Raw genomic sequence first — 277459 nt, forward strand, 5'->3', positions numbered from 1 at the left:
GTTTTACACCACCAGACTGAAGTTTGGGGCTAGCATGCCTGAACACCTAGGAAAATTGAAGACACTCAGGGCAGAACTGATGTCCAGAGACTACCCTGTAACTGATGCGAACATGGTCGCTGTCATTCTGGCTTCCCTGGACAGAAGTTGGAGCAGCTTCATTGTTTCACTGGAGGGGACAACGAAGGAAGCCATGACTCTATCCTACCTCACAGGCAGACTCATTGAGGAAGATAAGAGACGAAGAGATGTAGGAGAATACGCCAGAGTTACCACCCAGCGAACCAGCAGGAGGCACCACAGCTCAGAGCAGGTTAATGCTCTACTTAAGTGTTTCATCTGTGGCTCTGAGGGGCACCTCAAAAAGGACTGCCCCCATCAACAACAAGGCCCCAAACGTGGTCCCAATCAAGTAAGGGGCAAGGGGCAAGGAAGGGGGCGTGGTGGGGGCAAAGGTAGTGCCAAGGGCAATTTTCTGCATACTTGTTCTCTCACCCCCATCACAAAGGCTGACAGCCCCACTGACTTATGGTTACTGGACTCTGGAGCTTCATCTCACATTACCAATATGAGTCAAGGGTTTAAAAGGTTAAAGATAATTAACTCATCTGTCAAGGTGGCCAATGGTGATAAGGCTTTGGTTGTTGGGGAGGGCACTGTTTCTGTACCCGGGCTGGGAAAAGTTGAAGGGGTATTGCATGCTCCCTCCATTGCCAACAACCTATTAAGCATTATCAAATTATGTGACGATGACAAGGTGGAAGTTTTATTTCGCAAAGGGGGAGGTCATGTCACCTGGAACCAGAGGGTCATTGGAAGTATTGCCATCATAAATGGTTTGCCATACTTCTCCCCTGAGAACCCACCCACCTCAGAAGGGGCCTGCGCACGGAATGATAGAAACCCCCCACAGCCAGCCCCAAGGCTGTTTAAGGAGCGCAAGGCCGAAGCGGTTGCACCCAAGCCACCTCAGCCAGCCCCACGGCTTTCCAAGGGCAGTGTGGACAAGAAACCCGAACCTCAGCAAGCACCTACAGCACTGCTCAAGGCAACCAGAGCCAAGAGGGTCCCAGTGGGGAAGCCGCTCCACGATAAGGGTGCCCATCTCTTACACCAAAGATTAGGTCATGCGAGCTTCCCTGTGGTTAAAAAGATGGGAGAGTTTGCTGAGGGAGTCCAGCTCAAGGATTGTGAGGTGTTTCTGGACTGTGCCATCTGTAAGAGGGCAAAGAGGAAGGCTGCCCCCATCCCTAAGGTGTCACTGCGTAAGACCCAATACCCGTGCCAACTAGTACATGTTGATTTGGTTGGGCCTTTTACACCATCCCTAGGGAAAAGTCAGTATTTTCTCACTGCCGTTGACGATTTTTCATGGTACAGCCACGTGTATACCCTCACAGAAAAATCCGAAGCCTTTGATGCTATAAAATCACTGTACAACTTTGTAGAGACCCAGTATAAGACCAAGATCGCACAACTGCAGAGCGACCGCGGTGCTGAGTTCATGTCCCGAAAATTCCAGGACTGGGTAAGGCGCAAGGGCATCCGCCATTTTCTTACTGCGCCATTCACCCCTGCTCAAAATGGCATAGCAGAGAAAAGAAATGGAATCCTGCAAACTATGGTGCGTAGTCTGATTGCGGACGCTGGGGTCGCAGAATCATACTGGGCAGAGGCAGTGAAATACGCCAATTACACTTTAAACCGCACCTGGAGCAGTGTTGTGAACCAGACCCCATATTTCCTGGTTCACGGTAGGAAACCAAGTCTGGGACATTTGTGTGTGTTTGGCTCTTACGCTTGGGTCCACATCCCCAAGCAGCTGCAGAAGAAGGGTAGATCTGTCTCCCAGAGACTGAGGCTCTTGGGCTACGCTCCTGGCTCCAAGGCCTACCGTTTCCTGGGAGAAGGGGGCAGGATTGTGACTTCCCAATCTGCCTCCTTCGAAGAGGACTCCAATTGGACCCAGATTCACTCCAATGATCTGAGCCCATATATCAACTGACCCAGCAAGGACACACCGACCACGACATCACCTGAGACGCCCACCTACCCTGCCACCAACGAAAGTGAGGAACAAGACAAAGATGTCATCCTACCTGGATCAGATGGGGAGGATGAGCTGTCCAGTCCCCCAGCGACACCTCAGAGACCCGCGGAAGAAAAGGGCGGTGAGTGGCAGAAGGTAAGGAGGTCAAAGCGGTCCAACAAAGGGATCCCGCCAAAGAGAATCGACATTAGGCACATCGCGTCTGTCAACAGCGTTGTGGTCACCCCAAAATCCTTCTCTGACATCCAGGAGCTACCCATCGAAGAACAGGAGAAATGGCAGCTCGCGATGGAGAAGGAAATGGAGAGCCTAAGGAAACTCAAGGTCTTCACCCCCCAGCAACCACCAAAGGAGAGGAAAGTCATTGGCACAAGGTGGGTTTACAAGGCCAAACCACTTGCCAATGGCCTCTACCTGTATAAGGCCCATTTGGTAGCTCAGGGGTTCGCTCAGCGCTACATGGAGGACTACGGAGAGACCTACTCTCCAACGCAGAGAGCGTCAAGGCCGCCCTTGTAACTGCAGCTGCTCTGGGGAAGGAAGTCTTCCAATTCGACATCCAGATGGCTTACCTTCATGCCAACTTGGACCGGCAGATCTACGTGAGGGCCCCTCCTGGCTACCAGCAGGAAGGGGGAAATACATGGTTGCTCCACAAAGGGTTATATGGCCTCAAGCAGTCGGGGAAACTATGGTATGACTGCCTTAGAAAAAGTTTAGAACGAGTTGGTTTCACTGCATCCCATTCAGATGAATGTGTTTTCACACGCAACTCCAAGGGTACCACAGAACGGGTGTTAGTTTATGTGGACGACCTACTATATGTAGGGCCTGACAAGGAAGGGTGTGATGAATTTGCCAAGGCCCTAGAGGAAAAGTTTACCCTGAAATCTTTGGGGCGGGTTGACAAGTACTTGAGTGTGCACATCTTGGCCACTATGGGTGGGGTTCGCCCTATCTCAGAAAGAAAAGATAGAGGAGTTATTGGCCAAATGCAAAATGGCAGAATCTAACCCAACGCGTAGCCCGATACAAAGTGACTATTACAATCACACTCACAAGGACGGTCCTGAGTTCACAGATAATACGCTTTACAGATCTGTGATTGGCTCCTTGCTATATATCAGCAATTGGAGCAGGCCAGACATAGCTTTAGCTGTGAATCTACTGTCCAGGCATGTGGAACCCCCAAAGGAATTCCACTGGACTGCTGTTAAGAGGGTACTTAGGTACCTCAGGGGCACGACTGATGCTCTCCTTGTGCTGGAACCAGAGAAGGGGAAGACGGCCCAGCTCTCCACTTACTCAGACGCAGACTGGGCTGGCGACACCAAGAGTAGACGGAGCACCTCTGGTTTCCTCATATTGCTAAATGGCTGTCCTATCCATTGGCATGTTAGGCAGCAAAAAATTGTTTCTTGCTCCACGGCCGAGGCTGAATATGCCAGTCTGTCAGACACGGCCAATGATTTGATTTGGTTCGATGCTCTGATAACGAGCATCTGGGCATCTCCTCCTCTGCCCATCCAAATTCAAGAGGATAATACAGCCGCAATTGCAATCTCGGGGGCATATGCAATGGGCTCTAGGTCCCGCCACATAGACATACGCTATAAAAATGTCAGGCAGCTTGCCAAAGAGAGGGTTTTATACATGTTGAGCATTGTAACACAACTGACCAGAGAGCTGATCTGTTCACCAAACCTGTTCCCATTGACCGGCACAACCTTCTGTGTAAGTGTTTGTGTTTGGTCTTCTGAACGTTTTTATGCATGTCTATGACACCTGCTCGCCCCCTCACACACATTCACTGGTCCCTGTCATTGGCTGGCAAGAAGGGGAATTGTTAGATGTTTTGTGCCAGCCATTGGCAGTTCCCAAAAAAGGTCATCAGATGGGAGCAAAGAGGCTGCAGCCCCATTGGCGAGAGAGTTTTATGGTAAGGGAGGGGCTGAGACCCCCCATAAATACCTCTGCTCAAGGGGCTGCTCTTTTTCTAGTCTAGTCTAGTCTGGCCTTGCTATGCTTGCTTGCTCTCTGTTCTCTCTTCTGCTAGCTTACAATCCAGGCATGGAGGCCTCCATGCCAGGAAACTCTTTCTATTTACTTTATCGTTAAATAAAGCTTGAATGACTGCATCTCTGTGTGATGCCTTTTTACTTGGAAGCACCTTAACGATCCATCGACCTCGTGAGACCATCTCACAAGCCGGTTGGATTCTGGGGGCTGAAGGCCACAGATGCCTTGAAGGGGCCAAATTTGTGTGTCAATGCTGCTAACATCCAATCTCTTACATCTCACACTCCTCTAATTTTATCGCCCCCAGCCCTCATTTAGGAATTTCCCTTTGTGGCCGTTAGTTCCTTAGGGTTGTCTCTAAAGTTGCTGTCGTATCGAGAGATGCTGGTTAGATGCTCCTCCAAGATTGGAGGAGAGCAGAGGAGAGGTGAGTGGTGTAGCGTGGACAAGATCGGAGGAGACTGGAGTGGAGTTAAGGAGATTTGAGGAGACGAGAGGAGAGGAGGCTGACAAGCTTTTTTATGAGTGGAAATCCAGCAAAGCGAAGAGAAGTAGTTTGCAAAGTTTGGAAGATTAGAAGATCAGGTAAGACTGCACCTTGATTCTGCAGATTATCTGTCCTCTTATTAAAGTAAATAGGGGATGGGGTGGAATAGAATAGAATAGAATAGAATAGAATAGAATAGAATAGAATAGAATAGAATAGAATAGAATAGAATAGAATAGAATAGAATAGAATAGAATAGAATAGAATAGGATAGGAGAGGAGAGGAGAGGAGAGGAGAGGAGAAGAGAAGAGAAGAGAAGAGAAGAGAAGAGAAGAGAAGAGAAGAGAAGAGAAGAGAAGAGTTCTTTATTTGTCCAAGTGCAATTGGACACACAAGGAATTTGCCACCGGTGCAGAAGCTCACAGTGTACATATAAAGAGCAGGTCACAGGTCATAATCATAGTTACAATCATTAATAGCAAATTACAAACAACAATTGATAAATCATAAGAAACCAATAGGAGAAGATAGTAGGAAAGATGAGAAGAAGAGAAAAGATGAGAAATGAGTGCTGTGGGAATTAAGTGCTCAGCAGAGTGACGGCACGGAGGGAAAAAATTATATGTCTAGTTGTTTTGGCATGCAATACTCTACAGCGGCAGTCCAAAGGGACAAGTTGAAACAGTTTGTGTCCAGGATGTGAGGGGTCTGTTGACATTTCCTCAGCCCTCTTTCTGGCTCGTGCAGTGTACAGGTCCTCCGTCTGAGGCAGGCTGGTTGTGATTATTTTTTTCTGCCGTCCTAACTATCCGTTGAAGTCTGTGTCTGTCTTGTTTGGTTGCAGTACAAAACCCGACCGTCACAGAGGTGCAAATGGCAGACTCAATAATTCCTCTGTAGTTGCGTATCAGCAGCTCCTTGGGCAGCCTGAGCTTCCTGAGTTGGCACAGGAAGAACATTCTTTGTGGTACCTTTTTATCGATGCTTCTAATGCGAGGTGTCCATTTCCAGTCCTGGGAGATTATAGAAGCCAGAAAGGCCTTCGCCTCTACTGTTGATCCTGTGTTGCCTAACATTGTAAGATATAGGTAGGCAGGCAGCGAGAAATGACAGCTAGCTAGCTAGCTAGCTAGATAGATAGATAGATAGATAGATAGATGTTCTTCCTTGTCTCTTTGTGTTTGTCTCTTTGTCTCTTTGTGTGTGTGTGACAGAAAGAGAGATCAGAATCAGAATAGAGCTAGAAGGGACCTTGGAGGTCTTCTAGTCCAGCCCCCTGCTCAAGCTAGCTAGATCCTCCACCATTTCAGACAAGTGGCTGTCCAGTCTCTTCTTTAAAAACTGATGAAGCAGCCACAAAAAGAGGAGAGAGATGGGAGCACCAAGGATCCCTCATTTCAACCCAGAGTTACAAATTCTTCCCCTTTATTGGTAGGATCTGCTTCCAGTTCTAGCTGTCACTCTTTACGGCAGGATAAGCCACAGGCTGAAGAAGTTGCCTTTGCTAAAAAAAGGACAGCGATGAATGTGTCAGTCATGGCCAGCAGCAGGGGGACCCCCAGGAAGCCCACTTTTCTGGCTCCCACCTGACCACCTCCCATCATTCAGCCACTCAGAGAGCCACCCAGTTCCTGCTTGTGCAGTCTTCAGCAGGTACAATGAAGGCCAGGAAGACAGTTCAGCTGCCAGCGCTGGTGCTTCCCGATCTGGGCCAAAGAACAACCCTGAGGACCACTCCAGGGACTGCTGAGGTGGAAGACAAGGAAGGCAAGGAGGAGACTGCTGCCTTGCCAAGGGTGGAGGAGAGGGAAAGGCCTCAGAGGAGCAGCCTCTCCCAGGGCAGAGGACCTTCCAAGGCCCTCCCACCTTTATATCCAGGTATAACCAGGGCTGGGCTATCTATGGCAGGGCTTTCCAACCAGTGCTTCGGGTACCACCTGTGGTACATTGGCACCTGCAGGTGGTATGCTCCCATCCTAGGAATGTGGTAGTGGGGGAGGGGAATGAGCTGAACCGGTGGCAGCACCGCACAAGCCTGAGCGAGAGATGGCTGGAGCTGCAGGGCTGTCAGGGCTGAGCGGAAGTGCCAGGATCACCGCCAGGCTCCAGCTGGAGTTCGGCACTGATCCTGGCTCTTCTGAGCCCAGAAGAAGCGCCGATCAGCTGGAATGAGAGAGAGATGGAAGCACCAAGGATCCCTCATTTCAACCCAGAGTTACAAATTCTTCTTCTTTATTGGTAGGATCTGCTTCCAGTTCTAGCCGTCACTGTTCACGGCAGGATGAGCCACAGGCTGAACAAGTTGCCATTGCCAAAGAAGGACAGCGATGAGCTGGAACACCGTTCTGAGCGTTCTATAAGAAAAAAAGCCCTGGTCAGCGGGAACAAACATGGATAAAACCCACCATACGGAGACATGCATGTTGTCTGTAAACTCCACCAGCATCAGCAGATTCATCCAGTTGTCCAGCTGAAATTCACGTAGCAAGGTAAATGCTGTTCCAGCATGGCATTCACTCATTCTTGCCTCCGTCTGTCTCCAAAACTGGGTCGTGAACTGGGTACCTTGGTCCAACACTCTGCGCTCAGGTAGGCCATGCAGCTGGAAAATGTGATGCACAGCCGTGCCATAGGCAATCTCACACACCACCCAAAATGGGCCATCTTGGTGAGCATGTCCAACAACAACAACACCGTTGTGGCTTCCTGCGATTTTGGGAGATCAGTGATAAAGTCCATGGATATGCTTCCCCGGATATGCTTCCGGTGTGGGCAATGGCTGAAGAAGACCCGGCATGGGTCCTGACACCTTCTTTGCTTGCCGACACTCCAGGCATGATAGGACATAGGTCTCCACATAGTGGTGAATCCGCAGGCCCACCAGGTACAAAGTTATGAAGATGCCAAAAGACTGGCACAGACGTCGTGAGACTGGCACAGGCTCAGGAGGGCCCCCCCCAGCACACAAATCCTTCTCCAAAACCTTATTAAGTCCTTTGAACATGACCAAGGGCCACATAGGCTTTCGACCAAGTCTAACTCCACTTCTCTGGCCTGGGAAATTTAGTCTTGATCTGCACCACCCTGATCTGCTCCTTCAGATCAACAGGCTCTTGGGTCTCTACGAACATTTCCACCGGGATCACTGACGACAGCAGCCCCTTATCCCCCACCTGTGCATACTCTGGTTTGCGCAACAAGGCATCAGCTCTCTGGTTTCCCCCTCCCGGACTATAGGTTACCTGAAAACCGAAGCTGTTGAAGAAGAGAGACAATCAAATCTGCCACTGGCTGAGCTTCCTGGCTCTATGCAAATGCTCCAGGTTCTGATGATCCGTCCACAGTTCGATCTGGTGCTGATCCCCTTCCAAGTGGTGTCGCCACACCTGGAAGGCATTCAAGTCTATGGTGGAGTTCCACACTCCACACATTGAGATGATTCTCCACCCAAGGGGATCCTTTGATGGGAAGTGAGGGATCTCCTCTTCCTCTTTCCCCCCATCGAGACTGAAATGGCTTCTCCTCTTGCTCGTTTGGCTGCTTTTCCTCAGGCCTTTCAGGTCCCGATTGAGTCTGAGATGACTCTCCTTCCAGGTTCCTGGCAGTGACATCAGATTTGACTCTGAATAATTCTCATAATTTTTTTTTAAAAAAATCCCATTAAAATGCAAGAATGAGAGATCCGTCTATGTAAATTGTGTATTTGTGGCCCTGGGTTCCTGCATGTCTACAATACAGGTAGTCCTTGACTTATGACCATTTGTCAAGCAATTGTTGAAAGTTGTGACTAAGCTGAAAATCACCACTGAGAAGCAGATCATTACAGGGTTCCTGCAGTCACGTGATCACAATCCAGGTCTTAGCAACTGGCCCACATTGATGATAGTTGCAGCCTCCCAGGGTTACGTGGTGGCCTCTTGCACTCTTCTCAGAGGCTCCCAACCAGTGAAGTCAATGGGGAAGGTTGCAAGTCATGGTCAGGCGATGCCTCCCTGTACAACGAATTCCTCTGTCCCCCTTGTGGTTGAAAGTTGAGGACTTCCTGGGCTGTGTTCCTCTAAAAGGATAAATCAGTTTGTGGGACTCCCAGAATACCCTTAATTCATGCTAAAGCTGCCATGGTTGGTTTGATGGACAGTTAGACCCCTCCCCATTTGAAACCCCCCCAAGACCCGCCCTGGGATTGGCTGCCTGGTTTCCCAGAGGAGGCCGGAGGGAGCTTTGGGTCCAGGTGAAGCCAGAGGGAGTTTCTGTGATTTGCTGCTCCTGCCTGAACCGGATCCGAAGCAGCGCCTGACTTGCATAATGACCTCCCTGAAAATTGTCGTAAATTGGGTCTGCTTCCACTTGACAACTGCAACGACGGATGGCAGAAATCCCAGTCCCCACTGTGGTCCTAAGTCAAGGAATTCCTGTGAATAGGGTTAAGCTGTGTGTGTCTGGTTGGCCTGGATTTTGAACCCAGCAATAAAGGGGCCAGGGGCTTTTCGGCTCTTTGGTTGCCCGGTGCGTGTCAGGGCGGGAAGGTCTCCTCCTCCTGGGCCTCCTGGCTGCTGAACTGCAGGTTCCTCCCAAACATTACACGGTTTTACCAAGGCTGGATCTGAATCCAATGGGAAATCTCACAATAAAAGTGAAGTAGAAAACCTAAAGCCTCTGGATTTTTCCCCCCCAGGAATGCAATTCCATGTAATTAATTTAATGGGTTTCAAGGAATCTAAAATGTCCTTTATATTCGATAGTTTGGGGGGAATATATACAGAGCTATCTGCAGGGGAGTATTTTATGAGTCTATTTTGAATCAGAATAGAGCTGGAAGGGACCTTGGAGGTCTTCTAGTCCAGCCTTCTTTTGTTATTTTCAATTTTTCCCCCAAAGATTTTGCCATTTTCATAGTTCTATGTTACGCCCGAAGTTCTTTGCCTGTTATCGTTGTTTCTTTAGCTTGTTCCTCTTTCATCTTTAAGCTCAGCATATATTTATTTATAAAGTTTCTTAATCCATTTTTTGTCTGATGTCAGTAATATCTTATCAAATTCTGTATGCTCTTTATAGAACCCAGGTATTCTATTCTATTCTCTATGATAACATTAAGATGGACGTCTGGAAATGGAGTCATGGCAACCGGATTTATTTTTTATTAAGTGAGAGGTTTTGCTGCTTCTCCAAGCAGTTTCTTCGGTCTGAACCACTTGGATAGGGGGATTCTGGGAAGGCAGAGAGCCGTTGGAATGTACCAACTCCTGAAATTCTTGGGGGGCGTTATGGGTTCATGTGTTCTTCCTGGGGGCTGATGAGAGAGCAGCCCAGGAAATGGGGGAGAGGTTCCCTCCTTATTGAGGGAAGGAGCCTCTGCTTTGGCACAAACAGATTCCCTCTCTCAAACCATCTTCCCTGTCCAAAATGAGGGTGTCCCGTCCCCTCTGAGCCACAATCACAGCCAGCGCAGGAGTTTCTTTCCTTTGGCGCTTCTTTTCCACCTGATCTGATGATGGCCAGGAAAGATCGGAAGGGACCTCAGAGGGAGAAAAGGGGGAAGGAAGGGACATGAAAGCATCTCCAGGACAATTATGACGGGTGAGAGCAAAAGAGACGCTGCTTCTCTCATTCACAGCCTCCTTTTGCCATCTTCAAGAACTGCTGTAGACTTTCATCAAAGCCTGATTTTGCCATCTTCAAGAACTGTTGTAGCATTTTGTCAAAGCCTCCTTTTGCCATCCGCAAGAGCAGTTATAGGCTTAAGTCAAAATCTCCTTTTGCCAATCTTCAACAACTTTTGTAGCATTTTGTCAAAGCCTCCTTTTGCCATCTTAAAGAACTACTGTAAGCTTCCGCAAAGCCTCCGTTTGCCATCTAAAAGAACAGTTGTAGCCTTAAGTCAAAATCTCCTTTTGCCATCTTCAAGAACTGCTGTAAACTTCAGTCACAACCTCATTTTGCCATCTTCAAGAACTGTTGTAGCATTTTGTGAAAGTCTCCATTTGCCATCTTCAAGAACAGTTGTAGCCTTAAGTCAAAATTCATTTTGCCATCTTCAGGAACTGCTATAGGCTTCCATCAAAGTCTCCTTTTGCCATCTTCCAGAACTGTTGGTGGCTTCCGTCAAAGTCTCCTTTTGCCATCTTCAAGAACTGTTGTAGGCTTCTGTCAAATCCTCCATTTGCCATCTTCAGGAACATTTGTATGCTTCCATCACAGCCTCATTTTGCCATCTTCAAGAACTTTTGTAGAATTTTGTCAAAGCCTCCATTTGCAGTTGTAGGCTTAAGTCAAAATCTCCTTTTGCCAACTTCAAGAACTGCTGTCGGCTTCCGTCAAAACCTCCTTTTTCCATCTTCAAGAACTCTAGTAGCATTTTGTAAAGCCTCCGTTTGCAATCTAGAAGAACACTTGCAGGTTTAAGTCCAAATCTCATTTTGCCATCTTCAAGAAATCCTGTAGACTTCTGTCACAGCCTCCTTTTGCCAACTTCAAGAATTTTTGAAGCATTTTGTCAAAACCTCCGTTTGCCATCTAGAAGAACACTTGCAGGCTTAAGTTAAAATCTCCTTTTGCCATCTTCAAGAACTGATGTAGACTTCCATAACAGCCTCCTTTTCCCATCTTCAAGAACTGTTGCAGAATTTTGTCAAAGCCTCCATTTGCAGTTGTAGGCTTAAGTCAAAGCCTCCTTTTGCCATCTTCAAGAACTACTGTAGGCTTCCTTCAAAGCCTCCTTTTGCTATCTTCAAGAACCGGTATAGGCTTCCATCAAAGACTTATTTTGCCATCTTCAAGAACTTTTGTAGCATTTTGTGAAAGCCTCCTTTTGCCATCTTCAAGAACTGTTGCATTATTTTGTCAAAGCCGCAGTTTGCCATTTTTAAGAACAGTTGCATGCTTAAATCAAAATCTCCTTTTGCCATCTTCAAGAACTGCTGTAGACTAACATCACAGCCTCCTTTTGCCATCTTCAAGAACTTTTGTAGCATTTTGTCAAATTTCTGCCAAAAGCAGAAAAGAATCAAACAGATCCAAATGTAAATTTTGATAGAATTCAAAACGATGCCTTTAGACCCAACTATAAAATCGCAACACGTAAAATCTAAAAATAATATTTTCAAATATGTTTATCATCTGAATTATGTTTCCGAGGAATCCCCAGGGCTGCTGCGCAGAATGTAGCCACCTGCGCTGTAAGAGCAGAGAATTCAAAAGGCCAGCCCTGTTTTATTTTATTTTGTTCTTTTGCCAAAGGGAGCCCCATTTTCTCCACACAGGGGACGGGGGAGCAGCGTCCCACCCCCTCATTTGGGCACAGGATGTCAAGCTCCTGCTCCAGCATCCCAAAAAAGTCTGGATCAATGAAAGAGCCGGAAAGCAAGGCCGTTTCTCTCTCTTCCTCCTTCGCTTCTTCGGCAGTTTCCTCCCTGGCACGAACCTCGGCCCACTCGGAAAGGGCCTTGGAGTTCTTCTAGTTCAGCCCCGATTGACAGGAGAGCTCTTCGATACCATTTCAGTTAAATGATTTTATTCTCTTTATTTTATTCTATCTTCTCTTCTCTTTTCTCTTCCGTTCCATTCCATATTTTCTATTCTATTCTATTCTATTCTATTCTATTCTATTCTATTCTATTCTATTCTATTCTATTCTATTCTATTCTATTCTATTCTATTCTATTCTATTCTATTCTATTCTATTCTATTCTACTATTCTATTCCACCCCATCCCATCCTCTTACTGGTGATGGTCTTCTTCTCCTTCTCCTTCCTCTATCCTTCCCAGCACTGCAGACTTCCCAGAGAGGGAGGTCACCCCAGCTACTACCTGACTTCCTCCCTCCCGTCTCTTACCTGGAAGGGGTGCTGGAGAAGGAAGCCCAGACCTTCATGGAGAACCTCCAGAGGTTCTCCACTCTCGGGCGTGATACATGAGCTGAGGAACAAGAGCAGAGATAGCGAGCATCAGCAGAGTAAAGGAAAAGAACGTTCCTGGGAGCTTCTACTAAGAGAAATGCCCATGGAGGTTCTCCGCCATCCAGGTCATGGTTGTCCCAAAGTCCAGGCAAATAGACTTTCCTGTCTTCCTTTGAAGACGTTTCTCTTCTCCTCCAGGAAGCTTCTTCTGCTCTGAGCGGAGGGTGGGGAAGGGGAGGATTTATACTCCTTGCCTTCCTTCAGAGAGTCCTGGAGGATACCCGGAGGTTTCTCCGTGTCCTCAAGGTCATTGGAGGGGTGCAAAGGGCCGCCAAGGCACGCAGGGCAGAGAACATCCTGTAGCCAAGAATGCATGCCCATTTTTCAGACTTATGACCTTTAAAGCATCCCCACGGTCGTGCGGTCCAAATCTGGGCACTTGGCAGTTCATATTTACGGTGGTCGCAGTGTCCCAGGCTCAGGTGATCGTCTTTTGCAACCTTCTGAAGAGCAAAGTCAGAGAGGGAGCCAAATTCACTTAACTGTGGCAAGGAAGGTTGTAAAATGGGGCAAAACTCACTGAAGAACCATCTTACTTAGCAACAGAAATTTTGGGCTAAGTTGTGGTTGTAAGTCGAGGACTGCCTGTAGAAGGAAACCACTAAAAGATCTGGTTCATCCTAAATATATGACCACGGTATTGGCTTAAGGACTGCTGCATTCACTTAGTGACTGCTGGAGGGTCCATTATGGTCATATGTGGAGGCTACTGTATGGTAAAAGTTAGTGCAAATGATAGTTGGAAGTGTACAAAACTGCCTACAATGCAAAGTGGAAATAGAATTTGGGGTCATCAAGGCTTCCTTCCTTCCCTCCTTCCTCCCTCCCTCTTTTCCTCCCTCCCATCTTCCTTCCTGTAGACTAACATCACAGCCTCTTTTTGCCATCTTCAAGAACTTTTGTAGCATTTTGTCAAATTTCTGCCAAAAGCAGAAAAGAATCAAACAGATCCAAATGTAAATTTTGATAGAATTCGAAACGATGCCTTTAGACCCAACTATAAAATCGCAACACGCAAAATCTAAAAATAATATTTTCAAATATGTTTATCATTTGAATTATGTTTCTGAGGAATCCCCAGGGCCGCTGTGCAGAATGCTTTCCTCCATCTTTCTCATCTTCCTTCCTTCCTTCCTTCCTTCCTTCCTTCCTTCCTTCCTTCCTTCCTCCTTCTCTCCATCCAGAAGTCATTCCACTGATTGAGAGAATAAGAGGAGAACTTGGAGGTCTTCTGGTCCAACCCCCGGCTCAAGCAGGAGACCCTCCACCATTTGAGACAAATGGCTGTCCAGCCTCTTCCTCAAAGCCTGCAGTGACAGAGCCTCCGTAACTTCTAGTGTCGAACAATAAAGCCCTTCTGAACCCTGGGCCACTTTCCTTGGCTTCCAGAAGGTGGAGGTGAACCACAACGTCTGCTCACCTCCGAGAAGAAAGCCATCCCGATGGTCTTCACCTTTATGTCCGAGTGGCGCAGGTATGTGTTGGCCTCTCGGTACATCATCTTCAGCTGGGCTGAAGATAATGTGAATAAGGTTCTAAAAGATCAAGTACGGAGAGATCAGACCAGATCTGCTGGTTAGTCAGAAGAATCACTATCTGAATTATGGATAAAGAGATTGAATGAATTATTCAATTTAGAGACTTTTTACGGCTGCTCACCCCCCTTTTCAACCCTGGGTGTTTCACAACCCTTCAAGAATAAAGAGAGCCTCAAAACACAAATCCAAACCAAGTTAAAAATAACCAGCTGGATATTGAAAATGCTTCTGGATACTGAATGGGCTACAGAAGTCTGGATCTTAGACAAATGAATGCAAATCAATGCAAAGGTTAGTGGCTGTCTGATCCCCCCCTTTGATTCCTTTCTCTCTCTTCCTCTCCCCCTCTTTCTCCCTCCCTCTCCCTCTTTCTTTCTCTCCCTTCCCTTCCCTTCCCTCCCTTTCTCTCTCCCTCTTTCTCTCTGTCCACACATCTCTTCCTCTCTTCTTTATTCCCTCTTCCTCTCTCTCTCCCCCACCCTCTCCCTTTCACTCCCTCCCTCCCTCTCTTCCCTTGCCTCTGTCTCTCTCCCTCTTTCTCTCTTTTCCTCTTACCCCTTCTACTCCCTCTTTCTGTTCCTCTCTCTCCCCCTCTCTGCTTGCCTCCCTCCCACCATCCCTCTCTTTCTCTCCCTCCCTCTCCCTCTCCCCTTCCCTCTTTCTCTCTTCCTTTCTTTCTCTTTCAAAAACTATTACAAAATATGCATCTTCATATCAAATTCTCTATTGCTTTTGTTATTTAGAATTGTTACAAATAGAACAGAAAAGAAAGAAAAAGAGAAAAAACAAGAAAAGAAAAGCAACCACTCCCAAACCATATAGATAAATACTTAATTTCTGAGTTCCCATGGAGATATCTGCTACAGGGTGATCAATCAGAGAATTCTTGAAAACAAGAAAGTAATAAGGCACTGAGACATTGTTATTTTCTTTGGATGAAATGCTCAACTGTTTCCTTCAAAGGGGCATTTGAGAGTTCTTTTCAAACTTTCCCTGGGACTCTGATCAGCCAAGATGTTTTGCCCGAACATTTTGGGCATTTTCCACAGCATCATCAAGAAAGCTGTTCAGAAAATGATAGGTGACAATGTATGAACTCGCTCCACCAAACAGAGAACCAATAACAGGTATAAAATCAAGAGCCAGTTCCACAATCGACACAGCTACCCAAAGTGACGACTTCATCAAGAGAGAAAATACCAGTTCTTCATTTATTGTATTGGCTAATGGGGTTTTCTTGATAGCCAACCTCAACTTTTCAATTTCTTTTCCTATCTGAAGTGCCAGAAAACGGAGGGACCGGTCGTCTAAGCCAAACACCTGGCAGAAACGTCTCAGGGCATCCACCAAAATCCCAACATCACAAGCCGTAGAGAGTCATGGCACAGGCACCGCTCCACAAGCACAAGACACCTCCTGCTCACTTCCTGCTCGCTTCCTCCCAGCAGGAAGTAGATCTGGGTGATGAGCCCAATGAGCAGGGGAGGGAACCTGTTGCCGACCGCTTCAGCTTCCTCCGGCAAGGACAGGATGAAGCCCAGAGCATTGGTGGCCTAGACACGGGAGGAAAGGAGAGTCACTGGGGGCTCACCAGGTGTTCTGTACCAGCCTGCTACCGGCCCTGCAGAAAAGGCAACCCCTTTATAAACGGCAAGAGGCTGGAATGACGTCTGCCAAATTTATTACTACAAAAAACAAACAAGACTCGAACCAAGATTCAGGAGCTTTGAAACACTATCTGAGCGGTTGCTTTCAGCAAACCAGCCCTCCCCAAACATTCCCTTTATAAAGAGTTCAGGGCGTGGCCTCTCTCTGCCTCCTTCCAAGAAGCCCCACAGCCTTCCTCTGTTTACTCCTACTTGACTGCCTCCTGCGTCGGGCGTCCTTGAACAGGGCCAGCTGTGGGTCATCTTCATCCACACTGTCAGGCTCACACAGCTGGGTCTCCATGGTGACCAAGTGGGAGGGGCCTGCCTGAGGGCTATCATCAGCAAGATCTTCAACCCCCTCAGCAGGGTCTTCAACACCCCCCTCCTCCTCTGATTCGTCTGACCCAACTGCCGAACCCACAGGCTGACCCTGAATCACAACACTATCCCGCACCGCAGGGCCCTTCCCCCGGGTCTGCCGATCCGGATGCGGTCGGGATGGAAATTGTTCATGAAAAGCGGTCACCAACGCAGGGGCATGAATGGCGGTCGCGTCTTCCCAGGTGAAGTCCTCTGGTCCGTAACCTTTCCATTCAATCAGGTACTGGAAACGACCTTTCAGCCAACGGGAATCCCTGATGCTGGCGACCTCGTACTCGGGGGTGCTGCCTCCATCACGAGGTCCTGATGGGGGAGGTTCTGCTCGGCGGAGTGGACAGGCCGGTTGCTCAGGGACCAACAGAGACCGATGAAAGACTGTGGGTGCACGCGCAGGGAACATGGCAGAGTTAAGTGATAGGCGACCGGATTGATGACAGCCTCGACTGGGAACGGTCCTAAATATCGGTGATCTAACTTTCTCACCGGCCGAGTTGACGGTAGGTTCCTGGTGGACAACCAGACCCGATCTCCCAACGATAGTGGAGGCGTATCCCGTCTTGACTGATCAGCAAATCTTTTGTAATCGGCCTTGGCCTTCTCTAACTGACATCGCACCAATCGATGGATCGCCTGTAACTCTGCCATGAAGTTGCTCGCTGCTGGCTCCGGTGAGTCCACGGGAGAAAGGGGGAAAAACTGGGGGTGATATCCCACATTGGCCAAGAACGGTGTCATCTGTGTGGAAGTATGCTGCGAATTGTTAAATGCAAACTCAGCTATGGCCAGATAGTCCACCCAATTGTTTTGCTGCAGATTGACGTAGCAGTGCAGATATTGTTCCAGGATACCAATGACCTTCTCGGTTCCCCCGTCAGTTTGAGGATGATGCGTGGACGAGAGGCAAATCTTGATATCCAACGCATGCATCAACTCCTGCCAGAAGCGGGCTGTAAACTGGGCCCCCCTATCAGAGACGACTCTATCAGGGAGACCGTGCAGCCGAAACACTTGCTGAATGAACATATGACTAGTGGCGCGGGCTGACGGTAAGCCGCGACAGGGGATGAAGTGCGCCATCTTGGTCAGCATGTCCACCACAACATACACTGTCGTAAAACCAGAGGATGGGGGTAAATCTGTCAGAAAGTCCATGGACACAGCCCCCCAGGGTCTTTTGGGTGTCGGCAAAGGCTGCAGTAATCCAGGCAGGGCCCCTGTCGCTGACTTGGCCTGCCTGCATGGGATGCAGGAGGTAACATAGGACAGGACGTCGTGTCGGACTCGGGGCCACCAGAAGGTACGGGAGACCAGGTTCAGGGTCTTGAACAGGCCAAAATGCCCCGCCGCCGGGTTATCGTGACACTGGCTGAGGATGAGTCCCCTGAGTGGCCCTCCTGGAACGTAGAGCCAGTCACGATAATACAAGAGTCCATCCGTGACCGTCCAAGGAGAATCTGGCCCCACCTCCTCCTTCCGCTGAGCCACCCACACCTCCTGCTGCTGTGCCTCCCGGATCCGAGCCCGTATATCAACCGGCTACCACACCGCAGCAAAAGACTCGACGGGGATCACTGTCCTGGGCAGAAGCTTGTCTTCCACTCGGGAATATTCAGGCTTCCTGGACAGAGCATCCGCTCTTTGATTGTGCCCGCTAGGTATGTACCGAACCCGGAAGTCAAACCTCGCAAAGAAAAGAGACCACCGGATCTGGCGTTGGTTCAAATTCCGAGCGGTCTCCAGGCTTTCCAAATTCTTATGGTCCATCCGGACCTCGATTTGATGCCGCGCTCTGTCCAGATGATGCCTCCAGGCCTCGAACACCTCTTTAATGGCCAGCAGCTCCTTCTCCCAGATTGTATAATTGCGCTCCGAAGGGTTCAGTTTTCGTGAATGGTACGCGTAAGGGAAGAGGGTACCGCTGGGCGTCATTGCCTGGAGTAACACCGCCCCAATGGCAATGTCGGAGGCGTCCGCCTCCACGACAAACGGCTGTTGCGGGTCAAGATGCTTCAAGATGGGCTCCTTCATGAAGGCTTCCTTCAAAATCTGGAAAGCCTGTTGTTCTGGAGCGTTCCACTGGAACCGAGTCTTCTTCTGCAGGAGCCGGGTGAGGGGGGCTGTCAAGGCAGCAAACCCAGGGATGAAAGTTTGGTAATAGTTGGGGAACCCAAGAAGTCGCTGAACATCCTTCACGCGACACGGGGGTTGCCAACTCTGCAAAGACTCAACCTTACTCGGCTCCATGGCGATGCCCTCAGGAGAAATGCGGTGACCCAGGAAATCGATGGTCACCCGGTAGAACTGGCACTTCTCCAACTTGGCAAACAGCCGATGTTCTCGGAGTCGCTGCAGGACCTGATGGAGATGCTGATGGTGTACCTCACGCGACGGGGAGTAGATCAGGATGTCATCCAAGTAGATCATGACAAACTGATCCAACAAATCCCGGAAAATGTCATTCATGAAATGCTGAAACACGGCGGGGGCATTGGTCAGGCCAAACGGCATCGCCGTGTACTCAAAATGTCCGTAGAGAGTACCAAACGCCGTCTTCCACTCATCACCCGGCCGAACCCTGACGAGGTTGTAAGCTCCACGCAGGTCCAGTTTCGTGAAGATCTTAGCCTCCCGGAGTCGGTCCAAGAGTTCGGGGATGAGGGGCAGCGGGTAACGATTGCGCACCGTGATGGCGTTAAGTTTCCTATAATCGCAGCAAAGCCGTAATTCGCCCGACTTCTTCTTGACGAAGAGCACGGGTGCAGACACTGGCGAGGATGAGGGCCGGATGAAACCGCGAGCCAAATTCTTCTCCAGAAAGTCCTGCAATGCAGCCAACTCGGGGTCCGACATGGAGTACAAACGCCCCACTGGGAGAGGCACATCAGGGACTAAATCAATGGGGCAGTCATAGGGCCTGTGCGGGGGTAATTGATCCGCCTCTGTCTCGCTGAACACATCAGCAAAGTCGGACAGTTCAGGAGGCAAGGAAACCCCTGGGGAACCCTCCACCTGGCCGGCACAGATATGGCGGGAGTGGTCCACGCACTGCAAGCTTGGGAAGGTGACCAGGTTCTGTGACCAATAGATCTGTGGGTCATGCGCCCGGAGCCACGCCAGTCCCAGGACCACGGGGAAATGCAGATCTGAGGTGATATAGAACTGGATGGCCTCCACATGGGAACTGATGGCCATACATAATGGTTGCGTGGCAGCCGTAATTGGCCCAGACAGGAGCACTCGACCATCGATAGTCTCCACTAACATGGGCGGATCCACCGGGCACTGGGGAACAGCCCATTTGGCCACAAATGCTGAGTCCATAAAATTTGTGGTGGCCCCAGAGTCAATTAAGGCATGGACTGGAATCCCCTCTGGCTTGCCAGGAAGGATCAGACGTGCCTCCAAAATCAAATGCTGTGGAGGTCCACAGGCAGCATCGGAAAGACGTCGCTCAGTGTTGTTGTGGGACGCCCGATCTATCACACCGTCTAGATCGGGCTCGGGGCGTTTCCCGACAGAAAAGTAGGGGACTTTCTCGGGGCAGACTCGGTCACTGATGCCCGCTGTCGCTTCTTTGGGCAAAAAGCAGCCAAATGCCCAGGGTCACCACAGTAAAAACACAACCCCCCCGATCGTCGTCTGTTCATTTCAGTCACCGATAGACGAGACCTGGCGGCACCCAGCTCCATTGGCTCCTCCCTTTGAACTGGTGGCTCACGCACAACAGGGGCTGCAGGGGTCTGTGGGGTGGCATGGTGAATCCTTCGCTGCTGCAGCCGAGCATCGATCCGCAGGCAGAGATGGATCAGCCCATTCAGGTCTGAGGGAATATCCACACGGGCCAGCTCATCCAACATCTCCTCCGACAATCCATCCTGGAAGGCATCCACAAGCGCAGCCTCATTCCAGGCGGAATCCTGGCTAAGCAGCTGAAAATCGCTGGTATAGCCCTGTAGGGGGCGTTGACCATGCCTCGGAGCTTTTAGGCGTTGAGTAGCAGTCTGCGTCTTAATAGGGTCCTCATACATCAGACACATATGATCACAAAACCCCACAAAGTTGTCCAACAATGGGCTAGGTTGAGCCAGCAGAGGCGTGCCCCAACGAGCTGCATCACCCGAAAGAAGGCTTAACACAAACCCCACCTTATCCCGGTCAGTGGGGAAATCAGCTGCTCTCACGCTGATAAATTTAATTTAATTTAATTTAATAATATTTATATACCGCCCTTCTCCCTGAGGACTCAGGGCGGTTCACAGGGCAGAATAAAATACTAAATACAAATGTTAAAACAAGATTAAATAATTGCCCATATTAAAACAGTTGGAATCAAATTCTAAAGCACCAAGTTAAAATTAAAACACAAGAATAAAAACCCCACCAATCCCCATCAGGCTAGGCCGGCTTGAACAAACAGAAACGTCTTGAGATCGCGACGAAAGGAGCGAAGATCGGGCGCCATCCGGAGCTCTACCGGTAGCTGATTCCACAGCTCCGGAGCGCCCACAGAGAAGGATCTCCCCCTGGGGACCACCAATCGACATTCTCTGATCGGTGGCACCCTGAGGAGGCCCTCTCTGTGGGAACGCACAGGGCGCAGGGAGCTTGATGCCGGCAGCAGATGTTCCCTAAGGTACTCCGGCCCCATGCCATGAAGGGCTTTAAACACTGTTACCAGTACCTTGAATCTCACCCGGAAGACAACTGGCAACCAATGCAGCTCACGGAGCAGCGGTGTAACGTGGGAGTATCGGGAGACTCCCAACACAACTCTCGCGGCTGCATTCTGTACCAGTTGGAGCTTCCGGGTGGTCCTCAAGGGCAGCCCCATGTAGAGAGCGTTGCAGTAGTCTAGACGAGAGGACACGAGCGCATGAGTGACCGTGCACAAATCATCCCGGCTAAGATAGGGCCGCAACTGGCGCACCAGGCGAACCTGGGCGAAGGCCCCCCTAGTCACAGCTCCTATATGGTCTTCCAGGGTGAGCCGTGAATCTAGGAGGACACCCAAGTTGCGAGCCCTATCTACAGGGGGTAATAGTTCACCCCCCATAGCCAAAGGTGGAACATCCGAATAAACCCGGGATGAAGGTATGCAAAGCCACTCAGTCTTGTCGGGGTTGAGCTGGAGTCTGTTCCTCCCCATCCAGACCCGAACCGCCTCCAGGCACCGGGACATCACGTTGAGGGCATCACTGGGGTGGTTTGGGGTCGAAAGGAAAAGTTGGGTATCATCAGCGTACTGATGATACCCAACTCCAAAGCCACGAATGATCTCACCCAGCGGTTTCATGTAGATGTTGAACAGGAGAGGCGAGAGGACCGACCCCTGAGGAACTCCACAAATGAGAGACCTCGCGGTCGACCTCTGTCCTCCTGCCAACACCGACTGCGAACGTCCCCGGAGATAGGAGGAGAACCACAGTAAAACTGTGCCTCCCACTCCCAATCCCCTGAGACGCCGCAGCAAGATACCATGGTCGATGGTATCGAAAGCCGCCGAGAGGTCTAATAGGACTAGAACAGAGGAATATCCCCTGTCCCGAGCCCTCCAGAGATCATTCACCAGCGCGACCAATGCCGTCTCCGTGCTGTGCCCGGGCCTGAAACCCGATTGGTACGGGTCTAGATAATCCGCTTCATCCAGGACCAGAGGGAGCTGATGCGCCACCACACTCTCAACAACCTTCGCAAGAAAGCGAAGGTTGGAGACAGGACGAAAGTTGTTTAATACAGCTGGGTCCAAGGCAGGCTTCTTGAGGAGAGGCCTCACCACCGCCTCTTTCAAGACAGCAGGAAAGCAACCCTCACTCAGAGAAGCCGATATAACTGCCTGGAACCAGCTGCGTGTCCTCTCCCGGGCTGCATAGACCAGCCAGGAAGGGCACGGGTCCAATAAACATGTGGTGGTGCTCAGCCTCCCCATGATCCTGTCCACTTCCTCCGGAGTCACAGAATCAAACTCCTCCCAGATGATATCGACAAGACCGCCAGTGTCCTGATCGTCAGACTCTGCCCAGTCAGAGTCCAGACCGGTCCGAATCCGAGCGATTTTGTCCGACAGATGTTGATTAAACTCCTCGGCACGACCCTGCAAGGGATCCTCCCTCACCTCCTGATTTAGGAGGGAGCGAGTCACCCTAAACAGGGCGGCCGGGCGATTATCTGCGGACGCGATAAGGGTGGCGAAGTGGTTAGACCTCGCCTCCCTTATCGCAGCGAGATAAGACCTAATATAGGCTCTTAGTCGCAATCGGTCGGATTCGGATCGGCTGGACCTCCAACCGCTCTCTAGGCCCCGTCTCCGACGCTTCATCTCCCGAAGCTCCGCAGAGAACCATGGAGCTCGACGGGATCTGCACCGGGTCAGGGGCCGCAGGGGTACAACTCGATCAAGAGCCTCAGTGGCTGTCCTTTCCCAGGCTTCCACTAAGGCATCTGCCGAGCTGTGAGCAAGGGAGGCAGGTGGGGACCCCAGCGCTGCCTGGAACCTCTGGGGATCCATTAAGCGTCTGGGGCGGTACCATTTAATTGGTTCCAAACACCCACGGCGGGGGGTGGCAAAACGGAAGACCAGCCGCAGGAGATGATGATCGGTCCATGACAGGGGCATAATAATTGGAGAGCCCCCACCAAGATCATCTAACCACCGTCCAGATAAAAAAACTAGGTCAAGGGTGTGGCCTCCCTCATGAGTCGGTCCCGAAATTACTTGCGTCAGGTCCATGGCCGTCATGGAAGCCATGAACTCCCGAGCCAACTCAGATGACCCTCCCAGCGATGGTAGATTGAAGTCCCCCAAAACTATAAGTTTCGGGAACTCAACCACCAGCCCAGAGAGGACATCGAGCAGCTCAGGCAGGGCTGCTGCTGCGTGACTAGGCGAAAGGTACACCAGCAGCAAGCCCAACTGCGCACCAGGGCCGCATCTCAAAAAGAGAGACTCACACCCGACTATCTGAGGAACAGTGGCCTCCCGCGGACACAAGGTCTCCCTTATAACAACAGCCACACCCCCACCCCTACCCTGAGCCCGAGGCCGGTGCAGCACCCGGAAACCTGGTGGGCAAAGGTCAACCAGAGGAATCCCGCCCTCTGGGCCCAACCAAGTCTCCGTGATGCAAGCCAGGTCCGCCTGCTCACCCTCGACCAGATCACGAACGAGAGGAGCCTTATTAGAGACGGACCTGGCATTCAAATACACCAGCCGGAGCTCAGGGGGCTGCACACCCTCACTCCCGGGACCTTGGGGTAGAGCCAGAGGGTCGGAGTGCCTCACCGCTTGTAAGCAGCGGAGAGGCCTTCCCTGAAATCGATACGGCCCTCTGCTCCTACATCTGCTGCCATTCCCTGATGTCGTGGGAATAGGTAGCCCCACGACCAGCCCTGGAGCCCCGGAGGTGACCGACCCCCGCTCCTCCCCCCTGCGATCTCCATCGGCCCTAGCCAGAACAGCGGTAGTTGGATAGCCCCCCTTATCCAAACAACCAAAAGAACCCTCCCACCTCCCTAACCCCCTAAAAAATTTTGAAAGAAAAATAATCAGGGGCCTCTTATTAGGTCTACGTCGAAGGCCCCTACCCGTGCCCAGCCAACTCTCAGGGTCCCAATAAATGGGCCCTTCCTCGAAGTTATAATCGGCTGGCAAGGCGGGTCGCACCCAGGAGGGGGGAGCACCCCTGAGGGCGCACAAGTCCGTGGAAGAATATTTAAAGGAAGGCATAAATAGCAGTCCGGATCGCAGGCAGTCCATAGATAATAGTCCATAAGGAGGATCTATTCAGAGAGGGAGTCCCAGGCCTCCGTCCAGCCGCTGCCACTCAGCTGGATAAACCCCCCGGGTAGGCCTGCCACCGTCCTCTCACTACGGCCACAGAGCCAGTTCTCGGGGGGGATGGAAGTCTGGAGCAACCGCACTGGGTATGGCCTGCCCCATAGAGCTCTCACCTCTAGGGGCAGCAGATGTAAATTCGGCCATCCTCTCACAATGGCTAATACCCAGAGTTCTCTGTCCTTTGGGGTATAAGGGGCAATGCGCAATCGATTGTGAAAACAAAAACAAGCCATCATAGTCAATTCTGGTAAAAGCCAAGTCCCCCGTTGTCCCGTCATTCCTAGAGGTTGTAACTGACCACCAGTCCATAGGCCCTCAGTTCCATAATTATTGGGGCCTTCCAGACTGTGGTCAACAAAGATTGGCTCCCCCAGGTCCATTAAATTCCCCGCCGGTCTTCCAAAGTCCTTCAAAATGGCCCAAGTCCACAAGGATCCGCTGGGCTCCACCGGAATCCACCGGCTAGCCCCGGAACCTTCAGGGCCATCAGAAGCCGTGGGGGTGCCAACCCATCTGGGATATGCAGAACCAACCGGGGGGCTGGCAAACCGGCCATAACGCCATCGCTGAATCATCGAAGCTGCTGCCGCTGGGCCGCTATGGACACCGCCGCCGCCATCACCGTAGCCACCGTAGCCACCGGAACGCCACCAAGGTCGGAAACAGTCCGGGGAAAGCCACCGCCTCCGCCGATGAAAAACGGGCCAAAAAGGCCCAGGGGGCAGCGGGACAAACGGTTCGGTGAAAGCAGGCCAGACCACAATAGTCGATGGTAAAGTGGCCCACAAACGGCCCGGGAACAACGCCGTCGCTGCCGCCGCCGCCGCCGCCGCCATTAGGATATCCCAAAGCGTCGTTGATGCAAGCAAAAAGCAGGCAGAAGGCAGAGGCAGACCGGTTAAAAGGAAAACGATAGAAAAGGCGGGCCAAGCAGCTCGCAAACAGCTCCGTCGCCGCCGCCGCCGCCGCCGCAGCACCGCCGCCGCCAGCCGCCGGGAACTCCAAACGCCGCCGAAGAAGCCAAGACCGCCCGACATAGCCGGAAACTCCCGACGACCAGCTGAGCAGCTGAGCAGCTGAGCAGATAACAAAACCGGCAGCCCTGCGAAACGCTGGTAAAAAAAACCCTAGACACTTGCAAAGTTCATCGCTGCCACCCTTCCCCCAACCCAGGGCATAAAGGAAAAAGCCCTGAGGGGCTCCTAAGACGCCTATCTTCTCGGACCTGCAGAGCTCAACCTCACACGGCCGCCCGCACGTCCGCCATCTTTTAGTCCGCCATGTCACCCCTCGCCCTTCTCTTCATTAAACTAGACATCAAAGAGCTGGCATTGTCCCAGGAAAGCAGGAAACAGTTCTGGAGTGCCTGTAAATTTATCCGGCATTGCAACTTGGCATTTTCTCCTGGGTGGGGGTGATGGTGGGGGTGCAGCATGAACCTGAGCTTGCAGTTGAGCCACCTGAGCTGCCAGCAAAGTGAGTTGCTGGGTGAGCTGGGCATTCTCAGCACGTAGCTGCTCCATAATAATAGTAAGGGGTGGGAGGCTGAAAGCAAACTGTTCTGTACCAGCCTGCTACCGGCCCTGCAGAAAAGGCAACCCCTTTATAAATGGCAAGAGGCTGGAATGATGTCTGCCAAATTTATTACTACAAAAAACAAACAAGACTCGAACCAAGATTCAGGAGCTTTGAAACACTATCTGAGCGGTTGCTTTCAGCAAACCAGCCCTCCCCAAACATTCCCTTTATAAAGAGTTCAGGGCGTGGCCTCTCTCTGCCTCTGTTGTGATTCAGGGCCAGCCTGTGGGTCCGGCAGCCGGCTCGGATGTCTCGGATGACTCAGACGAGGGGGAGGAGGAGGGTGTTGAAGACGAACTTGCTGATGATGGCTTGGAGGCTTCGCAGAGCCCCCAGCCAGGGCCCTCTTCTCAGCTGCGCGAGCCCGACAGTGCGGATGATGATGACCCACAGCTGGCCCTGTTCAAGGACGCCCGACGCAGGAGGCAGTCAAGCAGGAACAAGCAGAGAAAGGCTGTGGGACTCCTCGGAAGGAGGCACAGGGAGGCCACGCCCTGAACTCTAATAAAGGGAGTGTTTGGGGAAGGGCTGGTTGCTGAAAGCAACCGCTCCGTTTGAGGATCACAGTTCCAGTGTTTTGTTTCTTGTTCTGTTGTTTGTGTAATAAATCTTGGCTGACGCCTTCCAGCTTCAGACGCTCTCCAGCCTCTGCCGTTTGTACAGCGGTTGCCTTTCTGCAAGGCCGGTAGTAGGCTGGTTCAGAACAGTTTGCTTTCAGCCTCCCACCCCTTACTACTAAGATGGAGCAGCTACGTGCCGAGAATGCTCAGCTCACTCAGCAACTCACTTTGCTGGCAGCTCAGGTGGCTCAACTGCAAGCTCAGGTACATGCTGCACCCCCACCCAGGAGGAAATGTCAGATAGCAATGCCGGATAAATTTGCTGGCAATCCAGAACTGTTTCCTGCCTTCCTGGGACAATGCCAGCTTTTTATCAGCGTGAGAGCAGCTGATTTCCCCACTGACCGGGATAAGGTGGGATTCGTGTTAAGCTTTCTTTTGGGGGATGCAGCTCGTTGGGGCACGCCTCTGCTGGCACAACCTAGCCCTTTGTTGGATAACTTTGTGGGGTTTTGTGACCTTATGCGCCTAATGTACGAGGACCCAATTAAGACGCAGACTGCCACCCAATGCCTGAAAGCTCCGAGGCAGGGTCAACGCCCCCTACAGGCCTATATCAGCGATTTCCGGCTGCTTAGCCAGGATTCCACCTGGAATGAGGCTGCGCTCGTGGATGCCTTCCAGGATGGATTGTCGGAGGAGACGTTGGATGAGCTGGCCCGCGTGGACATTCCCTCAGACCTGAATGGGCTGATCCATCTTTGCCTGCGGATTGATGCCCGGCTGCAGCAGCAAAAGAGTCGCCGTGCCACCCCACAGACCCCTGCCGCCCCTGTTGTGCGTGAGCCCCCAGTCCAAAGGGAGGAGCCAATGGAGCTGGGTGCCGCCAGGTCTCGTCTATCGGTGACGGAAATGGACAGACGACGATCGGGGGGGTTGTGTTTTTACTGTGGGGACCCTGGACATTTGGCTGCTTCGTGTCCAAAGAAGCGTCAGCGGGCATCAGTGACCAAGCCTGCCCCAAGAAAGTCCCCTACTTTTCTGTCGGGAAACGCCCCGAGCCCGATCTAGACGGTGTGATAGATCGGGCGTCCCACAACAACCACACCGAGCGACGCCGTTCCGATGGTGCCTGTGAACCTCCACGGCATTTGATTTTGGAGGCACGTCTGATCCTTCCTGGCAAGCCAGAGGGGATTCCAGTCCATGCCTTAATTGACTCTGGGGCCACCACAAACTTTATGGACTCAGCCTTTGTGGCCAAATGGGCTGTTCCCCAGTGTCCGGTGGATCCGCCCATGCTAGTGGAGACTATCGATGGTCGCATGCTCCTGTCTGGGCCTATTACGGCCGCCACGCAGCCAGTGTGTATGGCCATCAGTTCCCATGTGGAGGCCATCCAGTTCTACATCACTTCGGATCTACACTTCCCCGTGGTCTTGGGACTGGCGTGGCTCCGGGCGCATGATCCACAGATCTATTGGTCTCAGAACTTGGTCACCTTCCCAAGCTTGCAGTGCGTGGACCACTCCCGCCATATCTGTGCCGGCCAGGTGGAGGGTTCCCCAGGGGTTTCCTTGCCTCTCGAACTGTCCGACTTTGCTGATGTGTTCAGCCAGTCAGAGGCGGATCAATTACACCCGCACAGGCCCTATGACTGCTCCATTGACTTAGTCCCTGATGCGCCTCTTCCACTGGGGCGTCTGTACTCCATGTCGGAGCCCGAGTTGGCTGCATTGCGGGACTTCCTGGAAAAGAATTTGGCTCGCGGTTTCATCCGGCCCTCGTCCTCGCCAGTGTCTGCGCCCGTGCTCTTCGTCAAAAAGAAGTCGGGCGAGTTACGGCTTTGCTGCGACTACCGGAAACTCAACGCCATCACGGTGCGCAATCGTTACCCGCTGCCCCTCATCCCCGAGCTCTTGGACCGACTCCGGGAGGCTAAGATGTTCACGAAACTGGACCTGCGTGGAGCTTACAACCTCGTCAGGGTTCGGCCGGGTGATGAGTGGAAGACGGCGTTTGGTACTCGCTATGGACATTTTGAGTACATGGTGATGCCGTTTGGCCTGACCAACGCCCCTGCTGTGTTTCAGCATTTTATGAACGACATCTTTCGGGATCTGTTGGACCAGTTTGTCGTGATCTACCTGGACGACATCCTGATCTACTCCCTGTCGCGTGAAGTGCATCATCAGCATCTCCGTCAGGTCCTGCAGCGCCTCCGAGAACATCGGCTGTTTGCCAAGTTGGAGAAGTGCCAGTTCTACCAGGTGACCATCGATTTCCTGGATCACCGCATTTCTCCTGAGGGCATCGCCATGGAGCCGAGTAAAGTTGAGTCGTTGCAGAGTTGGCAACCCCCGCGTCGCGTGAAGGCTGTTCAGCGACTTCTTGGATTTGCCAACTACTATCGAACATTCATCCCTGGCTTTGCTGCCTTGACAGCCCCCCTCACTCGGCTCCTGAAGAAGAAGACTCGGTTCCAGTGGTACGCACCGGAACAACAGGCGTTCCAGGCTTTGAAGGAAGCCCATCTTGAAGCATCCTGACCCGCAACGGCCGTTTGTTGTGGAGGCGGACGCCTCCGACATTGCCATTGGGGCAGTGTTACTCCAGGCAACGACGCCCAGCGGTACCCTTATTCCTTGCGCGTATCACTCTCGAAAATTGAACCCCTCGGAGCGCAACTATACCATCTGGGAGAAGGAGCTGCTGGCCATTAAAGCGGCGTTCGAGGCTTGGAGGCATCATCTGGAGGGAGCGCGGCATCAAATCGAGGTCCGGACGGACCACAAGAATCTGGAAAGCCTGCAGACCGCTCGGAATTTGAACCAACGCCAGATCCGGTGGTCTCTTTTCTTTGCGAGGTTTGACTTCCGGGTTCGGTACATACCAAGTGGGCACAATCAGAGAGCGGATGCTCTGTCCAGGAAGCCCGAATATACCCGAGTGGAAGACAAGCTTCTGCCCAGGACAGTGATCCCCGTCGAGTCTTTTGCTGCAGTGCGGGAGCCGGTTGATATACGGGCTCGGATCCGGGAGGCACAGCAGCAGGAGGCGTGGGTGGCTCAGCGGAAGGAGGAGGTGGGGCCAGATTCGCCTTGGACGGTCACGGATGGACTCTTGTATTATCGTGACTGGCTCTATGTTCCGGGAGGGCCACTCAGGGGACTCGTCCTCAGCCAATGTCATGATAACCCAGCAGCGGGGCATTTTTGCCTGTTCAAGACTCTGAACCTGGTCTCCCGTACCTTCTGGTGGCCTCGAGTTCGACACGACGTCCAGTCTTATGTCACCTCCTGCATCCCATGCAGGCAGGCCAAGTCAGCAACAGGGGCCCCGCCTGGTTTACTGCAGCCTTTGCCAACACCCAAGAGACCCTGGGGGGCTGTGTCCATGGACTTTCTGATGGATTTACCCCCATCCTCCGGCTTCACGACAGTGTTTGTGGTGGTGGACATGCTGACCAAGATGGCGCACTTCATCCCCTGTCGCAGTTTACCGTCAGCTCGCGCCACTAGTCGTATGTTTATCCAACAGGTGTTTCGGCTGCACGGCCTCCCCGATAGAGTCGTCTCCGATAGGGGGGCCCAGTTTACAGCCCGCTTCTGGCAGGAGTTGATGCGTGCGTTGGACATCAAGGTTTGCCTCTCGTCCGCGCATCATCCTCAAATTGACGGGGGAACCGAGAAGGTCATCGGTATCCTGGAGCAGTATCTGCGCTGCTACGTCAACCTGCAGCAGGACAATTGGGTGGACTATCTGGCCATAGCCGAGTTTGCCTTTAACAACTCGCAGCACACCTCCACGCAGATGACACCGTTCTTGGCCAATGTGGGTTATCACCCCCAGTTTTTCCCCCTTTCTCCCGTGGACTCACCGGAGTCGGCAGCGAACGACTTCATGGCAGAGTTACAGGCGATCCATCGTTTGGTGCGACGGCAGTTGGAGAAGGCCAAGGCCGACTACAAAAGGTTTGCCGATCGGTCAAGACGGGATACGCCTCCACTATCGGTGGGGGATCGGGTCTGGCTGTCCACCAGGAACCTACCGTCCACACGGCCGGTGAGGAAGCTAGATCACCGATATTTAGGACCGTTCCCAGTCGAGGCTGTCATCAATCCGGTCGCCTATCGTTTAACTCTGCCACGTTCCCTGCGCGTGCACCCCGTCTTCCATCGGTCTCTGTTGGTCCCCGAACAACCGGCTTGTCCACTCCGCCAAGCGGAACCTCCCCCATCAGGACCTCGTGAGGGAGGCAGCACCCCCGAGTACAAGGTCGCCAGCATCAGGGATTCCCGTTGGCTGAAAGGTCGTTTCCAGTACCTGATCGAGTGGAAAGGGTACGGGCCGGAGGACTTCACCTGGGAAGACACGACCGCCGTTCATGCCCCTGCGTTGGTGACTGCTTTTCACGAACAATTCCCATCCCGACCGCATCCGGATCGGCAGACCCGGGGGAAGGGCCCTGCGGTGCGGGATAGTGTTGTGATTCAGGGCCAGCCTGTGGGTCCGGCAGCCGGCTCGGATGTCTCGGATGACTCAGACGAGGGGGAGGAGGAGGGTGTTGAAGACAAACTTGCTGATGATGGCTTGGAGGCTTCGCAGAGCCCCCAGCCAGGGCCCTCTTCTCAGCTGCGCGAGCCCGACAGTGTGGATGATGATGACCCACAGCTGGCCCTGTTCAAGGACGCCCGACGCAGGAGGCAGTCAAGCAGAAACAAGCAGAGAAAGGCTGTGGGACTCCTCGGAAGGAGGCACAGGGAGGCCACGCCCTGAACTCTAATAAAGGGAGTGTTTGGGGAAGGGCTGGTTGCTGAAAGCAACCGCTCCGTTTGAGGATCACAGTTCCAGTGTTTTGTTTCTTGTTCTGTTGTTTGTGTAATAAATCTTGGCTGACGCCTTCCAGCTTCAGACGCTCTCCAGCCTCTGCCGTTTGTACAGCGGTTGCCTTTCTGCAAGGCCGGTAGTAGGCTGGTTCAGAACAGCCTCCTTCCGAGAAGCCCCACAGCCTTCCTCTGTTTACTCCTACTTGACTGCCTCCTGCGTCAGCCGTCCTTGAACAGGGCCAGCTGTGGGTCATCTTCATCCACACTGTCAGGCTCACACAGCTGGGTCTCCATGGTGACCAAGTGGGAGGGGCCTGCCTGAGGGCTATCATCAGCAAGATCTTCAACCCCCTCAGCAAGGTCTTCAACACCCCCCTCCTCCTCTGATTCATCTGACCCAACTGCCGAACCCATAGGCTGACCCTGAATCACAACACCAGGTTACCACACAGCCACTTACAGCCAAGCTCTTCTGACTTTGGATGTCTTACCCGACCAGGTGGGAGATGGCTTCGAAGAGACGGTCTGGGCTCAGCAGCATTTTCCAGCACCCCTTCTTACAATGTTAGACAACACAGGATCAACAGTAGAGACCTTCACCTTTCTCCTCTCCTCCGCTCTCCTCCGCTCTTGTCCACACTACACAACTCTCTTCTCCGCCCTCCTCTGATCTTGTTCACACTACACGACTCTCTTCTCCTCAGCCCTCCTCCGATCTTGTCCACGCTACACGACTCTCTTCTCCTCCGCCCTCCTCCAATCTTGTTCACGCTACACGACTCTCTTCTCCTCCGCCCTCCTCCGATCTTGTTCACGCTACACGACTGTCTTCTCCTCCGCCCTCCTCCGATCTTGTTCACGCTACACGACTCTCTTCTCCTCCGCCCTCCTCCGATCTTGTCCACACTACACAACTCTCTTCTCCGCCCTCCTCTGATCTTGTTCACACTACACGACTCTCTTCTCCTCAGCCCTCCTCCGATCTTGTCCACGCTACACGACTCTCTTCTCCTCCGCCCTCCTCCGATCTTGTTCACGCTACACGACTCTCTTCTCCTCCGCCCTCCTCCGATCTTGTCCATACTACACAACTCTCTTCTCCGCCCTCCTCCGATCTTGTTCACGCTACACGACTCTCTTCTCCTCCGCCCTCCTCCGATCTTGTCCACGCTACTCCACTCTGCTCTCCTCCGCTCTCCTCCACTCTTCTCCGCTCTCGCCCACGCAACTCTCCTCTCTTCGACTCAACTGAATGCAACTCAACTCCTCTCCTTCCCTCGCCTCAACACACCTCAAATCTCCTCTCTTCAACTTTGCCTTTATATATCTGCCCTGAGGGATGGCATCACAGCATTGTTTATGACCTCAGAAAGCTGAGCTTCCTGAGTTGGCACAGGAAGAACATTCTGTTGTGCCTTTTTATCAATGCTTCTAGTGTGAGGTGTCCATTTCAAGTCCTGGGAGATTATAGAAGCCAGAAAGGTGAAGGCCTCTACTGTTGATCCTGTGTTGCCTAACATTGTAAGATATAGGTAGGCAGGCAGAGAGAAATGATAGATAGATAGATAGATAGATAGATAGATAGATAGATAGATAGATAGATAGATAGATAGAGATGACCCAAGCGGCCTCTTCCTTCCCAAAATAATGGGGATGGGATTTGGAGGGTCCCTTTTGCTAGAGATACATAAATAGATACATAGATACATAGATACATACAGAGACACGGTCCATTCCAGCTCCAGGCTTCTATTGACTATTTCCTTTTCATTGTAGCCTTAATATCCAGAGAGGGAACAAATTAGGGTTAAAATTAATAAGTGACAATAGCCTCACACATTCATTAAATTGTAACAACTTTGTGTAAAAATCACAATGTCAAAGCAAGAATATTGGATGTTAGCAGCGTTGACAAACAAATTTGGCCCCTTTAAGGAATCTGTGGCCTTCAACCCCCAGAATCCAGCCGGCTTACTAGGGAATTCTGGGAGATGAAGTCCACGCAGGCCTTTAAAATGGCCAGGTTTGAGAACTACCCACATAATCCATCAATACTGATCTCTTTTCAAACTACTCCCATTTGATTCTGACTCCAGTTTGAGGTAAGGGACGCGGTGGCTCAGTGGGTTAGGATGCTGAGTTTGTCGATCAGAAGGTCGGCAGTTTGGCGGGTCGAATCCCGGGTGCCGCGTAGCAGAGTGAGCGCCTGTTACTCGTCCCAGCTTCTGCCAACCTAGCAGTTCGAAAGCACGTAAAAATGCAACTAGAAAAATAGGGACCACTCCGGTGGGAAGGTAACAGCGTTCCGTGCGCCTTTGGTGTCTAGTCATGCCGGCCACATGACCACGGAGACGTCCTCGGACAAGCGCTGGCTCTTCGGCTTTGAAACGGAGATGAGCACCGGCCCCTAGAGTCGGAAACGACTAGCACGCATGTGCGGGGGAACCTTTACCTTTACCTTTACCAGTTTGAGGCAGATCTTCTCTCGAAACCCTTCAAAGGAGCCAGAATCCCCCATCGGTCACTTTGGCCATCTCTGGCCTGGCTTTGCTGTTTCTGATGATGGAGAAGGGGTGACCATTTGAATTAAGATGGACACCCACCAATTGCTTACAATTTCCATCTTCATCAGGAAAGCCAGGTGTGTGACTTTGAGACGGTCTCTCTCTCTCAGCCTTAGCCCACCTCACAAGGTTGTTGTGGAGGGAAGGATTGCGCCTAAGTTATGTTCATTGCCTTGACCTATTTGGAGAAATAATAAAGGTGGGATAAAAGTCACCTTTATTAAAAAATAAAAATTAATCACTTCAGTCCCCAGGCGGAGAGTGTTTGGGAAATAATTATCTCTGGCCAACGGTGTCCCTTTTTGGCTCATTTACCCAAATCCTGGAACCGGCTCAGGTTCTACCCTGGGGGCCCAAGGCCCCTCCAACTGGGACCTCCTGGAGCCATGTTTTGGGCCCCTGAATCTTGCAGAGTTTTCCCAGCGCAAAGCGTGGCTGCCGGCCGGCTTCCCCAGTCCCTCTCTGGAGACCTCACCTTCCACGGGGCGGGTGGGGAGTTTGGTCCCAGGCAGGGAGGCTCCTGACACGACAGGTAGGAGCCCTTTTTTCAGGCTTACGACCGTTGCAGCTTCCCGGTGGTCTCCTTGTGGGGCAAAGAGCTCCTTGCTTTTACAGAACTGTGAGAGGACATGCTAGCCTGTGGAGCAAAGACATTACATCCCTTTCACTCTCCCGAGCCTGGCTTGAAGCGTGAGAATTGCCTCCAGGAAGGCCTCTGCTGGGCTGGAAACCCATCCTAACCAGACTCTCCTGATACGAGAGCAACTCTGGAGACAACCCCGAGGAACTAAGAGCCGCCAAGGGAAATTCCTCAATGAGGGCCGGGGGCGATACAATTAGAGGAGTGGGAGATGCAATTGTTCCCTTTAGGGGCTCTGGAGAGGTTGTGAGGACAGGAGGACAGCAGGATTACTAAGCCAGGGACGAAGAGGCAGGAAGGAAGCGTGTAACGGCCACAGAGAACATAAAGAAGGAACATGGAAGTTTTCAGGTGTGTCCACTGTGTGCTTGCAAAGGAGCACAAATAAATTGCCCTGGTTTTCCCTTGGCTTGTGATCTTTATTTCAGCAAGACAACAAGTCCCACATTGTTATTGTGAGACGAGAACTCAGTGGTTAGAGCAGCGGGAAAAGGGAGCCGGAAGAGACCTCAGAGGTCATCTGTCCCACTGCCCAGCGCAAGGCCTGCTAGGGCCGGTTGCCCACCCTGGGCAGCTGGAAGATGTCCGGACTTCAACTCCCAGAATTCCCTAGGCTCCACTCAGGGTCCTCAACCCTCTTTGCACGCTTTAGCTGTTCCTCACACTGTCTGTAAGGAGGGTCCGCAGTCCAGCCTTTCAGTCCTAGCTGGCCCTCCAGGCAGTGAGGAGGGCAGATAAAGCCGGCAAACGCCCCTCAGCGTCCTCCATTTTGCGGCCTCTTTTCTGAGGGGAATCTTCCTTCCTCCATTTCAGGGGGGGGAAAGCTGAAGGGAGATTTTCTCCCCGCTCCAGCTGGGAGTCAGGAAGGTTCACCAGAAGGGGGAGGTTGGGGGGGCGGAGGGGGGAGGCAGGCCGGTAGCCATCCCGATCCTTTCAGGGGAATCCCAGAGGATCCCGGGGCCGGAGGGGTCCCTAGTCTGACCCCGGTCCAAGCAAGGGCCCCACTGGAGAAGCAAGAGAAAAGGACCAAGTCCTTGACTTATGAGTCATGAAGAATCTGGCCCTGAACGCCGCGTCTTCCTCCATACGGAGGAGGAGAAGGAAGAGTTTGGAGAGAGTTTGGGGACTCAAAGGCTGCAGCCGGGGCAGGAATGGGCTCCCGATATGGATCCCTTAATCCTCCTTCCTTTGGGGAAGGGATCCAGAGGAGAAGGAGGGGAACCATCTCCCCAGATTTGGTCAATCTAATTACTCGGGGAAGAATGGTTCCAAAGAACGGATACCATTTTGATATCAAACACTGCTAATTTGAAAACACTGTATTTTTTAAAATAAATTCCTGCATGTGGGGGTTTGTGATTAGCCTTCTGGATTCTTACCTTTATAAATTTGAAGGACAGCCTGAGACCATCTAGCCCAACCCCTCTTCTCTGCAGAAATCCCAGTTAAAACCTCCCTGCTGGTGGCTGCTCGGTGTTGTGACTCAGGGCCAGCCTGTGGGTCCGACAGCCGGCTCCGATGTATCGGATGACTCAGATGAGGGGGAGGAGGGAAACAAACCGGCTGATGATGGTTTGGAGGCTTTGCAGAGCCCTCAGCCGGGGACCTCTTCTCAGCTGCGTGAGCCCGAGAGTGCGGAGGAAGATGACCCACAGCTGGCCCTGTTCAAGGACGCCCGACGCAGGAGGCAGTCGAGCAGGAACAAACAAAGAAAGGCTGTGGGACTCCTCGGGAGGAGGCACAGGGAGACCACGCCCTGAGCTCTCTATAAAAGGAGTGTTTGGGGAGGGGCTGGTTGCTGAAAGCAACTTTTCCGCTTGAGAAGACAAGCTCTAGTGTTTTTGTTAACTGCGTAATTAAATCTTGGCAGATGCCTTTTAGCCTTGGACGCTCTCCAGTCTCTTCTTTCTGAATAGGGGTTTGCCTTACTACAAGGCCAGAAGAGGGCTGGTTCAGAACAGTTTGCTTTCAGCCACCCACCCCTTATTACTACGATGGAGCAGCTTCTTGTCGAGAATGCCCAGCTCACCCAGCAACTCACTTTCCTGGCAGCTCAGGTGGCTCAACTGCAAGCTCAGGTACATGCTGCACCCCCACCCAGGAGGAAATGTCAGATAGCTATGCCGGATAAATTTGCTGGTAATCCAGAACTGTTTCCTGCCTTCCTGGGACAATGCCAGCTTTTTATCAGCGTGAGAGCAGCTGATTTCCCCACTGACCGAGATAAGGTGGGATTCGTGTTGAGCCTTCTGTCGGGAGATGCAGCTCGTTGGGGCACGCCTCTGTTGGCACAGCCTAGCCCTTTGTTGGATAACTTTGTGGGGTTTTGTGACCATATGCGCCTCATGTACGAGGACCCGATTAAGGCGCAGACTGCCACCCGACGCCTGAAAGCTTTGAGGCAGGGTCAGCGCCCTCTACAGGCCTATATCAGCGATTTCCGGCTGCTTAGCCAGGATTCCGCCTGGAATGAGGCTGCGCTCGTGGATGCCTTTCAGGATGGCTTGTCAGAGGAGATGTTGGATGAGCTGGCCCGCGTGGACATTCCCTCAGATCTGAATGGGCTGATCCATCTTTGTCTGCGGATCGATGCCCGGCTGCAGCAGCGAAAGAGTCGCCGTGCCACCCCACAGACCCCTGCCGCCCCTGTTGTGCGTGAGCCCCCAGTCCAGAGGGAGGAGCCAATGGAGCTGGGTGCCGCCAGGTCCCGTCTATCGGTGACGGAAATGGACAGATGACGATCGGAGGGGTTGTGTTTTTACTGTGGGGACCCTGGACATTTGGCTGCTTCTTGTCCAAAGAAGCGTCAGCGGGCATCAGTGACCAAGCCGGCCCCGAGAAAGTCCCCTGCTTTGCTGTCGGGAAACGGCCCGAGCCCGATCTAGACGGTGTGATAGATCGGACGACCCACCACGACAACGCCGAGCGACGCCATTCCGATGGTGCCTGTGAACCTCCACGGCATTTGATTTTGGAGGCACGACTGATCCTTCCTGGCAAGCCAGAGGGGATTCCGGTCCATTCCTTAATTGACTCTGGGGCTACCACTAACTTTATGGACTCGGCCTTCGTGGCCAAATGGGCTGTTCCTCAGTGTCCGGTGGATCCGCCCATGCTAGTGGAGACTATTGATGGTCGAGTGCTCCTGTCCGGGCCTATTACGGCCGCCACGCAACCAGTGAGTATGGCCATCAGTTCCCATGTGGAGGCCATTCAGTTCTACATCACTTCGGATCTGCACTTCCCCGTGGTCCTGGGACTGGCGTGGCTCCGGGCGCATGATCCACAGATCTATTGGTCTCAGAACTTGGTCACCTTCCCAAGTTTGCAGTGCGTGGACCACACCCACCATATCTGTGCCGGCCAGGTGGAGGGCTCCTCAGGAGTTTCTTTGCCTCCCGAACTGTCCGACTTTGCTGATGTGTTCAGCGAGTCAGAGGTGGACCAATTACCCCCGCACAGGCCCTATGACTGTTCCATTGATCTAGTTCCTGATGCGCCTCTCCCAGTGGGGCGTTTGTATTCCATGTCGGAGCCCGAGTTGGCTGCATTGCAGGACTTCCTGACAAAGAATTTGGCTCGTGGTTTCATCCGGCCCTCGTCCTCGCCAGTGTCTGCGCCCGTGCTCTTCGTCAAAAAGAAGTCGGGTGAGTTACGGCTCTGCTGTGACTACCGGAAACTCAACGCCATCACGGTGCGTAACCGCTACCCGCTGCCCCTCATCCCCGAGCTCTTGGACCGACTCCGGGAGGCTAAGATGTTCACGAAACTGGACCTGCGTGGAGCTTACAACCTCGTCAGGGTTCGGCCGGGTGATGAGTGGAAGACGGCGTTTGGTACTCGCTATGGACATTTCGAGTACACGGTGATGCCGTTTGGCCTGACCAACGCCCCCGCTGTGTTTCAGCATTTTATGAACGACATCTTTCGGGATCTGTTGGACCAGTTTGTCGTGATCTACCTGGACGACATCCTGATTTACTCCCCGTCGCGTGAAGCGCATCATCAGCATCTCCGTCAGGTCCTGCAGCGCCTCCGGAAACATCGGCTGTTTGCCAAGTTGGAGAAGTGCCAGTTTTACCAGGTGACCATCGATTTCTTGGGTCACCGCATTTCTCCTGAGGGCATCGCCATGGAACCGAGTAAAGTTGAGTCGTTGCAGAGTTGGCAACCCCCACGTCGCGTGAAGGATGTTCAGCGACTTCTTGGATTTGCCAACTACTATCGAACATTCATTCCTGGCTTTGCTGCCTTGACAGCCCCCCTTACCCGGCTCCTGCAGAAGAAGACTCGGTTCCAGTGGAACGCCCCCGAACAACAGGCGTTCCAAGCTTTGAAGGACGCCTTCATGAAGGAGCCCATCTTGAAGCATCCTGACCCGCAACGGCCGTTTGTCGTGGAGGCGGACGCCTCCGACATTGCCATTGGGGCCGTGTTACTCCAGGCAGCGACGCCCAACGGTACCCTTTTCCCTTGCGCGTATCACTCTCGGAAATTGAACCCCTTGGAGCGCAACTATACCATCTGGGAGAAGGAGCTGCTGGCCATCAAGGCGGCGTTCGAGGCTTGGAGGCATCATCTGGAGGGGGCGCGGCATCAAATCGAGGTCCGGACGGACCACAAGAATCTGGAAAGCCTGCAGACCGCTCGGAATTTGAACCAACGCCAGATCCGGTGGTCCCTCTTCTTTGCGAGGTTTGACTTCCGGGTGCGGTACATACCAAGCGGGCACAACCAGAGAGCGGATGCTCTGTCCAGGAAGCCCGAGTACACCCGAGTGGAAGACAAGCTTCCGCCCAGGAGAGTGATCCCCGTCGAGTCTTTTGCTGCGGTGCGGGAGCCGGTGGATATACGGGCTCGGATCCGGGAGGCGCAGCAGCAGGAGGCGTGGGTGGCTCAGCGGAAGGAAGAGGTGGGGCCAGATTCGCCTTGGTCGGTCACAGATGGACTCCTGTATTATCGTGACCGGCTCTATGTTCCAGGAGGGCCACTCAGGGGACTCGTCCTCAGCCAATGTCATGATAACCCGGCTGCGGGGCATTTTGGCCTGTTCAAGACTCTGAACCTGGTCTCCCGTACCTTCTGGTGGCCCCGAGTCCGACACGATGTCCAGTCTTATGTCACCTCCTGCGTCCCATGCAGGCAGGCCAAGTCAGCGACAGGGGCCCCGCCTGGTTTACTGCAGCCTTTGCCAACGCCCAAGAGACCGTGGGGGGCTGTGTCCATGGACTTTCTGACGGATCTACCCCCATCCTCCGGCTTCACGACAGTGTTTGTGGTGGTGGACATGTTGACCAAGATGGCGCACTTCATCCCCTGTCGCGGCTTACCGTCAGCTCGCGCCACTAGTCGCATGTTCATCCAACAGGTGTTCCGGCTGCACGGCCTTCCCGATAGGGTCGTCTCCAATAGGGGGGCCCAGTTTACAGCCCGCTTCTGGCAGGAGTTGATGCGTGCGTTGGACATTAAGCTTTGCCTCTCGTCCGCGCATCATCCTCAGACCGACGGGGGTACCGAGAAGGTCATCGGCATCTTAGAGCAGTATCTGCGCTGCTATGTTAACCTGCAGCAGGACAATTGGGTGGACTATTTGGCCATAGCCGAGTTTGCCTTTAACAACTCGCAGCACACCTCCACGCAGATGACACCGTTCTTGGCCAACGTGGGTTATCACCCCAGGTTTTTCCCCCTTTCTCCCGTGGACTCACCGGAGCCGGCAGCGAACGAATTCATGGCGGAATTACAGGCGATCCATCGGTTGGTGCGACGGTAGCTGGAGAAGGCCAAGGCCGACTACAAGAGGTTCGCCGATCGGTCGAGAAGGGATACGCCTCCATTATCGGTGGGGGATCGGGCCTGGCTGTCCACCAGAAACCTACCATCCACTCGGCCGGCGAGGAAGCTGGACCACCATTACCTTGGACCGTTCCCAGTCGAGGCCGTCATCAACCCGGTCGCCTATCGTTTAACTCTGCCACGTTCCCTGCGCGTGCACCCCGTCTTCCATCGGTCCTTGTTGGTCCCCGAACAACCGGCTTGTCCACTTCACCAAGCGGAACCTCCCCCATCAGGACCTCGTGATGGCGACAGCACCCCCGAGTACGAGGTCGCCAGCATCAGGGATTCCCGCTTTCTGAAAGGTCGCTTCCAGTACCTGATCGAGTGGAAAGGGTACGGGCCGGAGGACTTCACATGGGAAGACGTGACCGCCGTTCATGCCCCTGCGTTGGTGACTGCTTTTCACGAACAGTTCCCATCCCGACCGCATCCGGATCGGCAGACCCGGGGGAAGGGCCCTGCGGTGCGGGATAGTGTTGTGACTCAGGGCCAGCCTGTGGGTCCGACAGCCGGCTCCGATGTATCGGATGACTCAGATGAGGGGGAGGAGGGAAACGAACTGGCTGATGATGGTTTGGAGGCTTTGCAGAGCCCTCAGCCGGGGACCTCTTCTCAGCTGCGTGAGCCCGAGAGTGCGGAGGAAGATGACCCACAGCTGGCCCTGTTCAAGGACGCCCGACGCAGGAGGCAGTCGAGCAGGAACAAACAAAGAAAGGCTGTGGGACTCCTCGGGAGGAGGCACAGGGAGACCACGCCCTGAGCTCTCTATAAAAGGAGTGTTTGGGGAGGGGCTGGTTGCTGAAAGCAACTTTTCCGCTTGAGAAGACAAGCTCTAGTGTTTTTGTTAACTGCGTAATTAAATCTTGGCAGATGCCTTTTAGCCTTGGACGCTCTCCAGTCTCTTCTTTCTGAATAGGGGTTTGCCTTACTACAAGGCCAGAAGAGGGCTGGTTCAGAACACTCGGTCTTTGCATCCGGATAATCCATGAAGAGGAGACTGAACTTCTCTGCTTTGCTGGCTCAGCTGTAAAAGAGCTCATCCTTTCCTGATATTTTCTCTCATCCAGCTAAAATCTCCTCTCTTGTAACTGAAACTGTGGAAGAGCAAGGGTTGCCAACTGCACGTGGGCTGAGTTGCTCCTCTGCCTTTGCAGCCTCTCATCTGCAGCCAGGAAAGCCTTCCAAAACAGGGACACCCTCGTCCATGCCCGACGTTTGCTTTCCAAGGCAGAGGAAGCCCAGGCAGGGGGAAAGTGGGCAATTCCTCTGCAACAACTCCTGGGAAGTTGGGCCAGACAGCCCAGAACGGATGGAGGATGGGGCTGTTTCTAGGAGCAGTGTGTCTATAAAATTAACCCAAAGGGGCTTTTAACAGAACAACAGAGTTGGGACCTTGGAGGTCTACTAGTCCAGCCCGCTTCTCAGGCAGAAAAACCTACACCATTTCAGACAAATAGCTGTCCAGTCTCTTCTTAAAATCCTCCAGTGCTGCAGCATTCACAACTTCTGGAGGCAGGTTGTTCCAATGATTAATTGTCCTCACTGTCGGGAAATCTCTCCTTAATCTGAGCTTGCTTCTCTCCTTGATTAGCTGGGGAGTCAAGAGCCCACTTAGGAATGAAGGCAAAAAGAGGGACTTCAGATTACCCACTTCTTTCTCCCCACTTCTGTCTCACTTATGCTCCTCGTCTCCTCGTTGTTCTCTATCTACACCCCGCTGTCCTTTCAAAGTAGAAGCTAGTAGGACTTTGCACCATGTGTCAGACATGGAGATTCCTGGCTCAGTTTTCATGGACATGAGAAATTTTTCCTCCCGGTTTGCCTACATCAAAGGAATTCCAACTCAGAGTTCCCCAACGTTTCCAGGTTGGCAGCCCGAAGGGGGCAGGGGGGAAAGAGGGGTGGTTTTGTGGAAGGGGCAGGCCCGTGTGCATGTGAGTGAGTGTGCAAGAGCACCCTTTGCTCACGGGAGTGTGGCTGAAAGCACCCGTGACGGTGCAAGTGAGGCTCTCAGCGCCCGTAAAGCTTGCGTGAGTGAGGCCCCAGGTGCCTGCAATGCTCATGCAAGGGGGGGGACGAGTCCCCATGAGGTTTCCGTGAGTGGGGCCCGAGAGCCCGTGACACTCGCATGAGTGAAGCTGTACACGTGTGCATCAGCCAGCCACTCACACAGCCCAGCTGAGAATAGGCCACGGACCGGGAGTGGGCTGTGGCCCATAGGTAACCTGGTGAGCCCCCAGTGACTCTCCTTTCCTCCCGTGTCTAGGCCACCAATGCTCTGGGCTTCATCCTGTCCTTGCCGGAGGCAGCTGAAGCAGTCGGCAACAAGTTCCCTCCCCTGCTCATTGGGCTCATCACCCAAATCTACTTCCTGCTGGGAGGAAGCGGGGAGGAAGTCAGGACAGGTGAAGCCTCTGAGGTGAGGAATCTCCTGGGCCCAATACGGATCCTTTCTCCATTTCTACAAACCAAAGCAGATGCCTACAGGTTTTCCCCCAAGTCGATTTCTGTTGCTGAGACAGTCTTTAAGTGAACGTTGCCCAGAGTACAACCTTTCTGGCCACGGTTGTTAAGTGAATCATTCCCTTTGTTAAGTTAGTCACACTGTTGTTGAGGAAATCTGGCTTCCCCCCTGACTTTGCTGGTCAGAAAGTCGCAAAAGCAGATCGCCCAACTCTGAGACTGTCATAAATCCGAGTCAGTTGCCGAGCCTCTGAATTCCAGTCACATGACCAGAGGGAGGCTGCAATGGCCGTCAAGGGGAAAACTGCCCCCGTCCCTTTTTTCAGCAGGGTTGGACTGTAACCTGGAACGGTCACTAAAAGGAACGTTGTCAGTCACAGTAACCGAGCTCAGCCACAACCATCCCCAGACTGGCCCATAAGCACCGACCCTGCCAACCATCGTGGCTTGGTCCAATCATGGTTTTACTGCGAAGCTTTTTGATCAGAGGAGATGTAACCCCACCTCACCATCATACCTTCTGCTGCAATCCTGGCTAACCGTAAGACTCAATGCTGGTCAGTTGGGCGTTATTGGAGCCGGTGTGCCCCGAGCACACTCAGAGCCTACTTTTATCCCAGGTTCATCTTAGCCTGTCTAAACCAGGATCTCTAACCTACAGGCTGTTTTGCAAACTGATTTTCTCATTGCCTGCCTCTCACCAGCAAGGCAGTCCCAGTTGTGTAACGACACACTCTTCAGAAGAGCGTGCAGCCTTTCCAACACCTTTATTTTGTGGCTGCCACTACCTCTTTGGGGGCCAGTGTTTGTGGCTTCTGTTGTCGTTCTTTATTTCTCCTGGAGTTAAGAATGCTTCTTTGTGATGCAGACCAAGGAAACGTGGAATTAACCAAACCACCTTGAGCCCTAATAACCAACTTTATTACTGGGGGGGGGAGAGAAAAAATGGGGGAGGGGCTGATTTTTGTTGTTGTTTGTTTCGTGTTATCTTTTGGGGTTGCTGCACAAGCGGCAAACTAAAACCTGACTATATCCTGAACAGACAGCTGGCCCTGATTCTTGTTCCTGTGCCTGATTTAGCTCGGCCGTGGAAGCCCTGAAAAACCTGATCCTGTGCACCGGCCGTCTGGAGGAATACCAGGTAGGCAGGCAGAGAAAAATGATAGATAGATGATAGATAGATAGATAGATAGATAGATAGATAGATAGATAGATAGATAGATAGATATAGATAGATGAGGGAGAGAGATGTTTGTCTTTGTCTCTTGGTGTGTGTCTTTAATAATGATAATGATAATGATAATGATAATGATAATGATAATGATAATGATAATGATAATGACAATGATGATAATAATAATAATAATAATAATAATAATAATAATAATAATAATAATAATAATAATAATTTGTTGGAAGGGACCTTGGAGGTCATCTAGTCCAACCCCCTGGTCAGGCAGGAAACCCTATACCATTTCAGACAAATGGCTGTCCAGTATCTTCTTAGAAACTTCCAGTGTTGGAGCATTCACCACTTCTGGAGGCAGGTTGTTCCACTGGTTAATTGTTCTGACTGTCAGGAAGTTGCTTCTCTCCTTTGTGTGTGTGTGACAGAAAGAGAGATCAGAATCAGAATCAGAATAGAGCTAGAAGGGACCTTGGAGGTCTTCTAGTCCAGCCCCCTGCTCAAGCAGCAGGAGATCCTCCACCATTTCAGACAAGTGGCTGTCCAGTCTCTTCTTAAAAACCTCCAGGGATGAAGCAGCCACAAAAAGAGGAGAGAGATGGGAGCACCAAGGATCCCTCATTTCAACCCAGAGTTACAAATTCTTCCCTTTTATTGAGTAGAATCTACTTCCATTTCTAACTGTCACTCTTTACGGCAGGATGAGCCGCAGGCTGAAGAAGCTTCCTGAATCCAACGCTCAGCTCAATCCTGGCCAGCAGCAGGAGGACCCCCAGGAAGCCCACTTTTCTGGCTCCCACCCATCTATGTGCCCTGACTCAGCCACGCAGAGAGCCACCCAGTTCCTGCCTCTGCTGGTGAAGTCTTCCCCAGCTCCAACAAAGGGCAGGAAGAGGCTTCAGCTGCCACCGCTGGTGCTTCCTGATCTGGGCCGGACGACAACTCCAGGGACAGCTGAGGCAGAAGGCGAGGAGCCTGCCACCTTGCCAAGGGTGGAGGAGAGGGAAAGGCCACTGAAGAGCAGCCTAACCCTGGGGAGAAGACCTTCCAAGGCCCTCCCGCCTTTATATCCAGGTATATCCAGGGCTGGGCTATCTATGGCAGGGCTTTCCAACCAGTGCTTCGGGTACTTCCTGTGGCACATTGGCACCTGGCAGGTGCTATGTGCCCATCCTAGGAATGTGGTAGCGGGGGAGGGGAATGAGCTGAACCGGTGGCAGCACCGCACAAGCCTGAGTGAGAGACGGCTGGAGCTGCAGGGCTGTCGGGGCTCAGTGGAAACACCAGGATCACTGCTAGGCTCCAGCTGATCCTGGTGTTCGGCGCTGATCCTGTTCGGCGCTGATCCTGGTGCTTCTGAGCTCAGAAGAAGCGCCGATCAGCTGGAATGTTGCAGCATCTCCAGGGCCTTGTGATTTACATTCAGATGCTTGGCAACTGATTCATATTTATGACGGTCACAGTGTCCCAGGGTCATGTGGAGTGACCAAAACCTGCTGCAACCACCTAGCAGAGAGGGGGGGAATAAAAACCAAGCACACCCCACCCCACCCCTGCTGTCAATCCTCAACCGAAATGCTCACAACAATGAAAACCTCGGACAGGAGGAGGAGCGCCACCGGGTGGGTGGGCAGGTGTCTTGCTCGGCTGTGGCTTGGGGGCCACTTTTTCAGTGCCACTGTAACTCCGAACAGTCACTAAGTGAACTGTTGTAAGTCAAGGATGACCTGTACTTCATCACTTTTTACCTTTTTTTTTTTGGTCATGAAGTTTTTGACACCTTGCTAGGCGACTGGTGCCTCTCGGATGTTGCCATATCCTAAAAGTGGCACAATGGGTGAAAGAGTTGAAAAGCCCTGATCTATGGGACCAGCTTTCTCCTATCACATTAGCCCATCCCACTCAATCAATCAATCAATCAATCAATCAATCAATCAATCAGAATAGAGCCAGAAGAGATAATTTGGGATCCAGAACATTGATTTAATAGGTCCCAGGACTTGATCCAGCCCCAGAGCTCTTTCAGGGTGTTTATATACCCCTTGGATACAGTTTTTTATCTGTTTATTACAGAGCAAAGAACAATCGAGTGGGAAGGGACCTCAGAGGTCTTCTAGTCCAACCCCCTGCTCAAGCAGGAGAGTCTATACCATTTTGGACAGGTGGCTGTCCGGAATCTTCTTAAAACCCTCCAGTGAGGGACACAACTTGTGAAGGCAAGCTGCTCCACTGATCAATTCTTCTCTATTAGATACGTGGTTACACCTGCCAGGGATCTTAGTCAGTGGGAGTCAGTGAACCACCGGAAAGCATTCTCGCTCGCCCGGTGCCCTGGGTTTCCATCGGCCGTCCTGGACGGCAAGTACAAGAAAACACCGCTGTCTGAAAGACTCTGCTCCTGCGGCTCAGGAGAGGTGGAGACCATTGGACACCTACTCCTTCGACGCTCCTTCTACAAGCCAGTCGGGAAAACCGTCTCCTGCCCATAATTGATAGCTATCTTGGTCGTTCGGGAAGTCTTTATCTCCAGGGGCTGCCTAAGGACGCGCAGGCAGAGATCCCGGCGCAGGTGGCCAGATTCTGCGCAGCAGCATTGGGGATTCGCCAGGAACATAAATAATCCTTTTAGATCTTTTAAGAATCTTTTATAGTTGATTTTATTACATGTTTTATCCAGTTTTAGACTACACACATTGTATTTTTATTGTCAGGGCAGTAGGATTCAGTTTTCTGAAGATGGCTTGTTTTTTATATACTGCCTGTAAAACTAGGCAGAGCTTGGTCACCCATTGATTGCATCATGGATTGTGATGGATTGCTATGCCCTCTTGTGATGGTTCTGTTTTGTTTGATTTGGATGTTTGATTTATGTGTGGCCTTTGGCTGTAATAATAATAATAATAAAATTGATAAAGTGTTCTCACTGTTAGGAAGTTTCTCCTTAGTTCCAGGTTAGTTTCCGTGCATGGCTTCTTTCCTCTCCTGCCCTCGCGTGCTTTGGAAAATAAGCTGACCCCCTCTTCTTTGGGGCAGCCCCTCAAATGCTGGATCCTGTCACCCCAAGTCCTTCTTTTCCTGGGACTGGCCATCCTTTGGGTAACAGGATCCAGGAGTCGAGGGGCTGCCAGAAAGAAGAGGGGGGTCCGCCCAGTCCCTGCAGCCCTTCTTCATCGGGCAGAGAACGTATGCTACAGACCCCCCCAGGCAGAGAATTTCAGCCAGAAGGGTCTAGGGAGCGGGTCTTCTCTACCCCTGCTACCGTAGTATGGAACATCTTGCCCTCTTACCCTTTGACAAAGCGGTTGAATCCTGGCTGTGCAGCTTTGTGTGGCAGGCACAAAGGTCCACACAATCCCGGGGCTGGCTGGCACCACGGGAGCCCTCCCTCTGCCTTTTTCACCAAGGTTGAACGATCAGCAATACTGATATGCCAATATATATAAATAAATAAAATAAATAAATATAGTATATCGCCAGGATAGGGTCTCCTGCCCGAGCAGGGGGTTGGACTAGAAGACCTTTAGGATCCCTGTCCTATTCAGAGACCTTGGAATTTTTATTGCTTTGAAATTTCACATCGTTGTAATCTTATCATTTTTTTAAAAAAAAAGTCATCATAACTTAATCTTAATATTTTATGACTAATTTCATACGCTGTTTTATATGTTGATTACACTGCACAGTGTCCAGAGCTCCTCCTTGAGATGGGTGTCTAGGAACATGAAATATAAACATATTCAGTAAATAGATTTCAGGTAAAAGGCACTTAGATGTTGTGGTTAAGACATCAGTCCAGAAACAGGAAGGTGGTGAGTTCTAGTCCTGTCATCTTAAGCATGAAAACTGGCTGGGTGACTTTGGGCCAGTCAAGCCAAAAGAAGGACTGGGGCTGACAAGATAGCAGTGTTCCAATATTTGGGGGATTGCCACAGAGAGGGGGGGGGAACAACCTGTTTTCCAAAGCGCCCGAAGGCCAGAGAGGAACAGTGGATGGAAACTGATTAAGGACAGAGTCAACTGAGAACTGAGGAGGAATTTCCTAATAGTGAGAAAAATTTATCAGGGAACGACTCCCCTTCTGAAGTTGGGGCTGCTCCATCACTGGAGGCTTTCGAGGAGAAGAGACTGGACAGCCATTTGTCAGAAATGGCACAGGGTCTGAGCAGGGGGTTGGACTAGATGACCTACAAGGTCCCTTCCAACGCCCTTATTCCGTAAAGAATCAGTCGTGAAGATTTATTGCAAGCTGACGTTCTCTACCAGAATCTGACCAGCTGGCCATTAAGGGAAGGGTCTAGGACACAGGTCAGCAACCTGCGGCTCTGGAGCCGCATGCGGCTCTTTGAGCCGTCCCATGCGGCTCCCAGGCCTCCTCCCTCTGCTATGTTTACTTTTCAAAAAAAATAATCAATTTAAACTTCTCACAAAAAAACTTGAAAAGTTTAAATTGATTGGTTGGTTTGTGGGACCGCCCACAAACCGTTTGTGGGACTACCCACAAACCTCTGTTTTTTTAACTGTACTTGGCAGAGTGGAGTAAGAGAGGAAGAAGTAAAAAGGTGAGCAGGGTGGGGTGGCAGAGGCTTGCAGATCTGCTTCCTTCGCCACCCCTTCGTTTGCAGTGGAGGAGGTTAAGGTTAAGGTTGCCCCCTTCTCCTTGCCACGGCTAGCAGCCTCGGCAGGGAGAAGGAAAGGGCGATTTTCCCCCCCTTCTCCTTGCTGCAGATAGCAGCCTCGGCAGGGAGAAGGAAAGGGCGATTTCCCTCCCTTCTCCTTGCTGCAGCTAGCAGCCTCGGCAGGGAGAAGGAAAGGGCGATTTCCCCCCCCCTTCTCCTTGCTGCAGCTAGCAGCCTCGGCAGGGAGAAGGAAAGGGCGATTTCCCCCCACTTCTCCTTGCCGCGACTAGCAGCCTTGGCAGGGAGAAGGAAAGGGTGATTTCCCCCCGTTCCTTCTCCCTGCCGTGGCTAGCAGCCCCGGCAGGAAGAAGGGGCGATTAGCCCTCCCCTTCCTATGAGGGGAGGCGGCAGGAGCTTGCCGGGGCTGCTGCTGCCACGTCTCGCCTCTCCCTTCACTGTTTGGACCAGCGTGGGACTGCTTGGACTCTCGCGCTAAAATCCCCGCCATGGCCACCTCCACTCCGCTCTGGGCAGGGAGTGCCCAGTCAGGCCCTCCTCAGTCTGCGGAGGAGCAAGCGAGGCGCTGTGGGAATCTCCGCCAGCGCTAGTCCTGGGGTGGTTGGGACGGAGCGCCATCGCTCTGCTCGGGCGCTTTTGGCGGGACGGGGAAGAAGTGGCACACGCAGATTGAAGTTCTCTTTCTCTCTTTGGCGGTGGAGGGGAAGAGAGAGAGAAGGATAAGGGAGGGGGCGAGGCATTAAAACCCCCGCTCCAGTGGCCGCCTCCGGACTAGCGAGGATGTTGCCTGAGGTAATGGCGGGCAAGGGAGGTGGAGGCAAGCTGGGCAGAGCGGAGCCGAGCAAAGAGAGGATGGCAGGCAGCCCCACCAGAGCCGGCTGACGGGAAGAGAGAGAGAGTGCGCGCGCACTCTCCAAACCACCGCCGTCCCGTTTGCACAGCTGCCGCATTTGTTCATGTTTGATGAGCGTGGCAGACCTCCGAACGGGACGGCAGCGGTTTGGAGAGTGCACGCGCACCTCTCCAAACTGCTACCGTCCTCTTTGCACAGCTGCTACGTTCGTCCGTGTTTCTTTCAGTTTCTTTCAAACACGGAGGAATGCAGCAGCTCTGCGAATGGGGCGGCGGCGGTTTGGAGAGCTGCTGCATTCATCAAACGCAGAGGTTTGGAGGTCCCGGGAGAGGTGGCTCTGACGGCGCCCGGGCTGAAGGCGCCGCAGCAACCAAGTGCCCGTCGCCTGCGAGTCCGTCCCTCCCCCCACCCCCCGTGTAAGCTGGCGGCACTGGGCAGCGACAGGTGCGGTACGGGTGTGGGGTGGTGTATCTTTTTGCTTGTTCTGCGCATGCGCGTGCATGCCCACGTGTATGCCTACATGCGCGCACACTGTTGTGATTCAGGGTCAGCCTGTGGGTTCGGCAGTTGGGTCGGACGACTCAGAGGAGGAGGGGGGTGTTGAAGAGCTTGCTGAGGGGGTTGGAGAGCTTGCTGATGAGAGCCCTCAGCCAGGCCCCTCCCACCTGGTCATGACGGAGAGCCTGACAGCGTGGATGAAGATGACCCACAGCTGGCCCTGTTCAAGGACGCCCGATGCAGGAGCCAGTCAATCAGGAGTAAACAGAGGAAGGCAATGGGGCACCTCGGAAGGAGGCAGAGAGAAGCCACGCCCTGAACTGTATAAAAGGGGAATGCATGGGAGGGCTGGTTTGCTGAAGGCAACCGCTTGAATAGCTCCTGTTTCATGGTTTGTGTCTTGTTTGCTTTTGTATCCATAAATTTGGTAGGCTTAGTTCCAGCCTCTTGCCTTCTTGTAAAAGGGGTTGTCCCTGCCTTTTCTGCAGGGCCGGTAGCAGGCTGGTACAGAACAGTTTGCCTTCAGCCTCCCACCCCTTACTATTATTATGGAGCAGCTACGTGCTGAGAATGCCCAGCTCGCCCAGCAACTCAGTTTGTTGGCAGCTCAGGTGGCTCAATTGCAAGCTCAGGTCCATGCTGCACCCCCACCATCACCCCCACCCAGGAGAAAATGCCAAGTTGCGATGCCGGATAAATTTACTGGCAATCCAGAACTGTTTCCTGCTTTCCTGGGACAATGCCAGCTCTTTATCAGTGTGAGAGCAGCTGATTTCCCCACTGACCGGGATAAGGTGGGGTTTGTGTTAAGCCTTCTTTCGGGTGATGCAGCTCGTTGGGGCATGCCTCTGCTGGCTCAACCTAGTCCATTGTTGGACAACTTTGTGGGGTTTTGTGATCATATGCGTCTGATGTATGAGGACCCTATTAAGACGCAGACTGCTACTCGTCGCCTGAAAGCTCTGAGGCAGGGTCAACGCCCCCTACAGGGCTATATCAGCAATTTTCAGCTGCTTAGCCAGGATTCCGCCTGGAATAAGGCTGCGCTTGTGGATGCCTTCCAGGATGGATTGTCGGAGGAGATGTTGGATGAGCTGGCCCATGTGGATATTCCCTCAGACCTGAATGGGCTGATCCATCTCTGCCTGCGGATCGATGCTCGGTTGCAGCAGCGAAGGAGTCGCCGTGCCACCCCACAGACCCCTGCAGCCCCTATTGTGCGTGAGCCCCCAGTTCAAAGGGAGGAGCCAATGCACCTGGGTGCCGCCAGGTCTCATCTATTGGTGACTGAAATGAACGGACGACGATCGGGGGGGTTGTGTTTTTACTGCGGGGACCCTGGGCATTTGGCTGCTTTTTGCCCAAAGAAGCGACAGCGGGCATCAGTGACCGAGTCTGCCCTGAGAAAGTCCCCTACTTTTCTGTCGGGAAACGCCCCGAGCCCGATCTAGACGGTGTGATAGATCGGGTGTCCCACAACACTGAGCGACGTCTTTCCGATGCTGCCTGTGGACCTCCACGGCATCTGATATTGGAGGCACATCTGATCCTTCCTGGCAAGCCAGAGGGGATTCCAGTCCATGCCTTAATTGACTCTGGGGCCACTACAAATTTTATGGACTCAGCATTTGTGGCCAGTGCCTGGTGGATCCGCCCATGTTAGTGGAGACTATCGATGGTCGAGTGCTCCTGTCTGGGCTAATTACGGCCGCCACGCAACCATTATGTATGGCCATCAGTTCCCATGTGGAGGCCATCCAGTTCTATATCACCTCAGATCTGCATTTCCCCGTGGTCTTGGGACTGGTGTGGCTCCACAGATCTATTGGTCACAGAACTTGGTCACCTTCCCAAGCTTGCAGTGTGTGGACCACTCCCGCCATATCTGTGCCGGCCAGGTGGAGGGTTCCCCAGGGGTTTCCTTGCCTCCTGAACTGTCTGACTTTGCTGATGTGTTCAGCGAGACAGAGGCGGATAAATTACCCCCGCACAGGCCCTATGACTGCCCCATTGATTTAGTCCCTGAGGCGTTTGTACTCCATGTCGGACCCCAAGTTGGCTGCATTGCGGGACTTTCTGGAGAAGAATTTGGCTCACGGTTTCATCCGGCCCTCATCCTCACCAGTGTCTGCACCCGTGCTCTTTCTCAAATAGAAGTCCGCGAATTGCGGCTTTGCTGCGATTATAGGAAACTCAACGCCATCACGGTGCGCAATCGTTACCCGACACAGGAGGCAGTCAATCAGGAGTAAACAGAGGAAGGCAATGGAGCACCTCGGAAGGAGGCAGAGAGAAGCCACGCTCTGAACTGTATAAAAGGGGAATGCGTGAGAGGGCTGGTTTGCTGAAGGCAACCGCTTGAATAGCTCCTGTTTCATGGTTTGTGTCTTGTTTGCTTTTGTATCCATAAATTTGGTAGGCTTAGTTCCAGCCTCTTGCCTTCTTGTAAAAGGGGTTGTCCCTGCCTTTTCTGCAGGGCCGGTAGCAGGCTGGTACAGAACACGCACATTTTGCGGCTCCCACTTTTTTATGTGTATGACGGAACCGGTTCTGAGTGGCTCTTTTGCTGTTTTGGGTTGCTGACCCCTGACCTAGACCCTAAAAAATTAGCAAGTATGTATCCGAATTGCCAGCCCAAATGTTGGAGGTGTGGTTGTGAGGATGCAACGTATTTTCATATATGGTGGACTTGTAAAAAGGTTAAAGCTTTTTGGATTAAAATTTGGTGGAATATGCAAAAGATATTTAAGAAAAGGATAAGGTTTTCTCCGCAATTGTTTTTATTGGGTATTATTACAGATATTACTGTTATAGATGTTAAGTTGATGTTGAATTTAATTACGGCAGCGAAACTTTTAGTAGCTCAATATTGGAAGAAGGAAGAACTGCCGACTATAGAAGAATGGACTTTAAAAGTTTCTAACTTGGCGGAAATGGCAAAGATTTCAGCGTATTTGAAAGACCAATCGCAACAGAGATACATTGTGGAATGGAGGAGATGGATTGAATATATTCAGAATAAATATGGGACTAAAAAGTTTCATTTAGCATTTGAATAAGTAATGGATCTATATGATGTATAATTAGTTTATAATTATTTTATTAATAATTTGATGATGGAGAGTTAAAGTGCGATAGAACTTAATGTTTTATTGTTGTTAGCATATTTTAGATTATGTTTGTTTGTATTTTTATACCCTGTATTCAGCTCTGGGAAGCCGGGGAGGGGGGAGGGGAGGGGAGGGAGGGGTTGGGGAGAGGGGAGGGGGAGGAGGGGGGTTGTATTTAAAAATGTATTGTAAAACTTTTCAATAAAAAAAAAGAAAGATTCAAATTTGTAAAGGCTAAATGGGATTTTAAAAAAAGGTTTCAGATTTTAAAATTCCTGGATGTTCCCCTTGTAGTTCCATCCTTTCCTGCAGAGGAATGCATTTTACAATATTTCTGATAAAGAACAGTACTTGGATCGACTTCCGGTGGCGACGCGACGTCGAAAGACAGCCGTTTTCGGGCTGCCCGCTCCGCAGCTGTGTTTTTCCATCGTAAACAGCGCCGATCAGCTGTTTAGATGGATTTGAAGCCCCCTCCTCAGGAGAAGAGGAGGGGGTGAGGCCCCAGGTAGGGGTTGAGCTCTCCGGGGCCGCCTGAGCTGAGAGCTTGGGCGGCTGAAGGATGAGCCCCCCCGAAGCCTGGGTTGCTCCGAGCTGCGCAGCGCCTCTGCTCTGGGATTTTTGGAGCAGAGCCAGGCGTTAGCAACCACCCCTGCCAAAAGGAAATACTTTTGATTATCAAGATGCAGGCAGAGCGGTACAGGAAGTCAAGGTGAAGTGGACTCTTTATTTTTACTCTCTAGCTCAATGGATTTTATAGCTTTAAAGTGAAAGTGCGTAATAAGTGAAAGTGGGGGAAGATGGCGGCTAAAACTTCTAAAGCTCTTCGGAATGCGGGGTCTTCCCTGGTGCAAGAGACCTCATTGCAAGCTTTGCTTCCTCCTGCATCTCCCCCGGTATTGACGCTTAAGGATTTACAAGACGCTCTTGGAAAGCATGCACAATTGATGTCTGATATGATGGATGAAAAGTTGAAAAAGCTGGAGGAGAAATTGGAGGAGAAAATGGAGAAATTGGAGAAGAAGATGGAAGAGAAGCTGAGAGCAATGAGGGTGGACATCTTGTCTAAGGTTGAATCCGTAGCTGAATGTGCTACAGCTGGATATAAAAGTGGAGGATCTCAGTCAAAAGAACTCTATATTAGAAGCAAAGGTATTAGAAAATGAAAATATAAGGGATAAAATGGACGAAGAATTGAGCCTTGTTCAGTATAATCAGATGCAGTATGCTATTAGAATTAGGGGTTTAAAGGAGAATGGTAAAGAAGATTTAAAGCAGCTGATTTCTGAGGCTCTGGAAGGGGTACTGGGCCAGTCAGCATCTGAAATTGAGGGAAATATGGACAAAGTTTTTCGTGTAAATTCATGGATTGCAAGACAGAGGAAGTTACCCAGAGATGTGGTGGTCTATTTTACAAAGAGAGTAATTAGAGATGAAGTCATTCAAGCTGCTTATGATACTAATTTGGTAGTGGCTGAGCAAGAAGTTTTGGTTTTAAAAGAGATCCCTCCAAAGATCCTAAGGAGAAGGAAAGATTTTGCATTTCTAGTACAGGAACTTAAGAAACGTGATATTAAGTTTAGATGGGAGATTCCAGTTGGGTTGGTGGCGACGCACGAAGGTAAAAGACATCATTTGGTTACTGTGGCTCAGGCACGTGATTTTTATAGTAATGTGTTAAAAGCAACCCCCCTATCATTTTTGGAAGCTGCAAAAGGATACGGTGTGGGAAAGCTTCAAGATGTTGCAGATAGACAGACAGAGGACAATGGTGTTGGAGGGGATCAAGCCACAGTCTCATCGGTTGCTGCAGGAGGCCAGAAGATGACGCGTGCCGCCCTAAGAAGAGCGAGACGAGAGCAAGAGCAAGACCAGCAGAAAGTTATGGAATCTTCAAAGTGTGTTTACAGTGAAGATGTGGCAGGAGAGCGGTCTAAAGAAGTTTTGGGGGTCATGACAGAGGTGCTCCAAAAGTTTTGGGGCGTTAAGATTGCTGATTAAATTTTTAGATTAGAATGTCAATGGAGTAAAATTATTATAGAGGAGAAAGAAAGTTTTTTTTTTCTTTTTTAATATTTTACACAATTTAAGATTGATGTTATTTGCTTGCTAGAAAAGTATATTAGGGTTATGGATTTAAAGTATGTGTTGAACTAAGAATGGGTATGTAAGCTCCTAATTAACAACAAGTTGTCTTAGAGATTGCCTAAATTTTTTTTATATACTCTTTTTATTTGAACTTTTATTTGAACTTAAGGATGATTTGGAACTGCGAGACATTTGGCGTGATACATGCAAGAACTATTTTTGATTATAGTTTAGTTTGGTCGGAGATTATTAAGATTAATAGAGATAAGCGCTTTTGGCGCATAACAGAATTTGTTTGGAAATTAGAGAAAGGTGGTAGAATGCAAATAGCAGGTGAAAGTTTTTTTTTCTCTTTTCCTTTTTTTTGAAATTAATATGAATAAGGACTGGGATTAAGAAAATTTATTTTGAGTAAAGATCTTTTTCTGTTTTCCTCTTTTTCTTTTCTACTTTATTTGTAATATTAATATTGTTTGTACTCATTTTATATGAGCTAGAGAGAGATAGAATTTATAGTTTATTGTTGATAACATAGGGGTGTTTATGTTTGTTTTTTGATTTTATGCCCTGTATTTAGCTCTGGGAAGTCGGGGGGGGGGAGGAGGGAGTGGGGGAGAGGGATAGGGGTGGGGGAGGGAGGATTAAAGTCAAAATGTATTGTAAAACTTTTTAAATAAATAAAAAAAAGAACAGTACTTGGATCAAAATGGAGATGTAGCAGGAGATCTGGAAATTGGGAGCTGGTTGATTCTCCCCAAGGAGGATTCCATCAGACAGCGAATGGGGACTTTGGAAAGACAGAGATTTACTGTCTACCAAGATGCTCTTTCACGGCTAAAGTTGCTCAACAAGGTTGGAGAAATTTTGATGTCTTTCCTCTTCTTCCAAATACTTAGGACCCACTTCATGTGTACTAAGCCTAGATACAAGGGTCAATGACCTTCCCTGAGAATTGAACATGGGGAACAGAAACCTTTCAGTTTTCTTTCTATAGATCACTTGGGAAGCTTCAGTACTACTGACCAAGCTGTTCTTCAGCTGCTGTAATATTGAAGACTTTTTCTAGGTGATTCAGCCATGTCCAACCTGGGATGAGAAACCCTCAAGTGCTGGAGGTTGCGTTGTTAATAAGGTTAGGTTTCCTTGTCCTCAAACAGCAAAGTTGGAGGGAATTCTGTTAAACAGTCCCTGAATTGAGGTTTGGACTGAATGTGATCCAATTCAGTGTGAATTGAATCATGACTGGACATCATCAAAATAAGGGCAAACACCCAGAATGCCTTTAAGTGTGCGTTCCATAATTCCCTGAAAAATGCCTGGGGTCACACTAACCCCAAATTGTAATCGCTTCGCTTTGTAAGCCCCCCTGAGAGTCACTCTCATCTGAGCTGCGGCTGTGGCCTTGTCAACCGGCAGTTGCTGATAGGCCTGTGCCAAATCTAACTTCACGAAAATGGTACCCCACTGCAAAGATGCCAAGGTGCGGCTCACCACTGGGACTGTATATGCGTGTTGCTTAAGGGCCTTGTTAATTGTGCATTTGTAGTCTGCGCATGTTCCAATTTCCCCGTTGGCCTTAAGTGGTGTTACAGTAGGAGTTTCTCACTCTCCACCATCAACTGGTTGCAAAACGCCCTGTTTACAAGTTTGTCTATTTCTATGTCAATTTTGTGTTTGAGGGCAAAGGGAACCCTGCGGGGCTTAATCCTAATGGGGACCATGTTGGGGTCTAGCTTGAACACTATAAGTGGGCCTGTGTAAGTTCCTAGGGCTGAATCAAATACGTCAGCAAAGTCCTCGCAAACTGACGCTAGACTCGCAACTTGTGTCTGGTTGATACTGGTTACTTGGATGCCTAATGCATCAAACCAATTGAGCCCAATTAGGCTTTTTCTCTGGGCCCCTACTACTACGACATCCAGGTGCCCAAAAAATCCTTTAAATTTAACAGCCAAGGTGGCTTCACCCTTGACAGAGACTTTAGCATTTTGAAAATCTGTTAAAATTATATCAGAGGGTCTTAGCTTGGCCCATTTTCTACTGCGACTGTACACGAAATGAAATGTGTCCAGAGAAATAATGGAAACGGCTGAGCCTATGTCCAGCTCCATCTTACAGGGGACACCTTGCAGCTCCACCTGAAATTTAAATTTGGGTCTGAGGGGGCATCTGGTCCCTGTACGGCAGACACTTCTGCGGCTTGCACAAAACCCCATGCTGAACGGCCCTGGGGCCCCGGTACCTCTCCTGATCGGATATTCCGACTGGCACTTTGATGGCCGGTCCCTCTGGCGACTTCTGCAAACTGCTGCGATGTGGCCAGTTTTGCTGCAGGCCTGGCACGTGGCTGACCGGAACCTGCACTCCGCGGGTTGGTGGCGGCTGCCACAACCAGGACATCTAGGCAAGAGATCTGCCCTGTAAGTGGACTCTTGTTTGTTGCTGCTGTGGGCCTGTTGGTCAGGCTGCTTCTGCAACTTGTCGACTACGGTTTCTTCTTCTTTGGAGTCTCCAGTGAGCTCTGCATCCTCGTGGTGGACGGCTTCTTCTCTATGCATTGTTTTGGTGGGCCGGATTGTTCGGATGGCTCCCACAGCGGCTTCGTCTGCCATGAACTCATTCTGGGCATCTGCGAACAACAAGCCTTCATGGGTGAAAGGTTTCTGCTGCAATTCTCAGTTCCAAAGGCCGCAGATGAACCGGTCCTGCAGTCGCACTTCAAGGTCTGAAAATCGACACAGGCGTGTGGCCTGCCTCAATGCTGCAATGTATTCTGACGCTGTCTCTCCCGGCAGCTGTATTCACTGTTCGAAGGCGTAGCACCAGGCAATCACCGACATCTTCAGTTGGAAGTGTTCTCCCAGCTTCTTCTTCAGGTCGGAGTAGGAGACAGATTCCAACGGTGTGAGCGCAAACAGATTTTCAGCCAGATTGAACATCACTGGGCTGCACACACAGAGCAGCGTGGCAGCCTTCAGTCCATTTTCCGCTATCTGGTTTGCCCAGAGGTAATTTTTGACCTGGGACAGGTACGATGGCCATCCTTCTGGTTGCTTGATATCGAATGATCTTGAACATTTTTTCAGTCTTCATGGCTGGCTTCTGTATCTTCGAATCCTGTCTCTGTTGCTCAGGGACTGGTCCTCTGAGCGCATGGTCGCTAGAGTGGCTTGCTAGCCGACCATGGGGGGGGAATTGCTTTTTCCACCAAGGCGTGCACTGCCTCTCCCCTAGTGACTTTCAGCAGGATCCCATCCTCGTCACCGGTATTATGTACTGGGTTTGTTGCGCAGGAATGAAGACGAGGCAAGTGAGTTCAGCAAAGATCATGGTTTATTGCTTGCAGGATCTGAACTAGAGAACTGGGCTGCAGCTTGCAGCAATTTATAGCCTAGCCCCTAGGTGGCAGCCAATAGGTTTAAAGCAGCCTATTGCCACCTAGGGGAAACAATAGCAGCACTGGAGATGGGAAGTCTGAGGTGCTGGGAGCCGTTAGCTAGCTCTAGCTTACCACGGGGTGTTACAATCAAGCCCAATAAGCCTAATAAGCAGGCATATACATAGAATGAAGGCTACTGCTAAGTTTGTAAGCCGCCCTGAGTCTTCGGAGAAGGGCGGGATATAAATGGAATTAAAAAAAATACATTGCACCAAAGAAAATATTTATTTATTTATTATTAATTTTATTTGTATACCGCCCTTCTCCCAAAGGACTCAGGGCGGTGAACAGGGCAATACATATTAAAAAACAAGATACAAAAATTAAAAACGATTAAACAAATGCCCATGAATAAGTTAAAACACATTAAAAATAGATTAAAACAGATTAATAAAACCCAACCCCATCCCATCAGGCCAGGCCAGCTTGTTCGAAAAGGTAAGTTTTGAGATCGCGTCAGAAGGATATATGTTAGGACTTACCAGGCATGGAAAATGAAGGTAGACAAGTAGTTTCTATTCTTCAATTAGACAAATAGAAACTCTGACTAGTTCCAAATGGTTGCAGGAGTAATTACTGGCAGCTCCTCCCTTTGGCTTCTAGCAATTGCAAAAAGGGACTTTTGTAATTAATCAATTCTGGCAGGAAGCAACTGACAAAAGTTTTATGCATTAAGAGACAATCCATCAGTTTCTCCTCATGTCTATATTAACATTATTGCTTCCCTCTTCATATATCCATTAGTATGATGATCTACTCATGTTAAATTTTAAAATGAATTTATTGTTAAACATTTATTATAATAGAATAAAACTTTAATGAAGAAAGAAACTTCTGACCAGTAGAATATGGAAAGTTTTTTCTGGACCACATAAAGCCTTGCAAAGCTACTCCCCTTTGAAACAATGAGTTCCATTGAGGACTCATTGATGTTGAGTATGGTTGATCAGCCAGTTACAAATCTATCTGGTGGTGATGCTGTCTTTCCTACATTTTTCTATCTTACCAAGAAGTTGATTTCAACACCATTTTGCCGAGCACTCTCATTGAGAAGCTGACTGACTTGAAATTCTCCCCTGCCATCTGCGATTGGATTCAAGACTTTCTCAGGGTTACAAACAGTGAGGGTTGGGTCTGCTTTGTCCACCCCCCTGAAGCTTTGCACCGGCTCGCCACAGGGCTGTGTGCTTAGCCCCTATTTGTACTCTTTGTACACATATGACTGTGTATCATCCAACCCATCTACTGCTATAATTAGGTTCGCAGATGATACAACCGTGGTGGGTCTTATTACAGGTGGGGATGAGACAGCATAAAGGGCGGAGGTACAAAACTATCCATATGGTGTTGTAACAACAACTTGCACCTGAACATCAGCAAGATGAAAGAGATTGTGCTAGACCTCCGGAGGAAAAAGGAGGAACCTGCCCCACTTTACATTGGGGAGGACTGTGTGGAGAGAGTTTCCTCCTTTAAATTTCTAGGAGTCTACCTCTGCGAAGATCTCACCTGGAAAGTTAATACAACCCAGGTGGCCAGAAAGGCCCAACAGAGACTTCACTTTCTCAGGGTCTTGTGGAAGAACAGGGTAGAACAACGGCTAATGACCCTCTTTTACTGGTCTACTATAGAGAGCGTCCTCTCGTATGTTATTGTGCTTTGGTATGCTGGTCTGACAGCCGCGGATAGGAAAGCATTACAGAGGGTGGTAAGCACAGCACAAGACATTGTGGGCTGTCCCCTGACACCACTGGATGACATCAACAGGGCTCTTAGATAGTTAATCCTCGACTTACGACCACAATTGAGCCCAGAATTTATGTTTCTAAATGGGAAATTTGTTTTGTCCCATTTTATGACTTTTCTTGCCACAGTTGTTATGTGAATCACTGCAGTTGTTAAATTAGTAACATGGTTGTTAAGTGAATCTGGCTTTCCCCTTTACTTTGCTTGTCAAAAGGTCACAAAAGGTGGTCACATGACCCCAGGACGCTGTGACCATCCTAAATATGAGCCAGTTGTCAAGTATCTGAATGTAAATGATGTGACCCTGGGGATGCTGCAACTGAAAAAGGGTCCTAAGCCCCTTTTTCAGTATCGTTGTAACTTTGAATGGCCACTAAATGAAATTGGGGACTACCTGTAATACAAGATAGGTAGCAACTGAGTTAAGGGACATCAACCTCCACAGCTCTGGGTGACCTTCCCCAGCAGTCTCTGGCGACCATGTGGAAGGGCAGCAGAGGCATTGAATTGTCTTCCTCCAGCATCACTTTCTGCACACGTCCTGACCAGAAGGACACAACCACAACAGAGCAGAGCCCCCAGGGATGAATACCTGTTTTGTTACTAACCTGGTTTTCTCCAGTTACCGCTCCTGACATGGAGACCTGGAACACTTCAGAGGTCCCAGAGGACAAATTGCCCCTCCCTGTAATTATCACTCTCTGTGTCTTTGACACCTGCTTCTCCAATGACCGACTGCCTTTGAGGTAAACATCAGACTGAAGCAAACTGGAAGGGATTTTGTATCAGAAAAGAATAAATGCCTCAGGTCAGGCTCTGTGTGGCACAGGTTTGGGGAGAGGCAGGGTTTGTGATTTTGATTTTGTCTCCTTTTCAGGCAAAGTTCAGTTTATCACTGTCTGAGTCAGAAAAGCCACCGGCTTTTCCATATTGGGAGAGTGCTTTGAATTCTTCTGTCTCTGCTTGTGTTCTTCTTAAGAATTGGGAACGGGAGTGATTCACCCCATGAATTATGGGCCTCCTGCTTCTGGTGCTGCTGGTGTCCCAGCCAGTCTCTGGGAAGCTTAGAATCAAGTGCCCGCTGAATCTGGAGGACCAGGATGAAAACAGACTATGGAGCCATTACAGGCCAGGAGACCATCTCCTTAGTATGATCGCCACTGTGACAAAATTACTGCATACAACATTGACTTTCAAGTTGGCACCTTATAGTCAGTTTGATCTGTAAGTCAGTCAGTGTGATGGAGTTACATTCCATCGTTCCAAATCTAATGTTCTCCTTTATTTCTTATTTCATTTACTCCTATATTGCAGGACCTCCCCAATTTCCTGAACCATTTGGATTTCCATGGCTTCCCTCTTTTGTTTTATTTTGTGGAAGGGACTCAGATCCAAAGATGGGGCAGAATAAAACCTGTAACAACTCCAGATTATTTTCCTCTCTCCATCCAAACTTGAGTTCATCACTTGAATATTAACTTTTGTTTAAACTTGTGATTGAAATGCTTCTAGTTGCCCCTTCCCAGTCTGATGCCATATTTTTATAACACTCATTGATATACAACTCCTGATCCTTACAGAAACAAAGGGGGGGGGGCTAGTATTGCTAAATTTTTGTTACTTATTAAAAATCCTCTTCCTTTTATGCAGGTTCCAACTGAATGATTGAATTCTTTTGAATCCTGTTTAGTGAGCAAATAAAAATTAGAACTTCTACAAATAATGATGTATTTATTTTTCTTAAATGTGGTAGAGGACTATCTCCATTCTATCTTCTCAATATTCATTGAAATTACATGGTGATAGGTGACTATCATTTCTGTCTGGTTTTGGAACAGTATTAACTTAAGACTTAGTCGGCTTGCAGAGGCAAAAAGGATTAACTGAAAAAAGTATTTTGTTACTGCTCATGATGATGACAGTAACAAACATTATTTTACAGAGGGAGGCACTTCGGTCAGGTGAGATGGATGGGCTATATTCTTGCCATTCAACTGATCAACAAGAATTCCCAGTTCCTGCATAATCTCACATTGGGCTACAACACCCATGACAACTATGAGAACACACTTGGCACTTCAGAGGCCTTGCTGGACATTCTCTCCACTGGAGAAGCCAATGTGCCCAACTACGGTTGTGGAAGGAAGGACAACATCCTGGCTCTTCTTGATGGAGCTAACAGGGACATCTCCATCCAGGCGTCAACATTAGGAGGTGCCTACAAAGTCCCCCAGGTTTGTGTGTGTTTATCTGCTAGACTGAGGGGGATGGTGATAAGTGAGTGATAGAATCAATAGAATCAACAACACGCAGAGTATTAGTACTGTGAGATGGCCTCACGAGACCGATGGTTCGTTAAGGTGCTTCCAAGTAAAAGGCAGCACGCAGGGATGCAATCAGTCAAAGCTTTATTTAATGATAAAGTAAATAGAAAGTGTTCCCTGGCATGGAGGCATCCATGCCTGGATTGAGCTCATGAATCAGCAAGCAAGCAAACAGAAAAGGGAACAAAGAGAGAAGAAAAAAGAGCAGCCCCTGAGCAGAGGTTTTTAAAGGGGGTCCTCAGCCCATCCCTTACCAATTAACTCTCTCCAATGGGGCTGCAGGGGCCGGGGACCGCTGACCCACCAGTGGGAGCAAAGATGCCTCTTTGCTCCCATCTGATGACCTTTTTGGGGAATTGCCATGGCTGGCACAAAAACATCTAACAATTCCCCATAATGCCAGCCAATGACAGAGACCAGTGAATGTATGTGAGGGGGCGAGCAGGTGTCATAGACATGCATATACACATTCAGTGGATCAAACACAAACGCTTAAACAGAAGGTTGTGCCGGTCAATGGGTACAGGTTTGGTGAACAGGTCAGCTATCTGGTCAGTTGTATTACAATGCTCAACATGTATAAACCCCATTTTGGCAAGCTGCCTGACATTTTTATAGCGTATGTCTATGTGGCGGGACCTAGAGCCCACTGCATATGCCCCCAAGATTGCAATTGCAGCCGTATGATCCTCTTGAATTTGGATGGGCAGAGGAGGAGGTGCCCAGATGCTCGTTATCAGAGCATCGAAACAAATAAAGTCATTGGCCGTGTCTGACAGGCTGGCATATTCCACCTCGGCCGTGGAGCAAGAAACAAATTTTTGCTGCCTAACATGCCAATGGATAGGACAGCCATTTAGCAATATGAGGAAACCAGAGGTGCTTCGTCTACTCTTGGTGTCACCAGCCCAGTCTGCGTCCGAGTAAGCGGAGAGCTGGGCCGTCTTCCCCTTCTCTGGTTCCAGCACAAGGAGAGCATCGGTCGTGCCCCTGAGGTACATAAGTACCCTCTTAACAGCAGTCCAGTGGAATTCCTTTGGGTGTTCCACATGCCTGGACAGTAGGTTCACAGCTAAAGCTATGTCAGGCCTGCTCCAATTGCTGATATATAGCAAGGAGCCAATCACAGATCTGTAAAGCTTATTATCTGTGAACTCAGGACCGTCCTTGGGAGTGTGATTGTAATAGTCACTTTGTATCGGGCTATGCGTTGGGTTAGATTCTGCCATTTTGCATTTGGCCAATAACTCCTCAATCTTTTCTTTCTGAGATAGAGCGAACCCCTCCTTAGTGGCCAAGATGTGCACACCCAAGTACTTGTCAACCCGCCCCAAAGACTTCAGGGTAAACTTTTCCCCCAGGGCCTTGGCAAATTCATCACACCCTTCCTTGTCAGGCCCTACATATAGGAGGTCGTCCACATAAACTAACACCCATCTCCTGTTCCATCGCGAGCTGCCATTTCTCCTGTTCTTCGATGGGCAGCTCCTGGATGTCAGAGAAGGATTTTGGGGTGACCACAATGCTGTTGACGGATGCGATGTGCCCAATGTCGATTCTCTTTGGCGGGATCCCTTTGTTGGACCGCTTTGATCTCCTGACCTTCTGCTACTCACCACCCTTTTCTTCTGCGGGTTCCACGTCCGCCGGCATTTTATAATTGGGACGTGTAGACCCTCGGTCCCAGGTGCTGGGCATCATGGGTCTTTGAGGCGTCGCTGGGGGTGAAGACGGCGTGTCAGGTAGGATGACATCTTCGTCTTGTTCCTCACTTTCGTTGGTGGCAGGGTATGTGGTCGTCTCAGGTGATGTCGTGGTCGGTGTGTCCTTGCTGGGTCGGTTGACATATGGGCTCAGATCATTTGAGTGGATCTGGGTCCAATTGGAGTCCTCTTCGAAGGAGGCAGATTGGGAAGTCACAGTCCTGCCCCCCTCTCCCAGGAAACGGTAGGCCTTGGAGCCAGGAGCATAGCCCAAGAACCTTAGTCTCTGGGAGACAGATCTCCCCTTCTTCTGCAGCTGCTTGGGGATGTGCACCCAAGCATAGGAGCCAAACACACGCAAGTGTCCCAGGAAATATGGGGTCTGGTCCACAACACTGCTCCAGGTGCGGTTTAAGCTGTAATTGGCGTAATGCACCGCCTCTGCCCAGTATGATTCTGCGACCCCAGCGTCCGCAATCAGACTACGCATCATAGTTTGCAGGATTCCATTTCTTTTCTCTGCCACGCCGTTCTGGGCAGGAGTGAAGGGCGCTGTAAGAAAATGTCGGATGCCCTTACGCCTTACCCAGTCCTGGAATTTTCGGGACATGAACTCAGCCCCACGTTTGCTCTGCAGTTGTGCGATCTTGGTCTTATACTGGGTCTCTACAAAGTTGTACAGTGATCTTATGGCGTCAAAGGCTTCGGATTTTTCTGTGAGGGTATACACGTGGCCGTACCGTGAAAAATCGTCAACGGCAGTGAGAAAATACTGACTTTTCCCTAGGGATGGTGTGAAAGGCCCAACCAAATCAACATGTACTAGTTGGTACGGGTATTGGGTCTTACGCAGTGACACCTTAGGGATGGGGGCAGCCTTCCTCTTTGTCCTCTTACAGATGGCACAGTCCAGGAACACCTCTCAATCCTTGAGCTGGACTCCCTCAGCAAACTCTCCCATCTTTTTAACCACAGGGAAGCTCGCATGACCTAATCTTCGGTGTAAGAGATGGGCACACTTATCGTGGAGCGGCTTCCCCACTGACACCCTCTTGGCTCTGGTTGCCTTGAGCCTGCTGAGATTTAGGTTTCTTGTCCACACTGCCCTTGGAAAGCCGTGGGGGTGGCTGAGGTGGCTTGGGTGCAACCGCTTCGGCCTTGCGCTCCTTAGACAGCCTTGGGGCTGGCTGTTTTCTCTCTTTCCGTGCGCAGGCCCCTTCTGAGGTGGCACCCGGTGGACTGTCCTTTGTGGCTGGGTTATCGGGGGAGAAGTATGGCAAACCATTTATGATGGCAATACTTCCAATGACCCTCTGGTTCCGGGTGACATGACCTCCCCCTTTGCGAAATAAAACTTCCACCCTGTCATCGTCACATAATTTGATAATGCTTAACAGATTGTTGGCAGTGTAAGAGAGCATGTAATACCCCTTCAACATTTCCTAGTCCGGGTACAGAGACAGTGCCCTCCCCAACAATCAAAGCCTTATCACCATTGGCCACCTTGACAGATGAGTTAATTTTCTTTAACCTTTTAAACCCTTGTTTCATATTGGTAATGTGAGTTGAAGCTCCAGAGTCCAGTAACCATACGTCAGTGGGGCTATCAGCCTTTGTGGTGGGGGTGAGAGCACAAGTATGCACAAAAGTGCCCTTGGCACTACCTTTGCCCCCGCCACGCCCCCTTCCTTGCCCCTTGCCCCTTCCTTGATTGGGACCACGCTTGGGGCCTTGTTGGTGATGGGGGCAGTCCTTCTTCAGATGTCCCTCAGAGCCACAGATGAAACACTTAAGTAGAGCATTAACCTGCTCTGAGTTGTGGTGCCTCCTGCTGGCTCGCTGGGTGGTGGCTCTGGCGTATTCTCCTGCATCTCTTCGCCTCCTGTCTTCTTCAATGAGCCTCCCTGTGAGGTAGGACAGAGTCATGACTTCCTTCGTCGTCCCCTCCAGTGAAACAATGAAACTACTCCAATTTTTGTCCAGGGAAGCCAGAATGATGGCGACCATGTTCGCCTCAGGTACAAGGTAGTCTCTGAACATCAGTTCTGCCCTGATCGCCTTCAATTTTCCCAGGTGCTCAGCCATGTTAGCCCCAAACCTCAGCCTGGTGGTGTAAAACTCAGTTGTGAGTCTGGTGATCGAACCGATGGTGTCGCTGTTGAATAAATTGTATAATAACCGCCAAACTTCACCAGCTGTGAGCCCATCTGGAATGCTGGAGTATAAGTTAGCATCCAGTGAGCTCAGTAGAATGGTATATGCTTTCCTATGATACCACTCTTCTTGGGGTCCCCAGGGAAGAGGTGGGGGGGTCCAGAACCATCTCTAGAGTCCCTTGCTCTAATAGACATATCTGCACTTCTTTATTCCAGCTGCTGAAATTCCCCCCCCCAAGGCGCAGTCTTTCAAATTTATTTGAGAATGCAGAAGCAGATGAAGAGATCTGGGAATGAAAGAGATTTTCCCCAGCTCTTTGTCCATTTCTATACATCTTAGAGCTCTCCATTGAGGTGAATGGAAGAGGGATCCCTCTGCTGGCAGGTGGTGGTATTTTTCTCTGATTTTTGGATGGCTCCAACTGAGCATGCTCAGAGTTCATTTCAGCAGTTCATTTCTGCCTCTGGGCCAGGCCCAGTCCTAGGCCTGCAGGCCGGGATTTGGGCCTAAAGAGGGACTGAAGGCCGCAGAAGCCCCGAAGATTCCTCCTGAAGTCCCCCCGGCACTGGAACACTCACCGGGGGGCGAAGGTTGCAGGATGGGGCCGGGATGGCCCAGAGATGCCGTGGATTGCCCGGAGAAGCCCATCGCTGGTCCTGAAGACCCTGGAGGCGGCTGAAGATGGCGCTGGAGGAGGGGGCCTTGTCTGGAGGTCCCCTGAAGACCATCTGGCAAGCAGGGCATCTGGGCGGCGGCGAAAAGTAGGCCGGAGGGCCCGGGGGTTCACTGGGGGCCCTCTGGCGTTGCAAGACGTAGCTGGGAGGCTCCAGGCCGGACGCCTCCCGGTAGTTAGGCCCCGGGCAGAGGGTTGGAGGCCTCGGAGCTCCTCCGGGAGGCTCCTGGGGGTAGCGAGGGAGGCTGGCTACCCCCGATGTCGAGGCTGCAGTCGTTTTGGCCTCCAGGGCCGCAACCAGGGTCCGGATAGTTGCTCCAATCTCTGCTGCAGTAGGCTCGGCTGGGCGGGCTTCGAGGCCATCATAGGCCTTGAGGCTTTCCGGTGAGGAAGACTGGGCGGTTTCCGTGCCGCTTCGGCTGGCTGCCACCGATTGCTGGGCCTCGAGGCTTGGCTCCCTCTTTATCAAACAAACAAACAAACAAACAAACAAACAAACAAACAAACTTATTTAGAGCAAAGTCTTAAATGAATCTGATGCTTAATTTAAAAAAAAACCATAGCTTTCCACTTCACGACCCTATATATCATAGTCTGCATTGCCAAGATTCCCTCCAAGCTCTTATTTCAAACTGAAGTTTGGTAGTTAAAATACATCACTACTTGGACAAACCCAATTGCACCATCTGAGAAGTATCTTGGAGATGGATAAAACGACTTCGGCTTTGCCCTCAGTACTGATTTGTGAATTTATACATTTTTTTTCTCTCACACATCAGGGAACATTATTATGGATCTAAAATTAAAATGATGGAAATTGAGAGAATCCCAAAATTCAATCTGTTAGAACATACATACTTTCAATTAAAGACAGCTTCGATTTTGTACTTGTCAGAAATTATACAATATTATATTATTGTATGCTTGGAGAACAAGTTCAAAAGATTGCCTCACAAAGAGATATCTGAGCTATGCAGGCAGAGAAATATGCAACCCTCCTCAGTAAGTTTGGCAGGCTGAAATGGATGAGGGGCTGCAAGCAGACCTTCCAAATTGCCAAGTAGTAAAATGCTGACTTGCCAGTGGTTTAGCGGCAGGGAAGGACGAGGGAGACGCGTCTTCGGTTAACAGCCTTTATTTAACTTAGCCTGGACAAAAGAGAGCGGAACAAACATGCCTTATATAGGCCAGCTGTCAACGGGACAGCAAATCAGGTGCAGGTGCTTTTCCCGCCGAGGGACGGTGTCCAATGGGTCAGCTGGCAGGTTTGACATTTCCCCTAGTGACAGTGCAAGCGCGTTAGCTGGGGGAAATCCCGTCAGCTGGTTTTGGCAGGCGGTTGGTGTTTTGACAGCTCGCTGCTGTCAGGGCGCATGCGTTAGGTTTGACAGTTCGCGGCTGCCGCTGAGGACTGCCCGTGGTTTGACAGCTTGCGGGCAGTGCGCATGCGCAGCGTTTGACAGCTGTCAAACGGCCGCGTGTAAACGGTCTTTGGCAGGCCGCGGGCGTATTGCGCATGCGCGATTCTTTTGACAGCTGTCAGTGCGGTCGCATGAAACGGCCTGTGACAGCTGTCATTATTATTATGAATATGCTGCACCCCTTCCCCCCCCCTTGGTAGAACATACAACTTGAACTAAGTATTTAACTGGTGTTGGAGTGTGTTGGCGAGCTTCCGGCCCATTTAAAATCCGTCAGGTACGCTGGAGGCCTCTTCTGTCGAGTGGATCTGCGGGGTGGAGGTTCTCTCGTTTGTCGCGGGGGCTTCCACGGGGGTGTCGGGCTGGAGATCGGCGGGAGTAGGAATGTCTTCTGGGTAAATGGTGCTGGGGGGGTCGGGATTTTCCGCCGTTGGTTCTGGCGCGGTGGGTGCTCTGGGCCGAAGTTGATCGGTGTGCCTTCGCAGTGTGAGTCCTCCGCCAATGTTGATGGTGTAAGACAAGGGGCCGGTTTGATCGAGAACTACCCCCTGGGTCCATCTGTCCCTTCCCCCATAATTGCGAGCCCAGACATTTTGTCCCTGAGTAAATGTTTTGTGTGGCAGGTTGTTTTGCTTTTCTGCTGCTGGCCTGTCAGGGTGCAGTCTGTCAAGGCGAGTCACCAGCCAGCGACCCCATCTGAGTTCTGCAGGGGATTTCCCGGTGGTAGACACGGGAGTGGTGTGGTGTACGAGGAGGAAGCGGGCAAGTCGAAGGTGCCAGTTCCCGACAACCAGTCTGCGGAAAGAGTCCTTGGTGGTCTTCACCATGACCTCTGCGAGGCCATTACTCGACGGGTGGAATGGGGCCGATGTCGCATGCCTAATACAGTTGCTCCTCGTGAAGATCTGAAAATCATGGGAGGTAAATTGAGGCCCATTGTCAGTGATTGTTACGTCTGGAAGACCATGGGTGGTAAAAACTCCCCTTAAGGCTTGGATGGTGGCACTTGTGGTGGTGCTTGAAACCGGGAGAACCTCCAGCCATTTAGAGTAGCTATCTACGATAATCAAAAAGGTCTGTCCCTGAAATGGGCCGGCAAAATCGAGGTGAATGCGGGACCAGGGGTTGGTTGTGACTTCCCATTTGTGTACTGGGGCATGGGGTGGGGCAGGTCTGCTTTGCTGGCAGAGATAGCAACCGGCTACATGTTGTTCTATGTCCTTGTCTAGGGATGGCCACCAAACATAACTGCATGCCAAAGCTTTCATTTTAGTGATGCCCGGGTGGCCATCGTGAAGGGTTTGGAGAACCCTGGTTCTGTGGCACGGTGGGACTATCACCCTGCATCCCCAGAGGATGCAGCCTAATTGGGTGGAGAGCTCATGGCGCTTTGCAAAATATGGTTGGATGGAGGGGTTGGGGCAAGAAGATTGCCATCCAGATGTGACCCAGGAAAGTACCCTGCTGAGGGCGGGATCCCTACTTGTGGCGTGAGCAATGTCCTTTGCTGTTACTGGGCATTCCGAGAGTTCTTGTATGGCCAGGATTTGGCCAGCTGGGGCTGGGTCCGGGTCTATTTGAGGAAGTGGGAGCCTGCTGAGGCCGTCAGCGTGGGACATTTCCTTTCCGGGCTTGTAAACCAGCTGATAGGAATATGCGGATAGGAATGTGGTCCAGCGCAGCATGCGCGGGGACAGAATTTGGGGAGTTTGGCGGTCCCATGTGAATATGCCCAGGAGAGGCTTGTGATCCGTGTAGATTGTAAAAGGTCTGCCGTAGAGATAGTCGTGGAATTTTTTAATTCCAGCTACTATGGCCAGGGCTTCCTTATCTATTTGTGCATAGTTGCGCTCGGGCTTTGAAAGGGTCCTGGAGTAATATGCTATAGGAGCTTGAGTGCCATCGTTTAAGGAGTGGCTGAGGACTGCCCCGATGCCATAAGGTGAGGCATCGCAGGCGATGCATAAAGGTTTGGTTTCGTTGTAATGCGATATGGTGGTATCGCTAGAGAGCAATTGTTTCAGCTGTTTAAAACTGTCATTGTGCACTGAGGTCCAATGCCAGGGGGCTCCTTTGTCTAACAGCCTATGGAGGGGCTCCGCTATTGTGGCTTTTCCAGGTAAAAAGGAATGATAAAAGTTCAGGAGCCCCAGGAATGCTTGAAGCTCCGTTTTATTTTTTTGGGGGGTGCGGCTTGTATTTTGGAATTGGTGGGGTGAATGCCCTTGCCGTCTATTCTATATCCTAGGAAGTCTTTAGAGGGAACTCCTATTGAGCATTTTTCCCGTTTGAGTTTTAACCCGGCTGCCCGGAACCTTGTGAGGACTTCGTGCAGACTGGTTGCTAGTGTGTGGGTGGAGTCGCCCGCGATGAGGACGTCATCAAAGTACGGGCAGACTCCGGTGATGTCTTTAAGGGTTCGTTCCATAACTTCCTGGAATATTCCAGGTGCCACGGAGATGCCAAATTGGAGGCGATTCACTTTGAACGCCCCCCTGTGAGTCACTATGGTCTGGGCATCTGCTGTTTCCCTGGTTACTGGGAGTTGCAGGAAGGCATGTGCTAGGTCCAATTTGGCAAAAATGGAGCCGGAGCCAATTTCTGAGAGGACATCCCTTACTGATGGGACTGGGTACGCATGGGGATTGAGTGCGCGGTTCAGGGTTGCTTTATAATCCGTGCATATTCTCACTTCCCCATTCGGTTTGACAGGCGTCACGATTGGGGTTTCCCAAGTTCCGCTGTCAGTGGGCTCTAAGACTCCTAGATTGAGTAAGCGGTCTAGCTCTTTGTCGATTTTCTGTTTTAAGGCGAAAGGGACTTTCCTAGCTTTTATTCTGATTGGTCCTATCTCAGGTTTGAGCTTGAGGTCGATGGGGGCCCCGTTGTATTTACCCAGTGACCCATCAAAGACATCTGCGAAGTTTTTGCAGATGTTTTCTAGCGAATGGGTGTGAATAAGGTTGGTCCCTTCGAGGCGAATGCCTAATGCCTCGAACCAGTCCAGTCCGATGAGGCTGGTTCTGGGTTGTTCAGTTATTTGGGCCGTTAGGTGTCCTGAAAAAAATTTAAAATCGACTTTCAGGGTGGCTTGTCCCTTTAAGTCTATTTGCGCGCCCTGGAAATCTGCCAGCATAACCTTGGAGGGTTGGATGGGGATGCGGTGATTGGTTTTGCTAGCTATCCGCTGGAGCGTGTCCCCTGACAGGATGGAAATGGAGGATCCTGAATCGACCTCCATTTCGCAGGGGATTCCCTGGATTTTGACCCATGCTCTGACTTTGGCTCTGGGGAGGTGATTTGCGGGGGATTTGGTTAGGGAAAATACGGACCCTACAATCCCCTTGGGAGGGGGGGGAGGACAGTCCTACCTGCGGGGATCTCGTCAAGGTCGTGGAGGGTCTCCCGGTTTAGGCTGCGACAAGCGGAGCGGATGTGGCCGGTCTTGCCACAGCCGTGGCACTTTGCATTCCTAAACCTGCAAGTAGCTCTTGCATGGCCCCCGCCACAGCTCGCACACTTCGCCCTGATACTGGACTGCGCCTTCTTCGCATTGGGGGCTGTCTGTCAGTCTTGGCTGCGGTTCCCTTCACGGTCGGCGACCATCCGATTGAAACGGGAGAGGATTGCGTCGACCCCAGAGTCAGGCTCCGGTGGCCCTTGGTCGAGCTCCCTGGCTTGATGGACGGAGGCGCCTGAATTGTTGCCGAACGTCTGGGGTTTGTCCCGATGGCTGTCCTCATACGCCATTATCTCCAGGGTGAGCTCTGTGAGGTCCATTGTGGGCCTTGCCACAAGCTTCCTCTGCAGGCGCACGTTTTGGAGACCGGCGATGACTTGATCCCGAATTCGGTCCTCCAGGTCGGGGAAGTGGCACTTGCGGGCGGCGTGTCTGACGGCAGCGATGAAGGCGGTGGATGGTTCACCAGGTTGCTGTCTTCGCCGGGCGAAATAGAGTCGCCAGTATAGCTCTAACCGCCTCGGCATAAAGTGTTTGCTGAGGCAATCTGTGAGCTCGGCGTACGGTACTGTGGCGACCGGGTCCGGGCTGCAAAGGCCGACGGCGATGTCATATACTGCTGGCCCGCTGAGGCATAGGAGCGCGGCAGCCTTGTGGCGGTCCTCCGTGATTTTGTTCACGAGGAGGTACCCCTCGACCTGGCCCCAATGCGACTCCCATCCTTCGGGGTGCCGGACGTCGAACTCCCTCACGTGCCCTAGGTTTGCCATGCTGGGTCCGCGGTACAGTGGCACCAGAATAGCTCGCTTGTCCAGTCGGTGACTTAGCTCATGACTTCAGCGATTGACTGGACAGCTTACGCTTCTGGGCCATGACTTCAGCTAGTACCGGGATCCCATTCTCGTCGCCAGGTGGTTTAGCGGCAGGGAAGGACGAGGGAGACGCGTCTTCGGTTAACAGCCTTTATTTAACTTAGCCTGGACAAAAGAGAGCGGAACAAACATGCCTTATATAGGCCAGCTGTCAACGGGACAGCAAATCAGGTGCAGGTGCTTTTCCCGCTGAGGGACGGTGTCCAATGGGTCAGCTGGCAGGTTTGACATTTCCCCTAGTGACAGTGCAAGCGCGTTAGCTGGGGGAAATCCCGTCAGCTGGTTTTGGCTGGCGGTTGGTGTTTTGACAGCTTGCCGCTGTCAGGGTGCATGCGTTAGGTTTGACAGTTCGCGGCTGCCGCTGAGGACTGCCCGCGGTTTGACAGCTCGCGGGCAGTGCGCATGCGCGGCGTTTGACAGCTGTCAAACGGCCGCGTGTAAACGGTCTTTGGCAGGCCGCGGGCGTATTGCGCATGCGCGATTCTTTTGACAGCTGTCAGTGCGGTCGCGTGAAACGGCCTGTGACAGCTGTCATTATTATTATGAATATGCTGCACCCAGAACATCTTAGGGTGGAATTTACTTGAGCAAAATTTCAGAAGATGGACACAATGGTTAAAAAAATGAAGATATAACCAATCCCTTGTAATGAATGTACATTTTTGTGGAGACCCAGAGATAAAAGATTTAATACTTCTATTATTTCAATATCAATTGTATAAGAAACAGACAGAAGTCAGTATCTTTGATTGTACATTAGATGAATGACTGATTGGGATCCATATATAAAAATAACATGCAAAAATTACATATAATACGTACCAATATTTGAGCAAAACTGTTTAGTTGGGATTTAAATATGTGGGTCTGATTGTGGTAAATTGTAGGGCTGATAAAGAAATTATTTACATTTTTTATTCTTTTTTACTTAATTTTTTCGCATTCCTTTTTTTCATGGACTTATTAATGCTCTGTGTTGTATTTTATGCATCCTGAGATGGCTTGTAAACATTACATTATTGTAATGTGTCCATGAGAACCAGACTGGCTTTATTAATAGGTAATATTTAGGACTTGATCTTACACCCTCCCCCCAACATAACACAGCATTCTCCATTGCTTTTTCAGATCAGTCTTGAAACTGCTTCAGAGGCTCTGAGTGATAAAAGTCAATTTCCCTTTTTTCACTGGATGCTCCCCAAAGAAGGGATCCAGTACCCAGCAATTGTCCAACTACTCCTCCATTTCAGATGGACACTGATTAGCCTCTTTGCTTCAGACACAGAGAAGGGAGAGAAATTCATGAGGACTTTGACTCCTATGCTTGTCAGGAATGGGATTTGTGTTGTTATATCACAACGATTGTCAAAGAGTGGACATACAGCACTCTTCAGGGTTGCCCTCACTAAGTGGAGACGAGTCAACGTCTTTGTTCACTTCATGGAACTTGTTTCCATTTGGGAGAGAATTCTTCCTTTCCATTTAACACTTATGCGTTTGCCAGGACCCATTGAAGGGAAAGTCTGGATCCTGTCAGTCATGGGTAATATGAAAATGGGAAGGAGCAGACTTTACAAATATTTCCACAGTCTTTGGATGTTTGATATTCAGAGGAAGAAAGGGCCAGAAAATGATGGCTTTGAACCCACTTTCTTTATGGAACCCGATTTTGGAGATCATTCTTTTCACTGTCCTGTTTTAAAGCACATCTTTTCTGCCAAAGTCCGGAGAAGATGTATCCAGAAAGGGCCACTGGGGACCGAAGAGAAATGGAACACAAAACAGATCCCAAATGACCCCCATTTCTACAGTATCCTGAAGACTCTGGCCCAGGCCTTGAACACTGCCTATTCCTCCAGATCCAGGAGGAGAAGCAAGGAGGTCAAAGGGAGACTGGGGGCTCCAAGGCTGCAGCCATGGCAGGTAAGAGATACTGACAAGGATCCATCAAACTTAATTAATTTTTAGAATGTATCCAAAGAAGATGGAGAGGAACTGTCTGAACCTATTTTTGGAATAAAAGGGCAAGAGTTTTGGCCAAAATAATCACTCAGCGGATATTGTTCCAAAGATTGGGCATTGTGACAGATAAAAATTATTAAACACTGCTCATTTTAAAAAGGATGTGTGCATTTTAAATAAATTCCTGTCTTTAAGGTTTTGTGATTAGCCCTGTAGAATTTTATGTTCATAAATTTGAAGGAGCCCCTGAGACTATGTAGCCCAACCCCTCCTCTACCAGAACATCAGTTTATGCAACTGATTGCTGCTCTGTCTTTGCATGAAGACAATCATTGAAGGGGAGACTGAATTTTCATTCACTGGCTCAGTTCTAAAGCTGCTCCTCCTTTTGAGGAAGTTTTCCTCTCATCCAGCAAGAATCTCCTCTGTTGTAACTAAATGCATTTTCCCACATCCAACAGTCTGTTATAAGAGCGAACAGACCAGGCAGAGAAAGAAAACCAAGAAGGATCCTGCCTGACTTTTCAGGCGGCAAAATTTGTTGGTGGGAATTTTGTGTTTTCAGACTTGCAAGATTCAGTTAATGTAGCCTTACAATAGATTAGAATTGGCTCCTCTGACCATTAGCCTGGGAAGCTACTTCTGGAAAAGCCCATGCTTATCAGTGACCACCCTGTTGTTTTCAACAGTTTATGCACAATCTCTTTATTGGTTTCTTTGATTATTTTACAGTCATAGAATACATATATTTTCTCAATGATATTTTATCAATATATATGATCGACAAATTTTGCTGAATCTTTGTTTTTCCTCCTTTGAAGGTAGTGGTAACTCTTGTCCTCCCACCTAGGAATGTTTGCAAGTTAGGCAAGCATAGAAGAAAAAATCAGTTGTGAGTAAACCGTGTGGGATCAGAACCTATACTTTCTGATTTTAAAATTTCTGCATGCTTCCTTTTTAGTTTCATCCCTTTCTGGCAAAGAATGAGTTTTGCAATCTTTCCATCTTTAAACTGTATCTAGATGAAAATGGGGATGTGGCAGCAGATCTGGACATTTGGGGCTTTTTGGTTCTCACCAAGGAGGATCCCAGGAAAGAGACTCTGGGGATCTTTGAAAGACAAAGATTTACTGTCGTCCAAGGTGTTCTTTCACGGCTAAAGTTGCTCAACAAGGTGGGAGAAAATTTGGTGCCTTTTCTCTGTTTCCCAAAGCTTTAAGAACCTTTCGGGTGGGCTAAGTCTGATCATCATGGTGGAGGACTTTCACTGAGAATTGAATAATAAACCTTTATTGTCAAAGTACATGTGTACATTGAGATTAGCTGAGCTTCCCCCCGTGCTCTCTCCCCCCAACACACAGTGACCACAAACCCTCCATCCTACCACACCATGTGTACCAACTACACCACACACCGGCCTCCCAAGTCAATTCTGCATAAGATTATGTCCCATTTAAAAGCCTAACAGCCCATGGATAAAAACTATTTTTCAGCCTGTTGGTACGGCTGGCTGTACTCCTATATCTCCTACCGGATGGTAGGAGAGTAAAGAGTAAAGAGTCCAGGGAGTGAGCCATCCCTGAGAATCTTCCTCACTCTTCCAAGGCAACGAGCCCTGGCGATGTCATCCAGTGGTGTCAGGGGACAGCCCACAATGTCTTGTGCTGTGCTTACTACCCTCTGTAATACTTTCCTGTCCGCGGCTGTCAGACCAGCATACCAAACCACAATACCATACGAGAGGACGCTCTCTATAGTAGACCGGTAAAAGAGGGTCATTAGCCGTTGTTCTACCCTGTTCTTCTGCAAGACCCTAAGAAAGTGAAGCCTCTGTTGGGCCTTTCTAGCCACTTGGGCTGTGTTAACTTTCCAGGTCAGATCTTCACAGAGGTAGACTCCCAGAAATTTAAAGGAATGGCGGTTTTCTTAGACTGTTTGGAAGGCTTCAGTAGTATTCCACAAGGTGTCCCTCAGATGCTATAATATGTTTTAAGCTGATTCATCTATATCCAACATAGGCTCGGGAGTGACGATTCTTTAGGATATGGATGAAAGTCCTTTTGTGGCGTCCCCTCTGTTATTCATTATCTCCATAAAACTGGGGAGAGCGTTCATCAGGTGCTGGGGATTGTGGTGATGACAGCCTGAGCTTCATTTCTTCCTGGTTCTCAAAGAGAAGGCAAGGAAGGTCCAGGCCACTTGAGGAACCCTCTGGGGGACTGGCCTGCCCCAGGCCAGCAGAGGGGCATACTGGAGATCTCATCAGCCGAGGCATTTCAGCTGGCCGGATCCAGGAAAAGAGACCTCTGCTGTGGCTCCTGCCCTCTGGCCCCAGAGGAGAGAATGGCTCCCGCCACCCAGACCTTTGGCCAGAGCCTGAAGACCTGCCTCTCCCAGAAGCCTGAGAGACCCAATGGGGGAGCTTCATACTGTAGGTGGCTGATCAATTAAGTGCAGTGCCACCTCACCCCTATGCAGCCAGCCCCCTTCTCTGCCATCTTGTCTCCATGGTTATATTTGTTAATGTGTTTTATCTGTTGTGTTTTTATAATAGATATTTTTAATATTTCTCATGTTGTAAATAGTTTTTCTCTATTTTCCTAAATTGGATACACTATAATTTAATATATTCTAAAATGTAATATAACTAACTCATCATACTTTAAATCCATGTGTATACAAAGAATGTAGGAATGCATGTTAATACAGCCTTGAGGAGGAATTGGCTGGTTGTCACTTAACGTTTAAATCTTTTCTAATTTCCAGACTTTATTAAGTAGAAAAGTCCTTTCTTGGAATGTGATATGCCAGAAGCAAAAGGCAGGAACTAAATGAAGAATCTGCCAGTAGTTGTATATCCTACCACCATTTGGAGTTAGTCAGAGGTTTCATATTTACTTAAGTGAAACCCAGGGATTACTTGGCTACCATGTCTACCTCCATTTTCCATGGCACCATGGCACCATTTCCTGACACATTTTTCTTTGTCATTTCTTGGTTTCTCTGCTTAGTCTCTGCCTCAGTCCAAATGTGTGGAAAGTTGTCATCCTGGATTTGTCAAGCAGGTGCGAGAAGGAGAGCCACTTTGCTGCTATGACTGCATTCCTTGTCCAGAGGGGACCATCTCCACTCAGGAAGGTGGGTGACACCAGAGGAAAGGACAGTCTTGTGGAAATGGATTTAGTTTGATGAAAGTCCTTTGCTGCTATGACTGCATATGTGAGTTAAGCACGGTTAAACTTAAAGAAAAGCAAGTGACAGCTCTTTGACAGCTGACAGCTCCACACGCGGCTACCGATGACAGCTCCACATGCGGTTACCGATGACAGCTGAAACTGACAGCTGCGCATGCGGTCCGCGCGGATTGGAAGAAACCGAAACGGTGGGACAATCCGAGAGCAGTGATTGGCTAGAGGCTCGCCACTGCCTCTATATAAGGGGGGTTCAAACTTGCTTGCTTGTTCCTGTGGAGGCAATAAACAGCTGATTGAGTCCAAGCCTGCTGTCCTCTTTATTTACCGGGAACCCGCCGCAGACAATACAACTGGCGACGAAGGTGGTACTGCTTCACGGAGCTATCTAAGAGCAAAGTCACAAGCTGACAGTCACTGAGCAAAGTCACTGGGAAAACTAATTCCCAAAATAACCGTGAAGCAGTATTTACTGAGACAGCATGGCAGCAGTCGGACAGATCAAAGAGTTCGACCTCAAATACCCAGAGCGATGGGAATCGCACCTGGGACAGGTCGAAGGCTACCTCCTGTTCAACAGAATTACTGAAGACCGCATGAAGGCAGCGGCTCTACTATGCCTTAGCGGCTCAGCTGTATACGATGTCGCCGCCGGACTCTGCAATCCAGACCCAGTCAACACCATTCCATATGCGGAGCTAACTGAGATGCTAACGAAGCACTTCGTACCTGCACAATCAGAGCTCTACTGGCGACTCTGATTCGCCCAGCGAACCCAGCGGTCCGGGGAAGCTGTGACTGACTTCGTCGCGGCCGTACGACATGCCGCACAATGGTGCCATTTCCCGGACCTGGAAGATAGGATCCGGGACCAGAAAATAGTCACCAAACCGACTATGAGCCTCACTGAGGTAGTGAGCGAAATCTGGGCATACGAAGCTACCCACGATGAACATCAAGACCCCCCCACCAATGGGCCCAACGGGTCAGTCCACTACTGCCTTCCAGCCGACAGTGAGGAGGAAGCCATGGAGCCCGACAATGAAATCAACGCACTCCAACAACAATATACGAAGTCTCAAACACAACGGAATGACAGAAGAGGCCCTAACAGACCACAGATCCCCCGCACAACAAACTCCGGGCAAAGATGCGCAAGCTGTGGAGCACCTCACCCACAGGCATCCTGCAAATTCAGGAATGCCAGATGCCACAAGTGTGGCAAGACCGGGCACGTCCGTACCGTCTGCCGCAGCAGGAACTGCGGGACCGTTAACGACCTGGATTCATCCCTGCCAGGTACAACCAACCCCCTTCTCTCATACACAGAGCCCCCAAAGCCCTTGGTACAGGCTACAAACTGGCTAGGTAAGCCTGACAGCCATTTAAATGTCCACCAATTGCTGAGGCCCAAGATTAGAATCAGGGTCCAATTACAAGGAATTCCTTGTGGAATGGAGGTGGACTCAGGGTCCTCCGTCTCCATAATCTCAATGGACACTTTCAAGAACATCTGTGGCCTCAGCAAAAGGAGGATTTCCCTGAAGCCCACCCCCATGAAACTGGCAGACTTTCAACAAGCCCCAATTAGGATAATGGGAATAGCTACACTAAACGTTAAATATAAAAAATTCCAGGGGCCCCTTGAAGTCCTTGTCACCCAGGGAAAGGGGGCCAGCCTGACAGGACTTAACTGGTTCCAGGCTCTGGGCATTTGGATAGGAGGAGTTCATTGCACCCAGGCCAAAAGCCTCGAATCCGTCTGCAAACAGTTTGCAGACATATTCGATGGCTCCAATCGCCCTAAAACTCAAACCCAAAGTTCTCCCTGTTAGAGTCAAGGCCAGAAGGGTTCCATTTGCCCTCAAGAAAAAAATTGAGGACAAACTGGAATGCCTGGTAAAACTAGGGGTGCTTGAACCCATGGAGGGAGGAACCTGGGACACCCCTATTGTCACCCCCATGAAACCTAACGGGGAGGTGCACATTTGCGCAGACTATAAGGCCACTCTCAACCGGGCCCTGAACCCCCATGCTTACCCTGTTCCTGCAGTGAAGCACGTCGTCTCGGCTATTCAGTCCAGCGCCATCTTCTGTAAGCTAGATCTCGTGCATGCTTACTTGCAGCTCCCTGTCACCAGGGAGACGGCAGATGCGCAGACTATAGTTACACACTGCGGGGCTTTCAAAGTTCACAGACTCCAGTTTGGCATTTCAGTCACGCCAGGGATTTTCCAGGAAATCATGGAGCGAACCTTGAAAGGCATCCCGGGGGTGTGTTCATATTTCGATGACATCCTGATAGCTGGAGAAAATGAAGAGAAGCTAGCGGAGAGGTTAGAAACAGTGCTAAGCAGATTTCGAGCTGCAGGGTTAAAAATCAAAAAAGAGAAATGCTTGATAGGGGTACAATCCACTGAATTTCTGGGGTTCAGGATAGATGCTCAGGGAATTCACCCCACAGAATCCAAGGTTAGGGCAATAAAAAAGGCACCGGCACCAAAAAACAAAGCAGAGCTGCAACCCTTTTTGGGGCTCTTAAACTTCTACCATACCTTCCTCCCTCACAAAGCAGCTAGGGCAGAGCCTTTACATAGGCTTCTAGATAAAAACACCCCATGGGAATGGACCACCCTCCATGAAACTTGTTTCAGCGACCTGAAGGAGCTATTGTCCAATAATTCGACTATTACCCATTATAATGAACACATCTTCATAATGCCTCTCCATATGGGGTTGGCACCGTACTCAGCCATTTAGAGGAGGGAGGGGTCCAGAAACCAATAGCGTATTATTCAAGAACTTTATCAAAGGCAGAAAGGAATTACACCCAGATTGATAAAGAGACATTGGCCATTGTCGCTGGGGTTAAAAAATTTCACGATTATTTATACGGTCAGGTTAAGGACATAGCCTCAGCTACAGCCTCAGACAAACTTCTCAGTAGAATACTAGCATGAGTAACATCTGGATGGCAGGGCCATTGTCCTGGGACTGAATTCCAGGTGTATTACAATAGAAAAAATGAATTATCAACACACCAGGGATGTGTTTTATGGGGGAGCAGGGTAGTAATCCCCGAAAAACACAGGGCCAAGGCCCTCCTAACACTGCACGAGGGTCATCCTGGCATAGTAAAAATGAAAGCGTTAGCAAGGAGCTACCTGTGGTGGCCAGGCATAGACAAGGACATAGAAGAGCATGTAGCTGGACCAGACCAGGGCCTCCTCATGCACCACTACACGTGGGAGCCTACACACAGACCCTGGTCAAGGATACATATAGATTTCGCCGGACCTTTCCAAGGACAGCTGTTCCTTATTGTAATAGACAGCTATTCCAGGTGGCTAGAGGTCATCCCAGTTAGAGGTCTGACCACAGCCAGCACTGTACAAGTGCTTAGGGGGCTCTTCACTACACATGGTCTCCCAGATATAATAGTGTCTGACAATGGACAACAATTCACTTCTGCTGATTTCCAGATTTTCACCAAGGCCAACTTAATTAAACATGTCACCTCAGCTCCCTTCCGGCCTTCCACTAACGGCCTGGCAGAAGTCATGGTGAGGGCTACCAAAGACTCATTGCACCGTATCATCTCCGGCAACTGGCACCAATGTCTGGCACTGTTCCTGTTAGCACAACACTCAACCCCCTGCACAGCTACAGGCAAAAGCCCTGCAGAATTACGCTGGGGCCATCGCCTAATCACCAGACTGGACAGACTGCACCTGGACAGGGTGACTACTGGACCTGAACTACTACCCCCAGCATGACAATTTAACATTGGGGATCCTGTATGGGCCAGGAATTTTGGACTGGGAGACAAATGGCTACCCGGGGCAATTATTCTACGCACAGGGCCAGTTTCCTATCTGGTTGAGGGGGAAGGGGGGCAGTTAAGACGTCACATTGACCAATTAAGGAAAAGGGGACCAAGTAACCACCACTCTGCCCCCGAGGCATTCCCAGTTGCAAGGGAACCTGTTTACATTACCCCTAGCACAGTGGAATTGCCCCAGCAAGGGGAAAACAGGAACCTCCCAGATCCAGAGGAAATCCCTATCCCACAAACAAGCCCCATTGCCGCTTCAGGGCAACCAGACAACCCAGATTCCGTGACGACCAATCCCCTACCCCCACCTGGGGAGAGGGCAAGGGACCAGCCCCTATGTCGCTCCAGCAGAACCAAGAGACCACCTGCATACCTACAGGACTACGTTTGGCTGAAACCCAAGGGTCAGGCCAAATGAATGCCAAGATTGCAATACCTTGTAAATAAGTTAACTGCTTAATTGTGTGGGGGGGAAGAGATGTAATATATTTGAGTTAAGCACGGTTAAACTTAAAGAAACACAAGTGACAGCTCTTTGACAGCTGACAGCTCCACACGCGGCTACCGCTAACATCTCCACACACGGTTACCGATGACAGCTCCACATGCGGCTACCAATGATAGCTGAAACTGACAGCTGCGCACGCGGTCTGCGCGGATTGGAAGAAACCGAAACAGCGGGAGAATCCGTGAGCAGTGATTGGCTAGAGGCTCGCCAGCGCCTCTATATAAGGGGGGTTCAAACTTGCTTGCTTGTTCCTGTGGAGGCAATAAACAGCTGATCGAGTCCAAGCCGTCCTCTTTATTTACCGGGAACCCGCCGCAGACAATACAGTCCTTGTTAAAATACTCTTTGAAGCTCAATTGTTTTCTTGTTTATTTTCAAAATACACAATTTTTACCTAGGGAAGAATAACCGAAAGATCTTGAATGAGGAGAGAAGAAAAAGGAAAGTAAGGCAGATTGTGCAAACTTTATCATTGCCAGGGAAAATAATTCTTTCACTTTTTAGTAGGATATGTCCTTCCATGTTTACCTTTCTTTCTTGGAGCATCTCAGCTTTTTGAAACTTTGTCTTAGGTCCATTGTTTTTCTTCATCTGAAGCAGAATCGCATTATGTTCTTCCCCAAAATCGATGCATAAAAGTTATATCAAGCAATCAAAATCTGTTAAAGTCATCAAACACCATAAGTAGAAAGATCCTGATGGATCAGAGAGTTTGGGCTCAACAGAGGAAGGAGAGAAAAAAGAAAAGAAAATGGAAAGAAAAAAGAAAAGAAAAGTTTTACCATAAAATTAGGCAAGATGGTATTGCTGTGAGAAGAGAGTGGTAACTAAGTGTACAATTATTGGCGGTAAAATGTGTTTACTTTATCCAAAGCTTTTAACTATCCATGTTATGGATTAAAAGGTAAAACACTGATATTCCTTTGAACCCCATTCAAATTCCTTGGTATCATCCATACTGGGCCTTCCACTTCTTGTTACCTCCTTTTGTTGTTGTTGCTGCTGTTGTTGTAAATAGTGAAATATGACCAATATAACTCCAAGTAAAAACAAAATCAGTTGTGGTTCCAAAAAAAATCCCTGCATGCACAATGTTGATTTAGTTAACACCTGCCTAACAAAAAGGATGCAAAAATGGAGAACTTGTTCAATGCCTGAATTTATCCATCCATCTAGACAAATTGCTTCATCTGCTCATTCTTTGAATATACCGACTTGGCCAAAATAAAGTCTGAGATTCTCATTTATTAAAGGTAAAGTTTTCCCCTATCCTGTCGTATCTGACTCTAGGGGCGGTGTTCATTTCTGTTTCTTAGCCAAGGGAGCCAGGTTGTCTGAATTCATTTCTGCAGTCATGTGACCAGCAAGGCAACATGCTGAAGTGTAGAGTATGCAGCAAAACATGAAACGTTGTTACTTTACCACTGAAGTGGTACCTATTGATCTATTCACATTTGGCATGCTTTCGAACTATAAGTGGGCAGAAGCTGGCAAAAGTGACAGGAACTTGCCCTGTTGTGTGGCACTCAGGTCTCTAACCCACTGTCAATTTTTTAGCTGACAAGCTCAGTGCCCTTAACCCCTCAGCCAATGCATCCCATCATGCCCCCTCTCATTTATTACTGATTAAGGAATTAATCAGGCAACCTATAATTTGAAGAAACAAGTAAAGAAACAAAATTTTATTATTTTGTCAATGTAAAGTATCTCACGGGGACTAACATGGCAACCCACCTTAAAATATATTATTTATTTATTTGTCTATAACCCACATTTTTACTATTTTTTATAAATACCTCAAGGTAGCTAATACACACAATACTCCTTCATCCACCTACTTTCCTCATAACAACCCTGTGAGGTGAGGTGAGCTGAGAGTGACTCACTCAAAATTATCCATCCAAATTTCATGCTTCAAGTGGGACTGCAACTCACAGTCTCCTTGCTTTTAACCTGGTGCCTCAACCATTGAGACAAATGGGAACTCTCCTCTCCCTCTCCTCTCTTTCTCTTTCTCTCTCTGTCTCTCTGTCTCTCTCTGTGTGTGTCTCTCTGTCTCAGTCTCTCTCTTTGTACACACACACACACACACACACACACACACACAATCACATACACAAAACCATACATACATTTTATATAACAAATTTCATAATAATTTATTTAATCCTACCTCATAGATTCAGTGTAACTTTTACATTATATGCCTGATTTCCTAAAATGTACATTTGGACATATCTAATTCCAGATAAGAAATGTGTAGGGACTTTGAATGTAATCCAATGGACTGAGAATTGTGGAAACCAAAATGTCTTACCTGACAGTTCAGAAATTCCTTCAAGAAGACATCAAAGATCTATTCCCCATCCAATGAGATAATAACAGCCAATTCATGGATCGAGAGTTGTGATTCACAGTCATCCATAGCTTAGTCAAATTGGAAGGAAAGAGATGAGTGAGGCACTGTGGAGAGTTATGGGGGAACCTCATTACAGGAATATTCTGACATATCATATTTTATGATATGTATCATAAAATACATATCCACTGAGTCAAGTATATTAAGAAGTGCCACAGGACAGGACTCAGAATGATTGCTTAGAAGGATTACCTGATTTATTATTAATTTCTAATAATATGTCTCTATGAAGATTCTGCACATGACACAGGAAATAATTAATGTTCTTGAACTTCCTGCAATTTCATACATATAGTTAACTTTAAAAAAATGATATCTTTCTTATTGGGTATCTCTCTCTGTGTGTGTGTGTGTGTGTGTGTGTGTGTTTCTCTCTCTGTGTGTGAAATTATTAAGAAATACAACTTGGAAAAGGCTCCTATTATCAACTGTTGTCCCAGAAGGTATTTCTTGAAAAATAAAAGGATAGAATATTAAAGAAATATTACTTTTTCTCAGATATGGAAAAATGCACCAAATGTCTGGATGATAAATATCCAAATCAGGACAGAGTCCAATGCATCCCCAAAGTTATAACCTTCCTGTCTTATGAAGAACGTCTGGGCATCATTCTGGTGTCTTTTGCTCTACTCTTCTTCCTAACCACAGGCCTTGTTTTAATCATATTCATTAAATACCGAGAAACTCCCATTGTCAAAGCCAACAACCGGGACCTCTCCTACATCCTCCTGGTCTCCCTCCTGCTTTGCTTCTTGTCTTCTTTGCTCTTTGTTGGTCAACCAAGCAAAGCCACCTGCCTTCTCAGACAAATGGTTTTTAGTATCATCTTCTCAGTTGCTGTTTCTTCTCTTTTGGCCAAAACCATCATGGTGGTGCTGGCCTTCCTTGCCACAAAACCAGGAAACCAAGTGAAGAGATGGTTGGGGAAGAGCTTGGCCAACTCCATCATCATTTCTTGCTCTGCTGTCCAAATTATCATCTGCTCCATCTGGCTGGGAGTTTCTCCCCCATTCCCTGACTCTGACTTCCACTCCCAGCCTAGAGAGATCATCTTGCAATGCAATGAAGGAGCTGTTGTCATGTTCTACATCACCTTCAGTTATATGGGTTTCCTGGCTGCCATCTGCTTCATGGTGGCTTTCCTGGCCAGGAATCTGCCTGGGGCCTTCAATGAAGCCAAGCTGATCACCTTCAGCATGCTGATCTTCAGCAGTGTCTGGGTGACTTTTGTGCCCACTTACCTGAACACCAAAGGGAAATTCATGGTGGCTGTGCAGGTCTTCTCCATACTGGTCTCCAGTGCTGGGCTGCTGGGCTGCATCTTCATCTCCAAGTGCTACATTATCATTCTGAGGCCAGACCTGAACACAAAGGAGCAGCTTACAACCAGAAGAAATGTGGAAATGTGAGACAGAGTAATTTCAACTCTCAACATGTTCCTAGAGGCCAAACTTAGAAAATGGTCCAAGTTGTTCTCTATTCATGAATGGGCCAATATTTTTTCTAGAAATAATTAAAGAGCTGGAAGATTGTCAGGAAAACTAATTTGTTGGAGAAATTGGAATGTGTTAATAAATAAAAATATAGAAGGAATGCATGGGGCAACAATGAGACCCTTATTTCTTAATACATTTCATCAAAACTGTGTTGGAAATGAAAGTGATTTTTTTATTTACCCAGTAACACTTTCTTGGAAAGAATCTGAGACTTGCTAATTATGAATATTCATGCTCACATTATCTATTAAATATTCATATGTATGTTTATCAGTGTGTTCCTTCTTTCCTGAAATATATAAATGCATCCTTTTGTTTGTGGGATTTCCTCCCACTATTTTATGGAGGGAAATTCCTCCTGTGGACAATGAATAAATAATAACTGCTGTGAACCTTGGTTATTTGTTTTTGGGTCCTGCATTAGACTCCACAAAAACTGGTGTTAGGAGTGGGATTCCCAATCTTTAATCTGTAATTAGGGAAAATAGCTGGGGAACCCCTTAGGATGAGTGTTGTGAGACTGATCCCATGTCCCTTCCTGATGCCACATAAAGGCACTCTTGAGGAGTGTGTGGGAGGCCACAATCTATGTCTAAGAGTCTAATTGTGGCTGGGGAAGTTTGTGGAGTGTATGTGGTCCCTTCCATCCCAATTCTCAGTCACCCTGGCCCTGATGCCAAATCAGCTGAGCAATGGCCAGAGGTGTCCAGGAAACAAGTGGGAATTTGGCTTTGGAGGGCGGAGTGGGACCTTTCTGTATTGAAGAATGGAAACTGACCCAGAGCTTCTGTTCAAACTCCCTTTTTCCTATGTCTGAATGGAGGAATTGCCTGAGCTGATCCTAGGCTGGGAGGGAAGTGGATAATGGTGCTCAGGCAGACTGGTTGGAGAAAGAATCTTTCCTAAAGAAATTGATAAATCATTGTGGCTCAGGGTTTGGAGTGGGTCCAATACCCTCACTGGTGCTTGAGCAGTTTTCTTTTTATGAATGAATTTGCTCCTATATTGCAATGTTGTAATCTGAAGCCATGAAGGCTAATGAACTGGACAAATACTATCTTGCCATTACAAATAGAACATTATTTTTTATTAATCTGCCTCCCCGTCAGCTGGATCCCACACAAACTGTTTCTTTCCTCCAGCTGAGAAGTAATGAGGATGAAATCCTGTGACTCTACAGGGTTGTGATAAAATCCATCCAAACACAAGCAGGGAGCTGTTTCTGTTGTTTTGTTTAATGTAAAGGCATGGTGGGTTTTACTTGTTTATATGTCTATATAAGGTTGCATGTGCATGTACACAAACCTTTCCAGCTGAAAACCTGTTGACTTCTACAGAAAGAGTTTGAAAACTATACATTAAAAAGCTCAATTTCTTTTGGTGGTGAGTGCAAAGGCTGACCATGCCCACATCCATCATTTATTCTGGTCTGTGTGAGTTTTGTGTGAATGTTGTGATAAGTCAAGAAAGTGGAGATGTTTATTTTCTGTTATTTGTTTTTCATTTTTTATACATATTTGTGTTTTTATTTCTCTCTTTTGTATTTGCTTTAGCCTTCCCCAAGCTCCAAGCTCCCCTCTAGATTTTATAAGATTTCCTATTACAGGTAATCCTTGCTTTACAACTGAGTCCAAAATTTATGTTGCTAAGTGAAACAGTCATTAAGTAAACTTTGCCCCATTTTATGACCTTTCTTGTCACAGTTGTTAAGTGAATCACTGCAGTTGTTAAATTAATGACAGGATTGTTAACTGAATCTGGCTTCCCCTTTGACTTTGCTCATCAGAAAATCACAAATGGGGATCACATGATCCGAGGACACTGCGACCGTCACAAATATGAACCAGTTGTTCAGCATCCAAACTGCCTGCACAGTTTTTGTCTCTTGTATCTGTGATGCATTAATTGGAGGTCAAAAAGAGGAAGAGGAAGAGGAGGTGGAAAAGAGGAGATGCAACCCAACGCTTCCATGGAAGACCACCGGGTACTGACCCTCCCCATTTCTTCAGTTTACCTTTTGCAATGCTTCCATCGACACCTCAAATTCAATCCTTTGCATTTGCACCAAAATGTCATTGAGTATCTCTGCATGTGCAAATTGCCAAGCCTGCCATCAGGAATTATAAATACTTGAACATATTGAGAGGTTTAACATGTGACACACTGCATCAAGAGAATTTATAGCAACATCAAAATCCATGTGCATCAGAGTAGAGATACAAGAGCCAGAAAAACAGGCTATCAGACTGATTAGATGTATCTGTTGTTATAGAAATGGCAAGTTTATACTATTATGGAAAAGTATGAACTTGAGGTTTGATGTTAATGACTTATTCTACTTCAACACAGTAGAGTAAGTCATTTTTCTTTTCCCCCTCTATGCCATACTCCACCTTTTGCCTTTCCCTCCCCTCTGGGTTCTACTATTTGCTTTTCAATTTTTTTATTTTGTGCTGTAAAATAATAATAATAATAATAATAATAATAATAATAATAATAATAATAATAATAATAATAATAATAATAAATAATAATAATAATAAAACATGCTATCAGACAAAAAATATCAGCAATGCTGGCCACACAAACCAAACAACACACTTCAGCCCAACAGAGCTAAGCATCTTGAAAGACCTGAAACAAGGTCAGGACATTATTATTTACTGGCAGACAAAGGCCTCTCAATGGTGCTGATGAACCTCACAGATTGTGAAACAGAGCCCTTCACCCTGCCTAATGATTCCTCAGTGTATAGACCAGTGAAGACATCAGAGATGGGAATGATGGTCACACAGTTAAGTGTTTATCTCAGCCAATCCAAACAAAACAAGTGTATAATGGAAAAAGAATGTGGGAACATGAGAGCCACAGATGCTGCCCCAAATGAGATTTTACGGACTCCCCAAGATACAGAAAATAGGAGTCCCACTCAGACCTATTGTAGCACTATGAGATACCTCTACCTACAACCTGGCTAAATGGCTGGCACAATGCCACCCTCGAACAGCAAAGTCCCATCAGCCACACAGGTTGTGACAAAACTGCCAAGTTTGTAAAGCCGCCCTGAGTCTTCGGAGAAGGGCGGGATATAAATGGAATTAAAATAAAATAAATAAAATAAAACTACAAGGTTTAAATGTGGCTCCTGATGAGGTCATGGTCTCCCTTGAAGCAGTGTCCCTATTTACATCCATTCCTCTCCATCTAGCATACGAAGTAATCAAAAGAAAACTAGATGAAGAATGCAACACAGATCAGAACAATCTAACCAGGACACAAATTGTGAAGCTGCTCCAGTGTTGCCAACATACCTTCTTCACTTTCCACATGGTGGAGCAGTGGGCTGATGCCTCCTTAAGTAACACCAGCTGCCTGCAATTAGTGCAGGTTCGCATCCCACCAGGCTCAAGGTTGACTCAGCCTTCCATCCTTCCGAGGTAGGTAAAATGAGGACCCAGATTGTTGGGGGCAATTAAGCTGACTTTGTAATAATGCCGCTTGGGGTGTGTGTGAAAGCCCTAACAAGCAGGCATATACATAGAATGAAGGCTACTGCTAAGCTTGTAAGCCGCCCTGAGTCTTCAGAGAAGGGCGGGATATAAATGTAATAAAAATAAATAAATAAATAAATGTTTGAGCAAATAAAAGGGGCACCCAGGGGATCCCCAATATCAGGAGTAATTGCAGAAACTGTCCTGCGTGAACTAGAACATCGTGTATTTCAAAAGTACAAACCTAAATTGTGGTATTGTGTGTCATCATCATTGTGTGTCATCATCAAAAGAAATGCACTGAAAGACTTCCATACCCTACTGAACTCCATCTTCCCACAGCTAGACAATTACCATTTTAAATGTCCTTGTCAACTGGCAGGAAGATGAAAGAAACAGGGAGAAAGCAGAACTATTTAACTCGTTTTTTGCATCTGTCTTTACACAAAGGGAAAAAACAGACCAACCTATCAAAAATAGTGCCATAAAAAACAGAATAGAAACACAAGTTAAGATAGGCAAGAAAATGGTAAGTGAGCACCTGTCCAGCCTAGACGAGTTCAAATCACCAGGACCAGAGGGATTACACCCCAAGGTTCTCAAGGAACTGGCAGATGTGATCTCAGAACCACTGAACTATATTTTTTAAAGATCCTGGAGCACTGGGGAACTACCAGAGGATTGGAAAAGAGCTGATGTAGTCCCCATCTTCAAAAAAGGGAAAAAATGGACCCAGGAAATTACATACCTATCAGCCTGACCTCAATACCTGGGAAGATTCTGGAAAAGATAATCAAACAACGAATCAACGAGCACCTAGAGGCAAACAAAGTCATTACTAAAAGCCAACATGGGTTTGTCAAAAACAGATAATGCCAGGCAAATCTTATTGCATTCTTTGACCAAGTGACAAAATCAGTCGATCAGAGGAATGCTGTGGATATAATTTACTTGGACTTCAGTAAGGCATTTGATAAAGTAGATCACAACCTTCTACTTGATAAGATAGAAAAATGTGGGTTAGACAGAATCACCACCAGATGGATTCGTAGCTGGCTGACCGGCCATACTCAGCGTGTGGTCCTCAATGGAACCGCATCTACATGGAGGGAAGTATATAGTGGGGTGCCCCAGTGCTCTTCAACATCTCCATCAACGATTTGGATGAAGGGATAAATGGGGAACTCATCAAATTTGCAGATGACACCAAGCTGGCAGGAACAGCTAACACTCCAGAAGACAGGCTTAAGATTCAGGAAGATCTGGACAGACTTGAACACTGGGCACTATCTAACAAAATGAAATTCAATGGTGAAAAAAGTAAGGTTCTACATTTTGGCAAGAAAAACCAAATGTACAGGTATAGTATAAGGGGTACCTTGCTCAATAGTAGTAACTGTGAGAGGGATCTCGGAGTCCTAGTGGACAATCACTTAAATATGAGCTAACAGTGTGCTGCAGCTACCAAAAAAGCCAACACAGTGCTAGGCTGCATTAACAGAGGAATAGAATCAAGATCATGTGAAGTATTAATACCACTTTACAAGGCCTTGGTACTGCATCCAGTTTTAGTCACCACGATGTAAAAAAGATGTTGAGACTCTAGAAAGAGTACAGAGAAGAGCAACAAAGATGATTAGGGGACTGGAGGCTAAAACATATAGGGAACGGTTGCTGGAATTGGGTATTTCTAGTTTATGAAGAGAAGGATGAGGGGGGACATGATAGCAGTGTTCCAATATCTCAGGGGCTCACAAAGAGGAGGGACTCAAGCTATTCTCCAAAGCGCCCAAAGGCAGGACAAGAAGCAACGGATGGAAACTAATCAAGGAGAGAAGCAACCTAGAACTAAGGAGAAACTACCTGACAGTTTAGAACAATTAATCAATGGAACAACCTGCCTCCAGAAGCGGTGAATGCTCCAATACTGGACAGCCATTTGTCTGAAATGGTATAGTGTTTCCTGCCTGAGCAGGGGTTTGGACTAGATGACCTCTAAGGTCCCTTCCAACTTTGTTGTTGTTGTTGTTGTTGTTATATAGTGAGCCTAGAAACCATGTTTTATCGCAAGACCACCAACATTCTATGCATTCTTAGATTCAACAATAACCCATCCATTGTCACACAAAAATAGTTGTGTCAGAACACTTTATGGCAGGGCGAGAACCCACTGTAATACCCAGCAAGCTAAACAACTGGAGAGCAGGTACCTGTGTGAACAACTGAGGCAGAATGGGTGCCCACAAGCATTTTTTACAACACATAAAGGAAAGAAATGAAGAAGGTACAAGACCAACTATATGGCACTCCCTGCCATAAATCAAAAACTAAAACACAGCTTCCAAGATCTGTAAGTGGACATCGCACACCATCCAGAGGCTACCATGTGAGGAGAAATCATGCATTGCAAAGTTTGCTTGGAGGTGGGAGGTACTTCTAATTAATCTACCAGATCCTCTGCATGAATTGCCCCTGTGATCATACAGGACAGTCGGAGAGGAAACTAACCACCAGATTGCAAGAACACAAGCCAGCAGTCAGACAAGCAGACCTCAACTCATTGGTAGCCTCACATTACAGTGAACAAGGACATATTCAATTTTGCAGCTACTAAAATTGTTGGTGGAGTAGGTACAAAAATAGACAGGGAAATGATTGAAGCCTGGGAAACTGGCCCCTTGTCAGTCAACAGAAGTGCTGATTTACTACCCAAACGGTACTTAGAAACTGAGAAGAACCAAGAGCCAATGACTTAGTAGTTGGCCATCAACACCCCAACCAACAAATAAAAACCCTGTTCTTACACAAGAGCAAAGGGAAGGGATGAATCAATTGATAAATGATGAAGAAATTATTCTAGCAATTAAGCAATTAAAGGTGGGTAAAGCACCAGGAACAGACAGTTTGACTGCCGTCTATTATAAAGATTTACAGGCAGAAATGGTGGAACCTTTAAGAGAACTGTTTAGGACAATTCAATTGGGAGGAGAAGTGCCTCCATCGTGGAAAACAGCCTTTATTTTGCTGATTCCGAAGGAAGATCAAGATGCTACCCAAGCCAAAAATTATAGGCCAATATCGCTTTTAAATACTGATTACAAGATATTTGCAAAAATTTTAGCAAATAGATTAATGAAGGTAATGCAGCAAATGATTCATAGTGACCAAACTGGATTTATAAGTGGTAGACAAATGAAGAATAATGTGAGACATATTGTAGACATTGGAATTTTTGGATAGAAATAACCAGATTTCTGCAGCGCTTATCTTTTTGGATGCTGAAAAAGCCTTTGATCAATTGGATTGGCAATTTTTATTTAAGGCATTGGAAAAAATGGAGTTTGGGGAAAAATTTTTACAATCTATTAGAGCAATATACCAGAAGCAAACAGCTCAAATAATAGTTAATGGTAGTTTGACAGAAACATGTAATATTGAAAAGGGTACAAGACAGGGATGTCCGTTGTCACCTTTGCTGTTTGTTTTAACATTGGAAATATTATTGATTAAGATACGAGACTCAAATAAAATTAAGGGAATTAAAATAAGAGATCAAGATTATAGATTGAGAGCGTTTGCGGATGACCTGGTTATTACAGTAAGTCAACCGACTTACTCAGTTGTAGAGTTGATGGAGATAATAACGTCATATGGGAAAGTTTCTGGATTCAAGATAAATACGCAAAAAACTAAAATATTGTCTAAAAATATGACTATAGAACAAAAGGTTGTCTTAGAAGAGTTAACGGGATTTGAAATAGTTAAAAAGATTAAATATTTGGGGGTTTACCTCACAGCTTCAAATGTGAAATTATATAAAAATAATTATGAATTGTTATGGTTAAAAATACAAAAAGAGCTAGATGGTTGAAAAAAATTACAATTATCCTTATTGGGAAGAATTGCAGCAGTAAAAATGAATGTTTTGCCAAAATTTTTATTTTTGTTTCAAATGATACCTATACTTAAAAAGGATTCAAATTTGGAGGAATGGCAGAAAGGTATTAATAAATTTGTTTGGGGAGGGAAAAAACCGCGAGTTAAATTTAAGATAATGCAAGATATACGTGAAAGAGGTGGTCTTAAAATGCCTAATCTTAAATTATACTATGAGGCTGCTGCTTTATCTTCAATTAGTGATTGGTTTAATTTAACACAAGGGAGATTATTAAATCTTGAGGGTTATGATTTGTTATTTGGTTGGCATGCATACTTATGGTATGATAAGAAGGTGGATAATGTTTTTAAGATACATATATTAAGGTATGCTCTGTTGCGAGTATGGAAAAAATATAGACATAAGTTAAATTATAAAATACCAATTTGGGCAATACCTAAACATGCAATAGAAAATATAAATGTTGGATTTAAACATGATGTGATTACATACAAAAAATTTTTAAGGACAGAAAGGAATGTATGGCAATTAAAGCCATATAATATTTTAAAAGATTGTACAAACTTGGTTTCAGTATGGGCAGTTGCAAGCAAGATGGAAAGAAGATCAGAAAGTTGGTTTCTCGATAACCGATGAAAATTTGGTAAAACAAATTCGAGATCAAGGTCAAGCACATATAAGAAGGATATATAATGCATTGATAGAAATTGACTCAGAAACGGAACTTGTTAAAGATTGTATGATAAAGTGGGCCCAGAATTTTCAGGAGGTTATAACAATGGATACTTGGGAAAAGATTTGGGTTAGAAACGTAAAATTTACACAGGCCCAAAATTTAAGAGAGAATTTTTATAAAATGCTTTATAAAACTTAGACCCTAAAAAACTAGCAAGTATCTATCCGAACTGCCAGCCCAAATGTTGCAGGTGTGGTTGTGAGGATGCAATGTATTTTCACATATGGTGGACTTGTAAAAAAGTCAAAGCTTTTTGGATTAAAATTTGGTGGAACATGCAAAAGATATTTAAGAAAAAGATAAGGTTTTCTCCGCAGTTGTTTTTGTTGGGTATTATTACAGATTTTACTGTTATAGATACTAAATTGATGTTGAATTTAATTACGGCAGCAAGACTTTTAGTAGCGCAATATTGGAAGAAGGAGGAACTGCCGACTATAGAAGAGTGGACTTTGAAAGTTTCTAACTTGGCGGAAATAGCAAAGATTTCAGCATATTTGAAAGAACAATCGCAACAGAGATATATTGTGGAATGGAGAAGATGGATCAAATATATTCAGAATAAATATGGGACTAAAAAGTTTCATTTAGCATTTGAATAAGTAGTGGTTTTATACGATGTATTATTAGTTATTTGTTATTTATTACTAATATAGTTATGTTTACGGAGAGTTAAAGTCCAATAGAATTTAATGTTTTATTTTTGTTAGCATATTTTAGCTTAAGTTTGTAAGTTTATACCCTGTATTCAGCTAAAATATGTTTTAGGGGGAGGGAGGGAGTTTTTTCTATTTAAAAAATGTACTGTAAAACTCTTCAATTAAAAAAAGCCACATATAACCAGGCACCACATAAATGCTGCCTACCCCACTTGGTGTGAAGTAATAATGTTGCTTTTAGTAAACTGCTTGCATGAGTTTTTCTCCAGATCTCACCTTGTTTTCCCTGCTATCACTAGCCCCTAATAAAAGTTCCTTTTGAGACAATGCCTGTTTCAAGAGTTCTGCTTTCTTGGGAGGCTTAGATGAGGTAGGTCCTTACAATCATTTGAAAATTCTGGTGAGAAAGAGAGACCGACCTGGGGGTGAAAACCTGTCAAAAAAAACCCAGCACCAGGGAGACAGTGATGAAAAGTGCTGAGGTTGTGGACTTCCAACCCACTTTGGAGAAGTAACTTCAACCTCCCCAGAGAAGGGTCCAGAGATGTCTGACAGCAACTACGATGATGAACCCTGGACCCATCACAGCAATCAACATGCCCATAGGACTGCTAATCCCAGGCATGAAGAAGAAGGTGGCCATGAAGGCCTTACTGGACTCAGGCTGCACCAGATGTTTAATAAGCCCAACCCTGGTGAGGAATTTGGATGTTCGTGTAAAGAGACTAAAGAAGCCAATTTCATTCTGTCAAGGTTTATTGCAGGGGTGTCCCAGCCACCATAGTGCCTGTGAAATTAACCATGGGGGACCACACTGAAACTTTGACTTTTGTAGTGACCCCCGGCATGGACTGGCCCCTAGTCCTAGGACTGGACTGGCTAAAAGAATGGAATCTGTGCATCAATTGCAGAATGGGAGGTTTCAGGTTTCCTAAGGGGACACCCCTGTTGCCCGAGACCTGCGGCAGCCCCAGAATGAAGACTAAGTGCAAAGTGGTGGCAACATTCAATGATCAGGAACTAGAGTACAGGACCTGGCTGAGGTTTTTAGCGAGAAGGGGTCTGATGAACTAACCCCCCCCCAACCTTCCACAGACTGTGCCATTGAAATCATCCCCGAAGTAGCCAAAAACCAAGCTCTATTTGATGACACAAACCCCCACCAAGAGTTAGAAGAGCTGCACAAATTCATAGATAAGAGACTTTGGCACACAGTTTCATTCAGCTGGCTAGACTGAAAATGGCTGCTCCGATGCTATTTCAAGAAAAAAAAGATGAGTCTCTTTGTCTCTGCATGAATTATTTTTTAAAAAACAGGGTTTTTTGGTTTTCCAGTTAAAATCTACATATTTAGAAAGCATCATGTTGACTGGGTAATCAGATATTCAGTAACAGGGTTTTCAATACATAATTCAGGTTACATTATCAAAACATCCTTCTCAATTTCCCTTAACATTTCATACAACCAGTTTAAGCTAATAAATTTCTAGAAATAGCATGGTCAGTTAAAAAATTTGTCAATTCCCACTTCAATCTACACCTTAAGAAAACAGAACTCTTGGAAGAAACGCGCACAGGCGTAGAGCGAGGCCCTCCCCTCTCCAGGGACTCATTGTGCAGCAACCGGATTCACTTCTGATCAGCGCTTCTTCAGGACACACATGGCTGGGTAGGCGCGTCAGGGTCCCAGGTACCGGTAAGGTGATCAGCCTGCTCCTCCCCCATCGCCCACCAGCCCTGGGAGAGCCCCGCGCGAGCGCCTCACTGGCTGTCGAACCCTGCCTTTTGAGCAGGAGCAGCTGTCAAGCCCTGGGCTCGACAATCAACTGAGGGGGGGATCCGCACAGCAGCCTGGCTACCTGGCCTGCCAACCGCTCATTGCTCCGCTGATCATCTGGAAGTTTTTAAGACTGGAAGTTTTTAAGAAGAGACTGGCCAGCCGTTTATCTGAAATGGTATAGGGTTTCCTGCCTGAGCAGGGGATTGGACTAGATGACCTCCAAGGTCCCTTCCTCCTTCTCCTTCTCCTTCTCCTTCTCATTATTATTATTATTATTATTATTATTATTATTATTATTATTATTATTATTATTATTATTATTATTATTATTATTATTTTGAGGCTGGGACTCTGGACCCCATGCCACCAGCCAGCTGGAAGTCCCGGTGGGCAGCCCCGACACCGCCAAACAGCGTGATTGGTTTCCGAGCGGCGCCAGCTTCTAAGTGGGCATGGGCAGCCTCCAAGTGGCCTGCGCGGGTTGCTTCTGAGCGGCACCAACCTCTGAGCAGGCACGGGTGACTTCGATGCACCCCAGATGTTTCCTCTCCATCCCCACCCCACCCCATCCCAAGAAGCAGTATTTGTTTCTGCTTTTCCTTTGCAACTTGGAAGAATAACAGCAATAATAAGAGGAAAAGCTCTTGCATGATTTCCAGACATTTCCTCTCCGTCCCCACCCCACTCCATCCCAAGAAGCAGTACTTGTAGTTTGGACTAGCAGGTTGCTGGGCTGCTTTCCTCCTTTGCTCTCGGAGCGTGCACGCTGCCCTTTGCAAAAGATGGATTTTGCATTGCAAGGAGATTACTTCACCCGAAGGAAGGGTGACTTTGTGGCAATTCGGGTTTGTCTCCCTTCCTTTGAAGGAGGGAGAAAAGCATCGCTCTCTTCCTTCAGGTGGGTGAAAATTAACTTGATAACAGTAGCAATGCGGCCAGAAATGGGCATCTCTCGACGGTGCTGGGGAGCACTATGTACACAGAGAGGATTGGGAACCTGGCTCAAATGCTGGGCTCTGGTAGGGGAAAAATGACTGGGAGAAGTAGCCAGTTCGTAATGTACGTGCCTGAAAATGGGAGATGGGCAGGTTGTGTGAGGTGCAGTATTTGTAGTTTGGACTAGCAGGTTGCTTGGAACGGAGGGAGGGAAGGAAGGAAGGGACAAGAGGGAAGGAAGGAAGGAAGGAAGGAAGGAAGGAAGGAAGGAAGGAAGGAAGGAAGGAAGGAAGGAAGGAAGGAAGGAAGGACAATGGAAGGGAGGGAGAGACAATGGAAGGGAGGGAGGGAAGGAGGAAGAGACAAAGAATGAGGGAAGGAAAGAAAGGAAAGGAAGGAAAAGGAAGGAAGGCACAATGGGAGAGAGGGAGGGAAGGAAGGCACCCCCCCTCCACCAGAGACCCATGGATTCCCCCCCCCACAGGCCCCTGGCAACCTGAGTGATAAGCTGGCCATGCCACGCCCCCCCGGCCATTGATCACATGACCCAGGGACACTGTGAATGTCATAAGTATGAATCAGTTGCCAAGCATCTGAATGTAAATCACATGACCCTGGGGATGCTGCAACAAACATAAGTGTGAAAAATGGTCATAAATCATTTTTTTCAGTACCGTTGTAACTTCAAATAGTCACTAAGCGAATTGTTGTAAGTCGAGGACTACTTGTACTTTATCATTTTTTCCCCTTTTTTTGGTCACGTTTTTGACACCTTGCTGGGGAACTAGTGGTACTTGGATATTGCCTTATCCTAAAAGTGGTACAATGGGTGAAAAGGTTGAAAAGCCCTACTCTAAGAACTCACTTTTTAAATTTAACTCTGGCTTTCTTTTTTTGCCAATCAGGTTTCCAGACAAAGGCCTTTAAATTACCAGATTTATTTGAATCGAAGGAGGCAATCTAACCATCAGTAAATCAAAAAGACCAAACCATTTGTAATCATTATGTTTGTTTGGTTCAGGCAGACGAATGACTCAGAGAGGTTAACAGCAAAATGGTTTATTCAATACACATATGTCAACTGACAACTGTCAAAAAGACTCTGGCTTTTATACTAGAGCTGTTTAAACTGTATCCAATCACAAGTCCGGGTTTTCCCGCCTTTACAACTTTAACCAATAGTTGCACCAGAATCTCCCGCTTCAAGGAACCTTCTATGCAACCAGCTACTTACATGTTTGCAACAAAGCTACTGACATAACACCCCTTCCCCCCCAGTTGATGTTATTTGTTGACGTAATCTCTCAAATATTTGGGTGGCCTATGGACCCTAGATGGATATCTATTGGTTTGGTTACTTAAGTCATTGCTAGCTGACTGTCTGCTTGGCTGGCTTATATTTGTGGGTCTGGACTCTTGAATTACAGGCTCTGATGTTTCTCTACTAACAAATTGTAATTGTTGTTGTGTTTGATGTTGATGCTCAGCTATTGCAGGCCTGCTCATAGAGGACAGTTCCCAGTCAATTTGACCGTGTTGTGGGTTAGCTGTGGACACACTGGTTTGAATTTCCGCTTCCCCACTAACTGGCAGGTTGTTATGATTAAGCCAAGATGCAGTGTCCCCCCCGTGTACGCTTTGACCCCCATCTACTGGCATACTTCCAATAGCTCTCTTCCTTAGCTGATCGATATGTCTTTTACTTATTCTATTCCCTTCCCCCTCAATGGTGTAAGACAATGGCCCCATTATGTCAGTGACCACCCCCGGGACCCATTTGTCCCCCTGTCCATAGTTTCTGGCCCAGACTAAGTCTCCTATTTTGAATGATCTGTTTGGAATGTCCGGTTCAGCACTTGAGGGTAGTTTGTCAGGATGTAACCTGTCCAGTTTGGTGGTTAGCCGTTTGCCCCACCTCATTTCCGCCGGGCTTTTTCCGGTAGCCGTGCAAGGGGTTGTGTGTTGGGTCAGCAAAAAGTCTGCCAGTCTTTGGTGCCAATCGCCACGGATGATTCGCTTCAAGGCGTCTTTGGTGGTTCTCACGTTGCGTTCAGCCAAGCCATTGGTGGACGGGTGGAAGGGTGCTGATGTTGCATGTCTAATCGAGTTGGCCCTGAGGAAATCCTGAAATTCAACAGAGGTGAATTGGGGCCCATTATCCGATACAATCACATCAGGTAACCCATGAGTGGCAAAGAGGCCCCTTAAGACCTGTATTGTTCTACAAGATGTCATTGAACTGACAGGCACTACCTCTAGCCACCTAGAGAAAGTGTCCACCACAACTAGGAAGGTTAACCCTTGAAAAGGTCCAGCAAAATCAATATGAATCCTAGACCAAGGATTCCTGGCCAATTCCCACTTATGAGTGCGTGTGTGTGGCAGCTCAGGTCTAGATCGCTGACACAAATAACATCCTGAAACACATTCTTCAATGTCTTTATCAAGTCCTGGCCACCACAAGTGACTTCTAGCTAATGCCTTCATACGTACTATTCCAGGGTGACCCTCATGTAATTCTGATAAAATTGTAGATCTGTGGAGTTCAGGAATGACAACACGGTTGCCCCACAAAATACATCCCAAATGGGATGATAGTTCATTCTTCCTCCTAAAATATGGAATGTACTTGGCATCCGGGTTAGTATTAGGCCACCCACTAAGGACCCAGGCCATGATCCTTTTGAGGATATGGTCTTTTTTGGTAGCCTCAGCTATATCTTTAGCAGTTAAAGGGCATTCAGGAATTTCCTGTAATGACATAATTTGTCCCACTGGAGCAGGGTCCTCCTCTGTGTTGTTTAAGGGCAGTCTGCTAAGGGCATCTGCATGGCCCATTTCCTTACCTGGTCTATGTTGAAGTGAGAATGAATATGCTGAGAGGAAAATTGACCACCTCAGCATTCTGGGAGACATTATTTGGGGTGTCTGTTTATCAGTGGTAAACAGTCCCAATAATGGTTTGTGGTCAGTGAGTATGGTAAAGTTCCTACCATAAAGGTAATCATGGAACTTTTTTACTCCTGCCACGATTGCTAATGCTTCTCTATCAATCTGTGCATAATTCCGTTCGGCTTTGGTAAGCGTCCTGGAATAGTATGCAATTGGCTTTTGAATACCTTGACTATCCAAGTGGCTGATAACAGCCCCCACATCATAAGGTGAAGCATCACAAGCTAAATAGGTTGGTTTATTCTCAATAAAATGAGTTACAGTGGATTGGCTTGAAAGAATATCTTTTAATGTTTGAAAACTGACTATGTTTATCATGCCACTGCCATGGGGTTTTTTTATCTAAAAGTCTATGTAGTGGTTCTGCTATGGCAGCTTTATGAGGCACGAATGTGTGATAAAAGTTAACTAATCCTAAAAAGGCTTGTAATTCAGCCTTGTTTTTTGGTTCTGGTGCCAATTTAATTGCCTTAATTTTATCAGGTGTAGGATGAATTCCATTTTTATCTATCCTAAATCCTAAAAATTCTGTGGATTTAACCCCAATACAGCATTTATCCTTTTTTAATTTAAGTCCAGCCCTCCTAAATCTTCCCAATACCTGTTCCAGACGCTCAGCTAATGTTTCTTCATTTCTTCCAGCTATTAGAACATCATCAAAGTAAGGGCATACACCAGGTATGCCCTTTAAGGTCCTCTCCATCACCTCCTGGAAGATGCCTGGAGCTGCTGCAATACCGAATTGCAGTCTGTGGACTTGGAACGCCCCCTTGTGGGTAACAATAGTTTGAGCTTCAGCAGCCTCCCTGGAAACAGTAAGTTGCAAATACGCCTGCGCCAAGTCTAACTTGGCAAATATGGCGCCGTCCTGTATCGTGGCGAGGACCTGCTTCACCGTCGGGACCGGGTAAGCATGTTTTTTCATTCCGAGGTTCAGGGTGGCTTTGTAGTCAGCGCAGATCCTCACATCCCCGTTAGGTTTAAGGGGTGTGACGATCGGCGTTTCCCACAAACCACCCTCGACCGGTTCTAGGACGCCTTGGCCTACAAGCTTATCGAGCTCGGCCTCGATTTTTTGCTTAAGGGCGAAAGGCACCCTTCGGGCCTTAAGCCTGATGGGTTTAACCGACGGGTCTAAATTAAAATTAATTGGGGGTCCTTTATATTTACCCAAAGACCCATCAAATACGTCTGCGAATTCATCGCAGACTGATTTGAGGGTCTTATTACTAATAACTGTGTTTATTCCCCCTATCCAAATTCCCAGGGCAGGGAACCAGTTAAGGCCTATTAAACTAGTTCTATGGCCTTCTGTAACAATTAAATCTAGTGCTCCATTAAACCCCTTATATTTAACTCTAAGGGTAATTTTTCCCTTAATTTTTATTGGGGTTTTTTGGAAGTCGGTCAATTGGATTTTGGTTGAACTAAGTGGAATCTTTCTGCCACTTTTTTGTTCAATCTTTTTAAGGGTTTCACTGGATATTATGGACACTGAGGCCCCAGAATCGATTTCCATTTTGCAAGGAATTCCTTGCAACTGGACTATAATTTTTAATTTTGATCCCAAAATATGGTTAATTTTTCCTTTCCTACTGTGATTGACTCGCGTCACCTCCCCGCGGTTCGGGTATTGAGCCCAAGGTCTAGGGGTCTCTTTGCCACTATAGTAAGGGGTTACCTTACCTTCGGGCCAAACGTCGACTTCCTGTAGGCGATTGTCGCGTGCACGACCCCTGCAAATGGCTTGAATGTGGCCGGTCTTTCCACACAGTCTGCATCTGGCAGTACAGAATCTGCAAGTTGCTCGGGGATGATTGCCCCCACAGCTGCCGCATCTATTGTCGTTGTCGCGCGGTCTCGTTGCAGTGTCTCTCAGTTGTCGTTGGGTTGTTGTTGTTTGTCGTTGTGGTGTTGTTGATTGGAATCAACGACTCTGTTCAGGCCCGTCGCTTCGGGATGGTTTTGCCGCCATTTTTCCGAACCGTCTGGTGACTTCGGCGATGTCGGCTTCCCATTGTTGGTCCACCTCCCCGCAGTCCACAAGGCCTTCTTGATTTATTTCGGCAGACGCAGCCATGCTATTTCGGGGGGGGGTCGCGATACCCGGTGGATTCATAAGTCAAGAGTTCGTCGAGTACTTCTTACAAGTCACCGGTGGGCTTAGCGATAATTCTGTTTTGTAATTGCTCGTCTCGCAAGCCCAGCACCACTCTGTCCCGGATTATTATCTCTAAGTTGTCATACTTGCAGCGTACTGCTGCTTCTCTGACTGCAGCAACGAATTTTTGGATTGACTCGCCCGGTCTCTGATTCCATTTTTCGAAAATGCGCCGCCAAAAGAGTTCTGATCTCCTTGGCGTAAAGTGTACTTTTAATTTGGCCAATAAATCGGCATACGGAACACTAGAAACCGGCAGTGGTTGACAAAGTCCCACAGCAACCCGATACACTGGTGTGCCGCATATGGTTAGTAAGGCAGCCGCCTTTTTTCGGTCATCGGTTATGCCGTTAACGAGGAAAAACCCTTCGACCTGTCCCACATATTCTTCCCAGTCCTCTGGGAAGTTTGGATCGAATTCTTTTAAGGACCCGATTTGCGCCATTCGGAGGATTGTTGATTCCGCCGCGGCCGCTTGTGGTTGACTGTGAATTCTTTTCGAATTTGCCGCCTTACGCGCAGCTGTTCCGCCGATCCTTCTCTGGTCCGCCGTCTATCCCACCTTCGTCGCCAGTTGTTTGGTTCAGGCAGACGAATGACTCAGAGAGGTTAACAGCAAAATGGTTTATTCAATACACATATGTCAACTGACAACTGTCAAAAAGACTCTGGCTTTTATACTAGAGCTGTTTAAACTGTATCCAATCACAAGTCCGGGTTTTCCCGCCTTTACAACTTTAACCAATAGTTGCACCAGAATCTCCCACTTCAAGGAACCTTCTATGCAACCAGCTACTTACATGTTTGCAACAAAGCTACTGACATAACAATGTTGTTGCCCTGTTAGTTCTAATTCTAGTCTCTTTAGTTGAAGTCTGGGTTACAGCTTGTAAATTGGAGTTGGCACCTAAATTTTCCAGCCTGGAGATAAACATCTCAGAAATTTTATGGATTGTTTCTAATATGAGCTTAAAGTCAAGCGAGGCTTGTGGCTGTTCAGCCTCCATTTTGAAGTAGTGATAAACAGTCCTTAGTGGAGGCTAATTTTTAAACAAAAGTCAATAAATGTTCACCCCCACAAGTCTTGAGTTCACCTCCACCTGTTTCAGGTTTTTATCTTTAGCTCAGACATGTCAAACACAAGGCCTGTGGGCCACAAATGGCCCGCCACATGATTGAATCCGGCCCGCACAACTCTCCCAGAAATTACAAAGGTCCGGCCCCCACCACCTTGGCGCCAGCCCAGCTGAGCACTTGCTCAGTAGGAGGCGGCAAGTGCATTTGGGCTGGTGGAGCCCAGCACCATTTGCAGCTCATTAGTCTCCTGCAGCTCCAAAAAAAGGTGGAGGAGGAGGAGGTAGGAGGGAGTAAGGTGGGATGCCGGAGGGGGGCGAGGGGGGGGAGAGGACGAGCAACACCCAGCCAGTGAGGGGGAGAGATGCCCAGGCAGGAAGGCAGACTTGAGGCGGCCAGAGAAAGAGCCACAGATGGCTCCTCTGCCGGGCTTCATTTGCGTGCGAGCTACTTTGCCTGGTGCTGCTGAGGGCGAGCAGAGGCGCCCGGCCCGGATCCTGCAAGGCCCAGCCGAGACACGCCCCCAGCAGCGGAGCCGCTCCAGCTCCTCTGCCGGACTTCTTTCACGCACGGGCTCCTCTGCTGGGCTTCTTTTGCGTGCAAGCTATTTTGCCGGGTGCTCCTGAGGGCGAGCAGAGGCACCCGGCCCAGTGTTGTGATTCAGGGCCAGCCTGTGGGTCCGGCAGCCGGCTCGGATGTCTCGGATGACTCAGACGAGGGGGAGGAGGAGGGTGTTGAAGACGAACTTGCTGATGATGGCTTGGAGGCTTCGCAGAGCCCCCAGCCAGGGCCCTCTTCTCAGCTGCGCGAGCCCGACAGTGCGGAGGATGATGACCCACAGCTGGCCCTGTTCAAGGACGCCCGACGCAGGAGGCAGTCAAGCAGGAACAAGCAGAGAAAGGCTGTGGGACTCCTCAGAAGGAGGCACAGGGAGGCCACGCCCTGAACTCTAAATAAAGGGAGTGTTTGGGGAAGGGCTGGTTGCTGAAAGCAACCGCTCCGTTTGAGGATCACAGTTCCAGTGTTTTGTTTCTTGTTCTGTTGTTTGTGTAATAAATCTTGGCTGACGCCTTCCAGCTTCAGACGCTCTCCAGCCTCTGCCGTTTGTACAGGGGTTGCCTTTCTGCAAGGCCAGTAGTAGGCTGGTTCAGAACACCCAGATCCTGCAAGGCACCGGCCGAGATGCGCCCCCAGCAGCGGAGCCACTCCGGCTCCGCTGCTGGGCTTGTTTCACATGCAAACTACTTTGCCGGGCACTGCTGAGGGTGAGCAGAGGTGCCTGGCCCGGATCATGCAAGACCTGGCTGAGACGCGCCCCCAGCAGCGGAGCCGCTCCATCTCCTCTGCCGGGCTTCTTTCACGCACGGGCTCCTCTGCTGGGGTTGTTTCGTGTGCGAGCTACTTTGCCTGGCACTGCTGGGGGCGTGTCTTGGCCGGGGCCTTGCAGGATCTGGGCCGAGCACCTCTGCTCGCCCTCAGCAGCGCCCGGCAAAGTAGCTCGCATGCGAGACAAGCCCGGCAGAGGAGCCGGAGCGGCTCCGCTGCTGGGGCGTGTCTTGGCCGGGGCCTTGCAGGATCCGGGCTGGGCGCCTCTGCTCGCCCCCAGCAGCTCCAGGCAAAGTAGCTCGCACGCAAAACAAGCCCGGCAGAGGAGCCCGTGCATGAAAGAAGCCCGGCAGAGGAGCTGGAGCAGCTCCACTGCTGGAGGCGTGTCTTGGCTGGGGCCTTGCAGGATCTGGGCCGGGCGCCTCTGCTCGCCACTCCGGCTCCTATGCCGGGCTTGTTTCGCATGCGAGCTACTTTGCCGGGTGCTGCTAAGGGTGAGCAGAGGCACCCAGCCAGGATCCTGCAAGGCCCGGCCGAGACGCGCCCCCAGCAGCGGAGCCACTCTGGCTCCTCTGCTGGGCTTTTTTCACGCACGGGCTCCTGTGCCGGGTGCTTGAAGTGCAAGGATCACGTCCAGGCAAGAATGTTCAGCTCACAGAAAATGAGATTCTGGGCATATGCCTGAAGTCACGAGAGATCTTCCTGAGCCAGCCCATTTTGTTGGAACTAGAAGCCCCACTCAAAATTTGTGGTAAACAATGGTATAACATAAAATTATGGAAGACCTTCACTGATTGCTTCAACTGCCTACCTATCGCTGCCGAGGGCAGAATCCTTTAATTCCAGGCTGTGTGATGGGTAATTTTGCAGCTGCTGGGTTTCTGCTACACAGGGTAAAGCTGTAAAATGGAAACTGAAGTGGGATCCCCTGCTGCCAGTGTGGTTTTGAAAAGCTGGCATGGGTACAGAAGTGAGATTATGTGTTGAATTGCTGTTCAAGTATGTGTACTTCAGGGGCACTCCTAGCCTGGGGAAAGTAACTCTCTGGTCCTTTTTTAGGAAGGTTTCCTGAATTTGAAGCCCTCTACCCCACCAAAAAGGACATAGAAATACAGGTAGTTCTCATTTACTGACCACAATTGGGACCAGCCACTTGGTTGTTAAGCAATGCAGTCACTCAGTGAAACTGCAACTGACTTAGGATCTTACTTCAGCTGCCATTTGCCACACAAACCTGAAAAAGTTCTAAATGCAAGGATTGGCTGCAAAGTTACTTTGTCACCACTGTTGTAACTGTACTGTTGCTAAACGAGGACTACCTATCTTACGGGTATGCAATGCTCATCGGGGTGCCTGCAATGAGCCAATATCCGGTCCCACCCCACTAGGGCTTTTTCAGGGGCCTTGAGGCCGAAGGGGGAAGTTGGCCCTCTGGGAACCAGGTTGAGTGGCACTCTGCCTGCTTCAAGTGCACCTACCTACAAGGGTAACCCAGGTGCGATTGCTTGATTTGCTGGTATAGTAGAGCTGAGCGCTAAAAACTGTTTTTGCCACCCTGCCTGCCCCTCAGGGGCACTGCTGCCAACTTTCTTTCATTTCGAGTAAGCTGCGCTGAGTGAGCAGCATTGAGCTGACCACGCCCACCCGGCCACACCCACCCAGCCCCCCCCCCGAGGGCAACCATAATGCTGATGTGGCCCTCAGTGAAATTGAGTTTGACACCCCTGCTTTAGCTCATAATGTCAAGGGCAGTTCCAAAATAAACAGGTTTATTTGCCATGGCCACAAGATGTCCCCAGCATATTTAAAATCTTTTTCAGACAGAGTAAATTTATCAATTTTGAGTCCTTTTCTCTCTTTTCTCCCCCTTTTTTAATCAGATAGATAGAATAGCCAGTTTCTGTAAGGATAGGAGTTTTGGGTCGCCAAAAATAGAAAGGAAGTAAGTCACATTAAATAGTATTATTCTGTTCAAGGTTTTCTTTTTTCTCCTGACATGATCAAAGGCCGCCCTTAAGGAGGGTGGGGAAAAAAGGTTCCCTTCCCTCTCTCCTTGCTGCGGGAAGCAAATTCAAGGAGCTTTTAGCACGAAAAAATAGACAATTAGGAAAGGAAGAAGGCAATTCTCACCCAGTTTTCAAGTGCTTTCAAGTGCTTTGTTATAATTTTGGCTTCTGCAGGAAATGGCTGAAACAATGGGCCATGGGAGTGGCCGATCCTTTTATTGTCGGTCCGGAGAGTTGCTCCAAGCCAATGGGAGGGCCACTGCCCTTCTACTGCTGACTGGAGAGACCTCTCTCCCACTTGTCACCCCTCCAGGGTGACTTTCGTCCCCTTTACAGGGGTCCCCCAATGAAGGAATCCAGACAACGTGGGAAGGATTCTTTTTTCTGATTGCCATCGTGACAAGCCAAATGCTAGCAAAGCCAGGAAATCGTGTGCCAAGAGTAACAGCTGATTGCCCCAAGATGCCAGCTGATTGGATACCATTCAAATCCCCATGTGACTTTGGTGGGAGGGGTTTTACAGCTTGGGTGACTATACGGTGTTAACGAACGTTTACCTCAGACCTACCCTTAATCTCCCACTGTTACTGTTCCCCTAATAAAAGAATCCTGTTTGAAGCAGTGATTGCCTCAAAAGTTCAAATCCTTCTGTAAACGAGCCAAAGTGGGTCGTTTACAGAAGGCGAGGCCTGCACGACACTCAACCCGGAGATGCAATTGCACTACTGAGGGAGCTGCAACTATTGCACATATGGAGGAGTTCCCACCAGAGAAATGGTCTGGAGACCTCCGACGATCAAAGGGTGAAGAAGGTCTTTCCAGAAAGATGGAAGTGGGTGGACCGCCCGGAAAAGGGGACCGAGCCAGATGGTCCCTTGGAGTCAGTAAATCCGAAAGTTGGGAGAAGAGGAACTCTAATGTTAGCCTGAACTAAGGGGGGGAGGAGAAAGAAGAAGAAGGGATCCAGCCCTGTCCCAAAAGACAGAAGGGGGGAGGAGGAACCAAAATTGGACATTATGGAGGCAGTAATTCCAATACATGAGGAGAACTTTAGATGAATTTAAATTACAGCTGGAGGAAGGCTGGAAATCCAAGGCAGAGTTGGAGGTTGAGGAATTGGCAACCAGAAAGGAAGGGGCCACAGCAGCCCAGACCACAGACCAGTACTTGGGGTGTCAAACTCAGGCAACTAGAGGGTGACTGCTTCAGCCAGTAGAAGCAAAACCTGTCCCAACTAGGGCAAAATTTGACGGGGACCCAAAGCGGCTGGGGTTCTTCCTTGCACAGGTGTTCACATATATGCAGATTTATGGGGGAATATTACCTATTGATGTGGAGTCCGGGTGGTCACAGCCCTGGAAGGGGCAGCTGCTGACTGGATGGTCACCCTCTATAACTGCAATGCACCTGAACTGCGGAATTTTAATCAGTTTATGACTGCACTCCTCAGACACTTTGAAGACAGACTAGCTGATTAAAAAGCCCGGGAGCGTATAAAAACAATAAAGCAGGGCAGATGGCCAGTAGAAGAGTATACAGAGAAATTTAGGGAGTTAGCTAGCTGCTTCCCTTGGCCAGAGGACATCCTGGTAAGCTGCTTCCAGGATGGACCTCTACAAGGCCTCTGTAGCCCATGGAGCCCTAGGACGGTTATATGACTGCTGCTTGCTGGTGGAAGAGGTAGAAATTGATCGACGTAAGTGCTTACACTGCCTGGTGAAGTTAAATTTCACCCCACACTCAGAAAACTGAAGGGAACCCACATGAGCACTGCCTAGCTCACCCCGCAGCACTGCCTGTTTTAAATGTGGGGAAAAAGGGCAACAGAGTGTCAGGCAAAGATGCCTACTAGGAGGGGAGATTGTCTGTCAACTGGCAGACCCTCACGAATCCCGCCACACCCTAAAGAAACTGCCATGAGGGCTGCTGAAGCCGCCAAGGTCCCTTGGGGCCGCAGCTGAGAAGGTCAAGCTACGGTCCCATGTTTCAAAGATCTCAGAGCAGCGGAAGATGGGGAAGAGGATGACCCATTTGTGAGTGGGCCAATCGATCCAAAAATGGAGCCTGTAGAACTGCCTATCCTGGGTACGGGAAGGGCCATGAAACTAGTTGCTGCACTTGGTACATGATTGGCCCAGAACTAGTTAGGAAAATGGGAATGCCCCTTAGGAGACTAAAGAATCCAATCACATTTCGCTAATTGGATGGTTCGGTTGCAGGGGGGATGTCTGCCAGCTTTGCCACTAGTCCCTTGCACATCGACCTAGGAAGCCACACAGAAACTCTAACTTTCACTGTGGCCCCTGGAATGGAATGGCCACTAGTCTTGGGACTAACATGGTTAAGAAATTGGAATTCCATGGTGGACTGGATAGAGGGGAAACTTAGGTTCCAGAAAAAGGAGACTCTAAATCCCTGTAACGATCTTGAAAAGGGGTGTGTGTGTGTGAAACTAAACAGGAGTTTACTACTGCCCTTACTGTGCCAGAGGGGCAAAGCCTGCCAATGGAGTACAAAGATTTGGCTGAGGTGTTTAGTGAGCTGAGGGCGGATGAACTTCCCCCTTATTGACCCGTGGACTGTGCAATTGAAACCATCCCGGGGGCAAAGTTACCAAAGCCAAAAATGTACTCCATGACCCCTAGGGAACTGGACAAACTAAAAAACTTTATAGATAAGAATTTAGAGTGGGGGTTCATTGAGCCTACCAAACTTTGAGTGGCAGCCCCTGTGTTATTCCGAGAAAAAAAAGACGGCTCTCTTCATCTCTGTGTAGACTATGGGAGCCTCAATGCAGTCTGCGTGAAAAATGTAAGGACAGAATTTTCTCAAAGCTTGATTTAAGGGAGGCATAAGAATTAGGGAAGTAGACGCATTTAACTGCCCCTGGGATGCTTCCAGTTTAGGGTCCTCCCATTCAGATTACAAGGTGCACCTGCAGTTTTTATACAGCTAATTAACAAGGTCTTATGTGAACACCTCTATAAGGGAGTCCTAGTTTATCTAGATGATATCCTCATATATACAGATTCCCAAGACAAACACACTAAGGTAGTCAGGGCTGTGTAGTCAGAAACTGTGCTCTGCTAAAAATGTATGCTAAATTATCAAAGTTCGAATTTCACAAAAGTTGCATTGACTATTGGGGTATCACATATCACACCAGAGAATAGAGATAGACCCAGGAAAGGTAAGAGCCATATTAGACTGCACTCCTCCTAAAACTCGAAAACAAATTCAAAGTTTTCTGGGGTTTGCGAACTACAGGCAGTTTATTCCCTCTTTTGCACAAATCGCTCTTCCTATTACAAATTTATTAAAAACTAAAATGCAGGGGGGGATAAACCAAAACCTAGCAAACCTATCAATTGGACAGCGGCGTGCCAAGCGGCATTTGAAAAACTAAAAACTCTTTTCTCTATGGAACCAGTGTTGAAGTACCTGGACCCAGAGCAATCTTTTAAAACACAAGTAGATGTTAGTGATGTGGCCGTGGGTGCTGTATTACTACAGAGGAACAAAGGGGGGCAGTTACAACTGTGTGCTTACACCTCCAGGAAACTTTCAGAGATGGAGCAAAGGTGGGCATCCTGGGACAAGGAAGCCTACGCAGTATGATGGGTGTTGCTAACTTGGAGACATTTTCTTGATGGGAATAAAATACCCTTCCAAGTATGGATGGATCATAAGAATCTAGAAGCAATGAAAACTCCTAAGAAACTTTCACCCAAGCAGGCAAGATGGTGTCAATATTTCCACCATTTTAATTTCACTATCCACTACCACCCTAGAGGAAGATTTTTTTTAGCTGATGCTCTTTCTAGGTTACCTCAATATAACAGCAAGAAAGCTGATTGCTAAACCCTTCCTATACCCTCACAAATTAGCATCTCCTGTTACCACCAGGACCCAATCTAAGTTGAAAGCTCTGGTGAACGAAACCCTTTCACATGAATTCAAGTCAGCACTAGAAACTGATGAGTGGCACCGCAACCATAAAAATGTATGTAATATAAAGGATGGACTAGCATGGGTGGGGAAGAAAATCTATGTCCCAGCTGAAATGAGAATTAAGGTGATGCAGGCTGGACATGATTCAATAATTGCTGGCCACTTTGGGTTCGTGAAAACATTACACTTGCTTATGAGACAATTTTGGTGGCCAGCACTCAAAAAAGATATTGAGAGTTATATAGCCAGCTGCCCCAAATTTGCAGCAGTGAAACAGCACCAAGGGAAGAGCCTAGGACTACTTCAGCCAGTAGCAAGTCCTTCAGCACCATGGGAAGAGATTTGTGTGTGTGTGTGTGTGTGTGTGTGTGTGTGTGTGTGTGTGTGTTACAGATCTGTTTTCCAGACAGGTACATTTCATCCTGTACTCAAAAATTCCCACAGCAAAAACTTTGGTGAGAATATATTTAATCTACAGTATTTAAGCTTTAAGCATTCCATTCAATAGATCTAATAATCTAATCCTTTAACTCTAATTCAAAAGAATTTTATATGCTTTTCTTATCATCACATTTAAATAACTAAAATGTTTGCTTTGTTTAAATCATTTCAACTTTGTTTTTACAGAAAGGAAAAAGAAAAAAACATATTGTATTAGTTTAAAAAAAAGAAATTCATCCCTCTAAGAGTAGTATATTCCAAGGTTTTTCCATTTTTTAGCCATATTCAACCAAATGTTTCTTTTTTAAGTATTCTCTCTGATAAGTCCCATCATCTATTTTCTTGGTTTCCATTTTAATCTTTTTTCTCTGGCCATTGCCTTTCTTAATCAGTGTATTTTGTTGCATCATTCGTTTCTCGGTAAAGTATTTTTTCTCATTCTTTTTCTTATCTTCGAAGTTGCTTGGACACATTGAAATATCTTCCACTTGAATTAAATCATGATTTTTTATTTTGTACGGTTCCATCTTTAAGTCTCTATCCTCAGAATTATGTTCAATCATCTCTACTCTCTTTTCCTGGGAAATTTCTTGGAGTGAAGTTAAGTTGGATAAGTTGATTCATACTCTCAAAGTTGTTATGTATTTCTTTGTAGTTTAAAATCATTGTCCTTTGAAATGGTTGCCACTTATCATATGTTTCCTTTTGTGAAGTATTCATTGCTTCAGATTTGTTAGTCTCACTTTATTTACACAGCTGTACTTATTAAGAACTTTGAAGGTCAGAGACAAAAATCCTCACCCACCAGTAGGTGTCAGCATTTGCTCATTTTTCATATCTTTCTAGTCTTTTTCTCTCTCTCTAAAGGGTAAGTTTTGCCAATTCTGATAGCCAAAAGGAGGGAGCAGAAACCCCCTCTTTTTTTCTGGAGATCTCTTATTTTTGGGACTTTCTTCTTCAGGAAAATAGGTAGGATAGAGAAAATCAATATTCTTACCCAGATTCAAACATGCTGTTTAAAATCCCCTTAATAAAAGGCTTGTGACTTCTGTTGTTTTCAGCTTTGGCTGGACAATGGAGCTAGCCAGCCTTTTCTTCTGTTGGTTTCTAGAAGGAGAGACCACCATCTCTCCTAAGTCCCTGGGATTTCCGTCTTTCATTCCACCTCTTCAGGGTGGGTTCTGGCCCTTTAGGGTCCCCAACAGCCAAAGGGTTTGGCATTCCGAATCTTCTGACTGCTCTACTGGAAACAGGAACAGGAAGTCAAATCCACACAGTTTTCTATTGTAGTTTGCTGAAACCAGAAATTACCTCCAACCTCAGCCCCCCTGCTCCTCCTCTTCCTACCCCTATCTTGATTGAGGGAGAACAACATTTTGAGGTCCATGACATCTTGGACGCTAGAACCCACCATGGGAAAACTCAGTACCTCATGTCTTGGAAAGACCTCCCCAGTTCCCAGAGGGAATGGGTCTACAAAGAACATGTTTGAGCTCCTCGATTGCTTAAACGTTTTCATACACTGTTTCCTGATAAAACTAAGTAACATTATTGTTGTTCCCCCCCCTTGTTTTTCCCTTTTTCTCTTCTCTAGGTGGATCTCCCTCCTTTTTGAAGGGGAGCCAGATGTCAGGCCCCAAACGGTTCCCTATTTTACTTACCTTCCTTCTGTCCTTCCATCTTTGGGACTTGCCATTCTGTTGGGGGAGGAGGGAGCCCAGCATTACTTGCATGTTTGTATTTGTTCACTAGTTCTGTTTCCTTTTCCTGATTGCCATTGCAATGAGCCGGATGCCAGCGAAGCCAGGAAATCGCGCACCAAGAGCAACCGCTGATCACCCCAAAATGCCAGCTGATTGGATACAATTCAAATCTCCATGTGACTTTGGTGGGAGGGGTTTTACGGCTCAGCGCAAACATTTGAAAGATAAAATTTTAATATTTGCTCAAAGGTGGAAGCCAAATGGACATAATACAAAAGAGAGATATGATTACTTATCTCTGAACCATTGTACCATATCTTTCAAAAAATCCTGGAACACCGGAGAATTACCTGAGGATTGGAAAAGAGCTGATGTGGTTTCCATCTTCAACAAAGGGAAAAAAAAACAGACCCAGGAAACTACAGACCAATCAGCCTGGAAAAAATAATAAAAAACCCAATAACTGCAAACATCTACAAACAAATAAATAAAAGTCAGCATGGGTTTGTTAAAAATAGATCACACCAAACCAATTATATTTCATTCTTTGACAAAGTGACTAAATTAATAGACCAGCAAAATGCTGTGTACTTCAGAAAAGCATTCAACAAAGTAGACAATAACCTACTTCTTGGTAAGCTAGAAAAATGTGGGATAGGCAGCATCACTACCAGATGGATTTATAACTGGCTGACAAAACATACTCAATGAGTCATCTACATCTACATGGAAGGAAGGAAGCAGTGGGTTACCACAAAGTTCTGTCTTAATGTAGGCCCAGTACTCTTCAATATCTTCATAAATGACTTACCATATTTTCCGGCGTATAAGACGACTGGGCGTATAAGACGACCCCCCAACTTTTGAGATGATTTTCAAGATTTTTCATCTTATACGCCGGAAAATCAGTGAGCCCGGGAAGGCACGCTCTCCCCTCTCACTGTGGAGGAAGCAGGGCGGGCTGGCGTCTGGTGGGAGCCGGCAGGGCAGTCCTGCGCACACGCGCGCTCCCTGGCTCCTAAAGAGTCCTCGGGGAGCCATGGCAGGCGCCTCACGCTCTTCCCTCTTGAAGCAGCATCGGCGGAGCCGTCCGGCGTCGGGCGGGAGCCGGCAGGGCAGTCCTGCGCACACGTGCGCTCCCCGGCTGTTAAGGAGCACTCGCTGACTTGCAGCCAAGCCAGAGCCGAAAGGGGCTTTTCCTTCCACCCACCCTTTGGAATAGACACAAGAGCTCCCGGGGTCTGGTGTTTGCAAGGGGGAGGGGAAGGGGCTGAAAGGCTCTTGGGGGTGGGAAGGGAGAGTCATGTTGGAGGGGGGACTGGACTAAGGAGGCTTGAAGTTGCTTTGCAAGAACGGGGGCGCTCGATTGATTTATGTACTATTTTCCGGCGTATAAGACGACTGGGCGTATAAGACGACCCCCCAACTTTTGAGATGATTTTCATGGGTTAAAAAGTCATCTTATACGCTGGAAAATATGGTAGATGAGGGAATAAAAGGGTAACTCATGAAATTTGCAGATGACACAAGGCTGGCAGGAATAGCCAACACCCCAGAAGACAAACTCAGAATTCAAAAAGGTCTTTACAGACTTGAACAATGGGCCCTACCCAACAAAATAAGTTTTAATGTGAAGAAAAGCAAGATTTTACACTTAAGCAGGAAAATCCAAATTACAAGTACAGATTAGATGAAACCTGGCTCAAAAACAGTAAGTGTGAGAAGAACCTTGGAGTCCTAGTGGACAATCACTTAAACATGAGCCAGCAGTGTGTGGCAGCAGCCAAACAAGCTAATACCATTCTTGGTTTCTGAGAAGAGCAGCTAAAATGATCAAAGCTGGAGACTAAAACATATGAAGAACGGCTGCAGGACTTGGGTTTTGCTAGTCTAAAGAAAAGAAGAAACAGTGGTGACATGATAGCAGTATTCCGGTGTACAGGGCTGGCTGAAAGGCTTTGCAGGAGCCTGCCTGGGGAGAGGGAAGCTTGGACAGCTGCTGCCAGTTTTGGGCACGTTGGGCCTGGATCAGGTAGAAGGAAAGAAAGGGGTGGTGGTGGTTGCTGTGGCTGTTGTTGAGGAGAAACCAGGTGAAGTCAAAGAGGGATTTGAGGTTTTAGCTAATCCCTTTCTGTGAAGGAGAGGGAAGGAGAGAGTGAGAGTGAGAAGGTGGAATTTTACTGCTTTTTTCAGGGGGGGATATCCAGAGTGGAGGCAAGAGAGAGAGTGAAGAGAGAGAAAGTTGCTTGGGTTGCTAAATTCAGATTTTAACAATAAAGGAAAGGGGGAGGGGTTTTGACACTGACGAGACCTGAGACTGCGAGCGACAACAGAAGGAGAGGCTAGTCATTACTGCTTTGGAGACTAGTGGCCATCCAAACTTTGATTATTGTTACTTGTGCAAGTTATAGACATTGTGGAGAGTTGCCCTTGCAGGGCAAGCTGTTACTGCAGAATGTTGACTACCTTCGTTCATGTTCCTATTGCTGCCTGGAGCCGGGGTTTTCCCCACCCCACCTGTTTCCATTGACTATTGCTGCTATGTTTGCCTAGGGCTGTTAAACACTGTCACGAATTGGCTATCAGGGCTAGGGGATGGTCATCTTTGTTCCTGAAAGCCCTCCCCCTCTGACGACAAGAGTCTGCCACTGTCACAATTCCCATAAGCTTCTGCTAGAAAAGACACTTCACTAACACCTTGAGAGCGTAGCTGCAGAGCCCGACGGAAAGGGAGCGGGGCTTTGGTGGCCTCTGAGGGGGTAATGCTACACCAGTATTTGAGGGGGTGCCACAGGGCGGAGGGGGTCAAGCTATTCTCCAAAGCACCAGAGGGAAGGACAAAGAAACAATGGTTGGAAACTGATCAAAGAGAGAAGCAACCTGGCATTAAGGAGAAACTTCCTAACAGTGAGGACAATCAACCAGTGGAACAGCTTCTCTTCAGAAGTTGTGGGTTCCTCCATCCCTGGAGGTTTTTAAGAAGAGACTGGACAGCCACTTGTCTGAGATGGTGTAGGTTCTCCTGCTTGAGCAGGGGGCTGGACTAGAAGACCTCCAAATTCCTATTCTATTCTATTCTATTCTATTCTATTCTATTCTATTCTATTCTATTCTATTCTATTCTATTCTATTCTATTAATTCTCTTTTATTCTCTTCTAACCAGTGGAACAGCTTGCCATCAGAAGTTGTGGGTGCTACAAGACTGAAGCATTCTCTTAAGAAGAGACTGGACAGTCACTTGACTAAAATGGTATAAGGTTGATTGCTGTGTCATCTTGCAACTCGAGGGCTACTGGTATCACCTACTGTCTGCCCTTGAGAAAGCGTTGGAAACCTTTGCTTTCCCCATGTGCCACAGGGTGCTGAGCAAGCAACCTTAGAGTATCAGTGCCACATGGTGCCTTTCTGTGAACCTTGTATTGGTCCCTGGGTTTTTTTTCCAATGCAGTGCAGCGAACCAGTCAACCAGTGGCTCGGGGCCTGAGCCTCTAAGAGCTTAGGAGGACTCAGCTCAACAGATCCAGATGACCAGATCTGTAGGTGCTTGCCCCTGCCAAAGTTGCCTCCTGCCACTGCCATGGCCTTCCAAAGGATAGTTGAAAAGCTTGCTTTTTCAGAAAACCTTTGGTAGTTGTTGCCCTGCTCTGATGATGTCTCCCAGTCAGGTAATGAAACATTTGCATGCAGCAGCCAAGCTCAGAGAGTACCACAGAGGCCACTGTTCAGTCTGAGCTGCAGAGATTCTCCTTCCTCAGGTAATTCTACTTCTTATGATTCCACCGCACAGGAGTGAGAGGTTTCATATCACCTCCTCGGGCCCAGGCAGGGCTGCTTCGACACAGTTCTGTCCCTTGCAGGTGGCACAGCTTGAGAAACTGTCCCTGGAGGTCCCATCCAGAAGGGTAACTGTAACTGTAACCAACCCTCATCCTCAGGCCCAGCATCTTCCCCTCCTCCCACCTCAGCAGGCGCTGGCTCCGCAACTGGGAATCCTGGGGGAAGTGGGAACATCCCCCCTCCTCCATGCCGGCCCTCTTGTCCTGGGGCCCGGCGCTGTGGGCAGCTCGGGGGCTCCGAAACCTCTGGCGAAGGAGGGGCGTTAGTGCTTGATCCCCGGACGGGGCTGGGTAGCACCGGGTTCGTCCTCGGATGGTCCATTGCAGGTGCCGGCGGAGCGGCAGCGGTTTTCCTCTCTCCCCCGCCTTGCTCGGGCCCCACTCGGACATTTCCTCCATCGACCTGGCCGGGAACGCGGCTGGCGGGGCGGGGGAGGCAGCGCTGGAGGAAACGGGGGCGGCAGCCCCTCCCGTCTAGCAGCCTGGCGGCGGCGGCGCAAACTCCCTCCTCCTCGTGGGACGCGGCTCTCTTTGAAGTTGGAGGAGAGGCGCGGGGGGAGCGAGGGGAAGAGGCGTCTGCGTCTCCTCCTCCCCCCCCCCCGCCGCCGCTCCCGGCCTCCGCAGACAGACGGGGAGCCGCGGAAGAGCCCGGCGTTGAGCATCGCTGCGGCAGCTGGCAGGACGTTCCCCCCCCCCACCGCCGAGGTAGGTTCACTCGGCCGCCGTCTGACCGCGTCCAACTTCCAAAGGGAAACGGAGGGGGGCGGTCGGAGTGAAAGGGGGCTCCAAGTGGGCGTCGAAAGGGCCCCTTCCCGCTGGCTGGCTGGCCGCCGCCTGGCCGGCGCAGGGGTCTCCGAGGCGGAGGGGGCGGCGGTTACGTAACCCGCGGGCTCCGGCCGAGCGGCGGGTCAGCGCCTCCCTAGCCCGCGGGACGCTCCGGCGGGGGGCTACCTGCCCCCCTCCGCCATTCCCCGGCGGTCTGCTGCTTAGGCTGAGGAAGGGGCTCTCCGCCTCGAGGGCACCAAAGCGCCTGGCAGTTGAGGGGTACACAGCTCACCTTTGCTTCTCATAATCAAGGCAACAGTCACGGCAAATCTCCCCCCAACAGCGCCTCTGTGGGGCAGGTTGTCTAAGAGCTCAGCTATGCGGTGGGAGCAGGACTCGAACCCACGACTCCCAGTTCTACGCAGTCTCACGCTGCGTGGTTGAGTTGGAGCTCATGCAGTGATAAGTGCACAAACGGGTTACACTCCACTTGGGCATCCCTTTTTCACCAAGTAAAAGCATTCAGGTCTCAACTTAAATGGCCATTTTTAAAGATATGAGATCAGGATTTAACTATAAGGTATAACTAAATAATGTTCTGCGGTGCACTACTTAGAATTTTATATTCTCCCCTAAAAACCAGCATCAGTGTGAGGTCTACACAAAATGGAATAAAAGCTGAGAGTTGCATGTGCGGCTGCTAATTTCCAAAACCTTTAGTTTGCCAGTTCATTCCTTCAAAGCATTTGTGGGAGGGGGGATGGCTTTTCTGAGGATGCCCTTGAATTGGCAGTTTCAGAACATTCTTTGAGCCCCTTCAGTAGAGGAGCCGCAGCAGCCCTCAGTGGCTGCTCCTTTAAATGAGCAAAGCTCCACTGGGATCAGCCACCGGGTAGGCCTCCTGGGAGAAGAAAGGCCGAGGGGTGTTGCTTTCCTCTGGCTCAAAAGCTCCTCCAGGACAGACGCAGGGAAATCTCCTCCCAGGGCTGGCCATGGCGGAGGCTGGTCTAGGTCGGATCACCCCAGGTTCTTCGATGGCAGCCAGTTCAGACCACATCTGTGCACTGTGTGCAATTTGGAATGTGCAGAGTCTTTGCCGCTGATGGCAACAGCCATAGATGAGCAGAGCTCTAGGAAGTTCAGTCTCTTGGCAGCCAGAAGCGGTGGGGTGGGGTGGAGGGCGAGGAGGAGGCACCCAACCTTTTTTAAGAGGCTGTCAGTAAATCCTTGATTTTGGGCCACAGAACAGAGGAGATGTGTGTGCTCTTTTTAAAGAGTATATTTTTACAAAAGTAAGTAGATAATGTTCAGCACTACTGATTCAATTTTAGTGTCTCTGGAAAACATTTGGGAACTAGGCTTGTTAAAGTATTTAACAAATGGGGAGTAAGCTGTTGCCAAGCCAGTGCTATTTCCACTGGTCAGCCAGTACAGTTTTCATTGTCCAGAAGAGCATCCCATTAAATGCTCCAGGGTGGAGTGGAAGGGCAGAATCAGAGGTCCATCAGCAACACACAAAAAATGTATGTTTTAATCTTGGTTGAAAATATTATTTTACTCTATTTACATTGACTGCTAGGGCTGCATGGAGCATTGAAAAGAAATGCTCCAGAAGCATCTTGACTTTCCCTGGTTGTCTCAACCGCTGTGAGCAGAGCTGCTTGTGCACCTAGGAAAGCCACTGGCCAAAGCCTTCAGAGGAACCGCCGTGAACTGTTCAGAAAGCACTAAGGAAGGGCGCTTTGCAGAATGCCTCTTCGAAATCCTTCACATAGCTTTGCTCATTGCATGGTGGGGAGGGCCTGCGGATCCCAAGGGGAGAGGGTATTGCCCAGGGGAGGGGCCATGTTAAGATATAGCTCACCATATTTTTATGTATTACATTTCTGTCCCATTTCCTGTTACAAATCGTCTTTGGGATGACTAATAACACTAACATAAAATTATAATCAGACATGAAAAATGAGTTAGAATAACCAATAAAAATTAGTAGCACTGCAGTGAAACCTTATTCAGTCTTGCCTAGCAGCAGAAGGAAGAGGAAGAAGAGTCGCCCTGAACCTTTGACCACTCCAAATGCTGTTCGGTCAACTGAAATTGGACAGTGTGTGGGGGGGAGGGGGGGTCAGCATTCCAGGTTCCTCATAGCAGGAAAACTGGGGTTCCTGCACTTCAGCTTACCTAGAAATCGTTTCCCTGTTATTCATCAACTGTGTGCTAGATTATTGCTTGAATGTCAGATATTTATCGCCAAATACCTGGAGGCTCTTTATTGCAGGGGTATTTTGAATATTTGGCTAAATTAACTACCCCTGCCAGTGGCTCATGTTGGGCTGGAAAGAATCACTCTGCTTCTAAGCTCAATATTTCCAATAAACATGTTGAGAAGGATCCCTCTCAGGCTTCAAAGCCTCCAGATTGAAGTGATATTTGCAGTCATACTTTAGTGATCAGGTTTTGCTTCTTGCTTTATTAGGATGAGGAGAGTAAAATACAACTGGGACCACCAAGTTCCTCGTGGCTGTTCCCACCTCGAGAGAACTCTCGTGCTTGCGCTGTTTGTGGTGAACGCTGCTCTGGCATTCTCACAGGTGAATGTTTTCTTCTCAGTGATTTCATTTCCTCTTTTCATGCATGTTCTCTTCTTCCTCATTCCTTTTTTGTTCTACATTTCTTGGGGAAAAATTATTTGTTAATTTTCAATGAGTGAACTTTGTTGCATTCTCAGTTGTCCCAGAGTCTGAACAGTTGGAAAGTATTGCACACTCAGCCCTTGTCTGTAAATTGCTCTCGCATTTTTAGCTTTCCAGTAATGGGCCTGGAACCTGTGACAGATCAGGGGAAAAGCCCCACTGCTGTGGGGAGAACTGTTTCACACTTTCAATCGTATCTGGGAAGAGAAAAGAACAAAATTCCTGGCCATTGCAGCGAGAAGGACATTTACTCAGTATTATGTCGTGGGCTCTGATGAGCAGGAACGAAGACACGCAGTCGAGTACAGAGAACTCATTCTTTATTTAAGCAGAAACTGTACTGAGGATTTGGAGTCACCCTGCCTCAGTATATAGCCAGACCCTCTGGTAGCAACCAATCGGATTGAACCCATGTTTGCCGCCCAAAGTTGACCAATTGCAGGACCGGAGACATCCTGTCTGAGTTGCTGGAGAACCGTTAGTTCTCCAGCAACGCACGTGGTGATATTGCAAAAGCCCAGTACATAACACTCAGCTTTGACACAAATTAAAGTGTAGGGGAAAAGACTAAGGAGACCAACCTTAGGGAGAACAAATCCCTTGAAGGCGGATCACATCAGAATGAAAGTCAGTGGCAGGAAGGCAGATTCCATGGGATAGGGAAAAAACCTTAGCAGTTGAACTAATTACTTTCTGTGTGTCTCTGTGTGTTTTTCCTGTGGAAAGCACCCTCTATCCGGGTGCTTGAATTCAGATTCCTAAGCTGAGCAGAGGAGCAAGAGGATTCAGTTCTTGGCCAAGGATAGGGCCCAAAAGGGCCTGCGGTGGGAACAGGGTGAGAAAAATTAATGTTTTTCAATAATATTTATACTTTTCTCTCAAGAGGTTTAAACCTGAGAGTCTTTGGCATAGCCCCATTCAGATTTCTATCTTGATAGTTTAGTGCATTGTTTATGATTCAAACCTTAAATTAGAAGGAATTGGTGAAATCCCAGGTAAAAAATGTTATGTCTCTTCCCAACAATGCTACTAAATGTAGGGGTAAAATGCCATTCAGAGGATTAAACAGCTGTGCATTTAAAAAGTTAAAAAGTAGCTCATTTCCCATTGCACTCCAATTTGATTGGCTATTCCTGACCCCAATCAAATTATCTGAACAGTTGATGCTGTTCCAAAAGTAGCAAATTCTGTTTTTTTTCTCCTTCCTCCTGGCATCTAATTACTTCGCTGCCCTCATCGCGTCCGCAAATAATCGCCCAGCTGCCCTGTTTAGGGTGACTCACTCCCTCCTTAATCAGGAGGTGAGGGAGGAGCCCTTGCAGGGGGTGAGCCGAGGAGTTTAGCTATCATCTGACGGACAAAATCGCTCAGTTTCGAGCCGGTTTGGATTCTGACTGGACAGAGACTGACGGAGAGGAATCGAGCTGTCTAGAGAATGTTACCTAGAGTGAATTCGATCCTGTGACCCCAGATGAGGTGGACAGGATCATGAGGAGACTGAGTTCCACCACGTGTTTATTGGACCCGTGCCCCTCCTGCCTGGTATATGCAGCCCAGGAGGAGACACAAGGCTGGTTCCAGGCAGTAATAACTGCTTCTTTGAGGGAGGGTACCTTCCCTGCCGCCTTGAAGGAGGCGGTGGTGAGGCCCCTCCTCAAGAAGCCTGCCCTGGACACGGCTATTTTGAACAACTATCGTCCGGTCTCCAACCTTTGCTTTCTTGCAAAGGTGGTTGAGAGCGTAGTGGCACTTCAGCTCCCTCTGTTCCTGGAGGAAACTGATTATCTGGACCCGTACCAATCGGGTTTCAGGCCCGGGTACAGCACAGAGACGGCATTGGTTGCTCTGGTGAATGATCTCTGCCGGGCTCGGGACAGGGGTTGTTCCTCTGTCCTAGTCCTATTAGACCTCTCAGCGGCTTTTGATACCATTGACCATGGTATCCTACTGCAGCGTCTCAGGGGGTTGGGAGTGGGGGGCACTGTTTTACAGTGGTTCTCCTCCTACCTCCTGGGCCGCTCGTAGTCAGTGTTGACAGGAGGGCAGAGGTCCACCCCGAGGCCTCTCGTTTGTGGAGTTCCTCAGGTGTCAGTCCTCTCTCCCCTCTTGTTCAACATCTATATGAAGCCTTTGGGTGAGCTCATTCGTGGTTTTGGTGATGATACCCAGCTTTTTCTTTCCACCCCGAACCAACCCAGTGATGCACTCGACGTGATGTCCCGTTGCCTGGAGGCGGTCTGGGTTTGGATGGGGAGAAACAGGCTTCGTCTCAATCCTGCCAAGACTGAGTGGCTATGCATACCAGCATCTCAGACTAACCAATCTTTTCCATTGTTAACTATGGGGGGTGAGGTGTTAGGGCCCGCAACTTGGGCGTCCTCCTGGATTCACGGCTCAGTTTGGAAGATCATATAGGAGCCGTGGCCAGGGGGGCTTTTGCCCAGATTCGCCTGGTGTGCCAGTTATGGCCCTATCTGGACCGGGATGCCCTACGGACAGTCACCCATGTGCTCGTGACCTCCCGGCTAGACTACTGCAATGCTCTCTACATGGGGCTGCCCCTGAGGACCACTCGGAGGCTTCAGCTGGTGCAGAATGCAGCCGCGCAAGTTGTGATGGGAGTCTCCCGATACTCCCATGTAACACCTCCATGAGCTGCATTGGCTTCCAGTTGCCCTCCGGGTGAGATTCAAGGTGCTGGTGATGACCTATAAAGCCCTAAATGGCATGGGCCCGGATTATCTGAGGGAGCAACTGCTGCCAGCGTCAATTTCCCATCGTCCTGTGCGCTCCCACAGGGAGGGCCTCCTCAGGGTACCGCCGGTCAAGGATTGCCGATGGGCGATCCCCAGGGGGAGGGCGTTCTCTGTGGGCGTGCCTGCCCTATGGAATCAACTGCCAACGGAACTCCGGACTGCCCCCGACCTTCGTTCATTTTGCTGGGACCTAAAAACCTGGACTGAGGGGTTTTAATGTTTTTAAATTGTGATTTTAATTTTTTGGGGCTAGACTTAATTTAATTTAATTTTAATTTTATATTGTATTGTTTTTAAATTTTGCCTTGTAAACCGCCCTGAGTCCTTTGGGAGTAGGGCGGTACATAAACCGAATTAATAAAAAATAAATAAATCTTTTTTATTATTATTAAAGAGTTTTACAATATTTTACAATATATCCCCAAATCCCTCCCACCCCAACCCCCCCACTTCCCCCCCCACTTCCCAGAGCTAAATACATTATTATAGTTACAACAATCATATTCTAAATAAAAATTTACACAATATACAATCAACCAAATTCGTACTGCGCTTTAACTCTCTCTTAGCATAACTACTAACAATAACAATATCCCACTAAATTCTACTCATAAGCTAAATGGAACTTTTTGGTCCCATATTTGTTTTCAATATAATTTATCCATCTCCTCCAAACTGAAATATATCTCTCCTGTGAGTGATCCTTTAAATAAGCAGAAATCTTGGACATTTCTGCAAGATTAGAAACTTTAAACACCCATTCTTCTACCGTGGGCAGATTGTCCTTCTTCCAATATTGTCCCACCAGTAACCGTGCTGCTGTTATCATATTCAACATAAGATTAGTCTCTTTGACATCACAATTTACAACAATACCCAGTAAGAACAATTGCGGGGAAAACTTTATCTTCCTCTTAAAAATCTTTTGAATGTTCCACCAAATTTTAATCCAGAAGGCTTTTATGTTTCTACAAGTCCACCACATGTGGAAATAGGTAGCTTCTAAGCTACCACATCTCCAACACTTAGACTGCAGATTAGGATACATGTTGGACAACTTCTTGGGATCCAGATGCCATCTATAAAACATTTTGTAAAAATTTTCTCTTAAATTTTGAGCCTGGGTAAATTTAACATTTCTGACCCAAATTATCTCCCAGGTGTCCAACGAGATTGGTTCCTGAATATTTTGTGCCCACTTTATCATGCAATCTTTAACCAATTCCGTTTCCGAATCCAATTCAATTAAAGCATTATATATCCTCTTTATATGTGCACATTTTGGATCTCTAATTTGCTTTACTAAATTTTGATCTGTAATTGTGATTTGTTGTTAGTTGCGAAGTCGTGTCCGACCCATCGCGACCCTATGGACAACGTTCCTCCAGGCCTTCCTGTCCTCCACCATCCTCCGGAGTCCATTGAAGCTCACACCCACTGCTTCAGTGACTCCATCCAGCCACCTCATTCTCTGTCGTCCCCTTCTTCTATTGCCCTCAATCTTTCCCAGCATTAGGCTCTTCTCCAGTGAGTCCTTCCTTCTCATTAGATGGCCAAAGTATTTGAGTTTTAGCTTCAGGATCTGGCCTTCTAAAGAGCAGTCAGGGTTGATCTCCTCTAGGACTGACCGGTTTGATCGCCTTGCAGTCCAAGGGACTCGCAGGAGTCTTCTCCAGCACCAGAGTTCAAAGGCTTCAATTCTTTGGCGTTCAGCCTTTCTTATGGTCCAGCTTTCACTGCCATACATTGCAACTGGGAAGACTTGACTATACGCACTTTTGTTGACAGGCTGATGTCTCTGCTTTTTAGTGTGCTGTCTAGATTTGCCGTGGCTTTCCTCCCCAGGAGCAAGCGTCTTTTAATTTCTTGGCTACAGTCCCCATCTGCAGTGATCTTGGAGCCCAGGAAAATAAAATCTGTCACTACCTCCATTTCTTCCCCATCTATTTGCCAGGAATTGAGAGGGCCAGATGCCATGATCTTGGTTTTCTTAATGTTTAGTTTCAACCCAAGTTTTGCACTCTCCTTCTTCACTCGCAACAAGGGGCTCTTTAGTTCCTCTTCACTTTCTGCCATTAGAGTGGTGTCATCTGCATATCTTAGGTTGTTGATGTTTCTTCCGGCAATCTTAATTCCAACTTTTGATTCATCTAGCCCTGCCTTTCTCATGATGTGCTCTGCATATAAATTAAATAGGCAAGGCGACAGTATACAGCCTTGCCGGACTCCTTTCCCAATTTTGAACCAATCAGTGGTTCCGTGTCCAGTTCTCACTGTTGCTTCTTGGCCCGCATATAGGTTTCTCAAGAGACAAATAAGATGGTCTGGTATGCCCATCTCTTTAAGGACTTGCCACAGTTTGTTATGATCCACACAATCAAAGGCTTTAGCATAGTCAATGAAGCAGAAGTAGATGTTTTTCTGGAACTCTCTAGCTTTCTCCATGATCCAGCGTATGTTAGCAATTTGATCTCTAGTTCCTCTGCCTCTTCGAAATCCTGCCTGTACTTCTGGTAGTTCTCGATCCACATACTGCTGGAGTCTAGCTTGTAGAATTTTAAGCATAACTTTACTAGCATGAGAAATGAGTGCAATGGTGCGATAGTTTGAACATTCTTTGGCACTGCCTTTCTTTGGAATTGGAATGTAAACTGATCTTTTCCAATCCTGTGGCCACTGTTGAGTTTTCCAAATTTGCTGGCAAATTGAGTGTAGCACTTTTACTGCATCGTCTTTTAAGATTTTGAATAGCTCAGCTGGAATACTGTCACCTCCACTAGCTTTGTTGTTGCTCAGCTTTTCTAAGGCCCACTTCACTTCACATTCTAAGATGTCTGGCTCGAGGTCAGTGACCACCTCATTGTGATTGTCAGGGATGTTAAGCTCATTCCTGTATAGTTCTTCTGTGTAATTTTGCCACCTCTTCTTAATCTCTTCTGCCTCTATTAGGTCCCTGCCATTTTGGTCCTTTATCATGCCCATTTTTGCATGAAACGTTCCTTTCATCTCTCCAATTTTCTTGAAAAGATCTCTGGTCCTCCCTATTCTATTGTTTTCTTCTATTTCTTTGCACTGTTCATTTAAGAAGGCATTCTTATCTCTTCTAGCTATTCTTTGGAATTCTGCATTTAATTGGGCATATCTTTCTTTTTCTCCCTTGCCTTTCGCTTCTTTCCTTTCCTCAGCTATTTGCAAAGCTTCCTCAGACAGCCATTTTGCTTTCTTGCATTTCTTTTTCTTTGGGATGGTTTTGGTTGCTACCTGTTGTACAATGTTGTGAACCTCTGTCCATAGTTCTTCAGGCACTCTGTCTATCAGATCTAATTCCTTAAATCTATTTGTCACCTCTACTGTATATTGAACAGGGATATGATTTAATTCATACCTGACTGGCCTAGCACTTTTCCCTACTTTCTTTAATTTAAGCCTAAACTTTGCAACAAGAAGCTCATGGTCTGAGCCACAGTCAGCTCCTGGTCTTGTTTTTACTGACTGTATAGAGCTTCTCCATCTTTGGCTGCAGAGCATATAGTCAATCTGATTTCTGTGTTGACCGTCTGGTGATGTCCATGTGTAAAGCTGTCTCTTGGGTTGTTGGAAAAGAGTGTTTGCTATGACCATCGTATTCTCTTGACAAAATTCTATCAGCCTGTGCCCTGCTTCATTTTGTACTCCTAGGCCAAATTTGCCTGTTATTCCAGTTATCTTTTGGCTTCCTACTTTAGCATTCCAATCCCCCATGACGATAAGGACATCATTTTTGGGTGTTAGTTCTATAAGGTGCTGTAGGGCTTCATAGAACCGGTCAATTTCATCCTCTTCAGCACCGGTGGTTGGGGCATAGACTTGGACTACTGTGATATTGAATGGTTTGCCTTGGATTCGAACTGAGATCATTCTGTCATTTTGAGGATTGTATCCCAGTATTGCTTTTCCTATTTTTTTATTGACTATGAAGGCTACTCCATTTCTTCTGAGGGATTCTTGCCCGCAGTAGTATACCTGATGGTCATCTGAATTAAATTCACCCATTCCTGTCCATTTTAGTTCGCTGATACCTAAGATGTCGATGTTCAGTCTTGTCATCTCTTGTTTGACCACGTCCAGCTTTCCTTGATTCATGGATCTTACATTCCAGGTTCCTATGGAGAAAAAATCTTTACAGCATCGGACTTTCCTTTCACCACCAGACATATCCACAGCTGAGCGTCCTTTCGGCTTTGGCCCAGTCGCTTCATTCTTTCTGGCACTACTAGTACTAGCCCTCTGCTCTTCCCCAGTAGCATATTGGATGCCTTCCGACCTGAGGGGCTCATCTTCCAGCGTCATATCGTTTTGCCTTTTGGTACTGTCCATAGGGTTTTCATGGCAAATATACTGGAGTGGTTTGCCATTTCCTTCTCCAGTGGATCACGTTTTGTCAGAACTCTCTGCTATGACCTTTCCGTCTTGGGTGGCCCTGCATGGCATAGCTCATAGCTTCATTGAATTACGCAAGCCCCTTCGCCACGACAAGGCAGTAATCCATGAAGGGGGTAATTGTGATACCAACCTTTTGATCTGACTTCCACCTAGCTTTCAATTGGGTATATTGAAACCAAGAGTAATTTATGTTTTCTTGTCTTAACTCCTCTGCTGATTTAAGTTGCCAATCATTCCCTTGCAATTTGAGTAGTTCCTTATAAGAAACCATATCCATACTCACTCCCATAGATACACCCTCTATCGCGTGTCCAGGAATTCCCCAAATCGGTATTTTATAATTTAACTTATTTTATAATTTAACTTATTTTTCCAGACACGCAGTAAAGCACTTCTAAGAATATGGGATTTGAAAGCCCTGTCTACCTTCTTATCATAATGCATGCCATCCATATACCAAATCCCATCCCTCAAGATGAAGTATTCTCTTGTTAGTTAAATTAAGCCAATCACTAACCCAGGTCAAAGCAGCCGCATCATAGTACAATTTCAAATTCGGCGCCTTAAGTCCCCCTCTTTCCCTGGCATCCTGTAAAATCTTGAATTTAACTCTTGGTTTTTTCCCCGCCCAGATAAATTTGTTAATACCCTTCTGCCATTGATCAAGGTTGGCATCCTTTTTCAGTATAGGTATCATCTGAAACAGAAAGAGGAACTTTGGTAGAACATTCATTTTAACAACTGCAATTCTTCCCAGTAGTGATAATTGTAATTTTTTCCAATTATTTAAGTCCCTTTGTACCTTCAACCATAGTGTTTCATAATTATTCTTATACAATTTTACATTTGAGGCTGCAATATGCACTCCTAGATATTTAACCTTCTTCACTATTTCAAAACCTGTTAAGTTAGATAACATATCCCTTTCACTCGTAGATAAATTCTTGGATAATATCTTAGTTTTATTACTGTTCACCTTAAACCCAGAAACCTTACCATACTGAGTTATAATTTCCATCAAGTCTACAACCGACTGTAGCGGTTGGGATACTGTCACAACCAAGTCATCAGCAAAAGCTCTCAGTCTATAATCATTCTGTTTTATTTTAATTCCCTTTATCAAAGAGGACTCTCGAATTTTAATTAGTAAAATCTCTAATGTTAAAACAAACAATAATGGTGATAGGGGGCAGCCCTGCCTTGTATCTTTTTCAATTCTAAAAGTCTCTGTTAATCCCCCATTAACTATAATTTGTGCAGTTTGTTGTTGATATATAGCTTTAATAGCATGTAGAAAACCTTCTCCAAAATTCATCTCCTCAACAACTCTTAATAAAAACTGCCAATTCAATTGGTCAAAGGCTTTCTCTGCATCCAAAAATATCAGTGCTGCAGAGACTTGGTTGTTCTTATCCAAATATTCAAGCAAGTTAACAATTTGTCTTACATTATTTTTCATATACCTCCCAGATATAAATCCCGATTGGTCACTATGAATCATTTGTTTCAAAACTTGCATTAATCTATTAGCCAATACTTTAGCAAAGATCTTATAATCTGTATTTAAGAGCGATATAGGTCTATAATTTTTAGGTTGGGTAAGATCTTGATCCTCCTTTGGGATCAACGATACAAAAGCTGTCCTCCATGATGGAGGAACTGCGCCTCCAGTCTGAATTTCATTAAACAAAATCTTTAAGGGTTCAATCATTTCAGGCAGCAACTTTTTATAATAAATTGCTGTTAATCCATCTGTTCCTGGAGTTTTGCCCAATTTCAACTGTTTAATAGCTAAAGAAATTTCTTCTGGTGTAATTGGGCAATTCATCTCAAGTTGTTGTTCTTGTGAAAGTCTTGGAAAATGAGCTCCCTGTAGATACTTATCTATATCTAGAGCTTGTATATTCTCTTTAGAATATAATTTCGAGTAAAAATCTAGGAAACTCCTCTTAATCAAATTTTGTTGGTAGACTTCTTTTCCTTTATATTCTATTTTGTCTATAGTACGTAATTTCTGTTTCTTCCTTAATTGATAAGCCAGCCATCTACCAGGCTTGTTAGCGTTACAGAAAGTATTGTGTTTGGCATAACGCAAATTAGTTGCTACTTGATCAGCCAATAGCAAATTAAATTGTTCTTTCAATAAATGTATTGAGATCTTTAAATTATTATCCAATGGATTCAAAATAAAGTTTTTCTCTTTAGTTTTAATCTCTTCCTCGATATCTAAACGTTTTTGCACTTGCTTACGCCTATAAGCATTATTCATATAAATCAAAACCCCTCTCATATAGGCCTTACTAGCATCCCAAACCATTTCCATCTAAGTACTTTTATGCATATTCGTGACAAAAAATTCTTTCATATGTTCTCTACATTTCTGCAAGAACAAGTCATTTGTAAATAAGTTCTCATTCAGCCTCCAGGATCTCCTACTAGTGTCTTCAGTAAAGAGCTCCAGCCAAACAGGACTATGGTCAGACATTGTCCTAGGGAAAATCTTAACATTCTTAACCGAGGAGGAAAGGTCAGTAGTAATCAAAATGAAGTCAATCCTGGAAAAAGATTTGTGTCTATCCGAAAAAAAGGTAAAATCCCTGTCTCTCATATTCCTTTCCCGCCATACATCTCTTAATTCCAGATCTTCCTTCAAATCAAAAAAGGCTTTAGGCAATTTTGAGTTACAAAGGGTTTTAGAAGACCCCTTCTTCAGATGGCACCAAGACCCCATTCCAATCCCCCATCATAATAACAGATTTGTAATCCAGTTCAATTAGCCTTTGGTGTAAGAATTTAAATTTTTTTTGCTGTTGTTGATTTGGAGCATATAATCCAATAAGAAGAACTTTCTTTCCTTGTAATGTTAATTCAATACTAACATATCTCCCTTGCTTATCTGATTCAATCAATCTTGCCGAAAAGTCTTTTCTTAAGTAAATAACCACTCCAGCCTTCTTGTCCGGAGCAGAAGATGCAAAATATGTTCCCAATCGGGAATTAGTCAAATATTTTTGATCTCTTAATGCAATATGTGTCTCTTGTAAACAAACAACGTCATTTTTATGTTGTTTCAAATAAAAAAATACTTTCTTTCTTTTCTGTGGTGAATTTAGCCCGTTAACATTCCATGTCAGGAACTTCACCATCTCTGGTGACCATGAGCCTTTGGAACATGGCCTGAAGATCAGCTGTTGCTCTCTTTGGATGTGCTCCTCCCACGGGCTCTAAAACAGTCGCATCTTGCGTAGCTGAACCAGTTGCAGACTTCTGTTTTTGTTCCTTTTCCATACGCTTATGTGCAGCTCTTGTCATCCTCTGTTTTTTTGGGTCTTCCTTTAATATCAAATTCTGCTCTATGGCCTCCGGTTTCTGGATCTCCTCAGGGGGCAGTAACATTGCCCCTTCACTCAATTGTTTATCATCTTGTCTAGCTTCTCTTAATTCGGGGAGATGGTGGTAAACCTGCTTTCAGGACCTTAGTGTAGAAATCTTTTGCTTTTAAGATTGTATCCAGTCTGTATCTGGTCCCTGCATAATTTACCACAATTCCAATAGGAATTTCCCATCTGAACTGGATTTGTCGCTTCTTAAGCTCATCAGACAAAAAGGCAAAGTCTTTCCTCTTTCCAAGAATTTTTGAAGGTATCTCCCTTTAAGATCTCCTTTAAGATATCTTGGCCTGCAATCTGGAATTTTTCCCGATAAAAGGCCTGGATAATAGAATTTCTAGTTGATCTCCTGGAAAAATAGATCACTACATCTCTAGGTAGACTTTTTTGCCTAGCAATCCAGGAGTTAACTCTAAATATCTTATCCATTTCCTTAAGTAATTCTTCAGGTTCCCATTTCAAAACAGGAGCCACTGCTTGTGCATTCCAGATTTTCTTTAGGATTCTCTTTGAGGCCTCTAATACGCAAAGCAAACTCCATGCTCTTATACTCTAATATAGTGACCTCATCCCCTGTTCTGTCAATCTTGGCCTCTGCTCTATCAACCTTCTGCTCAGCATCAGTAATTTTATTTTCCAAGTTCTCCACATACTCCATAACTGAATCCACCCGAGCATCCAGGCGTTCTATATGTGCAGCTAAGCCCTGGAGTGCAAGCACTATATCTTCCCTCATCTGGTTGTTTTGATTCTTTATTTCTTGTTGCAGAACTTGCGTTGACTGCATCACAACTTGCTGGATGTCTGTCAGTGTAAATGCAGGAGGTGGGGGAGAGGGTGGTTGTACTGTAGGTTTCATAGAAGTCTGCCCTGCAGTTTGTGGCATAGGTGAGGAGATAGCGTTCTTAGAAAGCGGGGGCCCTCCCCCATGTTTCGCAGCCATCTCTTAAGTTTCAATTATCTCTGTCACCCAGCAGAATCAAAGTTCAGGAAGAAAAGGAAAAAAAAAGTAACAATTCTCCCAGAGTTCTTAACTTTCAATAAGAAGAATAGGGAACAGGCTTTCAAATACACAAAATCAAATACACAAAATCCAATACTGAATAGAGTCAATTGTGAATTGTATCTCTTGCTTTGTAGCAAAATATAACACTTTTCAAACACAGTCACTTCACACAGGAGAGAAACACTCCAGCGCCATTTTCACACTTGAAGCTTGAAGAAGATAATGAAACTGAGTTAAAGTTAAGATCCAATTTAAAAATCCAGATCTTCCTGCTTTGCTCTGCCTGCTTTTCAAAATACTCACAGTCCCCTCTAAGCAGCAGGTGCAGTTGTCGCATCTTGTTCCACTCCTTTTGGAGCGAAGACGTCCTGGGAGCGGAGAAAGCCTGGGCTCCGAGGGAGCTCACCCTTTTATCCCCCAAACTACTTGGGAGGATCGTATGGGGGCTCTACCTCTATCCAGGCAGGCTCGCCTCTCCCTCTTCTCCCGAAGAAGAAGCTCCAGTGCCGCGGAACAGCTGGTTTTGCTACCTCCGGGCATTTTGACGCTTCCCAGGATCGGGCGGCTTCAGAACGCCGCCATTCGAAGCGGCAGCGCTGCCGGAAGTCGGCCTTAAATAAATAAATCTTATTTGTGCTACGTATATATTCATGCCCATAGAAGACTCAAATTAGCTTGGAATATTAAACCTCTAGTCCCAGTGACAGAGCCAGATTGGATCCTGCAACATTATCCTGGGACACATACATTCGCCTTCATTCGTAACCCAATTTATATCTGTAGTAAGTGTAAACTGAATGAATTATTTGAGGAAAAAGTTAATAGCCTGGAGGCAAGTCTAACTACTCCAAGACTCAAACAACAAAATGGGAAATGCCAATTAAAGGAAGAAGACAAACGAAACTGGACACAGTAAGGAACAAACAGCTACAAGATAAAAGGAACCTTTAGAAGTAGACCAATGGCAACAAGTCACTCACCCCCCCCCAAAGAAAATCCAAGAACAATGACCCTGATTCCAGCCCAGTCTAGTCCAGCCCCATTGGAGCTGAGCAATAGATTTCATATCCTCCCCCTGGAAGAAAGCGTGGAGACATCTGGAGAAGCATGCAGCATGCAAAAATCAGTGACAAGAAGAAAAGTAGACCAGATTTCCTCAAGAAAAAATACCTGTTGGGGATAGAATTATAGAATCATGGAGCTGGAAGACACCTTGGAGGTCTTCTAGTCCAACCCACTGCCCATGTCAGGAGACCTTATACATTATGGAAGAATGGGTGTACAAACTTTTCTTGAAGACCACCAGGGATGGACCACCCACAGCTGTTCCATTGATTAATTGTTCTCACTGTCAGAGAATTTCTCAATTCCAGGTTGGATCTCTTTCAAGACCTTCCACCCATCGCTTCTTGTCCTACTGTCAGGAGCTTTGGAAAATAAGTCAAACCCCTCTTTTCTGTGGCAGTGTCAGAACTCACCCCAATCCACATCTTAGGAAAGAAGAACTCTTGTTGAAAATGAAGGGGGGGGGGTCCCCAGTGAAACCCAGCCAGCCCCTGAAGTGGACAATGGAATGTCAAGTGGCATTTGAAAGGCTAAAGAGACTTTTTTCTGCCAAACCTGTCCTGAGACACCCAGATCCCGATAAACCTTTTGTAAAACAGGCAGACGCTAGCGATGTGGAGGTGGGAGCCGTATTATTACAGGAAAATGGTGCATATATGTCCAGGAAACTCATAGAGATAGAACAACATTGGGCCGTGTGGAAAAAGGAGGCGTACTCTGTGCGGTGGTCATTACTTACATGGCAACATTTCCTTGAAGGAAATAAAATCCCCTTCCAGGTCTGGACAGACCACAAAAATTTGGGAGCTCTAAAGAAAACTCACTCCCAGAAAACTCACTCCTAAGCAAGCCCTCTGGTCCCAACATTTTTACCAATTCCGTTTCACTCTCACTTACTGGGGGGGGGGGAGAATTTCCTGGCGGATGCATTATCTCACATGCCCCAATATAACAGCACACGGGCCACTGACTCTAAATCACTTATGCCCGAACAACAACTGGCACCACCAGGACCCAAGCTAAAATAAAGCCACAGGTGGATAGCCAAACTGGAATAGAATTCCGAAAGTCTTTGGAAACTGATGAATGGTTCCAGAAAAATAGACATGTGTGCACAATCAAAGATGGACTACCCTTTGTGGGTGAGAGGTTATACATACCTGCCACCCAGAGAATCAATTTCATGTAGTTGTGCCATGATACAAAATCAGGATATTTTGGGTTTGTAAAAACCCTGTATTTAACTAAAAGGCAATTTTGGTGGCCATCCATGAAAAAGGACATAGAAAAATGTGGACAGCTGCCAAATTTGCACGATGGCTAAGAGGCTGCAAGGGAAATCGCCAGGACTGTTACAACTGGTGGCGAACCCCTGAGCCCCATGGAAAGAAATAACCATGGATTTTATAGTGGAATTACCAGAAAGCAATGGGAACACTGTAGTCTGGACGATCACAGACTTGTTTTCCAAACAGGTGCACTTCATCCCTTGCCAAAAGATCCCCACTGCAAAAGCCTTAGTGAAACGTTTTGTGCAGCATATTTACATATTGCATGGGGCACCACAATGCCTAATAATAATAATAATAATAATAATAATAATAATAATAGACCTGGTGGTCTTCAAGAAATTAGGGACGCGGTGGCTCAGTGGGTTAGGACGCTGAGCTTGTCGATCAAAAGGTCGGCAGTTTGGCGGGTCGAATCCCGAGTGCCGCGTAACAGAGTGAGCGCCTGTTACTCGTCCCAGCTTCTGCCCACCTAGCAGTTCGAAAGCACGTAAAAATGCAAGTAGAAAAATAGGGACCACTACGGTGGGAAGGTGACAGCGTTCCGTGCGCCTTTGGCGTCTAGTCATGCCGGCCACATGACCACGGAGACGTCCTCGGACAAACGCTGGCTCTTCGGCTATGAAACGGAGATGAGCACCGGCCCCTAGAGTCGGAAACGACTAGCACGCATGTGCGGGGGAACCTTTACCTTTACCTTAATAATAATAATAATAATAATAATAATAATAATAATAATAATAATAATAATTTAATTTCTATACCGCCCTTCTCCCGAAGGACTCAGGGCGGTGTACAGGGCAATAAATACAATAAAAATACAATGTACAAAAGTTAAGAAAGAATTAAATAAATAGCCCAATTACAATAAAAATTAATAAAATTAATATTAAAATACCCCAAACCCATCAGACCAGGCTGGCTTGTTCAAATAAGTAAGTTTTTAGGTCATGGTGGAAGGAGCGAAGGTCAGGAACCATCCGGAGCTCAACCGGTAAACGGTTCCAAAGGTCTGGCGCGCCCACAGAGAATGCCCTCCCCCTGGGGGTCGCCAGTCGACACTCTTTGACCGACGGCACCCTAAGGAGGCCCTTTCTGTGGGAGCGCACTGGACGAAGGGAAGTTGATGGCAGCAGCAGGTGCTCCCGTAGGTAATCCGGACCCATGCCATTTAGGGCTTTATAGGTCATTACCAGCACCTTGAATCTCACCCGGAGGGCAACCGGAAGCCAATGCAGCTCGCGGAGTAGAGGTGTTACATGGGAGTATCGGGAAACCCCTACCACCACTCGCGCGGCAGCATTCTGCACCAGCTGAAGCCTCCGAGTAGTCCTCAAGGGCAGCCCCATGTAGAGAGCATTGCAGTAGTCTAAACGAGAGGTCACGAGGTCACGAGTGACTGTATCCCGGTCCAGATAGGATCGCAACATATCTGATAGAGGGGTGTAATTTACGTCGGCATTTTGGAAGGAATTTCTGTCCCTTTTAGGAACCACCCAAGGACTGTCATCTAGTCATCATCCTCAGACGGGAGGTTCGGCTGAACGTTCAAACTCAACACTTGAGCAATATTTAAAGATGCTTTATTAATTTCCAGCAAACAAATTGGACAGACCTTTTGCAGAAGTGGCATATAATAATGCAGTCCACTCCAGCACAGGTTACACTCCTTTTCAAGTAGCTACCGGTCAAAGTTTCAACCCCATGCCAGAACTAACCCGAAATGAACCGGTCATTCCCGAACTGAAGGAATGGATTGCACAATTACAAAACATCTGGCCAATCGTTAGGAAAACTTTAGACAAAGCTAGACATGCATACAAGACACAAGCAGACAAAAAAAGAGTCAGTCCCAAACCATTCAGGGTAGGAGAGATGATATATTTATCCACAAAATACCTTAAATCACTACAACCCTGTAAAAAACTCGGACCAAAATATATTGGACCTTTTCCAATTAAGAGAATCATAAACCCAGTAACAGTTGAATTAGAATTACCCAAAACTCTTAGGCAGATACACCCAATTTTTCAGTGCAGTTTACTAAAGAGGGAACAACAGTCACCCCTACGACTAACCCCCCCCACCTCCTATCATGGTAGAAGGAGAACAACACTTCGAGATAAAAGAAATCCTAGATTCTAGGAAACACCGTGGAGCAATTCAATACTTAGTAGCTTGGAAACATCTGCCCTCCTCAGAAAATGAGTGGGTCAATAAACATCACATTAGAGCACCCATGTTGCTTAAGAGGTTTCATAGAGAATATCCTAACAAACCGGGCTAACATCTATATTTTGTTTCCTCTACAGATAGACCTCTCTTTTTTTAAAGGAGGGCAGAATGTCAGAATCCATTTATATTTCATTTCTAACTCCCTCTCTGTCCAAACCCAAATCTCACCCCTCCTTTCTGGATTCTGCCATTCCCAAGGAGGAAAGAGAAGACAGGGGTGTTTATTGCCCCATCTCTTTCCCTTAGATGTAACTTTTTGTTTATTCAGCCTACCTGTTGGCCATCGCAAAAAGACCGGTGGAAGAAATCCTCTCCCTCTGAACTACGAACAACTAAGAAAGGGGGTGGGGGAATTCTGGCTTGTATCTCCGGATGGAATGGGAAGGGGAGGAAGTAATTGTGTTGTAAATGGTTTTCCCTTTCCCATGAGAGGTTTGACACCTGAGACTTGACTGATCCGGGACTGACCAAATAGACTGAGGGGTGGGGTTTTGCTCGGGGACACTTTAAAAATATCAATCTGTGAGACAGTTTTTAGATCCTGTCTATTATATCCTCTGTCATCTATGTCTTAGTAAAAGTTCCTGCTTGGACAATCTTGTCTCCAAGAGTTTTTCTTTCCTAAGATGTGGATTAGATGGCTTCTGACAGAGCCACTTTAATTTTTTGAAGGCTGCTTGGCATTCAGTGGACCAATTTAGTGGCTGAGTCAGTTTGGGTTTCATCCCTACCCCCATCCACCCCTGTCTTGAGCAGGTTGACGATGGGCAGGGCTATCTGGGCAAATGTGGAGATGAACTGCTGGTAAAAGTTCACAAATCCCAGGAAACTCTGCATCTGTCTCTGGGTCCAAGGGGCCTCCCAGGATCACTCTCATCAAGGTCCATTTCCACCCCATCCTTGGAGATGTGCTACCCTGGGTAGTCTAGGCTGTTCTTGTGAAAATCACATTTAGATAGTTTCAGATATAACTGGACTTTATGCAGCTGCCCTCACTAGCTTTATGTGCATTTCCATAGTTTCGGTATAAATTAGAAAGTCATCTAGGCAAACCAGTACCCCTTTGTACAGGTGTTCATGCATGACCTCATTTATTAATTGCATGAATACTGCTGGTGCCCCTTGCAGCCCAATGGCATCAGCCAGAATTGGTAGCAACCCAAAAGGCAGTTAAATGCAGTTTTCCACTTAACCCCCTCCTTATTCCTCACTGGGGAGTAGAGTAGAGTAGAGTAGAGTAGAGTAGAGTAGAGTAGAGTAGAGTAGAATAGAATAGAATAGAATAGAATAGAATAGAATAGAATAGAATAGAATAGAATAGAATAGAATAGAATAGAATAGAATAGAATAGAATAGAATAGAATAGGAAGGGACCTTGGAGGTCTTCAAGTACAGGCCCCTATACCATCTCAGATAAGTGACTGTCTAGCCTCTTTTTAAAAATCTCCAGTGATGGAGCACCCATGATTTCTGGGGGCAACCTATTCCACTGGTTAATTGTCCTCACTGTCAGGAACTTTCTCCTTAATTCCAGGTTGCTTCTCTCTTTGATCAGTTTCCAACCATTTTTTCTTGTCCTGCCCTCTGGTGCTTTGGTGAATAACGTGACCTCCTCTTCTTTATAGCATCCCCTCAAATACTGGCACACTGCTATCATGTCTCCCCTATTTCTTCTTTTCTTTAGACTAGCCAAACCCAAGTCCTGCAGCTGTGCTTCGTATATTTTAGTCTCCAGGCCTTTGGTCATCTTAGTTGCTCTTCTCTGAATTTTTTCAAACCCTCAACATCTTTTTTTGTGTGATATGGTGACCAAAATTGGATGCAGTATTCCAGGTGTGGTCTTACTAAGGTTTTATAAAGCAGTATTAATACCTCCCCCTTCATGGATTACTGCCTTGTCATGGCGAAGGGGCTTGCGTAATTCAATGAAGCTATGAGCTATGCCGTGCAGGGCCACCCAAGATGGAAAGGTCATAGCAGAGAGTTCTGACAAAACGTGATCCACTGGAGAAGGAAATGGCAAACCACTCCAGTATCTTTGCCATGAAAACCCTATGGACAGTACCAAAAGGCAAAACGATATGATGCTGGAAGATGAGCCCCTCAAGTCGGAAGGCGTCCAATATGCTACTGGGGAAGAGCAGAGGGCTAGTACTAGTAGCGCCAGAAAGAATGAAGCGACTGGGCCAAAGCCGAAAGGATGCTCAGCTGTAGATGCATCTGGTGGTGAAAGGAAAGTCCAATGCTATAAAAAAAACTTTCTCCATAGGAACCTGGAATGTAAGATCCATGAATCAAGGCAAGCTGGATGTGGTCAAACAAGAGATGACAAGACTGAACATCGACATCTTAGGTATCAGCGAACTAAAATGGACAGGAATGGGTGAATTTAATTCAGATGATCATCAGGTATACTACTGCGGGCAAGAATCCCTCAGAAGAAATGGAGTAGCCTTCATAGTCAATAAAAGAGTAGGAAAAGCAATACTGGGATACAATCCTCAAAATGACAGAATGATCTCAGTTCGAATCCAAGGCAAACCATTTAATATCACAGTAGTCCAAGTCTATGCCCCAACCACCGGTGCTGAAGAAGATGAAATTGACTGGTTCTATGAAGCCGTACAGCACCTTATAGAAGTAACACCAAAAAATGATGTCCTTATCATCATGGGGGATTGGAATGCTAAAGTAGGAAGCCAAAAGATAGCTGGAATAACAGGCAAGTTTGGCCTTGGAGTACAAAATGAAGCAGGGCACAGGTTGATAGAATTTTGTCAAGAGAATGCAATGGTCATAGCAAACACTCTTTTCCTATTTTTTATTGAAAAGTTTTACAGTACATTTTTGAATACAACCCCCCCTCCTCCCCCTCCCCTCTCCCCAACCCCCCCAACCCTACTCTCCACCCTCCCCGACTTCCCAGAGCAAAATACAGGGTATAAAAATACAAACAAACATAATCTAAAATATGCAAACAACAATAAAATATTAAATTCTATCGCACTTTAACTCTTGGTAAAATAACTACAAGCTAGTTATACATCATATATATCCGCTACTTATTCAAATGCTAAGTGAAACTTTTTAGTCCCATATTTATTCTGGATGTAATCAATCCATCTTCTCCACTCCACAATGTATCTCTGTTGCGATTGGTCTTTCAAATACGCTGAGATCTTTGCCATTTCCGCCAAGTTAGAAACTTTTAAAGTCCATTCTTCTATAGTCGGCAGTTCTTCCTTCTTCCAATATTGTGCTACTAAAAGTCTCGCTGCCGTAATTAAATTCAACATCAACTTAGTGTCCACAACGGTGGTATCTGTGATAATACCCAATAAAAACAGTTGCGGAGAAAACTTGAATATTTTTTGCATGTTCCACCAAATTTTAATCCAAAAAGCTTTAACCTTTTTACAAGTCCACCATATATGAAAATACTTTGCATCCTCACAACCACACCTCCAACATTTGGGCTGGCAGTTCGGATACATACTTGCTAATTTTTAGGATCTAAATGCCACCTATAAAACATTTTATAAAAATTCTCTCTTAAATTTTGGGCCTGTGTAAATTTTACATTTCTAACCCAGATCTTTTCCCAAGTATCCATTGTAATAACTTCTTGAAAATTCTGAGCCCACTTTATCATACAATCTTTAATAAGTTCCGTCTTTGAATCAATTTCTATCAATGCAATATATATCCTTTTTATATGTGCTTGACCTTGATGTCTAATTTGCTTTGCCAAATTTTCATCCATCATTGAAAAACCAGTTTTCTGGTCCTCTTTCCATCTAGCCTGTAATTGCCCATACTGAAACCAGGTTTGTACAATCTTCTCTTCTTTTAAAATGTTATATGACTTTAATTGCCATCCAATTTGTAGGTCATACCTCTCTAGGTATAGTAATCTTTTATTTCTAAGAGTTATCCACTCTTTTAACCATGTTATGGTAATATAAAGTCCAATCCGGCAATCCAAATTCTCCATGTTCTTTTGCTTCTTGTAGCATTTTCATTCTAATTCTAGCTGTTTCTCCTTGTCAAATAAATTTTAAAATCAATGTATTTAGTTCATGAAAGAAGTTTTTCCCCAATCTTATAGGTATTGTTTGAAATAAAAAGAGTATTTTTGTAAAATATTCATATTCACTGTTGCTATTCTCCACAGCATTGAAAGTTGTAGATTTTTCAATTTTTCAAGTCTAGTTTTATTTGTTTTAATAATTTTATGTAGTTTTCTTCTTTAATTGTTGCATACTTGCTGTTAAATAAATTCCCAAATATTTAGTTTTCTTAACTATTTGAAGATCTGTTTTTTCTGACAGATGGTTATTTTTCTGTAAGATTTTTAGCTATCACTTTGGTCTATTTATTTTCAAACCTGCCACTTCTCCAAATTCTTCTATCTTTTTCATAAGCTTGAGGCTTGTCTCAAGCAGTTCTTCTAGTATAAAGACCAGATTGTCTGCAAATGCTTGTAAGTTATATTTTCATCTTTTATCTCCAATCCTTTAATTTCTGAATCTTGCCTAATATTTCTGTTCAATACTTCCAGTGTTAGTATAAATAACAATGGGGATAATGGGCATCCTTGTCTTGTTTCTTTTTTAATATTAAAATTTTCTGTAAAGTCTCCATTTACAATTACTTTAGCTGTTTGCTATGATAGATTGTATATTTATATTCTCCAAAATCCATTTCGTCTAGTTGTTGAATCATAAATTGCCAATTTATGTTATCAAAAGCCTTCTGTGCTTCTAAAAATATTAACACCATCTGCTTCCCTGGTGCATTTCATAGTATTCCAAAATATCTAAGATCATTCTTCAGATCTTTTATTTGTTTTTTTAAGTGGAAATCCATTTTGGTCTGTATGTATAAATTTGGTCAAAAACTTCTTTAATCTTTTAAATTGCAAGCTCCAAAAGGTGATTTACAATTCCAAATGACATAATTAAAAAATAATCAAAGACTTTTATAGGACATTTATGATACAAAAGAAACCTCTCAAGATAAAATAAAGCAGATTTACCAAAAATCCCAGAGAATATGCAAAACATGCTAACTGAAAAATATCAACGATGGAGTTGATAGAGGCTATAAAAAGGCATATCATGTCAACACTGCTAACATCAGATGTCCTTGCTTTGACAACAGATGGAAATGTAGCCATCTTTTCTCTATCGCTTTTAGCAGGGCTTTTTTTCTCATAGAACGCTCAGAACGGCGTTCCGGCATCTTTTTTGCAGAAAAAAACCCAGTTCCCTTATTGGCTATCCTAGGCCTATTGCAGGGCTAGCAAACCTGGCTCTTTTTATGACTCATGGACTTCAACTCCCAGAAATCCTGAGCCAGCCATGCTGAGGGGAAAGGGAGAGGTTTCCAAGCTGAGCCATGTTGGCTCAGGAATTCTGGGAGTTGAAGTCCTTGAGTCATAAAAGAGCCTGCACTAGAGGAGTACATTAAAATTATTTACAGGATTACTTCTTTAGGAACTAAACTTTTAGAATCTAAAACAGCTAATTCAAAAAAGCCAACAGGAAAGAACCTCACATTTTTCATCTACTTCTGTCTTTTGGAAGGTAAAATTAGATAACAAAATAATCTGTTTCTTATGTTAACATCTCTGCAATGAAATCAAAGGTAACAGGAAAGAAATGAGAAACATTTTTCTCAATGTAATATGGTTAATTTAGCTGATTCTAGGAAAAAATAGTATCTTGTACACTCTTGAAAACTATTTTGAATCTAAAAAAATCTTAAGAATGAAATATTCTTAATTTGGACTTTACTTTTACTGTTTGGACTGTTGTGTGTTTTGAAAAATAGATTATTTAGAATCTCGTTATATTGCACTTCAGTCTTTAAATAATTAACCTAGTATATACACAGGGCTTTTGTTGTCATAGAACGCTCAGAACGGAGTTCCGGCACCTTTTTTGGATGGAACCTTGTAGGGTAGGCAAGGCATGTGTGAGTTGAGTATGACATGTTACAAAGCCCTACATGGCATGGGTCCGGACTACCTACGGGAGCACCTTCTGCCGATGTCAGCACCCCACCGTCCTGTGCGCTCCCACAGAGAGGGCCTCCTCAGGGTGCCACCGCTCAAGGAATGTCGGCTGGTGGCCCCCAGGGGGAGGGCATTCTCAGTGGGTGCGCCGGCCCTCTGGAACAGTTTACCAACCGAAATCCGGATGGCCCCCGACCTCCGTACCTTCCGTCGCGACTTAAAAACTTTCCTGTTCCAGCAGTCCGGCCTGGCATGATAGCGTTAATTGGGGTCCCAGTTTGTTTTCACTATTGTTTTTATTACTTTTTATTGTTCATCGGTATACCTTCCTCTGTACACCGCCCCGAGTCCCTCGGGAGAAGGGCGGTTTATAAAAACTAATAAATAAATAAATAAATAAATATGACGTGTGAGTTCCGGCACCTTTTTCTTTTACAAAAAAAGCACTGTATATACATAACAATATATGATGTTTTCCCTGGTGAGCTAAACATCAATAACAACATTTATTAAAAAGGCTAAAATAATTTCTGGTGATATTATCTGTATATTAAAATTTTGGACAAGAAGTGATCATGTGATCATGCCCGTGGACTGCCCCCGACCTTCGTTCATTCCGCCGGGACCTGAAGACCTGGCTCTTTGAGCTCTCCGGCCCAGGCTGAGAGTTTTTAATTGGGGTTTTATATTTTTCAGGGATCAAATTTAATTATTTTTAATTGTTTTTAACTTTTGTATTGTATTGATGTTTTTAAATACCTTGTAAACCGCCCTGAGTCCTATGGGACTTAAACTTAAATGTATCCTAGCGAAAGATGTTACATATGTGCATAAGTGTTACATATGTGCATAAGATGTTGCATAAAGATGTTACATATGTGCATAAGTGCATAAGCATATGCCTTTTTAAAAATATCAAACATGCAAAGAAACAAAAATAAGTCCAAAATACCTGTATTACATCCAGAAATGCCAACTTTGCAACCAATATTTCTCATCCATAACTATGGCACCCTAAGGATACCTGCATACATGCAAATGCTTCTCTGGGATCAGTAACACAACAGGGATTGCTTTTTCCTTCCAGTAACATATACCTAAAACCAGTTTATTGCATTTGGCAATTGTACTAAAAAAAATTCATTGTCAACCAATATAATTCATTTAATTTGAAATAAAGTGAAAAATTGATTTAAATTATTTTATTAAAACAAATTAATGGCAATTCTTTTATAAGAAGTTGCCTCAAACAAAATGAGTTTGACATGCCTGCTCTTGATAGTTGAATGCTCCAAAATAAATTCTAGACCAGGCCTGTACATGCAGCCTACCTTGGACAGAGCACAGACTTTTTTTTTCAAGTAATAAAATCACCACCACTGTCATGTTGCCTAGTGCCTCCATGGCTTACCATGACCACAAGCTCCAAAACTGTAGATGCTCCTCTAGTTACCAAATCATTGATTAGCCCTCCAGCATTCCTTTGCAGACCACAAAGATTTTTAATTTATTACTGTGGGCCTTTCCCTTCTACAAGTTGCACAGATCTCTTCTAGATTTTCCTCTTGCCTTTCCGAGTTAACTCCTTGGTCTGTCTTTGAGCAAGAATTGACTTTGCAGGGAAGCATATTATCATTTGATGTATATTTAACATATGTTCTACCTTTATTTACCAATTGTATAATATTTGTATGCAATCCACATGGTCAGGTATAATAATAATAATAATAATAATAATAATAATAATAATAATAATAATAATAATAATAATAATAATAATAATAATAATAATAAGAAGAAGAAGAAGAAGAAGAAGAAGAAGAAGAAGTAGTTGGAAGGGACCTTGAAGGTCATCTAGTCCAACCCCCTGCTCAGGCAGGAAACCCTATACCATTTCAGACAAATGGCTGGCCAGTCTCTTCTTAAAAACTTCCAGTGTTGGAGCATTCACAACTTCTGGAGGCAGGTTGTTCCACTGGTTAATTGTTCTAACTGTCAGGAAGTTTCTCCTTAGTTCTAGGTTGCTTCTCTCCTTGACTAGTTTCCATCCGTTGCTTCTTGTCCTGCTTTCAGGTGCTTGACTCCCTCTTCTTTGTGGCAGCCCCTGAGATATTGGAACACTGCTATCATGTCACCCCTCACCCTTCTCTTCATTAAACTACACATACCCAATTCCAGCAACCGTTCCCTATATGTTTTAGCCTCCAGTCCCCCAATCATCTTTGTTGCTCTTCTCTGTACCCTTTCTAGAGTCTCGACATCTTTTTTACATCGTAGTGACCAAAACTGGATGCAGTATTCCAGGTGTGGCCTTACCAAAGCATTGTAAAGTGGTATTAGTACTTCACGTGATCTTGATTCTATCCCTCTGTTAATGCAGCCTAGCACTGTGTTGGCTTTTTTGGCAGCTTCAGCACACTGCTGGCTCATATTTAAGTGATTGTCCACTAGGACTCAGAGATATCTCTCACAGTTACTACTATTGAGCAAGGTACTACCTATACTATTTATTTATTTATTTATTTATTTATTTATTTATTTATTTATTTAATTGGATTTATATACCGCCCTTTCCCAAAGGACTCAGGGCGGTTTACAGGGTATTTAAAACAAAGATCGATACAAAAGTTAAAGCCAATTTAAAAAGATTAAATCAATCCCTAAAAAATAAAAACCCCAATTTAACTTCTCAGCCGGGGCCGGAAAGCTTGAAGAGCCAGGTCTTCAGGTCCCGGCAAAAGGAACGAAGGTCGGGGGCAGTCCTAAGCTCCAGGGGCAGCTGGTTCCAGAGGGCAGGCGCACCCACTGAGAAGGCCCTCCCCCTGGGTGTTATCAGCCGGCAATCTTTTACCGGCAGCACCCTGAGAAGACTCTTCCTGTGGGAGTGCACTGGACGAAGGGAACTTGATGCTGGCAGCAGGTGCTCCCTCAGATAATCCGGGCCCATGCCATTTAGGGCTTTATAGGTCATCACCAGCACCTTGAATCTCACCCGGAGGGCAACCGGAAGCCAATGCAGCTCACAGAGTAGAGGTGTTACATGGGAGTATCGGGAAACCCCCATCACAACTCACACGGCCGCATTCTGCACCAGCTGAAGCCTCTGAGTGGTCCTCAAGGGCAGCCCCATGTAGAGAGCGTTGCAGTAGTCTAAACGGGAGGTCACGAGCGCATGAGTGACTGTGCGTAGGGCATCTTTGTCCAGGTAGGGTCGCAACTGGCGCACCATTGCTGTGCATTTGATTTTTCCTGCCTAAATGTAGAACCTTACTTTTTTCACAACTGAATTTCATTTTGTTAGATAGCACCCAGTGTTCAAGTCTGTCCAGATCCTCCTGTATCTTAAGCCTATCTTCTGGAGTATTGGCTATTCCTGGCAGCTTGGTGTCGTCTGCAAATTTGATGAGTTCCCCATCTATCCCCTCATCCAAATCGTTGATGAAGATGTTGAAGAGCACTGGGCCCAGAACAGAGCCCTGGGGCACCCCACTACACACTTCCTTCCGTGTAGATGCAGTTCCATTAAGGACCACACACTGAGTACGGCCTGTCAGCCAGCTACGAATCCATCTGGTGGTGATGCTATCTAACCCACATTTTTCTATCTTATCAAGTAGTAGGTTGTGATCTACTTTATCAAATGCCTTACTGAAGTCCAAGTAAATTATATCTACAGCATTCCTCTGGTCCACTAGTTTTGTCACTTGGTCAAACAATGCAATAAGATTTGCCTGGCATGATCTGTTTTGACAAACCCATGTTGGCTTTTAGTGATAACTTTGCATCAAGGTGTTTGCTGATTTGTTGTTTGATTATCTTTTCCAGAATCTTCCCAGGTATTGAGGTCAGGCTGATAGGTCTGTAGTTTCTTGGGTCTATTTTTTCACTTTTTTGAATATGGGAACTACATATTGGGGCAATTTACAATAGAAAAAATATATTTAAAATCATAAGATTAAAACATAAAAGCAGGGCTTTTTTCTCATAGAACGCTCAGAATGGCGTTCCAGCACCTTTTTTTGCACACACATACAAAAAAACTTTTGCACAAGCTATGCTATTGGCTTTCAAAAGCCAATAGGAATTGCTGCTGAGTGCACCAAAAGACCTGGCTAGCAAACGTTGCACTGGCTTGTTGTCTGCAGCGAAAGCAAGTAGGCAGGAACTTTGCATCCCTCCCTGCTGCCCAACTACACCCTCTCAACTAGGTAAGTAAGAGAGGACAAGGAGTGGGAGGTGGGTTCTGCGGAGTCCATGTGCACTCCATCCTTTTGCTCACCCGTGGCAGCCAGGCTGGTGGCCTACCTGGTGCTGGACCTGTACCACCGTTGCGTCGCCCTGCGTGCATAAGTGGCCGCCCTGCATCGCCTGGCCCGCACCACCTCCACTGCCCACCCCACGCAGCCCCACCATATAGAGTGGGCCCTGCTGCTCCCACAGCACCAGCCATGCCAGCTCTGGCCCCGGGGGGGGGAGCCTGCCACCAATACCCCTTGCACCTGTGACCGCAGCAGCGCCACCCCACCCCACCCACCCCTGCCTCCTGCACCCGCCAAGATGAGAGTTCCGGCACCTTTTTTTTTTTAAGAAAAAAAGCACTGGCTTTTAGAGTTCGTTGATGCTGGGAGGGGGAATGTGGATGAGAGTCCAGCTAGTCATAACAATAATAACTCAACCATGGTAACCCAAGGTTATTAGGTCCAGGAAAGATGGGGAGAAAGCCCGTGCTTCAAGTTAATTGGGGAATGTGATTTATGACTGTTAATTGGAGAAGGGAATTGCACTTTGCTACTTTGTGCCGGGGGGGGGGGATTCAGTTTTTGGCTTCAACTATGTAGTGTTGATACTTTGTTTCTCGAATAAAAGATTCTTTAAGGAAAACAATGTTCTTTTGAAGAGATTCATCTGTCAGAACCATGACATATCTAATATTTGGTCATAATTTTTCCAATTTTTCCAACAACTCATATCATAAATATATTTTCTTTTAAACTGATTGTACATGTCTAAGAATGAAGCAATATTAATTATCAAATACAGAATTCAGGTTCTTACCACCAGTGTTATTGGATAAATTTATGAAAGTCCAAAATCCTTAGAACAGAGATTAATCAATCTTAAAGAACAATAAAAGGTAAAGGTAAAGTTTCCCCCGCACATGCGTGCTAGTCGTTTCCGACTCTAGGGGCCGGTGCTCATCTCCGTTTCAAAGCCGAAGAGCCAGCGTTTGTCCGAGGACGTCTCCGTGGTCATGTGGCCGGCATGACTAGACGCCAAAGGCGCACGGAACGCTGTTACCTTCCCACCGTAGTGGTCCCTATTTTTCTACTTGCATTTTTACGTGCTTTCGAACTGCTAGGTTGGCAGAAGCTGGGACGAGTAACAGGCGCTCACTCTGTTACGCAGCACTCGGGATTCGACCTGCCAAACTGCCGACCTTCTGATCGACAAGCTCAGCGTCCTAACCCACTGAGCCACCGCGTCCCTCTCTAAAGAACAATACAGTATCTAATAAAGATTTTCTCAATCTTGGCAACTTTAAGATGTCTTGGTTTCAAGTCCCCAAATTCCCCAGCAGCATACTTGATTGGAAAATTCTGGGATGTTATTCAGGCTGAGAAACATTGATCTAATGATCCATTTCTTGCTGGAATCAAAATCATAGAAGGATTAAGTTTTGGGCCATGACCAAAACAAACAAACAAACAAACAAACAAATAATTAAGCCTATTTTATTCTCTCAAAGAAGGAATGTAGATCAGTATTGCAGGTAAAATAATTATAATTGTAAAAGCTTTCCTGTCAGAATCCATTCATATCATATTCATAAATGGAATGTTTCAAACATTATTCCATGGATTCTGCCATCTCCCGAAGAGAAGAGAATATGTGTGTATTGAACCGGTATTAGGCATTTCAAAGGAAAGAAGAAGCCTTTTGAACTGGGGAAACAAAAGGGGGGGTTAGCATCTGGCTTTTGTCACGGAAGACAGCAATAAACATGAAGGGTCCTAAGTTCCTTTTTCCCACGAGATGGATGATACGAGAGAAAGGATGGGGGACTGACCAAATGGGGTTAAGGGGGGTTAAACCGGGAACTCTTTATAAGGGTTTACTTCGTGGGATAATATTAAGTCCTGTCTCGTTTCCTACAACCAAGCATGTCATAGTAAAGATTCCTTTTGGAATAGATTTGACTCCAAGAATTTTGTGTTCCTAAGACGTGGTTTGGGGTGGGTCCTGACATTAGAAAGGACTTGCACTGAAAGTCAACCTGGGAAGAGGAACCTTACCGGGGGACTTTGCAAATAAATATGATGTCTGACAATGAAGCAAGAAGGGAGGGAAGCCCCACGGAGAAGGAGCCTTCCTCCCAGCCGAATTCCCAGAAACATTGGGAAGCTGAAGCGTCATATTCCTCCTGGGAGGAAACGGCGGAGCAGCACAAACAAAAACCCCGGTGGTCAATGGGCGTTGGAAGGAAAAGTGAGTGGGAAAAGGCTTCGGGAGAAGTGACCCTGAGACGGAGCGACCACCAACCGGAATGGAAACAAGAGATGGAGAACTCCCTGCACGCTAGTGAGGAAGAGCGGATTCTGGAAAAAGCTATTGACTTGATGAAAACAACCCTGAGCTCACTAAGGGAGGAGAGAGCTGGAAACCGCAACTGACACAACACCTGGGGTTGCAACTGGAGGGGTAATGGAAGGGATCCAACACCTGAAACCCCAGGGCCGTCCAATGGAACAGGAGCCGCTGACTCAGCAGTACCCACCCCCCCAGACGCCCAGACGGGGATTGAGATGAGGAGCGATACACTCTGCGGCGCAGACAACGCTGCAGCCAAAGATTCCCACCCCTGGAAGCAAAGTTCAAGGGGGAGCCATCACGACTGGGATTTTTCCTAACCCAAGTCCTCAGCTACATGGAAGAGTACGGACGGGACATTCCCAGTGACAAAACACTTATCCGAATTGTGCAATCTGCCCTGGACGGGACGGCTGCAGACTGGGTGGTGAACCTGCATGACTCCAATGCCCCAGAACTCAACGACTTCAACCGATTCATGTCATCCTTGAGGCGATGATTCGAGGACCCTTTGGCTGACCGGAAGGCCCGGGAGAAAATCAAGACGGTGAGGCAGGGCAGGAGAAGAGTGGCCGAATATACCCAAGAATTCCGAGCCATCGCCAGCAAGCTGAACTGGCCAGAAGACATCCTCCTCAGCCATTTCAAAGACGGTCTAAACTACGACCTGTATGACGCTTGCCTGCCTCGGGGAGACCCCTACCATCTCGACGACTGGTATGTCCTGGCAGAGGAAGTGGAAATAGACCTATTGAAGAGACAACGCAGAGGAAAACCACTCGAGCAAACACGTGAGGGGGAAAACCCACCGGCCACGGCTAAAAAATCAAAGGGATGTTTCAATTGCGGGAGAGAGGGCCACCGTGCTGCAGAATGTCGTTCGAAATCCCCTTCACGCAAAACAGAGGCACCATCTTCCAAAAGCTGGGGAAGTCTCAAGGCAACCCAAAAGAATCTTCCATGAAGGGGACAGAGGCTGTAGAGTCCACAATTCCTGCCAAAACCTGGGATTGGACTCCGGCCTACACCGCAGGGGCGGTGGACACCTCGGAAGACAGCTCATAGGGAGAACCTTTGGTAAGTGGACCTCTTCCACCCATACTTAAGACAGTGACTATATTAGCTTCCTCTGTACCAAAAGCCAATGAAATAAAAGCTCTGATAGACTCTGGCTGCATCCGCTGCCTCATCAGCCCAAAACTGGTGGAGGAACTGAGCATCCCAGTGAGGAGGCTAAAACAACCAATCTCCTTCAGTCAATTAGATGGGTCTATAGCCAGCTACCCTAGCCACTCTACCACTCCACATGTCCCTGGGGTCCCATGAGGAGGACATAACGTTTATAGTGGCCCCAGGCATGGAATGCCCAATGATTTTAGGACTGGAATGGCTGAAGAAATGGAACCCCAGGATAAACTGGAGGACTGCAGAACTCAACTTCCCAAAAGGGGAACAGAAAAATGTAAAACCCCCAAACACCCCCCAACCCAGAGGGAGGAGACAGCAGCAGTGGGGAAAGAGAAGGGGTTACCAGAGATACCGGAGGAATACAGGGACCTGGCTGAGGTTTTCAGTGAGGAAAGAGCAGATGAGCTTCCCCCCACCGCCCCACAGACTGCACCATAGAATTCAAACCTGGGGCAAAACTCCCAAAACCCAGGATGTATGCCATGAGCCCAAGGGAAATGGCAGAAATGGAAAGATTCATAAAGAAAAACTTAGAAAGAGGATTTATTGAGCCCGCCAAACCCAAAGTGGCCGCCCCGGTTCTGTTCAGGGAGAAGAAGGATGGGTCTTTCCGCTTGTGTGTGGATTATAGAAATCTGAACACAATTAGTGAATGTAATCTGTACCCCCTTCCCCTAATGAAGGATATGCTATCCCACCTATCGAAAGGAAAGATTTTTACCAAACTAGACCTGAGGGAAGCATACTACCGTATTAGGATTAAGGAAGGAGACGAATGGAAGACTGCATTCAACTGCCCAATGGGGTGCTATCAATTCAAAGTATTGTCATTCAGACTGCAAGGGGCCCCCGCAGTCTTTATGCAATTAATTAATGACGTGCTGAGAGAGCACCTATATATAGGGGTCCTGGTTTACCTCGATGACATCCTTATCTTCACAGAAACCAAAGAAGAACATATCAAACTAGTCAGAGCAGTCCTGAAGAAGTTGCGAGCTGCCCACTTATATGCTAAATTATCGAAGTGTGAATTGCATCAAGAAAAAATCGACTACCTGGGATATCGCATATCTCCAGAGGGCATCGAAATGGACCCTGAGAAGGTCAGGGCAGTACTAGAGTGGGCACCCCCCGCACACAGAAGCAATTGCAAAGTTTCCTGGGGTTTGCAAATTTCTACCGCCAATTCATCCCCGCATTTGGCCAAATAGCCATGCCCCTCACAAATTTGTTGAAAACGAAGGGGGTGGGGTCACCCGTGAAACCCAGCCAGCCTCTAAAATGGTCAATGGAATGTCAAGCAGCATTTGAGAGGCTAAAGAGACTCTTTTCTGCGGAACCTGTACTTAAACACCCAGATCCCAACAAACCTTTTGTAATACAGGCAGATGCGAGCGACGTAGCAGTCCTGTATTACTACAGGAAAATGATGAGGGGGCGTTGCAACCTTGCGCATATACATCCAGGAAACTTACAGAAACTGAACAACGATGGCCAATATGGGAGAAGGAAGCATTCTCATTAAGGTGGTCATTATTAACTTGGCGTCAATTTTTGGAAGGAAATAAAATACCTTTCCAGGTCTGGACTGACCACAAAAATTTAGAAGCACTAAAAACGCCCAGGAAGCTCACTCCTAAGCAAGCCCGAAGGTCCCAACACTTTCACTGATTCAATTTCACTCTCAAACACTTGCCGGGGGGGAAGAACTTCCTGGCTGACGCATTATCTCGCATGCCCCAATATAATAGCACACAGGTAACTGACTTTAAACCACTTGTACCAGAACAACAACTGGCAGCACCAGTCACCACCAGGGCACAAGTAAAAATGAAGCCGGAAGTGGATAGCCAAACCGGAATAGAATTCCGAAAGTCCTTGGAAGGGGACGAATAGTTCCAGAAAAATAGGCACTATTAAAGATGGGTTACCTTGGGTGGGTGAGAAGCTATACATACCTGCCACCCAGAGGACCAATTTCTTGCAACTGTGCCATGATACAAAATCAGCAGGACATTTCGGGTTTGTAAAAACATTACACTTAACTAAAAGGCAATTTTGGTGGCCATCTATGAAAAAATACATAGAAAGCTATGTGGGCAGTTGTCAAATTTGCACAATGGCCAAGAGGTTACAAGGGAAATCACCAGGACTGTTACAACCAGTGGCGAATCCCTCAGCCCCATGGAAAGAAATAGCCATGGATTTTATTGTGGAACTACCAGAAAGCAACGGAAACACCGTTGTCTGGACTGTCACTGATCTGTTCTCTAAGCAAGTCCATTTCATACCTTGCCCAAAATTACAACTGCAAAAGCATTAGCAAAACTTTTTGTACAACATATTTACAGATTGCATGGGGCACCACAACGCATCATATCTGACGGGTGCAATTTACCTCAGCATTTTGGAAGGAATTTTTATCACTGTTAGGAACTACCCAAGGACTGACATCTAGTCATCATCCTCAGGGTAACGGGCAATCGGAACGGGCTAACTCTGTACTTGAGCAATAGTTAAGATGTTATATAAGTTTCCAACAGTCGGACTGGTCGGATCTACTGCCTTTTGCAGAAGTGGCATATAACAACGCAGTTCACTCCAGCACAGGTTACACTCCTTTTCAAGTAGCCACAGGCCAGAGCTTCAACCCCATACCTGATCTAACTCCAAAAGAACAGGTAATTCCAGAACTAAAGGAATGGATTGCTCAGTTACAATACACATGGCCTATTGTCAGAAAAGCGTTAACAGGGGCTAGATTAGCACACAAGACACAGGCAGACAAGAAAAGATCTGATCCCACACCGTTCAAGGTGGGAGAGATGGTATATCTGTCTACAAAATACCTTAAGTCTCTCCAACCCTGTAAAAAAACTAGGACCAAAATACATTGGACCTTTTCCAATTAAAAGAATCATAAACCCAGTAACAGTTGAATTAGGACTACCTAAAAATCTTAGACAAATACACCCAATCTTTCACTGCAGTCTAATAAAGAGAGAACAACAATCTCCCCTACGAACAAAAATTCCACCACCACCACCTCACATCATGGTCGAAGGAGAACAACATTTTGAGGTGAAAGAAATTCTGGATTCCAGGAAAAAACATGGAACAACCCAATATTTAGTGGCTTGGAAACACCTCCCCTCCTCAGAAAATGAATGGGTCAGCAAACACCACGTTAAAGCACCGAAGCTGCTTAAGAGATTTCATACAGAATATCCAAACAAACCGAGTTAACATTTACATATGTTTTTTTTTCTTCTCTTTTCTTTTCTTCCCCTACAGATGGACACATCTTTTTTCTAAGGAGAGCGGACTGTCAGAATCCATTTATATCATATTCATAAATGGAATGTTTCAAACATTATTCCATGGATTCTGCCATCTCCCGAAGAGAAGAGAATAGATGTGTATTGAACCGGTATTAGGCATTTCAAAGGAAAGGAGAAGCCTTTTGAACTGGGGAAACAAAAAGGGGGGGTTAGCATCTGGCTTTTGTCACGGAAGACAGCAATAAACATGAAGGGTCCTAAGTTCCTTTTTCCCACGAGATGGATGATACGAGAGAAAGGATGGGGGATTGACCAAATGGTGTTAAGGGGGGTTAAACCGGGAACTCTTTATAAGTGTTTACTTCGTGGGATAATATTAAGTCCTGTCTTGTTTCCTACAACCAAGCATTGTCATAGTAAAGATTCTTTTTGGAATAGATTTGACTCCAAGAATTTTGTCTTCCTAAGACGTGGTTTGAGGTGGGTCCTGACATCTCCAGTGTAAATATTAATATACATATTATTAATCTATAGGGGCAACATAATAAGGATGCCTCACTCCAAATGGAATGGTGGCTCCTCCAGAAATTTCCCAGAAATACCACCAAGAAATCTAGTGGGACTAAAGTGGGGCATATTTTTTCCATCTTGCTCCCAACCTCTGTGGACAGAGCAATCTCCCACGTGCCACTTCTGACCTAGGACCAGATGTGAATCACACAAATGCAAAGAACCCTCTGAGGCTGGGTCCCCATCACTTTCTGAGAGAGTTTCTGAAAGAGAGAGAGAGAGAGAGAGAGTTAGGAACAGGGTAACATTATATGGGGATGGCCTCTTCAAGAGATGTACATTTCTGCCTCCCATATTACATGAGAAATTATGCACATCTTTCATTCTTTCAAACACCACTGTACCTGAAAAAATATTCCTTCCTCCATCCTCCCATACTCACAAGAGTAATTTAACTAAAAGAAGAGAGAGATTGATTTACTGGGAATAAAGAAGGCAGATTAATATTCTGTAATAGAAATAGGGATTGGCTGTGAAAGAGGAAGAGCCTCTCCAGAGCAACGAGCAGTCAAATGGAACTTGAACCCAGGGCCACAAAATTAACCAGAGAAACATCTTGGAGAAGCTCCTCCCTGGCTCATATAAGGATAAACTGAGGGAGGGAAATATTCAGACATGCAAGGTCCTGTCCCTATTGCTGTTGCAATAAAAGTCATCCTGGCCTTTCTGGCAATGACTTACCTGGTAGGGCTGACATATTTCCAGTCTTTTTTTTTTCTTTGGGGGTGGGGAATGAAATATTACCTTCCTTCTGGAAAAGGATCATATTATCTGCTCCAACCATTTATGGCTGCTTAGTATAGGTAGTCCTCAAGTTAATGACCACAATTGACCCCCAAATTTCTGTTGCTGAGTTTTGCCCCATTTTATGATGTTTCTCACCATAGTTGTGCTTAGTTCGTGGAATCGCAGGCAGTGCAAGTTAGTCGTGATGCAGGAATCAACCACAAACAGGATTCACTTTGTCTAGCTTTTCCTTGAAGATTTCTCTTTTTTGTTATATATTTCAACTATCTGCATCATCACCAGTATCTTTTTTTCTTTGCTTCCTGATGTCAAACAGGATAATGTGCCAGCTTCCAACAGCCTTGAAGAAAGAGCTGATGTCACGGCCCACTGGTGGGGCGAATGGACCAAGTGGGCGGCCTGCACTAGGACGTGCGGTGGAGGAATCCGCTTCCAAGAAAGGCACTGCCTGCAACAGAGGTAACCCTTGGTTTCAAGAGGTTTTCATCATTCTTGTCTTTTTTTCCCCCTCATCTTTTTCTCTTTGTTTTGAGCTGTTGCTGTAAACGAAAGCAGAGGAGAAAAAAGTGTAATGGTGAGCCTTTGAGAGTCAGGTGAAAAATAAATTTAAACACATGAAAGAGCAAGTTCTTTCTCCATTTATGGGCTGCAGAGGAAGAGAATTCTGAAAGCAAAATGTTGATTAGGCCTTTATTGTTATTAATACATTTGTGGTGATTCTTCTTGAATACAGCAATTTAGATAACAGTGCTGCATCTTGGCTATTTAAGGATAAGAGGGTTGAGAGTTTTGCTGCAGGACCTCTGAGTCTTTTAAAACCTGGGATTCTCATACAGCGAAAGCACCAACTTACTGGGACTATGCTTGCAGGATAAAATAAGACATCTTCTGCAACAAGTAATTAGATTGAAAAACACTTCAACAGGAATGTATTTTTAGTCTTGAAATAGTTTTATGTAACTGCTAGAAGTGATAAAAAATGGGAGACTGCACCTGTTACAGGCAGCATGAGTATTGTTATTGCTATCCTTTTTTATTTAAAATGATATAATGATGTAATGAAAATTAAAAATCATACCATCTGTCCTTTTATATTTAGAAGGAAGTTGGTGACTGGATTTCTTAATAAAACCTGCAATGGGATGTCTAAAAGATACCAGCTGTGTGAAGTGCAGGTAAGAGGATTCTTTTTTGTGTTCCTTGCAGGAAGGGGGGAGCGGGGGAGGGAGGCCTCAAGTGGGATCTCCTGGAAACAAGGAAGATACTTGGCCAGCAAAACTTCCATCAGTAAGAGTAAAGTCAATCCTCGACTTACAACCACCATTGGGGTCAGAATTTCATTAAGCGATGTAGTCCTTAGTGGGTCATGCCTAATTTTATGATCTTTTTTATGCTCTTTTTTGCTGCTATTGCTACAGTTGTTAAGCAAGTCGTGTGGTTAATAAACAAATCTGGATTCCCCCATGACTTTGCTTGTTAGAAGGGCCCTGGGTGTGCTGACCCGACTGCCAAACACAACAGACGCACCAATAATTCTCCAACGTTCTTTTTATTCAGGAACGCCAGCAGTTTCACACAGCCGCCTGTTAACGGCTGCTCCAAACAATGGAGCTTGCTCCCTTTTCCCCTGCAGGGGTCTCCCAGAGTTGATTTCAGTCTCTCACCATGCTTGCAGCAAGAGTCCTTCAGGCAAGCTGGCTCTTTTCCAACACGTACATGCTCAGAAGACATTTGGTAGGAATTCTTTAAAATGATACGCTCCTCCTAGGGACATAGTTCTGCCTATCATCCAAGTACTAATGGGGTTGCTGAATGTACCAACTCACTAGTAGAGCAATACCTGCACTGTTATGTAAATTTAGATTTAGATTTTATTAGATTTATATACCGCCCTTTCCCAAAGGACTCAGGGTGGTTTACAGGGCATTTTAAAATCACATCAATATAAAATACAAAGTTAAAAGAGAATTAAAAGATTAAATTATCCCTGAAAATAAAACCCCAGTTAAAATTCTCAGCCTGGATCAGAGAGCTCAGAGCCAAGTCTTCAGGTCCCGGTGGAATGAGCATAGGTCAGGGGCAGTCCTGAGCTCCACGGGCAGCTGGTTCCAGAGGGCAGGCGCACCCACAGAAAAGGCCCTCTCCCTGGGTGTTATCCGCCGGCAATCTTTTACCGGCGGCACCCTGAGAAGACCCTCCCTCTGCGAGCGCACTGGACGAAGGGAACCTGATGCTGGCAGCAGGTGTTCCCTCAAATATCCTGGACCCAAGCCATTTAGGGCTTTATAGGTCATCACCAGCACTTTGAATCTCACCCGGAGGGCAACCGGAAGCCAATGCAGCTCACGGAGTAGAGGTGTTACATGGGAGTATCAGGAAACCCCCATCACAACTTGCGCGGCCACATTCTGCACCAGCTGAAGCCTCTGAGTGGTCCTCAAGGGCAGCCCCATGTAGAGTGCATTGCAATAGTCTAAACGGGAGGTCACGAGCGCATGAGTGACTGTGCGTAGGGCATCTCGGTCCAGGTAGGGTCGCAACTGGCGCACCAGGCGAACCTGGGCAAAAGCGCCCCTGGTCACGGTTCGTATATGATCTTCAAAATTGAGCCGTGAATCAAGGAGGACGCCTAAGTTGCGAGCCCTATCAACGGGGGGTAACACCACACCCCCCATCATTAAAGGTGGAATAGTTTGGTTAGCCCGAGATGCCGGTACGCAAAGCCACTCAGTCTTGGCAGGATTGAGACAAAGCCTGTTTCTCCCCATCCAGACCTGGACCGCCTCCAGGCAACGGGACATCATGGTGAGGGCATCGCTGGGTTGGTTTGGGGTGGAGAAAAAAAGTTGGGTATCATCAGCGTACTGATGATACCCCACCCCGAAACCATGAATGACCTCGCCCAGCGGCTTCATATAGATGTTGAACAGGAGGGGCGACAGAACCGACCCCTGAGGGACTCCACAAACGAGAGGCCTTGGGGTGGATCTCTGCCCTCCCGTCAACACCGACTGCGAGCGGCCCAGGAGATAGGAGGAGAACCACCGTAAAACGGTGCCTCCCACTCCCAGCCCCCTGAGACATCGCACTAGGATACCATGGTCGATGGTATCGAAAGCCGCTGAGAGATCTAATAGGACTAGGACAGAGGAGCAACCCCTGTCCCGAGCCCGCCAGAGATCATTCACCAGCGCGAACAGTGCCGTCTCCGTGCTGTGCCCGGGCCTGAAACCCGATTGGTACGGGTCCAGATAATCAGTTTCCTCCAGGAACAGAGGAAGCTGATGTGCCACCACGCTCTCAACAACCTTCGCCAAAAAGCAAAGGTTGGAGACTGGACGATAGTTATTTAAAACAGCCGGGTCCAGGGCAGGCTTTTTGAGGAGTGGTCTCACCACCGCCTCCTTCAAGGTGGCGGGGAAGACACCCACCTTCAAAGAAGCAGTTATTACTGCCTGGAACCAGTCTCGTGTCCCCTCCCGAGCCGCATAAACCAGCCAGGAGGGGCACGGATCCAACAAACAAGTGGTGGAGCTCAGCCTCCCCATGATCCTGTCCACATCATCAGGGGAAACAGGATCGAACTAAGTCCAGATAACATGCTCAAGGCCGTCCGATTCCTCTACGTCAGACTCCACCCAGTCAGAGTCCAAACCGGCCCGGATCTGAGCAATTTTGTCTGTCAGATGATGACTAAACTCCTCAGCCCGTCCCTGTAAGGGATCCTCCCTCATCTCCTGGTTAAGAAGGGAGCGAGTCACCCTAAACAAGGCGGCCGGGCGATTATCTGCCGACACGATGAGGGTGGCAAAGTAGTTAGCCCTTGCCATCCTCATCACAGCAAGATAAGACCTTATAAAGGTTCTTAACTGCAATCGGTCATATTCGGAACGGCTGGACCTCCAACTGCTCTCTAGACCCCGTCTCCGACATTTCATCTCCCGGAGCTCCACAGAAAACCATGGAGCCCAACAGGATCTGCGTCGGGTCAGAGGTCGCAAGGGTACAACACAGTTGAGTGCCTCAGTGGCCGCCCTTTCCCAGGCATCCACCAAGACATCAGCTGGGCTGTGAGTGAGGGCGATAGGTATAGACCCTAGCGCCATCTGAAACCGTTCAGGGTCCATTAGGCGCCTGGGGTGGAACCATATAGTTGGTTCCGCCGCTCAGCAGCGGGGGGTGGCATAATGGAAGACCAGTCGCAGGAGATGATGGTCGGACCATGACAGGGGAGTAACAACCGGTAAACCCCCTCTCACATCATCCAACCATTGTCCAGACAGGAACACCAGGTCGAGAGTGTGACCCCCCCATATGAGTCGGGCCTTGAATTACCTGGGTTAGGTCCATGGTCGTCATGGAGGCCATGAACTCCCGGGCTAGCTCCGATGACCCTCCCAGGGAAGGTAGGTTGAAGTCACCCAGCACTATGAGTCTGGGGAACTCCACCGCCAACGCTGAGAGGGTGTCGAGCAGCTTGGGCAGAGCTGTTGCCACACAGCTGGGCGCCAGGTATGTAAGCAACAAGCCCATCTGAACCCGAGAACCACATCTCAGGAGGAGGGACTCACTCCCACCAATCTGGACAATGGTGGTCTCCCGCAGACATAAAGTCTCCCTGATAACCACCGCCACCCCACCGCCCCTACCCTGAGGCCGTGGCTGGTGTATCACACGGAAACCTGGGGGGCATAACTCAATCAGAGGGACTCCTCCCTCTGAGCCCAACCAGGTTTCCGTAATGCATGCCAGATCTGTGCGTTCCTCCTCGATCAAGTCTCGAATGAGGGGAGCCTTATTAACAACGGACCTGGTATTAAGGTAAACCAGCCTGAGCTCAGGGGCCTGATCACCCTCACCCCCGGGCAAAAGGGTGCTAATCGGAGGGTCGGAGCATGTCACCGCTCGCAAGCAGCGGGGGCGCGATCCTGGATGTCGATACAGCCCTCCGTGCACACATCTGCTGCCATTCCCTATCGTCGTGGGGATTTGAAGCCCCACCCCAGTACACACAGAACCAGCAGCTTCTCCCCTCAACCCTATCCCGCCGGGACCCCTCTTAGGCCCATACTGAGTACTAATTAAAAATTCCCTCCCCATCCTACTATCCCTCCCCTTCCCTAATCCTTTAAAATTACCAGCATTATCAGCAGACTAATTGGGCCAAACTCCTGTCTTTCACAGAGGTGGCATATAACAACTCGATACACAGCAGCACAGGTTTTACCCCCTTCAAAGTGGCTATGGGGACTGAGTTTATGCCCATGCCAGAACTCCCAAAGGAAGCCCCATTCTCAGGGTCCTTAGCTGATTGAATGGATATGTTAAAAGCCAATGTAGCCCACTGCGCATCAGGCACTGAATAGGTCTAGGGAAAGTCAAAAAAAGGCAAGGAGATCAGAAGAGAGCCTCTCAGGAAGAGTTCAGAGTGGGGGATAAGGTGTATTAGTACACTAAGTACCTAAACATGAGGCAATCTTGCAAAAAGTGAGGTCCCAAATACACAAGGCCTTTCCATATCATCCGGATCGTAAATCCGGTGACGGTTGAGCTGACATTGCTGAGAAGCTTCAGGTGAGTTTATCAAGTATTTCATTGCAGCCTTTTAAAACCTTTTTGAGGATCTGGTTTGAGGCCAAAGAAACACCTCCCATTCTAGTAAAGGGAGAGGAGCACTACAAGATCAAAAAGATTCTCAGCTCCAGATATCACAAGGGAAAATTACAATATCTAGTACTGTGGAAAGGCTACCCACTAGCAGACGCTGAGTGGGTGGCTGTCCCTGTTAGTTAAGAAATTTCATATTAGGTATCCTCAATGACCCCATTAAGGAATGTAGCAGAAGTTGGATTGTACATAATAATGTGTATGTATGTATGTTTAATCTTCTTCCAGGTCTACCTTTCTTCTGGGGAGGTCAGCATGTCAGGACTGATTTGCCATTTCATCTACATTTTCTTCCTTGCTCATAGCTTGACAAGATTTGGGAATGCAAAAGTGGGAGGGATAGTATCTAGATAACCAAGGCATCTTTGAAAGTCAAGCAGAGTCTAAAATTCCCATGCACCATTACAAAACTAAAACTCCTGGTTTCCCTTATACTTCCCCCCCGCATGCCCCACCCCCTGGTCCAATCTGGCACCACCTAAATGTTTTGGGAAATGCTGAGGTGTTTGTGCTGGTGAAATTCCACTCTCAGGGTAGACAGCCTTGAAGATGCCAGCCCTAGCACGAACCAGATTCCAAACCACTGTGTTCTTTCTCACATGACAATTCCCCCTCCCAATTTTCTATCATAAAGATATACAGCTTTATTGCCCATTTGTTCCCCCTTTTCCCCAATTGATGACAGAATGCCAGCAAGGTGTCAAGCTGAAGGTGGTGGATCTGAAGTCACTATTTCCAGCTCTGTTGTAACTTTGGTCATTAAGTGAATGGTCATATGTCAAAGATTACCTGTACTAACACTTCTCTATTTAGAGATTTTGTATGGATTCTTTGAAGCTCCTCTTTTAATTGTGATGCTCAAGCTTGGTTTTTTGAAGGTAGGTGAGGAGCTGGAGGAGCAAGCGGGGCAGGGGCTGCCTGGGCCTCACCTGGACTTCTCTTCCTTCCAGCAGTGTCCTCTAAGTGGAAGGAGCTTCCGGGAGGAGCAGTGTTCTTCCTTCAACTCCCGGGTCTACAATGGGCGCACTTTCCACTGGAAACCTTTGTATCCAGGTAAGCAAGTGGTGCTCTTGGTCTTTGCAGCACAAAGTAATGTTGAAGGTTTAAAATGAAAGAGGCTCTTTCCTGCTCTAGGAAAAAGGAAAATCTGTACAAGGTGCCATGTGTTTTGTTATTTTATTTTTATTTCAAAGATTTATACAGCCACCCATTTTGTGAAATGCAACTGGCTAGCTTTCAGGAAACTTTAGTGGGTGGATGCCGCCTGTTCTCCATGGGAAGAGTGTCCACAGGGTAGTGCTGGCTAAGGAGAATAGGGCTTTTTGGAAAGCCTTATATGGGAATGTTTAAGGGAGGAGAATGGACCAGGCCCACCCTGTCCAATCTGGAGGAATTGCCAGTACCCTCAGGGAGAAGGGGTCTGCAAATAACCTGGCTCTGTGCCATTCATTGATAACCAGCACCTTGATTGCCAATTGAAAGAATCTCACACATGAGCAAACCAAAGGGTGCTCAGCACTGCACCAGCTGCCACATTCTGGACTAGTTGTCATTTCTGTGAGGCCTTCAAGGGTGGCCCTAGGTCACAGGTCTGCAACCCCCGGCTCCAGAGCCACATGCGGCTCTTTCAGCCATCTTCTGCGGCTCCCAGTCCCAGTGCCATGTGCAGTCCAAAAAAAAAGTGGGACTAAAAAAGTTCAACCAATCAATTCAAATATGCAGGGTAGGTGCATATCTCACCTTGGCTCCACTCTTCAGTCAAACCCTGTTCTGCGCATGCACGCATGTACGCGCATGCGCACACATTTTTTTGCGGCTCCCAGTTTTTCCTTTTGTGAGGGAACCGGTTCCGAGTGGCTCTTTCACTGTTTCAGGTTGCTGACCCCTGCCCTAGGTGGAACACATTGTAATAATCTAGCCAAGAAGTGACACGTGAGAGTCTCGGTCCAGGAACAGGTTGAGTTGACATACGGGCTGCATCTGTGCAAAGGCCTCAGCCATAGTTGCTACCTTAAAAAGGAGCAGCAAGAGATCCAGCCCTTCAGCACCCCACATTCTAGGAGCCCAGGGCTAGACCTCTGCCATATGCCAGCCCTGGCTGGAACTGCCTTCCCCCCGCCCCCCCCAAAAGGAGGAGAACCCTTGCAAAACAGTGCCTGACTCCCAGTTCTCACAGCTGGTCAAGAAGATTACGATGGTGAATGGTACTGAAAGCTGCTGAGAGAGGGCCAGGCCACTTGGATCACCCAAGCTCTCCAGAGTTCATTCCCAAGGGCAATGAACATGGTTTTAGATTGTTACCTGGCCTGAACCCTAACTGCAGGGCCCCAGATAATCCATCTAGGGCAGGGGTCAGGAACCTTAAACACTCAAAGAGCCATTTGGACCTGTTTCCCACCGAAAAGAAAACACCGGGAGCCACAAAACCTTTCTGCTTCCCCCCACCCCTGCATGCAGCACCTTGCCCCTTCTGCTTCCCCCCACCCCCCCAATGAAGCACTCCACTGCTGCTGCTTCCCCCCTGCATGGAGCGCCCCGCTACCACTGCTTCCCCCCCACCCCCCAACGGAGCGCTCCACCACCACTGCTGCTTCCCCCAGCGGCGAAGGTGGAGTTTGGGAGGCAGTGCAGGGCGTAGCTCAGGTGTAGCCCAGCAGCAGCAGCAAAGCTCGTCCTCCCCACTCAAGAGGCCACCAGTGGTTCCTCGGCTCTGTCTGACTTGAAGAAAGTGGAGGTGCAGCAGCGGGGTTGCTCTCAATAAGGTGGGCATACATGAGCGAGCAGTGCACCGGCTCTTATTGTTTGAGAGCAGTCCCACTGCTGTGACTCCATTTTCTTCAACTTGGCTCCCTCCGAGGTACCCAAGCCACTGGTGGCCGCTTGAGTGGGGAGGATGAGGAGGAGAAGAGCGGTGAGGTTTTGTGCTAACTGGCCAGCCAGGCAAGGAGTAGGTCGGGCAGTGGTGGCTGGTTGGCTGGGGAGGGGGGATCATGGCCCCTCGGGGGGATCTGCCAAGCCTCATGGCAGCAGCATTGGCAGCTCCCCTCCACCCGGCCTGTTTCCCCAGCTCCGTACAAGATAATTGGTGGAACCCCCCCCCTTCCCACCTCCAATCAGACCCACCCAGCACCTTCTTTCCAGATCCAATGCGGTCGGTCCTCCGTCACTTCCTCCACTGCCATGTGCAGTTCCACAAACAAAGAAGTTTGTGGGACTAAAAAAGATCAATCAATCAATCAATTCCAACTTTGCAAGATTTTTTTTTGTCAGAAGTTGGATCTTTCTTTTTTAGTCCCACAAACTTCTTTTGTTTGTGGGACTGCACACGATGGTGAAGGACAGAGGGATGAAAGAGCCACATGGGTCTGGCACACAGGTGGCTGAGATCACAGCCATGAGGATCTTGTCATGAAACTGATCAAAGAGAGAAACAACCTGGAATTAAGAGAAACTTCCTGACAGTGAGGACAATCAACCAGTGGAACAGCTTGCCATCAGAAATTTCATCACTGGATATTTTTAAGAGGACACTGAATACTCACCTGTCTGAGATGGTATGGGTTCTGCTTGAGCAGGGGGCTGGACTAGAAGACCTCCAAAGTCCCTTCCAGCTCTATATTCTATTCTATTCTATTCTATTCTATTCTATTCTATTCTATTCTATTCTATTCTATTCTATTCTATTCTATTCTATTCTATTCACCTCAAGATCTGCAAGAGTATGTGGGAAAGACCTTGGGAGATAGAGTGAAGAGAGGCTACCTAGAAAACATACTGCATAGCCTGCAGCTGGAGAGCGGGTGAGGCAAGAGGGTCAGAAGAGACCCTCCATTTAGTTCCTTGGACTGTAAAGGAGACAGCAAGAGAATTGTACTTTCAGGCATTCATGATTCTATTTATGTAGCTTTAAAATAATCTTGAATGAGCTCATCTGGATGTTTCTTGCCTGGTCTACCTAGCAAGGCTAGCAGGATTGACTGATGCAAACTCCTCCTACATGCATTTTCCATGTATCAGACTCAAAGGAGGATCTAAAAGAAGAAGAAGAAAGAAACTGTATTGGTAATTGCATTGATTATTTAGTATCTCTGGGTCTCCCTCTTCTCCCTTCAGATGACTATGTCCACATCTCTAGCAAGCCCTGTGATCTCCACTGCACTACCACCGATGGGCAGAGGCAGCTGATGGTCCTGGCCCGAGACGGCACCTCCTGCAAATCCTCTTCTTTCCGAGGGGTGTGCGTGTCTGGAAAATGTGAGGTTGTTAAGCATTCTAGCTACCCTCTTGCCTGTAGAATTCTTCCAGCTGCTCTGGCTGCCTCTCAAGGCACTCTTTCTTTCTGCTGCTTCTAGCCCATCGGATGTGATGGGGTTCTCTTCTCCCCCCACGTTCTGGATAAATGCGGGATCTGCCAAGGGAATGGCAGCAGCTGCACTCATGTAACAGGGAGCTACCGGAAGGGAAATGCTCCGCTTGGTAAGGCAGGGGGGGACCTTGGGGACGGCTTTAGCCCTGAGCAAGTTCAGCCTTGGGTAGGGAGGCCAAGCGGAGGGAGGATCCAATCCCCTCCTTCTGGTGAGTCTAGCCACTGTGGTGACTTGCTTCTTACTCATAAGTGCACTGTTCTGCAGGATACTCTTTGGTGACTCACATTCCTGCTGGAGCAAGAGATATCCAGATAGTTGAAAGGAAGAAATCTGCTGATGTTTTGGGTTTGTATTATACCTAGAACAATAACCAATAAAACCTTTGTTTCTTGTATTCTTCTTAGGAAGCAAAGTATTTTCATTGTAACCTAAATCTAAAGCCTACCCTGATCTTTTTGGTATCATGATCATAAAATCTCCAACTTCACCTGGCTTGCTTGACATTTTTCTTGTTCCTGTGGTTTTTTTCTCTGGCCTCTCCTCAAAAAGATAATCTGCTCCCCAACTTCCTCTTGCTAACACTGATTACGAAGCCCTGGTCATGATACAGATTTCCATGGTGGGCTGGTAAATTGGGGTGTTATTTCATTCAGTGGCCATTACACAGAATTGCATCGCAGAGCAGCACTATCGTCTGTGACCAGTACAGAAAAGAAAGTGGGTGTTGGTCCATCTTTCAGTAACTCCCATTGTACAAATCATGGCCTCTCTTTGTGGATTTTGTAGCTATTGCAGATGAAGGTGGTTCTTACTTCTTCAACGGGGATTTCAGAGTAGACATCCCCAAAAACTTCAATATTGCAGGGACCATCTTCAAATACAGGAGACCAATGGACATTTTTGAGACAGGCATAGAATATATCGTTGCACAGGGACCTACCAATCAGGGTTTAAACATCATGGTAAGTTTTGTTTCTTGGAACATATGAGTATCTTTCAGTGCATGAATATCGGCCCTCTTGTTAGCAGTATGCAAACATAGAAAGTACATTGTAGAATCATAAAGTTGGAAAATGCTCTGATGGTCTTCTAGCCCAAACACCTTGCCCAGGGCAGGAATCCCTCAGCCATCCCAAACAAATGGTGATCCAATTTTTGCTTCCAACCTCCAGTGGTGAAAGCTTTAAGAGGAAGGCTGTTCATAGTCAGGAAATTCCTCCTTAATTTGAGTTTGGATCCCAATCTCCACAGACTGATTCTTCTCCTACACTCCTGCATTCCACAGAATAAATCCGCTTTCTGTTTCCTCAGAGGATACTTGAGGCAGTGGAAAATTGTTATTGTGTCTCCTTTTAGCTATTTTTAGACTAAACGTACTGTACCCAGTTTCTTTAACTATTCATAATAGGATTTAGCCTACAAGCCCCTCACCATTATTCCTTATCTTCTCTGCACACTTTCCAGAATCCTCCTTGAATTGTGGTGACCAGAACTGGGCAGCATCGTTGGGGCCTCAGTCTCTTCAGAGGGAGGCTGTTCCATAGGGAAGGACTGATCAAGTCATCCTTGTTGACTGAGGAGACCCAAAACATGCTTTTGCTACTGAATCTGGTAGAATGGGGAGAAACCATGGGGGAGAAACAGTCTGGCTCAGTTTGCGATGGCCTAGATAGTTATGATTCATGTCACGCTTTTGCTGAGGAAACTGAGGGTCACATTTCAAAGGGTGGGGTGTCACCTTTTGGTTGGGCTGTCTTTGAAAGGCCCCCCTCCTGTGGAACAGCCTGCTTTGGTATCTGGATCCATTCCCCTTTATTATTCCTTCAAAGACTGGGATAAACCTGGCTCTTCAGAAGAGCACTGGAGGACAATGAAGGGTGGGGTATTAATTACTATAATTTACTGCTTGGTCTAGTTTTGGCATGGATGTTAGTTTTGGTGTGGCTGTTAGCCTACTCACAGTTAGTAGGACATATAAATCTGAACAAACAATCAGTCCAAAGGCTTTAACAGATCTTGCCTTGAACATGGGCAGTATTGTGTGGCCCCTAAGGTACCTCCTGTTCTATGGTCTGTGATCCTCCTTGTGCCCAGTGTACTTTGCAGAAGGGCCAACATTGCAGAGTGGGCACACTCCCTGTCACCCTGCATCCTCCAGGGATGAGAGAGATGATTGGCATTTGGACCTGTGGCTTCTTCTGCTTGGCAGAATTGGGGCCTTTGAACTTCTGCCTTGTTGAGAGCTATGTCCCCCTCCTTCACTTTATATAACAAGGCTGTGGCATTTCCCCCCTTTCCTCCAGGTTTGGAACCAAAATGGTAAAAACCCATCAATAACATATGAATACATCCTGCAGACAAGACCTCGTTTGAAAAACCTGCCACCAATTTACTATGGCTTCTCTGAATCTGGTAGTGAAGAAAAAACAGAGTTTGAAGGAGGATTTCTTTCGGGGCTCGCTCAGCTCAACACCAGCCTGCTGGCCACCCTCTCCCAAGAAAAGGGCCAGCTGGAGAAGCTGCTCTTTGGCCCCCAAGGGCGAGGGGATGAACTGAAGCTGAGCAAGATGCAGCAGACCAATGAAGTTTACCCTAGGACCCCACTTGAGTATGGCCCTGTTCTCCCGAGCAAGATCTCCACAGGTGAGTAACCCACAGCTAAGGGCAGGCTTCTCCTTGTGGAGGTCCTGCTTCATGGCCATGGAAGCTCTTGCTGGAAAGGCCTTCTTCCAGTTAAGACGTTCAAGCTTTATTTTTCATTTCCGTGGGTGTAAATTTCAGGGAGCCCTCAAGCTGGATGGCCCTTGAGAAGGGATCCAGATTACAGCATCCCACACAGATGCCTGCCCAACCCTCACTTGGACAAATAAACAGTGACTTTCAGAGCTTTGGAAACTATCTAGATTGATGTCGCCAAAACTGTCCGGATTGATGTTGCCTTCATTTTGCTGTCAACTACCGTTCCAAGATTTTCATGAGTAGCAAGCCAAGTGTTTGATTTCTGTTTTCAAGTGGGAAACATTAAGCATTTTTCTGTTGCTTTCAGTTCATTTCTCAAAGCTAGTGTTTCTAAGTCTTGGCCATTTTAGGATATATGGACTTCCAGAATTTGTTTTAAGCTATCCAGATTGTTTTGAATTATGTTCTGTTTTCTCCAGTATTAACCCAATCTGTAAGGACCCACCTCTGTTTCCCTACCAAAAAAGTAGAATTCTTGAAACTTCATCATTTCAAAAGGAACTTTTATTGGCAGGTACAGACAGCAGGAAAGCTAGGCAGGATGTGAGGGTTTCCCGCCTGAATCACTAGGTAAAACCCATGTAATAATAACTACCCCGACTGTCCATCTGGTCAGTTCAAACAGGCCAATCCATAGGTGACAATGAGCCATGGGAAATGGACCAATAAGGCACCTCTCTCAAGGTTCTCAGATCTTCTCAGTTTCCTCTCTCCGCACCAAGATAAAGCAGATGGCCCAGAGGCGTTACATTCACACCCCAAGAGGATACATCAAAGCAGATAGATGAAGCATGCACTACAAACACTACAAACCCTTTTTCCCCCTCCACCCCCCCTCCCCAGGGAGAATGGCAGAATACTACAGCTAAAGCACAAAGAATATCTGAAATGGGGGGATTAATAAATTAGGGTTCTGACAAAATCACTCATTTTTGTACCCTTTATATATCTGACAAGTATTCCCGCCAGCTACACATCCAAATAATGCTTGAAAAGGAGCACTGAGCCCTGGGCCACCTCGCTGGATGCCTCTGCCCAGTTTGATGAGAAACCATTGATAAGTCTATTTGGTATAGTTCTTGAGCCATCCACTCAATTATCATGCCATCCAGATCACATTTAATTTCCTTGCTAATCAACGTATCATCATTACAGAGAGGCAAGGGAGTACTATAACTTTTCATATCTTGATACTATCCCTCTGTTGATGCAGCCTAGGACCACATTGGGTTTTTTGGCAACTGAAGCACATTGCTAGCTCATATTCAAGTGGTTGTCCACTAGAGTCCTAGATTTCTCTAACAGTATGTCCTACTAAATGCTTTGGTGAAGCCCAGGTCTATGTAAATCATTCCCATCACCTGTTAAGAAAGTTATCCAATTAAAAATGTGGTAAGACTACAGTATATAAAGATGGAGCCACAGAATGCAATGGAAGGAACCTTGAAGATTATCTAGGACCTCCCCCAACTCCCCAGTACAGGATGCATTTCTAAATCAGCTTTGACAACATCTGCCAAAATGAATTTAAGCAACAGGGACTCCACCTTTCTTTTTTTTTTATTAAAAAGTTTTACAATACATTTTATCTTTAACAAAAAAAAACCCTTCCACCCTCTTCCCCCTCCCCAACCCTCCCCAACTCCTCCCTCCCTTTCCCCCCCACTTCCCAGAGCCGAATACAGGGTATAAAAACACAAACAATCATAATCTAACTTACGCAAACAATCCTAAACTATTTAAACTATCACACTTTAACTCATATAGATAAACTCCAAACATATATATATATCATGTCAATAATTATTCAAATACAAAATAATACTTTTTACTCTAATACCCAATAAAAACAATCACAGATAAAACAATTTATATCAATTTTCTAAAACTATTCTTCTTTCCAACTAGGCTTTAAATTCATACTAAAACCAAGTTTATACAACCTTTCCTTCTCCTAATATATTATACAACTTAAAATACCATACCTTACTTTCCAAACTTAATTTTTTTTATATAATCACATCATTCTTATATTTTCTATTACCTGTTTCATTATTACCCATAAAAATATTACAAGTTAACTTCAATCAGAGATAAAACAATTTATATCAATTTTTAAAACTGTTCTTCTTTCCAACTAAGCTTTAAATTCATACTAAAACCAAATTTATACAACCTTTCCTTCTCCTAATATATTATACAACTTAAAATACCATACATTACTTTCCAAACTTAATTTTTTTTATATAATCACATCATTCTTATATTTTCTATTACCTATTCCATTATTACCCATAAAAATATTACAAGTTAACTTTCATCTATAATTTTCCCCAAAATTGCACCAAAGCATATCACAAAGTATATACCAACCACACAATATCCACCTTCTTATCACACCGTAACTATACGTACCAACCAAATAACAAATCATAACCTACAAAATATCAGTAAGCACTACTACAAATCTTCCCAATTAAATTTTCATAATCATCTTAAAACTAAAGCAACATAAAATATTACATAGTTATTTTATAAGGGTGAAAAGTATATCACCAAGTATTTAGTCCTTCTAACAATTTTAATTCCCATAATCCTTATTACATTATTATCTCCTGCAGTTCTGCAACTAAATCTTCAGGCTTGGTTCATTCGCCCAGAAGCAGCACGCCTCTTCCAATTTCTGGCCTTCTCCAGTGGCACTGAAATTTGATCCACTCCTGTAGCTTTCACATCTGTCTGTATTAGCCCTTCATCATCTTGTAGATTCTCTCTGTAATGTTGAGACTCTCTCTCACCTTTTTTCTTTGTAGATTCCATAAATGGTATGGGGGCTGCTTTTAAAATATTACTGTAGAAATCACGTGCCTGAATCACCGTAGTAAAACAATGCCTCGTACCTTCATAGGTCACCACCATACCCACTGGTATCTGCCATCTAAACTTGATATCACGTCGTCTCAATTCTTGTGTCAAAAAAGCAAATTCCTTCCTTTTTCTTAAAATTCTTGAAGGGATGTCTTTTAAAATCAGAACTTTTTGCTCAGCAATTACAAAATCAATATTGTAGGAGGCCTGGATAACTTCATTTCTAATCATTCTCTTTGTAAAATAAACCACCACATCTCTGGGTAATTTCCTTTGTCTTGCAATCCAAGAATTAACACGAAAAATTTTATCTATATCTTCCATTATTTCATCTGCTGGTCGTCTCAGCACCCCCTTCAAAGCCTCAGAAACCATTTTCTTCAAGTTTTCCTTAGGATTTTCTTTTAAGCCTCTAATCCTTAAAGCAAACTCCATCTGATAATACTGTGTCGAGATCAAATCATAATCAATTTTCTCTACCACATTTTCAGTTTCTGTCATTTTTGCTTCCAGTCTAATATCATTTTGAGTAAGATCTTACTTACTAAGATCTTACTCTTTCATCCAAATTCTCAATGCATTTAACCATGCCTTGCATTGCAGATATAATGTCTGCTCTCATTTCTGTTAATTTCTCTGTAATCTTTTCATCCATAACCTTAGCTAGTTTTTCTGTTAACTTCTCCTCCAACTGTTGTTGCATTTGCTTCTCCATAGTCTCTTGCAACAAATTCTGCAAATCTTTTACTGTAAAAGCTGATGCAGATACGGGTGCAGGGGACAATAAAGTTTTCAACGAAGACTGCTGCACCAAAGCAGGAACTTTAGAAGATATAGCCGCCATTTTCACCCTCTATTGTTAACTACGCACTTCCCTACCTGGGCGCTCACCCCCTCCTCTTCTCCTGAGGAGGGGGCTTCCGAGCCGCCAAAACAGCTGATCGGCGCTGTTTTCGGCAGCTCTACGGAGCCGCGAGGCTGACAGCCGAAGAATGGCTGCCTCCGGCGACGCCTTGCCATCCGGAAGTCCCACCTTTCTTGACAAGGCACTATGTTCCATTGCTGAAGATCTCTTATCACTTAGAAATTGCTCCTATGTCCAATTGAAATCTGCTTCCTCATGATTTTTTGCATGATAATTTTTAAGACGTTAAGGGATCTGGATCTAACCATATGATGAATGGTTGAAGGAAATAGGTATGTCTAGCCTAATTAAAAGGGACGCGGTGGCTCAGTGGGTTAGGACACTGAGCTTGTCGATCAGAAGGTCGGCAGTGTGGCGGGTTGAATCCCGAGTGCCGTGTAGCAGAGTGAGCGCCTGTTACTCATCCCAGCTTCTGCCAACCTAGCAGTTCGAAGGCACATAAAAATGCAAGTAGAAAAATAGGGACCACTACAGTGGGAAGGTAACAGCGCTCCGTGCGCCTTTGGCGTCTAGTCATGCCGGCCACATGACCACGGAGACGTCCTCGGACAAGCGCTGGATCTTCGGCTTTGAGATGAGCACCGGCCCCTAGAGTCGGAAATGACTAGCACGCACGTGAGGGGGAACCTTTACCTTTACCTTTAGCCTAATTAAGAGAAAGATTAGAGGTGAAATGTTTCACTTTATCAAGATCTTCCTGAATTTTGAGCTATCTTTTGAAGTGTTTTCTGTTGCCCCTACATTTGTGACATCTGCAAATATAATCTTGTTTTCTAAACCCTCATCATTATAAATACACAGAGCCTAAACCGTAGCCTGCAATATACCATTTGATATTTTAGCACAACCACAGAGGTTTTGATGTACTCTCATTGCCATTCTCATTGATAATTGCATTAATTTTCAATTTGTTTATTTGATTTGATTTATATAGCCACTCATCTCACATGTGTCACTTTAGGTGGTTTAGAGTAAAATAGATAAACTACATAACAGAAAAATAAGAACATGTGGCCATCAAGCTTCTTAAACAGGACCATCAACAAAGTGTGGACTCTTTCATATATCCAGATCTGGGCACAAAAACACATTTCAAGGATATTTTGAAGGACCAGCAGGGTCAGATCTAGTCTGGTGTCAGAATAACAGAATTGGAAGGGAGGTTGGAATCTTCTAGTCCAACCCCCTGCTCAAGCAGAAGTCCCTAGACCAGTCCAGACAATGGAATGATATTCTAAAGGCAGAAAAGAGCCTTCTTCTGGGCCTGCCAGTTGACACTCTTTCATTGATGACGCTTAGGATATGCCTGCCCTACTACACCAGACAAGATGGGTAGAAGCAATAGAAGAGAGACCATCCAGGCCTAAGCCATGAAAAGCTTTAAAGTTGACAATCGGAACTGAATTGTGGCCAGAAGCACATTGGGAGCCAATGTAGTTCATGGAACAGGAGCTGAAGCTTCCAAGTATTTCTCAAGAGCAGCCCATGTAGAGTAATCCAAGTGGGAGGGGATTGAGGCATGAGTGATCATGAGAAGAGACCCTCTCCCTTCTCTGGGTCAGGAACAAGTACACCTGATGCACAACCGGAAATTGCACAAAGCCCTCCTAACCAAAGCTAGGTCCAGGTGAATCCCCAGATTGTGCGCCACACCATCCTGAACCAAAGATGGAAGGTTTCTGGTACCAATCAGTCTCTCCTGGGTGTGGCAAGGCCTTTTGCACCCCATCCAGGCCTATGGAGTTCTGGCATCCCTCGGGATTCAGCTTAAGCTTGTTGAAATTGGATCTCCTGAATCTGGGGGAAGGTATGGGCAGTTCCCCTTTCTCTAGAACAGGGCTTTTCAACCAGTGGTACGGGTACCACCTGTGGTACATTGGCACCTGGCAGGTGGTATGCCACCATCCTAGAAAAGTGGTAGCGGGGGAGGGGAATGAGCTGAACCGGTGGTAGCACTGCACAAGCCTGAGTGAGAGATGGCTGGAGCTGCAGGGCTGTCAGGGCTCAGCGGAAGTGCCAGGATAAGCACCAGGTTCCAGCTGGAGCTCAGTGCTGATCCTGGTGCTTCTACTGAGCCAAGAAGCATTGATCAGCTGGAATGTTGCAGCATATCCAGGGTCTTGTAATTTACATTCAGATGCTTGGCAACTGGTTCATATTTATGACGGTTGTTGCCATATCCTAAAAGTGGTACAATGGGTGAAAAGGTTGAAAAGCCCTGCTCTAGAACTCCAAGAAAAGAGAATCACTTCCTTGCAAGAATCCTACTTCTTTCCCAGTGGTTACAACCGGATCTTAGGAGAATCAATCTCCTTGTTTTTCATCAGCCTCCTACAAAATGAAAGTCAGCAAGGCCACGGAACAACACTTTGGGACCTTGCCATTTTGGCTGAGTTGGTTTTCCAACAGATGTCCAAGTAGTTGAACTCGCCTGTTATTACTGTGTCTTCCTTTCACAAACATTTAGAAATAAATCCAGGAAGATTTTCTCCAGGTCATCAGCCTAGTTTGGCAGTCTCTAATTGTACCCCAAGAATACGTTCCCCTCCCTTTTATTCTTACCCAGGTGCTCTGGCTGGACCCCCAGATTCCTGATCTCAGTGCACATGTGCATTTCCTTCACATGTAACACCATACTTCCCTTTGTGTGACCTCTTCCTTTTGAACAAAGTTCACCCTTCAGCTCCTGCCTTTCACTTTTTTACTGCTTCTCCCCCATATTCTGGGTGGCTGTCTGTGATCTTGGGGCCACATAACATTACCTATCCTTTCTTACACTCAAGTGGCCATTACCAAGTCCCTCCATGGCTTGTGCAGCCCTCCAAATTCCTTATAGGTCACCCCATCCCAGAAAAATCCTATGTCGTCTCATTCAGGAAGAGGCACACTATTCCTTGTTAAAAAAAACTCGTTCCTTTACCCATTTATTTAGCAAGCATGTTTTCCATCCTAATGGCTATTATTGTAGCAAACAACATTCTTTGCTGGAGCAAATTATGGGCACTTTTTTCAAAGGTGGGAACCTGCATGCATTTCCATGCTTTATTGTCCCCTTAGAACAGTCTGAAGAGTTTAAATGAAAAAGTTTCTGCTGTTTGTGTTGTTCCCATATTGTGCTAGAAACAGAGCCCTTTGTTACTAAATTTTCTTCCAAATCTGGATGAATCACATTGAAGTAACTGGATCAAATTGGGCCATATCCAGAGCTCCAGATTCTCTGGGCCAAGTAACTCTAAGATTATCAAGTTTTATTTTTACAGCAAAACCATGGGATATACTGTGTGAAGCCTCAGAAGTCTCCATTATGGAATTATAAGAGTTAGATTTACAATCCTTACATCAAGAGTTTCCTGGATTACCACATTAGAACATTGGGAGTCTGAGATGTAGCCCATCTGTCATTTTCCATTTCACTTTTTGAATTTGGTCAATTGTTCAGTTACCTTTCTTTTTTTTCCACTTCTCATTCCAGAATCAAACACAACTAAAACCAATTATAAGGTGGAAGGAAATGGAAGTGAACTGGACTCCCTACTCCCTTCCCAAGAGTTCCTTTTAGAAAATGCAATCATCCACAGCTTTGGGGATAGGAGATCAGATTCGAAAGAATCCATCTGGAACAAGACCCTGAACAGTATCTTTTCTCCAGTGAACCCCATCAACACCTTTGGGCCTGAAATAGACCGTCTTTATGTTGATTATGATGACAGCGATGACCTGCTGGCTTACGCTGCTAATGGCACTTTCATGGAGCTGACCCATGAGGAAGCCAGCAACAGATCTTCAGAGATCCAGATTTCCAATGGGACTATTTCTGCTGCCCAGGGAAACAGAACCCAGAAGATAAGGTAAGTAACTGACCATGTTTTTGGGGAAGTGAAATTTTGCTCTAGTGTTGTTTCTAATGCATTGCAAGATGAAGGCCTGTACAGTAAATAAGACAGATACTGTTATTTAAAAAAGCTGAGTTGCTTTCCCAAAGAAACTATGTGGAAAAAGAGAAGGTTGTTGCATATTTGTCTGAATAGAAACTCATTCCATGTGAAGACCTTTTCTATCCTCAGAGCATCCTTCCTCAAGAGAGGAAGATGTCATGGTATGTGAGAACGGCCTTGAAAGAAGAGGGGAAGGGGGGGGAAGCCCTGAGTGGTTTAATGGTCAGAGAAAGAAGTGTAGGAACTGACAGACTTCCAAGATTCTGTTAATGTAGCCTTACAAAAAGTAGAATTGTCTCATCTGGTCGTGTCTACCTTACCTGGGATGGTCTACCTTACCTGGGATGGTTGACCTAGGAGAGACTTCTCTCCCTTCCATCTTAACACGCACTCCCCCACCCACCCTCTTCTGCACTCCTCTTCTCCTGGAGGAAGAGGAGGAAAGGACCACAAGATCTCAAAAGTTCTAAACATGGTGACCTGGCAGGAAGAGCTATTAGGCTGATGCTTGCTGAGCCCAGCACAATTTTTTTTTGAAGTTTACATAATTCCTCTTCTAACCTGCCTTCATTTCATTTCTCCTTTTCTTTTTCTTTCCCTTCTTGGAGTACTAACCCTTACCTCTTTTTTCCAGTTCTGTTCCCACAAGGAGAAAGGAGATGCATGTTGGTTTGAGTGTGTAAACAGTGAATGTGCAGTTTGTGTATGGAATATGTAAATATTATTGGGAGATTAAATTTACGTATGGAAGCCTTATTTTATAGGCAGTTAATTTGGTTTAAGACAGAATTGGCAGGCCTTGGTTAATAGGTTTGGGAAATTGAACATTGCACAGGATTCTTTTTTTTTATTGAAAAGTTTTAAAAAATACAATTTTCCTTTAAGAAACCCCCCTTCCCCCTCCCTCCTCCCCTCCCTACCTCCCCCCTATCTCCTCCCCTCCCCCTCTCCCTCCTCCCTCCCCTGCCTCCCCCCCTCTACTTCCCCTCCTCCCCCCCCTCCCCCCCCTCCGACTTCCCAGAGCAAAATACAAGGTATATATCTAAAAAGCAATCATAAACAATCATATACTAACAATTATAAACTCTAAAATCCATCACTCTCTAGCTTATATAAAGTAAACCAATCCTTAACAATACTAAATATATATAAAAAACTAAAATAAAAGAAAACTAGCATCATTCCCATCTATGTTCTTCCACATTTCCCTATTACCTAAACATATTCTCATTTACACATCACAAACACCTATCCCTATTAACCTCTCTAGCCAAAATAGACTATAATAGATAGTTCTTGTAAGGACGCGGTGGCTCAGTGGGTTAGGAGGCTGAGCTTGTCGATCAGAAGGTCGGCAGTTTGGCGGGTCGAATCCCGAGTGCCGCGTAACAGAGTGAGCACCTGTTACTCATCCCAGCTTCTGCCAACCTAGCAGTTCGAAAGCACGTAAAAATGCAAGTAGAAAAATAGGGACCACTACAGTGGGAAGGTATCAGCGTTCCGTGCGCCTTTGGCGTCTAGTCATGCCGGCCACATGACCACGGAGATGTCCTGGACAAGCGCTGGCTCTTCGGCTTTGAAACGGAGATGAGCACCGGCCCCTAGAGTCGGAAACGACTAGCACGCATGTGCGGGGGAACCTTTACCTTTTACCTAGATAGTTCTTACACAAATTAACCCGCATTAACCCACAAAACTTTCTTCCTCTTCCTCTGTAATAAATTGTCCATTAATTCCAAATTAAAGATTCTGTTGCCATACATATCATCCCAAAACTTTTAAAAACACAAGTACCACTTGTCTATAAGTATATTGTGGAAGTTCCATAGATTTCTGCTGGTCTTATTTTTTTGTCTTTTTTGAGCGTTTTAAGGCAGCACGCGTCACCCTCTGTTCTCTAATATCATCCAAAAGAGTTGCAGCTTGAACTCCTCCTGTACCCTTCTCGTCTATCAGTCCATCTTCATCCTCTTGATGTTCTCCTTCTCCAGATCCCTCTGCAGCTTCCAGAAGTGTTGATGGGGTTACATTTAAAACATTGTTGTAAAAGTCATGCGCTTGCTTCACATTACCCAAACAGTACCTTTTGCCATCATACATGAAGCTCAGCCCAGCTGGGATCTCCCATCTGAACCTTATATCCCTTTGCTTGAGCTCTTGCACAAGAAAAATAAAATCCTTCCTTCTCTTTAAAATCTTTGGAGGAATTTCTTTTAGAACCAAAACTTCTTGACCAGCAATCACAACTTTGGTATCATAGGCAGCTTGTATAACTTCATCTCTAACTTCCCTTTTTACAAAATAAACCACCACATCTCTAGGCAACTTTCTCTGTTTAGCAATCCACGAATTCACACGAAACACTTTGTCCATACCTTGTTTTATTTCAGATGCTGGATGATTCAATACCCCCTCAAAAGCCTCAGAAACCAGCTGCTTTAAATCTTCCTTAATATTCTCTTTTAGGCCTCTAATTCTCACAGCAAACTGCATCTGGTAAAATTGGGCCAGACTCTGTTCACTATCCATTTTGTCTTTTAAATCTTCAATTTCCAAAACTTTTGCTTCTAATATAGCATTCTTTTGAGTCAAGTCTTGCACTTGGTCATCCAGCACCTCCACACATTTAGCAACTTTATGCACTGAGGACAAAATGTCTGCCTTCATCTCTCTAAGTTTCTGTTCCATCCTTTCTTCCATTCTCTGCTCCAATTTCTCCAATTTCTCCTCCATCTGTGCAAATTTAGCACCCATTGACTCCAGAATTAACTGGGTATGTTTTCAAGATCCTTCGAAGTCAATACATCAGGAGAATGCAACGCCTGCAGTAATGATTGTTGTTGCACCGGAGAATTTCCAGCACTCCGAAAAGTTCTAGGGGGAGGTTTAGCCGCCATCTTTTACTTACAATTGTGACGCACTTTCACTTTAAGTTTTAAGCAAAGTCCATCAAGCTTGAGAGTAAAATAAAATAATCTTCTTCATCTCTTCATCTTTCCCTCTTGTACTGCTCTGCCTGCTCTTTTCCTTTCATAGTCTCTCCTTCAAGCAGGGATGGTCGCAGACGCCTGGCTCTGCTCCATAAAGTCCGGAGCAGAGACGCTAGCCAGCTGGGAGCAGCCCAGGCTACGGGGGAGTTCAATCCTTCAGCCGCCCAAGCTCCAAGCTCAGGCGGCCCCGGAGAACTCAACCCCCACCTGGGGGCTCACCCCCTCCTCTTCTCCCGAGGAGGGGGCTTCAAATTCGCCCGAACAGCTGATCGGCGCTGTTTCGGGCGAAAAATCACACAGCTGAGCTGCGGGCAGCCCGGGAAGGCTGTCTCCGGCGCCGCGGAGCCACCGGAAGTCAATTCTTATATTTTGGGAGGGAGGTTTCTTTCTTTGAAGAGCAACATCTTAAACTTAGGATTGACTTCCTTTTGGTAATTACTTTCATTTTAAAGTAAATGAAAAATGCAAGAAAACAACCAAGCTCAAAGAGCACTAAAGATCCCCTAAATGAAAACTGTATTAAACAGATGACAATCGGGTTCTTTAATATCAAAACGTTCTTCATATAAAAAAGAAGAAAGGTAAATTGCTGTTACAATCTTTCTGGTTTTATGCTGGAACAGAACCTAGAGAAAACAGAGGAGATATGTTCCTTTGGGGTGGGAGGTGGTTCTGGAGTCATTGGGCTATCTTACATAACCTGAGCCTGAACCAGAATCTGGATTTTGCATCCTGGCTTTTTAAAGCACTCCTTTGGAAAGTGGAGACAGTTCCTAGGCAGTTGGCGTATTAAGGGGAAGACTTGCTCTGCAGATCCCAACGGCAAGGCTGGCAGGAAGCAGCTATTAATTGTAGATGAGACTTAGCGAGGCCAGGCGAATTTCCAAGTCCAGCAGTCCAAAGTCAAGCCAAAGATTTACATGCCAAATCAAAGGAGAGACAAGGTCATAGTAAATCAACAAGCTGGGTTGTAAATAACTAGATCCCAAGTGTCTCAATACACAAGCCAGATGCTGGAACTGATTCTTAGTAAGATACCCTTGTTTCTAGAACAACTTTCTCTCTGTTGAGTATACACAGCTGTAGTCAAGCCTTGCTCTGTGTCCTGCTGCTTGCTCAGAAGTTGCCCCCTTTGGTGAAATACAGAGATCCCTGGAGGAATTTCTGGGGTCAGGGGTAAGTGAGTGCCTGGGGCAGTCTGTATTGCAATTGAGTCAGAACCTGAGGGCACAGAACATAAGGAATACACAGAACAATGCAAACTTGGCATGAAATGTGGCTACAGTGATGCTGGTTGAAGCTGGGAGATGATTACCAGTGATTTTTCAACCCAATTCAGAATGCAACTCTTGACTCTGAAAGGGCTGCTGTCATTCATTCCACTTATACATTCACATCTGCCGTCTTGAGTCCTCCCATCTTCTTCTTCTTCCTAGTTGAGAATGCCAGCATTTTGTGGCTTAGTGTGTCACGGAGCCCAGTCGCTGTCTGGCTGTCTGTGATGCAGGAACGTGACCTCATCTGCCTCATCTGGGACTGCCCTCAGCAGCAAATTAAAGGTCTGCTTTGTACCACCAGCCCTGTAACCAAAATCCCAGAAGGTGTTGTGTTGTGACACCCTTATGCCAGACTTAGTTTGGTTATTTTTATTTTGTTAATGTCAATGGTCTGACTAGCAAACACACACAAAAATGGAATCCTCAGGGCAATTGAATCCCAAAAGATAAATCTTTACTGGATATAGCATCTCAGAATTGAAGAAGCAAAACCAGCTCTGGGGTTTCCCGCATGAAAGCTTACCAAATTAAATAAAAGGTTCCCTGGTTCCCACCCCCCCCACCCCACCCCTGTTATGAGAACAGTCCACTTCTCCATTGAGCACCTGCAGCAGTGACCTTGGTGTTTTGCATGCTCTCACAGTTTGTGAATGGCTTTTTGCATTCCATTTCCTCCCTTTGCTTTCCACACCCCCTTTTTGTTGGCAAGATGATTAGCGTTAGAAACTAGTAGTCAATATAGTGATTCAATCCTGAAGGAAGGGTAGACCTGGAAAAATATTAAACACAAAACATCGTTACTCAAAATCCTTAGTGGTTCAATCATCTCTTTGGACATTTGGAATGGAACCTTCTTATTAATTTGTCTGCACTAACATTATGGGCATCAGTTGAGGGAATACCCTTTCCACTGCACTCAGTACTGTGACTTCCCCTTAAAGTATCTTGAGTCCAATATTTTCTCAATGTCATAGTATTCCTCACCGCCCACCATAACAGCAGAAGGCTCCTTTCCAACTGGCCTCAGGTTCCTTAAAGTGGCTTTAACAGGCTGCGGTGGAACACTGGATGGACCTGTCTTAATATTTTTGGTAACTGCAGTTCAACTGTAACTGGGTTTATAATCCAAACAATTTGGGGAGCCCTTTTCTGGTCAGCCTGCTGAGGAATTCTGGGAGTTGAAGTCCACAAGTCATAAAAGGGCCAAGTTTGAAGACCCCTGCTTTACATGATCTTCCATTGTTTCAGAGTAAATGAGAATGCCATCCAGGTACATCAGCACCCCTATAGTCCTAAGGGCATCACCTAGAATTGGTAGCACCATAAGGGGCAGTTAAAAGCTGTCTTCAATTCATCCCCCTCCTTAATCCTCACTCGGTAGTATGCTTCTCTCAAGTCCAACTTGGTGCATACCCCAGAATATTTTCCTGAGGGGGAGGGGGTACATATTTTCCCCACTGATCCCATTATTCCTTCAAAAATCAATGCACAATCTCAGAGAGCCACCTTTTTTTCCCTTGAAGAGTACTGGTGCTGCTACCCTGGACTTCGCTGGTCGGATGAAGCCCCTAGCCAGATTTTTAATCTATGAAGTTTTGGAGCTCCTCCATCTCCCTTGGGTCATTGAGTATATCTTCGGCTTGGGTAGCTTTGCCCCAGGCAGTATTTCGATAGCACAGTCTGTGGGGTGGTCCGATTCCCGCTCGCTAAATACTTCCGCCAAATCATGGTACTCTTTTGGAATGCTTGTTTCTGCTTACTTGCTTTCACCTAGCACATTAACTGGCTCCAGTTTCACTTTCCCAGCCGACAGCACCCATTTGAGTTAGGCGTTTTCTACACCCGCTGCACTTTCTCCACTTTATTCCTGAAGCGCCACTTGTTGCTCCTCCACTCAATTGATGGATCCCACTTCTTCAGTCATGACAACACCAATATCATGGTCTCTGTCATCTTTGGGGCCATTATAAGCCAAATGGACTCTTCATGGCTCCCTGTCTTTAGGCAAGTACACCCCCCACCCCCACGTGATGTGTTTGGGCTGGTTTCTTCCTCAACTGTCAAAATGCTCATTTGTTCCCTCCCTCTCTCTTTGATGGCAGAACGCCGGCAAGGCACCAGGCTGAAGCTGGTGATTCTGACATGATCAGTCTTTTTATAGAGTCCAACCTCAAACTTGGGTTTTTCATCCAGTTATTTGCAGAATAGCGTTTCTCACCACCATCAGAGTCACCCAGGTCACAGTAGCCACTCCCCTCCTTTCCCTCAAGCTTCGATGGGCCCAATTTGAAGGACAAACCTCTTCTTCTCTGCCTGTCTTGACCGTAAGACTTATTCCTCCCCCTCCCATTCCCCAGGAAGACACATCAAAGCAAAGAGAAACAAAGTAAAGAAAGTGAAGCTGAACACAGCACAGGAAAGCTCTTTGGGGAACCCCCTTCCCATCAGAATGGCAGTGCCTCAATAAGGATCTCTGAGGCCTGACATACTGCCTCCCTAAAAGAAGGAGAAAACCACCTGGAAAAAAATAGAAAATAACAAAGGGGAGAGAAAAGAGTGAGAGGCTAGTTAGATTTATCAGGGTAGAGAGTTATCTAGGAGCTCTAACATGCTTCTTTTGGACCCACTCATTTTGGGATGCAGGGAGGTCCTTCCTCGCCTCTAGATATTGTATTGCCCCATAGTGTTTTCAGGATTATTATTAAAGTGTTGTTCACCTTCAACCATGAAGGACTGCGGCGTGGGAGAAACTGCTGGTCATAAGGGCAAGGTTATTTCAGGTTTTAAAAGGCTGCAATGAAATACAAGTTGGACTTGTCTTAAAGTCTTCAGTAGCTCTAGTTCTACTGTAACTGGGTTTATGATGTGTTTAATGGGGAAGGGGCCCACAAATTTGGACAGATAGACTTGATCCCCAGTATGGAATGGTTTAGGCTCTATCCTCTTTTTATCAGCCTGCACCTTCTAGGTGGCTCTGGCTTCATCTAGAAGAGCCTTGGTGGAGCAGTGGGCTAATGCCTCCTTAAGTAACACCAGCTGCCTGCAATTAGTGCAGGTTCGCATCCCACCAGGCTCAAGGTTGACTCAGCCTTCCATCCTTCCGAGGTAGGTAAAATGAGGACCCAGATTGTTGGGGGCAATTAAGCTGACTTTGTAATAATGCCGCTTGGGGTGTGTGTGAAAGCCCTAATAAGCAGGCATATAAATAGAATGAAGGCTACTGCTAAGCTTGTAAGCCGCCCTGAGTCTTCGGAGAAGGGCGGGATATAAATGGAATTTTTTTAAAAAAATTGCAAACCGCTGCCAGGTATTCTTCAATTGATTGATCCGTTCCTTTAAGGAGGGAATGGTAGGCTCACTGGATGACAGTTCAGGCATTGGGTTGAAATCTTGCCCTGTAGCAACATGGAAAGATGTAAAACCAGTGCTAGTATGCATGGCATTGTTATAGGCCAGGGCTTTTCAACCAGTGGTACGCATACCACCTGTGGTACTTTGCCACATGGCAGGTGCTAGCCACATGTAGCAGGGGAGGGGAATGAGCCTAAGCAAGCCAAGCCTCAAGGAGAGGCAGCTGCAGCTGCATGACTGTCTGGGCTTGGCAGAAGCCCCAGGAGCCAGCAGGGCTCCAGTTGATTGGCTCCAGCTGATTGGCACTTCCAGAAGCAATTCGGAGCTGGAGGTGAACTGAAGAAAAGGGGGGAGAGAAGAGAGGCTATAAAAGAATGTGGTTTGGGTGGGGAAAGGGAAAAAAGACAACAGGAAAGTTTTAATCCCTTTAAACAAATGTAATTAGTTTTACCCCCTTTAATTGAGTCTGTCTGTGGCTTTTAGAAAGTTTTCTTTGTGTCAGAATCCATTTATATTTCATTTCTACCTCTCTTTCTATGCAAACCCAAATCTCACCACCACCACCCCTTGGATTCTGCCATTCCCAAAGAGGAAAGGGAATAAACATGGGAGTTTATTGCCTCCATTTCTTCTCCTCTCCTTTTTGTTTATCTAGCCTGCTTGTTAGCCATCGCAATAAGATCTCTCTGATCTTACAAGCAACTAAGGGGGTGGGGGGAATTCTGGTTTGTGTCTCCGGATGGAATGTGAAGGGGAGGAAGTAATTGTGCTGCAAATGGACTGGTGGTTCTCCCTTTCCCACGAGGAGTTTGACACCTGTATGAACAGAGGGCCGCATCGATACCAGGAGGGTCATCTCCGCTACTTACAAGCGGTGAGGCGCTCCGACCCTCTGTTTCTTCCCCGGGGTCCCGGGAGCAAGGATGTGCAGCCTCCTGAGCTCCGGCTGGTGTACCTGAATGCCAGGTCCGTTGCTAATAAGGCTCCCCTTGTCCGGGATCTAGTTGAGGGTGAGCATGCGGACCTGGCTTGCATCACGGAGACTTGGTTGGGCCCAGAGGGTGGTGTTCCTTTGGTTGATCTTTGCCCACCAGGTTTCTGGGTGCTACACTGGCCTCGGGCTCATGGTAGGGGTGGGGGAGTGGCGGTAGTTATCAGGGAGACCTTATGTCCGCGGGAGACCACCGTTCCCCAGATAGTCGGGTGTGAGTCTCTTCTTGAGATGTGGTCCTGGGGTGCAGTTGGGCTTGCTGCTGGTGTACCTTTCGCCTAGTCGCGCAGCGGCAGCCCTGCCTGAGCTACTCGATGTCCTCTCGGGGTTGGTGATTGAGTTCCCCAAACTTATAGTTTTGGGTGACTTCAATCTACCATCCCTAGGAGGATCATCTGAGTTAGCTCGGGAGTTCATGGCTTCCATGACGGCCATGAACCTGACGCAAGTAATTCTTGGACCGACTCATGAGGGAGGCCACACCCTTGACTTGGTTTTCTTATCTGGACGGTGGTTTGATGATCTTGGTGGGGGCTCTCCAACTGTTATGCCCCTGTCATGGACCGATCATCACCTCCTGCGGCTGGTCTTCCGTTTTGCCACCCCCCGCCGTGGGTGTACAGAGCCAACTAGATGGTACCGCCCCAGGCGCTTAATGGATCCTGATAGGTTTCAGGCAGCGCTGGGGTCCCCACCTGCCTCCGCTGCTCACAACTCGGCAGATGCCTTAGTGGAAGCCTGGGAAAGGGCGGCCACGGAGGCACTTGACCGAGTTGTACCCTTGCGGCCCCTGACCCGGTGCAGATCCCAGCGAGCTCCATGGTTCTCCGCGGAGCTACGGGAGATGAAGCATCGGAGACGGGGCCTAGAGAGCCGTTGGAGGTCCAGCCGATCCGAATCCGACCGTTTGCGACTAAGAACCCACATTAGGTCTTATCTCACAGTGATGAGAGCGGCGAGGTCTAATTACTTCTCCACCCTCATCGCGTCCACAGATAATCGCCCGGCCGCCCTGTTTAGGGTGACCCGCTCCCTCCTTAATCAGGAGGTGAGGGAGGAACCCTTGCAGGGTCGTGCTGAGGAATTTAGTCAACATCTGTTGGATAAAATCGCTCAGATTCGGACCGGTCTGGACTCCAACTGGGCAGAGTCTGACGATCAGGACACGGGCGGTCTTGTCAATGTTATCTGGAAGGAGTTTGATTCTGTGACCCCTGAGGAAGTGGACAAGATTATGGGGAGGTTGAGCTCTACCACATGTTTATTGGACCCATGCCCTTCCTGGCTGGTTTATGCAGCTCGGGAGGGGACACGAGGCTGGTTCCAGGCGGTTATATCTGCTTCTTTGAGTGAGGGTAATTTCCCTGCCGTCTTGAAGGAGGCGGTGGTGAGACCTCTCCTCAAGAAGCCTGCCTTGGACCCAGCTGTGTTAAATAACTTTTGTCCGGTCTCCAACCTTCGCTTTCTTGCGAAGGTTGTTGAGAGTGTGGTGGCGCATCAGCTCCCTCTGGTCCTGGATGAAGTGGATTATCTAGACCCGTGCCAATCGGGTTTCAGGCCCGGGTACAGCACGGAGACGGCATTGGTCGCTCTGGTGAATGATCTCTGGAGGGCCCGGGACAGGGGATATTCCTCTGTCCTAGTCCTATTAGACCTCTCGGCAGCTTTCGATACCATCGACCATGGTATCCTGCTGCGGTGTCTCAGGGGATTGGGAGTGGGTGGCACAGTTCTTCGGTGGTTCTCCTCCTATCTCCTGGGACGTTCGCAGTCGGTGTTGGCAGGAGGGCAGAGGTCGACCCCAAGGTCTCTCGTTTGTGGAGTCCCTCAGGGGTCGGTTCTCTCGCCTCTCCTGTTCAACATCTACATGAAACCGCTGGGTGAGATTATTCATGGTTTTGGAGTTGGGTATCATCAGTACGCTGATGATACCCAGCTTTTCATTTCAACCCCAAACCACCCCAGTGATGCCCTCGATGTGATGTCCCGTTGCCTGGAGGCGGTTCGGGTCTGGATGGGGAGGAACAGATTTCAGCTCAACCCTGACAAGACTGAGTGGCTGTGCATTCCGGCATCCCGGGATATTCAGAATATTCCACCTCTCTCTATGGAGGGGTGAGTTTTTACCCCCCCGTAGATAGGGCTCGCAACTTGGGAGTCCTCCTAGATTCGCAGCTCACTCTGGAAGATCATATAGTAGCTGTGACTAGGGGGGCTTTCGCCCAGGTTCGCCTGGTGCGCCAGTTGCGGCCCTATCTAGACCGGGATGCCCTGTGTATGGTCACTCATGCGCTCGTGACCTCTCGTCTGGACTACTGCAATGCTCTCTACATGGGGCTTCCCTTGAAGACCACTCGGAGGCTTCAGCTGGTACAGAATGCAGCCGCGAGAGTTGTCTTGGGAGTCTCCCGGTACTCCCATGTTACACCTTTGCTCCGCGAGCTGCATTGGTTGCCAGTTGTCTTCCGGGTGAGATTCAAGGTTTTGGTAATGGTTTTTAAGGCCCTACATGGAGTACCTCGGGGACCACCTGCTGCTGGCGTCAACTTCCCTCCGCCCTGTGCGTTCCCACAGAGAGGGCCTCCTCAGGGTGCCTCCGGTCAGAGAATGTCGGCTGGTGGCCCCCAGGGGGATGGCCTTCTCTGTGGGTGCTCCGGCTTTATGGAATCAGCTGCCGGTCGAGCTCCGGATGGCACCTGACCTTCGATCCTTCCGATGCGGTCTGAAGACCCATTTATTGGAACAAGCCGGCCTGGCCTGATGGGGATTTAATGGGGATTTTTATATTGTTATCGACTGTTTTAGCTGGGCTACTATTTAATTCTTTTTAATTTTTGTATCCTGTATTTTTTATGTATGCCCTGTTCACCGCCCTGAGTCCTTCGGGAGAAGGGCGGTATATAAATACAATAAAACTAAACTAAACTAAACCTGAAACTTGACTGATCCGGAACTGACCAAATGAACTGAGGGGTGGGGTTTAAAAATATCGATCTGTGAAGAGATTTTTCAGATCCTGTCTATTATACCTTCATCCATGTCTTAGTAAAAGTTTCTGCTTGGACAATCTTGCCTCCAAGAATATTTCTTTCTTAAAATGTGGATTGGAGTGGGTTCTGACATTAGACAGTCAACCTGGAAGGAAGAACCTTTCCGGGGGACTTTGCAAAAAATACAATGTCTAATGATGAGGAGGAAAGCCCCATGGAAAGGGAACTTTCCCCCCGACTGAAATCCCACCAACTATCAGAACCCAAAGCATCATATTCCTCTGGGGAAGAGGTGGTGGAGACGCGTTACCACAAACTGGGGTGGTCGATGGGCGTTGGAAGGAAAAGGGAGTGGGAAAAGGCATCGAGGAAAGTGACCCTGAGGCCGGAGGAACCCGAACCCGAATGGAAGCAAGAGATGGAGAGCTCCCTGCACGTCAGCAAAGAGGACGGGAGTTATGCACCACATGCAGAGTGGATCCTAGAGACCTGATGAAAAAAAACCTTGGTTTGCTAAGAGAGGAAAAACCTGAATCCCGTGGCCACAACAGCGCCTGGAGCCACAGCTGGAGAGACAGTGGGGGGATCCAGAACATGCAGCACCAAGGCCGTCTGCTGAATACGGAGCTACCAATTCAGCAGCACCCACCCCCCGCAGACAGGGATCAGGATGGGGGGGCAATACCATTCGCAGCGTAGGCACCGATCCATTCAAAGACTACCGCCCCTGGAAGCGAAATTCAAGGGGGAGCCGCCATGCTTGGGGGTTTTCCTAACTCAAGTCCTCAGTTATATGGAAGAATATGGACGGGACATCCCCAGTGACAAAGCCTGCATCCGCATCATGCAATCTGCCCTGCAGACTGGGTGGTGAACCTGCATGACTCCAATGCCCCAGAACTCAACGACTTCAACCGATTCATGTCATCCTTGAGGAGGCAGTTTGAGGACCCTTTGGCTGATTGTAAGGCCCAGGAGAGAATCAAAACAGTGAGGCAGGGCAGACGGCCGGTGGCTGAATATACCGAAGAATTCCAGGCCATTGCCAATAAGCTGAACTGGCCCCACAACCCGAGGAGAGGAGACAACATTAGTGGGGGAAGAAAAGGGGTTACCAGAAATATTGGAAGAATACCGGGACCTTGCTGAGGTTTTCAGTGAGGAACAGGCAGATGAGCTCCCCCCTCACCAGCCCACAGACTGTGCTATAGAATTCAAACCCAGGGCAAAACACCCGAAGACCAGGCTGTATTCCATGAGCCCCAAAGAGATGGCGGAGATGGAAAGATTCATAAATTAAAACCTAGAAATGGGATTTATTGAGCCTGCCAAACTCAAAGTGGCCGCTCCAGTCCTGGTCAGGGAGAAGAAGGATGGCACTATGCGCTTATGCATGGATTACCGGGCCCTAAACACAATTAATGAAAGTAATCTGTATCCCCTAGCCCTAATGAAGGATATGCTATCCCACCTATCAAAAGAAAGGATTTTTACCAAACTAGACCTGAGAGAAGCATATTACCGCATTAGGATTAAGGAAGGAGATGAAGGGAAGACTGTGTTCAATTGCCCAATGGGTTGCTACCAGTTCAAAGTCCTGCCATTTGGACTGCAAGGGCCCCCCACAGTTTTTATGCAATTAATTAATGAAGTGCTAAGAGAGCACCTATATAAAGGGGTCCTGGTTTACCTAGATGACATCCTTATCTTCACTGAGAACAAAGAGGAGCATGTTAACCTAGTCAGAGCAGTTTTGATAAAATTGCGGGAAGCCCACCTATATGTGAAATTATCAAAATGTGAATTCCACCAGGAAAGAATAGACTATCTAGAATATTGGGCATCCAAATTGACGTGAGAAAGTCAGGGCAGTATTAGAATGGGCACCCCACCCCACCCCTGCACAAGGAAGCAATTGCAAAGTTTCCTGGGGTTTGCAAACTTCTACCACCAATTCATCCCTTCGTTTGCCCAAATAGCCCTGACCCTCACAAACTTGTTGAAAATGAGAGGCCCCACCCAGTGAAACCCAGCCAGGCTCTGAAGTGGACAATGGAATGTCAAGCAGCATTTGAGAGGCTAAAGAGGCTTTTTTCTGCCGAACCTGTTCTCTGAACTACGAGCAACTAAGAAAGAGGGTGGGGAAATTCTGGTTTGTGTCTCTGGATGGAATGTGAAGGGCAGGAAGTAATTATGCTGCGAATGGACTGATGGTTCTTCCTTTCCCATGAGGGGCTTGCCACCTGAAACTTGACTGATCTGGAACTGACCAAATGAACTGAGGGGTGGGGTTTTGCTTGGGGACACTTTAAAAATATCAATCTGTGAGAAGATTTTTCAGATCCTGTCTATTATACCTTCTATCATGTCTTAGTAAAAGTTCCTGCTTGGACAATCTTGTCTCCAATTGTCTTTCTTTCTTAAGATATGGATTGGAGTGGGTTCTGACATTTTTAAGGTAAACAGGCTTAATTTAAAGCTAAAGCTTTTCGAAATTTCCTGAGCCTTTCACTCTAGGATTCCAACATTGTGACACATGACACACCTGAGGCAGCTTAGAGGGGAAAAAAACCTGAGTTTGTGTTTATTTTCTTGCTTTGTACTCGATTCCTGTGTCTTTAAGGGTACAGGGAAGGGATTGGGGGGTGCAGTCTTACTACACTGTGTAATAGCTCAGAAGGGAGAGAGGAAGAAGGGCCAACCAGCTAACTCAGGAGTCTACAAACTTAGCAATTTTAAGACCTGTGGATTTCAACTCCCAGAATTCCTCAATCAGCCATGAGGGCTGAGGAATTCTGGGAGCTGAAGTCCACAAGTCTTAAAAGTGCCAAGTTTGAAGACCCCTGAACTAGCTGGTAGTGGTGCATATTAACAAACATGGATAAATTCATCATAGATTTGTCAGTGCAAAGAGAAAGGGATTCAGCAAAGGAATAGCCACCGAAGAAATTAAAACTGGTTCTTTTTTTCTACAGTTTGTAATATTTTATTAGATAATAGAATAAAATACAAAAATACAAAAGCAAATAGGACAGTGGGGAGAAAAAAAGGGAAAAACGTGAGGGGGAGAAGGGAAAAAGAACATACTTCCTGTTGCAGTAGAAGGAAGCATTAAAATTGAACCTCAACTTTTTACTTTTCCATAATATTATAAACTAGCCATTTCTATAACAACACATGAATCTAATCAGTAAAACCCAAAATCCCCCCCTTTTTTTAGTCATCAAATTTTGGACACCTTGCTAAGCACTGGTGGTACTCAAATATTGTCATGTCCTGAAAGTAGTACAATCTGTGAAAAGGTTGGAAAGCCCTGTCATAGGCTACTTCAGCGAATGGCAGAAGGTCAGTCCAGTAGTCTTGGTGGTAGTTAATAAAACACCTCAGGTACTGTTCTAGAACTAAGCTCGTTCATTCTGTACCCCCATTCGTTTAAGGATGATAACTAGAACTCAGGCCCTGATCCATTCCCAAGAGCCCAAAAAATGCTCTCCAGAATTTTGAAATGAATTGGAGCCTCCTATCAGAAATTATTCAATGTGGGACCCTGTGTAAGTGGTATGTGTGATGGAGGAACATTTTTGCCAGGACCTTGGCGGTGGGGATCTTCTGACATGGGATAAAGTGGACCTGTCTTGAAAAGAAGTCGGTCACCACCCAAATACTGTCTTTCCCGCACTTTCTGGCAGTTCTACAATAAAGTCCATAGAAATCTCTCTCCAGGGTGCTGAAGCCTCTGCCACTGGTTGCAGGAGGCCAGGTGTTTTTCCTTGCCTCCGTTTGACTGCTGCGCAGATGGGACAGCTTGCCACATAACTTTCAATGTCCTTTTTAAGGGATGGCCACCTAAATTGTCTCTTTAAAAGGTACAGGTTTTTTACAACTTTGAAGTCCCGCAACTTCGAATCATGGCATGTTTGCATAGTCTTTAATCTCTGACTTGCAGGAACATACAATTTCCCTCTACCCAAGCTAGCCCCTCTCACATTGAACAAAGGTTCTTGTGGCTCAGGAACCATTAATCTTTCTCTGGGGCTTGTTTGAACGCAAGGGTAGTGATGTTACCTAGCAACAGGGCTCCTTTCACCTGCACTCAAGTGGTTACTGGGGCTGCCAGTTGTTATGCTGGGAGCAAGGGTTTAATGATTTTTGCTTTCATACTATTATACTGGGGTAGCCTCAACAAATAAATTCTTCCCCCCTTGGAAGGTAGTAGAGGATGAAATTGAATGGATGTCTTAACACCGGTTCAGCAGAAAAAAGTCAATTTAGATTTTTGAATGCGGCTTGGCATTCCATAGTCCATTTCAGAGGCTGGCTAGGTTTTGTTTTATCCACCCCCTTTGTCTTTAGCAAGTTATTGATGGGGAGAGCGATATGTGCAAAGGAAGGAATAAACTGTAAAGGTTTGCAAAACCCAGAAAACTTTGTAGTTGCTTCCTGGTGCGGGGAGGTGCCCACTCTAACACAGCCCACACTTTTCTGGGTCCATTTCTACCCCCTCATGGGAGATCCAGTAGCCTAGTCAATCTTTTCCTTGTGGAATTTGCACTTTGATAATTTAGCATACAGCTTGGCAGCATGGAGTTTGTTCAGGATTGCCCTGACCAGTTTCATGTGCTCGGCTTTTGTTTTGGTGTAAATTAATATGTTGTCAAGGTACACCAAAAACCCCTTGTATAAGTGCTCATGGAGCACTTTTTTATCAGCTGCAGGGGTCCCTTGCAGTCCAAATGGGAGCACCTTGAATTGAAAGCAGCCCAGGGGACAACTAAAAGCCATTTTCCTCTCATCCCTCTCCTTAATCCTGACTCAGTAGTATGCTTCATGCAAGTCCAGTTTAGAGAATATTTTGCCCTTTGAAAGATGGGCTAGCGCTAGCATGTCCTTCATGAGTGGGATGGGGTACACATTTTCACACACACTGCATTTAACTCTCTATAATCCACACATAGACAGAGACCCATATTTCGTGGTGGCTACTCTAGATCTAGCCAGTTGTATGAAGTCTTGGGCTAGGGTTTTGTGTATGAACTTACCCAACTTGTCAAACTCCCTTGGAGTCATAGAGCTTTGGCTTTGGTAACTTGGCCCCCGGGACAATCTCGATGGGGCAGGCTGTGGGCCTGTGGGGGGGAGTTTGTCTGAACCACTCTCACTAAACACATTGGTTATATCGTGGTACTCTTGGGCTATGCCCTGCTGCAACTCGCCTTTTGAGGTAGCAGCCACCTCTTTGCTGGGTTCCTTACTTGCTTTGTGGCCATGGCCATCCAGTGCTTGCTCCCCCTTTGGGAACTTTAGAAGTCCTTTTCTCCAATCCACCCATGGATTCCATATTTTGAGACAGGTCAGTCCTAGGACTAGGGACCATTCCATCCTGGGTGCCACAATAAAAGTCAGAGTCTCAGAGTGGCTTCCAGTGGTTAGGTCTAGGGGTTTGGTGGCAAAAGTGGTTGGGATGCCCCTGGCAACCAACCCATCTAGTTGACAAAAGGCAAATAATGAATAATGATCCGAGGCAAGTATGGCAGGGACTGCAGCACTTAACCAACTATAAGGGCAGCACGAGGAGCATGGCAAACACCGATGCCTTGTTGGCTGAGGAGCTGAATATCTTCTTCGCCCGCTACGAGGTTAAAAGACCAGACCCCGTAGCCTTTGCTGGCTGGCCTTCTGACTCTCAGCCACTCACCCTGTGTGAATACCAAGTGAGAGCTGTATTGAAGGCTGTGAATCCCAGCAAAGCCGCAGTCCCAGATGGGGTGCTGGGGATAGTGGTCAGGAATTGTGCCGATCAATTAGCAGGGGTCCTGACAAGGATTTTTAACATCTCCTTGCAAATGGCATGTGTACCATTGTGCTTGAAAGCAGCTACCATTGTCCCAGTCCCCAAGAAAACTGCAGTTGAGTGCCTGAATGACTACAGACCTATTGCATTAACATCTGTAGTCATGAAATGCTTTGAAAGATTGGTTCTCCAACATCTTAGGACATGCCTCCCACTGGACTTTGATAAACATCAATTTGCCTACAGGGGAAATAGGTCGACAGACGATGCCATAGCTACTCCTTTACACTCTGTAGCAAGTCATCTCGAGAGACCTGGAAGTTATGTCAGGATGCTTTTTATTGACTAAAGCTCGGCTTTCAACACCATTTTGCTGAGCATTCTTATCGAGAAGCTGACTGACTTGAAATTCTCCCCTGCCATCTGCGATTGGATTCAAGGCTTTCTCAGGGACCGGTTACAAACAGTGAGGGATGGGTCTGCTTTGTCCACCCCCCTGAAGCTTTGCACCAGCTCGCCACAGGGCTGTGTGCTTAGCCCCTATCTGTACTCTTTGTACACATATGACTGTGTATCATCCAACCCATCTACTGCTATAATTAAGTTCGCAGATGATACAATCGTGGTGGGTCTTATTACAGGTGGGGATGAGACAGCATACAGGGCGGAGGTACAAAACTATTCATATGGTGTTGTAACAACAACTTGCACCTAAACATCGGCAAGATGAAAGAGATTGTGCTAGACCTCCAGAGGAAAAAGGAGGAACCTGCCCCACTTTACATTGGGGAGGACTGTGTGGAGAGAGTTTCCTCCTTTAAATTTCTGGGAGTCTACCTCTGCGAAGATCTCACCTGGAAAGTTAACACAACCCAGGTGGCCAGAAAGGCCCAACAGAGACTTCACTTTCTCAGGGTCTTGCGGAAGAACAGGGTAGAACAAATAATGACCCTCTTTTACTGGTCTACTATAGAGAGCGTCCTTTCATATGGTATTGTGGTTTGGTATGCTGGTTTGACAGCCGCGGACAGGAAAGTATTACAGAGGGTGGTGAGCACAGCACAAGACATCGTGGGCTGTCCCCTGACACCACTGGATGACCTCGCCAGGGCTCGTTGCCTTGGAAGAGTGAGGAAGATTCTCAGGGATGACTCACACCCTGGACGGTATCTCTTTACTCTCCTACTATCTGGTAGGAGATATAGGAATACAGCCAGCCGTACCAACAGGCTGAAAAATAGCTTTTATCCGTGGGCTGTTAGGCTTTTAAATGGGATATAATCTCTGTGAACCTATGCATTATTGACTTGGGAGGCCGGTGTGTGGTGTAGTTGGTTCACATGGTGTGGTAGGATGGAGGGTTTGTTGTCACTGTGTGTTGGAGGGAGAGAGCACGGTGAGAGGCTCAGCTAATCTCAATGTACACATGTTGTACTTTGACAATAAAAGTTTATTAAGGTTAATTTTTTTCAGGCGATTCTCCGGTTTTCCTACTAGTTGGGCTTATTAAACATCTGGTGCACCCTGAGTCTAGCAGGGCCTTTAGAGCCATCTTCTTTCCCAAGCTTGGGATTAAAAGTTCTATTGGCATGGTTACTGGCACGAACGGCCCACTTACCAGGGAGCTGTTGTCAAAATCACTGTCAGAGGGTCCTGCATCTTCTTTGTCCATCCTTGAAGCAGCTCACCAGGATGTCTTCTGGCCAGTTGAGACAGCAGGCTAGGAGTCGGAACTCCTCAGTGTATTCTGCTACTAGGGGATGCCCCTGCCTCACTGTTTTGATGTGATGCACCTGGAGCATCAAAATAAAAGCAAAAAAAAAAACCTCCAGTTGAAATGCAATGGAGCCCAGTAGTCTTAGAAAAGGTGCAGACAAGAGAGAAAATCCCTTGGAGATGCAGTGCTTAAGGTGAAAGGTAGCTTCTCCCTACCCCCATTTGTACCCTGAGAAAGACATCCTCACACACACATATACTTTGGGGGAGGGGGGGTCCCCCACCAACAAGGCTTTGGGGGAGTCTCTGGTTGCAAGCTGGTCTGGTCTTGCAAACTTGGAGAGTTGCACAAAGGGAGCACAAACCCCCTCTAGGTTGCTGGGAGAGGGAGAGGAGGAAAGTGAAAAAGAAGAGGAGGAAGAAGAAGTAGCAGGAGGAAGAGGGAGCAAGACCAGGAAGAGGACGAGGAGGCAGAAGAAGAGATAGCAGAAGAAGCAGGCGGAGGGAGAGGAGGAAGGAAGCGGAGCTCAGATATTGCAAACCAGTTGCAAGTGCAGCCATCAGAGGACCTTTCACGGAGCAAGATGGCTTCTGCCCTGCCACTCTCCTGACCCTGCCCAGACCCCTGCAGACTTGCCGCATTCCTGAAGGTGGAAGACACACTTTCAGCACACCTTCAGCTGCGCGGCCTGGTTCCTAAGTGGCCACAGCCCAGTATCAGTCCGGAGACCAGGGGTTGGCGACCCCTGCTGTAGAGGACCAGAGATTGAGAAAGATACAGATCACACATAAAGCCAAGAAAGGAACTTTTAAAAAATACAATAAAATCAAAAGATAGATGTGGCCTTGGGGATACTTGAATTTGATCATTACTAACAGAAGAACTGATTGAAGATACTAAAATGGTGGGAGCTTTAAATGCAAGTCAGTAGAATCCTTGTGTCATGGTTCCGATAGATGAGACCATTCAAAAGAACTTCAAGGCAAAAAAGTTTCATTAAAGAACATCTTTTATTGGCTACATAGTATCAGCACAAACAAAGGCAAACCCAAGACTGAAAGCCCTCCCCCCAAAGGTTATAATGTTACCCAGTTGAACTTCCCACCCCAATAAAGTGTCACAAATCGCATTCCCCTTGCGTGGGCTTTATAATGTGACCTGGCGCCAGTAACTCTCAGGGCTGGCATAGCATCGCTAGCAATCAGGGCTGGCCTAGCACTGATATAGGTCATTGTTAACAGTCAGGGCTGGCATGTCATTGGTGACACTCAGGGCTGACAGGGCACTGATTGCGGTTGGGACTGGCACAACGCTGATAATGGCCGGGGCTCTGCCAACACACCGGGGTTGAAGTCAAGGCTGGTTTAGGTAGTGGGAAGGCAGCATGGCCCCAGCTATGGGGCTAGGGCTTCATCTTGGCTGCAAATGTTCCTGAGAACATTGGCTCTCTCACTCACCAGAGAGCATCTGACGGGTGATTGGCTCCTCTTCTCCCATCTCCAGGCCATCAAACCTCTCTCTCAGATGTTCAGTGGAATGGCTGTGGAAGGTGGTCAAATAATTCCATTCTCTTGACTCATCCCAGATGGCCAACCGCTTAGCCTCCCTCCGCTCTGGCGAGCGGGATCTGCAGGATGAAATCAATGGGAACTCAGCTTCTGCTGCCTTCATGGTGCTCTTCCGTGGTTGAGTCAATTCCAAATGTCAAGTCCCATATAAGGCTCCCTCCTGCTGCAACAATGGCCCCAGTTGACCCACCCAGTCTTTCGGCCTTGCACCGGCCACCAGAGCTAAACTTTCTGCTTGAGCAGTAGCCTGTGTTCCATTTGCTGTGGCAGTTCTGAGGCTTGCAGTCAACTCTTCCTTCTTTTTCATCTTGGTGTCTTCCTTGAGTCTTTGTCATTCTCCCAAAGTTTTGGATAGGCAACCAGGGCTCAGGACCCCAAAAATGTAAAGTACCGTATATACTTGAGTATAAGCCGAATTTTTCAGCCCACTTTTTGGGCTGAAAAATTCCACTTCGGCTTATACTCCAGTCAACAAAAAAACTTACCGAGGACTTGTGCGCGGCCGAGGCTTTGGTGCTACTTTCAGAGCCTTCTCCGCTAATCAGCTGTCTGCCCATCAGCTGTCCATAGGGATGCTGCAAAGCTCTCCTTCTCTAGGCCTTGGACTCCCTCCTGGCTGAAGAGTAGATGAACCAAGCCAGCAAGGAGACAAAATGTTTCTGCAGCTGTTTTTCCTCTCAAGTTTTTTTTTGTTTTTTTAAAGTAATCTCCGAAGGTTATGCCAGAAAATGGAGGACGCTGGGTCTTTGCAAGCTTTAGCTGTCCGCCTGGCTGCCTAATGGAGGACGCTGGGTCTTTGCAAGCTTTAGCTGTCCGCCTGGCTGCCTAATGGAGGACGCTGGGTCTTTGCAAGCTTTAGCTGTCCGCCTGGCTGCCTAATGGAGGACGCTGGGTCTTTGCAAGCTTTAGCTGTCCGCCTGGCTGCCTAATGGAGGACGCTGGGTCTTTGCAAGCTTTAGCTGTCCGCCTGGCTGCCTAATGGAGGACGCTGGGTCTTTGCAAGCTTTAGCTGTCCGCCTGGCTGCCTAATGGAGGACGCTGGGTCTTTGCAAGCTTTAGCTGTCCGCCTGGCTGCCTAATGGAGGACGCTGGGTCTTTGCAAGCTTTAGCTGTCTGCCTGGCTGCCTGAAGGCCGCCCTTTTCAGGCAGTCTGACAGACAGCTAAAACTTGCAAAGACCCAGCGTCCTCCATTTTCTGGCACAACTTTTAGGGATTTATTATTATTATTCCTACTACTACTATTACTACTACTACTACTTCAGGAGTAAAAAGTTGCAGAAAAAAATTCTCTCCTTACTAGCTTAGTTCCTCTACTCTTCCATCTGGAGCCAAGGTAAGATTTTAAAAAGGGATATTGGTTGGAAGGCAGAGGGAGAGTTTAGTTTTAGCATCTAAAAAAAAAGGGGGGGGGAAATCAGCGAGTACATCCCAACCAGCTTTTTATGTTTTTGTTATTGAAGAAATATGGGGGAGGGGGAGGGGTTCTGGGGTGGGTTGGGGAGGGGATAATATTGTAACTTCAATAAAAATTTTCAATAAAAAAAAATATGGCTTTCTGGGGGAAGGTGGGGAGGGCGTTAAGGAAGGAAAGGGTTTTTGGAAGCTCGTCCTGAAGCTGCCTTTTGTGCAAGGGGCCTTTTCTCAAAGCCTAGAGAGGCAGCTTTGTTGCCTCCCCGTAGACAGCTGATGGGCGAACACCAAAAGCTCCAAAAGGCTAGGGAACTAGTCCCAGAACAAAACGGAGACCTGCCTGGCGGCAGAGGCTTGCAGAGCGCGGATCCAGCCTCCGAGGCATGCAGAACGGCGGATCGGCTTATACTCGAGTCAACAACTTTTCCCAGTTTTGGGGGGTGAAATTGGGGGTCTCGGCTTATACTCGAGTCGGCTTATACTCAAGTATATACGGGTAGATACAGTCTTGGGTTAATGTCATGGTTCCGATAGATGAGACCATTCAAAAGAACTTCAAAGCAAAAAAGTTTCATTAAAGAACATCTTTTATTGGCTACATAGTATTGGCATGAACAAAGGTGAACCCAAGACTGAAAGCCCTCCCCCCAAAGGTTACAATGTTACCAAGTTGAACTTCCCACCCCAGTAGTGTCACAAATCACAATCTCCAATTAACTATTTGTGCGGGCTTTCTAACGGAAGCTTTAGCCCACCAAAGTGTTATCAGCAATGACCTTGGTTCCCATAACACAATTCATTGTTTTGACTAAGCTAAAGCACTTATCCCCCTTCCCATTGCGTGGCAACCAAGAACGAAGAAAAAATGGCTTCAGCCATCTTTGTTTGCAGTGTTGACACCTTGATTTTAACAAATAATTTCTGCATTTCTTTACTTTAAAAAAACAACAGTCAAGTGCAAACAAAGAGCTGGACACTAAAACATATAAAGAACAGTTGTAGGAATTGGGTACGTCTAGCCTAGTGAAAAGGAAGAGCAGGACAACAGAATAGCAGTGTTCCAATATTTCAGGGCTGTCACAAAGAAGACGGGGTCAACCTATTCTCCAAAGCACCAGAAGGCAGGAGAAGAAGCAATGGATTTCCATCCCTTAATCAAAAACTAAAACTAAGAAGATACTTCCTGACAGTGAGAATAATTAACCAGAGGAATGTGTTGTCTTCAGAAAATGTGGGTGTTCCATCACTGGAGGTTTTAAAGAAGAGATTGGACAGTCATTTGTCTAGAATGGTATAGAGTCTCTTGCTTGGGCAGCGGGTTGGACTAGAAGACCTCCATGGTCCCTTCCAACCCTGTTATTCTGTTATTCTGAACCATGAGTTGTAGGAAAGAAGATTTTGATAAAGTAGAATTAGTAACAAAGGTGTCATGGAAAGAAAACCTTAAAGGCAAAAGTGGGACTTCTTGAAAAGGCAAAGAAGGGCAAAATCTAAAGAAATAGACATGGTTGAACAGGCAGTTCCCAAGAGCTGAGTTGAGCTGAGACTAAAGGACAAAAAAGGACAAGTACAAAAAATGGAAAGAGGAAAGATCCTTTATTTGCCACCATCCAATCAGAGCTGAAGAAATTTCTTGGATAAGAAGTGAAGTGTCTTCAAAGGAAAACAAGAAAGTCCAGTTGCCTTGTGAAAAAGCATCTTTGGGATGGTTATAACTAGAAGCCAGCACGGGTTTGTTAAAAACCGATCATGCCAAACCAATTTTATTTCATTCTTTGACGAAGTGACTAAATTAATAGACCAGCAAAATGCTGTGTGCTAGACTTCAGCAAGGCATTCAACAAAGTAGACAATAACCTACTCCTTGGTAAGCTAGAAAAATGTGGGATAGACAGCATCACCATCAGATGGATTTGTAACTGGCTGATAAACCATACTCAATGAGTAGTCCTTAATAGTACTACCTCTACATGGAGGGAAGTAAGCAGTGGGGTACCACAAGGTTCCATCCTAGGCCCAGTACTCTTCAATATCCTCATGACTTAGATAAGGGAATAGAAGAAGAACTCATCAAATTCACAGATGACACTAATCTGGCAGGAACAACCAACACCCCAGAAGACAACCTCAGGATCCAAAAAGATCTTGACAGACTTGAACAATGGGCCCTATTCAGCAAAATGAAATTTAATGTGGAGAAAAGCAAAGTTTTACACCTGGGCAGGGAAAATCAAAGATACAAGTATAGATCAGGCAAAACTTGGTTCAAAAACATTAACTGTTAGTGGGACTTTGGAGTCCTATTGATCACTTAAACATGAGCCAGCAGTGTGTAACAGCAGCCAAAAATCCTGGGTTGTATGGACAGAGGCATAGAATCAAAATCATGCGAATTATTAGTATTGCTTTATAAAACCCTAGTAAGACCATACCTGGAATACAGCAACCAATTTTGGTCACCATACTACAAAAGAGATGTTGAGACTGTGGAAAAAGTTCTGAGAAAAGCAACTAAAATGATCAAAGGCCTGGAGACTAAAACATACGAAGAATGGCTGCGGGACTTGGGTTTGGCTAGTCTAAAGAAAAGAAGAATAGCAGTATTCCAGTATTTGAGGGGCTGTCACAGAGAAGAGGACATCAAACCTGGAATTAAGGAGAAACTTCCTAACATCGAAGACAATTAACCAGTGGAACAGCCTGCCTTCAGAAATCGTGGGCATTCTATCACTGGAGATTTTTTAGAAGAGACTAGACAGTCACTTGTCTGAAATGGTATAGGGGGCTGGACTAGAAGACCTCCAATTCTATTTGGATTGATTAAAGTGATATTATTTCACAATGTAGGAACTATTGCCAAGAATGGTCCCCTTCCTAGACCCCACAATAGATGGGATCTGGAGTGTGTTCACTCTAGCTGACCTGACCAGATGGGCAGAAACAGAGAGAGACTGATGGTCCCTCAAATAACCAGACCTGATGCTCTGCAGGGCCTTACAGGCCATAACCAGCTAACTGGCAACCAATGCAGCATGTGAAGCAGTGGGGATATGTGTGCATCCCACAGCCCACCCATCACTGCCCTGTGCCACTTCATTCTGGTCAGATATAGTGTGAGGACCTGCCCCAGCTGGTTCCACAGGAAAACAAGACTCTTGAAATAGACATGTATTGACTTCCAAGTGGATTTCATGGGCAGCCCCAAGATATATTACAGCCCTATTGTAAGGACCCACTTCAAAACCTCATCCCAAGAAACCAGGACTCTTGGAACACTTTCATTCCAAAAGGAACTTTTATTAGGAGAAGCTGACAGCAAGAATAGAAGGCAGGATCTGAGGGTTTCCTGCTCAGATCAATAGGTTAAAGGAGCATCAAGCAAAACCCATCCCAATATTCATCTGGTCAGTTCAAACGAGTCAATCTCTAGGTGTTAAGTCCACTGTGGGAATGGGGCTGATAACAGAGTCCGTTCCCATGCCTGTGAAGATGTTGTTGGGTTCCCACCTTTCCCATCCGCAGCAAGAGATAAGCCAGATGGCCAGAGGCACATTCCTTTCTCACCACAGATTGACATCAATGGGAAACAATTCAAAGAGCAAGCAGAAAAGGCAGAGAGGATACATTTCTCTTAAACAAAGGAGAAATATTGCATTCCATTCTCCTCTCTCTCAGGAGAATGGCAGAATCCACAGAAAGAAGCTAGAAAGGGACAGAACCAATGCCCCCCACTCATATAGGTTCTGATACTTATATTATAACAATCCAGTGGAGAGGTGACCAAGGCATGAGTGACTACTTGAAGACCCAGCCAGGAGCTGTGTGTCCAAGAGGACCCATACATAGTAGATGATGGAGGGTCCCTGGAAACAAAAGAGTCAAATCAAACTTGCAGGTCAAGAAGAAACCAGCATGGCTGCACAAAGATCACTCAGTCAAATTGAAAGACAAAAAGGACAAGTACAAAAAATGGAAAGAGGGACACATAACTAAGCCTGATTATCAGCAGACAGCCAGAACATGCAAAGACGAAGTCAGGAAAGCAAAGGTTCAGGATGAACAAAGACTTGCAACAAAAATCAAGGATAATGAAAAAAGTTTCTTTCAACATATTAATAACAAGAAAAAGGTCAAGGAAACTGTAAAGAGAGAAGAAGGCAAGGAAATAACAAGCAATAGGGAGAAATCAGAACTGCTTAACTCATTCTTTGCATCAGTCTTCACACAAAAAGAAATTATAGCACAACATACCAAAACAATACTGCAAAAAACAAACTGGAAACAAAAAATTAAAATAAGCAAGAAAATGGTAAGAGAACACCTATCTGATCTTGATGAATATAAATCACCAGGACCCGACAGATTACATCCTAGAGTTCTGAAGGAGCTGGCAGATGTTATCTCAGAACCATTGCACCATATCTTTCAAAAATCCTGCAGCACTGGGGAAATACTCGAGGATTGGAAAAGGGCTGATGTGGTTCCCATCTTCAAGAAAGGGGGGGGGGAACAGAAACTACAGACCAATCAGTTTAATATCAATACCTGGAAAGATTCTGGAAAAGTTAATCAAAAAACAGATCTGCGAACAAATAGAAGCAAACAAACTTATAACTGGTAGCCAACAAGGATTTGTTAAAAACAGATCATGCCCAACCAATCTTATTTCATTCTTTGATAAAATGACAAATTAGTAGGCCAGCGAAATACTGTGAACATAGTATACTTAGATTTCAATAAGGCCTTTGACAAAGTAGACCACAATCTACTGCTTGGTAAGCTAGAAAAAGGTGGAATAGACAACATCACAACCAGATGGATTTGTAGCAGGCTGACAAACCATACTCAGTGAGTAGTCCTCAATGGCACTACATCCACATGCAGAAAAATAAGCAGTGGGGTACCACAAGGTTTCATCTTGGGCCCAGTATTCTTCAATATCTTCATAAATGACTTAAATGAGGGAATTCATCAAATTTGCAGATGACACTAAGCTGACAGAAACAGCCAACACCCGAGAAGACAAACTCAGGATTCAAAAAGATCTTGATAAACTTGAACAATGGGCCCTATCCAACAACATGAGTTTCAATGTGGAGAAAAGCAAAGTTTTACATATAGGCAGGAAAAACCAAAGCTATAAGTACAGATTAGGGGAGACCTGGCTCAAAAACAGTAACTGTGAGAGGGACCTTGGAGTCCTAGTGGACGATCATTTAACTATGACCCAGCTGTGTGCAGCAGCAGCCTAAAAAGCTAATACAATCCTGGGTTGTATAAATAGAGGCATTGAATCAATCATGTGAAGTATTAGTACTGGTTTATAAAACCCTAGTGAGGCCACACCTGGAATACTGCAACCAATTTTGGTCACCATATCACAAACAAGATGTTGAGGGTTTGGAAAAAATTCAGAGAAGAGCAACTAAGATGATCAAAGGCCTGGAGACTAAAACATACGAAGAACGGCTGCAGGACTTGGGTTTGGCTAGTCTAAAGAAAAGAAGAAATAGGGGAGACATGATAGCAGTATTCCAGTATTTGAGGGGATGCTATAAAGAAGAGGAGGTCACGTTATTCACCAAAGCACCAGAGGGCAGGACAAGAAAAAATGGTTGGAAACTGATCAAAGAGAGAAGCAACCTGGAATTAAGGAGAAAGTTCCTGACAGTGAGGACAATTAACCAGTGGAATAGGTTGCCCCCAGAAATCATGGGTGCTCCATCACTGGAGATTTTTAAAAAGAGGCTAGACAGTCACTTATCTGAGATGGTATAGGGGCCTGTACTTGAAGACCTCCAAGGTCCCTTCCTATTCTATTCTATTCTATTCTATTCTATTCTATTCTATTCTATTCTATTCTATTCTATTCTATTCTATTCTATTCTATTCTATTCTATTCTTTACTGCCTTCCCTCTCCCACATCATCTTTTCTGTTCAGCCTTGCACTGACATGTCTCATACTTTTGTTCTTTTTTCTTCTTGTTGTTGTTGTTTTTGAATGAGCCTATGGCATTGCCTCTCACCCTTTTCTCACCGGCCTTGAAAGACTTTCTTCTCCCAATCACTGGTGCTCCAGGAAGCAAGTGCCAATAGTCAGGTATCTGAAGAAGATAACTGGAGGGAAGAGGAGAGACTTCTGAAAACAATCCTCCCCTGGGCCCTGAAGGGCTTTGGGGCGGTAACCAGGCTCTTAATTGTACCCTGAAGCCACTGGAAGCAGCACAGCTCATGTGAGTCGCATCCACAACTGTCTGCACCGTTTGGACCAGCTGCAGTTCCAAGTGGTCTTCAAGGACAGCACATTGCAGGGATCTATTTAGGAGGGGACCAAGGCATGAGTCACCATGAGTAAGTCCTCCCAATTCAAGAAAGGCTGTAAGAGCCCTGGTGGTGCAGTGGTTAAAGTGCAGTATTGCAGGCAAACTCTGCCCATTGCCAGGAGTTCAATCCTGACAGACTCAGGGTTGACTCAGTCTTCCATCCTTCTGAGGACTGTAAAACGAGAACCCAGATTGTTGTGGACAATATGCTCACATTTCTAAACTGCTCAGAGAATACCATAAAGCACTGTGGAGCAATATATAAACTCTAAGTGCTACTGTTGCAATTGATGCACAACAAATTTGTGCAAAAGCCATCTTGCCCACCACTGCCACCTGTTCCTTGAACAGCAGTGAGTCCAATAGGAACCCCAAATTCTGCCCAAGCTTTGTCTGAATCAAGAACTAAGAATGAATCAAGAACTCCAGATCTAGGGGGCCTTAAAACCCAAAGCCATTTGGTCTTTACTAGGGTTAGGTCCTCCCCTAGGCACCAAAAGAATCTCAACAGCATCACTTGGTTGGCCAGGGGTGTAACTGATTATCTCCAGCATACTGTTGGTACTTAGGCTTGTGCTAGCAGATGATCTCACCCAGTGATTTTAACTCCAGAGAATAAAGAATGAAAATAGAGGGGGGGTCCTTCTAGGAGTTTCTCTACATTGTGCAAGGATGTGTTTGTTTCACTGGTCTTTCAATATCAAAAAATTGATTTTCTTGCCATTGATCAGTTCGCAGACTGGAGAAACTGACTGTATAATCCTGATTGTGTTTTTAGTTAATCAAGAAGAGCTTGTCAGGGTTATACTCAGGCAGTTTATAGTCTGAATATTTTGCGGGGTCTTCTGAATGTTTTTGACCCAGATATGAAAAATGTCATGCAGAATAATTGTGTCCATGTTTACTCTGACCTAAATGTCAGTGCTCCATATGACTTACTCCAAGCAGATACGCATGGGATCACAACAGTGCTATTTAAGCCTGAAAAGGTAGACTGAAACAGAAATCAAACACAATTGCAACTTTTGCAGTGACTGGGGGTGGGTGGGTGGGGCAACACTTCAGTCCCATTGTTGAAAGGAAGGAATTATTCCAGAGCTTCTGCTGTCAAGAAATGTGATTTGGCAATTCAGAGACAGGACTTCTCTGCACTCCATCCTGGGCCCGTTGTCAACAAAGCTGTTCTGCGGGTAGCTGTGATTATCAGTTGTGGAAAAGGTGCAGGACCTCTTGCCCTGGGACAGGGACCTTTGGACTCCAGCCAATGAACCACCCATCAGCCAGTGTGTGTGTGTGGGGGGGAGGAATGGACAACCTGGCACACACAGACACAGTCAAGAAATCCATACCACCCTAAAATGTATTCATTATGTCACAATTCGTGCTGTCTATTATTATTTTTCTTAAATTGAAGTATGAAAGCAGAGACCTACAAGCACACAGGTAGACATGCACACTCTTCTTCTGCAGATTGTGTAACATTCTGCATGTTGTATATATTTTCTTAATATCCTTATCTTACTCCTGCAAAGTTTTATACATCTATGTATATTTATTATGGTTTTGCTACTCACAAGGAAGGCCTGGGTGTCAGAATCCATTTATATCACATTTCATAATTGTATAGGTAGAACAACGTGCTATTACTGGGGATTCTGCCATCTCTCCGAGGGGGGGGGAGAGGATGGTTACTAAAGCGATTTTCAAACAACAGGGGATGTTTTAACGGGGGAAGGGAGGGGGACAGACAGATCTGGTTTGTATCTTCATTTACAACTGAAAAGGAAAGCAATAACCATAAAACCAAGGAGAGTTCCCTTTCCCATGGAAGGACCTGACACCTAGCAACTGACGACAGCCTGACCAAATGGATGAGGGGAGGGGCTGAAATGGGAATGGTTTATATAGGATTGAAATGTAACCTTTGTCAGATTCTGTCTTGTATTCCCACAATCGATTCCTTCCTAGTAAACATTTTCCTTTTGGACTAAACTTGCATCCAAGAGTTCTTATTTCCTAAGATGTGGATTGAGGTGGGTCCTGACAGTAGACGGAATCTGCTTTAAGAGTCAACCTGGAAGGGAAAACCTTACCGGGGGACTTTGCAACAAATACAAATGTCTGGCGACGAAGCAAGAGAGGAGGGAAGCCCCATGGAGGGGGAGTCTTCCCCCCAAATGGAATCCCAGAGACAATGGGAAGCTGAAGCAGCATATTCCCCCGGGGAAGAAGCGGTGGAGCAGTACGACCGAAAACCCCGGTGGTCGATGGGCGTTGGAAGGAAAAGTGAGTGGGAAAAGGCTTCGGGAGGAAAGACCCTGAGGCGTAGTAACCACCAACCGGAATGGAGGCAAGAGATGGAGAGTTCCCTGCACGCCAGCGAGGAGGAGCGGATCCTGGAAAAGGCCATTGATCTGATGAAAGCAACCCTGAGTTCACTGAGGGAGGAGAGAGCTGAAAATCGCAACCGAGGCAGCGCCTGGGGACGCAACTGGAAAGGTAACGGAGGGGATCCAACACCTGAAACCCCGGGGCCATCCAATGGAACAGGAATTGCTGCCTCAGCAGTACCCACCCACCCAGAACCACAGATGGGGACCAGGATGAGGAGCGATACCGGCCACGGCGCAGACAACGCTCCAGCCAAAGATTCCCACCCCTGGAAGTCAAATTCAAGGGGGAGCCATCACGACTGGGATTTTTCCTAACCCAAGTCCTCAGCTACATGGAAGAGTACAGACGGGACATCCCCAGTGACAAAACACGCATCCGAATTGTGCAATCTGCCCTGGACGGGACGGCTGCAGACCGGGTGGTGAACTTGCATGACTCCAACGCCCCAGAACTCAACGACTTCAACCGATTCATGTCATCTTTGAGGCGACGGTTCGAGGATCCTTTGGCTGACCGTAAGGCCCGGGAGAGAATCAAAACGGTGAGGCAGGGCAGGCGAGCAGTGGCTGATTATACCCAAGAATTCCGAGCCATTGCCAGCAAGCTGAACTGGCCAGAAGACATCCTCCTTAGCCACTTCAAAGACGGTCTGAACTACGACCTGTATGATGCTTGCCTGCCTCGAGGAGACCCACCCCACCTCGACAACTGGTACATCCTGGCGGAGGAAGTGGAAATAGACCTACTGAAGAGACACCGCAGAGGAAAACCATGGGGCCGCCTGCCACCCGAGCAAACACGCGAGGGGGAAAAACCACCAGCCACAGCCAAAAAATCAACAAGTTGCTTCAACTGCGAGAGAGAGGGCCACCGTGCTGCAGAATGTCGTTCAAAAGCCCCCCCACGAAAACCAGAGGCATCATCCTCCAAGAAGCCGGGGAAGCCCCAAGGCAACACAAAAGAATCTTCCATGAAGGGGACAGAGGCTGTAGAGTCCACAATTCCTGCCACGAACTGGGACTGGACTCCGGCCTGCACCGCAGGGACGGTGGACAACTCGGAAGACAGCTCAGAAGGAGAACCATTGGTAAGTGGACCCCTTCCACCCATACTTAAGACAGTGACTATATTAGCTTCCCCTATACCTGAAGCAGCCAAAATAAAAGCTCTGATAGACTCTGGGTGCATCCGCTGCCTTATCAGCCCAACGCTGGTGGAGAGATTGAGCATCCCAGTGAGGAGGCTAAAACATCCAATCTCTTTTAGTCAATTAGATGGGACAATAGCAGGGGGAGGACCAGCCACCCTAGCCACTTTACCAATCCACCTATCACTGGGGCCCCATGAGGAGGACATAACGTTTATAGTGGCCCCAGGCATGGAATGCCCAATGATCCTAGGACTGGAATGGCTGAAGAAATGGAACCCTGGGATAAACTGGAGGACAGCAGAACTCAACTTCCCAAAGGGGGGGCAGAAGAACCTAGACTCCAAAAGCACCCCCCCAACCCAGAGGGAGGAGACAGCAGCAGTGGGGAAAGAGAAGGGATTACCAGAGATACCGGAGGAATACAGGGACCTGGCTGAGGTTTTCAGTGAGGAAAGAGCAGATGAGCTTCCCCCCCACCGCCCCACAGACTGCACCATAGAATTCAAACCTGGGGCAAAACTCCCAAAACCCAGGATGTATGCCATGAGCCCAAGGGAAATGGCAGAAATGGAGAGATTCATAAAGAAAAACTTAGAGGATTTATTGAGCCTGCCAAACCCAAAGTGGCCGCCCCGGTTCTGTTCAGGGAGAAGAAGGATGGGTCCTTTCGTTTGGTTGTGGACTATAGAAATTTGAACACAATTAGTGAATGTAATCTGTACCCCCTTCCCCTAATGAAGGATATGTTATCCCACCTATCGAAAGGAAAGATTTTTACCAAACTAGACCTGAGGGAAGCATACTACCGTATTAGGATTAAGGAAGGAGACGAATGGAAGACTGCATTCAACTGCCCAATGGGGTGCTATCAATTCAAAGTATTGCCATTCGGACTGCAAGGGGCCCCCGCAGTCTTTATGCAATTAATTAATGACGTGCTGAGAGAGCACCTATATAAGGGGGCCCTGGTTTACCTCGATGACATCCTTATCTTCACAGAAACCAAAGAGGAACATATCAAACTAGTCAGAGCAGTCCTGAAGAAGTTGCGAGCTGCCCACTTATATGCTAAATTATCGAAGTGTGAATTCCATCAGGAAAAAATCGACTACCTGGGATATCGCATATCTCCAGAGGGCATCGAAATGGACCCTGAGAAGGTCAGGGCAGTACTAGAGTGGGCACCCCCCCACACACGGAAGCAATTGCAAAGTTTCCTGGGGTTTGCAAACTTCTACCGCCAATTCATCCTCGCATTTGGCCAAATAGCCATGCCCCTCACAAATTTGTTGAAAACGAAGGGGGGGTCACCCGTGAAACCCAGCCAGCCTCTGAAATGGTCAATGGAATGTCAAGCAGCATTTGAGAGGCTAAAGAGACTTTTTTCTGCTGAACCTGTCCTAAAACACCCAGATCTCGACAAACCTTTTGTAATACAGGCAGATGCGAGTGATGTAGCGGTAGGAGCCGTACTATTACAAGAAAATGATGGGGGGACATTGCAACCATGCGCATACACATCCAGAAAACTCACAGAAACAGAACAACGCTGGCCAATATGGGAAAAAGAGGCATTCTCGTTGAGGTGGGCATTACTAACATGGCGCCAATTTTTAGAAGGAAATAAAATACCTTTCCAGGTCTGGACAGACCACAAAAATTTGGAAGCACTAAAAACGCCCAGGAAGCTCACTCCTAAGCAAGCCCGCTGGTCCCAACATTTTCACCGATTCAATTTCACTCTCAAACACTTACCGGGGGGGAAAGAACTTCCTTGCAGATGCATTATCCCGCATGCCCCAATATAACAGCACAAGAGTTACTGACTTTAAACCACTTGTACCGAAACAACAACTGGCAGCACCAGTCACCACCAGGGCACAAGAAAAAATGAAGCCGAAGGTAGATAGCCAAACTGGAATAGAATTCAGGAAATCTTTGGAAAGTGATGAATGGTTCCAGAAAAATAAACATGTGTGCACAATTAAAGATGGACTGCCGTGGGTGGGGGAGAAGCTATATATACCTGCCACACAGAGAATCAATTTCATGCAACTGTGCCCTGATACAAAATCAGCAGGACACTTTGGCTTTGTAAAAACCTTACACTTAACTAAAAGGCAATTTTGGTGGCCATCTATGAAAAAGGACATAGAAAGCTATGTGGGTAGCGGTCAAATTTGCGCGATGGCCAAAAGACTGCAAGGGAAACCGCCAGGTCTGTTACAACCGGTGGCAAACCCCTCAGCCCCATGGAAAGAAATAGCCATGGATTTTATCGTAGAACTGCCAGAAAGTAATGGAAACACCGTAGTCTGGACTGTCACAGATCTGTTCTCTAAGCAAGTACACTTCATACCTTGCCAAAAAAATCCCGACTGCAAAAGCATTAGCAAAACTTTTTGTACAGCATATTTACAGATTGCACGGGGTACCACAACGCATCATATCTGACAGAGGGGTGCAATTTACGTCGGCATTTTGGAAAGAATTTTTATCCCTCTTAGGAACCACCCAAGGACTGTCATCTAGTCACCATCCTCAGACAGACGGAGCTTCTGAAAGACTTAATAATATACTTGAACAATATCTGAGATGCTATATTAATTTTCAGCAGTCCGACTGGATGGACCTACTGCCTTTTGCAGAAGTAGCATATAATAATGCAGTCCACTCAAGCACAGGTTACACTCCTTTTCAAGTAGCTACAGGCCAGAGTTTCAACCCAATACCAGAACTAACCCCAAAAGAACCGGTTATCCCTGATCTGAAGGAATGGATTGCTCAATTACAAAATACATGGCCAATCGTTAGGAAAGCGTTGGAAGATGCCAGAAAAGCATACAAGACACAGGCAGACAAAAAAAGAACCGATCCCACACCATTTAGGGTAGGAGAGATGGTATATTTATCCACAAAATACCTGAAATCACTCCAACCCTGTAAAAAACTAGGACCAAAATATATTGGACCCTTTCCAATTAAAAGAATCATAAACCCAGTAACAGTTGAATTAGAACTACCCAAAAATCTTAGACGAATACACCCAACCTTCCACTGCAGTCTATTAAAGAGAGAACAACAATCTCCACTACGAGAAAAAATCCCACCACCACCACCACCCCCCATCATGGTGGAAGGAGAACAACATTTTGAAGTGAAAGAAATCTTAGATTCCAGAAAACACCATGGAACGATACAATATTTAGTGGCATGGAAACACCTCCCCTCCTCAGAAAATGAGTGGGTTAACAAACTCCATGTTAAAGCACCTAAGTTGCTTAAGAGGTTTCATACAGAATATCCAAACAAACCAGGCTAACATTTATATGTTTTCTTTCCCCACAGATGGACTCATCTTTTTTCTGAAAGGAGAGCCGAATGTCAGAATCCATTTATATCACATTTCATAATTGTATAGGTAGAACAACGTGCTATTACTGGGGATTCTGCCATCTCTCCGAGGGGGGGGGAGAGGATGGTTACTAAAGCGATTTTCAAACAACAGGGGATGTTTTAACGGGGGAAGGGAGGGGGACAGACAGATCTGGTTTGTATCTTCATTTACAACTGAAAAGGAAAGCAATAACCATAAAACCAAGGAGAGTTCCCTTTCCCATGGAAGGACCTGACACCTAGCAACTGACGACAGCCTGACCAAATGGATGAGGGGAGGGGCTGAAATGGGAATGGTTTATATAGGATTGAAATGTAACCTTTGTCAGATTCTGTCTTGTATTCCCACAATCGATTCCTTCCTAGTAAACATTTTCCTTTTGGACTAAACTTGCATTCAAGAGTTCTTATTTCCTAAGATGTGGATTGAGGTGGGTCCTGACACTGGGTTTCTTCAGGTCATTCCAGTTTGCTTCCTGTCCTTTTGAAATCTTGGGTGTGGTCAGCACTGGCCTTTCAACCAGATGTTCACATCTGTTTGGAGCAGAACTTTCAGAGGAGGGAGGACCAGGCTTGGGCCATTCCACTAGAAAGTACCAACAAGTTCACCACTGGCTGGAGTTACACTTCTGTGATGTGAGAGTTTTGTGCCTGTATCAACACTGTTAAACACAGTGACTGATGGAGTGCTACAGCATCCTGACCAGAAATTGACTAGCTTCCCCAAAGGAGAAAGGAACGCCACTGGTGTAAAGGTGCTACAAGCTTATCCCTTCCCACATCTAGCGTATAAACCAGTGAAGTGAGAGGGCCTCAAACAAAGGGAAGAGGAAGGATGTGCACCCTGAATGACCCAGGGCTGTCTTCTGATGCTTGCCTCCTCCTCCTCCTCCTCCTCCTCCTCCTCCTCCTCCTCCTCCATAGCTAGGGATCAGGGCTAGTTGACTGAAGGCCAGCTATCTCTCCTGGAGCCTTTAAGCAGAACTTCCCATGACGGGCAAATCATTTCATGACATGAAGCCACTTGGTGTAATGACCGATTTTTATTCAGGGACTGGACAGAATTGAATTTGCTTCCTAAGATGAGCACTTTTCTCAGCTAAAGTTCTTTCTCAGAAGTGGTTGAATTGTTAAAACAGACCATCCTCCAGCTCTCAGCAATATACCTTATGGGTATAGACAGGGACTCCTCCCTCTGCTGTATTCAGAACTTCAAAAGTCGTGGGTGCTCCACCACTGGAGGTTTTCAAGAAGAGACTGGACAGCCACATATCTAAAATGATATAAGATCTCCTGCTTGTGCATCCCCATGTATAGAAGACTTCCAGGGTCCCTTTCAACTCTGTTATTCTGTTTTTTCTAATGATATTATTTCTAATAATAATAGAGCTGGTCTGGACCAAGAGGATTACATGCATCCAACTGGAAGGCAGTCAGCATGTCCTTGGGATAGACCATGAAGGAATCATTATGTGAAGTGGCATCACAGCATGAAATCAACTGTATTTGGCATATAGTAGACAAATCAGTTTACAGGGATGTGTTTGTATAAATGGAACTATTTCTGCTTGTGGGTATTTTTATCCCATTCTCTCTATTTCTAGACAGTGGAAGCTCTGCCAATAACCGGGCTGGGGATTCTGCTTGGGGAACAGGACAGGTATGTTTTATTACAACCAAACGATCCAAACCCCTATTTTTTTAAAGCATAACCATGTGAAAGTATCTCCCCAAATTCAAACTTTGTGACCCAAACCTGTCTCTCTCTAAAATTGGCTGTGCCAGAAAAGCTCTCTGCTTCATTCAGGCATTTTGTTCTTTAGGAACCGGCTGAAGCTCTTCCGGAAGGGCCAGAATGTGAGCCCAGCCGACATGTACCGGTGGAAGCTCTCCTCCCATGAACCTTGCAGTTCCACTTGCACCACAGGTGAGCAGCCCCCAAAGGGCCTGCACGGGGAACCCTTGGCCAATCTACTTGGGAAGGTCATTCCATCCTCCACCTTTAGTTGCACAGGCTTTCAAGGAGAGCAGATGCACCATGGCAGGTTCCAATCATGGAAGCAGCCACTTCTGTGTAGAGCTTGCGACAGGACAAAGGCAGGGAAAAGTTCTTGTGGCCCTATTGCCCAAGGAGGTACACATACACAGTTGTGTCTTTCTATTAAAAGCCAAAGCATCTTCACTGTGTAGGCCAGTGGCCCAGAATGTGTCTATATGTTGGAAATGGATCCAACACAGCCATCTGATCTGAAATATTTCACTGTATAAGGAACAGTACTTGGGTCATGCTTAGAGGCAATATTTTCTCAAGTTGCAGCAGCTTGAGTGAGTTTTTACCAATTATCTTAAGAGGTGTTAGATTTAAGAAATCATTGTCGATTTCAAAAAAGGCAGGCACAGCCACACACCTCTGGGTATTAATGATTCACCTGTGAAGGTGATTAGCAGCTTCAGGTTTCTGGTATGCAACTAGCTTGGTCACTCAACAGGGAGACACTGATGAAGCGGGCACAGCATCGGCTGCCTTTTCTGCATGAGAAAAGCACACCTTCCTTCTCCTGTCCTGACCACTTTCCATAGAGGGACGGTCGAGAGCATCCTGTCGTATTGGAAGCATCCCTGCTTCAGACAGGAAGGCAGTGCAGAGAGTGGTGAGGATGGCAGAAAAGATTATTGGCAGTTCTCTCCCTTCTCTCCAGGACATGGCATTACTGTATATGGTGATGCTTGAGCAGGGTCCGCAGGATTGTCTGGGATGTTACACATCCTCTTCATGACATGTTTTCCTGGTTACCTTATGGAAGGAGGCTTATCTTACCTTATATCTTTTATCTTATACAGTATCTTATCTTATAATCTTGTCTTATCTAACTTATCTTTTGTCTTGTCTTATCTTCTTATCTTTCTGTCTTGTCTTGTCTTACCATCTTACCTTATCTTACCTTACCTTTCCCTCTTATCTTGTCTTGTCTTGTCTTATCATCTTACTCTACCTTATCTTATCATCTTATTTTATCTTATCATATCTTACATTGTTTTCAGACAGAACTGAGGTCTGTGAATAATTCTGCCGACCAGAAGTGGTGAATAAATTTGCTTAGAGTACAAATCCAGCCTCAGAATTGTTTTCAATGAAGAATTCCTGTTTTCTGTTCTTCAAGGACAGCCCACCTGTCTGTTGTCTGTTGTCTGGGAACTACCAGATGCCTCAGGAGCAGGAAACAAGCCCCCCTCTTTCTGACTTTCCCTGCAACCACAATTTAAAGGCAAACAGCCTTTAACTCAGAAGTCCCACTGAGTCTTTTAGACAAACAGCTTGTGGAAGATGTCCCTTTCTTTAATTTTACCAGCCCCCTTTTAAACCTCCAAGTTAGCCATCACCATAGAATGTGGGTTAGTTAATGCTGGTCTTCTGTTCTATGCCATCCACAGCTCCTAGGCCCAGAAAGGACACAGCTTCTATCTAACTGCATTCGCTATGTCATGCCATTGAAGATTTAAACAACTCAGCTTTTGCCCAGGATGGAGTCTCAAGTACCCTTAACCCTCCCTTAACCCTCCCTTCCCTAAGCAGTGTGGGCCAAAGCAGGCTGTTTGCTTCTAAGGGGCTTTGATCCTTGGCTGGTTTCATGGATGAGGGAATGGCATCCTCCTCTACCTTTACCTGTGCAGTGGCCTAGCTCAGTGGTTACGATGCTGGGCTGGTCAGCTGGAAAGCCACAGCCTGGGTTTGAGACCCAAGTGTTGCATAATGGGTGGATTCGTGTGATCCATATAGTGATGGAAATTTATTTTATTTATTTATTTATTTATTTATTTATTTATTTATTTATTTATTTATTTATTTATTTGTTTGTTTGTTTGTTTATTTATTTAATTAAATTTCTATACCGCCCTTCTCCCAAAGGACTCAGGGCGGTATACAGGGCAATAAAATAGTACATACAAAAGTTAAAAGTAAAATTAAATTAATTTTAGCCCTAACAATAAATAGTTAAAAAACCCAAACCCTTAGTCCAGGCCGGCCTGTTCAAACAACCAAGTCTTCAGGTCACGGCAGAAAGAGCGAAGGTTGGGAGCCATCCGGAGCTCAACAGGCAGTTGATTCCAAAGGACTGGCACGCCCACAGAGAATGCTCTCCCCCTGGGGGCCGCCAGCCAGAAATCCCTGACCGACGGCACCCTGAGGAGGCCTTCTCTGTGGGAGCGCACAGGACGAAGGGAAGTTGACGCCGGCAGCAGGTGCTCCCGTAGGTAATCCGGACCCATGCCATTTAGGGCTTTATAGGTCATCACCAGCACCTTGAATCTCACTCGGAGGGCAACTGGAAGCCAATGCAGCTCGCGGAGGAGAGGTGTTACATGGGAGTATTGGGAAACCCCCATCACAACTCGCGCGGCCGCATTCTGCACCAGTTGAAGCCTCCGAGTGGTCCTCAAGGGCAGCCCCATGTAGAGAGCATTGCAGTAGTCTATCCGAGAGGTCACGAGCGCATGAGTGACTGTACAGATAGGGCCGCAACTGGTGCACCAGGCGAATCTGGGCAAAAGCCCCCCTGGCCACAGCTCCTACATGGTCTTCCAAACGGAGCTGTGAGTCAAGGAGGACACTCAAGTTGCGAGCCCTATCTACGGGGGGTAACTCCTCACCCCCCATAGTTAAAGATGGAACGAACTGAAATGTCTCTTGGGCAGCGAGAATCAGAGATGAGTACCATCCCCAAGTCAGTCACCACTCCCAGTGGGATAACATAGACAGGCCGTGAGAGACTTGAGGGGGAATGTTGAGAGGGAACACTTTGGCAGGACAAGACTCTGACAAAGAAGGCTCCCCCCCCCGGGAACCCCAGAGAGCATGAATTCTCTGGCAGATGGGACCTGCAGCAGGCCTCCTCTACCAGGCCTGATGTGGGGTACAGCTGTAATTGGGGAGAGGCAGTCCCTCAGACAACCTGGTACCAATGCCACACTGTAAATTAGACCTGGAAGCAAACTGGCCTAGTGGTGAAGATGCTGGCCTAGTAACTAGGAGTCAGTGAGTTGTATTCTCACCCTAGGCATGGAAAACTGGCTGGGGGACTTTGGGCCAATCACTCTCTTTCCATTCAGCCTACCTCACTGTGTCGTTGTTATGAGGAAAATAGGAGCATTAGGCATGTTCTCCTCGAGTTATTTTTTTTTTAATTTTAATTCCATTTATATCCCGCCGTTCTCCGAAGACTCAGGGCGGCTTACAAGCTTAGCAGTAGCCTTCATTCTATGTATATGCCTGCTTATTAGGGCTTTCACACACACCCCAAGTGGCATTATTACAAAGTCAGCTTAATTGCCCCCAACAATCTGGGTCCTCATTTTACCTACCTCGGAAGGATGGAAGGCTGAGTCAACCTTGAGCCTGGTGGGATGCGAACCTGCACTAATTGCAGGCAGCTGGTGTTACTTAAGGAGGCATTAGCCCACTGCTCCACCAAGGCTCTTTTATAAAGTAATAAATATTTATAAAGTAATAAAGGTGGAAATGTCTAAAGTGTCTAAAATATGCAAAAATGAGGAGGGTGTGAGCAATCTGTCACTCCAGTCTCACCTGAAACTTTTGGTAATATATTCATTTGCCCTCTTAGTTCGTTTATAGGTCTTTACATTGTACAAAGACAAAAATGTCTTTGCCACATTAAATGTTTTGTGAGGATTCAGCCACGGAAGCAAGGACCTGTCTCTTTTAAGGTTAGGTCATTGATATGGCTGGTTATACTGTAGATGTGTGCCTTTCATCTCAGGACTTCTAAATTTTGCCTTCTGGGCCCATCACATTGGTTGTTTGTATTATCCATTCCTAGAGAAATTTCTATGCCAGCTGTGTGTTAGTTCCTGACATTGTCTTCTCTCATCTAAACCATCACGAGATGGGTTAACAGAAGTACAAGGCTCTGACAGGCCCCAGGAGCTGATGAAGCAACCAGAGTCCAACAATTAGGGATGCTGAGGCATTAAGTGGTGGCTTGGTTTCAGCAGTGATGGACATGAGAATGCAGATAGAACATTCATGGCCCAGTGGCCAGAAAAGGTCCTCCAGCAAGCCATAAGCTAACGGGAGCAGAGCAGGGGTATTGAGGGTATTGCTTAGAGTTTTATAGTTTCCATTGTGTGGACACAGTGTGGGTCAGGTGCTTGCAAGAATGAATTTCTAATTTCCTAGAAGCCAAGCAGTTGGCCTGGAACAGCTGAAATCCAGGACATATAAACATATAAGCGATGTTTGAGCAGGGTCCACAGGATTGTTTGGGATGCTACACATCCTCTTCATGGCCTGTTCTCCTCGTTACCTTCCGGGAGGAGGGGGCTTCGTGGTATCCGAAGCAGAACATCTAGATTCAGTCAGTTTTGTTCCATATAGTATCATCCTTGTGATATTATGTGCTTATGTGTTATGTATGTGTGTGGGTAGATATATACTTTCTTTTGACAGCAGGCAACAGAATTACATTTTTAACATGTCCCAGTGTGCTCACAGTAAAAAAAATGACTATAAAGGTTATTGTAATCTAATCTTAAAGGGTTGGAGAGTTGTTGGAGGTCTTCAAGAGATTTGTTAGCGATGCCTCACTCAAGTCCCAGTACCCCAACTCTTCTGCTTTATTAAGAATGAGTCTTCAGCTCAGGGGAAAGGGCAAGGCATACCCAAAGACAGGAGAATAAAGTTCCTGGTGGCCATTAGAACCCCACAGAGGTGGGCGTGTAGGCAATCCTCAGAGTTTTACACCTGTCCCTTTAACATGGGATTTTCAGAACGCAAATATAGACAAACACCATAAGTGTTGGACAGGATATGTACTCATTATTCTGGTCATTTTTTTATTGAAAAGTTTTTCAGTACATTTTATCTTTTATCTCCCCCCCACCCTCTACCCAACCCTTCCTAGCCCTCCCTAACCCTCCACCCTCCCCTTTCCCCCTCCCCATCCCCGACTTCCCAGAGCTAAATACAAGGTATAAAAGTAAAAGCAATCATAATCAACCATATGCTAACAACAATAAGCTATTAAGTCTATTCTGGTCATTTTTAACATGCTTGTTTTTAATGAATTAATTCCTGGGTCATTTGTTGAAAAGGTTCTCTTTAAGGAAAAGGGAGTCAGAACTGATCGATACTATTATTTACTCTTAATCAACTTATCTTTTTAAAGGTGGGGGAGTGAATTGAATGTAATAATAAAATTTATTAAGGATTGTTGGAGTTTTTGCTATAAAATATAGATGCAATTTTACCTTCCTCTTATTTTCTTGGATAAAGTTGCCAAAAGTATCAAAAAAGGTGGTCTTGCAAAAAAAAATCCTATAACTGATATTAAAAGAAAAAACGTTTCCAAGTTGCACATCCCATGCCCCTAAATTTTTCCAGATCTTTCCTATGTCTTCTATGCTCCAGGAAGATTGTGAAGAAAGTCACTTTTGCACCCTTGGCAATGGCCTAGACTGGTCCTGCTGGGTTTTTGGCATAGTTTTCAGGGGTGCTTTGTCAGTGCCTGCTTCTTCCTGGGGCTGAGAGAGGCTGGCCCAAGGTGGGTCTCCCAGTTTGTAGCTTGTGCTGGACCAGTGTATAGCCATCTGGTCCATTATATAGTTACCTTAGGAAGTAAGAACTGTGTTAGAGTATTTAGCATTTAAAGGGTTAATGCTGTATCCTTAATAGAACTGTATGTAAGAACATTTAGCATTCAAAGGGTTAAATACTGTTTCTTTAAGAGATGGCTTCTGGGAAATGTAGTCTAGTTGTTAATTAGTCCTATATCTTATCTAGTCAGTGGGAGGAGCTTCAAAGTTTATTGCAGAACATCCTGGCTATGTGCCAGGTTTTAAAAGCCTTTTGTTTTAATCAACCATCGTGCATGCATCTATTAGCATCCATAACAATGCTTAGCTGAGATGGAGAAATTACTCCTTTTTTATGGGCATGAATATCTCGCTATGACCAGACATATCTACTGCAAACGTAAGTCTTGCTTAGAATTCCTTGAAAATAAATATTTGTTTTAAAATCATTTTTGTTGAGTTTATACTATCTGAAATTGGGTCTACAAAGCATTTTAATTTACAGTTCCAGAACATAGCTTGATGCCTTAACCACTAGCCCTCTTGAAAAACAATATAAGATTCCCCCACCCCCAGTGTGAACAAACTAATGCTCTCTTTCCCACCATCTTGTCTTGGTGAATGAGCTCTGATTCCACCACTGCTTTGATTAGAGGGGCCAAGTGTTCATGCCAGGTGATAAAAGGAGACAGAAGGTGCCTTGACTTTTATTGATGCTGCGGTTCAGAGGGTGCAGTGATGGGAGGGGGGGACTTCCAGATAACATCTGTGCAGGCAAACAGCCGTGGCAGTGAAAGACTGATTGCTTTGGTCTTTCTGAATGCAGGAGTGATGTCCACATATGCCATGTGCATACGCTACGATGGTACCGAGGTGGAGGAGCCTTTCTGTGATGCAGCCACGCGGCCAGAGCCCATCCACGAGTTCTGTGCAGGAAGAGAATGCCAGCCCAGGTTTGTCTTCTCCACTGCTTGGAGAACCAAAGCCCAGAGCGCTCCTTCTGCGCTTGGAATATTGCCATAGTGCCCATCCCGTCCAGTGAACAGAAAGGGGACTGCTGGAATGCCAGGTTTCCTGCCTGCCACCCTAGTGAGAATCTAGAGATGGGCCACTGGCAGGAACGGTGGATCAGGGCAGAAGCTTTTTATAGGGCCCTCTTGGCAATAGAGGCAGGTCTCAGGGACACAACCTGGTTGGTGGGTAAGACTGACTTTCCTGCATGAAAGCAAGAGGCTCTCCCTCGACAGTCTCAGGGGAGGTTCCAGTGCTGGACAGACACAGCACCACCATGAAAAGGAGGGAGGGAGAGTTTATTACAGTCCGTGACTGCAAAGCAAAGGTAATTAGAAAAATAAAAATGCCATCCCAACTCCCAAATTATATCTTTTTGTAATAGTAACTAATACATTTTATACAATTTTATGTAATCCATCCCATGGATGAATGCAACAAATTAAAAAAAATAAATTAAATTAATTAAATTATTAAATTAAATTAAATATAAAAATGCCGAGGTTTAAAATTTGCTCCTAGGCTTCAAAGCAGACTTTGGCAAATAGCTTTACTGTTAAAATGGGCAAGAGAACTGACATATAGACTTTACTGAAAGGATAATGTATAATAAAATTAGTAAGCTAGCCCAGATCATCCGCAATTTAGCTGTTTGCAAAGGCTAGGAATGAAAACTCTGCAAAGAGAATAACTGCCATTCCAATAAAGTTGGAGGCAAAGCTAGGGCAGCGGTCAGCAACCTTAAACACTCAAAGAGCCACTTGGACCCATTTCCCAGAGGAAGCCGCAAAACTCGCGCGTGTGCATGCACGCGAGGGGGGGAGCTTGATTGAAGAGGTTAATTAAAAAGAAATAGAGGCTGCTGTGCATGCGTTCTCTCTCTCTCTCCCTCTTTCTCTCCCCCCTCCCTTCTCCAATCTTCTGCTCACCTGGCAAGCTGGCTTCATACTGTTCTCGGACAAGCTGACAAACATTCTTATTGGGCTGGCTCTCCTGCCCTGCTTTCTGCTGCTTCCTGCTTCCTGTGGAGACACAGCAAAGGCAGGAGCCCCGCCCAAGAAGCCTGTCAGCTTCTTGGAGAACAGCCTGAGGCCACTCTCTTTTACACACACACACACACACACACACACACACACACACACAGAGAGAGAGAGAGAGAGAGAGAGAGAGAGAGAGAGAGAGAGAGAAAGAGAAGGGAAGCACAAATGCCTCTGTCTCTGTCTCTGCAAATGGTGGAGGAAAACTGGGAACCGCAGGAGAAGGCTGAAAGAGCCGCATGCAGCTCCAGAACTGCAGGTGCCGACCCGTGAGATAGGGTGAAAAACCTGGAATACTCTGCTGTACGAAGCGTATAAAATAGTGGAGACAAGAACTTTAGTAATGTTTTGGCATTCTTTCTCGGTAAATCAATATCCAACATCTGTCATCCTACAACCTCTTTAACTTTTGAAAAACGCAAGTCTTTTACAAAAAAAACCCCATGACTTCTGACCTTTTCCTATGCAGTAAGATAGATAATAAAGTTATAGTTATCAATTTTTAATTATACCAAATAGTAACTATTAACCATCTCTATAACAGTAATCTATCAAGTCGTCAAACTTTCACTTTTTTTCTGTTTCACGCAGAAAGTCCAAAGTGGTTTCCAAGCAACCACAAAACTGTTTATATTCTTGGTCTCTCATTGGTGCAGTCAACTGCGTCATCTCCACCAGTTCCATCATCTTTTCAATCCATTGTGGGGATTAAGACTTCTTTCCATTTCTGCACATATAGAATTCTTGCAGCTGCCAACATGTATAGCAAGAAAGTTCCTTTTTTATCTAATAGTTCTGAAATAAAAGTTTCCATTATGAATCTATTTTTAAAATATTCTAATTTAAACATGAATCTGTTCCCAATATTTCTTTGCCTTGTCACATATCCACCACACTTCCATTTGCAAGAAACATTATACTTCTTCGATAATCTACCTGGCATTAAATACCACTCATACATCATTTTATGAAAATTCTATTTAAGGTAATAATTCAGTGTGAATTTCAGTCCTTTAGTTCACATATTTTCACATTGCTCTAACATTATATTATAACCAAATTTTCTTGCCTATTGAATCATATGTTTAACATGTTTGCTTTTTAAGTTAAACTATAGAATCTCCATAGACATTTAACTATAACAGCATTTTTTTAACTTTAGCTATAAGATATTCATTTCAATTCATTTTTAGCATCTTCAAAACCATAATTTGTTTATCCAGAATAAACCTTTCTTTCAATTGTGGATAGGTAAACCAGTGACTGTATGACCTTCTACCTCCAAGTCTTCTTTTGATTTGAAAATGGATTTACCTTATTTCATTATAAATCCACCAATTGTGGCTCACTGACATCTCCTTTCTAAAAAAGGCTTCTTCGGCAACACCCAAAGGAAAAAACCCTTTGCATTTATTCCAAACTCTATAAATGGCATATCTTACAAAATGATTCTCGAAATCTGCGTGTGTTGTAGCTTTATCATACCACAGACAGGCATGCTATCCAAATCCAGTAACCTCTTACTCTTTAGGGTCACCCATTCCAGAGGAGCCAGGCTGCCAGGAAGCTGTTTAGTCTGGGCCTGCCACTGAAAGAGACCCTGTCCCCAGTAAAAGATGACACTGGGGACCCAGTGAGAGACCACAGAGGCAGCCTGTACTGGGTTGCCTCTGAGAGGACGGAGAGATGAGCCAGGGCATTGCCTGCAATTGGGAGTCTGGTCCAAAGGCAGCTTTGAACTGATACCAAATCTGTGCACTTTGCAACAGAAGCTGCCAACATGCTCTAAAGCTGGAGGTCCTGAGTATTTTTTAATAACACTTTTTGATTTCAATGTCATTTTGAGCCAACCTCACTTAAATGGGCCAAGGTACTGCCGTCGCTTTTGAGAGATGAAGAATAGCAAAACCAAACCTGATCACAGTCCTGGTCATCCCTGGAGAGCTGCCCTCCCTCGCTGTTCCTCATCCTGAAACGCCACCTTGCTTTGGACAGGTGGGAGACCAGCAGCTGGAGTGAGTGTTCCAGGACCTGTGGAGAAGGTCACCAGTTCCGCATTGTCCGCTGCTGGAAGATGCTCTCACCAGGCCTGGACAGCTCTGTTTACAGCAACCTGTGCGAATCGGCCAACATCACTCGGCCAGAAGAGCAGAAAGTCTGCAAGAACCCAGCCTGCGGGCCACAGTGGGAAATGTCTGAGTGGTCTGAGGTAAATTCTGGCTGAGGAGTCTCTGGGCTTTGATCCCAGCAAGCCCTGTGGACTGCCCAGCTGGAGGGGCAAGCGTTGTGGGGGAGTTGGTAGGAGCAGCAGCCCATGTCCAGGAGCTTTTTCCAGCAGCTGTTCTGCAAGTGGTTTTGAATACAGGTGGCCACACAACCTTTTGCTCAGGTGTGTTGGCCATGGCTGACAGGACAGCTCTAAGTGGGCCCTCCTGAGTTGAGGAGTTCCTAAAGGGTCCTAGATTTACTCCAGATAGGGCTAACACTAACCAGCAGATCCCTTTGGCTTTTGCCTTCAGCCTTCTCTCCTGTCTTTTGTGGAAGGAATGGTCAAGGCACTTCCCCCTCTCAGGAACAGAGGCTATCTACCATGATTCCCCCAAAATAAACCCCAGTCTGATTTTTTTGGTGTGCTCCTAATATAAGCCCTACCCCCAAAATAAGCCCAGCATAAGTCCACCACAGGAGGTGGAGAGTTCACGGGGGCCAATGGTGTCTGGCAAGTGCCAAAGCTTGTGCAGCGCAGATATGTCCAAGCATGGAGGCAGAGGCAGGGGGGAGGCAGGCAATCCAGATGCACTGCACAGCCACTTGGCTCACAGGAGGTTCATGGGTGGCTCGCTCAGCAGCACTGGCAGCAGACAGGGGCAGAGGCACGGGGGGAGGTAAGCTATCTGGACATGCCGTGTGGCTGCCTGGCTCGTGGGAGACTCACACATTGGCACCGGCAGCAGGTGTCATGGTTCCAATAGATGAAACTCTTCAAAAGAACTTTGAGGCATTGTTTACCTTAAAGAATCTCAATTTGAGAAACAAAGTTTTGGCACTACATAGTTGAAACCAAAAACTAAATTCCCCTCCCCTGAATACAAAGTAACAAAGTGCCCTCCTCCAATAAACAGTCATAAATCACATTCCCCAATTAGCTTGAATCGCGGGCTTTCTCCCCAGCTCTCCAGCCCGTGAAACACTATCAGCTTTGGGCCCAATGTTCTTGGGTTCCCACAATTAAGTTATTATTGTCATGACTAGCTGGACTCTCATCCCTATTCCCCCTCCCAGCAGCAACTAATTCTAAAAGCAATAGAGAAAATGGCTGTATTTCCATCTGTTGTCAAAGCAAGAACATCCGATGTTAGCAGTGAGGAGGCAAGCGATCCCGATGCACCACCCACTCCATCCCACTGTCTCTCAACTTGACCTTGGCTGCATTGGAGCAGGCAGCCACGTGGCGTATCAGGATTGCCTGCCTCCCCCGCCCACGTGCCTCTGCCTGCTGCTGATGCTGCCGTGTGAGCCTCCCATGAGCCAGGCGGCTGCACAGCATGTCCGGATCACCTGCTTTCCCCCCCTGCCTCTGCCTCCACGCTCAGACTTACCTGCGCTGTGCCAAGGGGCCGGCAGACTGTGGCTGCTCAGACTTACCTGTGCTGTGCCAAGGGGCCGGCAGACTGTGGCTGCTCAGACTTACCTGTGCTGTGCCAAGGGGACTGTGGATGCTGCTGGACACGGTTGACCTCCGTGTGCCCACCACCTCTTTGCTTAGGTTTCATTCCAAATCATTTCCTCAGTTTTATGTTCACTTCCCTTTCTGCTGCTGGAGACGTTAAAACCTCTTCACCCACTTCCTAAACATGCCAAATGTCTCTCCCAGGCAGTGGCACCCATTCCCACTGGAATTAACTCCTGGCTTCTCTGCTATTACCAATGGCCATCCAGGAGCCAAGAAGCAATAGGCAGATGAAAAAGCAGAAAGGATTTATTGAATAAGTATTAAGAAGGTTCCCAGAAAAAGCCTGATTCCTGTTCTTCAGCTTGCCAGGAGCCCCAAAGTGAAAGGCCCCCTTGGAGGTGAACTGGGCCTTCAGGTCAATCCTGGGGTTCAGTTGCTGGGGGACTTGCTGCTTTTTTACGCTTCTTCTCAGGGGCAGAGGTCAAGCCTGCCATCCACCTGACTCTCCCTACCCTTCCCCCTCCAGTGCACAGCCAAGTGTGGCGAGAGGAGTGTGGTGAGCCGAGACATCCGCTGCTCTGAAGAAGAGAGGCTGTGTGACACCAGAACCAAGCCAGCAGCTGATAAGAACTGCACAGGACCGCCCTGTGACCGGCAGTGGACAGTCTCTGATTGGGGGCCGGTAAATCTTTTGAGCAGAAAAGGAACTTGCTGACCAGGAGACAGACCTGGGATATTTGCAGGAGCTGCGAGGGGGAGGCTGGTGTGGCTCACAACATGTGGAATGGGCCTGCCTTATGGATCAGAGCAGGGGCTGGTTAATTAGTGTCCTGTTTGCAACCCAAAGTGCTTCCTTCCTTCTTCCACAAAACAAAATCATTGGAATTTTGGGTCTGGGGCCAGGCAGTCTCCATGCATCAAAATAACTCCGAGGGCTTCAAACATCCTGATCTTCTAGCATTTTTTATAGCATCCCTTTTGAAACATTGGCATTCCTTCCCCCAGGAAAGCAGATTCCCAGCAGGCCAGGAGTTTGGCAGTGAAGCCAAGAAGTCAGTAAATGGGGGAGATGGGGGCAGCTGTCCTGTGATGAAGCAGATGCTCCTGAGGATGCCTGTCTGGATTCCTGCCCCGAGGGGTGGACTGGATGGCCTCAAGTGTCCCTTGCAGCACTAAGATTGTATGAGCCAGCCCTGCTATTTCAATGTGCTGCATGTAGCTACCTGGGTAGCGCTTCTCTTAGCTCAGAGGTCCCCAACTCCTGGGCTGCAGAGCAATACTGGTCCATGGCCTGTTGGGAACTGTGCCGCGCAAGCAGCAGGCAAGTGGGTGAAGCTTCAACTGCACATGCACAGGATTTAGGTTCCATGCGAAACCACACACACACACACACCTCCATGGAAGACAGTTTTTCTTCCAAAACCAGTCCCTGGTGTCAGAAAGGTTGGGGACTGGTATCCTGTGTATCCAAGTTTCTCTGAATAGCTTTTTTCTTATCTTTTTTGTTCTACGCAGGCACACACATGCACACACAGAGGGAAAGCTTGGGGGAACTTACAAAACTGTAAAGTCACCTTGTTCAGTGGCCAAAAGGGCCTTGAGTTGTTCCTTTTGTCTAACTGCCAGGGCAGAGCTGGTAGTGGCTGCCAGCTGGCTGCCCTCGCAAGACACGTGCCTAGGTTTCCTCTGCCCTTCTCTCTCCCTTACAGTGCAGTGGGGGTTGTGGGCCAGGCCGAATGATCCGGCAGGTCTACTGCAAGAGCAGCGATGGGCGTGTGGTGCCAGAGTCCCAGTGCAACCCTGAAGCCAAGCCGCTTGCCATTCACCCCTGTGGGGAGAAGAACTGCCCTGCCGGCTGGCTGGCCCAGGACTGGGAACGGGTAAGGGATCCCTGGGGAGGGTTCGTGGGGTTTTGGCCGCCCAGGCCAGGTCTGGATCCTTCCTTCTTCCAGCAGTGCAACGCCACCTGTGGCCGAGGGGTGAAGAAGCGGGCGGTCCTTTGCCTGGAGATTGTCGCTGGGAAGATCAAAACCCGCCCGCCTGCTGCATGTGACACCGCCAAGAAGGAGGCCGAGGAGGCCACCTGCTTTGAGCGCCCCTGCTTCAAGTGGTACACCACCCCTTGGTCTGAGGTGAGGGCCTGGGGGCTTCTGGTTCCGGCAACACTAGCCCCCTCCTCCAGAGGATTGTGAAAATACCCCTGGGGCATATAGGACCTATAACGGGTTGAATGGGAGATAAGAATGCCCTCAGCAACCGGGGAGGGGTGGCCATTGCCCAAAAAGATCAACCTGGCCTGTGGTGACTCAGTTTGTGGAATACAAAGCCAAAATAGGAAAGGGTGGCGAACCAGCCACTGGATTCCAGTCCTTCCCCCCCCCCACCCCAGCAAACCATGCTTGTTCAGAATGCCTCTACAGGGTCCTGCTGGCCTGCCCTGTGCAGGGCAGAGCTAAAGGGGGGGGGCTTTTTAATAGCCATGGGAATGTAAGAACAGGAAAGTTTGCAACTGGCCGCCCCAATTAATGCCCCTCATGTTTCAAGACTAATGAACCCCCGGGCAGTTCCCTGCCCAGAACTTGATGTCCACTCCCACCTCAAGGATCTCATGTCTCTGGCGTTTCCAGGAAAGCACAGCTGGTTTTATGCCTAATGCTCCAGACTGTGAGAGGCTCACATTAGCCCAGCGGCTGCAGTGGCTCACTTGGTCACCAGCAGGAGCTCCTGCAGCTCTTGCCAGGCTGCCCAGAGGCAGGGAGGTTTCTTGACAGCAGAGATGCCCTCGGCACATCCCTCTCCCCCGGAGTCTCCTCTGCTGCAAATGCTCCTGTGAAAGCAGGGCAGGCCTTGCTGTCAGGGCCCACTTCAAAACCTACCCTAAGAAAGCAAGACTCGTGGAAGCAGTTTCTTCCAAAAGGAACTTTTATTAGGAGAAGCTGATAGCAGGCATGATAGACAGGGTCTGAGGGTTTCCCGCTCAGATAAATAGGCTAAAAGAGTCCCAAGCAAACCCCACCCCAATAGTTCATCCGGTCAGTTTTAATGAGCCAGTCCTCAGGTGTTAAGCCCGTTCTGGGAAAGGAGGTGATAACACAGGTCTTTCCCAGGCTCGCAGCGATGTTGTTGGATCTTCGCACCTTCCCTTCCAAAATGGGAGATAAGCCAGATGGCTTATCCGGAGGCACATTCCTTTCTCCCCCCCTCCCCAAGGTAACATCAAGGGAGAGATGGTTCAGAGTAAGTATGCAGAAGCAGCAGGAGAGATACATTGTAGTGAAACAAAAAAACCCCAGAGAGACAGCCCGCAGCATCTCCCCTTCAGGAGTATGGCAGAACCCGTAGTACGAAAATAGGAAAATATTGACTGCAACCAAGAACTCAGGAGACGGGTTGTTGGCTCACCTGCAGCATATTTTAAACTGCTGCAAATCTACTAGTTTCCTCCTCCTCCTCCTCCTCCTCCTCCTCCTCCTCCTCCTCCTCCTCCTCCTCCTCCTCCTCCTCCTCTTTCCTTGGTCTGCCAGCTTTTCTGAAGGGCTGGAACTCCTTTTGAATTGTTCTGGTTGGCTTAAATTGCCAAAAGAACTTTTGTTCCCACCTCCCAGTGCACAAAAACCTGTGGAATTGGCCTGAGGATGCGGGATGTCAAGTGTTACCAAGGGGAGGATCTTGTTCGTGGGTGTGACCCACTCCTGAAACCAGTTGCAAAGCAGACCTGTGACCTCCATCCATGCCCAACGGAACCACCAGGTTAGCTGGGATGCCTGGCAGACGGGGGGGGGGGGGGAAGAGAGCGCTTAAATGCCATGAGAGAGCCATGCCCGGTGATGTTAGAGCCCCAGTGCTGGGGAGCCCTATTTCTGTCTTTCCTGGTCCTCATGCTGATCTGACTGCACCACAACCTTCCATGTGAACTGTCTGATGAGTCTCTCCTTTCCAAAAGAGGATCCAGAAGTCTGGCTGCCCCCCCCCAGAAGGACTTCCTGGAAACTTGTGGTGGAGAGGGGTCTCTGAGGGGCCCGTGCCAGGCCACCCGAGGGGGAGGGAGGGCACCTTCCTTTCTCCCTGAGGAGAGAGCAACTGAAGGGAGGTAGACTCAGCCAGGAGCAAAACCAGACTAAGGCCAACCTCAACTGGAGGAAGCGGGAACATCCAGGTCCTCTGTGGAACTTGGAATTGTTTGGGCAACTTCAGTAAGAGGGTCGCCTAAGAGCTTTTCTTGTCCAGGAAGAAAATGCACCTTCCCCTCAAGGAATGTTATTTAGCGGAAATATTTTGTTTGCACCATTTTGTCAGTGTTGGTGCAAATCAGAGGTTCAGGAAAGCCCCAGTTCTTTGCCCCATCCCACCCCTCAAGCAATGTGGTGTTGATTCTGTGTGGGTGACTGAGAGTCGGAAGGGGGGGCACCCCACATCCCTTGCTGAGGCATCATTGATGCGGCTGCACTTGGGCAGACAGGGTGGAGGCTGGCTCTGGGGCAGGACTGGGGCCCAACACGGCTCTCCCTCTTGCCTCAGATGACCTCCCTGATCTTGTGGTCCTCCCACAGATGACAGTTGCCAGGACCAGGTGGGGACCAACTGTGCTCTGGCGATTAAGGTGAACCTCTGTGGCCACTGGTATTACAGCAAAGCCTGCTGCCGATCCTGCCGAGTGCCTCGTTCCTAGGGGGAGTAACGGCGTGGGGGTCCCATGCCAGAGGAGCAACTGGAGCTTAGCACCATTAGGCATCACCTTGTGGTCCTCGCTTCTCATTTTCCTCCAGCTGCGATGCGTTGGACCGCTAACATCGCCTGCAGAATTCTGGATTTTCCTTTGATTCGTTTAGCAAGTTCTTGATCTACCTATACGCAACTCCTCTCCCGCCAGTGATTTTTGTCCTCCCCGCTGTTCCTTGCCCTGGCCTCCTCTGCATCAGAATGGCTGAGGGAGGGGCAAGACAGGGGCTTTCCTGTTAATGGCCACATCGCTCGTTGCAGGACTGGGCCTAAGTCAGAATGCCCCCCCACACACACACACACACACTCTTGGCTCTTTCCTTCCGCCTCTCTCCATTAAGAGTCTCATTGTCCCCTCAAGACAGAGGGATACCCCCTTTCTCAAGGGGGCCTTTAAGTGAGACACACCCCAAATAAAAGGTATGCTGAACCCTTCTCTCCAGTCCTGCAGTTTTGCCACAGGTGTTGCAGTGAAGAATATCTGAGGACATTTTACACTTTATTGAAATAAATGGAAATTGGTGGGAATGACGTTTGCATCAGGTTTAAATACCAAAATGACAATAAAATCACTAAAGGCAGAAGAACCCTATCATTTCAGGCTTAGGCACTGTGTCTTTATTCTCACTTAGCAGTAAATATGAAAAAACAAAGGGCAGGTAATAAAGTCTACTAAATATAACATGTAAGTGCACATCTGGCAGAAGTGTTTTATCTCGTAATCATACTCTTAAATACATAATGCTAGCATATTGTATAGGATAATGAAAACATAACTGCACTTTATAACCCAAAAGGGCCCTGGGCTCTTTTTTTAATGTATTTGTTTACAAAATAATAAACTTTATCCCTTTTACTGTTGAATGGTACTTGTAAGTGTCCGTTAAATAAGCTTTCTGATATTTATGGTGACAGCTCAATCCCTGTTAAGTTTTTCCCATTTGTTTTGGCAAATGGAAACTATTCTCTGACTATATTTGACAGCACAGTATCAGCAGTAGAATCATTCAAGTTTTGGGGTTCTATAATCTTCCAGGACTTGAAATGGACACCTAAAATTAGAACCATCATTAAAAAGGCACAAGAAAGAATGTTCTTCCTGCGTCAGCTCAGATACACATTTACAGAGGAACTATTGAGTCTCACTTGTACTTCTATAACTGTCTGGTTTGGTACAGCAACCAAACAGGACAGGTACAGACTCCAATGGATAGGACTGCAGAAAAACACAGTTGCAACCAGCTTGCCTCCTATAGAAGACTTGTATATGTCAGAGGAATGGCTGAGAAAATATTTACAGACCCCTCACGTACTGGACCGACTGGTTCAACTCCTCCCCTTGGGATGGTCCTATAGGGCATTGCATGCCAAAACAACTAGACACGGACAATTTTTTCTTTCGTGACATCATCTAACTCACAGTACTGTCTAATGTCGATGTATATTTACCCATGTACAGTAGTAGTATTACTACCCTTCTTGTTATTGAAGGAGAACTCATCAAATTTGCAGATGACACCAAGCTGTAAGGAGTAGCCAACACCCCAGAAGACAAACTCAGGATCCAAAAAGATCTTGACAAACTAGAACAATGAGCATTTCTCCACATTGAAATGATTTGCATTTAGGCAGGAAAAACCAAAGGCACAAATACAGATTGGGTGAGACCTGGCTTAAAAACAGTAACTGTGAGAGGGACCTTGGAGTCCTAGTGAACAATCACTATGAGCTAGCAGTATGCAGCAGCTGCCAAAAAAAGCTAATACAATCCTGGGTTGTATAAACAGAGGCATAGAGTCAAGATTACACAAAGTACTAGTACTGCTTTATAAAGCCCTACTAAAACCACTTGGAATACTGCAGCCAATATCACTAAAAAGATGTTGAGAGTTTGGAAAAAATTCAGAGAAGAGCAACTAAAATGATCAGGGGCCTGGAGACTAAAACATATGAAGCACAGCTGCAGGACTTGGGTTTGGCTAGTCTAAAGAAAAGAAGAAATAGGGGAGACATGATAGCAGTGTCCAGTATCTGAGGGGCTACCACAAGGCAGAGGGGACCAGGTTGTTCACCAAAGCACCAGAGGGAAAGATGATAAACAATGGTTGGAAACTGATCAAAGAGAGAAACAACCTGGAATTGAGGAGAAACTTCCTGACAGTGAGGACAATCAACCAGTGGAACAGCTTACCCCCCAGAAATCATGGGTGCTCCATCACTGGAGATTTTTAAAGAAGAAACTAGACAATCACCTGTCCAAGATGGTGTAGGTTCTCTTGCTTGAGCAGGGGGCTGGACCAGATGACCTCCAGGGTACCTTCCAGCTCTATTCCACTCTATTCTATCTTTTTTACTACCCCCTCTTATTAGTATCATTATTGTGATTATTATTCTGTTTTGCATGCACACTGGAAGTTTCTGCACTAGAGACAAATTCCTTGTGTGTATAATCACACTTGGCCAAATACAGTATTCAATTCAATTCAAAAGGAAACCACCCTGAGGAGATGACACGGAAAGGGGCTCCATCTCGAGGCCACATTCCAAAGGAGGTGGGAGGGCCAGGGCTGGGGAGAGAGACAGGAATTTTAAGAGGAAAAATTGGTGCCCCCGTTTCCTAAATCCCCAGCTTTAACCCCCCCCTTTTGCCCCCTCCATGCTTGTGAGCCATAAAAAGGATGGAGCAGCACCACCCCTTTTCTTAAAAGTGTTAAAGAATTTTCTTAAATACCATGAAAGAAATACTCCTTTTGGTAACAAGTCAAGGTAATTTTTTTTTATTTTCGGAATCCAGAAGTCCTGTACATGTTTATCACAAGTAAAAGTAAATGAAAATTCATGAAATAGTTTGAATTTATTTCAAAGATATATAAAGAGGAAAATAAATAGCCATACTTAAAAGCAACAAATTGTAGTATTTTTAAGAGTGCCACTGAAACCAATACAAATTTTAAGAATGATACAAAATAGTTTTGTGGAAGCAGCAACTAGTACAGATCACTGAAGACCAACATGAATGCATTTTATTTTATGCAGCCAGAGCAAAACATGAAAATTAATTTCAAATTAGATGGAAGAAGTCCTCCTGGATCCTATTTCATGGGAAAGGCTGAGCCGTGACGCTACTGACTCTCCGAACTGGCACCCATTTCTGCTCCTTTTAAGATGGCGCTTTGCCTCCTGGGCTCTCGCGCCCTGTGCCCACTCCAGAGGAGCTTGAACCCAAACTTCCCACAGGTCCATTTTCCCTTCATCCCCAGCACATGACTCGGGAGTGCCAGTTTTACAAGCTGCATGAACACACTGTCAGGGCCTACAGGGGAACCGTTTTCCTTTGGCCACCATGGGGCAGTCTCCATCCCACTGCTGCCTCCTGATCCAAAAGCCTGGGGGAGCAGTGGTGTGGACATGCCTTCTCCATCTCAGATGGCCTCTGATGTCCAACCTGCTGATATCCCATCTAACCAGACTTTCCAGTTTCCTGGAGGCAGGTTGAGGGGAAGCTGCCTTCCCTAACAGGTGGCCATTATGAATGTCGCTCCACTAAATTTTACTGCTGGGAGCTCCAAGCTGCAGCCTTTCTGTCCCGAAGAAAAGGAACGCCTCTGGGCCTGCAGGAGTGTCTTGTGCCTACCCTCCCTCTGCGTCTGCCTCCTGGTCCCTCGGAGGGGAAACTGGAACAGGAGAAAGCACAAGAGGCCCAGAGCACTGCAGTCATCTTCGGTTTGGTTGGCAAAAATACTGATGCTTTTCAGTCCTGCAGCAGGCAACATCATGTTCAAAAATGGGAAACTCCTGCCCCTCCCTCACAGATGCCAGCCAGGCACTCTCCAGGTCCTCAGTTGAGCAACAAAAAATAGGCTAGAACCAGCACGGCAGAGGCAAGCAAAGCCAGAACCAAACTAAAGCCGAGCTCGTCTCAGTTGAACCTAGCGGACAGGGGTCCTTGCCACATTCTTGGTACGTTTCTTCTGTCATATTAAAAAATACCTCTTTGATAGCAAGCAGGGAAAGGAAGGCCTCGGGGGCGGCTTTCATAGACTAGACTGAACAGATGATGGGGACACTGCAGAAAAGAGGGGAATAGTTGGATTTGCATTAAGCAATTTGCAAAGACACATCTGGGTCTGGGTCTGGCTCAGTTCCAGCCTCCTTCACCCACCCACCCCAACCAGGGAAAGCCGAGGCAACACCTTGCGCAGGCTGAAAAGTGGCAAACCAGTTTGCATATTCATACAAAAGGATGTCCTGTATCAAAAACCCCACCGACAGGAAGAAAGGAAGAGCTGCTTTTACCGGGGTTTAGAAAACTGATATCTCTACTAAGACAGCCGTGCTCCTGGCCCCATTTATACAAGACTAAGAGAGGAAGTGGCTGGGAAGCAGAAGTACCTTTCGCCTTTGGCCAAGCCTGGAGCCAAGGGGGACAGGGCCTCTTTGGCCAGGCCGATCAGACATCCGTGCTGATGCTGCGGCTGCGGGAAAAGGCTTCACGCATGGCAGAGAGTCGGTTGGGGTTGAGGGCCTGGAGGCCGCCACTCAGGCCGATGGGCAGTTCCAGGTCTTCTTGGCTGATGGCCTTATAGTTGACCAGGTCACCCCCATTGCGGACCTCCTCTTCAGGCTCCTGCAGGAAGAACGTTGGAGGCTCATACTGGGAGCAGTTGGGGCAGCCAGTCCGGGACTGGGAGGGCTTCTTGTAGGGGGAGCGGTACAAGGAAGGGCCATTGGTCAGAGCCACGTTGCGGTTGCAGTGCAGGGGGGGGATATGCGAATCCACAGGGAAGTCGGGCTCGTCACCGTCCTCTTCCGACTCATCCTTCTTGCAACAATAGTACTGGAAGAGACAAACAATTTACGTGGGCCGCCACTCCTTCCCCAGGCCAAGATGTGCTTCTCCACGACACTCACAGAAACCCTTCCCAGGGAACTGGTTCACACACGGTACTTAACCAGAAGGCAGTGGGTTTGGACTGGGCTTGCTACAATGGGCAACTCAGCCGATGGCATTTGCAAACCGTAGTTTCTACTGTGTGTGAACGTGGCATGCTCAACTTGGTTAAGCAAACTCTGGATTAGTTTGTGAGAACCCACAGTCATTGTCACTCTCACACACATTGACACCATGACAGAGACATTTTAAAGAATCACAGCCTAAATTTTTATTTTTATTTCAAATGATACCGGTCCTTAAAAAAGATTCTAATTTGGAAGAATGGCAATGGGGTATCAATAAATTTGTCTGGGCAGGGAAAAGGCCACGAGTTAAACTTAAGATTATCCAGGATACTCGTGAAAGAGGTGGTCTTAAAATGCCTAATTTTAAATTATATTATGAAGCTGCTGCGTTATCAGGGATAAGTGATTGGATTAATTTGACACAAGAGAGATTATTAAATCTTGAGGGCCATGACTTGTTATTTGGCTGGCATGCATATTTGTTGTATGATAAGAAGGTAGATAATGTGTTTAGAGTGCATATTTTAAGACAGGCATTGTTGAGAGTTTGGAAGAAGTACAGACATAAGCTAAATTACAAGATGCCGTTGTGGGCAATCCCAAAACACGCAATAGAAAACATAAATGTTGGCTTCAAACATGATGTGACTACGTATAAGGAGATTTTAAGCTTGGAAAGAAATGTCTGGTGTTTGAAGCCGTACAATCTCTTGCGAGATGAGAAGATCGTTCAAACTTGGTTTCAATATACTCAGTTACGGGCCAGGTGGAAAGAAGATCAGAAAATTGGTTTTGCAATGACTGATGAAAATTTGATAAAGCAAATTAGAAACCAGGGTCCAGCACATATCAAACGGATATATCTTGCATTGATAGAAATTGATTCAGAAACAGAACTTGTTAAAGATTGTATGATAAAATGGGCTCAGAATATTCAAGAAGTTATTACAATGGACACGTGGGAAAAGATTTGGGTGAGGAACGTAAAATTTACGCAAGCCCAAAACTTAAGAGAGAACTTTTATAAAATGTTTTATAGATGGCATCTAGACCCCAAAAAGCTTGCAAGTATGTATCCGAATTATCAGCCTAAATGCTGGAGGTGTGGAGGCGAAGACGCAACGTATTTTCATATATGGTGGACCTGCAAAAAAGGTTAAGGCTTTTTGGATAAAAATTTGGTGGAATATGCAGAAGATCTTTAAGCAAAGGATAAAGTTTTGTCCGCAACTGTTTTTGTTGGGCATAATTACAGAAGCTACTGTGGTGGACGTTAAGTTGATGCTGAACTTAATCACAGCAGCAAGACTTTTAATAGGTCAATATTGGAAAAAGGAGGAACTGCCGACTATAGAAGAATGGACTTTAAAAGTTTCTGACCTGGCGGAAATGGCAAAGATTTCGGCTTACCTGAAAGATGATTCGCAAGAACGTTATATTATGGAGTGGAAAAAGTGGATTGACTATATTCAGAACAAATATGGGACTAAGAAATTTCATTTAGCAATTGATTAAGTTTCCTTTTCTGTTTTTTTTCTTTTTATATGTAATATTAATATTGCTTGTAATCATTTTATATGAGCTAGAGGGTGATAGAATTAATAGTTTATTGTTGTTAGCATATGGATGCTTATGATTGTTCTTTGTTCTTATACCCTGTATTTAGCTCTGGGAAGTCAGGGGGGGGAGGGGGGAATGGGTGGGAGGGATAGGGAGGGTTAGGTAGGGGTGGGGGGAGGGGGGGATGGTTAAAGTTAAAATGTACTGTAAAACTTTTCAATTAAAAAAAAAAGAATCACAGCACATTATAAAATAGAAAACAAATTTTCTGCTTCCAACAAATTAAATGTAAGTGCGTTGTTTTTTTAAAAAAGAGCAGACTAGACATGGAATTGCAAGGTTCTAGTAAGAAAAAAAAGGGACAGTATCTTCAAAAATAAAGTGGTTGCACAAAAACTCTGACCAATGAGCTGAAAATGAGAAGCCGTCAATCAGAAGGAAAGAGAAGTTTAGATCCCTGTCAGGACACCAGCAGGACAGTTAAAAGTCAAGGAGAACATGTAGAATTTAATCTTGAATTTTTTCTATTAGTATAATACCAGAAAAGATTAATAAGCAAAGTTTATATTTGGTCCTACATATTACAACAGCAGAAAGAATAACTTTCGCGCAATACTGGAAAAATGAAGGAAGACCACCAGAGGAAGAAGTAATTAAAAAAATATTGGAAAGGGCTGAGATGGACAGACTAACTGTGAGACTGAAAGATAAAGAAGAAACAGAATACTAGCAAACCTGGGAATCAAAGAACCAAAGATTAGGACTTGACTATGTATTAGCGCTTTTGAACCCAGACTGCACACTGGTTGAAAAAATAACATATGTTTGTAAAGAAAAAAGAACCAATAAAAAGCTAAAAAAAAGTTTTTTAAAAAAGTCAAGGAGTGCCAAAAGCCATAAAAAGGTTTTTTTTACACAAGCTCAAAACTTAAGAGAGAACTTTTACAAAATGTTTTATAGGTGGCATTTAGATCCTAAAAAGCTTGCAAGTATGCAAGTATCCGAACCATCAACCTAAATGTTGGAGATGTGGTGGCGAAGACGCAACGTATTTTCATATATGGTGGACCTGTAAAAAGGTTAAAGCTTTTTGGATTAAAATCTGGTGGAATATGCAGAAGATCTTCAAGCAAAGGATAAAGTTTTGTCCGCAATTATTCTTATTGGGCATAATTACAGATACTACTGTTGTGGACACTAAGTTGATGTTGAACTTAATTACGGCAGCAAGACTTTTAGTAGGTCAATATTGGAAGAAGGAGGAACTGCCGACTATAGAAGAATGGACTCTAAAAGTTTCTGACCTGGCGGAAATGGCAAAGATTTCGGCTTATTTGAAAGACCATTCACAACAACGTTATATTATGGAGTGGAAAAAGTGGATTGATTACATCCAGAACAAATATGGGACCAAAAAGTTTCATTTAGCATTTGCATAAGTTTTTCTATGTGATATTAGTCACATGCTTGTAGTCATTTCATATGAGCTAGATAGACTTAATAGTTTATTGTTTTTTTATTGAAAAGTTTTACAATACATTTTATCTTTAACAATCCCTCCCCCCCTCCCTCAACCTAACCCTTCCTAACCCTCCCTAACTTATTCAAATGCTAAATGAAACTTTTTGGTCCCATATTTGTTCTGGATGTAATCAATCCACTTTTTCCATTCCATAATATAACGTTGTTGCGAATGGTCTTTCAAATAAGCCGAAATCTTTGCCATTTCCGCCAGGTCAGCTTAATAGTTTATTGTTGTTAACATATGGTTGTTTATGATTTTTACTTTTATACCTTGTATTTAGCTCTGGGAAGTCGGGGAGGGGGGAAGGGGGAAGGGGGGAGGGTTAGGGAGGGTTAGGAAGGGTTGGGTGGGGGGAGGGGGGGAGGGATTGTTAAAGATAAAATGTATTGTAAAACTTTTCAATAAAAAAGGGGTTTTTTTTCCAGCCACTTTCTAAGTCAGCGAAAGAGAAGGAGGTCTCTCATCGCAGGGCTGAGCACAGGAAGGCATCTCACTTGCGCAGTGCAGCGTGAGCCAGAGAAACGGGGGCAGGGCTTAGGCAAGGTGGGGAATTGCAAAAGTCAGGTCCTTCCACGGTCTGTCTTACATAATTTCAAATTATGCTGCGCCAGGACTCAACATCACTCTGCCTCTTTCTACTAAGTGGTGCAGAGCAGGATTTGGGTCTGGCTAGTCTAAAGAAAATAAGGACTAGTGGGGACATGACAGCAGTATTCCAGTATTTGAGGGGCTGCCACAAGGAAGAAGAGGGGGTCATGTTATTCTCCAAAGCACCTGAGGGCAGGAGAAGAAACAACAGTTGGAAACTGATCAAAGAGAGAAGCAACCTGGAATTAAGGAGAAAGTTGTTATTATTATTATTATTATTATTATTATTATTATTATTATTATTATTATTATTATTATTATTATTATTATTTATTGAACTTATATACCGCCCTTCTCCCGTAGGACCCAAGGCGGTTCACAAGGCAATTAAAACAACATTACAATACAAAAAGTTAATAACAATTAAAATAGATTAAATTATCCTTGATTAAAAATCTAAAACCCCTATAACTCTGATTAAAAATGCAATTACAATAAGTTAAAAATTAAAAATTCTCAGTTCTGGCCGGAAAGCTCAAAGAGCCAGGTCTTCAGGTCCCGGCAGAATGAACAAAAATCAGTTCCTGACAGTGAGGACAATCAACCAGTGGAACAGAAGTTGCCTCCAGAAATGGTGGGCGCTCCATCCCTGGGGGTCTTTAAGAAGAGGCTGGACAGCCACTTGTCTGAGACCGCATAGGATCTCCTGCTTGAGGGGGGGGCTGGACTAGAAGACCTCCAAGGTCTCTTCCAGCTTCTCTTCTCTTCTCTTCTGTTTTGTTCTATTCTATTCTAAATGCAAGCATTACACGTAAGCATCAGCTCCTGTACTGTAGATACGCCTAGGCTTTTATTTAGCGGTTCAGAATGTTCTAGATATTTTACTGCCTTGATCTTTTTTTCTGCCTTTGAGGATAGGAAATGAATGAGCAAATGAGGAATTCTCCATCTCAAGAAGATGAACCTCAGGAATCCTCCCTGGGAAGGTTCCAACTTGGAATATTTGCTCTTTTTGTGTTTTGCCTTTCCTGTTGGGTGCCCATTTTTCTGCCCTCCAATAATTGGACTTCCCGCAGTTGATCCATTGCTTCCCCCCTCCCCTCAAACTTGTTAAACTTCTGCATTATGCATTATGCAGATTTCCTTTAGTGCTAAATGTTTGCTTTCTGTTTTTTCCTAACTGTTTTCAATCTTTTGTAGTTTCATTCCTAATTTTCCCCATTTGGAATTTGCCCATGCTCAGAGACTACTTCATGAAAGGTTGCAAGACTCTGACATAAAATAACAGGATTGGAAGGGACCTTGGAGGTCTTCTAGTCCAGCCCCTTGCTCAGTCCAGAGACCCTAACCCGTTCCAGATAAATGGCTGTCCAGTCTCTTCTTGAAAACCTCCAATGATGGAGAACCCACAACTTCTGAAAGCAATAAACTTGCCATAAAGCCACAAATGCCATGGCCCAAGCGTGTGCAGAAATTACCCTACCAGTTTATATGGCTTGATCTGACTCCAACCCCAGATTTAAATGCATTTAGGGCAAGGTCCTTGGTGCCAGCCAGGCTCCCAGCCTGTCCAGGCCTGAAGGCCAAGCCTGGCAAGGCAAGACTCCCAGTGAAACACCTGGACGGAGGCTCTCTGGCTTCTGCAGCTGTGGATGAATGCCTCACGTGTCCTCCTTGGGGACCGTGGCTGAGCCCAGCACACCCCAACTTCCCAGGATCCACCCCTATTCTTAAGTTCTGCTCTGGAAGGTCTAATCTCCTGAAGTGTCTGCCCAGACATGGCCTGAGCAGCATCTCTCTCGGGTGGAGTGATAGTCCTCTTACTGCTGAAGGCCCCCACTCGCCATGGGACAAATCTTGCTGATTTGGGCATCAACATGATTTCCACACACAGAGCTTGTTGTTCTGATTGCTGGCTTCTAATTTATCATTGCCAGAGGATGTTCCTTGCACATGACAAGTTTGCTTCCATGTGTCTCATCTCAGGCAGTCAGGGCAAAAAAAAGCACCGTGGGAGTGAAGGCCCAAAGTGCATCAGATGCTGATCAGCCCATGGAGTGCTGCAGGATGCTTGGAGACCTCTCCCAGACTCAAAACAGCCGACTAATTCCAGAGGGTGCCACAGACCTAGAGTTTCCCCTGCCCCCAAGGGCTTGACAGGAACAGCTGCCTCCCCAGAGCGACTTGACTCTTCCGTCCTGGTGAATTCTCTCCTCATCTGGGAGCCAAATATTCTCCACTAGCACACAGGTCTGGCTTCTTCCTCCTCACCCCTCCCTTCTTGACTGAACTGGCCCAAGCTATTTACACTATTGAGCAAGGCACCAAATGCCCTTTTTGCCCAACACAAAGATTGGTTTTCATAGTAATACAGGATTCTCTGTTCCATGCCCTTCTCTGAGATTTGCTATTCCTGGACTGCATTCTGTGGATTCTGGTCTCTTTGCTAAGGTCAAAGTTTCCTTGGGAAGCATCTTTTTTTGATCTCTCACCTAAGTCTAGTCATCTGGATTGCTCAGCAGGCACAAGCCATATCTTTGGGCCATAGGATGTTGCCTTCAGCTTTATCCAAAGGACTCCTGCTCTGCCTCAGATGGGAGATGCAAAGGCCACAAGGAACAGCAAGGATCTAATCACTCCAACTCATTTGTCCTTCTCTCTGAAGGTATCTGGCTCCATGGTTCCAGCAGAAGAAACTTAATGAAAGAAGCACTTTGAGCACCCTTAGATTAGATGTAGTGGGCCTTCTTAGCTCCAGATTATTCTGGAAAACTATTTTGCCCAGCTGCAAACCATAAGTACAAATGCAGTTTGAAAAACTACCAAGGTTGACCAGTTTGTCTTCCATTTCTAAGTCTGCCCTCCAGGATCAAGGATTTGGCAATCGTTCTTCCCCCTTCACATCCACTGGCCGGAGGGACTCTCTTTTTGCATATTCTGAGAAGCAGGCGAATTATGTGGCTGCATAATTGTAGTGATAAAAGGAACTCCCCAACTGACCTGGCTCACCAGAGTCTTCTAAAGGTAGCACCTTGTACAAGATCAGAAGAGGCCACTGGAAGAGAAGCATCTGCCTTGCACCAGCTCCTCCATCAGGTTGTGCAAATGAAAGAGGGAGCAGGGAGGTGACTTGGGATGCTCTGCACAGAAAGGGTTTGATTTTTTTCTGATGTGGTCATTTGGCTGTGAGTGGCAGCAGCAAATGCCAATTTTCACATTCCTTAGACTGCTAGAAGTACTCCAAAGCAAGTCTCACTGTCAAAATCTTGGCTTTTGGCAAGTGTGCAAGACCTTTTGGCAGCTAGCAAGTGAAGCCTTTGCTCCTCTGGCAAAGCACATGGGCAGACGGTTCCACAGGGAAAGAGCTACTCTTATGATATAATAAATGTATGAAATCACATTCCTCAACAGCCAGCCAGCCACCCCCACTCTCTCAGACACACACATCCCATTCTCTATGACCTCCTACACAAACCTAGTCTGGTTTCTGACCATGCAAAATCCTGGCCAAATGGACAGGTCTCCCCCAAACCCCAAGAAAAACAGAGACAGCATGTTTGTAACACAACAGCTCCTCACTATCCCAGGCACAGAAGTGCAATTTAAAAAAACCCCTCATCTTATGAAGTAAAATGAACTCAGTACCTGAAGCCTGCAATAGCAGAGAACAGCTATAATGCACAGTAGTATAACAGTTGCTAATATTCCGCCGGTGATGACCACAGTCCCCGCGGTCATCCGACCTCCTCCCCATCAACACCTGGAAGGAAAGCAGAAAAAAGCGTGACAAGGGGAGCTGTTGGGGGGGAGGCAGGGGTTGCAAGAGTGAGGCCTGTGGCCATCAGCCCCAGGCCGATACAATTTCAGACACATTTCAGCAATCACCTGACTTCGCATCCAGTTGGCCACCTATGGCAAGAGCTCACTTACGATGTCTCAGCAACCTTGTGAAAGGTCTTGCAAACTTGCAGGCACTTTGTGTGAAATCTCACTTCTGTGATTGCTTGCAAGAATCTGGGCATCCAAACTGTGATCCGTTGCCCTTTCAAACCCAAGCTTGGAAAGTGCCCTCCTGCAGAGTGGGGTGGATCCCTGCCTGCCTGAAGCACTTCATTTCCAAGGAAGATAAAGCTGGCAACAAACCAGGTTGTCTCAAAATTGGCTGCCAAAAAGAATTAGGGCTAAAGTTAAATTAACACCCTTTCAACAGTTATTTTAAAAATTGCTCTTTTAATATTGTTTTTTTCAAAATCTGTCACACCGCTAGAATTTTTCACTGTGTGAACAAGCACAAAAAGATATTGTTTGGGTTGAACCTCACAGAATTGCAACACAATTATCACGATAAAGCTATATGTTGTGATGGAACTGAAGGATACCTAGGAAATCCACACAAGATGTGTGTTAAATCACAGCTGAGACTGAAATGATGATGCCCATTTGTCTTCATGGGAAAACTAACTTCCACCTGCCGGTTGCAGCGTCTACCTATTGGGCCACTTGTGGAACTGACCACCTGCCGGACAGCGAAGAGCTTTGCGTTCCCTGCACCAAGAGCTGGTCATACATGTTGCGTTCCCTGCACCAAGAGCTGGTCATACATCCCTGCACCAAGAGCTGGTCATACATGTTAACTGCTAGCCCCACTGGGGTTGGGGACACAATAGGTCAAGGAACGTGTGGGGTATCAGGGGACCTTAAAGCAAAAGGGGTCCCTGCAGCTGCTCAATATGGAATGGAAGGAGCAGCTAAGGGACAGGAGGAAAGGTCAAACCCAGAGGTTTCCTTTGATGTGCAAGGTGCCACAGGCCTCAACTTACACTTCTGCTAAGGGGTTTCTTGACACTTATCCTCAGTAAGCGGATGAAACTCAACCTTGTTCCCTAGTTCACCAAGTGAGACAGATGATGATGATGATGATGATGATGATGATGATGATGATGATGATGATGATTATATTGTCACTTTGAATGTACACCAATCGGCAACATCAAAATGAAATTTCGTTGCATACAGCTCTCAAAGGGTCACCATCTGATATACACTCCTTGTTCATGGCCAGCTCAAGTTACAGATCTTCCATTTTAGTCTCTAGGGAGTGAATGATGGAAAATGGGACAGATGGGCACGGAGCTCCATGTGGATCAGCCCTCAAATTAGCTTGTATTCCTGCACAACAACCTCGCCTCCTTTCCTTTTTCTGATCCTGTCTCTTCCACCTTTTCCTTAAAGAGGCCTTGCTTCTTTTCGCCCCTGGAGCACGCTGCCGCCACCTCCAACTCCTCTGAAAGCCTCTCTCTCTTCCTCTGGGCCTGCCGACAGCCTCATCCAGTTCCTTTGCTCCATGAGCCCCGGGACCTCTCCTCCTCGGTCTCCTTCGGAAACAGCCCTGATTTGCAATAGAATCCATCGCTGGGCCAGCAGTCAGATCTTGCTGCCTGCAGAACAATTTCAAACAGCGCCGACTTTTAACGGTCTCACCAACGGTTCAGAAACAGCTAGAAACTCGCCATGCCAGCAAAGATTGTCGGTCGTATGTTACCTTAGTTCCACCATGTTGCTCAAACACCCTTAATATCCCTCCCAAAACTTTTCACCTTAATATCCCTTAATATCCCTCCCAAAACTTTTCACCTTCAAGAGCCAATGCAGCCACAGCCAATCCAGGTGCCGCCATCTTAGAACTCGATAGGAGGCTGAATGGGAGGAACTGGCTTGAGCCGAACCCAGACAGCATCGAGTGGTTGAGTCTGCCAGTGACCATGGGGTGGCCTTGGGACATGATTGAGGGCCTTCCTGGACTCAGCTTCTGTCCAAAGAGCACTGGAAGGCTTTTGCACAGATCCATCTACTGTATCAACTGTGCCCTTTCCTGGAGCAACAGTCTCTTCCCAGAGTCACCTTGCAGGTAAGCAATGAGCTCTACAACATGATGCAGTCTTGGAAAGCCATTTGGAAGCCACAACTGGACCAGAAGGCAGTGGCAGAGTTACGGATATGCCTCAGTACCACACCCTGTAACAAGCCTGCTAAATGGGCTACAGTGTTTATCAGTGAGTTTCCAGATGAAATTCAAAGTGCTGGTTATCACCTATCAAATTCTTCATGGGTTTGGTGATCAAAAGGTCCGCCTTTTTCTCGTTGTTGCTGTCCCTCCAATAAATCCAACGGAGGGGGTTGCTCTGATCCCATCTTTGCAGCAATATCATCCATAGCTCTGGATTGAATGATGTGGATTAGCTGATAATGTGCTTGATTTCCCTATTTGGTTATCTTTTTTTCTGATTTAATATGTTCTATATTCTATAATATATTCTAGCTTTGATTTTAAATAAAGCTGCTGTTGAGATGGGTAGCTCTAAAGTCTTATAAATTAATAATCTACTTCTGAACAACCTTCTGCTTGACCAAATTATGCCAACTTGATGACAAGCCAGGGCCAATTAACAACTAAAACTATGACTTCAACTTTCCAAGAATTATTTGTCACCACTGAGAAACTGGATGGCCTTTCTTCCTCCCTGGATCTCTTGACCAAGCTGATAAGTCTATGACAATTCACCACGGCCCCCTTGCTACAGTCAACTTGCTGTGGTCAGTTTGCTATAGGACCATTCTGTGGCAGCCAACTCGCCACAGGACTAATATCAAAGAAATAGTAGAATAGAATCACTGAAGAAAGAATAAAAAAGGATAAACAGAATGAAATGTGAATGGCAAAAATCAAAATATTTTTATTTATTTTAAATAATTAAATAGAATTGTTAAATTGTCCCACAGTGAGTGTCCCATGGCGAGTTGTCCCACTTTGCAAGCTGACTAGGGGGAACATTTCCACCAGCAAGAGGAAGCCTCCCCAATTACCCCATGGGTTCACAGAACAAATCTGAGTCTCAAAGCTCCAGGAAGAGCCAGGTTTTGTGACCAATTTAATAAAGCTGTTCGTTAAACCCTCACATGAGTAAAGGCTACTGGGCATCACAGGAGCCTTGCCGATCTTTGAAGCACAAAATGGCTCAGCAATAGCAAGAGCAGTTACTTATATACCACTTCACATGCTTTACAGCCCTCTCTGAGCGGTTTACAGAGTCAGCCTCTTGCCCCCAACAATCTGGGTCCTCATTTTACCCACCTTGGAAGTATGGAAGGCTGAGTCAACCTTAAGCCAGTGAAACTCAAACTGCCGAACTGCTGGCAGCCAGCAGTCAGCAGAAATAGCCTAACCACTGCGCCACCACAGCTGTTAGCAGGGAAAGGGTTGGGCATTGGATTCTGCTCAATTTGACTGTGTAAGGATCCTTCTCTTTAAAATGAAGACTGTTCCTGGCCTCTTTTGAACTCTACCCAAGCCATGTTGCTCAAGACCCAAAGTCAAGTCACTCATTACTGCCTGACACTCCAGAAAGCAAACAGTTTGACTCTCAGCACAACAAGCAACCCTGTAGAACAAAAGGGAAGAATGTATTAATGGCCCCAAAGAAGAGTTTGGTTAATACTTTGCAGCAAAAAGGTCAACCAGAGGACTCTTTCAAAATGCTGCCAATTGAAGAAAAAGTGGAACTCCTCAGATCTGAAGCAATGTCTGAGGCCACAGCCCAGTTGGCAAGAGCAGTGGTCTGCGTGGGATGATCTGACTGAGGCAAGATTAGATACTGCAACTATTTTTCATCCTGTTGTCCAAGCTGAGAAGCTGGAACGGGAGAGAGCATTCAGCCCTGCCAGACCCACATCCATCCAAGATGCAGCTCAGGCAGTTAGTTTCACAATGACTCGGCCCCAAATTCCCTTACTGACCAGCCAGTGTGGTGGCGTGGAGCTCTTCCACTCTTTGCTACTGATGATACCATGTATGTCATGTACCAACAAGCAGACACAATGACAATCCTGATCTCTCTGCCCACATTCAGAAGCCAGATCAAGATCAACCCCCAATCAGAGGGAGAGCCTCACAAGGGTTCAAAACAATGTTCACAAGACAAACATCTCCATGTGAGGCTCAGCTTCTTGATGTGCTAGTGAAAAGCTGGGGAAAGTAGCCAGGTTTTCTTCTGCTCCCCGCAAGCTGACATTTCAGTTTCATTACAGAGAATTTGGTTCTTCCTTTCCCTTTATTTCATGTGCCCCAAAGACTGATGGGGGTGGGGGGCAGAGACAGACAGAATCACCTGTTCAAATTCCAGGGATACTTTTATGAGTAACGCAACACAAAATGGTGGATTATTCCATTCCCCCCTCCATGCCCACCAATCTTGGGTTGCACCATGTCTCAGTTGTGGATGGCAGAGCAATGCGACCAGAAGAAGTCTTCTGCCTCTTCACCCACCGGGCCCTTCCTGGCTCTTTGCTTGACATTCGTTATGGCTTCAGCTCAGCTCAGGATCTGCCAGGCAGCCACGAGCACCCTTGCCCACTCATGCTTTCTCCCTAATCCACCACAACACAACACAAAAAGTACCAACTTTTTCTCTCCCCCCCCCCCGAGCCAGTGATTATTCTCATCACAGAAACACATTTCTGCGGGAACATCTTTTTATTTTCTTCCTAACAGATTCAGAGTCCACCTTTTTCAGATCAACCAAGTGTTGATCCATTGGCTGCAACAGGAATTTACACTTGGGCTGAGTGAGAGAGACTGGTACAAAGTTAGCAGCCATTTAAGGCAGGACTAAAAATCACCTTCTGGTTTCTAGCCAGCAGTCTTAATCACTAGGAACTCTCTACTGGGAACATCTCTGCTTGGCAGAAGTTCAAAAACAGAATTTCCTGTCTAGACTTTTTTTATTTGGGTGGGGTGGTGTAAGGCACTTTATTTGGGGCTCTGCAAGCTTCCAGAGCGATTGTGCACTTCATTGGACCTTCGCTTGCTGGACCTCGCCAGGACCTTTGAGGCATATGGTAATACCCCAGACAGGAAAATAAGCTGAATAGAAGGGATCTCTGATTGCCTTATGCATCTGAAGAAGGGAGTTCTGTCCAATCAGAGCAGAATTTATTCTGTTAGATCTCAGCTTCACTATCTCACGAAGCGTCCGATGCCTTGCCAACTGTTGGGCTCTTGCAGAGGAGCTGTAAGAGCCCAATTCAGGTGGTGGTTGCACTTTTCCAAAGCTCTCCAAACAGGCCAGCCTGAGAACACGGGGACTGTGCGGAGGCCTCACCCTCCTGGGGCCGCTGGGGTTTGTTTGGCCTGAAGTCCAGAACGGCCACCAAGTGGGGTTCAAGCTTGGGCTCTGCTAAGGTCAAGTTCTTGGTTTGAGCCAAAAGCTCTTCTCTTTCCAAGGAAGGATTCCTTCAAAAGATGAAGACTAGAGAAGAGCAGCTTGTCTTCCTCCACAATCCCCAGGCCGTCCTCTCGTCCTCACAAGACACTCCAGTCAGGATAATGGGGGGAGAGAAATGTCTTTTTTCAGTTAAACATAGCAAAAGAATACACTGCAAATGGGGAAGAGAATTTACAGTAACATTTCCTGCATTAACTCTGTAGACTTAGAAACTTGAAACTCTCTAAAGCCCAAGAGGAGAAATTCAAAACAGGAGACATTCCACATGGAGAAGTTCAAAAACAGAATTTCCTGTCTAGACGTTTTTTTTTGGGGGGGGAAGCTCTTTATTTGGGGCTCTGCAAACTTCCAGAGTGATTGTGCCCTTCATTGGACATTCGCTTGCTGGATTTTGTTTTGGCTCCTTTAGCTCTGCACCCACATTTTCTCACACTGTGTCACCCCTTATTGCTCCAAACCAGATTCCATGGTTAGTTTTCATGTTGTGTCTTAAATTACAGTTGAACAATTTAGAACAATTTTCATGTGAAAAAGTCAGAACACCTGATGTAAAGTGTTTTCCTCAACATATGTGGACATATCGATATTTTATCTTCAAACAGCACAGAAAGATAAAGGTGATGTAACTGAACAACAAAAAAATTGGAACTTGCCTTTGCAATCATTCATTTAACAAAAACTGACAGGCACGCCACTTCCTTCTGTGGAAAAAGCAAGTAGCACCCCCTTGGCTGCCCTGCCTGCAAGTTATTTGAGGAGGGGGTTTCTTTGGCACTGCATTTTCTCCTTCTGACTTGTGGTCAGCCTGGCTGACACGAGGTGAGCACAAGGCAGGCACACACGTTTTCCGTGTTTTGGTGCCAAGCTCTCCATGCTGTAGCGCGGCATGGAGAGCCTGGCTGACACGGGTGGGCACGAGGCAGGAGTGCACATGGACTCCGCTTTTTCGGCAGGGCAGGATTATTGCATTCTTGCCTTCTTTGACCAAGTGACAAAACTAGTGGACCAGAGGAATGCTGTAGATATAATTTACTTGGACGTCAGTAAGGCCTCTAACAAAATGAAATTCAATTGTGAAAAAAGTAAGGTAAGCAACGGATGGAAACTAGTCAAGGAGAGAAGCAACCTAGAACTAAGGAGAAACTTCCTGACAGTTAGAACAACTAACCAGTGGAACAACCTGCCTCCAGAAGTGGTGAATGCTCCAACACTGGAAGTTTTTAAGAAGAGACTGGACAGCCATTCGTCTGAAATGGTATAGGGTTTCCTGCCTGAGCAGGGGGTTGGACTAGATGACCTCCAAGGTCCCTTCCAACTACTTCTTCTTCTTCTTCTTCTTCTTCTTCTTCTTCTTCTTCTTCTTCTTCTTCTTCTTATTATTATTATTATTATTATTATTATTATTATTATTATTATTATTATTATTATTATTATTATTATTATTATTGTGCTGCTCCCCACCTCCCACTCTTGGTCCTCTCTTACTTACAACTAGGAGATGGTGTAGATGGGCAGCAGGGAGGGGTGCAAAGTTCCTGCCAACTCGCCTTCATTGCAGACAACTTGCATGTGCAACGTTTCCCAGCCAGGTCTTTTGGTGCACTCAGCAGCAATTCCTATTGGCTTTCAAAAGCCAATAGAAGGAGTAGCACAGCTTGTGTAAAAGTTGAAAAAATCCATCAAAAAAAGGTGCCAGAACTCCGTTCTGAGCATTCTATGAGAAAAAAAGCCCTGGTTAAAAGATCTGTCTCCTCATCCATCTTAACATAAATTCTGGGGAACTTTCAGGCAAGAATGAAACCACCTTTGCATAATAAAAGCTAAAGCTAAAAAAAAAGGAAAAATAAGGAAAAGGTGAAAAACACCAACTGGCACTTGTTTCAACTCTTGTCCTCTTTAGATGATGATGATGATGATGATGATGATGATGATGATGATGATGATGATGATGATAATGAAGATGATGGTGGTGGTGGTGATAAAAAGTTGAAAGGGACCTTGGAGGTCATCTACTCCAACCCCCTGCTCAGGCAGGAAACACTATACCATTTCAGACAAATGGCTGTCCAGTCTCTTCTTAAAAACTTCCAGTGTTGGCGCATTCAACGCTTCTGGAGACAGGTGGTTCCACTGGTTAATTGTTCTCACTGTCAGGAAGTTTCTCCTTACTTCTAGGTTGCTTCTCTCTTTGGTTAGTTTCCATCCATTGTTTCTCGTCCTGCCTTCAGGGGCTTTGGAGAATAGCTTGGCTCCCTCTTCTTTGTGGCAGCCCCTGAGATATTGGAAGACCCCCTCTTTCATTAAACTAGACATACCCAATTCCAGCAGCCGTTCCTTATATGTTTTAGCCTCCAGTCCCCTGATCATCTTTGTTGCTCTTCTCTGTACTCTTTCTAGGGTCTCAACATCTTTTTTACATCGTGGTGACCAAAACTGGATGCAGTATTCCAAGTGTGGCCTTACCAAGGCATTGTAAAGTGGTATTAGTACTTCACGTGATCTTGATCCCTCTGTTAATGCAGCCTAGCACTGTGTTGGCTTTTTTGGCAGCTGCAGCACACAGCAGCTCCCTCTCACAGTTATTACTATTGAGCAAGGTGGTAACCTATACTATACCTGTGCATTTGGTTTTCTTGCCTAAATGTAGAACCTTACTTTTTCACCATTGAATTTCATTTTGTTAGATAGCCCCCAATGTTCAATCTGTCAAGGTTCTCCTGTATCTTAAGCCTGTCTTCTGGAGTGTTGGCTATTCCTGCAAACTTGGTGTCGTCTGCAAATTTGATGAGTTCCCCATCTATCCCCTCATTCAAATGTTGAAGAGCACTGGGCCCAGAACAGAGCCCTGGGGCACCCCACTACACACTTCCCTCCATGTAAATGCAGTTCCATTGAGGACCATGTGCTGAGTATGGCCGGTCAGCCAGCTACGAATCCATCTGGTGGTGATGCTGTCTAACCCACATTTTTCTAACTTATCAAGTAGTAGGTTGTGGTCTACTTTATCAAATGCCTTACTGAAGTCCAAGTAAATTATATCCACAGCATTCCTCTGGTCCACTAATTTTGTCACTTGGTCAAAGAATGCAATGAGATTTGTCTAGCATGATCTGTTTTTGACAAACCTATGTTGGCTTTTGGTAATGACTTTGTTTGCCTCTAGGTGTTCATTGATTCATTGCTTATCTTTTCCAGAATGTGCCCAGGTATCGAGGTCAGGCTGATAGGTCTGCAGTTTCCTGGATACATTATTCTCTTTTTTGAAGATGGGAACTACATCAGCTCTTTTTCAGTCCTCTGGTAGTTCCCCAGTGCTCCAGGATAGTTCAGTGGTTCTGAGATCACATCTGCCAGTTCCTTGAGAACCTTGGAGTGTGATCGATCTGGTCCTGGTGATTTGAACTCGTCTAGGGTAGACAGGCGTTCACTTACCATTTTCTTGCCTATCTTAACTTGTGTTTCTAATATGTTTTTGATAGGTTGGACTGTTTTATCCCTTTGTGTAAAGATGGATGCAAAAAACAAGTTAAGTAGTTCTGCTTTCTCCCTGTTGATTGTCACCTTCTTGCCACTTTCCCCTACTAGTGGACCAATCATCTCCTTAACTTTTTTCTTGCTTTTTACACGTTGAAATAAGCTTTTTTGTTATTTTTTACTTTTGTCGCAAGCCTTAGTTCATTTTGAGCCTTAGCTTTCCTCACTTCATCTTTGCAGGCTCGGGCTATTTGCTGATATTCTGCCTTAGTTATGTGCCCCTCTTTCCACTTTTTATACTTGTCCTTTTTGTCTTTCAATTTATCAGAGAGTTCTTTATGCAGCCATGCTGGTTTCAAGAGTTGTTATTTTATTTCTTCATTGGTATTGTGCTAAATTGGTCTTTTATAATCTCACTTTTCAAAATTTCCCAAGCTTCTTCAGCTGTTTTCCCCTTGAGGATTCTCCTCCATGGAATTCTTCCCAGGTTTATTGAAATTAGCTCTCTTAAAGTCCAAGAGTCTAGTTTGACTGTGTTTTATTGCTTATGCTTACATAAAGTTGAATGCCAATATTGCACGATCACTTCCTCCCAAGGCTCCTGTGGCTTCAACACGTTCTATCATTTCATCTCTGTTAGTGAGAAATAGGTCCAGTATGGCTGATCCCCTAGTTCCCTTCTCTACTTTTTGGGAGACAAAGTTGTCTGCTACGTTTGTTAGGAACCTGTTTGATCTTCCACTTGGTGCAGTTTGTCTCCCAGTTGATGTCAGGGTAATTAAAGTCCCCCATTACTATTGTGATGTGCTTCCTATATACCTAGTTAAATGACTAGCAAAAAGTTCATCTATTTCCTCTGATTGGTTGGGTGGCCTATAGTATACACCTATGGCAATGTCATTCCCCCCCCACCTTTTATCTTGACCAAAATGCATTCAAAACTGTTTTCATTATTGTTGTGCTCTATTTCTGTAGAGATGTAGTTATTTCTTATATAGAGAGCAACTCCACCTCTTTTTTGGTCTGTTTCTTTTAAATAGCTGTGTGTTCCATTTGTGGGTTTCATCCCACCAGGTTTCCATAATGGCAACAATATCATAAAGATAAAGGTAAAGGTTCCCCCGCACATGCGTGCTAGTCGTTTCCGACTCTAGGGGCCGGTGCTCATCTCCGTTTCAAAGCCGAAGAGCCAGCGCTTGTCCGAGGACGTCTCCATGGTCATCTGGCTGGCATGACTAGACACCAAAGGCGCATGGAACGCTGTTACCTTCCCACCGGAGTGGTCCCTATTTTTCTACTTGCATTTTTACGTGCTTTCGAACTGCTAGGTTGGCAGAAGCTGGGACGAGTAATAGGCACTCACTCTGTTACACGGCACTCGGGATTCGACCTGCCAAACTGCCGACCTTCTGATCGACAAGCTCAGCGTCCTAACCCACTGAGCCACCACATCCCTTATAACAATATCATATCTGCCCTCATTTAGCTGAATTTCTAATTCACCCTGTTTATTGCTCATACTTTGTGCATTGATGTATAGACATTTGAGTCCTTTATGACTGACCCTGTGTTTACTTTCTACATAACCTGTGTGGTGCCTGAGTTCCCCTATTTTCTTACCACCTGTTTGATTAGTGCACTTGGTGTGGCACTCACTTTTAAAAGCTTGATTTTGCTTGACAGCTAGATTGATATTCTTGTCCACACACACCTCTATGTTACATGCACTGATAATCCTATAATTTTTAGATTGCTGGGGACAGGAATGTTCTGTATCAATTAACTCACTGTCCCCATTCAGTTTAAATATTTCTCCAGAAAATCTGAGAATTTATTGCCAAGTAACTCAGTCCCTTTCTTTGATGGGTGCACACCATCTCTTTTGTACACTTTTTCATTGGACCAGCTGCAGACATCGTGACTAATATAACCAAAGCCTTCCCCTTTACACCACTCCTTTAGCCACATATTGAATTCTCCTATACACTGGCCTTTTCCATTTTGTTCCTTATACACTGGTAAAATCTCTGAAAAAAATAAGTCTACAGCTTATCCTGCTAACTTCCTGCCCCAAGCTCTGGAAACCAGAGATAATCTTCTGGACAATGGAGTGGACCTGTAAAGAACAGTTGCAGGAATTGGGTATGGCCAGTCTAGAGGAAAAAAGGGACTAGGAGTGACATGATAGTAGTCTTCCAATATAAGGGGCTGCCACAAAGAAGAGGGAGTCAACTTCCAGAGGCCAGGACAAGATATATTGGATGGAAACTAATCAAGGAGAGAAGCAACCTGGAACTAAGGAGAAACTTCCTAACAGTGAGGACAATTAACAGCTTCATTCCAGAAGTTGTGAGTGCTTCATCACTGGAGGTTTATAAGATACTGGACAGTCACTTGTCTTTATAGAGTTTGCTGCTTGAGCTGGGGGATGGACTAGAAGACCTCCAGGATCCCTTCCAGCTCTATTCTGATTGATTGAATGGCTGATGTCCGAGGGTTTGGCAATCTTCTTAAATTGCTCTCCAGGCTCACAGGCACCCATAACCTCTTCTCCGAGGCCTCAGCATTGCTGATCCAGCCATGGTGATACCACCTGCTTCAACCACAAAGAGCAAATCAGACTAAATGTCTGACCTTTATTGAAAGGTCAGCTTCCTCACGGCTCCTCACTGACAATATTCTGATCGTTTTCTAGTTTCCTTGATTCTAATTTTAGGTATTTGAGGTAGTGATAAATGTAGGAGGATACTTACTTTTTCTACATACAAAATTTGCATTTATGTTTAGAGACAGTGTAAAGCACTATGAAGCAATATATAAGTGCTACTGCTATTTAAATTATACAATGAAGAAAATGTAAATGGTGGGTCAAACTTGTTATAGTAAGGTCAACTATCCCTGAGAAGTTAATCTCGCCTGGATTCATTTCCCCCCTTGGCACCAGCTTTCAAAACTGGGGGTTTGGGTGGAGGCCCAGGGCAGGTGTCTCAGACAAAGGCAGAAGATCCAAAACAACTCCAGCCCTGATTACCTTATGTATATTTGCAGATGCACAGCAAATGGTGATGCACTAGAATGATTGTGCACCAATCAGAGCATAGCAGGCTCCAGATCAGCAAAACCACTATAAAGACCGGGCCCTTCTCACAATGGACCACCCTCCAGTTATCCCAACATCCACCAAGTTTAGCTGAGCATCTGAAACCAAAGCTCTAGGTATGTATTATCTAAATTGTTACTTTTTCAAAATTCCCTAATAATTGGCTAACCATACTACATCTGTAGTACAACATAACCTACATACACACACCACCTGATCCATGGCTTATTTCCATCCTGCTTCTGCTTCAGACTTTTATTGTGTTTTAAAGCCACAGGATAATTTTCCTTTTTACAGAATTTTATTTGCTAGGAAGTTGTCCCAAACGTCTGAGGCTGAAGAGTTTGGGAAGTTTGTTCTGAAAGACAACACAGAATGCAAAAAGTTGCTGATTTGCCCGCCATTCCTGATGCTTTCAGAACATCCCTTCAATGACCTTCCATCTGCTCTGGAAGATAACCCAGGTATCATGCGGCTGCCAAAGAGCACATTTGCACTCAACAGAAGCCGCTTACCAATGTTTTATTAATGCCCCCAACTATGTCTTCTCAGCCAATTCCCACCCTCTCTAGATGTGACTGAAGGTCACTATATTTTATCAGACACACGCTGCCAACTGATTGGTGAACCATTTAATCTAAGCAGGCACTTAGAGGGACTTCTATAATGTAGTTTCATAATTGGTGGAATCACCACATTGTGAGAACCAGCATCCACATTGGTGCTGGTTTTGCTCCCCCTCTCTACAGCCTGGGGAGAATCATGTTTTATCTCCAAAAAATAAATGTAACATTTTCACTTTGCAGAGTTGGTTTGCCAAGCAGCCAAAGGACTCTTCTCTCACTAGTGTGTGCATCACCGTTTTCTCCATGGACTCAGAGGAGCAAGGCAAGACACAGCTCCAGATTTCTAGAGAAGGGGCTTCATCATCAGCATCATTCTAGCTTTTGTCTATCCACTGCATGATGAAGGCCTTTTCTGCATGTTTCCAACCAAGACAGTCCTGAGCTTTCTTTTGCCAGTTGGGCCCACAAAACTTGCTGATGTCATCAAAGGGATTTAAAAGCTACTACTTCTAAGACAAGGCACTGACTTTTGCAGGAACTCCCCATCATGGCCCAGAATTCCCCTCTGCCACAGGGCACCAGTGCCCTGAAGTCTGAGCTGCAGCAGGACCACAAGGAGAACTTCCTGCCAATGGCACATTTGGTAGATTGGTAATTGATAAGTTGGCTGACCTGGGAGGTGGGCATGGCACAGGAGGTAACATCTTGGAAATGTTACCACCAGGCAGGAGCAGTGGAACAACTCCATTTGCACAAATGGCAGTGGGGCAATGGCAGTCGAGCCCTTCATGATCGTCTCAACAAAGAAGTCCCCATGCCTCTGCAGCTATACTTCCCTTCGCCACTATCAAAAGGCAGACTATGGGAATGTGTTCGACTCATCTGGGTTAAGCCAAGAAATGCTTCCTCTGAAAATATTGGGCAGCGGCAGCAGCGAACTGCTCACAACAATGAGTGAAAAAAGTTGCATCTGTCAAGCAGGAGCAGCTGACTTTTCTAAATGGCTTTGAGATGTTTAGGCACAGCCCTGCAAGATCAAGATGGTCATTGCACAGCCCTTTAGGCGGTGCCATTGACAGGGGGAGATTATGGCAAGAGGGTGGTCAGTGCAGTGGAGAGCTGAATTCCACCCAGCACAACTTTTTCCCTCAATCCCCACCTGCGCAAATTATGGCACCCTCATCACTGGCAGACATACATCTGAAAAGCAGTAGAGATTCCATCATCTCTAAATATAACTTTAAATTAACTATTGAATCCTAGAGAGCCAGGGGGGCAAAGTGTGTGTATGTCGCATTAACAACTGAATAAGCTACAACCATTGCTAAAGTCGGGAAACAAAATCCAAAAGTGAAAACAATGGTTGTTGGTTCTTAATTTCACGTGCCCAGCTTTCCCTGGTTTGGGCACTGGCCACTGAGTACGTCAAGGTTGAGAAAACGTTATCCTGAAAAGGCACAAAAGGCAGAAATGCAGACTTAATGAGATGGAAGCTCTCCCTTGGATCTTTTTTTACCCAGGGAAAGGGCACCATTCTAGCTGCCCGCTGGGCCTCATGGGGAATGTAGTCTTCAGAAGTACACATCTAACCTTGGTTATTCAATTACATAAAGCCAGAAGAGAGCAAAAGAGAAGAAGCAAAGGGAGACACCATGTTTTTTACAATGAGAAGGGAGACCCAGAACCACAAGGCAGGAGGTCATATGGGATTTCTTGCCTCCAATCATGAGGCAATTCTGGGAGGCAACCTCTGTTCCACTGCTTAGTTGTTCTCACAGTCAGAATATTCCTTCTTAGTTCCAGGTTGGGTCTTCCTTTAACGAGCTTCCAGCCATAGCTTCTTGTCCTGCCCTCTGGAGCTTTGGAGAATAAATTGACCCCTCATCCCCCTGAGACCTCTTCAAGCATTGGAAGATGGCGATCATGTTTCCTCCTTATGTCTTCTCTTAGTTAGGCTAGACAAACCTGGTTTGTTAGCTATTCGTCCCCTATCATTTTTGCTGTTCTCTCTGCACTCTTTCCAGAGTCTCAGCATATTTTTTGTATTGTGGCGAACGAGAATTGAATGCAATGGCCCCAAGTGGGGGCCACACTAGTGTAGCATAGAGCTGTACTATCACTTCTCATGATTTTTTGACTTATTTTGCTAAACCCTGGATCTTATTTCCAGTTTGTTTTCCTGCTAGGCTGTCTTGCCAAGGAAGCCAAGCATCACCAGAATTTCAATCTTTGCAATGCGGAGTCACAGAATCTCAGATTTAAATGCATCTCCTCCAGCCGCACACTCTGTCTTCCCCATCCATTCACTTTCTGCAACCAGGAATCAGGTCAGTGCTGAGGTGGAGGGGGCAGGCTATAATACGGAGAGGAGAGTCATGCCAGGCACCACCAGAGAGAGGGGAGACATCCGAGAGGTAGGCTAGCTTGGGGTCCTGCTACAAGGAAGCCCTCAGAGAATCACCAGCTGCAGCTGTGTTACACCCCTCCCCGAGATTTTATTTGTAATGACTTTTAGAAATAAATTAAGGTGCACATCCAAGCACTCCCTTCGTCCACATACAGCCACAGAGGAAATGAAAAATTAAGGTGGAAGAGGGCATGCTGACTGAAATAAGATTCAACAGTAGCAGCAAACAGATCAAAATGGGTTGATTTAATAGGAATTAAGTGTTTTTCTGCCAGTGACCTTTAGAGATAAAAAAAATTGGGTGGGAGATGCAAAGCGTTCCTCTGTTAATGTGATTGCTGATTTTGGAGATTTAGGAAATTCTCCTTGGCCAGGTTTAAACACCAAAAAGCGCTTTCCCTGCAGCATCTCTTTCCACTTAAGGTAGCTGGTGGCCCTCACACCTGACTGCACCAGGCTGCTCTAATTTGGACCAGCAGCATCTTCTGGACCCTTCTCAAAGGCAGCTACATGGAATCGTCAGGATGGGTGGGGACCACAGTACTAATAATTATCACCAAATCTGATAAGTGCAGGTTTCTGCAGATAAATTGAAACAGGTTCAGCGATGGTGTCACATTTGCCTCGACCCTGACTACGACTCCATTTTATGAGAGATAGTCTTTACTAAAAGTCAAGTGCAGTGTGCAGTACAGTAAGGCAAGGCCAGATCTAAGGTTCATGCGCCAAATTTCCAGGCATAATTCCAAGGATCCTCCACCCATTAATCCATGATTGTCCAATCATATTCAAACTAGATGTTGTTGGAACATCTTGGTATATGGCTACATTCTTTCCCTAGCAGTTGTCCTTAGATTTGAGTCTCCGTCAGTACAGTAAACTATGGGGGTCTCCTTCCCTCCCCTCTTAGCTGACTGGCACCAAAGCAAAGGTGTAAGGTGAATGTGAGCAGGCAGTTCTGATGCAAGGGACACAAAGATGACCAGGGAATCAGAAAGTGGGTCCTCTGAAGATAGATCAAAATAGATGAGTATCCTGAGCCCTGAGAAGAGATGACCCTAGGGAGACTGGCTGGTTTCTAATCAGATACCTGCTGGAAAACTCAACTGACCAGGACCACAAGTCCCAACATTTGATCAGATGTATTGCAGAAAACTTGAAGAGGAAACCAGGGATCCGATCTCCTAGACCTGTACAAGGGCGGCTTGAAAAGATCAAAGCAGTGGAATCTTTGGGAAGAAGTGACCAATGTTACCTTCTGATTCGTTACACAACTCTCAGAAACAGTGGATTTCAGGAGAGGCAATTTCAACAAGGATAAAGGCAATGTCATGGTTCCGATAGATGAAACCCATCAAAAGAACTTTGAGGCAAGATTCTTCCTTAAAGAACATTTATATCGGCACTACATAGTTGCACGTCCAAGGGCTGTTGCCAGCCCCACTGCTGCTGCACTCCCAACTGCTGCTGACCTCCTGGTGGCTGCGGCATCCCCAGTTGCTGCAGGCCTCCCAGCGGTTGCTGCAGGTTCAGAGGTTGCTGCACTTTTGTTGCATTCCCACCTGTAGCTGGCCTCCCATCAGTGGCTGTGGCATGCCCAGTTGATGGAGGCCTCCCAGCAGTTGTTGCACATTCAGGGGCTGGTACCAGTCCCACTGCTGTGGTGCTCCCACCTGTGGTTGACTTCCCAGCAGCAGTGGCTGCGGCATCCCCAATTGTTGCAGGGGCCCCAATGGCTGCGGCATTCTCACCTGTTGCTGCCCGGCCAATAGATCACACAGCTGTTGCATTATATCATGTTGAACACTCACATCTGAGTCTTCCCCCTGCACAGGCTTCAAGCTTGGGTGGTGCCGATGGTGAAGCTCTGGGCTGTGTGACCGATGGTAGCAACGGTCAGGGCTTTCACAGTACCTGAGACGATCTGGGCTTCTAGAAGAGTGACAATGTCTCGGGCTGCCGTGTTCAGAGTGGTGGCCGCGACTGTCCCTCCTTGCAGGGCTGGAGGTTAATGCTGCTGGCTTCGAAGATGGGGAAGGATAGGATAGGAATAAGAATAAGAATAGGAATAGGAATAGGAATAGGAATAGGAATAGAATAGAATAGAATAGAATAGAATAGAATAGAATAGAATAGAATAGAATAGAATAGAATAGAATAGAATAGAATAGAATAGAATAGAATAGAATAGAAGTAGGATAGGATAGGATAGGATAGGATAGGAATAAGAATAAGAATAGGATAGGAATAGGAATAGGAATAGGAATAGGATAGGATAGGATAGGATAGGATAGGATAGGATAGGATAGGATAGAATTAGAGTAGGATAGGATAGGATAGGATAGGATAGGATAGGATAGGATAGGATAGGATAGGATAGGATAGGATAGGATAGGATGATAGGGTAGGGTAGGGTAGGGTAGGGTAGGGTAGGGTAGAGTAGAGTAGAGTAGATTAGGATAGGAATAGGAATAGAATAGAATAGAATAGAATAGAATAGAATAGAATAGAATAGAATAGAATAGAATAGAATAGAATAGAATAGAATAGAATAGAATAGAATAGAATAGAATAGAATAGAATAGAATAGAATAGAATAGAATAGAATAGAAGTAGGATAGGATAGGATAGGATAGGATAGGATAGGATAGGATAGGATAGGATAGGATAGGATAGGAATAAGAATAGGATAGGAATAGGAATAGGAATAGGATAGGATAGGATAGGATAGGATAGGATAGGATAGAATTAGAGTAGGATAGGATAGGATAGGATAGGATAGGATAGGATAGGATAGGATAGGATAGGATAGGATAGGATAGGATAGGATAGGATAGGATAGGATAGGATAGGATAGGATAAGATGATAGGGTAGGGTAGGGTAGGGTAGGGTAGGGTAGGGTAGGGTAGGGTAGAGTAGAGTAGAGTAGATTAGGATAGAAATAGGAATAGGAATAGGAATAGGAATAGGAATGGAATGGAATGGAATAGAATAGAATAGAATAGAATAGAATAGAATAGAATAGAATAGAATAGAATAGAATAGAATAGAATAGAATAGAATAGAATAGAATAGAATAGAATAGAATAGAATAGAATAGAACAGAATAGAATAGAATGAAGGACTGGGGGGGAATGGAAGAAGCTGCAGCAGTAAAGAAACAGCAGGGAGAGGGTCTTTGGGCATGCTGGAAGCTGGTTTTTGTGTCCCTATACAAGGAGGGGGGAGCAAAACAGAAAGTCTAAGACAGGAGTGACAGAGACCTTGGGGGAGGATGCTGAAGGAGGAGGATATCTGCTCGGCTTCCAAGAGTGAGATGCCACACACCTCCCTTCCGTTTGAGATGCTCCTCTAATATGTGCCGATTTCCTAAAATGACTTTCAAAAGTGGCACCTTCCAGGTGCTGGATCAGCACAGTGTCTTCCCCCAGTTTTGCAACCTGGCAAAGTGGAGCAGCTCCAAGTGGGGGGAGATCAGCACAGTGCCAGCCAATAGGATGACCTCACAGTCCTCAAATTCCCAGTGTGGCTGCGACAGACTGGAGTCCATCAGGGCCCTTCTCAACAGCCTGGTGGCTCTACTTCTGCAGCTGGCCTTCCAGAAAGGAAGGTGAACTCCTGCTGCAACACCGCCCCCCACCCCCACCCCACTGTCCCCTTGTGCATTATGGCCAGGCCTCCCCAGGAGGTAGGCAGCAATAATTGCAGATGGCTGACTGATTCTTAAGAAAGAGCAGAAACTGGCCAGCCAAGTTCTCAGAATCCCCTTCAATGTTTCTTTTTGGGGCTCTGCCTCTGGGGGAGGCTTTTCTCTGCTAGGAGGGGAGCTTGTGGATGTATTTCCTCTACTTTGTTCTTTCTCAACTTTGATGTATCTCTTTGGGTGCAAAAAGTGGGAAAGAATGCGCCAGGGGCCATCTGCCTTATCTCCACTCCGTTGTGAGATCTGGTGAAGCACCTGGGAACCGTCCCTTATCAGCTCTGGTTCTCATAACAACTTCACACTTGTGGATTGTCTAGACCAGGGGTCGGCAACCTCGGCTCTTTTATGACTCGTGGACTTCAACTCCCAGAATTCTGGGAGTTGAAGTCCACGAGTCATAAAAGAGCCGAGGTTGCCGACCCCTGGTCTAGACACAAACTAGTCAGTTGGACTCTGGGGTGGGGTTTTGCGAACAAAAGGTTTAATGTAGCAATTCACACGGGAAATCTTTAGATCTTGCTTTGCTCTCCTGCTATCACTAACTAACTCTCAATAAAAGTTCCTGTTTGAGACAATGCCAATTTCAAGAGTTCTACTTTCTTGGGAGAATTAGCTGAGGCAGGTCCTTACACAAGTATCAGTACTTAATTGAAACAAATTTAAAAGAAAAACTAACATAAACACAAAGAGCAACTTTGAGAGTGTAAATAGTAGAATGAATTGTAACATGAGATTGAATAATTATTGGGATAATTTTCAGTCTGGGATTCATTGCTGCTGTTAGATACCTATGTTAATGGCCATATTTTTCTTGGTCCCTCGTAGAGCGAGACAGATTTTGAAATTAAAAGCCAGAATGAATTAAGGTGTGCAAATGTATGCATTCATCAGTATGTTGATCCACTGCAAACACAATTGGAGATGGAAAAATTCCTCTGTAATGCAGCAGCAGCTTCTACAAGCATATCTTACCCACTATGCAAAGATGATTTTGAAGACAAATCAAGTTAAAGGGTTCCAAAAATGCAACAGACTCTGCCTCTACTGCCCTGTTCCACTCTCCAATGTGAAGTCCAGAAATTCTGACTGCCCCACTCGACTAGCTTCCCACTCTCTGTCTTGTCAGCACTGCCATATCTAGGCTACAAAAATCCCTACTCCTGTTGCTATCCAGGTGCTCTTCCTTGCCCAGAAAGCCAGCATAGTGTAGTGCTTAAGGCCTCATGCTAGAAACCAGGAGACAAAGCCAACTTGGGGAGGAGGAGGAGGAGGAGGAGGAGGAGGAGGAGGAGGAGGAGGAGGAGGAGGAGGAGGAGGAGGAGGAGGAGGAGGAAAATTTCAGACTAGCCTGCTGATCCTGGTCTGGCTGAAGGCTCCCATCCTTTGGAGGCAGGTTCCCAAACTGACTCCTCAAGAGGCAGACTGGCACTGGCTGTATTCAGAGCTGAATAAAGAGAATCCATAAACCCTCAAGGAGAAACCCAACCTTTCAGAAAAGGAGGCTAAGATAGGCTTCACCCCTGACCACCACCAAGGCAGCAACCTGGAGAGCCCCCTCCACCCACGTCACCCTTATCCTCTCTCCTTAGGATGTGGTGGTGGGTGGTCTTGGGATGACCGTGAGTGGACAGAGGCTTTGGTCAGCTTTCCATTCACCAACCAGTGCAGACGTTCTCCAGCCCAGGGGGGTCAATTGGCCTTTTTCTGAACACTCATCTATTGTTCTTCTGAAAGAGTGCTCAACCAAAGTAGCCTGAATGGCCGGCCCAGGGAGGAGAGGTACCAGATGAGGGAGGGGCTATGCTTCCCAGAAGGTTGAGCACCAATGTGGTGCTTTTCAAAAGCATGGAAGACTCGTGCTGGGAGAGAGGAAAGTGCCCCCCACCCGGCTGGAATAGCTCAGAGGTGAGGTTGAGCTGCCTCCAGATTAATGGTCCTGCAAGACTGCCTCACTGTGCTGGGTCAGTGAGGATTGTGGAGGGTGATGATGGTGCAGGAAGAACACAGCAGCAGCAGCACCAAGAGCAACAGACTCCCAGCAGGACCCGCCCCCCAAGGGGTGAAGGTCATCCCAGCTGCCCAGCAAACCCAGCAGGCACCTCGGTTGAGCAGCAGCCATGGAGGAGCCTGGTGGGGGCAGAGGCTTTCTTTAGGGACAGGGCCACGCTGGGCCTCTCCAAGAGAGCCACACGGAGAGAAGGTTGCTATCTCTACTGATTGAGCATAGACTGTCAGACGATGGCACTCAACATGCGGCTGAGAATGGCCGAGGACCCCTCAGAACACTAAGGGCGTTTACGACATGGCTACCCGAAAGTCTTCTGCAGGTCTGGGTGCTGATGACCAATTGATGTAGTCTAGGATCAGGCACTTTCAGCCAGAAGATCACAGGGTTTATTACTCAGGGCATGAAAACAGGCCCATCAAAGGAGCAACGCAGCTTCCAGAGGAAAAACAGCACAATGCAATCACTGACCAGATAATAGCCATTAGACTTCACGGACAGCCCTTTAATAGGACAATGATCCAAATTTATGTTCCAACTGTGGAAGCAGAACGGGAGGAAGGCCAGAGTTTTATCATCAGGTTCAATCTGAAATCAGCCAACCATGAAGGAGAGAGAGGCCACTTGTTGCTCGAGATTGAAAGGCCAAAGTTGGAAACATTGTGGAAGAAAAGCTCAGCCAGGGGTCCGGTCAGGGTGAGGTGGGAGCCCAGCAGATGCTCTGGGATGGTTGCTTTGGGGGCAACGCAAGGACCAGTTTGGTGGTAAGCACTTGTTTTTATGCTGTGAGCTGCCCAGGGTTCCTGTATATAAGATGGGCAGGCATATAAGTCTCTTATAGAAACAAAAAAACAAAATTAATTTAAATTGAATTACACGCTACAGGAAACCAAGATACAGCAGGAGAATGATTTTTATTTTTGCACATCCCACGATTCCTTCCTGGTTAACCATTGTCCAAAAGTCGTTCCTGGCTACCTTATGACTTGACTACTGCAACGCACTCTGCATGGAGTTACCTAGAAGCCTCAGCCGGCCCAGAATGCAATGGGCCAGCAGTGCTGAGGATGCTCATCTCTGCTCCGTGAGCCGTACTGGCTGCTAGCTTTCTTCCAGATGCAATTCAAGGTGCCAGTCATTACCCGTAAAGCCCTTCATGGCATGGGGTCTGAATACCCAAGGGACTGCTTGCGCCCTGTAGTACCTTGCTAGCCAATTGGATCTGGCAGAGGTGGTGCACTCTGGGTTCCTTTGATTAAGTAATTCCATCTGTCTGTTGGGCCCCCAGAAGCGGGCCTTCTGTCTGGTAGTGCTGCTGCCCCCTAGAATGAGGCTTTCCCCCCACCCCACATGCCTCAAAGGGGCCTAAAGACCCGACTCTTCTGAGCAGTGCAGGTGGCTTGTTGTTGTTTCCTGGTTTTCAACGCCTTTTGCATTTTGCTTTTATTATTTAATTGTTCTATTGTCCTCTGAAATTGCAAATTGCCCAGATCAATCAATCAATCAATCAATCAGAATAGCACTAGAAGGGACCTTACCTTGGGGGGTCTTCAAGTCCAACCCCCTGCTCAAACAGGAGACCCTAGACCATTTCAGACAAGCGGCTGTCCAGTCTCTCTTTAACTGTCCAGGGATGGAGCACCCACAACGTCTGAAGGCAAGCCGTTCCACTGGCTAATTGTCCTCATTGTTATGAAGTTTCTCCTTAATTCCAGGTTGCTTCTCTCCTTGATTAGTTTCCATCTGAATCATGCAGTGTAAGCATTTAATTATAAAGAAAATTAAAAACAAAAACAAGCTCTATATGTTACAAATGCTAATGGCCAGTAGGAGGCACTAAATAACTAGTTTTGTCTTTATTGAAACTCAACAGGTTCAAACTCATTTGCCAGGATTTGCCAAGGGGGCGCAATGGTTGGAATGCAGTATTGCTGGCAAAATCTGCCCACAGCCACAAGTTCAGTCCTGATGGGCTCAGGGTTGACTCAGCCTTCCTTCCTTCCGAGGTTGGAAAATGAGGACCCAGACCATTGGAGTAAATATGCAAATAATGCTGACATTATTTGCATATTCACCAGGGAGTGCTGTAAAGCACTGTGGAGCGGTATAAAGTCTAAGTGCTATTTGGACTCTAGGCCCTCAGTTACTCCACAGTGTATCAAGTTTTCATCCTGTCTCGGCTGTGAACTGCTGTAGAGTTGGGGCCAGCACATACACAAGGTCTCAAAAGCTACTGGTCACAGATAAGCTCCTACTAGTCAGGAGCAATTATAATACCTGTAAAAGCTAAATAAAACTCTCTTAAGGGGAAAGAGCTTCCGGCACAATCTGAGAGCATCTTTAAAAAAAAAAGACGGTAAGAAGCCCGTGTGCGTGGACTTCACCGGATGGAGCACACAGAAATCGCATTAACCATATTATTGGGACAAGGAGATGGAAGAGCTCAGTTATATTAGCAAAGACATGCCTAGAGGCTGCCTGTGGACCAGATCACACACTGCGCCTGTGCAGTTCCAAGTGAAGCTAACACGTCTACCATCTGATCTTGAACAAATGTTACCAGTGAGGAATAGCTTTGAAGTCCTGAACCTCCCTGTTAAGGAACCGGAGAAACTGTGGAATAAAACCAAGAAGTGGGCAAGGAAGGAACCTGAACAAAACATTTGAGAGACTGTTAGAAGCCTCAAGAAGCAATCTTAGAACAAGGCTTGCAAAGACATCTGAGATGGAAACTGATGCATACAAACCAGGATAATTTTCCAAAGCTCTCCAAACTCAGAAGGAGACTGCACACTCAAACTGGTGTGCTAAAAGACACTAATCTATAGGTGGAAACCGCTTCAAAGAATGTCAAGCAAAGCTGAAAGATGAAATTCTGTACAGTAGAGATATCAACATCCAAGAAACCTTAGCGGATCTTCCCTGTTTACAACAAAGTTTAGAAGACAAAGATAGATCAATATTCTGGTCAGAAGCCCAAAGGAATTGAGGGAATAGGGACAGAAATTCAAGGAGCAACAGAAGAATAAAAAAAGGTGCTAACTAAACCAGGGGTTCCCAACCCCCAATCTGCGGACCAGTACCGGGTCGCGCATGCCAGCAACTGGTCCGCACAAACAAGCAAAGCCTCACCTGTGGGATGCAGGCAGCACACAAAACCAGGCACCCTCCGGTCCCTGGAAAAACCTCTCTCCGCAGAACCAGTCCCTGGTGCCCAAAAGGTTGGGGACCTCTGAACTAAAAACTACGAGGGGTCCTTGCTGCTCTCTGAGCTCAGTTGTTTCCTTGCAGAAGTTTCATTACTCAAACTAGTCAACATTATCAGTGACTCACATTGATGATGTTGCCTAGTTTGGTAATGAAATGTCTGTAAGAAAACCAAATTCAGAAAGCATCACAGACCCTTCATTTCAACCCTGAGCTACAAATATTCTCCTTTACTGGTAACTAAAATACGCTAGCGTAGAACAGCTCACTGGGCAACAGCTGAGGAACTCAGATACATATCAATGTCAACAACAAAAGAAGCAGCAGTCAAAAAATATGCCAAAGACTTGGTAGGATAACTTTGGAAAAGATATTCAGATTTTTTTAAAAAAATTATTCAATTAGGCACCACCTACTTCCAAACTGACTCAAGTGCATTGTTCAATGAAATCAAATAGACAAGCTCTATGGAAGTCAAAATTGGTCTTTGATGAAACAAGATAGAATGCTGATATTTTTAAACTTTGCTGTTAAAGGAAATTCCTGAGAATATCATGAATAGCCAAGAAAACAAATGAATGGATCATAGAACTAATCAGTCCAAAGAACTTACAAAGGGGGGGGGGGTGGATATTGTGGTTAAGGCACAAAGCTAGAAGGGTTTGAGTTCTAGTTCTGCCTTAGGTACAAAGCCAGTTGTGTGCCTTGTTCCAAGCATTTCTCAATGTTAGGGGAAAAGACAGGGAAGCCACTTCCAAAAATGTTGCCAAGGAAACTGCTGTGGCTTGTCCAGGCAATCCCCAGGAATCAACACTGACTTGAAGGGGGGGGGGGAAAGCAAAGATCCAGCTCCCTTGAGGACCAATCATAATGCTGGTCTCAACTGCACTTTGGAAGAGCCCAAAGGCCAGCCTGGAAATCGACAATACTAAACATGGTTAAGGGTTGGCACTGACACAATAAACACACAATACAGTCCATCATAAATGAGGCCAAGGCAGAGTCTGGACTGGGAGCGTTTCCTCAGAAGCCTCATGGGCAAGGTTGGTGAGGTCTCCCCACTGCACTGCGATTCTCCAAGTCCAGGTAGCAAGCGGCTGCGGTCTTGAAAGATACTCCCTCTGAGTCCTGGGCCACTCTTTGGAGGTAGCAGCCTATGGATGTACCTGTGCAATCTGGGCTGCCTGGCAGGATTGACGCCCAAGCTCCTGGGTCATATCTCACCATCAAGTTGGAAAGAATAAAAAGCGTTGACTAAGAGCTGAGGGGGGGGGAAACGCAATCCTCTTCTAAGGTTGAATAGACTTGAGAGGCTATTGCAGCATAACCTGCACAAAGCTCTGGTGAAACATCTTGATCTGCAAGTTGGCAGAATGACGAATCTGCTCCCTTCGGAGTAAAGCAGCTGTGGGGGCTCCACCTGCAAAGGCAAAGGGACGCTTCTCGCGGGAGTTCATTTTCAGGACTCTCCCCCAAACCCAACTTGTTCTGTATGCATTCATGCCCCCCCAGGGGTCCAGGCAACATGCTCCCCCATCTCGGTGCCAGCACATGGTGCCTCTCTTTTGCCAGATTTTGAACTGATCATCTAACTCTCGGTTTTCTGATTGTTTTTCTCATTTCATATTTAACTGACTGTTGGCTCCCCTGAGCACTCAAACTGAGTAGCCCTGAGGGCTGCAAATGACACAAAGGGAACCAGATAAGTCTGTGTTTTTTTTCATTTTCCTCTCCAACATGAGATCTGATTTAGCTAGCATTGCTCAGAAGAGAAAAGTGAAACAGGGGAAATCAATACTCAGAAAACATTTCAAATTGAAACCCAGAACAACTTTAAAAATTGTTTGAATGTGACATTTGGATTACATTAAATATGTTTGCTTTATTTCCCCCCCCCCAACACACACAATGTTTAATTAAAGCGGTTTTCATTACTGAAACATAAACAACTGAAATATGAAAGCCATGGAGTAGGAAATACAGGGACTGTAACCTGAACGTTACATTCAAACACCCTCAAAATTTTATCAGAAGATTCTGATTGGAACAAGCTTGTCAATATTTTAGTTTTGAAATACATCACATTTGCATTTGATAATATATTCTATCCTATGAGGAGGACTTTGTGGGATTTTATTTTGGGGACCAAAACCAAACTACCTAGAGACCAATTTTTTCCAGGAAGTTGCAGGGAACGAAGGCCCTGGTTTCCTTTACTTCAGTTGCCAGCTAACCAAAGAAATTTCTGCTTTTTAATGCAGAATATTGCAGGTGTTGCTGGTACTAACTGGCACAAAATGTGACAGAACCTGACTCTCGGCAGAATGCCCCCCCAGAGCCCCTCCAACTGGCTAGAAAGGACTTTCAGGCTGAAGGACAGGTGGGAAGGAGCCTGCTTTGATCTCCACCCCCACCCCTAGACACCCCCACATTTAGGAAACTATTTTGGCAGGAGGGATCTTTGGGCCTCTTTCAGTCTCTCGGGATTTAGAAACATGGTAACCTACTTCTCTTTCACCAAGCTCTTAAGGGCTAATTGCTTTAACAAGGATTCTAATTTAATGTGTATAGCTTTAATTTTGTTATGTTTCATGCTTTTTATTGTTGTTAGTCATTTTGGAAGATAGAAAAAGCAAAAAATCAGGCACAGGTTAGCAACAACAATTTGTGTTTTAGCCTGAAGCTTAGCTTGTTTGGGTCCAGTGGAATAGTGGAAATGCTGTACATGCACTGGACTGGCCATCACCTTGCCACTGCTGGGCTGGCGTGGGTTGTGGCTCTGGCTGCATGCTGTGGTCCTCAAAACTGGAGGTGCTCCGGTGCCAGGAAATAGTTCTGGAATGGATGCTTCAAAAGAGGTGGATGCCAGAGAAGCATACTGTAAGTTCGAAACATGCTTAACTCATCCTACTAAATAACAAGGCTGAGTTCATCCAGCTGTGACCTCGGCTGCCGCTTCTAGGACTTTCTGGGTGAATGGGAGGAAAATCCCCTGGTTTATGATCTAAAGATGCTTCAGAAAGGTCTACCTGAATTTAAGGGCCAAAGGGATTTTATGCTCATGTTATATGAATGCTTTTTTCCCAACTTTCCTGATGTTTAGTTTGAGCACCGCAATGTATACATTGTGCTGTCACCAATCTGTGACTTGGTTTCTTTGATTTAACAAGTGCTGGGTTGAATGTATTTGTGGGGCCAAACGATGGACTAGCAACCAAACTACTTGCCTGTGACAGTCCAGCCAGCCAGGCCTCCCTGCTCATCCCCACTGGACAGGGTCCCTGGAAGCAGAAGTAAAAGCTCAGCTTCCCACACCCCCACCCCCCAACAGGCAAGCTCATGAGGGACCTTGAAATTCCCAGGATAAAGAAAGAAAGGAAGAGCTGCAGCTGTAACAAGCACAGCAACACAAAACCTAACCTCACAGCGACTCTCCTCCTCCACACGTTGCATAGTCTGGAGAGCAGGCACCAAACACGCAGTCCATCTTTTGTGGGCGGCCATTAAAATGCAAATGCCGAATCAAATGAGCGAATTGTCAGACTCTGGTGCTTACTGACACCCAAGCCCTAAAAGGACCAATTTGGGAGACTCTTCCCCCTCCCCAGCAGAAGAGGGCTACTGCTTTCCCTGAGCTCCTTTGTTTTGTCTGATCAAAACATTTTCTGACCTCCTACCCCGCCCCCAAATAAAGTTGTTCACCTTCCCATCCAGACAGAAACACACAAACCGGCTCTGACCTCTGGTCAATTCCTACTCCTGTTCCGTCCAGAAAGGCTGCCTGGTCAGTCTCTGCATGCCCTCTGGAGAATCTGCCCTCCTTTCCTGGAGCTGGAGAGGCGGGCTAGTGCCCACAGGGGAACCACTTGCCAAAATGGGGGGAGGGGGCTCTAAGCCGTTCTCTCACCAGGTTTGAGGCACAAACGGGCCTGCCTCTTCACCCCCCCCTCTCACCCCCGAGGGCCACTGCAGTTCTCCTCGAGGGCTTCAGGTTTGGGGCTTCCTGCTCATCCAGAGCGTTGCTGTCCTGGCACTTCCGCCCTCCTTGCTTCTCACCGGCAGAGAGACCAGAAGCGCCCGCTGGGCCAGGTCAAGGCCAGCTGAGCACCTTCCTGCCCTCTTGCAAGGGGCCCCCTCCAACCCAACAAATGTCCTCCACACACCTGTCCTCCAGGTACCAGTCAGAGACTCCTGTAAAGCCATCCAGGCACACACCTGTCCCACACCTGTGGCAACAGATGTTGGGCAAACGTTTCTGGGCCTCTCCTGTAACGGCTTCAACCAGCTTCCTCCTCGGCCGCGTCCGAGGATTTTGGCAGGGAGCAGGGCGCTTTGTCCGGGCTGGCGCGATTTCAGATGCTTCGCGCAGCCTTCCAGAGGGCTCCGCTGGGAGGAGGAAGCAACTTCAGCGCGATTTCCCGATCCTCCCAATAGGCGCCCCTCTCGGAGGCGGAGGTTTCTCTGCTCACAGGCAGAGAAGCAGCGGACAGCCTCCATCCCAGCCTCCGAGGAGCCTGGCGGTTGCATCTCGGCCTGAGCCACAGCTGGGCTGCTCTCTGCCTAGCTCCGTCGCAAACCGAGGCTCCCGAGAACCAGGCCGGCCTCGCTGCGCCTCCCCCAAAAGAGAAGCGGCGGGCGAGGCTCCGCCACCCTTCAGCTCCCGAACTTCTCCGCTGCTCTGCCCGGCGCCGTAGAGGCCGCCCAGCTCCGGCTCCCCACGGCAGCGCGGCCCGAAACGGCCAGGCCCGGGCTGGGCACCGGCTCGCCCCCCGGCGCCCTCCGGGAAGCGGCTCTCGCGGGCTGCGGCTGCTGCTCCGGCTTGCAACGCACGAGCGGCTCTGCCGCACCGGGGTGCCCACCCTCCCTCTCGCGGCCGCCTGCCCGCGGCTCGATTTCGGGCAGCAGCGCTGGCCGCGTCTGGCGGCAGGGAGCCCCGCATCCCGGGCGTCCGCCGCGCCCCCCACCCGCGCCTCCCCCGGGAAAAGGGGGAAGGCCCGGCGTCCCCTCCCTCACGTGCAGCAGAAGCGCCGGGACCCGAGGCCGTGCCAGGAGGCGGGCGGCGCAGCGGAGCCTCCGCTTCGGGGGCGGCGGCCGGGGGCGCCGCCGTCCCTTTCTTACCTCCGACGCCTGGAAGAGAGCGGGACCCGCCGGCGCAGCTGCCCGTCTCGCTCAGGCGCGCACCGCGGCTGGCCGGGGCTTCCGCCGGGGGCGCATCCGGGCGCGGGGAGCGAGGGAGGGGGCCGGCACGACGCCCCGCGAGCTTGGCGGCCCTTGGCCGGAGCTGCGGCCGAGCCTGGAGCCGCACCGGCCCGCACCTGCTGCCCCGGGAGAGCTCGGCTCGCAAGAGCGGCTCGCGCGGCGCCTCCGGCCGCAGCTAAAGGGTAGAGCGACGCGGCGGGTTCGGACGCAGCCGGCGGCGGGATCGGAAGGTGCGCGCCGCCGTTCTCCGCGATTGGAGGAGGAGGAGGCGCGCACGCGCGAGGCGGCCTTGCGGGAGCGCCGTCGCTCCTCTGACCCCCCCTCCCGCCGCCGCCGCCCCCTCAGCCGCGTGCGCCGGGCCGCCGCCGCGGGGGCGGCTCTAGCGCGGAGAGGGGGAGGCCGGTCCCCGTTCGGCCCGCCAGCCCCGGGAGAGCCCCGCGCGAGCGCCTCGCCGGCCGCCGAACTCTGGCTTTCGAGCAGGAGCGACCTTGCCCTGCTTGCCCTTGCCCGGCGCCGGGAGCAGCCGCCGCCGCCCGCCCCGCTTTCCGCAAGCCCCGCTACGCCGCCGCCGCCTGCCGCGGGGTGAGGGAGTCGGGGCCGCTCCGGCGGGCGCTTCTCTGGCAGTGGGGCACGCTGGTGCCCTGCGCTGCGCTCCGTCTGCGGGGGCCGCCCTGGGAAAGGTGGAAGCGCAGCTGTGGTCCGGGACGGTCAACCGCTCCGAGCCCTGTCTGGCCGGCTTTGTGCCTCCGTCCCCCAAGAGCAGCTGGTTGTGAGTTGCTGCTTCCCCAAGTGCGCCTCAGCCCCGGATCCCCCCCCCGCGGGACTCCGGCCGCGCGAAGGGCGCTTCCATCCCATCCCTTCCTGCCCCTCGGTCCCCTGGCCCACAGCAGCACTGTATCGTTGGTAGATCTTCCCCAACTTTCCTCCGGTGCTTCATAAAGAGATCTCTTGTAATCTAAGTTTGCAAGTTAAGCCTTCCAGGATCGTTGATAATGTACAAGTTTAATAAATTATGGCTCATCCCACAGTCAACTGGACGGTTAGATTGGACTTGGCATTTTTATCCTCCTATCAAGTCCTTCCCAAAGACCTGGGATAGGCATTGTTGCCAGATGTAAGCTGTTCCAAGCACAGTTGCCTTTTACAACTGACTGATGGGGATTTTGTCAATGCCATCAGTCATTTGCAAAAGATTATTTTTTTAAAAAAAAGTATAAAAGTAAATTGCAAAATTATTATTATATGACTATAATAATATAAGGTTAAGGCTCCAGGTTACAAACCAAGAGATTGCGAGTTCAAGTCTTGCCTTCGACATGAAAACTGGCTGGGGGATTTGGGGCCAGTCAACTGCAGGTGGTAGGTTGCAACCGGTTGGTGTGGGGTGTGGGGGTGGAAGCAGACTCTGTACTTGCAGGAAAATGCTAGGAAGAAAAAGAAATAGAATTATTATTGCACCTGAGGGCAAGTTGAGACAAAGACATTTGCACACACATCCACTAAGAGTTGGAGCTCACTGTTTAACATTAAATTATTACTGATGGATTATTTGTTACATTTTAGAACACGTTTTTTTCAGGCATCTGCAAATGCCTGAAGGTAAATCTGTAAGTAAACCACAGATCTAACTGCTGTTAAGTTGTCCTTTTTTTGTATGAAAATGTTTGGAAAGCAGAAGAAGCATTGCAAGAAGCCCAAAGGATGTGGATGTGGATGGAGAAGAACAAAAAAAGGTCTTCCCGATTTGAATCATCCTATAGCAGGGGTAGGCAACCTCGGCTCTTTTATGACTCATGGACTTCAACTCCCAGAATTCCTGAGTCAGCTATGCTGGGAGTTGAAGTCCATGAATCATAAAAGAGCTGAGGTTGCCTACCTCTGGGCTAGCCTATCAAGGAGAAGGATTAGGGGGGGTCATGATAACTGTCTTCTAGTACTTGAGGGCCCATCGCAGAAGAGAGGATTGACTTTTCCTCCAAGCATCAGAGGGCAGGATAAGAAGCAAGGGGTCGAAGATTGTTAAAAGAGAAATCCCACCTGGAAGTAAGGAGAATTTTCCTGATGATGAGAACAATTAATGGAATTCTCCAAGCTTCTTTGGAGTTATCCCAAAGATGCTTTTTCACAGGCTGGAACTTCCTTGGAGTTGTGAATGCTCCATTGCTGGAGGTTTTCAAAAATAGACGGAACACCCATTTAACCAGTTGAGCGGGGGTTGGACGAGAATACTTCTGAGGTCCCCTCCAGCCCTATGATTCTATGATTGCTTGAAGGAAGAGGCAGAAGGCACATTTATCGCTTCTGGAGTGTTGAGAGCAAAGATCTAAAAATAATAGGATGAAATTTAAGAGAGATGCATTTAGCTCTTCGTTTATGTAACTGAAATAAAATGTTGAAGCAATCCTGGCTTGCCACTAATACTTTCTCAAAAGATCTTGGAATGCTGGCTGATGACACCTAGAAATTACAATGTGGGCAGTCAGACCCTCCTACCCTATGATGTATTTCCTCTTCCCTCCCCTTTCTGGGATGGACTTCCTCCTCCTTTGTCCCTAGAGAATCTTCTCCTCCATTAACCAGCAAACATGTGGTCGCGCTGGTGAATGATCTCTGGTGGGCTCGGGACAGGGGTTGTTCCTCTGTCCTAGTCCTATGGAGTTGGTTATCATCAGTATAAGAGCCTTGGTGGAGCAGTGGGCTAATGCCTCCATAAGTAACACCAGCTGCCTGCAATTAGTGCAGGTTCGCATCCCACCAGGCTCAAGGTTGACTCAGCCTTCCATCCTTCCGAGGTAGGTAAAATGAGGACTCAGATTGTTGGGAGCAATAAGCTGACTTTGTAATAATGCCGCTTGGGGGGGAAAGCCCTAATAAGCAGGCATATACATAGAATGAAGGCTATTGCCAAGCACATTGGTTTGTGCTTAAATTGTAAGCCGCCCTGAGTCTTCGGAGAAGGGCGGGATATAAATGGGATTAAAATAAATAAAAATAAAAATCAGTACGCTGATGATACCCAGCTTTTCATTTCAACCCCAAACCACCCCAGTGATGCCCTCGACGTGATGTCCTGTTGCCTGGAGGTGGTCCGGGTCTGGATGGGAAGGAACAGGCTTCAGCTCAATCCCGACAAGACTGAGTGGCTGTGCGTGTTGGCATCTCGGGAAACGCAGAATATTCCATCTCTTAATATGGGGGGTGAGCTATTACCCCCCATAGATCGGGCTCGCAACTTGGGGGTCCTTTTATTCACAGCTCTCCTTAGAAGATCATATAGGAGCTGTGACTAAGGGGGCCTTCGCCCAGGTTCACCTGGTGCGCCAGTTGCGGCCCTATCTAGACCGGGATGCCTTACGTACAGTCACTCATGCGCTCGTGACCTCTCATTTGGACTACTGCAATGCTCTCTACATGGGGCTGCCCTTGAGGACCACTCGGAGGCTTCAACTGGTGTCGAATGCAGCCGCGCGAGTGGTTTTGGGGGTCTCCCGATACTCCCATGTTACACCTCTGCTCCGCGAGCTGCATTGGCTGCCAGTTGCCCTCCGGGTGAGATTCAAGGTGCTGGTAATGACCTATAAAGCCCTACATGGCATGGGTCTGGAATACCTACGGCAGCACCTGCTGCCGGCATCAACCTCCCTCCGTCCAGTGCGCTCCCACAGAGAGGGCCTCCTCAGGGTGCCTCCGATCAGAGAATGTCGACTGGTGGCCCCCAGGGGGAGGGCGTTCTCTGTGGGCGCGCCAGTCCTATGGAACCGCTTGCCGGTTGAGCTCCGGATGGCCCCCGACGTTCACTCCTTCCAGCGTGATTTAAAAACCTATTTATTTGAACAATCTGGCCTGGTTTGATGGGTTTCGGGTTGGATCTAATTTTAACATACTTTTAATCATTGTATTATATTGGGCATGATTATTTAATTCTTTTAATCTTCTTTTAACTTTTGTATTTATATTCTGATATTTATTGCCCTGTACACCACCCTGAGTCCTTCGGGAGAAGGGCGTTATAAAAATTTAATAAATAATAAATAAAATAAATAAATAACAGCAGACATGTGCAGACACTGGGAGTATTACCATTTTCTGGCCTTGGAGATACCTTGGAAATATCTTGGAAATGCTGTACAAACATCATCTTAATGCACCCCACCTACTGTATTTGACTTTTCATGCAATAAAGGTATTTCTATATGTTAAAAGGTGTTTTCCACGAGTTTAACTATCTGGAGAGAGCTGTTAATGTTAATGACATCTGCTTATATAGACTATAGAAGTCTTAACAAGAGATTAATTACAGTACAATGGCTTGGATCCAGAATAGTCAGAAAATGGTATTTGAATTCCTTATGTCTGTAATCTAAAGTATGCCTGTTTCTGCAATCAAGCTAAGTCAGAAAATGTAATTTGAATTCCTTTTGTCTGCAATCTAAAGTAAGCATATTTCTGCAAGCAAGCTTAGTCAGAAGTTGGATTTGAATTCCTTTTGTCTGCTTCTAAAGTGTGCATGTTTTTCTGCAAGCAAAGCTCAGTCGAAAGGTGCTTCGAAATAGTGCATGCCCACCATAAAAAAGGAGATGAGTAATTCGTCATTTTCCAGCTGATTCTGCAAGAGGCAGAGCCGTGTTTTCAGGATTTGAGCTTCTGTGAACTCTTGTCTCTCCCTGTCCTTCCGAAGAAACCAGCCAAAAGGCTTGTTAACATTTACAGCCTCTTTGCCATCAAATCTCCAGCCAGCGTTTTGGAGTATTTTAGAATGATTTTGAAATGTAAATGGGTTTCTGCTCAGATCTGCCTTGGATGTTTAAATGTTTCTAATTGCAAGAGAGACTGTTGTTTGTAAGCTTTGAGTTTTGTGAAATCAAAATGCAGGATTAGAATTTGACTGAGAAGTTCAGAGATATCATCCTGTGTTGCTAGCCATTGTGTTCAGAGTTGAATTTTTGCTCAGTTTGCTAAAATCCTTTGTTCAAAGACTGATGAGGGAAGCCATAAGGAACAATAAAACAATTAATCACCTTGGTAACCAAGCTCTTGCTTACTGCTCAGTGAAAAAAGACCCCCACCTTTGGAATGCAAGCTAATGCTACAGCTTGCAAGCTTGGATTTATGTTAAACAGGGAGAGAGACATTGATTCACAATTATAGCAAGCCACGCAAGCATTTTTATATGGAAAAGCAAGTGATTTAGTTAACAATCCTAAAATATATGTTTGAATCTCCAGAGGGGAGATTATTCAGCAAGCCTACAGTTAAGTTACCTGTGATTGAAGGTCTAAAAAGCAAAGCAATCCTAACCAGTTCCGCTAGCTCTAAACAAAGGAACAAGGAGCAAATTAAGCTTCGTTAACGGCACAGTTTACAGCCTACAGTTGACACTCTTAATACAGACAAGCAGTTCCTTAAGACTTCCAGACCGACTTACAAACTCGTGGTCTTAAGAAGAAACAATTTGGCTGACCTTGTATCCAAGTGAAGGCTAGGGCAATAACAGGCTTGTATTTGCTCATGCAGAACAGCACATTCCCCAGTGGCTGATCTGCAAATAACAGGCTTGCATCCAAACAGCGACCTCTAGTGGTCAAGGGGTGAACTTCGTTGACGTACTCACCTACACAAGCAGCACCCCAGTGGCTGCTCAGCAAGTAAAAGGCTTGTCCTCAGACACGTGTAGAGTGCCCCCTAGTGATCAAAGAGCAAAGTTACCAAATTAGTTAAAAATACCTAGGAAGTTTTCTGTACCTATCCTAGCCATGGCTGAGTGTCTCATTGATTCAGAAGAGCTGGTTTGATCAGACAGGTGCGTCAACTGTGCTTCCTACAAACAGCACAGAGAATCCAAGCCCACAGACACCTGCACCTCTTCAACGTCCAGCAGCAGGTGCGCCAACACTTCAAACTGCATCACCTCTTGCCGACGACAATGTAATTTCCAGCAATGATCAATGGTTGAATCGACAGCCAGCACAAACCTTAGGGGATACGCCATAACTGAATGCTCTTGCAACATCATTCCATCCCAGTGCACCTCACCCTTATTCACCAGAGAACTTTCACACCCAAGGGGTCCCACAAGTTTGTTTGGCATCAAGGAGTGAGGGGTCAGACCGTTCTGACCATGCCAGGTACATGATTCGACGAGAGCTTCTCAACTCTAGCCTCTCAAAGTTTAATGACCGTCCAGAGACCTACAGATCCTGGAAAGCAACCTTCAAAGCTGCTATTGCTGATCTCAACTTCAACATCAGAGAGGAACTTGATCTACTCATAAAGTGACAAACGCGTTACAGCTATGCATCCTGCTCCACTTCTAGGCAATCCACAGCAACCCTGCTTCAAATTATGGCGGGGAGCAACAAAATCACGCTCCAGTCACAAAGGTCTCATCTTCACCCCTATCTTCAAGTTAGAGACCTTGTTCTGTTTAAGATCAAGAATCAAGCTCAAGAATCGAAAGGCATCAAAAACTTTCATCAGACCATCGCAGAACTTGTCTTGCCTTTGCCCTTGAAGATCGAACTCATTGTCTTTCCTGGTTGGATCCTGACTCCAAGAAGAAAAGTTATTTGAACTTTAATCTACACTATTTTAAGCCTGTAATGACAGTTCTTATTATTGCAATATATATGCATGTTATTTCTTATATCTCTCAGGTTTATGTCTTTTTTTATTGAAAAGTTTTATAAAAGTTACAATATTATCCCATCCCCAACCCACCCCTAAACCCCCCTCCCCCTCCCCCTCCCCCTCCCCCAGTTCCCAAAGCTGATTACAGGGTTACAAATATATAATAATCATAATCTAACTAACATTAACCAACTATATAAATAACCAAATACATAATACACTTTATTTTTTATTTTTTTTATTTTTATTACATTTATATCCCACCCTTCTCCGAAGACTCAGGGCGGCTTACAAGCTTAGCAGTAGCCTTCATTCTATGTATATGCCTGCTTGTTAGGGTTTCACACACACACCCCAAGCGGCATTATTACAAAGTCAGCTTATTGCCCCCAACAATCTGGGTCCTCATTTTACCTACCTCAGAAGGATGGAAGGCTGAGTCAACCTTGA

At 46.8% G+C, this 277459-nt stretch overlaps 3 protein-coding genes and 1 long non-coding RNA gene across 4 annotated transcripts; 2 read left to right on the forward strand and 2 right to left on the reverse strand.

Moving 5' to 3' along the window:
- Window positions 1-12388: 12388 nt before the first annotated feature.
- On the reverse strand, window positions 12389-15326 carry LOC310647804. Its single transcript, XR_014493948.1, has 3 exons — window positions 14882-15326; window positions 13934-14048; window positions 12389-12472 (listed from the first exon to the last, which is right to left on the reverse strand). It is a non-coding gene; the product is annotated as an uncharacterized lncRNA (long non-coding RNA).
- A 45627-nt stretch (window positions 15327-60953) lies between these two features.
- Window positions 60954-85875, forward strand: LOC310647539 (vomeronasal type-2 receptor 26-like; the record flags this gene model as incomplete). Its single annotated transcript, XM_083374857.1, has 6 exons — window positions 60954-61165; window positions 61884-62175; window positions 73680-74474; window positions 75475-75687; window positions 77525-77651; window positions 84965-85875. The coding sequence occupies 6 exons, from the start codon at window positions 60954-60956 to the stop codon at window positions 85873-85875; spliced, it is 2550 nt and encodes an 849-aa protein (XP_083230983.1).
- Window positions 85876-117549: 31674 nt separating this feature from the next.
- ADAMTSL2 (ADAMTS like 2) lies at window positions 117550-229023 on the forward strand. The gene is made up of 19 exons (XM_083375290.1): window positions 117550-117618; window positions 120155-120269; window positions 155243-155385; window positions 156026-156101; window positions 161544-161646; window positions 164707-164852; window positions 164946-165069; window positions 165225-165305; window positions 165747-165922; window positions 167264-167603; window positions 174965-175340; window positions 212601-212704; window positions 219194-219320; window positions 222411-222624; window positions 224615-224770; window positions 225798-225968; window positions 226044-226220; window positions 227694-227838; window positions 228639-229023. Exons 2-19 carry the CDS (start codon window positions 120156-120158, stop codon window positions 228755-228757), a joined length of 2892 nt encoding a protein of 963 aa, XP_083231416.1. The 5' UTR covers window positions 117550-117618; window position 120155; the 3' UTR covers window positions 228758-229023.
- Window positions 229024-232394: 3371 nt separating this feature from the next.
- Window positions 232395-263609, reverse strand: FAM163B (family with sequence similarity 163 member B). The gene is made up of 3 exons (XM_083375296.1): window positions 263515-263609; window positions 241085-241199; window positions 232395-233644 (listed from the first exon to the last, which is right to left on the reverse strand). The coding sequence occupies exons 2-3, from the start codon at window positions 241175-241177 to the stop codon at window positions 233258-233260; spliced, it is 480 nt and encodes a 159-aa protein (XP_083231422.1). The 5' UTR covers window positions 241178-241199; window positions 263515-263609; the 3' UTR covers window positions 232395-233257.
- Between the last annotated feature and the right edge of the window lie 13850 nt (window positions 263610-277459).

The sequence above is a fragment of the Vipera ursinii genome (genome assembly GCF_947247035.1).
Source record: "Vipera ursinii genome assembly, chromosome: 16".
Taxonomy (NCBI): domain Eukaryota; kingdom Metazoa; phylum Chordata; class Lepidosauria; order Squamata; family Viperidae; genus Vipera; species Vipera ursinii.

Bases quoted from the DNA above. Each gene is read 5' to 3' on its own strand.
- ADAMTSL2 (XM_083375290.1), top strand. From the start codon at position 120,156: ATGAGGAGAGTAAAATACAACTGGGACCACCAAGTTCCTCGTGGCTGT. The intron at 165,306-165,746 runs GTTTGTATTATA...TGGATTTTGTAG, and splicing joins GAAATCTGCTGATGTTTTGG to CTATTGCAGATGAAGGTGGT. The intron at 227,839-228,638 runs GTTAGCTGGGAT...GTCCTCCCACAG, and splicing joins ATGCCCAACGGAACCACCAG to ATGACAGTTGCCAGGACCAG.
- FAM163B (XM_083375296.1), bottom strand. From the start codon at position 241,177: ATGACCGCGGGGACTGTGGTCATCACCGGCGGAATATTAGCAACTGTT. The intron at 233,645-241,084 runs GTACTGAGTTCA...TGTCTCTTCCAG, and splicing joins TCTGCTATTGCAGGCTTCAG to TACTATTGTTGCAAGAAGGA.